Source organism: Neodiprion virginianus, chromosome 3 (assembly GCF_021901495.1).
Source record: "Neodiprion virginianus isolate iyNeoVirg1 chromosome 3, iyNeoVirg1.1, whole genome shotgun sequence".
NCBI classification, from domain to species: Eukaryota; Metazoa; Arthropoda; class Insecta; order Hymenoptera; family Diprionidae; genus Neodiprion; species Neodiprion virginianus.
The window spans coordinates 6,344,624-6,578,233 of record NC_060879.1 but is presented as its reverse complement, the minus strand read 5'-3'; the positions used below and the strand labels follow the sequence as shown (position 1 = coordinate 6,578,233).

The 233,610-nt window shown below is 38.4% G+C and overlaps 6 protein-coding genes and 2 long non-coding RNA genes across 13 annotated transcripts; 4 read left to right on the top strand and 4 right to left on the bottom strand.

Moving 5' to 3' along the window:
* Window positions 1-1,358: 1,358 nt before the first annotated feature.
* On the bottom strand, window positions 1,359-15,322 carry LOC124300838 (spondin-2-like). Of its 2 annotated transcripts, none has more exons than XM_046755260.1 (6): window positions 14,432-15,322; window positions 3,747-3,946; window positions 3,566-3,670; window positions 3,322-3,501; window positions 3,070-3,241; window positions 1,359-2,411 (listed from the first exon to the last, which is right to left on the bottom strand). In XM_046755260.1, exons 1-6 carry the CDS (start codon window positions 14,634-14,636, stop codon window positions 2,215-2,217), a joined length of 1,059 nt encoding a protein of 352 aa, XP_046611216.1. In that variant the 5' UTR covers window positions 14,637-15,322; the 3' UTR covers window positions 1,359-2,214. The 2 variants fall into 2 exon arrangements, with proteins under 2 accessions (XP_046611216.1, XP_046611214.1); XM_046755258.1 differs by lacking the exon at window positions 14,432-15,322 and adding an exon at window positions 6,369-7,181.
* LOC124300842 (uncharacterized) lies at window positions 10,676-14,570 on the top strand. The gene is made up of 3 exons (XM_046755267.1): window positions 10,676-11,039; window positions 11,560-11,814; window positions 14,275-14,570. The coding sequence occupies exons 1-3, from the start codon at window positions 11,003-11,005 to the stop codon at window positions 14,316-14,318; spliced, it is 336 nt and encodes a 111-aa protein (XP_046611223.1). The 5' UTR covers window positions 10,676-11,002; the 3' UTR covers window positions 14,319-14,570.
* Window positions 15,323-19,839: 4,517 nt separating the features above from the next.
* Window positions 19,840-22,981, top strand: LOC124300841 (uncharacterized). Of its 2 annotated transcripts, none has more exons than XM_046755265.1 (3): window positions 19,840-20,096; window positions 20,618-20,957; window positions 22,304-22,981. In XM_046755265.1, exons 1-3 carry the CDS (start codon window positions 20,060-20,062, stop codon window positions 22,332-22,334), a joined length of 408 nt encoding a protein of 135 aa, XP_046611221.1. In that variant the 5' UTR covers window positions 19,840-20,059; the 3' UTR covers window positions 22,335-22,981. The 2 variants fall into 2 exon arrangements, with proteins under 2 accessions (XP_046611221.1, XP_046611222.1); XM_046755266.1 differs by having other exon boundaries at window positions 19,860-20,096; window positions 20,618-20,863.
* Window positions 22,982-23,228: 247 nt separating this feature from the next.
* LOC124299715 (uncharacterized) lies at window positions 23,229-139,278 on the top strand. 2 transcript variants are annotated; one of them, XR_006907045.1, is made up of 3 exons: window positions 23,229-23,529; window positions 137,287-138,304; window positions 139,017-139,278. It is a non-coding gene; the product is annotated as an uncharacterized LOC124299715 (long non-coding RNA). The 2 variants fall into 2 exon arrangements; XR_006907044.1 differs by lacking the exon at window positions 23,229-23,529 and adding an exon at window positions 107,097-107,362.
* On the bottom strand, window positions 26,928-33,950 carry LOC124299714 (uncharacterized). Of its 3 annotated transcripts, XM_046753015.1 has the most exons (5): window positions 33,639-33,950; window positions 32,370-33,390; window positions 31,254-32,093; window positions 27,737-29,947; window positions 26,928-27,653 (listed from the first exon to the last, which is right to left on the bottom strand). In XM_046753015.1, the coding sequence occupies exons 1-5, from the start codon at window positions 33,825-33,827 to the stop codon at window positions 27,544-27,546; spliced, it is 4,371 nt and encodes a 1,456-aa protein (XP_046608971.1). In that variant the 5' UTR covers window positions 33,828-33,950; the 3' UTR covers window positions 26,928-27,543. The 3 variants fall into 3 exon arrangements, with proteins under 3 accessions (XP_046608971.1, XP_046608970.1, XP_046608972.1); XM_046753014.1 differs by having other exon boundaries at window positions 31,254-33,390; XM_046753016.1 differs by lacking the exon at window positions 26,928-27,653 and having other exon boundaries at window positions 27,917-28,003; window positions 28,113-29,947; window positions 31,254-33,390.
* Window positions 139,279-139,286: 8 nt separating the features above from the next.
* Window positions 139,287-144,230, top strand: LOC124299716 (uncharacterized). Its single transcript, XR_006907046.1, has 2 exons — window positions 139,287-141,331; window positions 141,834-144,230. It is a non-coding gene; the product is annotated as an uncharacterized LOC124299716 (long non-coding RNA).
* A 19,525-nt stretch (window positions 144,231-163,755) lies between these two features.
* Window positions 163,756-218,016, bottom strand: LOC124301698 (uncharacterized). Its single transcript, XM_046757076.1, has 14 exons — window positions 218,007-218,016; window positions 210,072-210,078; window positions 206,696-206,806; window positions 183,947-184,054; window positions 178,992-183,702; window positions 178,654-178,889; window positions 175,320-175,389; window positions 173,280-173,381; window positions 172,770-173,075; window positions 172,464-172,667; window positions 171,852-172,259; window positions 170,526-170,729; window positions 168,588-168,689; window positions 163,756-168,281 (listed from the first exon to the last, which is right to left on the bottom strand). The coding sequence occupies exons 5-14, from the start codon at window positions 183,613-183,615 to the stop codon at window positions 167,431-167,433; spliced, it is 7,107 nt and encodes a 2,368-aa protein (XP_046613032.1). The 5' UTR covers window positions 183,616-183,702; window positions 183,947-184,054; window positions 206,696-206,806; window positions 210,072-210,078; window positions 218,007-218,016; the 3' UTR covers window positions 163,756-167,430.
* Window positions 195,618-199,198, bottom strand: LOC124301067 (uncharacterized). The gene is made up of 5 exons (XM_046755744.1): window positions 199,181-199,198; window positions 198,766-199,011; window positions 197,914-198,107; window positions 195,854-196,049; window positions 195,618-195,745 (listed from the first exon to the last, which is right to left on the bottom strand). The coding sequence occupies exons 2-5, from the start codon at window positions 198,992-198,994 to the stop codon at window positions 195,618-195,620; spliced, it is 747 nt and encodes a 248-aa protein (XP_046611700.1). The 5' UTR covers window positions 198,995-199,011; window positions 199,181-199,198.
* Window positions 218,017-233,610: the final 15,594 nt, after the last annotated feature.

Below are 233,610 nucleotides of genomic sequence, written 5' to 3'. Positions count from 1 at the left end.
AGAATCGAATTTGCAAGTGCCGTTTGTGACCTAAAATGTTGAATTAATCGTAAGAAACTTTGTTTTGTTTGTACTTAATTTGCCTAATCGTGCCTAACTAATTGAAATTAAATTCTTATATTATGCTCGCGGTGTGAATGATGTTTTTTGGTGCGTTTCTCTTTTACTGTTTCATCGGGGACGAGACGCCGAATAATGACATCGTTTTTATCTACCATTATTAACAAATCTCCACTCTCGTCTCATGTCTCCAAAAATTTTGCTCTCTGTAAAATCCGACGAACAAAAATATTTGATACAATATCAATAAAAATTCATCCTTCGAATTTGACATAAAATTGATGTATAATGAAAATAAACAAAGTTAATTACGCGGGATAAGCTTTTACTGTTTCTTGGCTAAATCTCTTGATTAACTGTTTGCAGCGATTCAAGACTACGTGCAATCGTTTTTTCTCGTCAAATTAATTCTATATACTTTAAAAATAAATTGGTCTAGTGTTTTTTAAAACCGGTTGAACTCTTGTACTCTTGCTTTTTTTTTGCGGCTTTCGAAGCCAATAACTTTTCCTCTTCGAATCGATTTAAAGCACCCTTTATAGACTTGTTAGACCCCGAGGACTTATAACTAAAAAAATATAAAGAGAATACGTAAAAATTTTTCGTTTTTTGGCTGTAATTACGTCGGCATTGTCGCGAACTGCTAGACTGGATTTTCTATTTGTCGCTATAAAATATAAAAGATAATCAAAATCAATTGTGCATGTATATGGATATGAAGAATTATTTTATTTGAAAATTTTACATCGTTCTTTCGTTTTGTCTATAGTATACTGAACTTACGGTATCAGATTTAAACGTATATCACTTGAAAAGTTGACCGAAGCTCGAAATGCATAAACCCAAATCTAAATTTGAATCATCATGTACTTGCTAATCAAGAAGCGGGTTGCGCAACTTTTTTATTTGATAATAAACAAATAGATTTACAATATGTTGCTTAAGTTACGTGTTGTTCAGTGGAATGACAGCACTTAAATATCGTAAGAATTACAAAATAATAATTTAATATTCAAACGGTCGAAAACAGCCACTTGAAAGGTAAATTTTTCGACCGTTATGCCCTGTGTTCGATAATGGTAGGACGATAAAACTGCTGATAAAAGAAAGCAGAACAATGCTATAGCGCATTTAATGATCTGTAGTAACTTTAACATGAACATGTATTATTCCATATTGATGAGTAAGAATTCTCGACCTCGTATGTAATATATTATGTTATTGGTGATCGGTCAATTAAGAAAACGTAATAAATTACGTTTTCTTAATTGACCGATCACCAATAACATAATATATATATTATTCCATATTATATTCGCTACATTTTACACCGTTTCAGATGATCACGACCACCGTAAAGAGCGATGTGTGTATCTGAACAACTGCGTAATGAGGCGGTCTCCACCAACTCAGCCACTTTTTTTTATGTCCTCTCGGATCTGTTCCATAAATGGTTATATAGTAGTAATACCTAAAGGTACTCTTTGTGAGTTTGTTAATATTTTTTAAATTACTCGTTTCGGCAATGACCTTCTTTTTGTAAACCCGTATATCATGGAAGATTGAGGTAGGGTGAAAAAATTTATCACACGAAAAGTTATGTTTTTCTGTGAAGTATCCGGTGCAATATACGTTACATTTTTCATGGGATCAAAAGTCCTACTTACAGTGAAAAAAATAGAAATTATTTTTTTCTTTCAACGCGACACCTTTTATTTTGCTGTCAATTTTACAGGGCATTTGGCAGTGTATTGGAAACGTATAATAAAATTGGGATCGTGGAACTCGAACTTCTTGCCGAGTAGAAAAAAATATTTTACCGATAAGGTACACTTGAGTTCCGCTTTTCCATGAACTATTTAATGCGACAATGGGCAAGAATGTGATGTGAATGAATTGATGCGAAACTCTGAATTCCAATTGTATGCAGAATGGGAAACAGAGAGTCGTTTCGCATGAATTAGTTTAAAGTTGGGTAAAAAATCGCACCTAGATACAATGCGATAACTCTTATGGATCATCGTAACAGTAAAACAGAAGCTGAATCGCAAAAAAATGGAAGACGAAGAAGTGAAGTGGGATAATATCTGTGTCTCCTGATGAGTTATTTGCTGAAGACTAAATAAAAAATTTGAGTTCTGTTGCGGCAGCTCATCACCAATTGAAGAAACGCTCGATGCACTTCGTGTGTCCACCGCACCAACGCTTCTGTTGCATCTCTCTTGAACAAGAACCACCAAACTTGGGTGGCTTCGTTAGTTTCCTGGTCCGCACCTCGAATCCCACTCCGCAGGATGCGCTGCAGGATGACCAAGAACTCCAATGGCCCAAAACGCAGTCTACAGCTTGACCTGGACGGTACGAAACGCAACGGTTAATTGTTATTGTTGGAAAAGTAATGCAGTTACAAGGAAATCTAGTAACAGTGATCGTAATGAGAAAGAATAGTAACGTATACTAGACTTTCCGGTAACAGCTACAAAACTAATTTTCATTTTCTACCTGGTACTATATTTTTTGATTGTGGTGAAAAATGAAAATAGACAAGGACTGAACGGTAAACGGAACTAAAAATCAACCGCGCATGCGCCAAATAATCAAATCTCATTGGCCGGCGAAATCTTCCCGCAGCGATATTCTTGTCTGCGATGCAGGCGTGCCAACGTACGAAAAATGTGTACGCTTGAATTTTCAAAGAGCATAAGCATTAAATTCCGACCGTTCTTTGCAGAATCAACTTTCCGACTCGACAAAAAATGCTTCCGAAACCTTTCCGAGTCACAGCCTCGATTATTTGATATTCTAACCTCGAAAATTCGTATCAACTACATCGCTGCCGGAAACATTTTGACAGCTGAAGACTCGGGATGGCCAGCCTGCAAGAACAGCCGATAAAACTCGCGCATGCGCAGTTGATTTTCAAGTTTCAAGAGATTGTCCCGGTACGAATACCGCTCATTGTCAGAATCACTTCAATAATCGATCAGAAAATATACATGAGTTTCTCACGTGATGATTTTCTATGCACACGTTTAACGTGAGGCGATATGTGCCGATGACCATCGGGCGTAACCTTCCCAATGACGTTTGGCAAGGGAACTATAACTGGATTAGTTCTAGCAAGTTTGTTCCGTCTCCTTTTCGATCCTTTGAGGCCATCGGTAGCTCTATATATTCGTTCCTGAAAGCATACAATGTACCATTGCAACGTCACAAAGGACTGTACATCATTACTCTTAATCCAAAGTGTCCTTGACTCACCCTGGTTATATGAAAAGTCGCCAAAGGTGGAAGCGCCTCGAGCTCAGGATAGTAGAAGCTGTTCGCCGGGTGATCCGGATGCTGTGACGTGATCGCAATTATCGGCGACGTCGGTTCCGATGGCCAATCGGGGGCCGTGAAGGTGAAGCCGTTATCGGTCCCAGCGTCGAACGGCCCGACCTGCGGCAAAAGTAGAGATCCGCCATTTTCATAGGAGAATTTTCATCGAATTCCGACCACTTGCCTGAACCGATACGTTGCTTATCCATCTTCCATTCGAACAGAGTTCGTAGCTGTCCAATCCAACGAACCAGTCTGGCGATGGAACGATTTTTGATATCACTGAGACCTGAGAGAGAAATGTTGAGTTATCGGTGATGGCCTGGAGGGCATTTCCGACGATTTGGACATCGACAAGACTTTACCAAATGGTGTTTCCCGTCTGAGTAGAAGATTGTCTCGGTAGATCCGACACCTCGGACAACGGGGGGCGCCGCAAAAACGTCTTGAACACCTTGCCTCTGCTCCAGAAGCTCTCCCACGCCCTTCTCAGCCACCATGCGAATTTCCTGTTTCGCTTCGGTTCCGTTACGCCATAATACGTAGGACGGATCGTGCACCATGCCTGTATAAATTGATCGAACCAGAATTGTTAGCGTGTCGGTATAAAATTGAATTGTTGATAGTGCCTTCGATGAAGTTATCCGAATCGAAAATTATCATCAATCGAATTGCATTTCGTGTAACTTAAGGAACTGATGTTGTGGTGAAATTTAATTGTGACGAATACAGACAGACTAATCGTTAGCGATGAACAATAAAATGAACTTGGGAGTTGAATAACATTAGAGAAAGTCGCGGCCTGATTGCCGCCGGCGTTTATTTAGCGCTGCGCTGTGACTCGTAACCTTTGACTTGGTCTCGTTTGAAAATTTTGAAGACTAAATTTCACCGTTATTTTTTACACGACATACAATCTTTAACAAAATTTGTTCATTTATTGTAACAAATTTAACACGATCAAATTACAGTACCAGAAACTGAAATAAAATATTTCTACGTTCGTTGCATAGGTCGAGTCGTTTCGAAAGTATAAACGTCACGGATAAACATTTTTTACGACGTCGAAACTGTACGTAAAATCGTCTACAAAAAATTAGATTTTACGATGTACGCAGCAAAATTTACACTTTGATAAGACAATCGCATGACGGTATACGCTCATCTTATTATTAACAATAAACTTGTCGCTGCATTTGCCATCGCTGTGGGCACTTCTCTTCATAACTGTGATTCATATCTTGAGAAAAATATAAGCGTTTACAACAATACAATTAAGATTTAAGATTATTACTGGATATGATTTCTAGAAAATAATAATCTATTTTTAGTTGAGTTTGTTTAGTTTGCTTTGATACGTGTAATATACCACATAACATGAAATCAACAACAATCAAGAAATTTTTTTACTCTGAATTATTTCAACATATTTTTTTGTGTTAAATATTATCTTAGCGTTGAATTTCCAAACACCTTCAGCGAACCAATTAGTTGTATCGATAAATTTTCGTTTCGCAAAAGAATCAGCGAGTCACTTCTTCACGATAAACGTTATCCGAAAATCAACTTGTACCTGTGCTTACGAAAAAATCTAAAAACAAGATGTAACTCGGTAAATTTTGCTGTATAACCAAATTTAGTTTATCGACTTTTGATTACAAGTATCGAGGTACGAACATAATATTAATAAAATTGCGTAGCTTTTTTCAAGCACAAATTCCGCGCATTTTTTTCCGATAAATGAAGGAGCTTTAAACATTCTCTTGAAATCGTATTAAAATAAGTCTGATCCTCTGAACGCATAAGAGCTCATTGGTAGTTCGACAAGACTGAAAAAAAAAAAAAAACGGTTGCGAACATATGTAACTATCATTCGTAATTTAGTCATTCAATTGCGTGTCACCAGTTTCTTAAGTGAGAAGATTCGTGAGTGCCATTTATTACATAGTTGGAAGTTTCTTTCGGTTATGCCTCGCTTGGCTCGACTGTTCCAATTATGTTTCTACAGCTGTCTCTGGATAATACCATATTCGACTTAACAGCCGGGCCAGCAGAGACGACGCGATATCAAACCGTAATTAATTAAAATTAATTGAAAAAATAACACCGTGCAAGACGCGTGTAACGACTCCTTGGAACACCGAATCTATGTACGCACACTTCAAAGTTTCAACTGTCCAGCATCCTTATGATCTGATCCTCCTTCGCAGCGTTATAATTATTTCTGATTAATCTAACTCTGCGCCATGGGCTGAATCCGCGTATCGTGTATTACATACGCTGTGTGAAAGGCTCTTTTATGCGAATGTAATTCACCGCGAAAAGCTACGTGCCAAGTTTGGACCTCCGGGTCACGACGTTTGAATCATTGATATCTTTTATATACAGTCACGATGTTTTCAAGATTTCCCTGGGAACACCAAGAAAAAATTCTTACTTTTGGTTACTGTACGGTATTCAACTATTTTCGTTTTTTACCATAACCGAAATATGTCGGTCTCGGTATTAGAATGAAATAATGAGTTTTGTAGTCGTCAATAAAAACTTTAGGATATAATCTTGGCATTCTTTTTCGTTATGGTCACTTGTACTGACTATGTTTTATTGTAATTAGATTATTCATGGCGTAGATATAATAGATTGATGTTACAGCGTTATTTGACTGAAGGAATTTAGCAAATTGAAGAAAGAGAATTAAAATCGCAATAAGCAGAAAGATTGGTATTGGCGACTAAAATTATTCTAAATAATAAATGGTACTATATTATTTTGCACTGCCAATTAACAATGATTAAGCCGTTATTGTAACGGTTTCCATTTAAAAGAAATTTCTCTCAGTGAAGGGAAATGTCATGTCCAAAAATAATTCACAGTGGCTTTAATATTTTCCGCTTTTTCTGGTCTTTGAACTTGGTGAACTTGTATTAGGGCAAAAATAAAGATAATACAATATGAAAGAGCGAAAAAGTGCAATGAAAGGAATTTACCTAGCAAACGTGAGAATTGAGCAGCTGGCCTGTAGAGCGGATACTGCTTTGGGAACGTTTCGTTTGACCAGTGCGTGTCCATCCGTAATTTGTAAACCGCCAACGTATTCGATTTGCAGATATCGTTGCGCGATACTCTTGATTCGACGAAAATTGGCAGGATGATTAAGAACGATGCGAGAAACCACATCTTCAGATCTGCCATTTGAAACACGTGTTCTTCCGAATACCTTGATTCGTTCGCACGCGCAATGTTCGATTTATTTTTATCCACTGCCGATTTATCTCGATACCGATACGCGTTTCACCTTCATTACAAATTTCGACGTTGCACCGACGTGATGCACTGCGTTTTTACAAAACTTCAGGATCCGCGGTTACTTGAGGCTTTTTAATCGAAGCTTCTCGTACTATCGGCCCGAGAACATCGCTTAGACGACTGCTACCGTAGTTTATTATCGAGCCGTCGCAAAGAAGTTCCGACATTGGTGGAACGAGTCGCGGTTTTAAGACGACGGGACTCACTCGACGCTTCACTTTCTAACGTTATCTTCCCCGTTTCGGTGCTATTATCTAAGACACGTGGGCGCAGCTCAGATGAGTGGGATCGGCGGTGAACCGAAGTCACGGAAGAACGTGGATGAGCTCTTTTACAGCATCGAAGTGCTGGGATGGTCGGGGCTCTCCGTTCCAGCAGCCTCGCCTTGCAAAACTGTTTGCCCCCGAAACTCTGCTCGATATTTATACCCGGTTACGTTACTCTGCCGACTTGAGATATTTCGAGAAACTTAACAAACGTCCAGAGACGATGCACGCCGGGCGTTATCCTTCGAGGATCGGCAGACAACGTTTGGAATCCAATTCCTGTTTCAATTAACGACCTATCCCTCCCTCGGTCACACATCGGCTCATCGATGTTGTTCGGATGCGAGGCCTGAAATTACTCATCATTCTCTCGGACCAAGTACGATTCAGCTGTCGAATCTTAATACGACAACTTTGGCATTTATCGATAGATGAAATTTAGTCGATTTTTTACGGTTCTTTTATCGGCTGCTAATAACGATCCAGTTCTAGAGAGTGTCAAGCTACATTTATATCGGTGTAATTCAAACGTGATGGAATAGAGCATAATTTTCTTCACCAATTTCCAAGGTGAATACTAATACCGATTGCCTTAACCGTGCTGGACAGCTGTCTTCTGATCCACGATCAATATGGCATCGTCGGAGGTGGGCGTGTATCTGACATAGATTCAAGAAAGTGTAAGCTATCATACAAAAGCCGAAGACGTCGACACGTGAGATTGAGGCTTGCCCCCAGGTGCCGTTTTCAAAATATTCCTCCAGCACACTTGTAGCAGAACCAAAGCGAAATATTTTCTGTTGCATAACGTACAATAGACATCTATTTATAACTGAAGTACAGCCGCGAAACGGACCGTTGCAAATGCGTATAAGCGACTCTCCAGAATTGGTAGAACCGTGCTAAATCAGTGGAACTGTAACACATTGCATTTTAGTTTTGTTAGTTAAAGTCGAAACGTGAGAGCGCTTAATGACTCGAAGAGAAACACTTCGCAAAGAAAATCAAAATTTTAAGTGTAAATGAATTTTCGGTAATCGTGAACTGTTCGTTTAATTTCCTAACTTCGAAATTACGATCTTAGGCTAATTCAAGTCAAGCGAATGTAAAGGCTCTCCTTTATTGTTTTTCAATTGGGCCACACTCACGCTCGGAATCTAAAAACAAACATACATTCCGGCAGTTTATTGCCGCGTTATGCAGTGGTTCTAATTCCCACTCAAATATAATACTCGTAAATCGCAAGTCAGCTCTGACTCATATCTTACGTCAGGATCGAAAAGGAGTTCCCACATAATTAGAAATTACGAATATAATAAATAGCGGAAGATTTTTATTTACCAAAGTTGGTAGAAAGTTGTATCAAAATGGGTCACTTTGCAGTAACATTTTACATGTCGTTGGAATTGCAAGCAAATGTGGGACAAGTAACTATATGCATCACCTCCAAAGAAACCCTTTGGTATGAAAATCTGATTTCCTGGGAACAATTGATGGTATAAGCGTACGACAAGCACATGCCTCAAATTTGTAATTTAAACGGCAACACGAATCAACACGAACAAACTATACGCGATGACGAAATTTTCGGCAACTTGATTTGACAAATTAATTTAGTTGGGTCATTTCTTGTACTTACATCCGAATATAATATTTGACTAAAAAAGTAGCAATAGCGCAAAATGATTAGGCGTACCTCGTTTTTCGTAATTCCAACAGTATTGAAACAGTTTTTTTAACGAAACTTGTCTTACTCAATTTTTCTAGTTACTATGACAAATGAGATTTTTCTTAGTGTAGATGCTAAATTTCTCTACTCGAGCTCACACCTAAAAACATTTTAAGATTGCCTGGAGAACGAAGAATCTTTACTGATATGGTTTTTACAACGCGTACAAAGAACTTCAGCAGCCGTTAATTATTCAGGTAAATTATTTCTACGGTCGGTCGCGATAAGCAACTGCTGACGTCTGTAAAGTGGGAAACCTGACTCCGTGCACTCAACGCGTCTGCTCTTGCAAATCTCCCTCCTTTTCCCACACGCCGCGAGCATTTATCTCACTCGATCCGCAGATCTCCGAACCTGCCTACGTCACTGATCCTTCCAAGCCGTATGGCAATTAACTAGATACCGAGAATATTCAGTGACGTCTCGCTTCTTCGTCGTACTCTCGGAAAGGGATAAAAAAAATTCCCAGCTTTATCCTTGTGACGAGATTTCAACTTGCGTATATCGGCGCCGCGAGATCGACCGATCCTGTCCTGCAAGTATTGAGGAAATTTAATATCGAATACTTAATCGTACTTTCAACCGTCTGGGCCAAAGGTCAATAAACCGCAGCATTATTGCGGAATGCATTTTGCAGCACACGGAAAGTAATTAATTTTGGAATGTATTATGGGTACACTGCGTGTCTAGTGGCACAAGGTCCTAAGCGCCAAAAAGGCGATTTTAGTGGCAAAAGATCGTAGGAACAGATTATTTTTTTTTGTCGCTACATTCGCTTCAAAAAAGTCGAAAACACTTGGATCGATAAAAACGAGCAATTAAAAACCGTAATAGAAAAATATCGTACGTTGGTTGGTGGAATACGATCGTTTCCAGTTGACAAATAATACAGCTGAAAGGAAACGAACACGGCAAAATTTCGTATCCACTAATTTTATTTGAGATACATGTTTTTATTGCAAACGCTGTAGAAATAGCCGAAACGCATGAATAAGTCAAAAACAACGCAAACTTTTAAATTGCCCCGAAAAATATTCTAACATTAAAGCAGAAGATCGTATCCATATTTTTTCACATCTGAAAATGCTTCAGAAATGTTCGGGACGCATAGATAAATCGAATTTGGAGGTTATTCAGAAAATTCCCAATTTTTACGCGTCAACATACGACCTTATACCTATAATGTATACGTATACTATTGATTAAAATGATGCTCTTTCGTGGAGTTAGGAACAAAAAGGCGCAAGCGCCAGTATATACGTCCTTCTGTTTTCAATTGTTAAATTACACAATCTCTAGGATTATAAACAAAAGTTCTACATATAATGACAACAAGTAATGCAATATCACTTATGGCCTTTTACAATTACAGGGCCAATATACATATAGTGCGTCACTTTTCTCACTTCTAGTATCTTTTTTTTTCATATTCATTTTTTTGTCACTATACTTGAAAATGGATATTGGCCGGGTGTATAAAGCTTGTAGATGCGTGACACACGTGTAAGTACGGTAAATTCTTTGTTGCTCCTCAAAAGATGAGATCTTCAACTCTGAGAAAAACTTTGGAATTTCGGTTTTATCGATAAATCAAAAATTCATGCCTTTTACGTGCTTATAACAGAATCGTCATAGGCAGAGTTGTTTAATTTCCTTGTTTCCAATTTTTTGTTTATTTCGTACTTTCTTCAACCTTCTATTGAACGTGTTTCAGGTGTTTCACGTCATTAATTTGAAAAAATAAATGATACGACTTTTTGATTTGCAAAATGCCAAACGGTCATATAATGTCACTTACGACCTTTTGACTTTAGATACGCGATACTGTTATCGGAAAGATCACCGCTTCCAAGTTTGACGTCACCAACGTGAATATAGAACCCCGAAATCTGCAGTGCCTATAATTGATCGTGATCGCGGTCAACGAGGAAAATTCTTCGGCTATGTTAATGCATCCTCCGCGTACAGCGAATGTTCCTTGGATCGGACCCTTCCAAGCCACGCAGTCACCGTCCGTGCTGGAAAATGTACAAATTTTTATCATTGGCCGACTGTAACACATACTTATGAGTGCTGCCGACCAAGATTTCAAAGTGTGTGTTGGTACCGGCAGCGATGCCCATAGGAAGGGTTTTCTTTCGAGGGACATTCGCGTATATAAGACCTGAATTCACCTGGCCAGACTCAGTACACTTTCAATCACAACGTGGCCAAGAAGGGACTACCAACGGACGTAATCAGCCGTAACAGCAACACTTAAGTATTTACGTTATTGGACTGTTCGGCACATTCCTGAAGAGAGATAGTCAGACTGTCCATCATGAAATTAGCATTAACATCTCTTGTCATCGTTGCCGGTGAGTGATGTTACTAATGTACATTTAACGATCAAACATTTTGTTGTTCCGTTTCCTTACTACATTTTTCCATTTTCTCGTGAAGTTCTTCGCACGTTTCATATTTCAATTGCACCGGTTGATTATCAATTTCTCCACTGAGCGAGTGTTATAATGGGCTGGGCGATAGTCTGGATCTGAACAGTTTTTCGAGATGAATGAGATACATTTGTTACATAATCACTTTTGTCCTCTTGAATACGAACGAAGGATTCTTGTTGGTAATTGTCACTTTAATGAAGCTGCTTAGCGCGAAATTTTTGCACTCGATGTGCTTTTGGGGGTCAACTTGAACTCATCGTTAGCGGATGAGTTCCTCATTCATTGGAACAGCAAACGACCAAATTCCGAATCTGTCGCATAATCGGTACATTGACATTTCTACCTACAATCTTCTCATGCGATAGAGAGTCGTATGTCTTATGCTACACTCATGAATGACCATTCGACGACTCATAATTCACCCTCACATGAATCCCAGTTTTGGCATGCTTCGTCCACGATGCATCAGCCCAGCGAAATTGGTGGGAAATAAACCAAGATGGTTCGGTGGCGCTCACAACCTCGAGGACGTCAACTTCCGCTCCGGCAACAGTGGCTACACTCCCTACAGCTTCCGGGTTGCCTGCCAACTGTCCATGCGTCACTACTCCGCAGTACAATCCGGTCTGTGGTGATAACAGAATCACCTATACCAATCCAGAAACGCTGAAATGTGCCCAAGATTGTGGCCTAGGTGAGTGTTTGTATCGCGGTTATGTCACGTGCTAACGTAGATATTTGAATGGGGATTAAGGAAGGTTTGCTTCATATTGTGGAGGATTTTTTTTTTTAAATACTTTCATCATACTGTCATTGTGTCACCCCTTACTGTAGTCATTTTGCAATCGTAATCACTTTGTAATCATAAAAACCTCTGCAATCTAACAGTCATTTTTTTGAATGTATGTTTTTTTGATAATATGAAATGTAAAAATCGTGCCAGTAAGATAGATTTATTCGTTGCTCGTTCTTGAAATACAATAAAAAAGTTGACATTTTTTATGCTTTTTACTTAATTTATTTTCAATACGAAAATCACAGTAATAATCGTAATAATCTACAAAAACATGTCTGTAGCATTAAGGGAGCTTTCCAGTGTGAAATTTTCAAAAAATCGATTTTTTTTTTTTTGCTTTATCGAATAGTATACACTCTTCCGAATATTCCCTGAAATTTTCATGCCGAAATTCAGATTATTTCGGTTACTGTACAGCATTTTTTGGAAGAAGGCAACGGAGCGCTACAGCTGCCGCGTCGGCCGTCTGCCCGTGCGACTGTTATTTCTATTGTCTCGTTCCTACCTGCACGTACATGAACTTGGCTCGCCAATTGTCGAAAATGTGAATTCGGACTATTGCATAATTTGCCGTTAATTAGCCGTAAATTAGTCGCGCGACTTATTTTTTTGTCGCACTCAATTTTCAAAAAAAAAGCGGATGGCGTGCTAAATTCTTGAAAATCAATCAATCACTGTGTGTGGCAACTAGCCCCAAAGCACGTATTCTGCGGCAAGCAGATAGTAGAAATCGCTACGCAGTGTGCTGTGTGCACCTTCAATGAAGGTTACGACCCAATTTTAAAAATTTTGGAGACGACGGGATGCACGATAGGGCCGAGCGCCGCAGATTTCGCCGCTAAGTACAAGAATGCGCGCATCATCCAAACAAACCGCCAGGCGTCCCTGGACAGCAAAGAGGCGAGGACAGCTCGTCGGACTGAACAATCCATTGAGCACGATCTTTTCGAAGAAGCAGAAGGGATATTGTACGGACCTGGCATCGCTGATTGACCGTAAGTAAACGATTTATGTAAAATTTCCTGACTTGAAACTTTGAACGCGTTTTTCTCGAAACAGCATTTTTCAAAACGGTGTCCAACTTGGAGGGCAGAGTTTTAAAGCTATCGAGTTGAATTTTTTACACAATATTCTTAACGTCATTGTTTATCGTGCTATGGAAGCTTTTTTTTTTTTTTTGACATCTTCCTATTTTTTTGTAAAAAAAACTGCCAAAAAAAATGCTAAAATCGATACTTTTTGTTCAAACCGGCGCCATTTTTGCAAAAAGAAAAAAAAGGAAAAAAGCCTCCATAGCACAAAAGCCAATTATATACCGATCAATAATCTTTTTGTGTTTTTTGTTTCAGATCAAAATTGTGACCCCCAACGTGGACACCACATCCAAGTGCATTTTCTGCAACAATTGTTTCATCATTTTTATAGATATTAATTTATGAATAAATCGATCTTTAAAAAATTGTTTAGTATTCTTCAATACCCAATTAATATACAAAAAAAAAACCAGACCGATTAGATTATTTTTTCTTTAAAAAAAAAAATCGCGAAAAACAGCGATTTTTCGGGCTGTCACACTGGAAAGCTCCCTTAAGAGCATACAACGATCGCTTTAATCAATCTTCACGTCTGGCATCCCATCGTCAGCTAGGCGAGAAGTGTATGCAGTATACTTTGGTATACGCTATTTAACTTGTAAAACAGAATCGTTGATGATACATGTGATCACATACGATAGCTTTTTTTCTTGTAATCACGATAGCCCTGAAATTTGTTTGTGGCCATATAAAAAAGGGGAAATCTTTTACAGTGATAAACATTTTTTATGTAGTCTCTGTGGTCTGCAATCACTGCGTCACTTTTTTCCGAGTAGCCGATCATTGCCTTGTGTCAAATCACGATCACGACTCGTATTACAGATATAATACAAATCATTTTTATTTCTTACCCAAGAATTGTTATTGAGTAACTTTAAAATTTTACCAACATTACCGATTCCATTGAAATGTTAGATCTGGTAGATCTAATCAGTTTCAGCTTTGTATCTTAATATCGGATTTTGAATCTTCTACGATGTTGATAGAAAATGTAGGTACGCTAGATTTTTATGAAATGTAGAACTTTACTTTGAAATTTGAATGGTTTTATTCAACCCAATATTAGCAATGGGTATTTAATTATTGCATACTACCAGACGACCGTGATGAAAGGATAGAAATAGATTACGTAGACTGCTGATTGAATGCGAATCGCTATGTAAACTGTATCTATTGATTTCTCCTCACCGGAGAATCATTTCACTGATCGTGTTATACCATTTCGATAAATAATAAGTTACAATGTTTTGCCTTCTATTTTCAGCCGTGAAACTGCTCTTCCATGGACGCTGTGAAAAGCTTCCATAAGAAGTATAATTTGCCGGAGTCTTCAACATAATCGCAGTAATAAAACATCGTAAACTTTTACAAGAGCATACATGGAGATATCACAATACGACAGAGTAAGAAAGTGAACTTACCTAACAAACGTGAGAATTGAGCAGCTGGCCTGTAGAGCGGATACTGCTTTGGGAACGTTTCGTTTGACCAGTGCGTGTCCATCCGTAATTTGTAAACCGCCAACGTATTCGATTTGCAGATATCGTTGCGCGATACTCTTGCTTCGACGAAAATTGGCAGGATGATTAAGAACGATGCGAGAAACCACATCTTCAGATCTGCCATTTGAAACACGTGTTCTTCCGAATACCTTGATTCGTTCGCACGCGCAATGTTCGATTTATTTTTATCCACTGCCGATTTATCTCGATACCGATACGCGTTCCACCTTCATTACAAATTTCGACGTTGCACCGACGTGGTGCACTGCGTTTTCACAAAACTTCAAGATCCGCGGTTACTTGAGGCTTTTTAATCGAAGCTTCTCGTACTATCGGCCCGAGAACATCGTTTAGACGACTGCTACCGTAGTTTATTATCGAGCCGTCGCAAAGAAGTTCCGACATTGGTTGAACGAGTCGCGGTTTTAAGACGGCGGAGACTCACTCGACGCTTCACTTTCTAACGTTATCTTCCCCGTTTCGGTGCTATTATCTAAGACACGTGGGCGCAGCTCAGATGAGTGGGATCGGCGGTGAACCGAAGTCACGGAAGAACGTGGATGAGCTCTTTTACAGCATCGAAGTGCTGGGATGGTCGGGGCTCTCCGTTCCAGCAGCCTCGCCTTGCAAAACTGTTTGCCCCCGAAACTCTGCTCGATATTTATACCCGGTTACGTTACTCTGCCGACTTGAGATATTTCGAGAAACTTAACAAACGTCCAGAGACGATGCACGCCGGGCGTTATCCTTCGAGGATCGGCTGACAACGTTTGGAATCCAATTCCTGTTTCAATTAACGACGTATCCCTCCCTCGATCACACATCGGCTCATCGATGTTGTTCGGATGCGAGGCCTGAAATTACTCATCATTCCCTCAGGCCAAGTACGATTCAGCTGTCGAATCCTAATACGACAACTTTGGCATTTATCGATAGATGAAATTTAGTCGATTTTTTACGGTTCTTTTATCGGCTGCTAATAACGATCGAGTTCTAGAGAGTGTCAAGCTACATTTATATCGGTGTAATTCAAACGTGATGGAATAAAGCATAATTTTCTTCACCAATTTCCAAGGTGAATTCTAATACGGATCGCCCTAACAGTGCTGGACATCTATCTTCTTATCCACGATTAATAAAGCATCGTCGGAGGTGGGCGTGTGTCTGACACAGATTCAAGAAAGTGTAAGCTATCATACCCCAGGCATCGTTCTCAAAATATTCCTCCAATGTACATACAGTAAAACCCAAGCGAAATAGTTTTTCTTGCACGAGGTATAGTAGATATCTATTTATGTGTGAAGTGCAACCGCGGAAACGATCGTCGGAAATAAACTACCCTCTAAAATCGGTAGAATCGTGTTCAAACAGTGGATCTGTAACATATTGCAGTTCATCTTCCTTACAGTAAGTCGAAATCGAAGCGTGACAGAGTGTTTTACGACTCGACGCCACTTCACAAACAAAAATGGATCTTAATTGAAAAGAAATTCTCGGTAAACGTAAATGTTTGTTGAGTTTTCAAGCTTTGAAATTACGATCTGAGGCTGATTCAAATCAAGCGAATGTAAATGCTTCCTTTATTCTTCTTCAGTTAGACAAGCGCTTGCTCGTAATACAAAAACAAACATACATTCGAAAGGTTTATTACCGCGGCCCGCAGTCGTTCTTTAAGGAGGGGGAGGTACAGCTTGGACGGACTAAAATCATACCTATTTTTAGGAATTTTGTTTTTAAAAAAACTGAAAACACTTGGAGCAATTTCAGTTTAAGGGCTTTATTATTTATACTATCAGGATTATTTTTTTCATTGAAATTAATAACAATATGGAGGCATGGCGCAAATAAGTATCGAACGACTCCGAACTCGAGGACTTTAATTTCCGGTGTCACATCTACTGACATTACTGTCTAGCTTGTAACATTTACAAAAAACTTATGCGATAGAAATTCAAAAATTTAGCCACGAGGTAGAATCGATAAACAAGTTTTGAAGATTAGGTCCAAATTTCAAGTCGATAAGTTAAAAATTGACCGAGGAATCTGCGTCACCGTATTAAAGACGTGGTCGTTGGCTAATTATATTCGCCGTGCCGCCATTTTGTTATCAATTAAAATAAAAAAATTCTAAAATTTTCTCGAAACTTTAAGTAATAGAGCTCTTAAACTGAAATCACTCTGAGTACTTTTATTTTCTTAAAAAAAAAAAAACTCCTGAAAACATGTATGATTGATTTTAAACCGTCTCCAAGGTGTAGAAATACTAGATAGTTTTAGTAAAATGGGTTATTTCACGACAAAATTCAATACAAGTAACCATTTAGTACGTAATTATAGTTTTAAGCACCACAATTTCTAGTTAGTGTAACCTTATATCCTTTTGTTAATTTACTACAATGCTTTTAGTTTTATAAGGTCTCAAAACCAACTTCTTATTGTTACTTAGAAGAAAAAAAATTACAGTACAAGTGACTACGACAAAACGAATAATATCACGTAGTATTTGTTTTGGTCAAAGTTGTGAAAATCATTTTTATTTCGTACCCAGTATATTTTTTTGTTACGATAAAAAAAAATTAAAATAGTTTAACATTGTACGATATATAAAACCGTACAACTAGAAATTCCTCCTTCCACTGAGGACGGAAGCTGCTTCATAAGATTCGCCTTTATAATCGTATTGTCCCTTCATTTATTTACAATATTAGTTGTACAAAATATTAAAAAAACGTTATCAATCTAATATCATTACCACCACAATTTATGAAATTTCGATATAAAATGTTGAATAAATAACCAATTGCAAGTTTCCTCACATAATGAAAAATTTTACGGTACAAAAATCTGAATTTCCAACAACAATTGACACGAAAAATTAGTCGAATGTTTGAAGAGTGAACGAACGAGGAAATTCTGTTTCATAATTTTTCACATTTCCATTTCTTTTCTCTATACAGGAAATTTCACCAGAAATGTAATTAATTCAAGTCGATTGTAAAAATAAATTTCACTTCGTTTATCGGAACCTTGAACTCGAGTCAGGCTGGTTCTTTGATGATTGTTACCGTAATCCAATCTCGTTGGAATTTAGTTGACCTCGAATGTTCCGTGACTCAAAAACACTGTGCGAAATCAGTTGGTACGAACAAAGTGGGATATGCACATACCTTAAATGCGAACCTTGAACTCGATCTGTACGAATATTGCTGTAGCAAGAATCAACGAGGCGAAATAAGTATCACTTTTGTATAAGCACGCGTCTAACTTTGCGGTCCAACAGTTTGACTCGACAAAGTTAATTTAGACATTTGCAATCCTCGCACCGTTTTATATTTCAATAAATGAGGCTAATTCCCGCATGGTTGTGCAGAGAATAAGTCAACAGCCAAGCCACTATTCATACGATCGTTCCCGACTACTTGATCCGAAAAACCTTCGGCAATTCTACGATGCCTTGACATTTTTAAACACGCGTCAAATTTCTATTCAGTACCAAAGTGACGATTTTTTTTTACCACACCAAATATGCACACAAGTTAAATGGTTTTATTATGAGTCCGGTTATTCGTCATCCTGCATTAGTTTTAACGGTAATTGAACCCATGAACTGTTTTGTCTTGCAGCTTGAACGATGGCTGGTATTTATCTTCGTTCGAGCTTCGAGCGTGAATCGTTGTGGATGTAATTTCTTATTCAACAATTTTACCCTGCGTAACGTCGCTCCGTGCGATTTATTCACAGAAATGAATATATGAGCAGTCAAATACTTTCATGCGAACTTTTGCCATTAGTATTCATTTAGCGATGCCTTTTACGTTACGGGCTCGTTTTAAGTTGTTCCGAAATTGTACTCTAAACCAATCGCAGTTCGTACAATGCAACATTTCTTCGTCGATTTCGTTGCAGGAAAATATTCCGTTTACCTTTTTTCATTCACAATGTACATTTCTAGAAATATTTCTTGTATGAATTATCCTTCAAATTGACTCTTATGGTGCAATTAAAGTTCGCGGAAAGTAGGTGGAATTAATTTAAGTTCAGCAAGTGACCGTAAACAGTGTAAAGAATACTCTTGATTCTAATAACTACGCAGCTGACGATGCCTAAGATGACACTTTCACAGCACAAATAACAATTCAATCTATCATAAAAATTGGTCCAATATTTTACGACCTTCGGCTTTGAATATTTTCGTACATGTTTGCGTGTGAAAAACACTGCCTAGCGAATGAGGAATTTTCAGCGAAATGGTTTGAAATATTCGAGGTAAGTCAGTTTTCTTCGTAAATTTTCTTTGAAAATTATCATCACAGCTACTCACATTTTACAACTATTACCAATACGGTTTTTACATGTGCGCATCGAGAATTTCACCAGACGTCAATTGTTCGGATAAATTATTTCTGCGGTCGCGATGAGCGACCGACGGACGTCTGGAAAGTGGGAAGTCCAGCTGATTCTTCCTACGTGTAACGTATTTGTTACACCCTTGTTTTCCTTACGTGCCGGAAGCACATATCTTTCTGTAAATCCCCAAACCTGCCTACGTCACTGCACTACACACTACAAAACTAATTTTAATTTTCTTCCTAGAACTGTATTTTGCGATTGCGGTAAAAAATGAAAATGGTGAAAGACTGAACGGTAGCTGGAACTAAAAATTTCTCTCAGTGCAAGCCGAGTAGTAATTTATAGCTATTGGGAATATTCAGCGATTGGAATCGCCAGAAGACACGATTTGAACTTGCGTAGACTCCGACCTAAAAATGTTGAGAAAATGGAAGATCGTATTTTGCAATTCAAATTTAGCATGCAGTCGTTGATTGGATAATTTTTTAACCGTCTCGGTCGAAGATGAACGCATCGAAGAATGATTCGGGAATGCTAATTAAAGTATTTACACGGAATGAAATTAATGTACATTTCAACTCAGATTTGACATAATTGCACCGCGATTCGAAACTTAAAAATGAACTCAAACGTGGAAATAAGAATTTTGCAGTATTTACTGTAATTTATGCAAATTCTACTAAAAAATACGCTCCGCTTGATAATTACCACCCTTTTTTTCCGTGTACCATTCCTCAGTTTCGTTATATTTACTTCTGTGAATTCTGTATTCGGTTATCATTGCATACGCTTGTTTTCCTTGTTTGTCGTACTGCCGAGTTTCGAAAGAACCAGAAATTTGATGAGCGTAAAAAGAAAAGAGGTAAACGGCTCGTCCCCACCGGAGACGCTAATAACTGGAAATTATTACACAGCTTCCAAGTTCAACCTTATGAACGTGAACATATAATCCGGAAATCCACAGATGGTTATAATTGACCGTGAGCACGTTGGACGAGGAATCCCGGGGCTACGGCAGTGTATTCACCGCGTATATAAAACTTGAGTTGACCTCGCCAGACTCAGTCGACTTTCAATCACAAAGTGGTAGAGACGGGACAACCAACGGCGGTAATCAAGCCTAACAGCAACACTTAAGTGTTTACGTTATTGGACTGTTCGGCACATTCCTGAAGAGAGATAGTCAGACTGTCCATCATGAAAGTAGCATTAACATCTCTTGTCATCGTTGCCGGTGAGTGATGTTACTAATGTACATTTAACTGATCAAACATTTTGTTGTTCCGTTTCCTTACCACATTTTTCCATTTTCTCGTGAAGTTCTTCGCACGTTTCATATTTCAATTGCACCGGTTGATTACCAATTTCTCCACTGAGCGAGTGTTATAATGGGCTGAGCGATAGTTCGGATCTGAACAGTTTTTCGAGATGAATGAGATACTTTTGTTACATAATCACTTTTGTCCTCTTGAATACGAACGAAGGATTCTTGTTGGTGATTGTCACTTTAATGAAGCTGCTTGGCGCGAAATTTTTGCACTCGACGTGCTTTTGGGGGTCAACTTGAACTCATCGTCAGCGGATGAGTTCCTCATTCATTGGAACAGCAAACGTCCAAATTCCGAATCTGTCGCATAATCGGTACACTGACATTTCCACCTACAATCTTCTCATGCGATAGAGAGTCGTATGTCTTATGCTACAATCATGAACGACAATTCGACGACTCATAATTCTTCCTCACATGAATTCCAGTTTTGGCATGCTTCGTCCACGATGCATCAGCCCAGCAAAATTGGTGGGAAAGAGACCAAGATGGTTCAGTGGCGATCGCATCCTCGAGGACGTCAACTTCCGCTCCATCGACAGCAGCCCCGGCTTCCGGGATGCCTGCCAACTGTCCGTGCGTCACTACTCCGCAGTACAATCCAGTCTGTGGTGATAACCGAATCACCTACGATAATTTTGAAATACTGAAATGTGCTCAAAATTGTGGCGTAGGTGAGTATAAGATATGCGGTCATGCTTTGTCAACGAAGATATTCGAAGGTTTGAAAGGAGATTTGTTTCCTATTATGGATTTCTTTACAGCTTCGTATGTATTAATGTCTTATACCACGTAGGGAAATGCGAGGTTGAAATATGAATAATCACTGTTAAGAGTGGAACCGGTACAAGCAATTTTTTGTTTTTACCTTTTCTTCGAGTTTATAAGCAAACGAAGAAAGAGATAAAAGTATTATGCATATGGTTAGAAGTCTAAGCAGAATTCGAAAACCATTCAAAAATTGTTCGCGACGGGCTCTTGGAGAGAATTATTTCATTTGGGTTGACCAGTAAGTTTTAATTCATCTGGATAACGATTAGAGTATATATATTTACTTCTCAATGAACATTAGTGTCGTTTTTTTAAACTGCAGAAGTTATCACGCGTTAATAATTTACGCACAGAACCGGTTACGACAAAAACTGGTTTTTGCTGTTTGATTTAAGTGTAGGTGGTTGGAAGTGAAGTCGATGCACAAAATTGAGTGCCTTGATGAACCGGTTTTCCTTTTTTTTTTTTTGAGAGCAACATGACGCTCTTTTCAAAGACTGAATATTCATTGTTTTTATTTTTGCATATTTCACTCTGCGTTTTCGTTATTTAATCAAACACTTCCTCGTACGCATAATCAGTGGAAATATTGTAACACCTGTATTTTATCAGAAAATAGCTCGTATTTAAGTATAACGAATGAATAAGGATTCTTAGTCAATATTTATACCATTTGAGGTGACGTTTTGAATTCTTTGTAAGAGGAATGTCCAGTTCGAGTTATTATTGTATAGGTAATTGTGACGCGAAAATGACGCCTATAGATCCGAATGATTTTTATCTCTTATCTAAGAATTGTTAGCGAGGTGTTCCAATGTCTTAGGAATGAAAAGAATTTTATGCGAACGATTATGTTACTGTTCAAAATCAGGAAAGCATAAATATTTGTTGACTGCATTTTTACAATTCTAATAATAATAACAATACTCGTGATTTCATCTAAAATATATGTACACAATTATTGTAAACAAATTTATCCACGAAAATATCCTGCGGCAATTAGAATCATCCATGATTGTTGAAAAATGTGATGCATATTTGAAGGTGATGTGAAATATGATTTTCAAATTGAAACGATTTCGTTTCAGATTTTGAAAATGACCATACTTAATGTTCACGTTGCTTAAATCTTATATTTTTCTATTACAAGATATATAATGTTTCATGTAATTCTCGTAATTAAGTTGGATTAAATGGTCGAAATAAGTTACACAGCTTTCTGATTGCGTGCAAATTGCTCCTCAACCGGTATTTACTACATTGTCATCTTGGGAGTATTATTTCACTGACAGCATGATGTCATTGCGATAAATGATTTATAATGTTTTGCCTTCCATTTTCAGGAGTAAAACTGCTCTTCAATGGACGCTGTGAGAAGCTCATATAAGAAGTGAACATCCCGCAAACCTTCAACCAAAAAGCCGCAATGAAATAACGTCTCCGTTCTCAATGTGTACGAGTGCTTGTGATTCTTTGTTATTTTACTGAGTTACCATGCTATTAACTTTTTATTAAGTAGAATATTTACTGATGATTTTCCACATTGCTGTGCCATAAAACATACACATGTGATTTTGTATTGAGAAACCTTTAAGTAGCTAATGTTATATGAAACAATAATCAATGGATATCTACATTTATTCATCTAACAATTAAATTATCTATATGAAACGAGATTTAAAGGCTCAACGAATACAAGATTATTACAAAATTAGATTTTCAAAATTTACCAAATTTTGCACACGCTGCAATCGAAAAATTAAACCTTCCGCACATGATTTTATCAAAATTTATATGTGGGGGTCAAAACTTGGAAGAGAAAAATAACTACTGATCAGTGACACTTTCAACAATCAACATTTCGAACAATTCAACATTAGTTATTTTATTTTCACATATTTGAATTTTCGATATATCAGCCATTCGCAACAATGACTATTCCAAGTTTTAACCTTCACCGAATTTGTACATACTGTGCTGAAAAAGAGAATATTAAATTTTCGCGGGTTGCATATCATCAAGTGCCATCTCAGTGTGTATCAGATTGCCTGTGCTCAGGCGAAAGCTTCGCATAAATTGCCTGCTATTAGGCGCTAAAACTGCTCGGAACCTGAAATTCAGACGATCATGTAGATAACTGCAAACCGGCAGAAGATAAATGACGATACATTCAAGTAGAAATTAGTTGGGGTAAACAAATGTAGGTGTGTCTGCCCCCCCCCCCGCCCCTTCTTGACGACTAAGTACATCAGTCGAACTCCGGGTCGTCGCTAGAGGAGGAGCTCGGAATTTCTCCTCTTCTCTATCAACTGCTCTCGACAGGGCAAACGCCGAACGGCCATTTTGAACTTTGGTCGTAGAGGTAGAACGTCGGCGAAATTTCTTCGCAGTATCGTGCATGAAATGTGAAATGCGGGACGTAGTTAGTGGCCGGTATCTGTTGGTTCGGGAAAAAAAGTGTGGAGTGATGAAGCGTCGTCCAACTAACCTTTGCTGAGAAAATGTTAACAAGAACCATACATCGAGGTGGTATGTAATGCAAACCGTATCCCAAGTTTTGCTTCCAGAGGTAAGTTTTACAATATTTTGATTCGCACGACCATTTGAAGACGGTTGATATTACGTACTTCAAATTCATGTAAATTGTGTGAATCGACTCGAAGGACACGCGTGTTTCCCTTTCGATTTGACGATTTGAATTCATTATACTCATGTATTTTCCGATTATATGAGTAAGCTTATTGCGATGTTAAAGAAAATTTAATTTTTTGATATTTTTCAACAAAACGAAAAGTGTATTTCGATTCCACGACGTTCGTTTTGTATTAAAAGAGAGAGCTGACTCTGCCTCCTTGGATAACATCGAGATACTGATGTTATTCCAGTTCTTTTTGTTTTTAATAATGTTGAGAAAATGCCGGCTCGCAGCCTTGCATCTATTCGGCGACGGTGAGTCTTTTTTTTTTTACTGTGTATTGTATTCAGAGCGTAAGCAAAAGCGCCGACATCTTCTAGCCGGATTCTGTAAATGAAATTCGTTAACTAAGGATATCGTTAACCGCAATTAACGACGAGTGATTTAAATAATGGATGTTTAAGATGCATCGATGTTTGAAAAACGAATCGAAACATCGATTATTTCGCAAAGGAATTTTTTTCAAATTAGATTAATATTCCATATATTATATAATATTAGATAAATTCCCAGTTTACATGTTATTTGATCAATATATTTCCAATCAATATTAAAAATTATACAATTTCACATTGGAAATAGTTGGGGTGCCAGATCGAGTCTTTAATCGGATGCTCCTGCATTTACTTCAAGAAAATCACAAAATTATTAATATGTAATCCTATCATCGTCACGCAGATTGAAAATAATTCATTTATTGTTTCATACGTATGTATAATTTAGTAAAATATTGTTCTATTCTTTATAGAACATTTGATACTCAGCTTGAAGATCAAAACCATAGTTATTCATTAGAAAATCTTGTAATAAGGTCTTAGTTGAAGGCTCTTCATAAAGAACCATTAATGGTGAATATCCAGATCACCAAATTCGAAAATCATTTTCGCCAACCTTAAAGTAGCGCGACCCTTCTCATTTAAAGCCATTATTAATATTATTTTGGCTTACTCATTCAGAAAGTATATATATATATATAGTTAGAATAGTTAGATCAATCGTTCTGATTGATAAAACTGGTAAGGATTAACAGAGCATTTAAGATGCGACTGAATATCATACTTGTCGTGAAGTTAAATGACGAAATGGATAAATGATGGGATTCTGGGGTGAATGAATAGGAAATTAAAGTTTTTGCGATACTCCTTAACGAAACCAGCTTATGACGCGTGGCTTCTAGGGAAACGCTAAGATAAGCTGGTTTCGTTAGAAGGTATCGATTTGTGGTACCGAGGTGTGGGATGTCTCATTATATACTAAATTGTTAATTGTTAATGAAATCAAAGCACATCGTTATGATACAGTGACGGAAGGTGAAAATAACAAGACATACATATATAATCATAAAAATCAATTACATTGCTACAAACTAAATCTTTAGATTATTTCCCATTCTTTCCGGGTCAGAGAGCTCGAAAAATGAAGTTTTCAAAGTTCTTTGAAATGCTCACTTGAAAGTCGGTTACGGTTGTCGGATTTAATGAGGCCAGTCTGAGAACACATTCTCTCAGATGGCACCGAAGTCCCAACAATATTCACATATTGCTTCGATATCATGGACAGCGCCGGAAATGAATGCTCAAGTGATTCCTAATGAACAAAGGGATTCTACAACGTAGATATCATTGGCTGGCTCAAATATTGCCGTATTTCCAGGCTGGTACTTTCATCGTTTATACTCGCACTCAAATTATTCGATATAAGATAATCATGAATCTCTCAAATGCTTTTCGAAGACTTGGTCTGTTGGTCGAATTCTTTCTCTCATCAATGCGGCGGAGTATATTGCTCTGCGAATAGTATAAATTTGTTTCAGTATCTCTAGTACTTGTTACCTTCTATATCTTTAATCGGTGCTATTTCTTATCTGAATTATTCAACAATTTTACTGAGCAATGCTTATTTTCCTCGCTTCATTGAATTATTGCTTCATGATTGGTTAATTTTCTTTTATACAGTTCAATAGCGTTTCCAAAAATATACAAGCTCATTGTATTGCTTTATGATAGATATAATTTCCAAAATTTTATTAATTATCGAAAATCTTTACTTCAATATCTTTAGACCCTGGTTGTGTATGTCTTTTCCAAAATTGTCTAATAATACTTATAGTTTTGTGTTCTCTAAAGACTCGATAACTAAAGACTCGATACTTATTTATCTATACCATCAATTGAGCGAAATAATGTATTTATTTGACCCTTGGGAGCTGATATTTTCTCAAGTTTAAACAGGTACAAGAGAAAAAGAAACTCATAAGAACTTGCGTCCTCGCCTGAAATTGAATCCAAATGATAATATGCTTCATATTATATTATAGACTACTATTCAAAACATTGCCTGATAAAGGTGGGGGGGAGGGGGTGTGCGTTCCAAAACCTAACCGTTGAGTTGAATTTAGTTGGATACAGCGTTGCCGGATGGGCGCAGAACACTGTCGCATAAATTCCCCCACTTGTGACGTCGGTACGGTACCTGGTGGAAATTTCCAGGTGCTGGACACTGGAATCGTTCGCACAGCTACAGTTAGACTCACATCAGTAGTTCGGGTCACCAATTACCGATAAAGTATTGAAATACACCGGACAACGGGCATTCTGTCGCTCTAATCGAACAAACCGAGGAAGGAGTAATTATTGGATAAAAGATTTAATTAACTGGCTTACCTTTTGAGAATAATCTGTATATGATGACTTGCAGCGTAGATTGGTGAGAGGATTTAACGGAATGACTGACTTTAATATATTTGGATACTTTGATTGACTTGGACTTATTTTATAAGTTCAATATTTCAAGTCACAAAAACGTAGTTACTTAGTGTAAGATCTTAAATTAACATGACAAAATGGAGCTGAAAGCTCGCTGGACTTTTGGGCAGAGTAACGTCGTATGAAAAGTTTAAATGCAAAAGGCAAAAGGATTTTACCGCGAGACTGTACCGGAACAAGATGACGAATCTGGTGGTAGAAACCAAGAGGACGATCCGATGATCGGTCGCCGTTTTTATAGGTGTCGATCTTTGCGCAGAACGATCTCCTTCTTTAGATTTTGTCAATAGAGCAAGAGCCCGTGAGTGCCAGACCTTCGGATTTTTATAAAAGCTGAAAATTTTTCTATGTGTGTCCCTAGTACAGGTAAGAATGATCCCCACCCATGAAGCTGAGGCAGCGGTGGCTTTGGCAGGTAACAGGTAACAAAGGTGTATAAAATTCCATCTCAAATTTATCATAAAATAAAACTGAATTTTTTTATATTTGATTCATAATAATATCAAAACTCGCGTTGCTCATTGCCAGACAGTTGGTATGGTTGCAACCCTCTGCCGGACACCCTTAAACTGTTATAATTTATAATTATACTTACGTTATATTATAAAACCTAAATTTTATATATAATGTTTTGGGGGCCTATTAATCTATGTTTACATAATAGCCGGACAGTTTCGACGGTTCTATCATCTTGCCAGACGCATTCAAAGTGAGCAGTAGTTCGGAGAGCAAGAAGCGTATACAGTAACTAGTGCGAGTGAGACAGAGCGCTTGGTCTATTGCGGCCCTTCACTGCGCATCCACTGTTATTAAGTTCAAATTGTGCAGTTTATTTTTTTTTTAATCAAGAAATTTCATTAAATAAATTTTTACAGTTTGAATAACAAATATTTAAAACAATACTCAGTAAAATTGTTCTAATACAACTTCAATCATATCGAAACTGTAATAATTTTATTTATATTATTTTTCATTTTTACGAAAGTTTATTATTTTCAATTCTATCAAAATTGTAAAGTCAATGAATTAAAGTAAATCAAATTTTATTGTTTATTATATCAAAGGGCAAATTTTTTTTTAAATAAAAAAGTTACAGGGAAATACATCTATTTTGATTAAATCTTTAAACATTTTCATCATTTTCATCGTCGTCGTCAATACATCCATATTCCTCGTCACTATTATTCCATTCTGTGGATTGATCGTCTTCAATATCGCCTTCTTCATTGTTTTCTGCAATTGTAAAAAAACCAAGTTAATTTAATTACAAATAGACCAAAATTAATATACAATAATTTAACATAATTATCAAATACCTGGAACTGTTTTTAGAGATTCGCTGACATAATTCGGTAATTGATCTCCTTCAAACCATTTGAAATAGTAGTGGTCATTTTCCAGTATCCAACCATTATTTACTGGTTTATATGCTGTTGGCTTTTGTAAGTGAGCGTTGTTCCATATGCTACATATGTAATTCGCTCGCAAAAATTGCTGCAATAGCTCACTTTTGCAAGGTGGTAAACAGCTAGCATCGAAATTTTGCAACTTTTTTCGATTAAAAGCTTCGTTCACATCAGATACTGTATACGAATTAATAAACATTTGTAGCCTAGCAGCATCAACATCGTTGATATCATTCATATTGTATAGATAGCATATAAAACTTTGAATTATATCGAAGATTAATACTTGTTCATTGTTATTTTCGATGATTTTGCTGTCACCAAACTTCATGAATGCTAGTTGAAATTCTACATATTTTTTTAACAATTTATACGGTTTCAATTTTGCTTTTCTGTAAAATGCAGGATTGTAATCACATCCTGTGAAAGCGTGTAGTCCAGGTAAGCTTCTGCAAATAGATTCTCCTAATTTGGCGTGTATTTTAGTTAGGTCCACATATCTTAAATTATTTCCAGCTCCTGTAAGCATCCAAACATGTGATCCATCATTAAGACGATGCATATGACTTAGCATTATAGCAGCAACATCGGTGTCAACAGTTCGAATCACAATATTTGCTTCGTAGTTAATTTTACACGCGTGGTACACTATTTTGTTGTCTGCTTCTTCATGCTCTGGGCAAGACAATTCCTCATTTATACTTGACATCACTTTGTTGGCCTCATTAACAGTAAACGAATGACATTTTCTGAAATTTATATGTATTATTTTATTGCCAATAAACGGCGCCATTTCGTCAGAAGCCCAGTGTAAAATAAAAAAATCAACTAGAGCTTCTTTGAAATTAGAATTTTTTAATTCTTTGACAAAGTCACTAGGACGGACTTGTTCAGGCCCAGCAATAGTATACTCCAATTGTGCAGATTCAAATCGCATAGAACGTTCGTATCCTTTTATCGATGGGGTAAAATACTGGTCGAAAATGACATCAATTCTTGACGCTTTTAATTGAGTTACCATCTGCAACATTTTTTTAGAAATGCCTCCAAATTTTCTAGGAACATTTTTCATAGTATGTAACAAAAAGAAACCGTCAATTATTAGAATATCAATTTGAGATGGCTCTTCATGCTCGACCTCTTTCTCTAAACATTTCATCAAAGCAGATTTATCGGTCTTGCAAATGGTCCCATCCAAATGACACATTGACAATGGTACTGAAGTAATCGGGTAGGATAAGATTTTTGAAATGTCAATGCTGTAATCCATTGAGATTCCCAGCATACGTCCAAATAAATCCCTTTGAATTTTAACTTCTTGAATTTTTCCACCGACTTTAATTTTTTTTTTTTCATAATCTTTAGAAAAATTATTAATAGATGTTTTTTTAATAGCTTTTTCAAATCGCGTAATATCAGATTGGCATTCAGAAATGAATGTTCTTCGGAGGCTATCGCCATTAGCTTCTAAATTTAATAGAAATTCTTCTACTGGCAGTGATGCGGACTTTCCTGATGAAATATTTACTAATTGGTCTTTGGGAACTTCTAAACTAAAAGGATTGATAAATTGATCGAAAGTTGCGACAAATTGTTGTAGTTGTTTGGCGTTTTTCCTGATATTATGGGGATTCAAATCTGTTGAAATATCTTGATGTTTTTGTAGTCCAAGTTCAAGATAAACTTGACTTATAATTGTAGATCTTACATCATGGTTTCGAGCCCACCGTTGTCGCGCCGAAATTGAGTTAGTGAAGTGTATAACACCTGTCAGCCTTCTTGCAGCTTCTGCATTTATAGTTTGCTCTAGAACCAGGTCAATAGGTTGTCTCGAAAATGGCTTGGTAGTTCTTTTAATTCCAAAACAGCCTTTTAGGAATCCTTCATACAAATCAGGATGAGTTTTATCAACTCTCAGTAGACTATCATAATATTTGACGCTCCACCTAGCATAGTTTTGTTGATTCAATACAAAAAAAATGCTTGTAATTTTAGGTAACACTGATTTAAAGAGTTGAAAATTTCCAGTACGAATACTTCGAGATAAGTCCAAGTAATGATGTATAAGGTTTATATATATTAGATAAAATTGTGACGTTTTACCATGCTCCCCGTTAAGGGAGCTTTCCAGTGTGACAGCCCAAAAAATCGCTGTTTTTCGCGATTTTTTTTTTTAAAGAAAAAATGATCTAATCGGTCTGGTTTTTTTTTTTGTATATTAATTGGGTATTGAAGAATACTAAACAATTTTTTAAAGATCGATTTATTTATTAATTAATATCTATAAAAATGATGAAACAATTGTTGCAGAAAATGCACTTGGATGTGGTGTCCACGTTGGGGGTCACAATTTTGATCTGAAACAAAAAACACAAAAAGATTATTGATCGGTATATAATTGGCTTTCGTGCTATGGAGGCTTTTTTCTTTTTTTTTCTTTTTGCAAAAATGGCGCCGGTTTGAACAAAAAGTATCGATTTTAGCATTTTTTTTGGCAGTTTTTTTTACAAAAAAATAGGAAGATGTCAAAAAAAAAAAAAAAAGCTTCCATAGCACGATAAACAATGACGTTAAGAATATTGTGTAAAAAATTCAACTCGATAGCTTTAAAACTCTGCCCTCCAAGTTGGACACCGTTTTGAAAAATGCTGTTTCGAGAAAAACGCGTTCAAAGTTTCAAGTCAGGAAATTTTACATAAATCGTTTACTTACGGTCAATCAGCGATGCCAGGTCCGTACAATATCCCTTCTGCTTCTTCGAAAAGATCGTGCTCAATGGATTGTTCAGTCCGACGAGCTGTCCTCGCCTCTTTGCTGTCCAGGGACGCCTGGCGGTTTGCTTGGATGATGCGCGCATTCTTGTACTTAGCGGCGAAATCTGCGGCGCTCGGCCCTATCGTGCATCCCGTCGTCTCCAAAATTTTTAAAATTGGGTCGTAACCTTCATTGAAGGTGCACACAGCACACTGCGTAGCGATTTCTGCTATCTGCTTGCCGCAGAATACGTGCTTTGGGGCTAGTTGCCACACACAGTGATTGATTGATTTTCAAGAATTTAGCACGCCATCCGCTTTTTTTTTGAAAATTGAGTGCGACAAAAAAATAAGTCGCGCGACTAATTTACGGCTAATTAACGGCAAATTATGCAATAGTCCGAATTCACATTTTCGACAATTGGCGAGCCAAGTTCATGTACGTGCAGGTAGGAACGAGACAATAGAAATAACAGTCGCACGGGCAGACGGCCGACGCGGCAGCTGTAGCGCTCCGTTGCCTTCTTCCAAAAAATGCTGTACAGTAACCGAAATAATCTGAATTTCGGCATGAAAATTTCAGGGAATATTCGGAAGAGTGTATACTATTCGATAAAGCAAAAAAAAAAAAATCGATTTTTTGAAAATTTCACACTGGAAAGCTCCCTTAAGGGTTTGTTGTTTGTAGATACCGTAGTTATTCATCAGCTCTTTAAGGCCATCATTTTCAATTTCAAACAAAGAAATTTTACAATTTTGGAGTCTCTTAACTTCATCTATTATATCCTCAGTTAAAGTAATGTTATCATTTTGTAAAAATGACTTAAAATGTAGTATTTCTAGTCCTAATGCTACTAAAGGATGCAATCTTTTGCAGCGATTAAAGTGTTTTCCATCTAAAAACCCATTAACTGAACCGTTTGCCAGCAAACTACTCTCAACCATTACCGTAGTCAACCCACAATCACTAATTACTTTACCGATAGCTTTGAAGTAAGCCATCATTATATGAAATGGTCCTAAATGAATGAATAAATTATCAAATGTTGGATTTTCTGTAGCTTGTATTTGTAACGCTACTTTAGCTATAGCTAGATCGTAGGTTACCTGTATGTAGGGTTGCTGTAAATCTTCAGCTATTTTTTGGCTTTGTTTCATAGTTTCTAATACGATTGATGTACTGGTTGGAGATGCATTTATCGGCGTCAAGTAAGATATATGTTGTTGTGGACTATCTTGATCATCAATCCGACTATTGAAACCAACCCACATAGGTACGTCAGGTAATTCTAAAGCGTGACTAATCATCCATATGTTGTCAATTTCCGTGTTTATTTGAGAGTCTATACATTCTATATCATCAACTGATAATTGTAACTCACTCGTCATTTTGGGTTTCTTAGGGTATGGCATTTCATCTATATTTATTTCATCAAATGTTCTTCTTCTTCTTTTTTTATTTGGCGAAGTATTTTCACTTGAAACTTCGGACATCTCAGGCTCGTCAGTTGTATCTGCATCGATATTTTGGTATATTATTCCGACTGTGTCGTGTAAAGTATCCTTACCACTAGAAGTTTCAACGAAACGATCAAAATTATCGTATGCCACACCAGTAAAAAGCTCTGGTTTTTTTTTAATTTTTTCTGGACATAAGCTAGACTTTTTCATTGATGTAAATGTAGTTTCAGTTTCTAATTCTTCAACGCCTTGATAACTAATGCAGTGTCCATATCTGTTTATAATGTCAATTATTTTTCTGCTGCTTGTTAAGCTTTTTAGAGTCATACCTAACATGATATGCTTCGACGTTTTAACTCGACCATCATGAACTCCGAAAATAACATCTTGACAATAAGAACGAACTAGACGAGAACATTTTTGGCCAGTCTTTCGTTTTTGGTTACATCCACCAAGAAGGGTAGAATAAAAGTCTGATAATTCTTCTGGTATTGAAACTTCTCCGGATATTAAATGCTGTGATGTTATATTTTTTGTTGGTAATTTTATTTTTTCTATTTGGAGTATTATTTTTCTCAGAATCAATGCAGATTTTTGTAAAATGTTTTCTTGTTGTAAATTATCCAGTACTGAATCATCGATGGCTTCTAGATATTTTGGAGCTAGTATTTTTTTATTACGAACAGTAAAGAATTTTATATCCTTAGAGAATACTTTTAAAATTTTTTCTTCAAGGTGGTGTGCTGTGAAAGTAGCTGTCATTTGAATAGAATTTTCTTGAAAAATTTTTTCTAATAAATCGATATATGATTCATGTAAATACACTAATAAAAAACACCGCCCTTTTTTAATCACGTCTTCTTTAATGATTGTACTAATTTCATTAAAAACTGTTTGATGATACTCCCGGTGATAATGCCACTCCTTTTTGCTAGGCGTTGCTTTTAATGAAGATAACTTATTATTAAAATCAACTCGGCATTCAGTATGATAATAGATTTTTGAGCCAGAAAAATTATCCAATTTATTAGAAAAATCTGTAAACTCTTTATGACTTTCAATATTAGGTTTGACACTATCTTTAAATTGCTGAACATCAGCTGCATGAAGCGGAAGCATTCTCGATCGCACTTTTTTCTTCTTTTTATTACAAAATATACAAACAACTTCGTTATCATTTTTACCAGCAATATTATCAGTCGAAATATTAACATCTTGAGATACAAAATTATTATCACTAACTTCTGGTTCAAAAACGTCAGAAATATCTTGAAGAGTTGCAGATTGTAGATCTATTGATTCACAAATTGGAGCTGGCTGAGATGTCGTGGGAGATTCTGTGGATACAGACTGTAAATGAGATTCATTTTCAGATGTCGAAGGTTGTGTTTCTGTGGACTGGGATAGTGAAATTAGTTGAGATGAAGATTCTGTTGACGGAGACTGTGGATCAGGTAGTTCAGAACTCAAATCTCGTATTGACGACAAGGTTGAAGATGAGTTGCTTGTAATTACACAACTCCCTTGTTTTTTTCCTTTTTTTTTTCAGCACTCAATGGTTGAGAGGTGAAATATTTTTTCATAAGACCTGTAAATACCTTGTAACATACTCTGTGATAACCACTCTCGGTGTATTCGCTGGGTAAAATAATGTCTCTGTACTTTAGGTTATGTATTTTTCGTAATTTAAGAATAGTCTGGCATTTTTTTAAAGTTTCCTCAGAAAATATTATTATATGTTCATCACTTTTCTTACAAACAAAGCAAACTATTTTTTCGTCACTCATGATAGCACTTTATTACAACTGATCACATTTATTTTATAAACTGCACAGAAAAATAATACATTTATTATGAGCATAGCCGTTCACCAGATAGGTACAATAAACAGCAGCTGATGCGCAGTGAAGGGCCGCAATAGACCAAGCGCTCTGTCTCACTCGCACTAGTTACTGTATACGCTTCTTGCTCTCCGAACTACTGCTCACTTTGAATGCGTCTGGCAAGATGATAGAACCGTCGAAACTGTCCGGCTATTATGTAAACATAGATTAATAGGCCCCCAAAACATTATATATAAAATTTAGGTTTTATAATATAACGTAAGTATAATTATAAATTATAACAGTTTAAGGGTGTCCGGCAGAGGGTTGCAACCATACCAACTGTCTGGCAATGAGCAACGCGAGTTTTGATATTATTATGAATCAAATATAAAAAAATTCAGTTTTATTTTATGATAAATTTGAGATGGAATTTTATACACCTTTGTTACCTGTTACCTGCCAAAGCCACCGCTGCCTCAGCTTCATGGGTGGGGATCATTCTTACCTGTACTAGGGACACACATAGAAAAATTTTCAGCTTTTATAAAAATCCGAAGGTCTGGCACTCACGGGCTCTTGGACTATCACTTACCTTTGTTGTTAGCAGTTGATTTTCGGGCTCTGTGGGGCGGCTCTGCGTGCTCGGCGAGGAGGTATACGGTATTAAATGACTGGTTTACACTCGATATGGGTTTAATTACAATTATACGTTTATTCGATAAAAATGAGGTTAGTTATGTACTATGGTAGAAAGGAAGTTTGTGTTTGAGTAAAATAACGCGGAGTTCGCTCAGCGCTTGACGTGATTGGATTTTGTAATAAAAAACTGAGAGAAAGACTTCTTCTTAAAAGCTGACTGACTACTGATCGACTACCGTTTTGACTACTCATTCACTACTCTCTTTTAAAAGATTCGGGTGGTCTTGTCTGAACTACTTCCTGATTGGTTACCAGTATCCTTAAGGGATGCTGGACCAATCAGGAGGGCCTGATAAAATTTTGAGTTTTTCTATTCGTCAAGACTACCCCCGCCCATCGGGTACGGTGTAGCATGAGACTTTATCATTAACTATCCCGCCTTTACCACACGTGCGGGTAGGAATTTCCGTTTTATGTTTGTATATAATAAAGATATCCTTATTTTAATGTTCGGGCCAATATTGCCCAAACAGACACTTGAGATAGACCCATACGGATCTATCTGTTGCACGTGTTCATTTCCAGAAGTTATAAAAAGGTGATAAAGAGAGCCGTATGCATGCAATGCATACGGAGACGCAAAAATAAAAGTAAAAGATAAAAATATAAAATATAAATGTATTAAATTAAGAGGTAATAAAAAAGATAAAACTAGTGGGTAGGGGCAGAGGAGATCGAGGATGTAACACAGGTTGAATTTGCAGCCGTGCTTCTTCTCGTAACCGGGTCTATTAAGCTGGTAAAAAGAAAACTAAAGAAGTAATCTCAATTATTTTAGATTAACTTGTAGTTATATATGGACTGAACATGCTGTATAAATTTGAGCAGAATCGATCAACCAGTTTTTGAGATATTATGGCAGCAATTTGGAAAAATCGTGTTTCGAGAAAAACGCGTTTGGAAGTTATTGTATATAATTCATAATAAATTTTAATGTTTGTTGGTTGCCTGTTATTGGGTGTTGCCACGTATGCATCTTTGAGTTTATTGCGAGTTGATTTACCTTCAATCGTTTCGTCGGTAAGTTTCCTAATGTGTTCTCTAGATGAAGCTCTGTATGGCTCCACATTGGAGATCTGCATTGCCTTCAAAACGTTGCGCGTGTTGCCTACGATACGGCGTTACGGAGGAGAGTATAATTCATGCTGGATAATTAGTATTCACGGTTTTGAAGGTTTTGCAGTCTCTGGTTTTATGGATTATTGCAGCAGTGCTATCTTTACATCATATTGGTTATACATTTATCTATGGTTTTACAGTCTTCTATACTCCAGGCTATATGGTATAGCGTAAGTTGCTTATAGTATAGCTCTCAGCTACGAATGCACAAATGGCATTGTCGAGTGTTACATAATGATTGGATATAATCGTGTTAGTTAATTATGGTGTTAATATGATAGTGATATATAATAACGTATAATAATATTATAGCTCTTTGTAGTGCGAAGATCTCGTAACATGGTTTTTAAGCAACCGTTGCGAATTCTTTCATGGTTGGAGATACGATTCCGCCAAAAATAGGCGACAAATAATTGACGTTCATCAGTACCTGATATTCTCTTAGTCTTGAAGGGTCGAAGTTGTACTGGATCACGATTGGCCCCCCCCCCCCCCCCCCCCTCAGAAAAAATTGTGGGAACTATCAACTAACCGGACCGGAACAGAGACAGAATAAACCTTTTATAGTCTTGGAAGTCCATGAACTTGCCCATGTAGAGGACCGTATCCAACGGAAAAGCAATTGGCTGTGACTGGTAGTTCTGATCCAGTCCTCTCTTCAATGATGCCGCCGCGTTTTGACGCCACGTTATTCTTTTTCGAATTCATTGTAATTAGGAGGAAATACGGACTTTGTAACACGCGCAAAAAACTAGCGAACAGGGCGACGGTCAAATACGTTCTGTAGTTCCGTGCGTTAACAAGGTACGAGTCAATCGCAACACTATCAGTTTCCATATTCATGGTCATGACACTTACCAATCGGTGTTCAGATGATACGAGCTAGTGAACTTTGGCTTCTACGAAGACGGTGCGCAACAGTGAGCGTGTCCCACGCGTTAGACGTTCAAATTAAATATGATAACGCGTTTGAGTTAAAATGAATGTTAATGTTATCGTCGCTATACGTTATCGCACAATGTCAGCATCATTGTCGGATTGACGCAATATGTTTTACATTATGCGCATATTTTTGACCTTGCATTTGCATTCTTATTCACGTGCGGACGACGCGCATTTCGGCATTTTGCAAGAAGTCAATGATACAATACAAAAACGTGGCGACACTAAACTCATACGGCTTTTTTTTTAACATGCAGCGTCGAAACAGCCGCCCAGACGTTTCTTGACGTGTAGACGTCCAGTATGGACGTCATATGCGCATAGCTTCTATGCCGTGTGGTCCAGCCGTATTCGCCGTAGTCATGTCTCGCTATGCATGTCATAAAATTTTAAGAACGCCCCAGTGGTAACGTGACGTTCACGCTATGAACTTCATTCTGTATCACTCTTGAAACGAGAGAGACTAGACAAACCGGGAACGAGTATGTTCCTAAGAACTTGCATTCCCACAACACTGTATAGCTTCGGTGGGGTCGTGGAAGTGTCTCTACTGGAGTAACGAACCCGCCGCATGTATGACGTGAGGATAAGTTAGTTTTAAGTGCCTGCATGTGAACAAGAGCAAGCAGGCTTGTTACAATTGGATCGACGCTATGAAAACTGATTATGTGATACGGGCGACTCGGTGCGCACTTTTGAATCATTCAGTCGTTCTTATATTCCGAAAAAATTAACGTTCACGGCCTAAAATTGAGAGACATCGCATGATATACCTTTATTCCTTGAGTACTAAAATGTATCCATCGCCTACCTTCAATGCTCCATTTCGACGTTATAGTCCGTACGCTCATGTAACACTGACTGTATGTTTTTCAACATATACGAATTTTGAGTTTACATAGGTGAAAATGTCCAAGTTGCTGGTTGCTATGGGTTTTTTGCGAGTGAACGCGTTTTTAGTCGGTTCTTCGATGATGAGTAGTTTCGGATGTTCGGTTCGAATCAACTCGTATAGGGTGTTCGATAGAATTGTCTTTTGCTCTGGTAAGGATGTGTGGTTGTGGAGGAGGTTAGGACATTTTGATGATGTTATATTTCGTCAGTGTTTTGTGAGATGGGTGGTTCTTATTTTAGGCTTCGTCTTTCTTAATATTGCAGTTAATTCTCTTGATTGCTTCGACTACTTGTTCCAAGACGTCTAGCCCTTTCCTTGCGGTGAGCGCCCGATCTAGTTTCGCCGGGTCTGTAGCCACAGGTGATTTTAAAGCGGTGTCTGGGTTGGGTTTCCATCGGCTACAAGGCACTGGTCCACAGAATTTTATTTTTAGCCAATACATCATGGCTGCGGTATTTTGGTATGAGCTGGAAATAACGGTCGCACGGGCAGACGGCCGACGCGGCAGCTGTAGCGCTCCGTTGCCTTCTTCCAAGAAATGCTGTACAGTAACCGAAATAATCTGAATTTCGGCATGAAAATTTCAGGGAATATTCGGAAGAGTGTATACTATTCGATAAAGTAAAAAAAAAATCGATTTTTTGAAAATTTGACACTGGAAAGCTCCTTTAATACTTCTGGGTACAAAAACACAGAAAATATAAACATCTATGGCACATACTGTCGATATTATTGCTACATTATGCGCGCTACAAGCACGGCGTTAATCTGCAACCAGCATTTACACGCTTAATCACGGTTACACCCGTAATTCAACACATCAACTACTGCAGCACATCCACAATGGTAAATCCTGTACGTTTGCCCCGTGAACACAACTTATGTACAGTGGTATGATTGAAAAATATCGAGCAGTTTTTTCATCGCGAAATTTTTCTGTTTCGCGAAGCACAATCGAAGTAGCCAGGAAAAACTCTAACCAATCTGCAAGATGATCTGAACAGTAATGGTGGAAATGACCGATGTTGCAATCGCCCACTTCGGGCTTTACGAATGGTCCATCCATCATCAGGTCCGCATCGTTTTCGAGATGACGTCTACACGAGGCGTATCGGTAATCCGAACATGTCTCCAGGTGAACAGTTGTTCTGGCGAAGTTGACCAAGTTTGATATCGATGTGAATTCACTGACGCCTGGAGGGCGAAGTCCATGGAACAGCGGTAACATATCATTCACGTTGATGAGGATCTGTTCATCTTCTTTCCTCCAGGGATCCAGGTTGTACTCTACTCGTAGTTTCTTCCCGTTGAAAAACGTAGTCGTGAACTGGTGAGTTGTCAGCTTCCACAACCTGTGCGGATCAATGTGGTTCACGTCGTTTTTCGGCCAAAGTGCGTGTAAAAAGTTCCGATAATCCGGTAACTCCAGGGACTTCCCTATTTTGAACATTATTTCCAAGGGTAGATGAATTTGTTTCGACGTGGAAGGCAGTGGCGGTGGTGGCGCTGCGATATCTTGAGTCTCCACCACTTCATTTTCACTGCTTGAAATTATTGACATTTTTGCACAACTATACACAACAACCTTCTTCCTCGGCGTCGTGATTCGTTATGACTGTTCACCGAGCAACCAGGATGTCTATATTTATATGCGTCTGTATCGTAAATATCTCTTACAGTCGACGGGCTCGCTCCATCAACGTTTAAATTTACAGGCTATATCAGTGTCGACATAACTAAATTATGAACCACGCAATGTTTATCTACGTTTTATAGAGGAAAATCTTAATGTTTTCATATATCGGTTTTGTAACACTTATAAACTTGATGTAAGCAAAGCATTTTGGATGACTAACGAGATCTAAAATTAAAACCAAAAGAATGATGTAGAAATACCTCTCGAGAAATACCATTACCTCGGCTCATCCTTATTAGTTTTTTGCATAAAAACAACTCAAGTGATTGAAAACTGATGCAGATTAGATGTCTCGAGTTCCTAAAAATGTAAACCGAGTGTAAAAATTCGCATCTATGATCAATCGTATATGTAAATAGACAAACGGTCATTGTGCGAATAAAATTATATCTGTGAATTCATTCATTTTCTCGATACACCAATATTCGCATGTTTTTTAATTTATTTTTAAATACGAGTAGATGGGCGGTACCACTAAGATTGATACGGAGCGATACGGTCACCGTTATCTTCATTTCGCAACGGAACTATATTTTTACATTTTCCTTATCGTCCGGCTAGAAGGTAAATTCCACCGGAATTTACAAAATCACATAGCAACTTAGCAACTACCCCGTGTAGTTATTGTAATATCCCGAGATAAGGTATTATATTTGGAATAGTTTGGTTGCTATGGTCGCAGAATAAGAGAAGTGACTGAAGTTTTCACCAAGATGACAGAGGTTTCATAATGTTTGTGCAAAATCACATAACATTGTGTCGCAAGCATCGCTTCACATTACAGCATGCAGAGAACACATCAGACGTTCATATTTGCTGCCTCAAGCAAAGGGCATGTCTAACGTCACTATCATTGCTGAGTGCCGGCATGACGACGGATCGTAACAAAGACACTGTTCACGTCATGTTCAGTTATGACCTGCGTCAAGCTTGTGTATGCGTCAAGCTTTTTGCAGTATATTCGGCTAGACTGATCTTTACGTATCCTTGGACTATTACGTCGCTCCATGTTCCGTATTCGTCGGAGTATTGTATGCCTTCGCAAGTCCCGTCAAAATTCGTTGCTCCGCCAAGTGATATTGTTTTTGTCGTTGTTCCATTTGGTTTTAATAAGGATATAACGCTTATTAATTCCGAATCTCCACGATTTGTGCAGGTGCATTTGTATGCATTCTTCTTTTGATACAAAGTGTATATATTCGAGTTGTCCGTTGCTAGTTGCCGAAATATGCGAATGCATTCCGCAGTGAAAGATCGATCGATGTATTTCTACTTTGCATTGCGTGATTCGTGCTTCTGAGTAGTCGGTGAGTTGTGGGAGCTACATTTTGATAGTGCTAGTTACAGGTTGTAGTTTCGGCAGGTCGCATGTTCCTACTGCAAGGAGAGATACCGTGGTCAGGTTCATCATTTTCGATCCGCAGTCGTAGGCGATTAAGGCCATAGTCATCCAGATCAATTGGGGCAGGATTGCTAGCCGGAGATCCATCTCGATCCTCTGTGGTCGTAAAAGAAAATCGACTGTAATTAATGAACATTTTGGTGTTCGATAGAATTGTTTTTTGCTCTGGTGAGGATGTGTGGTTGTGGAGGAGGTTAGGACATTTTGATGATGTTATATTTCGTCAGTGTTTTGTGAGATGGGTGGTTCTTATTTTAGGCTTCGTCTTCCTTAATATTGCAGTTAATTCTCTTGATTGCTTCGACTACTTGTTCCAAGACGTCTAGCGCTTTCCTTGCGGTGAGCGCCCGATCTAGTTTCGCCGGGTCTGTAGCCACAGGTGATTTTAAAGCGGTGTCTGGGTTAGGTTTCCATCGGCCACAAGGCACCGGTCCACAGAATTTTGTTTTCAGCCAATACATCATGGCTGCGGTATTTTGGTATGAGCAGTTGAAGTCCGGGTTCAATTTTGAATGTTCGTCGCACGGGGTTCCGTAGTTTTTTATGTCCGATATACCTGGGCATCCGTAATCTTCTAGGTTGATTACCGTGTTGAAATGTTCACGCAGTATGGTCTCCTTTTCCCTGCCTTTAACGTATACAGTTTCCTCAGCGGCCAGCGAGTTTATTAATTACTCCAATTGAGCGCGGGTGTTTGATCCGGCTTCCCATGAAAGGCCGTGGAGGCACTCTTTCAGCCAGTGATAAGTCCTTTGAATTTTCGCGGGTAGGTTAGTCCCATTTGTCTTTGTGATGAGGATAAGGTGATGTATTGCGGTTCCGCAGCACCTTCTCACGGTGATTTCTTTAATGACGAACGTGTTATTTTTCCCTCTAAGTCCTTGTATGTCGATAACGTACATCTTTAGCCCTGTAATATTACAACGTATAGGCGTCAGTATTATCAATTCGGTAAAGTTATGAGTTCAACAAATTCCTTTCATGGTGGCAAATGAATTCATTATGCGTGGGCTATCGAGTGGGCATAATAGTTTTATTATATCGGGTTTGCAAGTCTGATTATCGGTTTAGGTGTTTGGTTTGTTAGAGGATTGATGACGCGTATTCATATTAATTTTTTTTTTATGCTTGCATGTCCCTTGGGTTTAGACGGGGTGTTGGTTTTATTCGGGATCGTTGCAAACCTTTTCGATCGTGTTAACGATGTGTCCCAGTAAATTCAGGGCTATTTTCTTATATGACTCGGGCACCTCCCGTTTCGGTGTTTCCCGTCGTCGTTGACAGCTTGGCATTACTATTTGTGGGAGCCGATTAGGTTCGTTTGTCCGTTTGTCGCAGGAATTTAAAATCCATAAAAGAGTGTTGGATGCAGGGTACTCCGCTTTCTTTAATCGCCGCTAAGGGCGGGCAACCGTGGTCGTCCAGGTTTATTATGTCGTTGAAGTATGGTCTTAAGGTTTCGACCTTATCTGAGCCCTTTACGTAGATTCTTGTGTACTTGTACATTACTTCTAATGCCTTAGTTACGTCACTGGCAACGGTGGTGCCATCGTGCCAATCGAGCCCGTGGTGGTGATCTGTTAATTGCTGGTTGAGTGTTTGGATTTCTGGCGGAAGAGTAGATTTTTCTGTTTCCATGCGGACTATTGAGTGGTGTATTAGTCCTTCGCAGCAACTCATCACTGCGATTTCCTTCATCATGAAGACATGATCTTCCCCGTGGAATCCTTGAAGGTCTATGATGTACATTTTGGAGCTGCAATCACCATAGTTTTGCATCAGTTCGATTGTTGTTTATTTCGCATTGTGATAGTTCCTTTGCACACAGATTAATAATCCTCATCAACATCACGATTTCAACTACTACATCAACATTTCAATTTTGCAAATGAATTTCTTGGCAAACCAGGAAAAATTGGTCATAATATTCAGCTCAGTAGCTTGGGTCACCAATTACCGATAAAGTATTGAAATACACCGGACAACGGGCATTCTGTCGCTCTAATCGAACGAACCGAGGAAGGAGTAATTATTGGATAAAAGATTTAATGAACTGGCTTACCTTCTGAGAATAATCTGGATGTGATGACTTGCAGCGTAGATTGGTGAGAGGATTTAACGGAATGACTGATTTTAATATATTTGGATACTTTGATTAACTTGGATTTATTTTATAAGTTCAATATTTCAAGTCACAAAAACGTAATTACTTAGTGTAAGATCTTAAATTAATATGACAAAATAGAGCTGAAAGCTCGCTGGACTTTTGGGCAGAGTAACGTTGTATGAAAAGTTTAAATGCAAAAGGCAAAAGGATTTTACCGCGAGACTGTACCGGAACAAGATGACGAATCTGGTGGTTGAAACCAAGAGGACGATCCGATGATCGGTCGCCGTTTTTATAGGTGTCGATCGTTGCGCAGAACGATCTCCTTCTTTAGATTTTGTCAACTTTTGTGCACCTTCCCCTTTTTCTAAGAATTATAATTAGGGTACGACATCTGTCACGACATCAGCATGGATGCACAATTGTCGACATCTTGAATTGTGCGTATAGTTGTTGCACTGTCTATATGTGCCAACACACTGCTGCTGACTTGTTGTAGCTTAAAACTTTGAGGTGACAATCCGTCATCCTCGCTACTACCATCATTATAAGTATATTGTGGTGATTTACATCCACAGCTATCGTCATTATACTTTTCGTGGAACTGTTCAACTTCGGAATTTATTAATTGGATTGTTTCAATCCCAATCGGACAATCTTCAATATCCATCTGATCTTCACATTCCTGGTCCACGTTCATCACATCTTTGTCTATAATACATGTTTGCCCTTTTATTATTAGTCCTGCGTCTAGCAGAAAATCATAAGTATCGCAGTCGGAGAATTCATCATAAGATTCACCGTAAAAGTCGCTTAGCTAAGAATCGGAATTCAAGGCGTCATTAATTTGAGCCACTGTTATCCTGACGTTGTGTTCAGGTACAGATTCATCTTCCTCCTCCATCATGTCAAGAATGTCAACTTCAAACGTATCGGAATTTAAAAATCGTTGATACTCTTCTTGTAAATTATAACCGTATGTAGTAATGAGAAAATCGTTTAACAGGTTTCTAGATGTTGACTCTTCATATAAGATCATTAGGGGAGTGGTATTTCCAGATTCGTATATCAATTTCGCAAGCCTTAACATGGAGCGATCATGTGCGTTAGTCTCCATGATTCTTTTATATATTATTTGCTGCGTTTTATACTTATGTAATATATTATTAGTGGTTAGAATGACAGATCAACTACAAGGTTGAAAGTCGGTAAGATTCCAATGCATAACGAATGCCATTGTCGAGCTAGTATCAGTACTACGAAAAATTATAATTAGGGCACGACATCTTCGCCGTATGCACGCCTGTGATCTTAGTTTTTTAGCTATTACTATATTGCAAGCTTTTACATATGGTATAACGCTGCGCTGGTACGGTGGTGTAGGTGCGGTGTCGTTGCTCTGTAATTTTCTAGTTCGATACTATTTCACGTTCATCATTTGTTAACGAGGACTCGGGTATATTTATTACTTCAAATGCTGCCCACAGAAGTTTAATAACGTTAATTGGATTCACTCTCATTGTAAACGTGAGAAGAAATTCAATAACTGCTCGAAGTTCTGTTATTAACGTATTAACAAGCACTGAACGGTCTTACGACTTTTCATATTGAAATTATCCGAAAGATACGCGTAATCGTTAAAAAAAATATCTGTGCCATAGAATTAATTCAAGTAGAGATATGACTTGTTTACATATGACACACATCGAATTCTCGAGTAATTGATAGTCTGCTTGAAGTGAAAAATATTTACGTTTCTTGAAAAAAAATGATAAAACAGTAAAATGATAAGAGAGCGATGCCAGAATGAATGCGAGCCTCAAACAATGTTATTTAATGATTCATGGCTAAATACTAGACATAATCCGCAATATTGGGAAAAAAGTCGATAAGAATTCAGTTTTCGGGAAAAAATCGAAAGCACGTATTCTGTATTCTTGCACGCTCTTCACAGTGCTGTTGGATTCATTGAGCTCTGATGAACGTCTTGTTTCTAATGTAAAAAATGAACTTTGTATATACAAGTTAACCCCTAGGATAAAGAGTTCTTGAGAATATTCGAAGTGTGTTTTTCATCACTTTTGACAAGGTATTTATTGCTATCATTACTAGTTATCAAAATCCCCTCCTTGTATGCAAAACAGAAAAATCATCTTGGGAGGTGATCAACTTTGGAGTGTCTGTCAACCGTCCTACTGTTAAGTGTAGCGCATATTCCGAGCTGCTTTATAGTGTAGATTTGAGAATTCACTGCAAGCTCGTACATCCCTCATGATGTATATTGGGTAGCGTCGACTTCGTGTGACGGGACTCTCTCCGAGTAGTAACAGGTTACCTTTCAACTGTTCTGGAGCTGTTAGTGACACGAGATTGTAATAATCATCAATGTCTCCCTCAACCTTACACCTTGAATAGTACTGATCGAGCGGTTCGTTTATCTCTCGATCACTCACTCGCAAACCATCTTGTTGGTTGCAAATCAGTTGACTTTTCTGGCCATCTGGCGTGAAGGTGATAGGTTCGGTGAAGTATTTACCTGCTTTCTTGTTCAGGTAGTTCAACTTTGCTCTCAGATCGCTAATGTCATCTTGCAAATCTATGACATTGTACTCAGGAGGAATTACTTCGTTAGGGTTCTGAAGTATTGGGTTATCTGGTTGTCCTCGCCAAATCGTTCCCGGAATGGGATTGTTTTTTTTTTTTTAAATGAGTTTGGGCCGACAAAAAAAATACGTATGTCATTGATTCGTGATGAAAAATCTGTAAAAATAGCAAACCGAAATAGAAAAGTTGATGCTGCTGCACTCACCATTTATATACATGATAAATCTCCAACCCAAAAAAGTTTGCACATATTCAAAATGAGTGATACGACGAAAGTATGGAAGATACTAAAATTTTATTTTTAATGTAGTGCTACACACCAATTCTCATCTAAATAATAACCATCATCGTCAGCTCTATCGATGTCTCCCAGCATTTGATGGATTTGATCAATCTCATCAAGAAGCAACCTGAATCTGACGCGTACATCTTCGCAACCGTCAAAATCCATCTGCAAACTCCACCCGCTCGTCATCAACATCATCGTCATTCCATACACCCTCCACCTCCGCTTCCCCCTCATCCTCCTCCTCCTCATCCTCAACATCAGTCGGTGATGTAAAGCGAAGAACAAAGGTTATGAAAATTTAAATTCCTTATTGCTAGACGAGCAAACTTGGATATGATAAAGCGTACAGCAAAGCCAATGCCTCTAGTGGACAAGCTAAGGATAATGGAACGGGGAACAGTTACTATTTGCATAGCGTTACGAGCCTCTGCTTCGGTCCTAAAACCAAAGAACAGGCGCTCAGTCAAAACGCGTACTTCGGAGGAAGTATTTGCGTCGGACTTTACTGCTCTGAACTTTTCCATTCTTTTATTTGAACGCTTTTTAAAGTTCCTTTTCTGGGGACGATCTGTTGGTGCTGAAGCACCTGCAGATTCGGTTGGCGGGGCACTCGTTGTAGAAGAGTGGGTAAGTATTTTAAGCTATAAAGATGAAAATGATGATTCTGGATGATGCTCGCCACTCAAATTTTGCTCAAACTCGCGATCATCATCACCAGCACTGTTGTCAATACATGGCTCGGTGTCGATAATCAACGTATCGGCATCACTATCGATCATTTCATCATCCTCCTCCTCATCGTAAGCCACCTCTCTGCACACTCGCTTATAAGTCGGCGATCGTGGTGGTGAATTGGGTGGGGAGTCTGACGGTCCTCTTTTTCATCCGTTAATTTTTTTTTTTTTTTTTATACGATTCTAAAATTTTTCCAGAATTTTTATGGATATGATGATGGGGAATACAGAAAAGTTGAAACAAATCGAAAAACTTTGTTAACATACTAATCAAATGCGATAATCATTACGGAATTGAAATCAGCTTTGTAATTGTCAATTCAAATCGGCACGATTATAAAACTTGAGTTTGATTACACTGGGAGATGTGTACAATCGTAAGAGGATATATTTTAACCATCAACAATAATTGTATCGGTAGATTCACAATGAACAATTAACATTCAATATCGTACACGGATTGATATTATAATCATTTATCGAACTCAAGAGTATGCAAAATCATACTGGCCAGTCGATATTATTATACGGTAACAGGATCCGTTAAGATCAGCCACGTAATTGTGAAGGTTATTATGTTTTCTATTACATCGACCCTATGGTGTACGTAGTGTAACGAAGGTACCTCCTTAACCTACATATTTTAAAAGAGAATATTATAAATAGATGAATTAAATGGTTGCTGCACCAACCGCCATTGTTGTCAAAGCAGTCCTTCTCCAGACATCAGCTTGAGAACAGGAATTTTGTGAATGTGCGACATTTTCCTATCTTATCTTCTGTGTTTCACTGAATTTTGCTGTATTATCGGAGAACCGCTCAATTTGTTTGTGACATAAAAGTTACAGTAGGTACAACGGAGGGTAGTTTTTTCATCAATAATATTCGTGTAATAAAATTATGTAGCTCAATATATAACACGAGACGTCAAGTGCGAGGAACCGCGTATAATACCTTAGCATTTACATGAACATTCGTTACTCAATACCAGACGTGGGAACGCGCAGCAATCAGTCACAAAATTACTCAGAGCGAGCTGATAAATTAAAAAAATTAATTCCTCGTACAAATGTCTGACAATGAGTTTGCAAATTTTACAGATTCGAACGGATCGGGAGTTTCGTTAGTCGTCTAATTTTCGTGTTTTTTCACACGAAACGCACTTTTTTCGTCTCAGAGCGTCGCCGCAACAGCTCTTCGTACGGTGTGTCTTCCATGTCTTCTAACGTCACGTCATGACTCTCCTCGGGAGCACGCGAGAGACAGCAAGAACACCACGTTCGTTCCCTTCGACAATCTATGTCGTAGCTTCCACATATTGCAGGATTCACGCACGAATTTCCTATCGCCAGAATAAATGAATATTTCCGGAGCCACGTGTCGTCTCGCGGCGAACTCTCTCTGTCAAACGTGTACCTGTGAACAAGGAATAGTTGTTTATGCTACATGTGGGATAAGTAGCAAATAATCGGACAGTCGTGTTGTTGCGACATGAGCGTAATAGTCCAAGAGCTGGCGGCAAAAATCGACAAGAGTTTAAGGGGGAAAACCCATATAAACGGTCGAAAATGACGGTGAATTTCGGAATTTTTTTCCGAAGCAACAAATGTTTCCCGCGATGTGAAACTGCGGCAGCTATAGCATTTTTGTTTTTCATCTGAAACAAAAAATTGAAAAACCATCACATTCGTTATGAAAGTACGCTGTCAATAAACCTAAAAAAAGTAAAAACAGTTGAAAATTGTAAAAATGGCGGCGCTCAAAAAAAAAAATCGGATTTTCAGCGCACATTTTGATGCAAAAAATGGTTGTTAAATTTTTTTTTTTCAATAATGGAGGTTCATCGACAAGGTTTTGCAATTCTGTATCTAAAAATGTTTGGTTGAAGTGAATCGGATGCATACTTTTTTTTTTAGAGCTACCGCAGATTGCAAAAATGTAGTTTCGAGTAAATCGCGTTTAAAGTTTCGGGCAAAGAAAAATCAGAGTCTGGTACCTTATCGCTGTTTTAAGCTATTTCGCTGTTCCGAGCTATTCCGCTATTCCGGGACCGTAAAGCAGACCTTCCTCGTACTCGTAGAGCTGGTTTTCCTCCAATGTCTGTTGTCTTCGAGCTTGTCGAGCTTCTTTGGTGCCTTTGAGGCTGCGGCGATGTTGCCTCTTCAAGCGCTTTTTGTCGTATTCCTCCGCGAAGTTGAAACAGCTATTCCCAATAGTGATTTCCAGATTCTGCATAATTAGGAGAATCGCAAAATAACCTTCGTTGAAGATGCTCCCAGCCAAAAACGCAGCAATCTCAATAATTTGCAACCCACAATGTGAATGTTTGGGAGCTAAGCGCCAAACGGTGGCGTTGAAGCTCTCATTAGCATTCTGGGTATGTCCACCCAAACATCGCTGTAGTAAATCTGTTTTAGACAAGTCCTTGTAGATTGGCAGCAAATGTTTCTGGACATCAGGATGCAGAGGCGGGGAATGATCGAAGACACCACCTGTGGCCTCAGCAACGCGCCATTTACACCAACTGTCTGCTCCTGTGGGACAATTTTCGTGCCTCGGTTTTTCGTTAGTTGAGCATAAGTGGTCATAAGTTGCCATAATAGATTTTGCCATATCTTCGACGGAGTCAACATTTCTTCGGATAGCCAAGCCGTAATAAATTGTTAATTTTTTTATTAGCGTGTCGGTGAGTTTTCCCCTACCGCCTAGTTTTTTGTCTTTCTGCACATTGCGAAGCCGAGTACCCATTCTTTTTTGGACGTGCCCAACGCACTCGCTCTTCACAACTTGTAATTCTTCACCATACGGACTTTCTTCCAAAATTGCCTTGTACGTTTTTGAGTCTCCGTCTCCTATATAATTTCCGTATTTTGCTCCAAATTTTTCTTCGGATGCCACAAACATTTCTAATAAAGCGTCCACCTCCATCTTACCCGCAGAACCTTTGTGATTTGCAGTGCATGTATCGTCATGTTCTGCGCACCAGTCGAGATATTCCGGAGAATTTGTCTTATTTAGCCATTCTTGACAACCTTTGCAGTAGGAACTTTTAACCATTAAATCTATTACTTTGCAAGAATAATAGCCTATAAGAGTCGTTACGCCATACAGTGAAGAAAAGCCGCGTTTCTTCCATGAACCATCACCCGATACTTTCAGAATTGATGGAGGCCTTTCGCGTTTCACATTTTCTTCGATTTCCTCTGCTACAGCTTTTTTGCAGAAAATGTTGAACATTATTTTCGCTGAAGTATGAATATGTTTCACACTATTGTCGTACGCATTTTGACTCAGACCACTACCGAGATCCATCAAACCAGCAAATATATTTATTCCTTGTCGACCGATGCCCAAAAGTCGCATGACAAATACAATCCTTCGATTTATTTCAAAACCATTGTTCAAAGAAGGTCCAGAGTTGATATCACTGCGACCACACCGGCACAAAACCACGAGCTTGAAACCGAAACCACGACCCGAGGTTTCTTCGAAGTTGACATTTTTTTTGCACTTCGCACAAATAAGCATTTCCGACAGAGCGCCAAAAATCGTATAAAACTCGATGATTCGGTAACAGTGCGCATTATTCTTGTGAACATCCGTGTAAGACGCATTGGAAAGTTTTTTTGCACTGGAACTCTCTCCTAGCGATTCGCCTTCTTTATCGGAGAACTGATTCCCTTGGAACTTTCGTTTTGGGCGTCTCGCTGCACGTTGATATTCGCTCCTACGTGATTTCGGGTACATTTTGACGGCAAAAGACTTCTACACCAACCGAAATTCGAAACACGACTGTCCTTTGCAAGCAAATAGAACCGTTACCAAGCATCACAATACACACATGCACACAGAGAATGGCATACCTCTTTTGTTTGACTAGAATCAGATGTTTCCTCGATTAGGTATCGTGGCGTGATAGAACAAATGACGAACAAAAGACGATCGGGTCTCGCGGCGAGCAAGATCGCACCTGCCCCGCGCGCAGTCATTCAGTTCTCCGGCCATAACATCGAAAGTATTCATAATATCACAACCAAATTTTCAGGGAATATTCTTAAGATGTTTAACTATCGATTCGTTAGATAAAAAAAACGGATTTTTGAAAAATTCCATATCGCTTTCCCCCCTTAATGACGAACGTGTTATTTTTCTCTCCAAGTCCTTGTATGTCGATAACGTACATCTTTAGCCCTGTAATGTTACAACGTATAGGCGTCAGTATTATCAATTTGGTAAAGTTATGAGTTCAACAAATTCCTTTCATGGTGGCAAATGAATTCATTATGCGTGGGCTATCGAGTGGGCATAATAGTTTTATTATATCGGGTTTGCAAGTCTGATTATCGGTTTAGGTGTTTGGTTTGTTAGAGGATTGATGACGCGTATTCATATTAATTTTTTTTTTATGCTTGCATGTCCCTTGGGTTTAGACGGGGTGTTGGTTTTATTCGGGATCGTTGCAAACCTTTTCGATCGTGTTAACGATGTGTCCCAGTAAATTCAGGGCTATTTTCTTATATGACTCGGGCACCTCCCGTTTCGGTGTTTCCCGTCGTCGTTGACAGCTTGGCATTACTATTTGTGGGAGCCGATTAGGTTCGTTTGTCCGTTTGTCGCAGTTTACTGGCTCGCGGAAGGATTGTTTCATCCAGTGAAGTAATGCTGAGACATTGCGGAGTGGACAGTTGAATTTAAAATCCATAAAAGAGTGTTGGATGCAGGGTACTCCGCTTTCTTTAAGGGGGTATTCTGGTCTAGAGCCCTACTTTTTGGGTATTTTTTAAACTAGGATAAAAAAAAAATTAAAAACATTTTTAGCATCCATTTTTTTATATAATATTTATTGATTTTTAAAGTATATAAAAAAAATTAAAAAAAAAAAAAAGTCAAAAATTCATCCAGTGACAGGTCGGTGAAGTAGGGGTTGCTAGTCAAACAGTGCTCCCTGGTTGACATGATTCCAACCCTTGTAGTCATCTAAATCGAACAAACAAAAAAAATTCTTAATTATTAAAGATGTCGCTACATCTTGAACTTCGGCCGAAAAAAAAAAAAAATAATTCACATAATGGCGTCTACTTGAAAAAAAAATTTTTTTTTACCCCTGTTTTTCGACCTTTACGAATTTTTTAAAAATACTTCAAATTAAAATTTTTCAAAATCCTTAGCTCCAGTGATAAAGAGATGTATGAAAAAGATTCTCACAAAATTTCAAAGGAATCGGTCAGATAGAACTTCAGATATCGTGTCAACCACCTCAACAAAAGGAGTTTTGAGAAAAACGCGTTTGAAGTTTGAGAAAGATTTCCAGTTAAATAACTCAGATAATTATGTTTAATACTCACTTTGGATTAATCGGCGATCCCATATCCATACATTGGACCTTCTTCTTTCTCAAAATCGAGATTTTGTGAACTTCTTTCTTCTAAACGAGCTGTTCTGCCTGCTTTTGAAGCAGCAGAAGCTCGTAGTTCAGAGCGATCAATCCTCTGCTCGTTACGTCTAACAGCAAATGTGTGAGCTTCAATACCAACGATGATGCCCATGAGTGCCATTATATTTAAAATCTTTAAAAAGCCTTCATTAAAAATAGCAACAGCTAAATGATTTGCAATTTCGATAGTTTGGGTTCCAGCGTGAATATGCTTTGGAGCAAAAGTCCATATCAACGAATTGAGGGATTCATTTTTCCTTGATTAAAGAGTGCACATGTGGTATCACAGTCACTGAAGGCATGCAAAAATAAAATATGATCTGCAGCTGTGTTATCTATGATACTTTCAGTGGAATATATTTGTTGGGAAATTTTTCCTTTTCCTGGTTTGAGAAAGTACACGTTCGATCTCGTACATAGAGCTGTGAAAAGAATCAGAAGATCTATATCTTCGCCGACCACTATTACGGTATCGAATGCTGCTGAAACATTTATTGCGGTATTGATGATCAGTGTATCCGCATTTTCCGTGGCTTGTGAGACCATGAAATTTTCCGCTTCAAATTTTGTTTTCAGCATTCTAATGAGGCGGTTCTTGTTCGCATCATTCCCCATGCCTCAGACTCAGTCTTGAAAAAAATTATCTGATGGAGGATAATGTTTTGTTTCATAGACTGTAGAGCGGATGTCCTGTATAACAATTTCTGCTGCTGTCTTTACAATACGCCGACGTTCTTCTGCATTGTCATCACTTTTTTGATTATACCAGGCATCTGTTAATAACTTAAATCCAGTATTTCGAAAACAAACGACTGGAGCTTTATTGGCAGTGACGGCAATTAAAATATCATCACCATATTTTTTGAGCAGTTGCGCTTTTATTGTTTTTATGTGGGGGCGGTAATCACCTTCAATTTTGTCCATCAATTCGTCCAAGGAAAACTGACACTCATCGGAATTCTGTTCAACATAAGAATAAATGAACTGCATCGCAGTATCTATCTCAGTGGCGTACGGACCTTTTTTTTTTATATCTTCAGCTGGTGGTGCTTGATACAATTTTTTCATGCAGGAATTATGGTACTGTGCATCGGCTGCGACCAAATCATTCACATGCTCAAGACGCTCAACAATTGCTCGACCCCAATCATCATTACGATTTTTAGCAAGATTTGAAATACTCTCTTTCATTGACAATTTCCTCACATTATACACTACATTACGCTTACACAGCCGCGTCTGTTTTTGTTTAGCTATAAATTCTGCTGTTATCTCTTCAGTACATAAAAAACAATGATCTTTAAAAAAGAATGCTGGGTGCGAGGATCGCAGTAGTGGCTGAGGTTTCGTGGCATCACTTCCTCTACGTAATGATGCAGCGATTAACTTCTCATTATTGTATCGTTTTCGACACACATCATGAACCACTATCGATTTGAGTCCCGTCAAAAGTTTAACTCTATTATCATTTCTTTTAACCCGTTGAGGACACACATCGAAAAAATAACGTTGAGGACACACGGGGTCCAGCGCACCCCACGCAGAAAAACAGTTCTCATTTGTGTTTTACGCTATGTATCGACTTAAAACCGGTGCGAAACTTTAATTTTATATTCTCTCTAAATAATCTTATGATTGTTTTAGTCTTTTTATGATTTTAAAATACTAAAATATCGTTAAGAAAAAAAAACTCACGAAATTGAACTTTTTTTATAAAAATAGTATTAGAAATTTTAATTTTCAAAATATCAAAAAAAATCCGACGGCGTTTTATTCAAAAAACAATATTTTTTCGAGAAAAAAATAAAATTCTGATGAAGTCTGAAAAAAGTATATTTATTTTGAAGTTTGAAGTCACGAATCTCGGTCATTCTTGTAATAAAGAAATAGTACAACTAAACATGCAGAAAAATGTAAAAGCATAAATTTTTTTAACAGAAAAATTATTTATTGTATCAAATATAACATAAATAAATAAATATTAATAATGATATGCGATAAAGAGAGGAGCATAGGCTGTGAAAATTTAAGTTTCTAATTGCCAATCTGGCAAACTTGGACACTATAAAGCGAACGGCGAAGCCGATCCCTCTAGTCATCCCATATTGAAACAGTATGTTTATCTGATGTTAGAACTAATACAATTTTATTTTTTTTTGGGCGTAAATGATACCAACGTCATACTATCTGTGTGACAAAATTTTGCGGCTGGAGGATTTTTCGAGGCTACTTTCATTTCGGCAGGAATTTCTTGCTTATTTTTTCTAATGGTACCAGTAATTTTTAGTTGATAAGGATCTCCTTTCATACGTTCCAAAAGAGGCATAGATGTGAACCAATTATCGCAGGTGACGGTGCGTTTACTGCCATGAATTGGAACTGTAGTCTTTCGAAAATAGTATTCTGTCAGCTTTTCGTTTGACAGGATATCAGTCAATGGTATTTTGCCCAAGTATGGAATGGCGAATATTAAGTATGACGTTGATGGATCATTTAACGAAAAAAATTTCAAACCGTACTTATCTGGTTTAGATTTGATGTACATACGAAATTTACAACGCCCGCGAAATCCAAGTAATATTTCATCAACTGTACAATCACGGCTGGGCTTTTAACATTGGCTACAATTTGAAATAAACATTTCCCAAATTTCACGGATACAAGCAAACCTGTCATCTGCATTTCTCGTATTTTTATCACCAAAACGTAAACATGAAATTAAAAACGTGAATCTCATTCGTGACATCACACATCGATAAAAATTAATTCCGTTTTGATTACTCCACAAATCATGAGTATCAACAGTTGCTGACTTCCAAGCACCACTGTAATACATAATACCAATCAAAGCTCGTAATTCTTCTTCATCTGTGTGATGGTGGTATGTCTGAAGATCAGTGTCCTGCTGTATTAGTAATGCACAATGATTTTCAATTTTCGTGTTGGTATGCTCGACGATTATTTTGATAATATCCGGAGGAAAAAGCACATCCCAAAATTCTTCAATAGTTTGTAAATCACTTGCTGGTCCAGAAGGTTTTGGAACAAACACCGGATCTGGGACGCTAAATCGATCTGTAAAAAAAAAAATGTAGGCTAAAGTAAAATTACGAGTTGGGTTACACAGTAAGATATTATGTTTGTATACAGAAGCAGAATCAGACGTTGACATTGATCCAGATTTCGATTTGGACGAATTTTTGGGTGCATTTGACTCTACTCTGCCTGATCCTAACGCTGCTGCTGTTCCTATGGAAGTTACACAAAGCGGAACGGATCGAGGTCCGACAACAGGAGCCAGATCAGCGTCCCTGGGTTCAACGATTTCGGCGGGCACCGGTTCTGCGACGGGAGGCGGATGGTTACCAAGAAGTGTTCCCTCTGATACAACGTCCGTAAAATTTAAAAAATCTCGTGTGTTATACTCATACGCGTACAGTACAGAAAATATTCAAAAAGATTTGACAGATCATTTTACAACATCACTCGCGTTGATACCTGTGGATTTCCTACCGTTTTATCTTACAAAAGCGGAGTATACTAATCTACCTTATGGCGCCAAAGTTACAAAAGTATGGTGTACGGTTACACCGCTCGGTACTCGTACAGCTTTTGACACTGGTACAACTTTGTCTGGTAGCGCAACATCTGAATACATTCCGATCGGTACATGTGTGATCGGTGCAAATAAATGCTTTTACGGTAAAAATCAATTATATACGACTGATGCCACGAAACCGATGATACCTAATGGAACATCTAAAATAAATGCTGATAATATAGTCAAAAAATATTACAATTCAGCGTCGTCAAATGCAATGTTAACTCCGCGATCCATTAGCGAATATTTTGTACACGAATGGAATAGACCGAGTAATCCGGATATAAACAAATATCCTGAATATCAAATACATGACGCTGGTGTAGTTAGAATGGACGAAAAGGTGGATAAATTTATGATAAATCAAACCATCGGTCAACCTGTTGTTCAATACATTTATATCCCTAAAAACGGATCTATACGTGAGGCTAAAGATCATTTTATTCCTTACGACAGACGTGATTTTACAGTCGAATCACATCAGCTTCGTGCGCGATCTTCTATGTTGAAATTTTATAGAAATGCGGATGGTACTCCAGACTACGGTTTAGTCGGACTCGGGAAAGAAAAAAATCCTCCGCTCCTAACTAATCAAGTCGAATCGCAATACACACGACAAATCGAAAATTACGGTTCATTTAATTTTTCGAAAGGAACGACGCCATACGATGCTCAACCGCAAGTTCACGTTGGTATATTGGCGACGCCTCAATTGAATCCAGCGAACGAAGAAAAAATTTTTCTAAATTCGTGTTGTTACTGGCAAATCGAATGCGGTGCTACCATTGAATTTTCAATATCTTCGTCGTTTACACACGGAAACGCAATATCATGGCCTAACGAAGTTTCGTTTGTCGAAAATGAAACACATAATTATACTGACGGTCAAACCTTATTCGGAATGACAGATGCCGGACCAGGAAATGTAACAAGTACATTGGAGTCACGGGAAAGAGAGGACGCCGAGTTAGGTTTGGAAGTGGGATTACGAAAACGTCCACGAAAAGATTTATTTAGTGTACTCAATATTTCGAAATAATTATTGTATGTATTTATTGTATAATAAAGATACAACCATTGGATGAGGTTTCTTTTTATAATCTTTTAAAAATGTTGCCTGTCTCCACTCATATTGAAATATTCTGGATCGAAATGCTTCATCTTTTGGAAATACATCGTTGTTTGATAATATTATAACAGGTGTTCGACCAATTACAGCATCACCTAAGTACTTAACTTTAGCATTGCAAGTGTCACCTCCCAAAATACATTTAAGTGTTTCACTAGCACTAGCTTCCATAACTGGTTCGTTCCATAATATTATACGACGATCCACACATTCCATTAATGGAAAAGTACAGTATCTGTTAAAATTACCCATCTGACCAAAGTTTATACAGAAATGAATGAAAGCATCAAAAAAAAAATTTATTCCCGAATTAGGTGGACTTAAAATGAAAAGAGAATTCTTTTTTGGAATTTTGCGATCCACGACATTGAATAAAGTTTCATAAAAATTTTGGATTTCTCGTCTGTTAGATCGAAATTGAAAATCGATTAATTTTTCACAGATTAGTAATGATTCTTCAGGCGAATAGTAATAATTTTGCACATTTCCCATTGGAGCATTGAATATTAAATTCTGAGGTTCTAAACTTGAGAAGTATTCCGCTAACTCCGAAACACTGAGTTCGTTATAGAAGTTGCCAACTATTTTTATAATGCTTTGAAATAATGGTGATTGACGATTCCACAATTTATATTCTGAATTATACCATAAAGAAATACCAAATATATGATTTACTGGCGCTGTTGGAAATTTCCGTAGAAATTCGATGATCCGGTCGCCCTTTCCTCTCTTTTGACTCCCGGAAGCGCCGTCAAATCCTTCGCTGCCAGCGCAATCAGACGTTGTAGAGCTATATGCTTCGGGTCGACTGCACTGTTGGTCATGAAAGTGCTGCGCAGTTCCGAAACCTTCCACCAATTCTTCTTGTCCACATTGCAGATCTTGTTGTAGTTGTACACATCTAATTTCACGACTTGGTATCCACTTTCTCCCGGCGATGTCCAAGTAGTCAATGCTTCGCCCTTCCTTCTCGAAATAGATTGCGAGATTAGTCCAGTGTTGGATTGTATATCCGACACTGGAAGTAACTCGTCTAGAATATCTACGGCCGACGAATTCAATAAATTCACGGAACTCGAAGATGGCTGGACAACGACAGGTAGCGTTTCCGTAGGAGCAGTCGTGGACAACGTGGTAATGGTCGACGTGGTCGCAGACGATAACAACTGATCCTCGGTGTCGACCACACAAGCGTTGAATAAGATGTCCGCTAATCCGGCCTGAAGATTTTTTCTCATAAACATCGTGTAATATTCGCCTTTTCGGGCTGCTTTTTTGAAATCCGCGTATGAACACTTGTTTAATTCGATCTTGTCTTGTTGGAGTTGTTTTAACACGTGTAAAATTCCTTGTCTCATCGTGGAAATAATCCTCTTCCAATTGAGGTTCCTCTTTTTCATACACGTACGTTCCACTTCCATTATCGTCGGTATAACTTTTTTCAAATAATTTTCCGGTGTCCAACTCAGTTCCAAAAATTCCATTATACTCATCAATGGATTCGAGCCAACTTGCGACTGAACCATCTCTCCCTTTTTTGTAGCTTTTGATTCCGGATTCGCATCGCTGTCCAGACCTAGTTCCTCTAGAACATCCTGAGTATCCGGAGTAACAGCTACTTGTTGATCCTCCTCTTCCTCGTCCGATTGAATTTCTTCGGTATTTGCGGTTTCCTCGGTAATCGATTCCTCTTCTTCGTTCTCGCTGTCTTCCGCCATGCGTACTTGTTTCCGTCCGATAACTGCAGGTTGACGAGGTCGCTTCACTGAATGCTTCATCTTGTGTGTCGTAGTTGTAACTTGCTTCGCTGTTCATCGACGTATGATTACTGCAAAAATCGATTCCTATTTAAATGGAAATCTTTACCGCGGGTGGGGGAACGCAGTGAGCCCGCCCGCGGTAAAGATTTCTAAAACACACTACTGCCGCCGCCGCCGCCGACGTGGAGGGGATCCAATCGGCGCCGTCGGTATACACCTGAATTCCCTTACTACTTATAATATATACTTTTATACCTGAATAACATACCTGACCGACGGTTTGAAAGTTTTGTACTCCAAACAAAGCCATTTTTTCCCCTCAAATGAGATTTGGGGCGACCTCGAGCAGGAGATTCTAACAACCGATGAGCTAAAGACGCGTTCTCCCAATCACTCTGCATGTCATCATTTGCATCCGTATCATCATCCTCACTTAGCGTATCTAAATATTCTGACTGATTCGAAACATGGTCTTCTGCCCAAAATGGACTAATGCCAAAGAGACCTTCGTAACGTGTCAAAACTTGTTGTGGAGACTTCAAACAACAACAGATGGTGCTATATATCTAATTCCTAAGGGTCTTTGTAGATTTAAAATTGCATTGAAATTTGTCTGTGGTCCGTTGGACCCCATGTGTCCTCAACGGGTTAAAATGAAATTAAAAAATACAATTATAGTAGTATAACAAGCGGCTTTGCGTAGAAACACCTTATTTACCGACCAAGCCGACCAATCCGCCTATCCGTGCATCCCAGACGCAAACCCTCGAAGGTTACCCCCACTCTCGTAAGATAAAATGTGCTCTGCTGACCGCTCGTCGATAAAAAAATCTCCCCAATGACCATGATCGTCGGTAAAAAATCCTCCAAATGACCATGATTGTCGGTAAAAAATCCTCCGAATGACCATGATCGTCGGTAAAAAATGCCTGAAATTCCCGTGGTATTACCCCTTGTGGGATAAATTGTGCTCTTTGTCGGTAAAGAAAATCATGCCATCGAGCGGGATTGATAACTGCATTACCGAGCGCACTCCGTGAATCCTCAGGCATTCGAGTGGACCCCGTGGATCCTCGAACGTTCGATCAAGAATCCTGGCAATTGTCAGGTTTTGAGAGCTTCCAGACGGTTCCAAAATATATAATGAATAATTGTGAATTTAGCGTGATTTATTCCTCAAAATAATCCATAAAATCATTATTGTTATCCTGTTCGCTCACATTATCATCATTATCATCAGTATTCTCGACATCTATAATTATTACGATAGTTTCATTCGCCCATTTTTCAATAATTATTTCTATACATATATCCCCGTAATTTATATAATGTTGGCTGTTTGGCCTCACTCGAGCAGCTCGCGCGTCCTCAACGAGTTCCCGAAGCTCCTCCAACGAGAACTCGCATGTTGCTTCGGAAAAGCCTATAATTATCTCTTCCTCAGCCCCATCATCATCATCAGCACTTGAATCATACTCGTGATGGGAATGAGACGCCATTTTTTTTAAATTGATTCGTCACGAAAAATCTGTAAAAAGAGCAAACCGAAATAGAAAAGTTGATGCTGCTGCACTCACCATTTATATACATGATGAATCTCCAACCCAAAAAAGTTTGCACATATTCAAAATGAGTGATACGACGAAAGTATGGAAGATACTAAAATTTTATTTTTAATGTAGTGCTACACACCAATTCTCATCTGAATAATAGCCATCATTGTCAGCTCTATCGATGTCTCCCAGCATTTGATGGATTTGATCAATCTCATCAAGAAGCAACCTGAATCTGACGCGTACATCTTCGCAACCGTCAAAGTCATCAGCAAACTCCACCCGCTCGTCATCAACATCATCGTCATTCCATACATCCTCCACCTCCGCCTCCCCCTCATCCTCCTCCTCCTCATCCTCAACATCAGTCGGTGATGTAAAGCGAAGAACAAAGGTTATGAAAATTTAAATTCCTTATTGCTAGACGAGCAAACTTGGATATGATAAAGCGTACAGCAAAGCCAATGCCTCTAGTGGACAAGCTAAGGATAATGGAACGGGGAACAGTTACTATTTGCATAGCGTTACGAGCCTCTGCTTCGGTCCTAAAACCAAAGAACAGGCGCTCAGTCAAAACGCGTACTTCGGAGGAAGTATTTGCGTCGGACTTTACTGCTCTGAACTTTTCCATTCTTTTATTTGAACGCTTTTTAAAGTTCCTTTTCTGGGGACGATCTGTTGGTGCTGAAGCACCTGCAGATTCGGTTGGCGGGGCACTCGTTGTAGAAGAGTGGGGTAAGTATTTTAAGCTATAAAGATGAAAATGATGATTCTAGATGATGCTCGCCACTCAAATTTTGCTCAAACTCGCGATCATCATCACCAGCACTGTTGTCAATACATGGCTCGGTGTCGATAATCAACGTATCGGCATCACTATCGATCATTTCGTCATCCTCCTCCTCATCGTAAGCCACCTCTCTGCACACCCGCTTATAAGTCGGCGATCGTGGTGGTGAATTGGGTGGGGAGTCCGATGGTCCTCTTTTTCATCCGTTAATTTTTTTTTTTTTTTTATACGATTCTAAAATTTTTCCAGAATTTTTATGTTGAAACAAATCGAAAAACTTTGTTAACATACTAATCAAATGCGATAATCATTACGGAATTCAAATCAGCTTTGTAATTGTCAATTCAAATCGGCACGATTATAAAACTTGAGTTTGATTACACTGGGAGATGTGTACAATCGTAAGAGGATATATTTTAACCATCAACAATAATTGTACCGGTAGATTCACAATGAACAATTAACATTCAATATCGTACACGGATTGATATTATAATCATTTATCGAACTCAAGAGTATGCAAAATCATACTGGCCAGTCGATATTATTATACGGTAACAGGATCCGTTAAGATCAGCCACGTAATTGTGAAGGTTATTATGTTTTCTATTACATCGACCCTATGGTGTACGTGGTGTAACGAAGGTACCTCCTTACCCTACATATTATATATAGATGAATTAAATGGTTGCTGCACCAACCACTATTGTTGTCAAAGCAGTCCTTCTCCAGACATCAGCTTGAGAACAGGAATTTTGTGAATGTACGACATTTTCCTATCTTATCTTCTGTTTTTCACTGAATTTTGCTGTATTATCGGAGAACCGCTCAATTTGTTTGTAACATAAAAGTTACAGTAGGTACAACGGAGGGTAGTTTTTTCATCAATAATATTCGTGTAATAAAATTATGTAGCTCAATATATAACACGAGACGTCAAGTGCGAGGAACCGCGTATAATACCTTAGCATTTACATGAACATTCGTTACTCAATACCAGACGTGGGAACGCGCAGCAATTAGTCACAAAATTACTCAGAGCGAGCTGATAAATTAAAAAAATTAATTCCTCGTACAAATGTCTGACAATGAGTTTGCAAATTTTACAGATTCGAACGGATCGGGAGTTTCGTTAGTCGTCTAATTTTCGTGTTTTTTCACACGAAACGCACTTTTTTCGTCTCAGAGCGTCGCCGCAACAGCTCTTCGTACGGTGTGTCTTCCATGTCTTCTAACGTCACGTGATGACTCTCCTCGGGAGCACGCGAGAGACAGCAAGAACACCACGTTCGTTCCCTTCGACAATCTATGTCGTAGCTACCACATATTACAGGATTCACGCACGAATTTCCTATCGCCAGAATAAATGAATATTCCCGGAGCCACGTGTCGTCTCGCGGCGAACTCTCTCTGTCAAACGTGTACCTGTGAACAAGGAATAGTTGTTTATGCTACATGTGGGATAAGTAGCAAATAATCGGACAGTCGTGTTGTTGCGACATGAGCGTAATAGTCCAAGAGCTGGCGGCAAAAATCGACAAGAGTTTAATATAATCACAGACTTGCTTATAAGCAATACTGTGACATTCTCTTTCTTTATGGTACTGAGTTTTCTCCTTGGGCTGAGAATGCTCGCACTGACGAAGAAAATCATTTCGGCAAGGCAAATGATAAGCGATGACACGCTTCTCACGCACATGATCTTCAATTTTGTTAACGAATTCATAATCGTTAACTGTTTTCGCATTTGATATCAAGGAACTCGCAATGCTATTATTGTTCGATAAGTGCAATGTCAAATACCGGGAATGCAACCTCTTTCTTGCTTGACCGCAAAATATGCATAGATTTGAACTGCTAGCGGCGGTTTCCCCCACAATACCATTAAAATACACCAGTCTAAAATAAATTCATTTATTAAAATAAATACTATATCTCGTTTCCGAACATGATGGCATATTCATTGGTATCGCGATTTCGGCAGCCGAATTACTCGCATATACGTCAGACGGTATCGGTACACTTGCATTTGAACTGTAAAAACGTATATTTTAATATTTTAATTAAGGATGTTCTATGCTGTCATACGGGAGGGTGAACGGGCAGAGGGGTACCCTATACTTTAACACAGGAGAGAGCAATGGCTGTCAACTTAAAGTCAACAAATTCTTCTGTCTTAAAACTGTATAAATGACACTTTCGTATGAAATATATCAGTTAAAATAATTTTCATATAATTCCTAAAACTTTTTATAATTCACATTATATATTCCACGTAACTTTATAATAACTATTAATAAACATTTGATGAGAAATAGTAATTCATGGTTATGTTCACTAAAAACGTCTGCTAAGTTTACCAATACAGACGTATACATGTATAAACGTATATTACCTCCTTGCAACGATGCCAAATCTCTCACGTGTAGTCGTATCAGTTACGAGAAATTTATTTTAATATTCAAATGCTCTTTGAATCATTCGGAATGGCATATACCACGTTTACGGAATAAATCTATGAAAAATATACTTTTTAAATATCCAATGCTTATTTTTGTCTCTTAACTTTTTCTATTAAAAAAAATCATGAAATTGAATCGAATCTTCGGCCGTCCATAAGAGCCCGTGTTATTTTGAGAATTTTCAACATCAAATTACTCGATAAAATCATCGACACGTAAAATTTTGCCAAATAGAAGATAGGTTTAGTTTTATCTATACAATCATGTTGCAAAATTCCAAAGAATTCTGTTGACTTTTTTTTAACCATAGAACATCCTTAAATAAAAATCAATAGAGCAGTAAATACAATATAAATACAACGATACAACTGTTACAAAAGCGTCTTTTATAAGCTGTTAATTGAACACAGATACACTGTTTTTCAGTTGAAAATTATGTTATGTTAAATAAATATCTCTCTCACCTCTTCTGATAATCGAACGGATCAATCGAAGTGCTCGCTTGTAAATCATGAAGCGTCGATGTATTTTCACTCGATCTGTAACAAAATATATTTCAATTAAATAAAAATAATTTCGTGCAGTATAGACAATATAACAAACTTTAAAAAAAAAACTTACTGTGATACAGAAGGTTGACTACCCGAAACTGCTTTTCTGAAACGCTTTCCCAAAGCCGTGAATTTTCTGTAGCACTGAACATGATAACCTTCAATTTCGTTTCGAGTTGACGGCAATACTACATTATTAAAATTCAAATTATTCTCACAACGAACACTTAATATTTCTTCGCATTTTGCAAGAGTTTTCTCAACAAAAAGTATAACGTGCTTATCTTTTTGCAAGCAAATGACGCAGATAGGAGGCATTTTACACGCACAAATCAAAATAATATTTCAGCACTGTACAGTGGTACGTCTGCGACTGATGCTCAGATGGTACACTAAACGCTTCTCGAGTTGGGGAGACCTTCTAGAACTTACGAAAATCTCTGTTCCAAGTATACAAAGAGACCCAGAGGGTCAATCACACCTGGATATACCTGCTGTCCCCTCGCTCGCATAACGACTTTTCGAGCAGGTTATTGAAACCGAATTTATTTTATTTCTGCTTTAATTTATTTTATTTAAAACATAAATGTAAGTTTTAATTCTTATTATTGTAAAATTACATAAAAACCAACCATTTCAATTATTATTTAAATATTATTTTTTATGAAATACATTTTAATACCAAGTGAAATTTAATGATAAACTATATCACTATATATATATATATGTAAAGCGCATAGTTTGAGCCCTACTTTTTTATTGCGTAGGAGCATGCGAGGTGGTCATACAAACATGGTACAGTTTGTCATTTTTGATATATGGGAGTACTTCGATATTTATTACAGTTTGAGTACATAACGCATGTTTCGAAGACACTGGTATAGAAAGCATGATTTGAGGACAAGTCTCCAAATAATACTTTACATTCAATCTGCACCAGTCCTTGAAGTATGCCTTCGGCATAAAGGATATATATATATATAATAGTATAAAGAATGCATGATTTGAGACCCTATGTTTTTCATCCATAAAAATACGTAGAAGCGACTCCTCAACGATAAAAAATATGTCGATTCTTATATATGGCAATAATTCACTATATATACCAAAGTTTGTGTAAATCGCATGATTCGGGGTCATTGCAACTCTTATGGCACAAAATCACGAAGGTGGCAAATTCTGACTTTGAATTCGGATGAAGATATGTTTCTTCTTGAAAATTGGCTTGGATCATTGCTAGATGGGTCTATTATAAATATTTAAAAGGAGCATGCTTAGAATTTAAAATTACGGCAATTGACAGCAATTTATGGAGACCATGTTACGTGATACCGCCATTCCGGGAATGTTAGAAAAAAAAAAAATTGCTAGTTTGTTAATACACAAAATGGATTTTTTTATCATAATAGACATATAAGAAAGGTATGTCTTAGCTCAGGCAAGTAAACCCACTCCCGGAAGTAATCTTCGACTTTATTTCCCTGTCACATAATGGACTTTCTTTAACTTGGATATTAATGATCTTCTTATGTTGGTTTTTTTCAATACTTACCGACAAAAAACATCAAACAAATAGGTTTTTTAATACTTTGGAGCAGAACTTGATTTTGAACAAAGAAAAGAAAATTAAAAATGGCCATTTCAATGTGTTGATTTCGAAGTTCAATTATGAAAAACTTACGAAATACTGGTTTTCTATGTCCCTTTACTCACAATGTCTTTTAATATTATCCGTTCGAAACGCTTTTCTCTGATTTAAATAGTATTAATATTCATTTATTCCGTAGTTTTGTTTTAAAAGCGAAATTCAGAATCGTTAGCGAAGTAGGATTACACTTAAAAAAAATTGAGACTGATCTCCTACTTCTCCATCACGTATTACGTGAAATTAAATTTTCTTTGATTAAACGGCGAGAGTGTGAGAAACGTGGTTCGTTCGGTTCGGATTCCGTACCAGGCTTAAGGAACATTAGAGAAATGTTTTTGATACTGACAATCGCCACACTGCTCTAACCAAACACGTCATCGATAATGATCACTCTTTTAATTTTGAAAATGTAAGTATCTTAAATGAAGAAACTAATTACTATAATCGCCTTTTGTTAGAGATGTGCAATATTGTTGGACATAGTCATTCTGTTAATCTCAGACATGATGTTGAACACCTTTAGTAACATATACCGGGAGTATTTGGTGAAGTTCCCTGGTCAAGCGCCGGTAGATAGGCAACCGACGTTACATCAAGTATCCTCGATCAGATTTCAAGAGATCAGTGGATCCATACTACCATATTATAATATTATAATAATATCATATACCTAATAATATTATAATATTACGATATGGTGGTACGAACCCACTGATCTCTTGAAATCTGACCGAGGACACTGACGTAACTTCGGTTGCCTATCTGCCGGCGCTTTACCAGGAAACTTCGTCGAATACTCCCGATATATTACATGTGACAAAAGTGGAAATGGTGAAAAATAAATAAAATGAAGAAACACTGTTGCACCAGATTGATGAAATTGAAAACAATCAAAAGTTTCATCTCTTCAAACCGTTCTCTATATTCTGCTATTGTATATGTAGGCCACGCATAGTTTAATGTCATGTCCTCAAACCATTCCTTACGTATGTGCCGCCTGGTTTGAGGTCATCTTTTTGAACTTGGGCATTTGCGTCATCAATTGAGCAACTTCGCGGGAATAGAATCACTCAAATGTTTTTTGAAATCCATGTGCTGATGGTGTTTGATAAAAAGGGACTAGAGTTGTGTTCTTCTTTTTCTGAATCAGTACGAGATCTGTCAAATTGTAAAGATACGGATTCAAGAAATTATCTGAGATTTGGGTGATTCTTTTTTAAATAATTTCGTTTATAATGATATTAAAGCTGTGCATTGTTATTCAAATTATACATTTCTTTATTAACGTTCTTGCACATTAAATCATTCTTCTGCTATACTGCTGAGTACTAACTGTACACTTTTCCTTAAAGCAGACATTACAAATCATATTGAGTTTCAATTTTACTATTACCATTGAAATTATTTCGAAAATCGTAAGTATTCTCATGTATATGTCCAGCATCTTACAACTAATTGACTATCATGTGTCATATCAATTAAGGTTTACGTATATATGTAATATGATATAGTATTCATTAAAAATAATACAGATAAATTTCAATGACTGGCATCGACATCACAGTAATAGTAATATACGTACTCAATAGTACGTTCTTCGATGAATTGGTTTAGTACGGCCTAAAAGACTACTACCACTTATCACTACTTACTTACGTCAATATCACGTTGTATTTATAAAGACCACAATATTTGTACCATAAGACTTACAGTTTTAGTCAGTCCTCAAACATTTTTTACTTAGTAATTGCAATACATTTTAAACGTTTAGGTTGGTTACAGTATTATCACGAATGTCACATCTAATACTGCTAAAGAATAAAAACAATACAAATTACATTATCAAGAAGTTTTATCATAAAAGAAGAGAAAAAAATATAAGATTTTCATATTAGTTTGTACTAACTACACGTATTTTCCAGTAAGTACGTTCAACTTTAAGTAATATATATCAGAAGCCTACGTTTCGCGTGATATTATAATAATAAAATTAAAAAAACTCTTTTGAAATGTGATTGCACTCGAACAAAGATCGACTAACGCCTTGAAAACTATTTCACCGTTTTCGAATAATTGCAGATTTTCCTTCAAGTACACCTTCATGTTAATGAGTATACCACGCATATTTGTAAGTTTTTTCAACCGCTCAATGCTACAGAACACATTCATATTCAACTTAAAAAAAATAATAAAGTACAAGAACCTAACATACTCGATACTCATGGAATAATGACTGTACGTCCTTCAGACAAACTATTTTCTAAATAAAAAGAGAGTAACAAACAAGTAAGTAAATCTTGAAAGACGTATAGTATCAAAATAAAAAAAATAAAAATAAAGTACAAGAACCGAATATAATCGATATTCATGGCATAATGACTGTACGTCCTTCAGACAATCTATTTTCTAAATAAAAAGAGAGTAACAGACAAGTAAGTAAATCTTGAAATACGTATAGTATCAAAAATTTGTGCTACATATTATACGAAGCTGTTGGACTCAAATCATTCCATGTAAAAACTGCCCTCTTGAACCCCACGAAAATTAGACCAAATCTTTGTTCCATCGAGTGGCGTTATATGATTACTCTGAACACAACTTTCATTTGAATAAATTATTTCATTCGAAGTGAAGTGCTATAATAATATGCTTGGACGATCGCGACAAAACTATTCTATAAAATTATTGCTTTTGTTAACTCGGGCAAATCAAAATTTGGCTTTTACATTTTTGAACAACGGGACGTAACGACCTTGCGACGAGACTCTGACTTTCTTTGATTGTCAATCCAAGTTTTCAGTACTTGCGGTTGTCTGTTCTTCAAAGTTTTACAGTTTCTTATTGCTTTCTGACATTCTTCCAAAGACGGAAGTTTTTTGCATTTAGCAGGATCACCAAATATTTTATTGACTGCGTTCTTCTCTTGGGTACTCCATCTTACTCGTTTTGTTTTGCCATATGGAGAAGCTAGAATGAAAAACAAAAATTATTTACGAATGACAGAATGAATAAACGAGCAACAAAGTAATTGTTAAGCGACTGCCGACTACCTCCGTTCCATTAATTTGTGATCTGATTATTTTTTTATTTATTAAATAATATATAATAATAAAGCAGTATGGTAATTTTTCAGTTATTACTAAGGTCTTGCACCGACATCGTTCCGGCGACAACTTTTGTGGCGTGCCGACTCGCCACGTTCCACAACAATGCGGTCTGACCACTTTCTCCCCTTTTTTTATACTATAAACTAGCTTCTTGCCAATTTTCAATTATTACTAAACACTTGTAGAGCATGTTGTAATTTTACATATATCAAAGCGCGCCGCCGCCAGTTGTTCCACTACCTGACCTTGCGAGTGGGTGCTGACTCATGTACCCCCTTGATACTAAACCATATTGAATTATGGACCATTACTAAACTCTTGTCGATTTTTGCCGCCAGCTCTCCGATTATATTGCTTCTGACATCATTCATCATAATATCGACTAGATGAGGCAAAAATGTTCGAGATACAGTATTCCATTGTGTGTGGGATTATGTACCTCTGTACAATCGCAATTCTATACTTGGACATGAAATGCGTCCTTCTAAGATTCTGCGGGACTGACGCGCAACCGTAAATCTGGTCACGGTATAATTATTTAAAAAAACTAGAGCGTTCGTGCACCGGTGATAAATGAAAATCGAAAAAAAAAAAATTCCAAGGAACAATATGCGTAATGGCCGCATTCAAAGTAGAATAATTCATACATTTAAATGGAGATAATAGTGGACCGTGATAGTAAAGTGGGTCGTAAACTACACGAACAATACTAGCACAAATGACTCGTAATGATTTCTTGAACGAGAAAACAGCGTGAAACACACCAATCGAACGCTCCCCATAACGTCAAGACGACATAGGGAGTCCAACAAATTACGAACGCCGTCACAATGGCGATGGTCACGCGAAGCGTTGTATCCTTGGTGCGTTTTATGGTGCTTATCTTTGGCATACGTGAAGTTTCCATTCCGACCGTGCTGATCTCATCGCTTCCTGATATCCCGACCTCTGAGGAATTTCACACAAAAATAATTCCGAACGCATGTCTGGGGGTTTCGGTATTTTTTCATTCTTGACCTTTAGAGGACGGGAAAATTTGTATACGGGGGCGACGCATAATCGACGCTTTACCGATGATAGTTTTAACATATTAGATAATTTATTAGATGAAATCAAAATGGCTGCTCATCCGACTAAGCAAAAATCGAAATGGCTGCTATCAAAATGGCTGCTCGTCTGACGGCAAAATCGAGCGAAAATACCGGTGGCGCCATGTACGCTAACAGCCGGTTACAATATCTTGGGGAAGGCTTACCTACGTGGGGGTAATATACCGACTGCCTGTAAGGAGGGGAGGAAGGAGGGGACCGGTACGTCGCCATTTTTTGGGTAAGAACCGGCATATCTATACTACTAGTATACGGTACTTACAAAGCTAAGGTGCAGGCTTGTAGTCCCACGAAAGCGTGTCGGTTGTGTTTTGAAACACGATCCGCTTGTCGTCATTCCAGCTCAGTGCCATTTTCTGCTGTTCTACAGTGTATACCTCGTGCTTTCGACTTAATATCAAATGCTGATTTGTAGACAAATTTTCACGTTTCAAATCACATTCCAAATAATCGTTGAAACTTATTTTTCTCAACGCTGATGCTTCGCCACCTTTGGCACGTTTATCGTCTTTCTCATCTCCCAAGACTCAGAATGCGTACAATTTTGCTCTTAATCCTACAAATTCCAACATTATTTTCCCGTTATTCTCGTCTTTCATTAAACCGAGAACTTTTTTGTTCGCTCGAGGCATTCCATAAGCGTTGTCAAGCGGATAATCAGACGTATCGAATTCATGCAAGTCCTCCTTCATATGTTCGTATATGTCGGGGACGGTAAAGTTGTAAATCAAACTGTCGGTGTCCGTATACATTAATTTTGCTCGGTTGCCAAATTTCCGTTTAATATAATTGTAATGAAAGTCGTAGATATATGTTTTAGACAGATCCAGGATGGAGAAACCTGCGTACAAGGGTTTATTCAACTTGACTTTCGTCCTACTCATTTCGACGATAATCATCTCTTTGTCGAAAACGGTGCAGCGGTGAAAATTAGGTTTGGCTATGGTAGCTCTGGCACCGTACCGCCCATCCCATTCGGTGATCAATCGAATATCTCTGTACTTCTGCACGTTTTCCATTGTTTTGCCAAAAACTGCGTTGTTCATCAGTTTGTAAAAATTTTTCCCGAATTCGTTGTGAGATTTTTTCCGCAAATCGGTATGCAAATCTATTAGTAGAGGAGCCCAAAAGGCTAAATGGTAAATCACTTTAGCGCTGCGAGAACCTATTGGATTATAAAGATTAGATACTAAAAAGAAAAAAAGTTCATATGATATATGCTCTCTTACTGCCGGGGGAAGTAGGTACTAATTTTCAAAAATGTAAAAAAAATTTATTATAAAGAAATACTCAGGTGCGTCAGACATTAATATCGTATACGCCCTATGTGCTTCCGGTAACAGAGAAGTATTAATCTGCCGGCTTACAAGTCGGGGGTGGCAGCACGAAGGGGTAGAAAATGAAAAAAAAAAAAAAAATTATTTAAGCTCATCAGATATTCAGGGGGAATGTTAAGTGACCTCTAAAAGGTATCATATTCAAAAGACTGACGATTTGGATGCAGTCAGAACTCACAGCCGATTTTTGAAAATGTAAAAAAAAAAAAAATAGTGACCTTGAAATACTCAAGCTCATCAGATTTATATGCAGACAGTTCAGCTCGATGTCCTTGTTGTGCTAACCTATAATCTGATAATTAAATGTGTAATGTAAAAAAAAATATATATATAAATGTAAACTTTTACTATTCATTTATAAGAAGATGGTTTCATGGTAAAGGAAGTGTTAATAAAGATTTATTTAATCTTCATCATCAGATGAATCATCCTCATATTCGGAGTTCGAATCAATTTGATCATCTTGCGTTTCTGTAATCAAAAATGGTTATGTTACTTTACAATATTGCATTTATTTGATGATATTAGTAGTGTATTAAAAAAAAAACATACCTTATTCTGGAGTATCCCCTAAAATGTCAGGTGTTATGACGATATCCTCATATGCTTCTGGTAGTTGATTGCCGAGAAACCAAGTCATCTCCAGCTTGCCATCCACATTTTTCCAGCCGAAATCTGTTGGTGACATCTCTGTGACAGTTCGATAGTGGGCATTCCTCCATAAGCATGCAATGTATTGCGTTCGTAATACATGTTGCCGTAGCTCCGATTGGCATGGTGGTAAATTGCAAGCGTCGTAATTGCGCACGTTTAATGAGAAGGGCTGTGATGTATCTGAGACTTTGTAGGTTTTATTGAACATTTCTATTCTAGCTCGGTTGACATCCGCTAATTTTTTCAAACCATACATGTGGCAAACGAAAGATTCCATATTGTTCAGTAATTCTCCAACATTGTAAGATACACATCCCAAATTTGCAAATGCTTTCTGAAAAACTACAGATCCCATTCAAATGTCCAAAGGCTTTTTTTGCCTCGTCGATAAAAAGCTGGATTATAATCACACCCTGTTAGCGCATGCAGAGCTGGTAGCGCTTGTGAAACTAGTGTACCTAGCTTGATGAAAAGAGCGGAAATATCAATAAATCTGCGTGTATTACCTATAGTCGGAGAGCTAGTAACACGTGTTTCATGAAGTGTCTGATGCACCTTGAAATTTTGTGCCATAGCATCTACCGGATAGGTGAGCAGGTAAACAAGTGTTGGCTAGCCTTACCTGGGGACACCAGGTACTGCGCACGGGAGAAAGGTGTAAAAAAATTTCGCCCAAAAAAAGTGTTTGTTTCAGAGGTCAACAAACAGAAATGCAAAATTTATAATCACATAAAACACAAAAATTAATAAGGCAGACACTTTTGAGGGGGTTAATATTTAATAAAAACACCCTCAAGTTGTTTTATTTTAAATACAAAATAAAGTGTTTGATTCACGCTGATATTTTAACAGCGTCTTAATTTCATATAATAAAAAATAATTACAAAAAGGCAGACACTTTTTTTCGGGTTTAATTATCGGAAAATATAAAAATAAATATTAATTTTAATAGAAAGAGATAGGCAGCGCGTAGTCGTGGATGTGAGTGAGAGCACCGATTACAGGCGTAGCTACGGTGTTTCTCTGCGCTCTCATTGGCTGTTGGTCACGTGTTTTTGTACAACCGTACTGACTACACATTTTTATGTATTGCGTCCGCAAAAGATGTTGATGAAGTTCAGCCTTACACGGTGGTAAATTAGACGCATCATATTTGAGTGGAGTTTTTTGAAAAGGTTCATTTGTACTCTTCGATTTGTAAGTGGAACAAAACTTTTGGAAACGCGCATTATTAACATCTGTAATGTTTTTATAGCCGTATAATTCACAGACAAATTTTTCGAGCATTGCAAACGTTTCATATTGCAATCCTGGTACATCAGCTTTTGCATCATGTGTATCGCATATTTCGAGCCGCTTTATAGTGCAAGTTTGAAAATTCTTTGCAGGCTCTAACATCTCGTAGTATGTAAATTGGATACTTTCTGCTTTCAGATATCGGACTTTCACCTAACAGCAGTAGATTTCCTTTAAGCTGCTCCGGTGCTGATGATGACTCAAGACTGAAGTAATCGTCAATGTCGCCTTCTACCTTACAGTGGGTGTAATATTGATCTAGCGGTTCGTTGATTACGCGATCGCTAACTCGTAATCCGTCTTGTTTATTACATATTAATTGGGTCTTTTGCCCGTCAGGTGTGAAAACTATTGGCTCAGAAAAGTATTTTCCGGCCTTCTTATTGAGATAGTTCATCTTTGCTCTAAGATCATCTATATCGTCTTGTAAATCTACAACCTGATAATTTGGCGGAATCACGTCGTCAGGATTTTGAAGAACTGGGTTCTCCGGATGCCCGTGCCATATTGCCCCAGGGATGGGGTTGTGCTGATAAAACGCACGTCGTTGTTGAACAGGCGTATCTTCTTGAGACAACGCCTCGACAACCTCTCTAAGATTAGAGAGGACAAGTTGCTCGCTCTGGGGTACTATTCTACCCTCATGATAATTGTCTCTCGCGAGTTTGGGCACGTAAGTTGCATCATACACCACAACCTTTCCGATTGCATTAACCACTGTGCTCAGTTGATCAGGAAGCACGAGTACCGCTTTTGCGGCTTGTAACCATTCCTCATTCATGGTATGGTTCCTGTAGTCATCTTCGTTGTTTTGAATTGCCGATATGCCGCGCTGCGTGAATTGAACTTTTGCTTCAAATACAGCAAGAGCTACTCGATAGAGTTGGTGGATCGATCCTCGCATTGGGACATTATTAAATTCGAACAAGCACGAGAATATGTGCAATGTTCCGAATCCGATTGCTCGAGTTGTCACAGTCAAGCTTTTGCAAGGTCAGCTAGTGCGTTTTGATAATCCACATTGTTCTTAATAATTTGATATGGTCTTTTTTTGCCTTTCTTAAAGAATGAAGGGTTATAATCACATCCCGTAATGGCGTGAAATCCGGGTAAGCTTGTACACACTGTAGGTCCTAATTCAATATGTAACTGCGTAATATTTATGACTCTTCTGTTATTAGCAGCTCCATACTCCATGTAAATTTTCAAGTTATCACTTTTCAGGTGATCCATATTCCCAAGCATGATAATTAAAACATGAGTGTCACATGATTTTATGAGAATATTGGCAGCAGACTCATTTTCCAGTTAACAAGCATGATAAACGATTTTCGTATCGGCCTCTTCGTGATTTCCACAATACAAATCATCATTTATCGTTTGTACAATGGTATCATTTTCAAGTTTGTATGAATAACAAAGATCATAATTTAAATTGATGATTGTTTGACCAATAAAAGGCACCATCTCAGGATCAGAGAAAACACATGACACAGACACACATTTCTCACACTCCTCTTCCATTTTTCTAAAAGAATAGTTCACTCGAAAATTTAGTGTACATTAAAAGATATCCAATTCACATATTTTGTTATTAATAATTAACCAAACTCCGCATCGTCCGAGATGGCAAGAACGTCGCACTCTCTGAAAACTGACACCCATTCGAAGGAATTACACGGCAGAGCAAAGCTCATAGCCGCATTGTACAAATTATTAACGTCAAAGTACATGAGACAAGATTCTTCGACTTCTGGATCGAATTCCTCTCCCATATATCTATCGCTAGCCTTTGCGTATCTGTTCGTGCACTGTGACACACCACCTCGAATACCTTTTTCGATAAACATAACCATATATCCACATTTTCAATATTTCATAGTGAGCTAGAATTTTCAAATAGACATACAACGAATTTACCTCGTTTGGCAGGTTGAGTCTGATTTTGCCGAGAATGGCTATCCACTGGGCTAGATACGGGCGTCTGAGGAGAAGGGGCGGCACTGTTTCGAGAATGTGATGCATTCGAGGAACGAAGTGAAATGCTCTCAAAATGAGGCGTAATACTCGGGGTGCGAGATAATGGTCTTGGAGGACGAGGCAGGGAGAAATTAGGACGAGACGGTATTGACAGTGGTGAAGAGGTCCATCCTGTCTGTCTCGTATCGGTATCCTGCGTATTAACCACTGTAAAATAATGTTTCGAAAAACGTGATGAAATGTTGATTAAAATTTCGTCGTCAAAAGTATTTTGTACGTGTCGCTCAAATTACCTTGAAATTCTTCTTGAATATTATCATCCACATTATGATGGGCCTCGGCTTCAAACGTCTCGAATAGTGGTTGTGACAAGGTATCATAGGCTAGGGGACATTCAATCCCAAGACTTTGGCAATTCGTTACAGTTCCAATTGTAAAACACAAATAATGAAACTTATATCTTTATATTTATTATATATATGAATTTTGGTATGCTATCAACCACAATAAAATCACTGTAATCCTTTTATAGTCCAGTTATTATATACATTTGGAAATGAAAATGAACCGAGAAAGCCAAATTTTGGATATTACGTGGGGGGCGGCTAAAAAAGCTTAAGTTCAAATTGTCGACCAAAATAACCTTGTGGGTTTTCCGCCATCTTGAAAAAAGGGTTAAATTTAGTTTTTTCATCATAACTCGATTCCCCGTTGAGATACGAAATTTTGTATACAATACTTTTTTGTTGCTCTCTGCACGATCTACAATTAAGGTCTTATACATTTTTCACGTATCGATCGTCGTTATCGAGATATCGATAAAAAAAAACCATAAATTTGGGGAGAAAAAATTGTTTTTCGCTATTTCCTTTTTTCTCGTCAAGAAGCAACCTGAATCTGACGCGTACATCTTCGCAACCGTCAAAATCCATCAGCAAACTCCACCCGCTCGTCATCAACATCATCGTCATTCCATACACCCTCCACCTCCGCCTCCCCCTCATCCTCCTCCTCCTCATCCTCAACATCAGTCGGTGATGGTGATGATTCTAGATGATGCTCGCCACTCAAATTTTGCTCAAACTCGCGATCATCATCACCAGCACTGTTGTCAATACATGGCTCGGTGTCGATAATCAACGTATCGGCATCACTATCGATCATTTCATCATCCTCCTCCTCATCGTAAGCCACCTCTCTGCACACCCGCTTATAAGTCGGCGATCGTGGTGGTGAATTGGGTGGGGAGTCTGACGGTCCTCTTTTTCATCCATTAATTTTTTTTTTTTTTTTTCATACGATTCTAAAATTTTTCCAGAATTTTTATGGATATGATGATGGGGAATACGGAAAAGTTGAAACAAATCGACAAACTTTGTTAACATACTAATCAAATGCGATACTCGTTACGGAATTCAAATCAACATTCACAGTATCGTAAGAGGATTGTCGTAGCACCATATACGTATATATGTGTATTCTATAATGTACTCACAAAAAATATAAACTCGTTGAAGTCTTAAGATTTTTCAAATGAACACAGTTTTTTTTTCTTTCTCACAACTCACTTTATCAAAAACGCTTGTTCCACACGAAGGATTTTCAAAATTACTGGAGAAGTTTCAAACCGCTGTTCGAATTTATACTAAAGGAGTTTTTGGGAGAAGATTAGTGGACAAGCTTAGGATGATAGAGCGAGGTACGGTCACTATCTGCATAGCATTGCGAGCCTCTGCTTCGGTCCTAAAGCCAAAGAACAGGCGATCGGTCAAGGCGCGTACTTCGGAAGAAGTGTTCGCGTCAGACTTCAAAGCTCTGAACTTATCCATGCGCTTGTTTGAACGCTTAGATTTAAAATTCCTTTTCTGGGACGAACGATCTGTTGGTGCTGAAGCACCTGCAGAATCGGTTGGTGGGGCACTCATTTTAAGAAGAGTGAGTAAGTATTTAAGCTATAAAGAAAGAAGTTTGGTTTTTACAGCCGAGCTGTGGAAATCCAGCAGTCTCTTTAATAAAAACGAGTCGCACCCGCCCTCCGCTGAGCAAAAACCAGCCAGCCAATCATTCGTAGAGCATGCACCACGTGACATAGAGAGTACAAAGCTTGGACCCCCCACCATCACACTCAAATTCTTGCGATCTATCGGCCTATATATAAGCTCAACGCATCCGATGCAGACTCATCACTCTCACACGATACGGTAATCACAAAGCTAAGGTGCAGGCTTGTAGCCCCACGGAAGAGTATCGGTTGTGTTTTGAAACACGATCCGCTTGTCGTCATTCCAGCTCATTGTCACTATCTGCTGTTCTACAGTGTATACCTCGTGCTTTCGACCTAATATCAAATGCTGATTTGTAGACAAATTCTCACGTTTCAAATCACATTCCAAATAATCGTTGAAACTTATTTTTCTCAACGCTGATGCTTCGACACCTTTGGCACGTTTATCGTCTTTCTCATCTCCCAAGACTCGGAATGCGTACAATTTTGCTCTTAATCCTACAAATTCCAACATTATTTTCCCGTTATTCTCGTCTTTCATTAAGCCGAGAACTTTTTTGTTCGCTCGAGGCATTCCATAAGCGTTGTCAGGCGGATAATCAGACGTATCGAATTCATGCAAGTCCTCCTTCATATGTTCGTACATGTCGGGGACGGTAAATTTGTAAATCAAACTATCGGTGTCCGTATACATTAATTTTGCTCGGTTGCCAAATTTCCGTTTAATATAATTGTAATGAAAGTCGTAGATATATGTTTTAGACAGATCCAGAATGGAGAAACCTGCATACAAGGGTTTATTCAACTTGACTTTCGTCTTACTCATTTCGACGATAATCATCTCTTTGTCGAAAACGGTGCAGCGGTGAACATTAGGTTTGGCTATGGTAGCTCTGGCACCGTACCGCCCATCCCGTTCGGTGATCAATCGAATATCTCTGTACTTCTGCACGTTTTCCATTGTTTTGCCAAAAACTGCGTTGTTCATCAGTTTGTAAAAATTTTTCCCGAATTCGTTGTGAGATTTTTTCCGCAAATCGGTATGCAAATCTATGAATTCTTTCAGCCACGGAGTTTGTCTGAATTTGAGAACTTTGTGAATTTTTAGTAATTTTAAGCATATTAATATAACGTGGAGATGACAGTTGATTGTGAACAAGTGACTGCAGTTTGATGATGTTATTCCTTAAATGCAGATTTATATCGCTACCGGAAAGAATTACTATATCTGAAAAATGCCGAACAAAATTTTTCCATATTCGAAAACCAAACACATCTAACGGTTGTATTTGTCCTGTTGTCCCTTTTGGAACAATTTTTAATACAATTTTTTTGTTAGGAGGAGTTACGATATGAAACATGAAACTATAGCAAGTAAGATTTTACCGTTTAATAATCTCATTCTAGATCTAAATGTAGTATTGACGCGGCGACGTCTTGATTTTGCTCTCTTCGGTTTAAAGGTCTTCGGAGCCATTGGTAAAAGCGAAATGAAGTTAGAATGAAAATAAAAGAAATTACAGTTAAAATGACGCTTAACAAAGCAATTGATATAGGATAAATCAAAGCAATTGAATCACGAAGAGAAGTAAGCAAATTATTTTGGACGTCGAGATGATCTCGAATCTGAGTGAGGATTGTGTCTGTCATAAAAGCAATTATGACCGAAAGATACTATAGAAACTATAGCAAGTAAGATTTTACCGTTTAATAATCAAAGCGATACGCAGTGTCCACTCCAGGAGTCGATTAAAAGCGCACTGTTGTCGCCAACATTCGGAAAATAGATTTCGGTTAGCCACTGTTTGAAATGATCTGTCAAAAAAACGAAAGAAATATTTAATTTGATTTGGTTCGCAATATTTAACTATACGTTTGACGATACCGATAAATATTAGATGCATGATGTCCAATACGAAATGTGTGACGAGACCAAAGTTTTGAATTGACTTCAACGGAGTCGAATGCTTATGATGTTCCGTTTGAGTTTGCCGAATAAAGCTTTCATCGGTACGTTTTTCTTCATCCATTTCCGGGAAGATGAAATTTTTTTTTCCCCCCCTCAGTTTTTTACCGTGCTGGACGCATCTCTCACAGGAAAAACAACCGTCATGCCCAGGAGTACCCTTCAAGAACGAACGCGCTGGCATGTCGCAAGAAAAGCATTTCACTTTTACGGAAAATTTAAATTCATCTATTCGAAGACCATCATTCTGTAATTCGTTCACTTCTTTCCTCACTTATACACTTCATTCGATGCACCTTTTTCCAAAAATAATCTTAAGAATGCGTAGGTGTTTGTTTGTACAGTATCGACAATTTTACGAAAAGAATCATTTCGACATGCTGCGGCCAAAATTTGCATGATGCTATCAAAGCCACATGTATTTTGTACAACAACTCTCATCTTATTTTTCGAAATCACAGGGCAAATGTCCCATTCTTCAGCAGACCGATATTAATTCGATTCGAATTGAACCCAGCACAATCCCAATCAGGACGTGGATCAAGATACGTCCGTTTCACTTTTTTCGAATCATTCTTATTCCTCCAATTCTGTTTAACATTCAATTCGGAAGTCGCTGTACTTAGATCACACGACTCTAGCTGCTGCTTCTCATTCTGACTCATGGATGCGGATATTGGGTTTGAATGAGAAACACCGATAGAATTGTACATTTCGTTTAATGATAAATTGTGTACGTCGATCGGATTTTCATCAACATCGATCAATTCATCCGTAGCATTCGTTTGATTTTCAGCAGTCTTATCGTAAATTTTCTCACTATTTCGAAACCAATCGAAACTATCACTAAGGATTCGACGGCCTCGACGTTGTCTGGATTGAGTGTTACTGTACATTTTTCAGAAGTGTGGTCAACACTGTAGTCAGAATCGAGTTCTTTTAGTAAAATTGGGATTTCCAACTGTTGATTTCGGTTGTTAGAAGCCACGGCTAAAAATCAATCAATTATGATTAACAAGTATCAAATATAATGAAATCTGAAAACTCATCAAAAATCATAATGAAGTACAAAAATTGAGAAAAATACAAGAAACTCCCGTTTATTTGATTTTACGAGTCTATGGTTCGACCCACTACATCGTGCTTCTAGAACAATATTCAGTACAACGAGAACAACCTGGAACAATGGAAAAAAGTTGGATTCTCAAAAAGTGGGGGGCTATTTAAAAATTCTTTTTCCCTTTGGGTAGGCCCGCTATTTAACTTACGACTCGACCGTTTTGGAACATCGTTTAGAACAACTAGAACAAACCGGAACAACAAAGAAAAGTTCGATTTTTCAAAAGTGGGGGGCTCGGTCAAAAAACGGTTTTTAGCATTTTTCAATTGTGTTACACGAGTTATCAATATCAAGTTTTGGAACAATGTAGAACAAACTTAGAAGAATCTGGAACAATTTCCGAAAATTCTGATTTCTCAAAATGGGGGGCTAACTTTACGTAGGTGTGACTTTTATCCTGCAAACATTTTCCTAAAATTCGCAGCAGCAGCAGCTTCTACTGGCCCCACATAGGGAGCCTCTATATAATCTTGTATTTCGTCATGATTGATTGTTGAACTCTCATTAAAGTTTGCTCCTATTGTAATAGAAGCCGCGTCATGAGCTTTGTATACGTATTTATATAAATATTTCACCGATTTATTACTTCAAACGACTTCAACATTAAGATGGTTGTTGAATATTTGTGATAAGATAGGAGAATAAGGTACAACATGTCGATTATCGACCACATAATTGCCTTGCCTTTCGTATGTGTTGCCGGTATCACTTCACCGGTAACACGGATAATTATCCGCATCCAACGTTGTCTCTTCTCGGAATTGCTTGGGATAGTGCTTCGAGCATTTTCCGTCTTTGAAACACCAGTCTCCACGCGGTCCGTGTATCATGTGTTTCATCACAATATTATGCAAAATTGGGTTTTGGTTCGGATTTGGAATCTCTGCGGAAACGTACCTATCAATCATTCCCGGCGTTGTGACTTTATCTTCTCTCTTCAGTGTTACCAGCATGTGAATACGAGGCAAGCCACGTTTTTGTAATTCTATCACATAAACGTATGCCGCAACTTCGCCAAAAAAAACTTTGCCGTACAATTAAATCTACCAAATGATCTTTCTTTATATCAAAGATGCGAGCAGAGATATCTGGTCTATCCGCCGGTTGTTGGCCGTTTAATAGATTTTCCTCGATTTCTTTCCATTTTGGATTGCACGTCATTGTTATGAATAAATCTGGTTTTCCATACCGGCGCACAATTGCCATCGAATCTTGATATGTACATTTGCATCATATTTCGAGGTGAACCGCTGAATGTCGATGGTAGAATGATAATTTTTCCAACTCTTGCATAATTCTTATTATGGGCTCTTTCTTCCAAATAATCAATCAGTCCTTGATAAGATTCTGATCGCAATTTTTTCTGATTGTTCCGACAGTATGTTATTCTGTCCTTTTCTGTCCTTTACGTAACTATCCACTAACCACTGTTGAAATAATCTTCTGCCCAATAAGAAAACATTAATTTCCCAATAAGTTGGATGAAAGATTCAATAAATTGGCTTACCTTTTGAGAATAATCTGGATATGATGACTCGCAGCGTAGATTGGCGAGAGGATTTAACGGAATGACTGATTTTAATATATTTGGATACTTTGATTAACTTGGATTTATTCTGTAAGTTCAATATTTCAAGTCACAAAAACGTAGTTACTTAGTGTAAGATCTTAAATTAATATGACAAAATGGATCTGAAAGCTCGCTGGACTTTTGGGCAGAGTAACGTTGCATGAAAAGTTTAAATGCAAAAGGCAAAAGGATTTTACCGCGAGATTGTACCGGAACAAGATGACGAATCTGGTGGTAGAAACCAAGAGGACGATCCGATGATCGGTCGCCGTTTTTATAGGTGTCGATCGTTGCGCAGAACGATCTCCTTCTTTAGATTTTGTCAACTTTTGTGCACCTTCTCCTTTTTCTAAGAATTATAATTAGGGCACGACATCTTCGCCGTATGCACGCCTGTGATCTTAGTTTTTTAGCTGTTACTATATTGCAAGCTTTTACATATGGTATAACGCTGTGTTGGTGCGGTGGTGTGGGCGTCGGGTCGTTGCTTTGTAATTTTCCATTCCGTGTGGGCTTTGGTGTTGGGGCAGCAAGCTCCCTTGGCTACCGTGCTTCTTCCCCCCTTTTCACGGGCATTTGGACCTGGGCCGATTTTAGCTGCTATTAGAATATACAAGTTTATTTGTACTCACAAATTGTTGTCGAAATCCGACTCTCAGAACTGTTCGAAGAATACGACGCTGGTCGTCGATAATTTTAACAGAGACACTGTTATTTATAATTTCGGTTACAAATGAGCAATATAATTAGAACACGAATAACGCCAAGCGATAAAAATTGACGAGATGGATTGACGATAATATAACAAAAAAATCTGAGGCAAGAGTCAAATTATACGAAATGCTGTGTACGATGTACGTTATACGGGGATTGACACAACAGTCAAATTACAAAATGTTGGTAAAATGCTCTTCGATGTTGTACTGGCGTGTTTTCGTCGGATAAGGCAGCTACGACGTTTCTAAGATTTGATGAAACTACTTGTTCACTCTGTGGAACAAATCTATCTTCATAGTAGTTATCTTTTGCCAGTTTTCGTACGTAGGGGAGAGTGGCCTAAAGCGGGTAGGTTAACGGAAAACATCCGAAAATAGTGATTTTTGGGGTGATATCATTAATATTATCGATTCACTTTTTAGGGAGGATTATAAACTTCAAAATAAAAAACGAATATTGCATGATTTTATTCAAAATAATTTTTTATTATCAAAAATTAAAAACACTTAAAAAACTCGCTTTGCCCTACAGGGGGGCCTAAAGTGAGTAAGCCGTTCGGGCAAAGCGGGTAAGTACAATAACCTCTACAAATCTGAGCACATGTTAATTTCCTTAAAGATTACTATTGCAACTTTAATTGAACTTATAATTATACTTATCTTATTAATATTTGAAGTCACATTTGGTATTTTTAGTAGTAAAATAAAAAAATAAGAAACGACTAAATCATCAGACTAGCTGAATGTTCTTATAGAAAAATAAACTATGATTTTCCTATTTAAATTTTAAATCTCATTTGACATATTTGCCAACAAAGTATACGAATAAAAAAATGATTAAGTCTTTAGACTATTATCTTCCATAAGAAATAACTTCTTAAATTTTAATTTTCTCATGAAAATTCTTAATTTCAATTGGCATATTTGTCAACAAAGGACACAAATAAAAAATAATTAAAACTTAGACTATTATCTGTCATTATAAAATATAACTTTGGAAGTTTTACTTAACGAATTAAAATTTTTAACTTATTTTTAATCAGTCTCCAATTATAGTCTTATTCATGGCATAAATCACAAAAATAGGATCCTCTACCTGAGTAATTAGTACAATTTTCATGAGCCCACTCTTGACAGTCTCCACACTGGATCCATTCCTCTTTCGGTGGATCTTCATAAGCTTCAGCACAGACAAGACAGAAAAATGCGTTCTCATTCTTTTTTTTCGATGCTCTTTGTTTTCTAGTTTTATTTGTTAGACTTGTAGAAGGATGTTTTTTCAACGTTTTTTTAGCAGCAGCAGCTTTTGTACTAACACATTTCTTCTTCGATTCCTTCTCAGCTTGCATACTTAGGATTGGAGAACTAGTTAAAACTTCAGCTCTCTGACATTTGCGCTTACGATTAGTTTTATTCGGACTAGGTTTAGGTAATGGTCGAATTTCAAAAGGTTTTATATGAGTCGGCAATCCTTCATTTTCTGATTGAAGTGAATCTTCTGTTGAACATGAGGCTTCTGTTCCTAATGCTGATGTTTCGGGAGGGTTCGAGTACTCACGGCACACGTCGATATAAGCGCATGCGCACGATGCGGCAGCAAACGAAGGCCTACCCGCTTTAGGCGACCTACCCGTTTTGGGCCACTCTCCCCTAAGCTGCGTCTTGTAACCATCAGGAGTAAATTCCACCGGTTTGGTGAAATACTTTCCTGCCTGCCTTCTTATTAAAGAAGGTCATCTTCGCCCGTAGATCATTTATATCATCTTGAAGATCTACTACTTGATAATTGGGCGGGATAATGTCGTCCGGATTATGTAAAAGAGGCGTAACACTCTCTGTTACACGCTCCCCCTTCTAAACTCAACGTCGGTGGTTGACAATTTGTAAGGTTCCGTTATTAAATTTCAACGACACATTATTACCCTTTTCTTTTGATTCGTTGTTTTTTGTAATTTCTTTCACACAAGTATCTCCATCGTCGACGTTTATCTTCGCCTCCATTTGCAGCATAATTTTTACCATTATTTTTGCCTCCGCCGCAGTACCAAAGATACCCTCTATACCGCGACAAAAAATGTTGTTGACTTTTTGACGCCTCTCCGCTAACTCTACTCGTCACGCAGCTTGAAGTTCCGCACGTCGCAGGTCGGCCTCCGTAGCCGTCGAGACCAATAAAAATCGAAAGATAAAGTAATTTAGAAAAGAAAAGCTCGTATGGTAAAAACCATTTTAGCGGTGGATATGGCGTGTACGGTTTTTCAAAAATGTAAAAAAAAAAAAAATAGTTACTTGGGCATCCTCGAGCGCGTCAGATATTCATACCACGTATGCCCCAAATGCCTCTGATAACAACGGTATAATAATCTGCCGGTTTGCGTGGTGGGGGTAGGCATATAAAGTAGTCAAAAATCCGAAAAAAAAAATTTACTCAAGCGCGTCAGATTTTCGAAAGGGGCGTTAAGTAGGCCCCAAGGAAGCTCCCTGTAAAAAAATGACGATTTCACGTATTAATATTTTGACAATGCATTGCAGATGGTACTCCTGTGATTCCATATAAGTTTTTCGTATGATGAAATCAGCCTCGATCAAAGTACGTATATGTTGATGCTTTGATGTTCTACCTGGCGATTTTTATCGGAGCTTTGAATTGGTAGTACATATCTGATAATTCGATTGAAGCATTATACAGCATGAACATCAACATGAAATCGTACTGATTCAACTTTTCCTTAAACTGCGTTGGCTTGATCTTCTTGAACTGTCAAATAGAAGGCATACCATGGTCGCAATCGATCACCGATCGTCTGGCATATGACCATGTGTGTAAAAAGCACTTTAGAATACGGTATGTCATGAGATGAAATCAGTTGGTTAGTAATTTCAATTTTTCTTACTTTCTGTGCTATAAATTGAATAATTTTTGATAACACATCGGTGTAAGGGTCACACATAATATAAACTAGTGATGACTAGACCTACTTCATGTGGCATGCCTGTAAAGTAGGTGTTTTAGGGTGAGGATAATGGTTTCAGTCGAGCTTACTAAAATCATTATTCAAGTCAAAAACTCTTTACGGGCGCGTCCGATCCAATATTTTTTTCGGAAAAGCATGACAAAGTACTTTGTTGCCAGTCAAGATTCCCGCTTCGGACTGCGCAATAGAAGGCAGAATTGCCGTACCAAGTCTTTAGGCCGCGGTTTATAATGCGGATTTCCGAACTGCGCGGCCTAACCGCGATATTAAGACTTCATACGGCAGTTTCGAGGTTAGCGATATAAAGTGACACTTAAAGAATCGTAAACAGATGTCAAAAAGAGACTTTCTCATTCCTGTCCCGGAAAAAATATCATTTTCGATCCCGTGTGAGTAAAATTAGTATGTCTTTGGTGTCGATTTCTGAACGTGAACTACATGTAAAGTGTGTAAAGTGTTGAAGGTGCATGTGTGTGAAGTAAAAAGCCATCCCGGATTTTCAATTCACACACACTTGCCACACTTCACACACGTGCGTGTAAAAGTTCAGTCTCTCTCAGCAATCTGTACTAAATTCACGAAATTTACTTACAGGGGTCGAAAAATAATCAACGTTACTTGGGCGTAACTTTTTTGCACTTGTGTGATCAGCGGAAAACTCGTACGGAAAAGTTCGCTTTACGCCTTTGTTGTATAAACTATTATTACTTTTTTAACTTCAATTGTACTTCTACTGGTTTGAGTTAGTTTATCGAATTTGTAGACCATCAAGTCAGGCCTGTTGACTTGCAACGAGTAGTGAGAAGCACGAAATATTTTATACTCAGGGTCTTTGTAAAAAAAAACAATCATAGGGACAAATCTTAGGGCATGAATAAATGCACGAGTTACACATAATTGTGTATGAATTTATTTAATTTATGAATAATTTCGTTAAAAAAAAAATATCATTTTATTGGCATCAAATTCACAAGGTAAAATCAGCAAGCCTGGATATCTGCAATTCTACTTCCTAGTAAACATATCAACTTTCTCAGGCCACAACATGTGAAATGAAGAAGATTAACGCGGCATTTCGATGAACCGAGAGAAGATCGAAGCACCAAAAGTTAAATAACTTAAGCATTATATTGGCAGTCTACAATGGATACGAAATTCGGTGTATCCTGAAGTCATATTGGCAGCAACGATCCTGAGAGAAGAGACAAAACATGTTGGATTCACCGTTTTCGAAGACTGTATTAAGAGTCTCTTAATCAAAGGGACGTGAAGTGTGAGTAGGTTCCGTTTCTACTGGCGGACTATCCGACGAAACAGACTTCTGATAAATGCAAATAGTGCGAAGAAAACTGAACACATGTTAGAACATATCTTCATAACCACTGACACGATATTCTCTCGTAATTTCGTTGGATAGAATTTGTAAACCCAATTGGCTTCTAATTACATTCACTCTGCAATGGTAACGGTTCCGTTCCAACCACTATGGTCCATAGATATGCCTACAGGTTGGGTCGCATCACTAAGCTTCGCATATTCATGAGTACCTGACTAGTTTTTAGTCATACGTCCATCTATTTGTTTGTTCCAAAACCAGAAGAGGTCACACATTTGATTGGACTAGTTTGGTAGCCTGACTGTTCTTTGATTGGGTCAGTGGCTAGGTAAGCCCTCATGACGTTTCCCTGGTATATATATACACCATATCAGTGATGTACCATATTGTATGGCTCCGTTGAAAAATTTTTATTCACTCATCTGAGTCATGAAATCACCGAATAGTGCGTAAGGCACCAATCTACTAAGAGCATAAGGAATACATTCGCCACAAGTTATCGTCAACTCCAAAAGCGTCGAGATGATCATTGCGAACACGCTGTGTTTCGCTCATCAGTATAAATTACAAGCACGAAATAGTCGTCGAATTGATGGTGGGAATTGTGAATCGGTTACCTCAACACTCTTTTCAAGAAAACGACGATGGTAAGGGTTTCCACTAACCCCAGTTCGATGTTTCGCCTCATCATAGAGCATCGCATCACTTCGAAAGCAAATCGCTCAACAAAACGATGGGAGATCTCCACAAGGAGTCTTAGATCGAATGGAAATGACACATCATTTTAGAAAGTTTATCAAACATGAGGTAGTAACCATAAAGAGGAAATCAATGTTTGGCAAATATTTCTAGTATTTAAATAATGCAACGATGAACTTGTTATTACGAGAAAACGAAATGCAAAAATCATCGGAGCTTCATTACAGGCTAGTTTGAATAGATGATGACGAGAATGATTGCGACTTATGAATTGCACCTAGTTGAGTCTACATAATTCGGTTCCTTTTTGTACTGCTGAAAGACACGGACAACTGTTGGATCCCAGAAGTGACGATTAAATAGAGGGCAGAGCAATTTAATGATGGTAATCACAACGTACAAAATACAAACATGGTACCTTACGAAGATTTTGGATGGCTGATAGATTTGACACCGGCGTTAGGAAGAAAATGGGAAATATGCTTTTCTTCAAATACCTACATCCGAGAGTCTGAAATTTTTTCAAATTTATTCTCCTGCAATTGTGCGGCTAAGGCTCTTCATTTACCTATGTGAAGCGAGATAATGATGCATTTTACTTTTTTTTTTTTTAAATCGTATGTGTATGTAAGCAACTATCAATTTTTGTTTCAAATTAATACTTAGTACATATACACCGAGCCGGTAGCAATTAGAAATCTTTTGAATAATTCTATGCTGTACAATACTACACCTCATGTGGATTGACTTTGAATTAGTTGGTCACTTGGTTAGACGATTTCTGATAGCACACAGCACAGAATTTTTCACAAGAAGCTAGATTAAATAATACATCGACAATTGACAAATTTTAATATCAATCGATCATGGTCGTAGTTCAATTACATAAAATTTCGAACTATATTCTATTGCAGTTATTATTGAACAAAATCAGGATAATAATCATGGAATATAAAGAAACGAATAGATGATGAACTGATATTTTTAATGTCAAATCAACGAAACAGCAAGTAATATGTTATATTTCCGACTATCTTTACTTCAAGTTATTTTAACATGAGAAATCAGTAAACCAACATATTACCGATATTTTGCTTCAATTAAATTTGATGTAGTTAGCTCACGTGTTGATGATCAGTTTGATTTCAATAGACATGACCTATCGTAGAAAACTATCAGGTCGGGTTTGTCGACTTGCAACAAGTAGCGAAATCGAATGCTTGTACGGTCATGGTGAGATTCTGATTTACTTAGGAACGATTAAAATAAAAATACATGCATAGATGTTATTCCATTAGTTTTCATACAGTACGGCTGATTCCTCTATTCAGAATGAAGTTATAGTTTAATGAACAACGGTGAAAGTGAAAAATTTTCACTTTTGATTATGCCAAATCAATGAAGCACTTTCTGAAACTAGTTCATGCGAATTGTAACTGATTCGTTCAAAGACAACTGACTAAAAGAAGTTGTGAATTCGGAGAAATCATCTAAGATTTTTCTTAAAAATAAACCACGCAGTCAACCGAAAGCATTTGTTTAGTTTTAAATTTTCAGTTCTGAGGCAAAACATTGTATTCAAACAAGAGATCGTGTATAATACAAACTAGATCGATCTTAATATGAAATATATGATGAATATGAAAGTCCACTGATTCGTTTCAGTTGAGTGGACAGTGGTTGAGGAATTGGCCTCTAAGTTACACGACGTAGCTACACTTTTTATGACATACCGTATTCACAGTCTATTTAATGTTTTATTGAGATTATAATTCGTGTGGAAGTGAAGTCAGGCCGGGAGCAGAAGAAGCACAATTATTTTTAAAGTCTTCATGAGCCTGATTCGAGACACGGAAGCTGCTTAAAAAATTTGGCAAAGATATAATATCAGCACGAGAAGGATAAGTTCCTTCCAGAACAATTGGCGTTAGTGCGAGCACATGTAAATGCCGTGGGATTTGTACGTCTCATAGACATTTGGAGTACCACCTGTAATGTCATTGCTTAAATATATAAATTTCTTTAATTTTTCTTAGGACATTTCTAAAATTTTGTATTCTGGATCGGTCTCATTTACCATGAATTGCGTCGTTATTATAGCAGTTTTTCACTGTTCTTCTGTACACCATTTTATGTTCAATATATTTCCACTTGAATTGTAAGTTCACCAAGTCCATTCTCTTCATATAGCTATGTGCTCAGACACAGCCGTAGTTTCCTTCACACTGAGCCTCGTTTTTCTATGTCATCCTCTAGATTCTTCATGATATCATTTTATTTTATTTATTTTTTTTTTTTTTTTTGAAGCTTCAATCTTATATAAGTTTATACGTATAGGATAATTTCGGGGGAGTTGGCCATAGTTTTTCTAAAACGCCATTAAAAAAAACTCGCACATTAGTACAAAAATATTTATTCGTAATTAAACTTTGAACAATTAACTTTGAGGATATGAGGCTTGATAGGAACAATTATAACGAGATCACACTTAAAAACTTACTTTTTTTTAATCACAATTGGCCATCTCTCCCGGAGTATCCGGAGGGGTCATCGTATTTGACATTATGGCGCCTCCGGATACGTATTGAGCGAATGCAACCACGGAAAAAATTTTGTTGCTTTTCGTAATTACCGAGACTGTAAAATTGCTCCCACACTCGATGATAACAGTCCGCTGCCAGTGCAGGACACGAGAAAGCGCATTTGCACTCAACCTGTACGAAAAATAACAAAATTGCGTTATAATATTTTGTTACATCGACTATTCCATTATCAATTATCGTTATCAATTGTCGTTACATATAGTTTACAAAGTATTGAAATATTACTGATTTTATCGCAGTCTAACGTTAAAGCATTATAAATTCCATAAAACGACAAAGAAAAGAAAACATCGTAACGTAATCAAACATAACCTATACCTCTGCAGGCTAATTTATTTTCCATTTTCAGTTTCCAAAAATTGTTGTCGCGAATAATTTTGTCAAAGATTAGTCCTTTCGGCGTCCAAACTATGGAATAGCACCACTTCCTTTTCGTAATGTGGAGAAGACCCTGAACCTGATAAAAATAATTGTGTGACGTGATAAACTTGACTTCACGATTCGTAATGGACATAAATTCAATTTTTTTTTGACTCTATGCCCTCCATTGCCGTCAGCTTTTTGGCAGAATCGAGACATTTCACCTCGATAACCGCGTCCTTGTCCACTAATCCATCAGGTGACGCCCATGACGTAACCAGTATACTCGCTCGATTTTGCTGTGTGACGAGCGGCCATTTTGATGGCGGCCATTTTGATTTTTGCTTAATCGGATGAGCAGCCATTTTGATTTTTTATCGTCAGGCAGTTTGATGATGTGATTTATTGCTTGGCCGGATGAATAGCCATTTTGATTTTTCATCGTCACCCGTAAACTTTCATGAATTTCTAAAATAGAAAGAACACTTCCATCAAGCGTTCATAAATAATAATAGTCAAAGCAGAACTATTCCATGTGCAAATCTGACATCAAAATTATACACACAGTATTCATTCCACGACCCATAAACTTTCAATCAAAATGTAATTAAACTTTTAATTGTTCAAAAGAATCTAAATCGTCATTGTTTTCTTCAAACGTCACAGTACCAAGATCTACATTGTGTACTCTAGTAATACCATCTGTAAGAGGTATAACGTTGAAGGTCTTTTCTGAAAAGTCAATCCTATGTTTCGGTCCAAATATAACATGTGGAGAGCAACCTCCAGAAAGTTCAATCTCACAATTAAATGAAACACCAGTAAGAGTAGTATCACTTAGATTTGTATCCCACATTATCAGCAGGAGACCAATCTCCTCATCAAGTTCACGTGGACGCGCACAATAAGCAATTTTATCGCGCATCTGATAGTTAATCGAAAGATCATTTCGAGCAGAAGTGAGTTTAGAATGGGGCATAGCCATAATTTCTTGAAAAGTTTGTGTAGATAAGACATTAAAATGTTTCTTACCGTGAATCTCATGAAAAGGCACAAACACAGCTACCCATCGACCAGATCGTTCAGAATTCTGGGTCACATTTCTAAGTTGAAACTTCAACCACTTTATACTAATAGGATGACCAGGAAAAGAAAATCCGCCAGCACTTTTAGCTAAGAGAGGTGAGTTAATCATTAAACTCCCAGGCGTGATTTTAAAAGCAGCGTAAGCGCCACTGAAGACTGTTTTATTACCAGATACATATTTTATCTGGTTGAAAACAACGTCAAACAGAGTCTTAAACTCCTTACCAACAGGCAAGGTAGTAAGAATCGTTCTAGCAAGGTTAAGATAACCAATAATGCTATTGTTCATTGTAACCACAGATTCAATCATCCTTGATCTAAACGTTCGAGCAGAGGCTCGTCTGCAACCGCACAGACTGCACAGGATATATGTTCAGGACAAAACGTTAATCCTGCATTTTCAAAAATGGGAAAATGAGGTGATCGCATTCTTGTCGGACAACGAACCAGATGACGATGAACGCGAAGCTGATTGGATCTAGTCTCGTCAGATCAACGAGGAATAAGATACGTCCCGACGTATGATTGTGCGCTGGAAAACGTTCAACGACTGCAACCGTGTTTGCCCTCAGGGCAAAAATAATATTTTCAACATACTTCGAATACATTCTTTTGTGTTAATTGACCGAATGGCGACATCGCAATTAGATAGGCTGGGGATGTTCACCACAATTAGATAGGCCGGGAATGTCGATGACGATCCGTAACGATCCGACGACTACACGCAATCTATAACCAGCTCTATCGTTTCTGCGTCCAACTGTGGAGACTTGCTTGTTTCCGGTTCCATATTATTCTGAAATAAAATCAATATCTCTGAAGGGCAGATACCTTTGAGTGCCAAAAAAGTTAACGATTTTGTTGATTTATTTTCTTCACATAGAACCCCCCCCCCCCCCCCCCCCCCCCCTACTTGGTGAAACGTGTGAGGATACATTAAAGACGAAAGTGTATTTTTGTTTATTGCAAAGGAAAAAAATACACTTTCGTCTTTTATGTCCCTTCCAACATTCCACCAAGTTTCGGGGGAGATGCTCACTATGAAGAAGAAAAATCGACAATATTGGTGATTTTTTCGCATCTCGATGGTATCTTCTCTTAAAATTATATATTATCTCTGATTCTTCAGACGCTCAAATCAAGCGAAGAATGGTTTTGGATTGCGAAAGATTTCGAAGATCAGTGGAATTTTCCACACTGCTTGGGAGCTCTCGACGGAAAACACATCGTTCTTCAAGCTCCTAAGGATTGTGGCAGTTATTATTACAATTACAAAGGCACCCACAGTATTGTTTTAATGGCATTAGTTGGCGCTAATTATAAATTTCTTTACCGCGACATTGGCTGTAACGGGAGAATTTCTGATGGCGGAGTATTTGGTCATTGTTCTCTTGCAAATGCTTTGGAAAAGGGTGATCTTCGTTTACCGCCATCAAGTGCATTACCAGCTCGAGAAAAAACGGTACCGTGTGTGGTTGTAGCCGGTGATGCATTCGGGCTATTCCGCGTCAACCGGATCAGTCATCTATCAGATATTTTTTTAATTTGGCATGTGGATTGTGCAGGGGTAGTTAGATTTTTGTGCCAAAGAAAGAATCTCATAATGCAAAATTCGATTTTTAATTAACAATAACAAATTAGACTCCCATTTTTTTCAAAAATTCATCACTTCGGCAAAAAATCAGACATAATACTTTTTTTTTTCAAATTACGCGGAAAGCTCCGTAGAATTTAAAAAAAAATACGAAGTGGTAAAAAAAAGTTGTCATCAATTGTTTATTTAACAATTAATTTTTCAAAGATTTTTAAAACAGTGACTGAGACGACTAAAAAATTTTTTTAAATTCTGACATGTTCCTTGAACTGTACTACAGCCTGTGAATTAATTCCAGAGGGGTGTTTTTCTTCGTTTTCGAGTAAAAAATCATTGAAGGTGTCGATGCGCATGAAATTGCGGCGCGCCGAGTCTCTACGTAATGGCCCTACATTCTACAGTTTTTATTGACAGAGGTAAAAATGAATGAAATCGTCCAGTGCCTTCGACCGTTATTGCTTGGTTCAGTCGCGGCTTCAATAATTTTTCATGTTCTTCGTGTTCGCTGTTGCTGCAGAAGTCAAATGTGATATTTTTCAATGCACTCACACTCCATTCGAATAATTGCCTTGGAGTCAAAATATGATTTTCATTGGGCCGCTGTAGACTTGCACGTGCAGCAAATCTTTTCACAGTTCCACCAGTGCCATCACATGGACTTTTTCCATGTGACGTTGCAAAGAAATGCCATTCAGCCTCGACATTAAAGTCGTCAAAATGATGAGTCAAATTAATGAAGTTGCTTTTATTTTTATATTGTGCACTAGCACCGTCAGTAAAATAAATCATTTTCTTGATAACTTCACTACCGAAGACCTCAAAAAGCCTACTGATTAGTTTGTTCTGAAACAGATGGACCGCGACTGTACTATGTTGTAGATTTTCTGAGATAATAACGAAGCTCTTATGCTTTAAGTCCTCATTTTCAACATAATACGCAACAAAAGGATGGATGGTAGCTTTATTCTTATTCCAGTGGAAGCTTTGAATTTCATCTTGAACAACAAATGCATAGTTTTCAGCAAAGTCACCCAAAACTACCACCGTTTGTAGCTGATACTTTCTTCGAAATTATCGTCGAATAAACTTTCCATTTCATGTGTAACCATATAAAAACTTGGACAACTACTACAATCACCGAGATAGCACAAAGGATTTGGAGTGTCACACGATATCTGTTTCATCAAATCGTGGTACGTTCTTTTGAATGTCTGACAAATTGAGCTAACACCAACATAAGTTTCACATTCTGGTGTATTTTGCAAACACGAACTGTATGTGTTCCTGTTGGTCCAGCTAAATTCAGTGCTTTGGGCGGAGTTCCGCGAATTTTGTGAAACCAATTTTATCATTCGGACGCTGTTGCTTGAACGTGGCGTAAGCATCCTTCAGATCACACAAAACAAGTCGTTTTTCAACTTGATGTTTCGAACCATCCGCCTTGGCACAAAAATCTAACTCCCCCTACATAATCCACATGCGAAATTAAAAAAATATCTGAGAGTTGACTGATCCGGTTGACGCGGAATAGCCCGTGTACATTGGCATGGATAGTCTCATCTATAATTTCACCGTACCGAATGTTAACGATTTCGGCAAACGGGATATTTTGAGATTCGATACCTCTGATCATCCTGCAAACCACGTCCATCCTATTGGCAAACAAAAAAGTTTTGGGTCTTATGAAAGTTGAAAACAGGGGGAAGATCATGACGGAGTTTGTAGAATCACGAGCAAATTCACACACACACACAAATTCTGCGCCTTCAGAATCCGAGATAAAGGTGATAAGAAGACGTCTAAAATCATCAAAGGTTTGGAATTTCGGAAGATCACATTTGATAATTACGAGCGGTGTCTCTGACCAGGAGGATCTCACAATCCAACAATATCTGATGCGTAGCAAACAGCACGAGAAGAGCATTATCACACACGAAAAGTTGACACTCGGTAGCAACGATGATAGTACTTTATCTAATAATGAGTGATGGTGTTTTTTTTTTCTGAATATATTATTAATTATTAATTTGTGCTAATTGAATTTCTTTCAATATTATCAAAGTCTTTCAGACAACAGTTGGGGATAATGTCGATGCATGCTCCGTATATTTTTTTTTTTTTTGCAACTATTTTTTAACTTTGTATTTGTAATTCTCTTTTACTCATTAATCTGAAAATGAATTTTAATTTCACGTAAAGATTTTTTCAATCGGTTCCGGTTCACAGTAAATCGATCCGTATGTTCAAATTCACAAAAATCGTAACTACATTTGGTCAATAAAGTTAGAGAAGTTGATATCGCATGTACGAATCAAACAAGTACGCTGTAAAGACTCGCAAAATCATTTGTTATTCGTATTTTGACGAGAGTGAATTATAAACTTTTCTATGAGGATCGACCATTTATTGTTGACAAAGTTTCTCAAACCATATGGTATTTGAATTTAGCCAGACACACAAAGCCACCCACAGAGTCCGAATTAATTTAGATTGATTACAAGGTAGGTAAAAGATTCATTGAAACACTCTTCCGAACAAATATTTTCACCATTGATTTGCGGTGAATTCCCTACAAGAATTTACCTCAAATTCACCTTGTCAATTATATTTCAATTTGATTATGTTACAAGTAAATATTATTTAAACCAAGTTTGTGACAATACTCATCATGTCGATAATTATTTTGATCTAATCACAGTTTCTCTGATTCGACCATTGACCAACTACATACTTGTGCTCACTAGCTTATATCTGTAATATATGCGTATATTAATCTGCAGATGGAGAATGGAATGAATTTATAGAAGAATTCGAACGAAAAAATACTAACGTCGAGCAAGTTGATGTAATATGAACTAGAAGTTGAATCTCTTTCGTGAACTTCTTGATAATAAAAATTGCCCTACAATTGTTCATTTCTATGTCATATATGAATATGTATTATGTTGTATTACATTAAAATATATATAAGGAAGCTGTTAAGAACTCGGATTGCTCAGGAACGTGTGAATCAATCGTTCCTCCTAGAATATTTGCGTTACTTATGAACCACGGTTTTATGAATTATTAATATTCATCATATGTAAATCTTAATTGAATAAGGAGTGAATGATCATCCGAAATGACAGTGAGGTTTGGATTTATTTGACGATTTTCAAGTTTGTCTTGTATCCTACTAATTTCTAATACGCGCCGTTCGAACGGTTTTTTTTTAACATCATCAGATCGTTGCGATGAAAGTTCGATTAGTGGTCTCGCACTGCTTCTCTGTCGGTCTACGGCGGCTACTTCCTCTTCTTTGTTGTCAGACTATGTTTCGCCCAAACGTGTAAACAAGTTCATGGATTAACCCAATGAAGCACTTGAGAATTGAATGCTTTGTCCGTAAATGGTATGTAAAAGATTCGATCGACATAACATTCAACTGAATTCCAAAATATTCTCCGAGAGGTCTAGATTCTGTGATTTAGAATATCGCAAATGCGTTGTAAATTCACCGTGTTCCTTAGTCTGTGATTTTAACTGAGCCGTCCCTTTCGAAACGTTGTGTGTCCAGTTTTTCGCACGGACCAGTTATTCGATGTGTAGATTCCGCTGATAAATGACGAAAGCATAAGTTTCATATACACTCTCCACTGGAGTTTAAACGCTGGTCTCAATTCGCTCAGTAATTCAGCAACCGCAGGGACAACGGTGGGAATCCGATCCAAGTTTCAATCAATATCTAACTTTTCAAAGTATTCGGCTGTTAATCGTCTCGTTATCTTTCGTTGAGATTGAAGTTTTCGAACGAACAGGTAATTGTAATTCCCACGTAAATAGTACCGATTAGTTTCAAAATGTGTTTGACGCATCGTGACGACGTCCATCTGTTATCCATCCATCCATATGATGACTTCAACTGAGCGCCAAGTATAATCAGTCCTAATATACTAGTGATATTTTTTCACTCGGCTATTTCTTGAGGGATACGATCACAGTTTTCAGAAGTTTTATTTCCCATTATCGGCTGGTACGGTCCTGTACTTTCGTATCTTCAATCCCGTAGCAATAATCAAACCGAATTGACATTTTATTCAATGACGAGTGTGTAACACCTTCATAGTAAAACCGCTGTCCGTTTGTGTCTTCATGGCGAACAAAATCCATCATGAGTGTGTTTTTTCTTTCATTTTCGAAACGAGGGTGATGATTTTCTCCATCCCATAACGCTGACCATGTAATTCCTACCACATCCGTCAATTTCCAGTCTTCTTCATCACATACTGGTCCTTTGAATTATACTAGTTCTTGGATGTAAGTTGCATTTTGTGAAAATTTATTCTTCTTCGGTATATTGTTCTCCGACTTCACTATCCATCCAGTCCTCGGGTTTCGACATGCATTCCTCAACGGGATGCGATCCATTCCCACTTCAAATGTAATTTCTGTCCTCGGAAATTCCAAAAATTGCAGCAGTTGCAGTTGAGTTTTTCCTGTTATGATCTTCTTTGCTGATTGCGTTGACTTGAAATGCATTTATGGATGCGCCTTCACAATCGTAACCCACCAACGCTCGACTAATCGTGGATATCAATAATATTGCCCTTATTCGAATCACTATTTGCCTCATCGTTTTTTTACAATGTTTAGCATAGTTGCTTGAATCTCCAGTACTTCTATACTATTGTTCATCATTTTATAAATCTTTTTGTTATCAATCATTTTAACGAACTACTGCACTAGTGGAAATCGATTGTCTCTACTTGCAGTTTTAAACTAACATGATATGTAACTTATTTTACAATGAATAACCTTAATATCCTCAACATCTAACCTTAGTATCCTGGTGGATTTGATTCCTTAATCTTTTGTCGAATTTTACAATATATGCACAAGTTAAGTTTTCCAACTTGTTTCATTCTATTTTTACTTATACATCAATGCAGATACTCTCTCTGAGTGATTAGTTTTTTTCACTTAGGTATACTCGTACATATTAACATGAGAGTGATTTATGACTAAGTTTTGAGAATTTTTATATTTTTTTTTTCAAACTATGTTTGATAATTTATTGACTCGTTTTTACTCTTACAAAATTTCATCTCGCAAAAATCCAACTGGTGATATTGATTTTTATACGTTCATAATTCTTTCATATTTAATGAGAATATTTCGTTTACTGGTTGATTATGTAATAATTACATTAAATTTCAACCAAGAATATTAGATGTAACCTTTAAAGTGAAACATGGTTTTGAGTATGCGTAAAGTGAACCTTGCTAAGTTGGCAAGTTAAGCATTAAACTGCCCGGGGTTATCTTAAAAGCCGCGTAAGCACCACTAAACATAGTGGTCTTTTCTGTTGCGCCAGAAACGAACTTTATGATGTTAAATACAACATCAAACAATCCTGAAAAGTCTTTACCAATAGGCAAAGAAGTAAGTATCGTTCTGGCAAGGCTTAGATACCCAATAACGCTCGAATTGTTCGTAGTGACAGACCCTCTCATTCTAGATCTATATGTTCTAGTATTGATTCTTCGACGCCTCGATTTTGACTTCTTGATTTTGGCCATTCAAAGCGTTCCAAAAATTTGGAAGAATTTCAAGTAAGTTCTTGAGGCTTCTAGTTGAAGATCAAATAGTTTGTTCATTCAACTATCCAGAAAGGAGAAAGCCGCGCGCCTTTTTCGGGAGGAGGATCCCATGTTTCATTTTAAAGATTAATGTTAAATTATTAGTGAGACGTTTTCTAGATTGAGAGTAAAGACGGGTATCATTCAAAATAACCTAATGATATAAAATTTATTGTTCTTGAGGCAATCGCGTCGTCACTCCACTCTTATTCAACTGTGTCTTAACTCTAGATCTACAAAACTGGTATTGAAAAAAATTATAATGAGAAACTTAAATGAAAAAGATACCATGTATGACATCGTGTGAAGTCCACAAAACAATTCAACTTTCATGATCTTATACTTAAAATACTGAGATTATTTGTTTACTCGAGTATAAATTTACTGTGTATTGCGTATCTATTTATACTGAAAGTTTCTTAACACAAGTTATTGAACGAATTCGGAGTAACTGTAACTAATATCATAGAAAAAACGTGATACATGTATACTTTGAAAAATGTTTATTTGTGGGTGCGTTGTGTGCCTGCACTCAATTCTGACATATTTAGTGAGGACATCTTAGGTTACTGATCTATACTCCAAGATATACCGCGACTGCAAAAATACAAAAGCACTCGGCGAACTTATCGATACAATCTGACAACATATTCGCTTTCTCAAGAGTCTGGGTGAACCAGTAAAAGAATGGGAACGTTGCATTACTTATCTCATAGACTTCCTATCGTGAACTTTAGTATCCACAGTACGTGAAATTTATAAACTTTACATCGAACGTGATGGATCTAAATAAAATAAACCTCGTCATTCGCCTGGAAACTCTACCTACCAAGAAAATGACGGATCTGGAGGTTGGGGAAGAGTAATAACGTGACGGGAGTAAGACGCGTCAATACCAAATACAACTCGTGTATTCTGCTTGGGCTTAATGAACAATTCGGAATATTCCTACCACCCAGAATCGTATGTCTTCTGGAGCATGATGTCAATTTGCATACTTAGCATTGCGTTATTGATATGTTTAAATCCAAATAGTAGTTGATCGTATAATGCTTTCTTATTAGCGTCGTCGGTTCCAGTGGATTTCTTCGCTCTGAAGTTTTCCTTTCCTTTGCCGCTTCTGATGGACTTAGCTTTTCCTTTAATAGGATCAGCAGATGTCGATTCGACGGTGGTTGAAGGTGTAGTAGGTGTTGACATAGTGAATAAATCACAGAAAAGTTTAAGATAACAAAAATTTGTTAGCCAGGACGGAAATCCAGTACCTGAAAAACATCGCACAGGACGCTATCGTCCTATTAATCGACAAGAATCAACTTTGTATGCAGTGGCACCTGGGTCGAGTGGTCGAGCTACATCCGGGAGGCGATGGCGTGGTCAGAGTCGTCACCGTTAAAACAACTCACGGAACTTACAAGCGCAACACGAAATCGATTTGCGCATTGCCCATAAGTGCATGAAAATATCATCAACCGCTAAACGATATTCGATAAAATAACATACTTCATATATATATATATATATATATATATATATATATATATATAGCCAATCTCGAAGAATGCGATGCATACCAAAATTGATATATTTCTATAAATAGTCAGGTATAAAAAAAATATACATACACTGTCAAATAACGGTGGCTCAAAGTATGCCCCCTACATATATATATATATATATTTTCGTAGTACTGATATCAGCTCGACAATCGCATTCGTTATGCAATTCTGATAGATTCTAGGTTTTATATAAAATTGTTTAAGCAGCAGCCTACACTAGACTCAACTGCTGTGGCCGATTATTTCTAATTTTTACTTCTGAGAAAAAACTAAAAAACGAAAAAAAAAATTAAAAAGTAACGGTTGGCGCATCCTGGATTTAGGCTTCATAATTTTCATATCTGATACGATATTGTCGAGAATGTGTTAACATCTTTATATAAGTGAATACTATCATTTACAAAAATTTGAGTGCCCTTGAGAGTTGGAACAACACGAAAAATTGTGGACCAAATCTATAAATCGTTAGGAGTTACACACGGTTCAATTTGAGGTGTGCTTCATATGCTTCATATATGTATTCATACATACATACTATATTTGATCAGTACGTGCATTTTCGTTAGTAGATAGTCCAAAAATTAATCTGTGCTATGAACTGGCGTGAATATCTTACGACTCGATTGTCTGTTAACAAACCTTAATCAACAATCGAAATCGAACATCTCTTACTCAGAATGAAAGAAAATATTGTTTATGATGTTCATATTTTCAGAAATTTCTTACCGTCCACAGCTATGAGATGTGCATCATATTTTGATCCTTCTTTGTATTTCACAAGACAAATATCATCTTGTACCATTGCTAACAAAGGTGAGTTTATCATTAAACTGCCAGGCGTTATCTTGAACGCGGCGTATGCACCAGAGAACATAGTTATCTCATTATTTTCACCTCCAACATATTTAATGATGTTAAACAAAACATCAAAGAGCGCTGTGAAGCCCTTATTAACTGGGAGGGAAGTAAGTATCGTTCGTGCTAAACTCAAATAACCAATAATGCTCGTATTATTTGTAGTCACAGATCCTCTCATTCTAGATCTAAATGTTCTAACATTGACCGCGGCGACGTCTTGACTTCGTTCTCCTGATGATAGAGGACTTCGGAGCCATTGATAGAAACGAAAAGAAGTTAAAATTAATACTTTTTGACTTTCTTCGACGGCGTCACGTAGTATTTGAGGTTATCGAATTTGACGAGAGAAAACATATTGAAAAGGATTCTCGAACGTACTTGTAAACTTTTTTAAAATACTGGGAATGTGAATCGAAATAGTGCTGGTGAAATGGGAAAATCATTCAGTTCGAGTCGAACCTACGTTCATTTCAAATAAAATTCGTCGCAATTCGGGAACACGCAAATTGAGTCAGCATGAAATATGCATGCTTACGGTTTCCATCAACTTCTAATCCGGTTCTGTTGGGGGGGGGGGGGGGGACTCATTATAGCCGTGGAATTTTCCGCTTGAACGACCCTCTTAATTTAGTCTGCATAACAGTGTCAAATGAAAACCATTAACCCTCGTTACTGTATTTTTCCCGTTATTTTTATCGTTCACGATTATTCTCCGATAAGTCAAAATGAACGGAAGTGTTTGACGAATATGACACCATGGCGCGTTGACTTGTGAGACATGGTCTACATTTGATTGACTATGACCCTTGAAGTGTATGGAAAATTAGATAATTCAGCCTGCGCCCGCCATGTGGTTTTTTACTAACGCTGCCTGCCAAGATGGACGATTTTTTCCTGGGCTGCTTTTTCCCCACTTGGGGCTTTTCAAAAATTTCCCAATTGATATTCCAATATTTTGCATTATGTAATTTACAATTAGTTGATTAGTCTTCATTAAACGTATTGTGTTTAAAGTCATCTTCATTGTTCTGTATTGACGCAATTCCGCGCTGCACGAACTGAACTTTTGCCTCTAATACGGCAAGTGAAACTCGATATAATTGGTAGATTGAATTGAGATGCAAATCACATTGCAAATGTCTGCAAGAGAAATCTGTCATTCGAATTCAATCATCGACCTTAATTTAGAGTGAGCAAGGTTGCTCATATAAGAATACTTCATTGGCAAACAAAAATAATACTGACGAGTCGCATTCAAAACTCCGGCTATCTCCACCCAGGAGTTCTCTTTTTTAATGGCATCGCGGTAGTCTTTGCAGCTTGTATCGTACAGATGCGGATAGCTTTTAACCGCATCTATCAAGATTTCATCAAAACCTCGCTCTTCTTGATTTTGCAGTACCACTTGAGGATCCAAATTTTCTTGCATTCCACAGTCTTCGAAATTCCTTGAATTATTGCTTCGTCGACAGTAATCCGTATGATCGTTGTCCATGTCTATAACGGCAAGATCTGAATATTCATATGGAATATAAAGAAAATCATCATACAACCGATGTATTGTAATAATTAGATAATAAATTATTCATGTGGTAAATTTGAGTTGGAGAAATCATGCACGTAAATCCGCCTAACCTCAAAATGTTACACTGCCCAGGATTCAAAGTTGTATTTACAAAAGACGAAATATTGACACCCATGTCCAGTATGTAATTTTACCTACATTAATTATTGAACAATAAAAGTGCCTACCTGTCTGTTAAAATGTATATCCTATTCTTTTGAGTTGCAGGTAATCAACAGTGGTACAATCACGCACGCTTCTGTGTTTGTTATGCCATGGAATATGGCTTATGGATTTTTATGTAGATTGAAAATCCATAAGCCATGGGCAGAATGCAGAAGCCATATGGCTCTACTGGACTTTCGCAATTGCGCATGCGCTACGGCTTCTGCATTCTGCCCATGGCCTCTGTAATTTTATGTGCTTCGACCTTATAGGATAGAGTGGAAGCTGCCATAAGGCCGCAATGTAAATTGAGGATATACGAGTTTTAGCGCCATCTGTCGAGTCGGAACCGTGAAACATTCGAAAAAGGCGGTATATTCAATTTGGTTCCGCCAAACACACGCACGCAACGTAACATCATGAAGGAATTGGAGATAAATTGAAAACACAATTTACATGATATATATTTTTATTAATCACAATAAATTCGGATAAAACTAGTTGTATCACAATATATCAATACATGATTATACTACAAAAATTTAGTCATTTTCTTCCTTTCGTTATTTTTCTTATTACTACTTTCTACGCCTACAACTTTCTTCGACTGTACTACGGACTTCGCTAATGCTCGTCTTATGAATCTTGCTTCCCAATAGCAACGAATTCTGATGTATGTATTAATGAATACATTCGTAGCTTCTGGGGAGCATAATTTAAACAAAGGGCACTCTTTCCGCAGTACTTTGTTTATTTCATTCGAAATATCTTTGTAATGTAAAATGCTTTTAATAATATTTTGAAATTTCTGATCCCATTTCAACACAATATTAAAAAGTGTTTCAGTGGAATACTTGAGGCCATTTGTATTAGCATAGTTTTTCATAATCGTAAACAATTTATAATCATTATAAGCCACAGAGGAATCTGGAAGAATCATATATGCCTGACACTCCTTACATTTATGGTTTTTAAGAAATTTGGTAGCCAAGTAACCACATATGTAATACACTGCATTGGTTTCGGTAAAATCTGCAATTTCTTTATTTATTTCTGATTCTAAAGTCTGTGTAACATTAGTGCTTGACGCATTTACGATCGTGCTGATCTGGTCTGGTAACACAACCACTGCTTTTGCGGCTTGTAGCCACTCTTCGTTAAATGTGTTGTGTTTATAGTCGTCCTCATTATTTTGTATGGACGAGATGCCGCGCTGAACAAACTGTATCTTGGCTTCTAGTACTGCCAATGATACTCGGTACAGTTGATAGATTGATCCACGGATAGGAATGTTGTTGAATTCAAAAATCAATTTTATATACATAAAAATGATGCAAAGTTGACCCGTATACCTTTTAATACACCTTTTGGATATTTTTTAAAACAAGGAATTCACGTAGTTTGTCCGTTTTTCTTGAAATATTTTCTTCTGTTAAGGACTGATTGGCTTCTTTTCTGTTTTTCAAAATAATCAGGCCCCTAAGTCGTCCGTCTTTTTATCGCCAACAGTTGAATTATAACTTTGAGCAACAATTTTACCTATAATATTACCATATCATAAGGCTTATTTCAAAGTGTACTATTCTTAACTCAAATACGATATAGGCTTCTGGATGCCCCGCCGAACCCGTCATAACCCGTCGAATCGACATTTGCGAATTTGAGAATTTTAGCCACCGGCAATGTTGAAGTCACGAATATTTTTTAAATGAATTTTCGTCATCGTGATCTAAACGTTCTGCAAAATATTATACCGGTCACGTAATACGTAAACGGGACTTATATGATTAGAGTAAAATTGCATTGAAAAGTAATTTTTGATTCGATCAACAAATTTAGAAAATTAATTTCGAAGAACTATCAATTTTTTCAAAACACATTCGATCACAAAACGCAAGTGTGCAACTATTGAAAAAATTTCATCATTATTTCAATGTGAAAAAAGTATCTGCGTGTAAAATTTTGAATAATTGCCACCACTCGTAAAAATACGTAATAGAATAAATCTTCTGCTGACTCCAGTCGCATTTTTTTGGCTATTAGCGCTGTTGATTCGTTTCTCGGGATCTCTTGCTGACCTTTGATCTTAAATAACTTTTGAAATAATAGATTCATCATAAAATGATAACGGACCTTTTTTGAAGAGCGTCCATTTCTCTAGAAAAATATGTAGTGGTCTTATCAGCACGCTAATGCGTTGACGAGTTATAAAGTTTCAAAGATAAAAAAAAAAAAAAATTCCCATGTTATTGAAATGGGAAATAAACAATCACGATAAGGCACCTCTAAATATTAATATTTATTATTATTCTCATCCTTTGAAACAATATTTGCGACTCGTATTTCGAAAAAAAAAATATTAGATTTTTTTGATACAGTATATTGTACACGTTGTATAAACTAAGCATACAACTTTTGGAAGTACGTTACGGTCAAATGAATTCTATTGTACCTTTGGGTGTTGATATTTCTATAGTCTCGACACTTGCGTAGCAGTGTATTCGATAGATCTGTTTAATGCCTCATATCTTCGGTCACCCTTCGACGACAGGAATAAACGATACCTGTTCATGTGTGATACTTATCAACACCACTTACCGTGGATTTAACGGATTTCTCGCGCCTCGGAGATGAGAAGTTCGCGACGCAAGACTGTCGTGTTATTTCGAATTTCTTAGGATGATGAAAAAAGGGAGAAAAATACACTGCTTGTGGAATAATGAATACCATTTTAAAAATATTTATCGGTTGGTGAATTTGGATATTTTTTTTTCACAGCAAAATGTTTGGTTAATTTGAAATTTTCTTGATAGGCATATTGCCTCGTTAGCACTTGACATTAAAGTTACCTTTTAATATATCAATCAATTTTTTTCTCTCTTTCATACAGTTATTAAAAACAAAAAAATCATCAACGTACAAATGTTCTCTTCTTTGTTTTTACAAACACAAAATTCACATTTTGATTGAACGTAACCTATGCTTAATCTTTCGATTCCATACTCGACCAGCTTATTTCGACCCGTATAAATTTTTCTTGCGCAAACAAATTTTATAAGAATTTTGATGATTCATCAAGCTCACCATTTGGAAACGGCGTCGACACGTCCAAAAGTTCCATGGTCGTTTCAATTTGATTACCAATTGCGAATAATTGCGAATAATGTTAGCTGACATTAGAAATTTTATTTTCATCGCCATGGTCATACTTTTCATAGGACTGTTTGTTGGAGTGTATCATATTAATCACCTCTGCTCCAATCGGACAATCTTCTGTATCCATGTTCTCTTCATCTATGTCCATATAAATTTCATTCTTATCAATAAAGTATGCCTGCCCTGGTTCTATTAAACCTGAATCAATCAGGAAATCGTAAGTATCATGATCTGAGAATTCATCGTATGATTCTCCATAGAATTCGCTCAGCATAGAATCGGAATTTAATGCTCTATTAATTTGAGCTACTGTTACTCTAATGGTTTCATTAGGAACAAGTTCATCATCATCCTCCATTGTATCAAGGTTTTCTACTTCCAGTATGTCACAGTCCAAGAACTTGTGATACTCTTCATCCAAATTATAATTACATGTAGTTAGTAGAAAGTCATTCAAAAGTTTTCTGGAAGCTGTTTCTTCATATAAAACCATCAATGGGGTGGTATTTCCTGATTCGAAAATCATTTTTGCGAGCCTTATGGTGGAACGGTCATGTTCGTTGACCTCCATTGCGCTACTTTTAACATGCGCTTGTTACTTACGAATTGATATTTATATAGATTAGAATGGCAACACAACTAGTAAGTTGATAGCCGGTAAGATTTACAATGCAACGAATGCGATTGCCGGGCTGATATCAGTACCACGAAAACCCCAGAGGCGTTTTTCTTAATTTTATATACACATTTACACTTAGCAACATTATGTTTTTGTCGGCTATCAACTAAGCTCCAAAAATGACTGTCTTATAGCGGCGTATATTCTGTAATCATTGCATTATCATATCTGTAGACATAGTCGACTTTGGAAGCTGAAACTTTGCAGCTTCCTTTCACCCTGTAATCAGCCTTATCGTAAATACGACAATCATTTTTACCGAATAAAATAATTAAGGAGTTACGTGAGTCTTGAACTTTGGAAAAATCCATTTTTTCCATCGTTTTTTTCTAAATCTAATAAAAGAATTATTTCGATCGAACTTAAAGTACATGAAAGAACGATGTAATTATCTGAGGATTAAGCAAAACCTTCATTTTCCCCCAGCTCTTGACACATCAATACATTTCGCGTTGGAATTCGCATTTTGGCTGAAATGTAGTTGCAAAATATTATATTGATTCCAACGCTTGCGTGAAATCTAAATATTTGTCAGAAAATTAATTTGTATCGGTTTCCAAATCCATCGATTTGACGAGTCGCAGTTTCAAAACATACGTCTCGTCATATTTTTCTTCCGCCAAGTATTCGACCGAGTGTACCGAACATTTGAAACACGGCTTACCGACGAATTTCGCCGATTCGAATCACCGATCGCCAAATCTTCGCGCACGAGGATCGAGAGCCTCAGTTTTCTCTGAGCTGTCCCAGAGCGCGGTTGCTTTCAGTGTAAACAAGCCGATTCCACCGGGTCGCGAAGTTGCAAGTATGATAAATCTGTTCGTATCCCTACGTTTGCCGTTTAAACTCGCGTTTGGATGATAAAATATCTTATCGTCAAATTCAAGTGTTGCTGCCGATATTTCAACCCTGCAACAAGTGGTTTCCTGTCGATGAATCGCCATTTTGGACTTCGTGGTCATCATATTGGTTCGATCTTATTCATTTATTATCCTTATCTCAATAATTTGGGTTTCGCATAATGTCAAAATCTACGCAATAAGAGAAATTACGTGATTTAGACAAGTTTATATTTCGTCTATACAATTGTAGTCTGAATTGTGTAAAAATTATTTCCGTCTGTACACATTCCAGTTCCAATAGGCGACCGCTTAAGCAATTGAAGTTTTGCTCACGATCTACTGAACTCTTTTTTTAGAGTTAAATGAACTTTTCTTAATTCTATTGAATTGTCGGTTCGCCACTCGAATCTGATTTATTCGTTTTAACGCATTTGAATTGATTGCACAGCTGAATCCTTGATTATGAGTTGCCTAAACAAGAGTAGGTTTGCAGATCAAGTTTCACTCGTGAAAAATTAAAAATCTTTTGAATTTGAATGAAATATACTCTCTTCGCCAATAACCACGAAGAATTAATTGCTCTCAGTATTTCGTGTGCTTCCTGAAATTATACTAATTTGAGTCTGGAAAATATTTTTGACACGTTATTCGCGGTTTAATAATTATAAACCAGTTTGAATTTATCGGAAAATATCAACATCCAACTTTTGGAAGTACGTTACGGTTAAATGAATTCTATTGTACCTTTGGGTGTTGATATTTCTGTAATCTCGACACTTGTGTATCAGTGTATTCGGTAAATCTGTTTAATGCCTCGTATCTTCGGTCACCCTTCGACAACAGGAATAAACGATACCTGTTCATGTGTGATACTTACCAACACCACTTACCGTGGGTTTAACGGGTTTCACACGCCTCGGAGATGAGAAGTTCGCGACGCAAGATTTATCATAAAATGATAACAGGCTTTTTTTGAAGAGCGTTCATTTCTCTAGGAAAATATGTAGTGTTCTTATCAGCACGCTAATGCGTTGACGAGTTATAGTTTCAAAGACAAAAAAAAAAAATTCCCATGATATTGAAATGGGAAATAAACAATCACGATGAGGCACCTCTGAATATTAATATTTATTATTATTCTCGTCCTTTGAAACAATATTTGCGACTTGTATTTCGAAAAAAAAAATAGTAGATTTTTTTGATACAGTATATTGTACACGTTGTATAAACTAAGCATACAACTTTGGAAGTACGTTACGGTCAAATGAATTCTATTGTACCTTTGGATGTTGATATTTCTATAGTCTCGACACTTGTGTATCAGTGTATTCGGTAGATCTGTTTAATGCCTCGTATCTTCGGTCACCCTTCGACAACAGGAATAAACGATACCTGTTCACGTGTGATACTTATCAACACCACTTACCGTGGGTTTAACGGATTTCAAACGCCTCGGAGATGAGAAGTTCGCGACGCAAGACTGTCGTGTTGTTTCGAATTTCTTAGGATCATGAAAAAAGGGAGAAAAATACGGTGCTTGTGGAATAATAAATACGATTTTCAAAAATATTTATCGGTTGGTGAATTTAGATATTTTTTTTTCTCAGCAAAATATTTGGTTAATTTGAAATTTTCTTGACAGGCATATTGCCTCGTTCTTAAACGTATGTAATATACATTAATAATAATATATATTAATGTAATATACATTCGATCGAGTGAAACTCGTTGCTGCCAGTCGTGATCCGGCAGAGATTGTGGAGCGTTGTTTCGCCCTGCATGGAATAAATTAATGACATTGTATTAACGTAGCTGGTGAAATTCAGTAAATTTTAAATGAAATTATAGTAGACGAATTCGAATATGTTGCAATATCCCCATACGAAAAGGTGTTGTCGAGAAGCGACAGTTTTACGGAAGGACTTTTTTTTTGTAGCCTCATAGAATGACAGGGTGTCGGAAAACGTTATTTTACATTGAGCTATTTACACGTGGTAGATTCCAACTATATCTAAAAGTCGGTGTCACTCGTTGGGCATAGAATAGTTTTAATTTGAATTTGGTTATCGAATACCCGTAAAATTGATTCATACTGAATTATTAGATGAGGTTTGAATTTCGTGACCGTGTTTCTTGTATGATTAAATTCTCGTTGGTATTAACAGTCAATAATGACAAAATACAATTCATGTAATGATGCTTTTATTTACGAATGAATTTATTAGAGTGAGGGATAATATGGCATGCGAGTGGACAATAAGAATATAATGAAAGAACGTTTGCAGGATTACCGGGTACTGGGGCTGATTATAGGTCAGGCATAAATCTGGACGTGGTTGTAGTCTTGTTAGAATGATGAATTTCGTCGATGAATTCTTCCGAGGTCAGTGTGGGAGGGGACCGTGGTTCGATGAAGGGGTCAACTTTCGACAGGCTTTGCGGTTCTTCTGATAACTCGTGAAAATCAACTGGCGTGACGAAGGATGAGCCAGTAGCCAGGAATGGTCGGTACAGCAAGAGGTAAATCGGCCGATAAATCGAAATTGCGTTCGTTTTGGAAAAGGTCAGCAGGAGCCGGCAGTGGGACTACTGTGTTTGTTTGAAGTTCCGGTACCGTGTCACTTGCGTTCATCTTCGGATGTTTTCGTCTTTGAGTACGGATTGCATCGTCGACAGGTGGCGTCAATAGTCGTTTGCGATGTGACCTGTCCAACAGTTTCATCAGGGAAAACGCTCCTGCTTCAAATGAATTGAGATAAGGCACCACGGGATAGTTTCTGGATTTAGGTAATTCTTCGCAATCGGCATGAAGCGTCAACTTGACTCTGCAAACGCATAGCATTACACACAGATTTGCTCGCTCGTCCAGTAGCTTACCAGGAGCACCAATCCACGACTGGGTATGAGGTGTGAGAATTTTTTCGAAGAGATCATCTGGATTTTGAAGCCTTCTAACCTTTTCGTTAGTTTGCAAAATCGTGTTTTGCATTCCGGGATTCTACGTTTGCTTTTTTTGCGTCGGCATGTTGAATCTGGCAGGTTGAATTGTGCTTTTTCGGCCCTAATTGTGAACCCTTGCGTATCACAGACCGCATCTGATTCCCGAAATTATCACCATTTGATTGGACTACCGCATGTTTGTTCATCAGATGTTTTGGGGTTCTCAAAAGCAACGCTTCGTGTCACTGAGCATCGATGGCGACGTGATATATTATATAACCTTATAAAATTGACTGCATGAAAATATTGTATGTATCGATGTGTGTAACGTGTACGCTTCAAAATGCATTTATTATATCTACTCAATTCTACATGCATATATGTATATATTATTGCATGTATATTAATGCATTTAATGTATATTATTCTGTATATTTCTAGCCTGTCACGGTAGTATAGTTCTGTTACTCCCTTATCTTTACAATTTCAAAGTTCAGAAGCGTTCACACAAGAACAATTGGTTATTATTGCAGTAGTTTTGTTTATTGGATATAATGAAACTAGTTATGAGAATGTGTCAACTATTAGGAGTGTCTATTGAAACCGTCCTGTTAATGAGGGCAAAGGACCGTAAATATCTTGTGCAATAAATTCATTTTTGTCACGTGGGATGTAACTAGAGCTTTGTGAGCCCATACATATATTTTAAGGTTTGACCCATTGAAATGGGCCACGTGAGCTTATGTATTGACGAATTGCTCCTGACATCCGGGCCAAATATGGAATCTGTCCGCTAAATTGATGCATATTTGTTTACCAGCGTGTCTCATTGTTTCATGAATATATTAGATTATATTTGATACCATTTCGAAAGGTATAACGATTCTCCAGGTTGAGTTTATACGGGGTCGTTGGAATACTATATCTCGAAGCAGGCAGTAACGATCGTTCTCAAAAGATGGGTCGCCCTCCAATTTGTTGGTTACTTTTCTTATACGGAGATATTGTCTTTGAAGGTGTGAAGTTTCTTTTAATAATTTTGTTAAATAACCGTGGATAGGTAGTTCGTTATTGCATGTTTATTGATTAGGATAATACATAGTGCGACTGCTTCTTTCTTATTACCCTTTTTTTTACAACCTGTGTGTTGTGCTTCTTCTCTTGAGTTTAGTGCAGCTGGTTTGCCATAGGTGGCGGCACCATACAGAGATAAAATACAAATTTATACCAGCATTCAACAGATTTGATAAGTGACCGTTTCTCTTCTACTTTCCCTACAGCTATGTATACATAATTCTTCTTCTTGTTTTCTACCTCGATTGTGGTTGACCAGGGAAAGTTATTAGCATCATTCGTCGGTGTAGAGGTGGGCTCCGCAGAACGGTGAGGTGGAGGAAGGTTGCGCCATTGGCGGATGATTTGGTACTATTTTCCGACGTAACTACTGCGGAGTATAGGCTGGGTGGATACCCGAAGGACGTTGTTAGTACTTGTTAGGTTCCGGGGCTTCGTTTTCCTTGGTTCTCGTTGGGCCCTCGTCAGCGGGAGTCGGAACCAGGGATAATAAAACCACCCACTCGGAGAGTCGAAGGTGGATCGCGGGCGGTAGTCGATGGTCCTATCTCGGGTGGATAGGCGGGTATCCGGTAGATCCATCCCTCGTGGCCAGTATTGCCGAGTTACCCTGATAGCGGATTTCCTGGCCCAGCATAACGCTTCTCTCTGAGGTGGCGTCAACGAAAGGAGTTCAGGAACTGGTAGCCCCGGACAGGTGAATGAAGACGTGGTACTGAAGCGAGGAACACGATAAGGAATATAAAAGGAAAGGGAGGGACAGAAAGAGAGAGCTAAGATAGATAGAGGGGACAAGTAGGTATATTTTATTATACAGCAAGAAAACAGGTGGATAGTGGGTGTGGAAAACAAGACTGATTCCTTTGCTTTAATATCGTTTTCTTTATTGAAGGATTCAACGGCGTCGGTCGGTTTGCAGTCCATGTATCGTTAAATTCGATTTAATTATATTGATCACCCACGTACTTCGTATCCAACCCATCTTTCTGCGTAGCAGTCGTCGTGTTTTGGAATAGAACGGCACCCTTGTATAATACTTTTGCCATCCGTGACGGCAGGCATATGTTGAACATCTGGTCGACATCTATGACTACCCGTCAACGAAATCATATCTGAACTTTCCTGATACTCGTGACTTCATAATTTTTGAAAATCTTTAATTCTGACAGCTTTCTCGTGGGTAAAAATTCTTCCAACTTGCCAATTTCGTTGGGTTTAAATGAAATCCATTTTTCATACAGTTTTTTAACTCTTTGATTTTATTCTTTATTGACAGTTCCAACGTTCCAACTTTGTATTACTTCGTTGAGCGGAGATTTTTGATGAATAGCTTTTTCGGATCTTAGATATCTTCTAAGAATACTTCAATTCGCTCTTGTAGTTCGACTAGTTGCAAAGTTCTCTTTATCAGAGGAGAATCGATGTAAGGCTCATTTCATGAACTAAATTTTCAAGTTTTATGGTCGTCTTTCTCCCATCATGCATACGTTACAATCATTTATTACACATAAATTCGTTTATCATCGAAGGAGATGTGGATCCACAATCGGCCGCTGGATGTCATGTCTCAACTTGTCAATCGATCTGTTTGTTTTCTGATAGTTCAGCATCGATGTAGGTGTGATCCACAGAAGCTTTAACGTCTTGCCGATTGACAAGGGCCTCTCAACGTTGCGTAGCAACTTGTCTGACGATTCCGAGAAATGTTGACTTCCTAAATTCTAAGAATTTTTCGTTGCCAGCCTCACAATGTTTGATTCCCTTCGCTGATCACCAGAGTGCTGGAAGAAGCTTCTCGATGATGAGTCTCAGCGCCGTGCCTTGACAATTTATCGCCCTGGGCAGTATGAAACAAATGCGCCCCCTTTCGCCCCAGCGCTGAATAAGTGCCCGTTAAGCCCAATCTAATAGAACATGGCACCATCAATAATCGTTCACCCGATTCGTTGAATACGATCGTAATTTAATTTTATCGATCGATTGCACAGTACAGAGAAGCTAGATCAAGTTGTAGCGCTAATTATAAATTAGCTATTTTCCTAAATTCATTAATTACTTCTTGATATTCCAAAGCCTTAGCTAAATGATTTTTCACAGATAGTATAGCTAAGCCTGTCAATCTTTCCTGTCGCATCGTTGATCTCAAGTAAGTTTTTATGAATTTCAGTTTACTAAAGCCTCTTTTGCAAGATGCAGTAATAATTAGTATAGTCAAGAAAATGCGGTAAACTATCTCTATATTAGGATAGACTGGGGTCAGCGAAAAATCCCTGATGCTATTAGGCAATTGTAATGACATCGCGTTTTTTCGATTTGGAAAAACTGATGCCGCCATGAATTTAAAACTTTCTACCTCGCTAACAAACTCCGCGGGTTCTGTGTCTTTAGCATGCAATAGGCCCAAGTCCATGGCGTGTTTCTTTAGATTCTTTTTCTGGCGAAAAGTTCGTAAGTTTTTGAATGATAAATTCATCTAGGGCGGTAAAAAACATCAGAAAACTGGCATCGATCAGTAGAAAATTGCAAAAAAATCACTCCTTCGAATTTTCTCCAAAAAGACATTCAGTTTTCAACATTTGAGTGAGCCGGCTGAATTATTTTCATACTACAAAAGGGAGAATTCGGGATAGAATGAGTAATCGGTTGCTTTGAATAAAAACACGCTATTTGCGTGGACAAACCAACAACGAACAATAGCTTGCTGAGGTATAAGAACCCGCATGGAGTGTAAAAATAAGCTCGAGCAAGCTAACCGAAGATACTGAATTTATTCAACAAATCACATAAAACCCAAGTACATGAAATGGTGAACAAAGTGCTGCAAGGCGATGTCCGAATCTCTAACTTATGTGAAACTATTTAATGAGAGAATGATCATTCGCCTGACTAAAAAAACTAAGGGAGCTGTCTTATCTGTCAGAGGGAACGGCCCTCTCAATATTGGAACAATACTTGGCAATTGGAGGGGACAACCCTCGCAATACTGTGGCAATGCACGGTGTGCGGATCCCGGGTGGCAAAAACCCAACTAGCTACAGGTCTCCAACGTCTCAGGGACGCCCTGTAAACGACTTCGGACAGCACCGGTACCTCCACCAGATAGCCCAATGATGTCTCACTCACAATGAATTACAGGCACGCAGTAATAAAATACCACAGCACAATAATTATATGTATACGTAGTGACACAGCCGAATAATGAAATTTGGGAATTATAACAGATCAAGAAATTACCCAGACTTAGGGCTGCTTATTATTATGTCTGTCCTGAATCGAGATCGAGTCTTCCGAACGCTTGATCGTGGGCCACCCTCCCCTACACAAATTGCTATAAACAGCCGCATGTTGCCCTGAGTCCATGCAAGGAGCCCACCAAGGCCTTCCCCGGAAGGTGCCAACTCAGGCCATTTTCTCATTGTGGCGTATGCGCGAGCGCTAGGTGAGCTTCCCACTCGGGACTGGGTTTTGTTAATTTCAAATTATTTAATAATTATCTATACATACCAAGAAGGAAGGAAAGTTTCACCCAACCCGTCGTTGTCAGTTGCAGGCCCCTCTGGCTTTTTCGAATATGCTGGTCGAAGCATGTGGCCTCCAATGCTACCAACTCGAGCACGAGAAAAGGCGTTTATAAGAAAAAAGTGAATATTAGTTTCCAATTTTATGATATGTCGCAATGAATGAGTCGCCGCATCGATTTGTATTGCGTAAAAAGTGTTCATTGCCAAAAATTCGAGAGTCACGATGAGAAGACTATTATGCATTGTGAATATTTTACCTAATAATTAAAAAACGGTTTTGCCACAAAGATCATGCATGAAAAGCTTTTTGAAACTTGTGAGAACTTTTGAATAGTTTTTTCAAATTCAATCTTGGATTTATGATGAGAAGTTAGAATTGTGTGTAGTATGACAATTCAATGAAATAAGACTGCTTCGACAATCGATAAAATCTGATTGATATGTATCTTATTTGCTTTACAAATGTTGTCTCCAACAATATAGTGTGACAAAGAAATATGGATGTTGGGCACCAATTGCTTTCTGCATAATAGTAATTAAAAACGAAGCGGAAATATTTAAGCGGCGAGCGACAAGATCCTTCTCAAGAAAAAAATTAAGGTGTGTGTTCAAAGAATTAACGGGATAAGAGGAATACATGCCATGGATTCGAATAAGAATTTTGTATGTTTGAAAGTTAGCACTATTTTAACTGTATTTGAGATTGATGGGTCCTTAGGATAATTCCACTTCCACTGGCGGATAGTTGGACATACTCGTATAAGAATAATAATGAACTCCAATACTGGAAAATCGTGCGCAGGAATAAAATGGTAATTAATAATATAACCTTAGCTGTCGGATCGTTAGAGAATTAATAATAATTCGGCTTTAAGTTTGTCCCTGTAACTCCTTATGAAGGCCTATTGACGAATGGTAATTTTGTAATTGAAATTACGAAGGTGACAAGAAGTGTTTAACTCTTGATTAAATGTAACGCGAGAAAAAGTCGTTTCTAAAGTTATTTATACTTGATTTTATTTGAGCGAATAACGTGGAGTTAAGACGTGTGCTGAGATATTAAGATCTGCTACTTTCAAAAATCGATAATTTAATGAGCAGAAGGACCAAAGTCTGCTGATTTAACTCGTCATATCAAGCGTTCCGACAGGCAGAAAGACCGTGATGTGATTTTCGATTCTTTCCCCCTTGAGAAAATTTCACTATTTTAAATTCAAACGATATTGGCAAATAGAAGTACCGAAGTACAATCCTCGATGCATCTACTTGATGCTTTGATTATCAAAAGCAAGACATTAATAAAAATATTGGGATTTGACAAGTAAAAAGACCAAATCTCAATATGTATGAGCAGATCTTATTCGCTGATATTACCGATTAATTAAGCCCTAGTTATTCATAATATTATACTGATTTGTTTATAAGACAATAAGTAAAGAAATCTGTGACACGCCGCAGATTGAGTGAAGCTCGTTGCTGCCAGCCGTGGTCCGGAAGAGAGCTTGGAGCTTTGTTTTGCCTCGCATGGAATAAATTAATGACATTGAGTTATGCAGCAGGTCTGTCTCAATAAATCATAAGTAAAATTACAGTAGACGGATTCCGTCACCTTGCAACATTCCCACAAGAAAAGGTGTTGTCAAGAAGCAACAGTTTTTGGGAAGGACTTTTTTTTGTAGCCTGATAGAAAGACAGGGTGTCAGAAGACGTGATAGTACATTAAGCTGTTACAGGAGGTGAATTCCTGATATATCTAAAAACCGAGGTTACGCGTTGGGAATAGAGTAGTTCTTATTTGAATTTGGTTATCGAATACCCGTGACATTGATTCTTGCTGAATTATAACAGTGAGGGATAATGTGGAAGGCGAGCGGACCATAAGATTATAATGAGAGAACATTTGCCGGATTACCGGGTACTGGGGCTGATTATAGGTCAGGCATAGATCTGGACGTGGTTGTGGTCTTGTCGGGATGGTGAATTTCGTCGATGAATTCTTCCGAGGTTAGTGAGGGAGGGGACCGTGGTTAGACGAAGGGATCGAGTTTCGACAGGCTTTGTGGTTCTTCTGATAACTCGTGAAAATCAACTGGCGTGAGGAAGGATGAGCCAGTAGCCAGGAATAACTGGTACAGCAAAAGGTAAACCGGTCGATAAATCGAAATTGCGTTCGTTTTGGAAAGGTCAGCAGGAGCCGGCAGTGGGACTACTGTGTTTGTTTGAAGTTCCGGGACCGTGTCACTTGCGTTCATCTTCGGATGTTTTTGTCTTTGAGTACGGATTGCATCGTCGACAGGTGGCGTCAATAGTCATTTGCGATGTGACCTGTCCAGCAGTTTGGTCAGGGACAACGTTTCTACATAAAGTGGACTAGCATGAGGCGCCACGTGGTAGGTCTGGATCACGGTGTTATAGACAGGTCTGGGCACTCCAAGCCCCTTCCTATATAACGCAGCGTGACTGTCTTGAAGCCTGTGTTTCTCAATTTGTGCACGAAACGCCGGAGCGCTGCAATCTCCGAGGCCGGTGTATGTGGACTAAGTAGACCTCTCCCTCACTAGCGCTAGCGGCGAAAATTCACAACATCGGCTTCATTTTCGATCACGGTTTTACAGCCGGAGTGCCCAGACCTGTCTATAAGACCGTCGTTTGGATTCAGGTGGATCATCTCAACGGCGTTAAGCGTCATTTTGCCCCTGTGCACCCGCATCGGATGGATAGTTTTGCTCGCTCGTTCAATAGCTTACCAGGAGTGCCGACCCACGACTGCATCCGAGGTGTGAGAGCTTTCTCGACGATATCGTCTGAATTTCGGAACCATCTAACCTTTTCGTTAGTTTAAAAATCCGCGATTGGCATTCCCGGATTCTACGTTTGCGTTTTTTGCGTCGACATGTTGAATCTGGCTCCAGTTATCGTTGACTGTGGTATGGGAACTGTGCTTTTTCGACACAAATTTTGATCCGCTCCGTATCACAGGTCGCGTTCGATCCTCGAAATTATCACTATTTGATTGGGCTACGGCATGTTTGTTCTTCAGATGTTTTGGGGCTCTCGAAAGCAACGCTTCGTGTTGTCGAGCATCGAAAGCGATGCGATATATATAACCTTATTGAATTGGAATATGCGTGAGAATATTATATAAAATAATGTGTGCTTGAAAATGTGTTTATTTTTTACCTAATTATGTACGTATACATTTTTTTTTTTTTTTCACCACTGGCCTTGAAAATTTGATCCGCTGCTGCACGCTCCCTAGGTCTCGCATTATTCGTTCGGATAAGTTGCTTTGTGGATGATGAATTGGCAAGTATAAAATGTCAATATCATTTTCTCCAGCAAATTTGCGGTATTTACCGGCAGTGGATTGGGTCCCGTAATCACATAATATGCATTTAATTTTCCAACGCGATTGAAATTTTATTAATACAATTCGTTGCAGCAGCTTATTTCTTTTTAGCATACTGCTTCCATCTGTAGTTCATTAATGATAATTTCTATCGAAACCAAAAAACAAATTTCTATTAAAAACAAAAGTTTCTCAGTTTTTCGACAGTTGAGTTAGTATCATTGCAGTCAACCGACTATATGAAAGAATACATGACTTTGGGTGGATATTGTCGGATAACATGGTAATTAATTTCAAATTGTGACACGTGGCTGTCAGTTCGTGATGCTCTATGTATCTGGTCATAAAAATACTCCGTAAATGTAACCCCGGTATTTCTCTCCGATCGTCTATTTGTCCACTCGGCTATCTTTTGAAAATTCTTCGTAGGATGTGATTTTACTTTTATTCACGTTGAACCAAAGTTTAGCGTTTCCTTCGAAAATTGTACGACTATTTTTTAACTCGACAAACCGTGATTCTCCGAACATAGCTCATTTTTAAACCAGTCGTTTAATTCGTCTAAGAATTTTAAAGGGAAGCTGTTGTTATTACTTCTGAAAGTAGGCATTGTTTTGCGATACGTTTCATAACGGCTGATAATTGGTTTTCATTTGTAGGACATAGGTGTGTGATTTCGGTTTTTTCTTCTGCCTGATGTATATAATTTCCTATCCTAACGCCGTGTCACTTTTGTGTCGTGTGGCACATATGTGGGCATTTGGAAAAAATATGTTTTTGCTACATCGATTTGACTGTAATTTGGTAAACGATCGTTTTTAAGATCACTGAATCATAGGATGAATTTATATCGTTTGTTTTTTCAACACAAAAGTGGCACCCGAGTCTTATTGTAACCTGATTGCTAAGGGGTTAAGTGACCTCCAATCATACCAATATTTCCTTTTTGATATCAGTACAACGAATTTAATCACCTGATAACTTTTCAAAAATGCGAAAATAAGTTCCACAAGTTAATTTTTTTTTTTTTTTTTTTTTTTGTCTAACGATTTTTGAATGTCTACCACACTTATTTTCTAACTGTGGAAACCAATCAGAATGCGTTTTTTTATGAAGTTTCAAGCATTAGTAATTAGTACAGCAAATCAGTTAGTCCTTCGGTTATTCTGCCACTGTTTCTTTAAATTCAAAGAACTAATCTGTTTGTACTTCGGTGATCTAGGCTTTGTCTGCATAACCTTTTTGCACACAGTTAGCGTTTGTGATGCGATAGTACTCAAACCTACCCTATTCTGTAAAAATTATTTATTTCTGAGCAGTTCAGGGTTCTAGTGTAACAGTTTGAATACGCCCACCAAACTCAAAGACAACTTAGTTAGTAGGTAAACCTATAGGTGGAGACTTGACCTTGTCGGTTACTTTGACGGTTTTCGATTTGACAATCTCTCACCCCCATTCTTTTGACGACGACTGAACGATCGAAACCTATTTAATTCGTAAATCTACAATTGTCCTTAGATTTTTATATTTGCGGTCAGAAAACCAAATAATACCAAGTTTACGAACAAACGCTGGTGGGATAGAACGAGTGTATAACTGAGAATTATATCTGAAGTGATACGGTGTCTACGAAAATAAAAAGAGGAAATGGTGGCCGGAGCGAGGCAAAAATCCTAAATGGGCTGTTTATGATAAGTTTTACAGTTATACGTGTCATTTATACAGTTTTTATCGTTATAAATATTATTTATCAGTTTTATAGTTATACATTTTCTTTATATATTTTTTTTTATAGTAATCCATTTTCTTTATACAGTTTTTTTATAGTTATACACCTTATTAATACACTGAATATAGAAATCTACATGCCGGTATTTTAAACGATTTTTAAAGTGCTCGTTTTAACATATGATTGTCAAAAAAAAAAAAAATAATAATAAGATAACGGAAATTTTTTTTCATTAACGAAAGTATCTCATGTTCAATTTCAATCTGTTACAATAAATAGAAATAAGAGAATTCCGTCACACTAGGTCCCCCTATCTATCTCCTTTGAGTCTCCTCTTTAATCAAGTATACATGTAGCGATATTTTCAAAATAGACTAGAATCATAAGTGAATAGAGTATCATTAGACCAGAAAGAAATAGGGTTTAGATTTCATAAATCGCAGGAATATAATTCATATATATCAAATCACATTCGATATTAAAGGAAATTGAGAATTTAATTATATTATCTTTTAACTTACAAGAGTCCTGAGTTCTGTAATATTAAATACTCCACAATTTTGTAACTGTATCTGTATTTTTTTGATGAAATGAAGGGAGATTATATATAAACTGCAAAGGTTGTTACCTTTAACCCAGTTGTATCGATTAAAATGAGAATGAGAAATTTGACTTAGGCCCAGGAACGTAATTCCAAACTCTGTTAGATTCTTCTTTGCTCTCCGATTAAAATATTCAGTGCTGTTCGCAATTGGCGCCCAACCATAAAAGAAAAACAGCACCGCAAATGACGCGTAAGCTTCGTTGAATTGTTTTTTGGAATTTTTCCCGTAAACAGATGAAATTTGCATCCTACCGCTTCACTACATCACACTTCTGGTGGAGCATTGAAGTAGGAAAAAAGACTCGTCCAAATCCGTTTCCCGTTTAATACGGTTATCTCAAGGGGAAACGAACAGACTTTTTTGAGCATATATCAGTACAAGTCATTTGGTTCCAAACAACTATGCAAATTATTATTATAATTATGCAGGCCTGGCGACAGAAATGTTGAGGCCCGTTACTCTGATTAACATGCGGGCCTTAATACGTTGATTTTTCTTTCGACAAACTTGAACATTAATATCTTTGAGTCCAAATACGCAATTTCAAGACTTGGCGAGTCAATGTGATGTATTACACAGTACAGCTATAGCTACAGCTACAAAAATATTACTTGGTAGTTCTTGACATTGCGTATCTGGATTGGAAAATATTATTACTTGATATTTTTCAAAAGAAAGATTCATCCCGAAAAAAGTAGACTACCGCGTGTTTTATGACATCATTTGAGAAAATGATGAAAAATTCGTCAAAAAATTCAAGGACTCAAAACTGTATGATTGCGTAAAAAAAAAAAAAAAATAACTTGTTATGGTTGTAATCGGATTTTTCGACCTGAAATATATCTAAAACTCATGCTTTCAAAAGTCAATATTCACCTGCGACACCAGAAACGTTGAACTATTTTGTATGAAGTGGTCAAGGGGTTACATCTACCTAGGACGACGTGAACTAGGATTATATTTGAGAATTTTTTTAGTTATCTGAACTGAATTTTCCTGAGTAACCATTATATATATCTCGACCTATGACATTTCGTCTACATTATGTGAAAAGTTCGTTGAAAAATTTCAAACAGTGAAAAAGCGACTGGCGTTTTCCTCGGACGTATTTTTCTTGATAAAATTTGTTAGATCAGACGTGCCTCAGCCACTTCGATTCTTTTTTTTTTTTCTTCGAAGCTGGTTTTTTTCCACGTCGAGATGAGCAGCCAGCTAGCAAGGCTCGTTGACTTCAAATTCCTTACGAAATATGTCCATTCGCATCTTCTGCATTTCTTCTCTGCTTCGCAATTCCCTTGTTGAGCAGTTTCTTGTGACCTTTTGTTCTTCTTTTTTTTTTTTTTTTTTTGGCTGTCGATCTCACTTGTTTCGCACGTCTCTTCTTTGTTTATATAATCTCCTAGATACTCAATATTTTCGAACTCGTCAAACGGCGTCAGGTCGTTCTGTTACACATAGAATAGTTTTGTGTGTTTCATTTCTAGGTTTGGTATATTTTTTACATTTTATTTATACTACATGTACCCTCATGTCCTGATATTTGTTATCAAAATCATTGATTTTGTCATCTTCTACAGTATAAATGTGATTGAAAAATGTTTTAACAATGTTTGAATAGAATAAGATATTTCAGTATTCAAATTCGATAACAGAATACACCGCTTTCAAGCCCGAAAGGAAAAAAGAAATTTCACTTATTTCCATTTTATTACGAGCATATTTTTTCAGATATTCTGTCTGATATCCTCGTATTTGGTTCTCAATGCGTGTTTAGTGCGACGGGTTATGGAACATTAATTTCATGATTCCGTGACAATGTCCCGTGCTTTGTTCTCTGTTCGCCACGTTGTAGCATCCGTTTTCTTACATTTTAATAATTACCTTGTTTTCAGAAATTATTTAGACAAGATTACTTATCTTGTTCGCCGAAAAAGTGGCGCTTTCCCTTTACCGGTCATCCATTTACAGTAAAATAAAGAAATAATTTCACATTCTACCCATGTCCACGTATTTAAAAAAATATTGCTTTTACCGTTAATCGTGAAAGAAATACTTTTCATCTGTATGTGGAATGACAAAAAAAAAACTTACCTTTACACGTTCACTGGATACAGAAAAGCAGGAAATACAACACAGTCGAATAATAAAGGAATTGAAGTAGCAGTTTACAGAAACAAGATATTCACAGATATATTCAGGATATATACATATACTAAAAGAGAGATGACAAAGAAAGTATTTAGTTTCTAGGTTGCGATATATGTGGCAGATAAGAAATAGCGAGAAAAGATAGAAAAGAAAACAGATAATCTTAACGTATTAGGAAAGAGGATACGAAAAATATATTAAAACGCAATATATTACAAGCTAGAGAGACTACGGACAAATTACGTAACAGCTTTATCAGAGGAGATAAATAATAAGAAAGGTGTTATTCGATACGGCGTAAGACTCCCATCAGCCCAGTCAATAGGTAGTTTGAAAGTGGTGTTTGGTGCAAGAAATAAGGAACACGGGATACTTTCAGGACTGTTAGAGGGGTGTCTCCTGAGTATAAATCTAGATAGTTGACTTCTTATCGCTATCAGGATCGCCGCTATCTTGGAAATTTAATAATGTATAAAAAAGGTCTCTACACATTTTGTCGTAAGGTCGACGGTTCGCGAGATATAGAGCGAAAAGCCTTTTCCAAGATGGCGGTGATCCTGATAGCGATAAGAGGTCAACTATCTAAATTTATACTCAGGAGACACCCCCCACCAGTCCTGAAAGTATTCCATGTTCCTTATTTTTTGCACCTCAAAACTACCTATTGACTGGGCTGCATATCATAGAACGACGTGTGACACCCGCGAAACTTTTATGGTAATGAAGCTGGTCAAAGAAGTTCGATAATAAAGCGACTAATAATCAAATTAGGAAAGATAGAGAAATATAGAGACAAGAGAGAGACATGATGAAGAGAAAACGTGGAAACAAGATAATAATCAAAGATAATCGTAAGAGTTTGTAAGCTAACTATCGATTATTTATTACAAAGAACAACAGGTAAGAAAATTCAAGTGAAGCGAGGCAAAAAAATATTTGCTAATCAAGCGTAAGCGAAACGATACTAGAGCGCTACTATTCAACGGTACTAGATAATCAGATAATTGAAGCAAAGCATGATAAAGCTGAAACTGACAGAAAATAACAGAAATTTTTTCAAAGAAAAGTATTCTCTTTGAACAAGGCCGTTTATTTTCTTGATTGACTTTTTCAATTAACGAGTCAAAATTCGAATGCAATAACTTTTCCGAACACTAGATAGGTCTTGGCATTCGAAATAGCGATCAAGAATTTTTTATAACTTTTCAAAGATCATGTTCCACAATCGCAAATTATTTCCAATTTCCAGGGTCAGTGTTAAATATGTTTCCAAATTTACAAGCCAAAATTCGTATGCGACAACATTTCCGAACATCAAGTAGGTCTTGGCATGCGAATTAGCAATTTTTAACAATTTTGCAATTGCCATCCCCCGAATTAGTGATTTATTTCCAAGTTCGGGGGTCAGTTCCGAATTCGTTTCCAAATCTACAAGTTAAAATTTGCATGCAACGATGTTCCAGAGAAGTCACAGTGCACCTCCGCGCATGCGTTTTGCTTCTAGCGCCTCAAGGTACGAGTGTCAGCGGTGCGCAGTCGCGTGCTGCGCGTAGCCGCTAGCTCTGACCGCTAGTTTCAGCTTCACAGTTACTTGCGGTATTAGAAAAGAGAACAGAATATAAGGCACGAGACACGTAGCTCACGCAGAGCATACTGCGAGAAAAATAAGAAATGAGAAAAGATATAGTAAAGATATAATAATACAAGTAAATTCGTGGGTTCATAGAATAAACAAAAGAAAACCACACTTACGAAATAGTAGAAAAGTCGTAGAAACAGAAATTAGGTTGTAAACTCGGTAGGCTGAACGTAGAGTTTGCCGCGTCGACAGATGATCCTGACAATCTCGTGTCATTTTCGGCGTGCTGCTGTCACTCGATTCGCGTTCTTTGTTGCTCTGCGCTGATTGGGCCAGCAGATCACGTGAGACACCTTCGCTCGTCTTTTCCACATGCGTGGTCTTATATTGAATTATCGATCCATCGCGTAATATTTGGAGAGGTTAGGGTCAGCCGCTTCGCGCTAGGTGTGAGAGGGAAAAGTGTACCCCCCTCACGGTATTGCGATTTGGATGCATGTGAAGGTCATGCAGGTAAAACGATGACAATAATTCTACTCAGGGTGCGACTGTATTATTGAAAAGGTAGAGATCCTGTTCTGACTCCTTGCCGTGCTGGAACTATCCGTACTAACTATATCTTCTTCGGTGTAGATGTATATTGGTGGAGGACAACTATTGGAACATCTTGGTGGCGATGATTCTGACACGGTGTTTCCATTCACAAGTCTGACGTGGCCCACTACTTGCTAACTCTGGGCTTGTTTTCGCGCAGCAGCCCTTTGTCAAAATGTGTGTAACAAGCAGACACGTTCTTTTCGATAGTCAACGGAACAGTAGACGGTATGGTAGGTTTAACTCTAGGTTGGAAGTGGCGTCGATGGGTGGACGGCACCATCGGCGACGCATCCTAGCGGCAGTTCCGGTATTTCCATGGTTCGAATCCTGGCCCATAAGTCTAGACAATGGGAGCTCTGGGTCTTGTACTACGCATGTGTGATTCTATTCACCATTTCGGCAATCATCCATCCACAGTAGGATTTGCGGCATTCTGCCCTCTGTGGCTGATGGTATAACGGTGGTGATCTAATAAGTGATCTCCGTACTGCGATATCCGATTCCTCCAACAGATGTTCTTGTAGACAGGTGCCTAGTGTTAGATAAAATTAAAAAATAGACAAACATTAACTCAATAAATTGATGTCACTTTAAATTACCTAGTTATTTATTCGGAGTACTGGCCTCAGACATGCCTTCGTCATGTTTCGCGCTATTCGGCGGAGTAAGGAGTGATTTACTTTAACCCTCGTGATGGAGTATAAAATACCACGTCACAAGCTATTTAAAAATTTGACGATCTGTGTTACACATATAAGATTCGTAAATTCAAATGATTAAATATTTGAAACGCAACTTTTTCCTCGAAGGGTGACAGTATCGGGTTCTTGTGCCTGAAAAAGCGGTTAGCTTCAGTACAAGATAATATAATCTGGGCTTCGAATTATCAAACATTGCTGCTTTTCCTTTATGTAGTTTGTTTTCCTACTCACCATTCTTTCATGAGAGAATAAGTGTGAAAATTCAGGATAAACTCGCCTTACAGTAGGCATGATTTAATTTAACTTAGAGTGACTTTTAATTTCTAACCTATACTTACCACCCCTGAAATCTATACGTAATGACGAAAAAATAGTGTCTGCATTAATTGAAATTCTTAGCTTGATCGAAACGGGTGCTGAAATCAATTTCAATTAGAAAATGTTTTTTTTTTCAATGCGCAATTTTCGAGTAAAGGAAAAAAATCATTGTTTGATTCATTTTATTTGGTCAGAAATAAGGGAAAAATCTGGAATGACAAGAAAAAAAAAAAAAAAAATCAAATATTTTTAGCAGATTAATTTACTTGATGGTGTTTTTATCACATTACAACATTGTACAGAGTATATTTATTTTACATAAAATGCTTATCTATGTTATAAACTTTATAACAGTTCATATGTCATTGATGGGTTTAAAAACAGTCGCTGTAAAAAAAATGTTTATTTAGAAAAAAGATGCAGGACGAAATTCTCTATCAAACCTATCTTTTCAAATTGAGTTTTGAGCAAGTTAAAAATATATTCTTCTGAACAATACTTATCCGGCGAAATTTCTTTTCGTCCCCTTTTTGTTGCAGGACCCTCAATTATGAATTTTCACAAACCTTGTATATAATAATTTGTACAGTAATTACACCGCATGTAATTATTAACTATTTATATCGCATATAGAATATATATCGTAACACAGATTTTCTCTGCTACTCAACCACTCAGACAAGCGATCGAGAACTTATCATGTGCGCATCGATTTCATTCATTACGACCCTACTATAAATTCTTAATAACTAACGCGCTAATCCCAAAACTAATCAATATCAGAAATCAAAAATATATCTCAATTTAACAATCTCAACTTAAGGCGGCTAACCGCGATGTAACCGAAGTTCGAACATTGAGCAGAACCCAAAATTGAACAATTATCGTATCGCTAAATTGAGCGCTCACACATAGCGATACGCGACCTACACTTTCTAAACACGCTAATCCGACTAGGCTCCTTGCAGTGAAATTTGGCTGCATAAAATATACCCAAAAAATATGCCTCTACTAAAAACCGTAAGTCGATTCTAAATGTCTACACAATCAAAAGCTACTCCACGCATTATCGCGAAAACTCAAGCTGCTACTACCAAGCAAGAAAAACTGTTCACGCGTCCGCGTCACAATTATTGGAATTAGAATTCTAATTAAAGGATTATAGGTACTTCGCGAGATAGATATTGTTTGACTCACAAAGTATTATTCATGTTCACACCAAATACGTTTTATAATTAATCGACTTGTTGTAGAGTTCCAGTTTTTATTGAGTTGCTTAAGGTTTAGCTATTAGTTGCTATTTAGAAGTGAGTCAAATCCATAGTCTTGCGATTTCTGATCACTCGGAATATAACAATTTTTAGGATTGGTGGGAAAGAGACCTGAAGGACATGAAAGGTGCGAAAAAGATCAGGTGAAATTTAAAAAGTTGAACAATAGGCAATAATTTCGCGACCACGCTGTCTAGGCTGGTTACCATACATATCTGTCGACAAACTGAATGTTGTAAAACGAGAAAAGCTCGTGTTAAGGGAATTTTTACGCGTTGATTTGCCATCGATAAAGGTATTTTTAGTTCAATTGTAGAATCCCGAGTAAACATATTGTCTTGCTAGATGTGTACTGGTCACATACCGGAATCGGTGTATCAGTACTTAGAATTCTACAAACGGTCTAGTTATAAAAGCTGACGGTAGTTTTATAATTAAATTAATCTGTCGAATCTACTTATTTTAATGTAAATGTATACGTCGCAACAAAAATGGCAAACGAATTTCGAGTATCTTCGTAACTAAATTACCAAAACGGCCAACCGTTAATTGTGCGCTGATCTAAATTGTTTTCGAAATTGGTCTCCGGGTCTCAGCGACACTAAAAAATCTCCCACAGTGTAGTCAGACATCCGGGAGGACTTAGCTCCCAATCCAAAAACACCGCTAACAACTATCTCCACTAACTCTCTCGAAAAATGTCGAAATTCGAACATCGGCGCTATAGGTTGCGAAAAATTACCCAGATCTTATTCGTTCTCGGATTAGGAAATTTTTGAAGTCTAGCTTATCGCTAACGTTGATTTGCTGTCAAGCTGTCGGTGCTCCATCGTTCGCTAGTTGCGTGTCGACAGTTTCCTGACGTTTTACGATGCTGTAATTTTTCGGCTACGACTCGCTGTCCAATATGAGGAAATCTCTTCGGCCTTGGATTTCCTTGCTTTGGGAGTACTTCGTTGGCGCTCTCTCCACATCCCTTCGATGCGCCGGACTCGCGGTGTAGCTTCGCTCTTTTCTTTCCTATGTCAAAGTTTTTCGTTTATATTGCCGCAACGCGCTGTCAAATTTCCCGCTCACTCCATGCCTGCTGTCGCGTATACTCGAAACAAAATTAAAAAAAAATCTTCAAATGTTTAATTCGCTACCCTGTAAAGTGTCCCGTATCGGAGTCTGGATGTGTGTCTCCAGTGCAGATTCAACCCTTCATCCTACGTTTATGCCCTTGTAGCTATGAAGATTTAACCCTCTACCCCAAATACTCAATCCTTTGTACATGTAAATTCCTATACCTACAAAAATCTGACCCCTTACAGCCTTCCCTCCCCCCTTCCATTAAAACTCGACAATGGAAATTGGTGCGCGAACCTCGCAGGGGGCTGAAGCTTCTCTAGTATATACATATATATATATATGTCAGATTACACGAAATTTAATTCACTGACTGCCGCAGTGACACGGTTAAATACAGTTTTATTGCATATGCAGGTCAATGATACAATATTCAAATATCGGTGTAATGATCTAGAACGTCTTCTCTCGGTCGTGGTCCCAAAAGAAGTGTGTCAAGCCTCCTTTTCTTTCCACTTCCAAAAATCGCCGTCCCTCCGTCACGTAAGCCATTCGTTGTTTTTACCCTCCACACCACCCGTAAGGGGGTGAGTCTGTTCCCAGAAATGCACTCATAAGGCGCAACCTTTTCTGCAGCCATAGAGCCCGATCCCTTGGCGCCTCGCACTTGGGTTTGCATAAGCATCGGCCGGGAATCGAGAACACTGTTTGGACGCAGCGTCGCTTGAAAATCTCGAACTCCTTGGCGATGCGACATATATATTAATTTATAGTATAGTAATTTAAAAAAGAGCGCCAGGATTAGAGTTATGCATCAAGACTTCGAGAGGGATCATCCAAACAAGTTGAGATTCCGTGACCCGATGAAAGATAACTGGTAGTGGTTCGTCAGAAAGGTCATTCAAGGACTATGGTTTTGAATTTGAGCTTCAACGTTTCGATCGGGTGATCCATTTTAACAGGCGGTGGGGAAATCTTGCAGGTAACCGCTAAATTTATTATTTTTCGCTCACTGTGAGCTTCGCTAACCCCCGTTCATTGTGTTGGGGTTTTAGTCGTACATGACTATTGAAATATATGTGAACGCTGACAAAATATGACAACAGGTGACTCTTGGATCGGATTGTACTTTCGATGAAAACATTTCCTGGAACTTTCAAGTTTTTTTAATTGTTATCGAACAGTTTTTAATTGACAAACAGTTGAATAGATACCGAATCGTAAAATTACTGTAGCAAAAAGCATCATTTATCTTTTGAAAGCCTTTTGTTCGCGACTGATTATTGCGAGATTAGTCTACGATTATATTGTGACATGTAGATACGTTTATTGGAACAGATAATTTGCAGTGTTGCACTTTTCTTTAACGCCGATCGATGCTTCAAATCAAATTTGGATATTATGAAATAACAGTAATTTTTTCAAAACCACGGTCTTTAAGTGGTTGCTGAGGTGAAGGATTCCTCACGTAAACTTTGTTCCAAGTCTTCGGTATATTTCGACACAAGATTCATAGCACCAGTTGCTATTTAGTTCGAACTCCACATCGAGAACTGATCTAAAAAGTTGATTTTTCGATGAAGCTGACTTCGACGCTGCAATTCTGTACTCAAAGTATCAATGACGGCATTGTATATGTTGGCTTGGAATTGTTCTCGAGCATTCGGCGACTACATCATTTAAATTTTCTTGATTGAATTTCACTTCCAAAGTGTTATTTTTGGCTTTCTCCTGTTTGAGATTTTTGTCTATGTAATTGTTGAACTTGTTTGAGACAAATAATTCAACATAGTCCAAACGTGTCATTGACTGTGGTACTGTCGGGTGACTAGTGAATGAATGACGCCAGAGATTATGGTTAACGGTAATACGGGATTAACAAATACTTTATTAACGAGAAAAGTCAGGTTACAGAAATTAGGATGGCGTAGTAGGAATGCGAAAGGCAGGGAAAAAATGAAGCTAACTAATATGTGCGTATGCACGAAGAGCGCGGCGAAGACTGATCAAAGATGTGAAAAAGTGCAGGCTCGCCCCCGAGTCGAGGCGAAGAGTCAGCGTCGCGCCATAAATATCACATGTAGGGAAATTCCCGGCCCTGTCAAACCCTTGGCTCTCTCAACTAGCGAGGCGAGGCCTGGGACCGGATTCCGAACATCAAGTGAGTTCGTGTTCGTCTTTATGGAAACGGAAATTTGTAGTGTGATGTCAATCTCTTCTTTCCTGAATAGTGTATGGCTCAGGAACTTGCGGTCTGTGCCATCTAGCGGCTAATAAATCGTTCTCTATCTGCTCGTGGTAATTGCCCACCCATTAGCACTCCGTGTTATTTCTATTATTTTTTTGTCTGTGGTGACGGTTTCTAACGTAACCTCCTATGACGCTTTGACCTCCTCGGTGACAAGTGAGTACAACAAAATTCGCATTCTAGTAAAATAACTCTAAAATAAGAAGTATACAGTATACTCAACACCCAACCTGTTGAGAAGGAATAAGAGGTTATGTATGGTTAATACAAACAAACGTCAGAACTAACATCTATTTTTCTCTCCTTTCTTAGCTATCGCCGTCTATCAACAGCGTGTGCCACTTCGTAACAATATTTAACATCGATAAGCTCTGTACCGACCGTGATGTTCATTAACCATCGACTATAATAACAGTATGGAGAACGGAAAACCGTAGAACTCACTAACTCGAACTCACTTGATGGTCGGAATCCAGCCCCTGTATGTAAGACCGTGGTCATGAAAGAGATGGAGGTCCTAGCCAGAGGGCGCGCGCGTCGCGCTGCTCTCGCTCCGTTTCTCCGCCGACCGGCCGCCGAGTCAGAAAATCTCCAACGCTGAGCGGAAGCGGATGTGCCGGTCTGATCCTCGCTCTACTTTCTCAAACCAGTTTTCCGTGTGTTTCCACAATCGACTCTCATCCTTTTCTTTGTAAACGTATTACTTACCCGCAAGAAAAGTAAGTACGGACGAAACAAAATATAACCTTACCGATCAACTCGACGTGCACGGTTCCGAATTATTCACGACCTTCCCATGGTACGGCGAGTCTCAACTCGACAATTTTGAAGAACAGACATTGCATTAATAAATATTGATACCGATACTGCTTTCCCGCAAATGCGGGAGAATAGTGCTACTTTTTTCCAACAAATGATGAAGAAAAGTAAAGAGGGAATATATGCCGCTTTTGTTCCGCTTTTCATGTTGAAAAGGGAACATTACGATTGAGTCAGAAACAAAAAGGTTTTGCTCATTATACAAAGACATATCATTGCTGTGCACGTTTTACCCAGTTTGAAGAAAAATTATTTTCAATCATTTAAAAACAAGCTTCAAATACTGTTTAATTATTTGCAAAGTGTATTATACTTACCGATTTTTTGCTAAAATTTGTTTGTCATGTTGATTTACACTCAACTAGTGATTCAGATTCTTTCGTTGACTAACTTTTCAAAGGTATACAAAATATCAATTTGTATCACGTATTGTTGTATTTTTTCGTAACAGTTACGAAGCAGTATGAGTATGCAATAACCATTGATCTTCTATGCGGTGTTGTTTTGTAGTCATGCTTCAGAAATTACAATATTGTCACAGGCAACTTAATTGTCAGTAAAATTGATAGTGAACGCGTACTTAAAAACGCTTGTCGTTACATGTCATGATCAGATTTTTGCACGAATCTTATTCAATTTTATGAACAATGGTCGAGGTGGCATTATTGACGCGTATTTTATTCTGGTGACAATTTTTAGTATTACATACACCTGTGTAATACATATAGATTAATGATAGTTTTTCAGAAGTTGCATTTTGCATCCGTAGCTTCTAAGATATTGCGTATATTTCAAAAGGTAACAAAATCCGTAGCACCTCATTTATAGTGTGAAATTCTATAATTTACTTCAGTAACATATATTCATTTTGTGATTTATTTTTTAACGCGGCGAAGCTTTTTTTCAAATAATATGTACAAAGACAGTTTATTTATCCAAGAAAATTTTTGGATGCTTAATTATATCGATTTAGTTATTTATGGCTTTTTTCTTTGCGTAGATGCTTAATGGTAACATTATATGAATAACAGTTTCCTGTTGACTTGTTTACAATCTCTTTTTTGGCCTTTTAGGTATATATAGAATTATTCCCTCACTCATCCATTCATACCGCTTCAAAAGGTTGTCACTGGAGCAGTGAAATACATGTAAATTAATTTATAATGAGTACGTGAGTATTTATATTATCGTTATTTATTTATATATAAAGAAGTAGGAAGAGAAAATTATCGATTAAACTCACGTTTATATCGAACCATAATAACTCCATAACCAAGATTACCATTTCAATTCAACATTCTGAGGTCGAGAAAATACGATTCATCATCTCTATTTCGAACTGTAGATGTTATTCGAAGTGAGGTGAAGATGAGATGAGGTGATCGAAGATGATCATAGATGAAATTTATCGTTGTTATCTTTTTCGTAGACTAAACCTTTATATATTTTCTCCAACTTCGTTTTCATAGTTCGTTATGTATTAATAATGTATTTAGTTACAAGTTGCGATGGCATTTATAAGAATAAATGTAGATTACCAAATCTCCGCCACATTCACATTGTTCAATTGAGCCTTTTCTCTCGAAATTTAAATTTTCTACGTATTGAATGCCTTCTTCATATTAATGGATTAAGTTAATCTTGTTTCATTTTAATTTAGTTGTAACATCAGTATTAAAGAGATTTATATTTCACAACGGTTAAATTGTACTACTTGACTAAAGAACTTCTTTACATGTTATCTCTATCATTCGTCTTCTCAAAGGTGATCGAGTCTTTATATCTGTTTCACTTGCTCTCTTAGTAATCAAATTTATATTATACCTCCAGAGTCAAAATTCTCACTACGCGGTGAATTTGAACTAAGAGTTCTCTTCACAATAGTCACACCAATTAACTACCGATGTGGAATGTAATTTTCTACAATTCCAACTATCACTGTTTTAATATTCAATTTAAAAATAACGAGCCAGAAAAATGCTTCAAGGAACTTTGATTATCACAATCACATTATAGGAATTAATTTTGCCCCGTTTTCAAATTATATTCTTATGTAAAACGCAATGCGGTGATATTCGTAATGACGCCGATAAGAACTACTCGACAACGAGAAGATGCACTCCAGTTTCGTTCGTTGGAATCTAAAATGAAGGCTTGTGGCTTCCCAGTTCCACCAACTGTAGGGAACGCTTTCAAAAGAACGCGAATTTACGAACAATCGACCACTGATCGTTTATTCACTACATCATCTACAAATCTTCGTATGCGTAAATAGTGGAACAACAAGACGGAGTGGTTGAATTCCACAATAAAAAACAAATGTCCAATTAACATGAAAAAGCTTTCACCAAGGCAAGGCTTCGCATGCGTGAATAGTTGAACAACGAGATTGAATGGCCACCAGAGGATGCTTCTATCCTACGTATTTCGATTAGTCTGAGATGAAAGACTTCGAACGTAGTTAACGACCGATTTACCACCGATCGCTTATTAACTGGATCATCTAGAAATCTTCGTATGTGTGAAGACTTGAACACCGAGACGGAGTGGCTGACTTCTGAAATCAAGAACAAATTTGCAATCAACGTGAAGAGGCCATCACCCTGGCCAAAAGAGTTGCCTGCTGCAGATATTTTGCAAGTTTCATCAAACGCGGTGAATGCTTCTAAGAGAACGTACGTACATAATGATCAGGCGAAATTAGATTCAAGACGTGTCATTCAACTCACTAATCCAACATGGTCTGATTATTTCATGAGAATAGTAATTGGATCATATAAAAATCTTCGCATGCATGAATAGTTGAATAACGAGATGGAACGGCAACCAGAGGATGCTTCTACCTTACGCGTTTCGATTAGTCTGAGACGAAAGACGTCTAGTGTAATTGATGAACGATTAACTACTGATCGTTCATTCACTGGATATTTAGTCAGTGAATCATCTCGAAGTCTTCGTATGCGTGAATAGTTGAACAACGAAATGGAATGGCCATGTAAGGATTTTTCTACACTACGTAATATGATTAATCAGAACTCAAGGACGTCGAGTGTAATTGAAAAGAGAAGATTTTACCCCGGAATGTCAGGCTCTCATACTCCATCTGGTCTAGAATCAAATATCAGGGGGTACATTCATCATCTTCCTTTTAACGTTCATTTGGTTTACGAGTACTTCAAGCTTATGGTTAGTACTACCGAGTGAACAGAATCTACGGGTCGATTGTATCATTTGTCCTAACTACTGTTTTGAATCATCGTTTTTAATGGTGCCAACCGAAGTTCATAACCGCCTGCAGGCTCACCAGTATATTATGCATCACAGCGTTTTAGACTAACGTTGCATTAGGGGAATTACCCTATTTACACCATTTCTTGAATATGTTAGATACACTTATAGGTTAGATTAGTCAACAGTATAGTCTAAGTTAGATCAATTCATTTTTCCCATATTTGTTTCTGTATGTAGATTCATTAATGGTGATTACAGTTCAGTACTATTCACTAACCAATATTCACCCATTATCAGTTTAACAATTTCTTATAGATAATTTTCCGAAAACTTGATATTATGCGTAATTAGAATTTATGTGATTTTACTTAGTACACGAGTAATACAGCTAGATAGTATATTCAAGTTCCTCGGAGTACTGTTTTTCCTTTTTGGTCTTTTACCACCTCACGTTACATTGGTTATTCAGTACTCGTGGAGGTGATTAGCGTCATCCACTTATTTGCACTATTTTCCTCATATTCACGATTTTTTTATAGTATACCTAAGTGAACGGCCGTTATTTCGAACAAATAATGTAATAGTAGTTTAATCTACGATTTATCTTACAATTAGTTGTGGGTATTTCACTAGCAAACCCAATAGAAGGTTAAGTCTTTTTTCCGATATCGAATCTTGATTTTTAATTCTCGATTGTTTTCTGAATTCTTATCCTTTAATTTCCAAAATCGTTTGATTATAATACACAATTATATGTCTTATACATCTTTCAAAAGAGTAAGATTTCGCCGCTCTGTGGCGTATAGCTTGTAAGAATAGCATTTTTGGATTATATAAGCATCTTTCGACAGAGTTGTGCCAAAGTGTAAACGATTTTTCGTTATTTACGCTAGATTATTTTTAGGTTTAACTCGCGATACAATATATATAAAAAATTGCCACCAGAATGATATATCTACGTGTGCCAATGGTGCATCAAATCTGATTTTAACATGTGGCAGATCAGTCTAGATCAAATCTAATGTTTCCCTGACTGACCACATCATTTGTCTTGAATTTTTATTATATTTATAATTCATTTAACAAATTTGGATAATAACTGATACGAAATGAAATTGTCTGAACAAGTTTCAGTACTCAATTCTGGTTATCCTAAAAACCAAACTGACAATCGAGAAATAATTCTCCGGAACTAATGTGGACTCGTTTCTCCGAATCTTCGGACCCTTCCACAGAGGTTCCGGTTCCTGAACCTTTGCTACCGAAAAAGCGGAACCTGGACTTTTGATAGATGCCAACGCTTCAACCGAAAGCTGTATTGCCACAAAAAGACGGCGCAAAAACTGATTCACTTTTTTGCGATTACAGACTTGTTTCTGGTTATCGAGAAACCTAACCGACGATGGATAAATTATTTTCCATGACGAATGAAATCAGCATATGTTGTTTCGTTCCGTACGATGCTTTAGGAGTTTTAAAAATAATCACACTTGACGCATCGTTCGACGTCGCATTTAGCAACGAAGATGACAAGTCAAACGAGATCTGAAGCCGCCGCACGATCGCTGAACGTAATTATTTACAATGGAACAGATTTAATGAAACAATGTATTGACTCGTAAGGTAGAAAGTACACGTACTTCATTTCTGCGTGAATTAATATTTGGCACCTGGTGCGAATTAGAGGTTATGATTGTGACGAAAAATACTCGGTATGCAAAAATCATTTTCCGGCAGCAATTCATATAAATTATCACAATTCACAATTTGGTGACACAGCCATTGGACGAGACCATATTGAGCTACGCAATCGAAATCAACGCTATTTATACTTAGCTCTGCATCAAGACCCGAATGAGCTGATTGTTTTAAATCGTTTATTGTGGGTTTGCTGATGTTCGATAATGAGTTCTCGACGGTCGATATTCGATAGTTTATTCATTGTTAATTGGAAAAATCGGCTAGAGAATTTTTGTGACATTAGTCCCTTATAGTCATATTTTGCCATCGAATAGAGTTCTACTTTTGCGGAATCGTTTGCAGATGTTTATTACCGCTTCCCCAATCTTAAATAGTCCCTCAATTATCTTTAAAAATTGAAAAAAAGATTTCCCCCCTCAAGAAAACAAACTAAATCGAATGTAGTTAGGAACTAGTTCCGGGAGCTTGTACAATTCCATCGCATCTAACTTACGACAGTTCCTCATTAACTGTAAATTGTATTGAAATTCACCAATACAATGATTCATCGTACGGAAAATTACGTTAATGCAATTTACAGTTGATGAGAAGCTGTCGAAGTTAAATGCGCCACGGCTGCCATGGACAAACTCAAGGGACTAATGCCTCACTACAAATGTTTTAATTTTTACGACTAGCAAGCATCTGGATTGCGTCAAAAAACACCTACAAACGACCAACAAAGGATTACAGAAAGCCTTACAGAAAATTGAATATTAATGGATCATATCCGCTTGTTTGTACTCCGTCATTGAGCTGAGTTGAGATCTCCTCGTCATTGCGTCTTTTCGACGCTACCTGTAATATGTTTCAAGTCATTTCGATTTACTTTGCAATTTGATAGAGAATTCCCTTGTTTTTATGTACTTTACAAATACATGTCCTATTTCTTTGGTAACTTTGACTTGTTCTACGTTATCGCGGTCAGAATATGATAGAAACTTCTGAGAGCCCTACCTGACGGGCAATTTGGCTTGACAAACTTGTGCCTGGATACATCATCATTGCTCCATTTATTTTGTACATTCCATCTGTGAGTATCCGCTGACTTGTAAGTTAATTGGTTTTTTTTTTTTTGTACATAATTACAAACTACTTGGTTGTATGTTACAGTTACATGGTCTAGTTCGTATTGAACTTCCATTACCAACCCAAGGCCCGCGATGATTTGAGATATTGGCAGGCTCAATTCCTCCGTTTCCGTCAGGGAACACCACCTTACCTATGTAACGGTTGAAAGTAACGCATGGTGAGTCAGGTAGGCGCTATGTCATACATCTACTGATTTGCCCATCCGAAGCATCTGCATTTATACTAAAATGTAAGGAAATAAGGTGGAACAATACATTATACGCTTTAGGTGAACCAATCAGAAAACACATCGGCGGTGACATCATAAAGGCACCAAATTCAAACCTAAATAACGTCAACGTAATTATCCTTTGTAGGTCATGAAAAAAACTTGATATTTTGTCCTTCAGCGTTTATGACTGGTATTTTCAGCAAACAGAATATTCGAAACTAAATAAGAAACCTCAAGCAATCTACTTACGTGCAATCAGTTGTCAGATACACGGGTACCATGTTACATTTCTGTGACGTCATCTTTGATATGCGCAGATTGTAGATGCGCAGTTTTTCAATTTCTTCATCATCTCTTACCAGATTCTTTGCCGTCGGAGTTCGAATCGTGCATCCTAGTCGCACCGCCTTGGTTCCCAATTTAAACTTCCCTGACGCCCTGATGATGACCGCCAGTGTCCCATAATCATCGTCAACTTCTTTTTACTTTTCAGGAAACGCCTTCACCATGGTAATAATTTGACTAAGGATATTATGACACATAACAACCTTATATACTTTATGTTTGTGCAACATGCTCTACCTGCTTCGTAATGTCAAATTTGAACATATCTTCGCGGTTAAACTCATCTGTTTCTTGTTCGTTTATATTTCTGCCAGCTGACTTGTGTCAGTCTGAAACTTAGCCTCTGCCAACTCTGAAATATCTTGTCTCCTAACCCTGCCTTGATTCCACGTTACGTGTACGCAATAACTATTTTACATACAATTGAAACAGGTTTACATGGAACCGGCCGCGTTTCGCTCCTAGAATCGAATTTTCTAATAGGTAAGTTACACTTCCTACTTGCTTCTTTAATTATATATTAAAGAATTTCGATATTTTTTGGAAGAAATTTAAATCATTTGATAGATTGAGTAACCCTAAGTCTCCCATCTTGAAGTTTGTCATCTTGTTAGTTGCATCAAACCTATCCGCACGAATTTTGCCTTTTCGATCAATTCGCTTATTCCCGATAACAATCTTGTAGTTTAATGGAAGTTTTCAATTGATCCTGAAGGATCCACACTTCCCAAAATCGTTTCGGTTTTTCTAACGCGTACACGATTGCTAACAATTCTTTTTCCGTAGTGCAATAATTAAGTTCTGCTCTTTTCATTTTACTACTACGGAAGCCAATGATTAAATGTTCTTGATTTTTATTTACCTATTATAAAAATGTACCGATCACGTAATACCAGCATTACATCGAGGATAATATCTTTTACTAGGTGTATCGTCATTGACTTGCAAAATAATTTCTTTATTCCTTCAAATTGCTCATCACGCTCAGCTGTCTATTTCCATTTCATGCCCTTTTTGTATAAATTAGAATTTGAGGCTGGAAGAATAACGCGGGTAAAGGTTTGCCGATTTTCATTCAAGAAATTCATCAAATTTTTACTATAGATCCAAGCAAGTAACTGAATAATGTTACTTGTTATGAATTTCAATTACGATACTAATTCCTAATGTAATATTTTCAATTTCATTATTCTAGTTGCCACCAAGACTTTATCATGAGCAGCTTGGAGTGTGATGTGCTGGCCGTGATGTCGGAGTGGTTGGCAGAATATCCAACGGACCAACTTGAACGATGGGAGGAAGTGTGGGACTGGATTTTTCAAAAAACATACTGCTTGAAGGAAAAATATGTGGTTACCAGAGGTGGAGAGGCAGTATCCCGGGACTGTTGCGATGGTTTTCTCGATCCCTACTCGACGAGGGAGACCTACTGGCTCGTAGAAAGACACAGTACTCCAGATATGGTTTTATGCGCAGGTTGCAATCAGCTAGTAGGGCGATTGGCATCGTATAAGTGTTAAACCTGCGTTTCCGAGTATGAAGATGTTATGCGGAGGGAAGATTCCATCATGAGGGTTTAATTTACTTGCATGCTTCCTGATTGCTTCCTGATTGCTTCCTTCAATTTTTATGGAAGTTGTACCGATGTGGAAGATTCACATACATCGAAATAATATTTGGGCCTTCTCATTCATTCTGAACCACTCCTTGCCCTCTGGATCTAGCATAATAGGTTAGTGAGGCCCACTCCAGCCTTTCACACAAGTGTGGGTAAGAATTTCCGTGTAAAAATGGAAGGTACCAATTACGAAACAGGTCAAACAATCGCACGCTAAAGAATGAACTCAGATGAAGGTTGCAGTATGCAGCATCAGGGCAGTTTTAAAACGTCATCCACCTAGAACAGTTCTTCAAAACCCTCTAATCGAGGCAGTTCAAGAAATTTTTTTACCAAGAACACTTCAACGTGAACCTAAAATTCGAATAGTTTACAAAATCTCTTAGAAACAAGGCAAGTAAAATAACTCTGCAGGAATTTCGTGCCTGTCTTCTTATTTGAATAAACATCGTTTTCACTGTAATGATCAATCACCAAAATTTCGATACAACTAAAATTGAATGAACCTTATCATCGTGTTAAATCTATATTGTGAATTTACCAAATTAATTACCTTCATAAGGACTAAATCAAACTGGAAAATTTACTAAACTATCTTCGTACCGATATTAGTATATCCGTTAGCGTCCTATCTGGCATTGGTTAATTCTTTTTCTCTACTTTACCATTTTCGCAATTGCAATTGCATCATTCATTAGTCCACCGGCGCCCTATTTGGCCTGGGTGAATTATCCTTCTTTCATTTGAAAAACCTTCCACAAAACCCCACGGTAGATGCCACAAAGCTAGATCTGAACAGCTAAGAAAAAGAGCTTATAAATATATACATATAAAAGTGGATTTTCTGAAGATTTTACATATTCCTTGCTGTTTTAAATTTCTATACTTTCTGTCATGCCGTGAGCGGAGTTACTGTCTTAGGGGTAGGAAAGAGTCAGTCTTCCATTATTGGTTAATTTTTGTCTGGTTGGATATTCGGGCACTGGTCTGTCTATATAAGTCTGTTTCATTGAAAAATTTCGTATTATTACTTTGAATGTCAAGTAAGTCTTGAGCATCACGTACCGCAATCACGAGATCTCCCTTCCTGTCATTCTTTGTCATAGAGACAGCCAAGTATCCCATGTACAAACGTTTCTGGGTGAACTCGCTCATGTTGCTTTGGCAGAATTTGATTTTCCCAGACTGGATGAGCCTGCGCAAATCTGCCATAGGTATGTTGTGTTTTTGCATAGAGTACTGTTCTAGTTACTATATTTATCTCACTTATTATGTGTGTTTTATTAATACTCCGATTCATTTTGCTAATAACGTACACGTTTTACTTCGTGACGAGTCCATCGAAGCTTCGAGATATCCTGCTCAGGTTGCATCAAAAATGAACCTTGCTATTCATGAGGTTACGTTGTTTGACCTTGATAAAGTTCAGTGCTTAGTGTCTGGCGCTTCGAACTATGAATCCGAAATGTATGTATGGAATTCAATGGCTTACGGAGGAACGATGTGGCGAAGAAGCTCCCGTCTAGAATTAAGTCTATTCCATTTTGCCAATCCCCGATGGGTTTTGGATTGATTACAACCCCAATTATTGATTGAATTTAGTAACGTTGATCAATCGATGATTTTTGAATTATTTTCAGTTGGCATTCGCGGTCCGCTGCCACCATTTTATTTATAAGTAGATCAGTTACGTTCTAGAAGGAACATTGCGAGTTAATTCTGATTCGCTGTCTGATTTAGTTACACCCTTGACTTACGTAGCTGATGGTATATGAATCTGGGAAATCTGCTGAGCAGCTCCTTAGGACTTCTCGGTCAGCTCAATCAAAGTCTAAGTTTGTCAAGTTTTGGGGAGAGCCAACGATCGTTACGGGCGATTGAACCAATAATCGGTAACAACACTTAGATTTAATACCCGTTTATTCATCCAATCTCCTTCAAGATCTCAACTAATAGTTTGTTGTACAATTGCTGTACAAAGTCATGGTTATCACGTATCACAGCCACAAACTGTTACTTAGTCTCGCGGGTCTAAAATGATTGGTCGAAGTTGATTCACTTGATGGTTAGGTTACCGATTAGGGAGTAGACTCTTGACGGGGTGTAAGCACGATACGATTGATTCAGGAAAGCAAGCGGTGAAGCGCTAACTGGTAAATATTCGTCTGGAAGATTACGGCTTTGGGTAGGGGTCAGTCTATATAAGTCTATGTTTGAGGAAATTTTCTTATTACGCTTTGGATTTCTCGGACCTAAAAAAAATATGACAAATTATTCTTGAAAATAGTCGAAATCTTGAAAATCACTGTGAGTATAGTGGTCTCGTACAATTGCGCTAAGTTTAAATCGAAGTGTGTGACTTGATTTTCAAATTGCTTTTTGGTTTTGTTACAGTCATACGTTTCCCTGAAGAGGTTCGTGAATATAAAGGACATCGAAGATAGGCGCTACACCAAGTCACTTATCCGGAGTGAAGCTAATGGTTTCGAAAGATCGGGCCTACATCTTTGAGATTCGCAGGATGCAATAGATTATTGTGGAGTTCGGTGGCTCGTCGAAAGATGGTAATGGGGAAGAGTCCCCGATTTATAACTGGAACCAGGTGGATCGTCAAGGGCCCGAAGGATTGTGGGCAGTTTATAATCCAAATTATGAACATCACTTCAAGTTGCAAGTTTTATTGTAGAATTTGTCAAACTTTTACTTGCTTTCTTTGCAAAATATATATTTTAACATTTTTCTATATTCAATTGTCTGATTGCTTTTTTATTTATATAAGTGAATTGATAGATTATCCGCATTCGCGTCTGGTGCGCTCCCACGATGTAAAGTGTAGCGTAAGAGGATCTCGTCTCTCTTAATCAAAGAAAGAAAACGGCCTAAGTTGGGACCATCCAGGGAAGGCCTAGGTTGCCTCCTTGCATGAACTCAGGGGGCTATGCGGCTGTCCACGGCAACGTGTGTGGGAAATGTGGCGCACTGTCTGGTCCTCAGAAAACACTGGACTCAGGGTACATAGAAAAGAGATCTCAAAGACAACGGTTGTGCATGCTAACTCAAGTCTATTCAATTCTTGCACTGAAAAAAGAGTGTTGTTATAACAAATAAATATAATTCGTTGACTATTTTGAGAAAGCATTTTTAACTGTTGAAAAAATTATTAACGTGCAATAAACATGTGTGCTATTACAACTACAATTGAAATTTTGTAGTATTGGAAGCAAATAGAATACTAACCTCTCACAAAAATACGTTTATTATTGAAAACATAATATAAAATTGTAGCAGGCAAAGTCAGAATTGATTAAAAAAAATTTCTCTTTGACCAAAAAGTTAGCACTAATTTGAGGGAATTTCATTCGTTGTTATTTCGAATGAAGATTTATTAACAGTTACCAAATCTTGTTTGAGGATTCGAAGCTCGTAAACCCACTAATCGCACGTTCCAAGCAGGTTCTTTACATTTTACACGCGGTTCGTAGGCCGAGCGGTTGACTTATAATAAAAGCCAGTGTGACAGTCCAACAGTAATGTTATGCAACTGATATTAAAATGTTAGGGCTTATCCGACCTTCTCCCATTATTTAAATGTTGGTGCAGTGGATTTTCATAGAATTCGTTGGCTCCTCGAGGGCATATATGAATTTGTAACTTCGTTCAATAGTAACCTAAAATATATCTTCATTAGACATTTAATTGTATCTTGTTTTGTGTGTTAGAATTTATTATCCTTCCCATAAAGTAGTCTGTAAGTGAGTTTGTAAGTTATTTTCAGACTTTGGTCCTGATTTAATAGTATCCTCTGACGATTGAGCTACTTGGTTTTACTGAAATTTTCATTGCTCAACGCAAGTGAATCTTTCGTTATGGTCCAGCATCCACAAAAACAGAAGGAACCAAATGGGAAGTACGTTGGTAAACTGCACGTTAAAGAACAAACTCTAAAAAAACGTTTCACTGTTCAAAAACGGGGCAGGTTTTTTAAGCCTTTTTGGCAAGCGGTTCAAAACCATTTTTTCACTAGAGAAGTTAATTGTTATAAAATCTCTCAAATCGGGACAAATTCTTTAATATTACTGAAGAAATTCCATATTTCTCTTCTTTTGAAGAATATCATTTTCATATTAATATTAATCATTCTAATTTTATTTCAACTGAATTTGAAGAAACGTCATCATTATGTTTAACTTTTTTTTTATTTGTGAGTTTAAAGACAGAGAAATAAAAAAAATCATATCTCTAAGCAGTGAAGATTTTAAAGTGATTGTTAAATATTTCTCATTTCTTTGCTATTATGTATACATGCATAGTTTCTACCAATGTTCGAAATTTTGACGCGAGTTTCTGATTCTAATTTCGATAATATTATTTTCCGTAGTGTTTCTTAATCAGGTGCTAAGTGTATAATCTGAATTCAAATTTTGTCTTTGTGTTAGAGGAATTTTATTGTGCTAAGAGACGATTCATATATATTGGAGATATGTGTATAATCTGAATTCAAATTCTGTCTTTGCGTTACAGAAAATTCTTTTCTCCAAGAGGTTCGCACACTTCGTGGAAGGCCGCCGACTTTGAGATGTCGCGACTTACGTCGGGCAAGGAGGGATCGATTTCTACGTGATTCGTTGGCTCCTTGAGGGCAGATGGCGACATGAGTCGCACACCAACGATTGGGATCACCCTGCTTGGTACTCAACGAGGGAACTGTGCGCAGCTTAGGACGAGGATTATTAGTCTGGCACTTCAATTGTTGGTTTTATAAAATACATGTCCAGTCGACATTTAATTGGATCTTGTTTTATGTGTTGGAATTTATTTCTCTTCCCATGAAGTAGTCTGTAAGTTAGCTTATAAGATATTTTCTGGTTTTGATCTCAATTTAGTATTATCCTCTGTCGATCGAGCTACTTGATTTTGCTGAGGTTTGTTCCGGTATCCCGCTATGTTCTGTACTTCGTGATATTTCTGAGAGTGTCCGTATAACGTTTCGATTTTCGAAAATATTTGTATCGTCTGTGGTTTCGTTGATCGTCTGCATTTCTTGGTCTGCATTCCGTTCTCGCGTTCGTCTAGTTTTGTTCGGTCGCTTACTCAAGTGTAGTAACAGAGATGAGTAGGGAGATCTCCAACGCTCGGCTTTTCGTGATACCAGCTAGGTTGGAGCGTCGACGTGACACCTAGGCGGCCACGCACCGAAGGTGGCCCATTTCCGACCTGACACCTAGGCGACCATGCACCGAAGGTGGCCCACAATCGTGCATATATAGATATACTCGGTTGCTCGAGCAAGCGGTTGCCAATCGCATCCTTGTCCCCGCTCGCACAAATCTTTCCAGGAATGCAAGAATTGGGATTTTTTTGTTTCAATTATGAATGTCAGCGAATAAAAGTATCTCCAGATTTGATAAATTTTGGATTCAATTAGCGGACGCTGAACCAAAATAATTAACCATTCCCAGCCCGAATACTTTTTTTTTTTTTTTAATAAATATTATTTTTTTATTGATATGAAAATATGTGACGCCTGGTGTTCTCGAATATTTGTACACGCAGTCTATGGAAAAATACACGAAGCCAGCTCGATAACATTTATGCAAAATGTGCAATGGGCAAGTGGTTGGAGGAATTTTTTTTTTCTCGAACTGAATCTTCCAGAGAACCATCAGCGAATTCCAAGCAAGCTCCATAAACATACCGAGCAAACGCGCGATCACGGACGTAGCTGTGGTGTGGCTGAGTGGATACCACATGAGGATGAATTTTCAATCACAGGTTTTTGCGCGAAGTTTTCCTGTATTTAAGTTAATTACTGCTGCCTTTGCTATAATACTGCATTCAAGTCTTAAACAAAACACTAAAAAATAAGTTGACCACTTAATGTAAAACAAAATGTTAGATTGAGCTTAAAATTTAAGCCGGAGTTACATAAACTAAGATAATTACAAGTGCAATATTGTAAACATTGAGCATTTATTGTTCATCTAAATAAATATGGTTTCCTCCTCAAAAAAAAAAAAAAAAAAACCATTAGGATGGAGTGATGCGGGACACGGGTTCGATCGCAGTTCACTCTTTTTTTTTTTTTTTTTTTTTAAATTCAATCCCGGCTTTTTTTTTTGTATTTTCGGAGAGAAGAAACAAATCAAAGAAAGAAAATTTTGAGAGCCGGTCGATTTTTTCCTTCTTTCCGTTTGCTTTTTTTTTACTGAACCCACCTTTTTTGTAGTGGGGGTAACCCAGACGAGAACAAATAATTGAAACAATAAAATTCCGAGAGCGAATCGATTTGTTCCCCGTTTTTGGCGCCTCTTTTTCGATAAGGAAAAGTTTTGACAGTAATGTAAAATAGAGATTACTAAACACAAATGTATTGTTTTTTAATAACACCGGCCCACAAAAAAAAAAGTGGTCTGTACTTTTGACCGGACCTACCTATCTTTATGTATTTTGACGCGCTCAATCAGAATCTGAAGTCAGTTTTGCCCGTACACCACCCTCAAAATTTTGAGTAAATTGCAAAAAACCATAATAATCGCCAAAAATTAGCATTTTTGGTAAGAAAAAAATTTATGGAAGTATAGACCAAGTATGATTTTTATGCATTTTGGTCCGCTAAACCCAAATCGGAAGTTTATAACTTTTGAAATGTCCTACCATTTCCGAACACCTCCAACCATCCTATTTACCTATATTACTAGATTAGCTATTATATGAAAAGAGAAGAATTATTCACTTCGAAATGGGATTCTATTCGACGCGCGCTCGATGTATTCCATAACATTAGTATTCATAATTATTTCAACAACTTTTCATTTGCTCTCTCGATCTTGAATTTTCGTAGGCATATAACCAAAACGCTGTTCTAGCTAGTCGAGAGTGAAGTATCTACGTTGGGTAGAGAAGCAAAATTGTTTTTCGAAAAGTATTCGGATGGAAAAAAATTCAGAGTAACTGTAATACATCACGGATGCGCTAATTTTGAACGAGATGAAATGGATGCTTCGTATATGAGATAGTATTTAACGCTGCGTAGTGATTTAAAGACCTAAAAAGGTGATAGGAAGAGAAAGAACGAAGCTTCTTAACACTTCGAGTGTATTTTAACACACATTTGAAAGATGCGAGCAAAATTTTTCATCATCCAACTGTCGCAGAACGGCAGCGTTATCGGCTGACCCGTTAAGTAAAGGATATATCTTCAGTCAACGGCTGACCATCGAAGGGCCTGGCCGCTTGAGTCTGGAATCGGCAGGACAGATAAGGTGTGTATTTCTTGTATGAAATGTGAACACTAGAATCATTATACATCATATCATATCATCATATATCATACATCATACATCGTACATCATACATCATACATCATACATCATACATCATCATACCTAGTATTACAGTTCGAAACCAAAGTTTGAATTTTCGGATGTTCGGAAAGTGACGTCACCAATCTAAAATCGGCTAGCCGAGTTCCTCAGTCTGGTAACAACCGCGCAGTAGAGCGGACGGTTGAGAGTCGCGCTCCGCAAACTTCGAGTACCGGGTTCTCAACCTCCCGGATCCCGCGCTTCGGGTCCGCTACGTATTTCGAGTACCGGGTTCTCAACCTCCCGGATCCCGCGCTTCGGGTCCGCTACGCGGTGAAACTCGTATTCCAGGATAAGCGCTTCGTGGTTCCTGGTTCATGTTTACAATAAATTATTTCAATTCGTTTTTCGCGCAACCCCAAATTCGGTAGCTGTCAGTCCGCTTATAAAATTTCTCGACTTCCAGGATAAGCGCTTCGTGGTTCCTGGTTCATGTTTACAATAAATTATTTCAATTCGTTTTTCGCGCAACCCCAAATTCGGTAGCTGTCAGTCCGCTAATAAAATTTCTCGACTTCCAGGATAAGCGCTCCGTGGTTCCTGGTTCATGTTTACAATAAATTATTTCAATTCGTTTTTCGCGCAACCCCAAATTCGGTAGCTGTCAGTCCGCTAATAAAATTTCTCGACTTCCAGGATAAGCGCTCCGTGGTTCCTGGTTCATGTTTACAATAAATTATTTCAATTCGTTTTTCGCGCAAGCCGAAATTCAGTAGCTGTCAGTACGCTAATAAAATTTCTCGACTTCCAGGATAAGCGCTCCGTGGTTCCTGGTTCATGTTTACAATAAATTATTTCAATTCGTTTTTCGCGCAACCCCAAATTCAGTAGCTGTCAGTCCGCTAATAAAATTTCTCGACTTCCAGGATAGGCGCTCCGTGGTTCCTGGTTCATGTTTACAATAAATTATTTCAATTCGTTTTTCGCGCAACCCCAAATTCAGTTGCTGTCAGTCCGCTAATTAAATTTCTCGACTTCCAGGATAAGCGCTCCGTGGTTCCTGGTTCATGTTTACAATAAATTATTTCAATTCGTTTTTCGCGCAAGCCCATATTCAGTAGCTGTCAGTCCGCTAATAAAATTTCTCGACTTCCAGGATAAGCGCTCCGTGGTTCCTGGTTCATGTTTACAATAAATTATTTCAATTCGTTTTTCGCGCAACCCCAAATTCAGTAGCTGTCAGTCCGCTAATAAAATTTCTCGACTTCCAGGATAAGCGCTCCGTGGTTCCTGGTTCATGTTTACAATAAATTATTTCAATTCGTTTTTCGCGCAAGCCGAAATTCAGTAGCTGTCAGTACGCTAATAAAATTTCTCGACTTCCAGGATAAGCGCTCCGTGGTTCCTGGTTCATGTTTACAATAAATTATTTCAATTCGTTTTTCGCGCAACCCCAAATTCAGTAGCTGTCAGTCCGCTAATAAAATTTCTCGACTTCCAGGATAAGCGCTCCGTGGTTCCTGGTTCATGTTTACAATAAATTATTTCAATTCGTTTTTCGCGCAAGCCGAAATTCAGTAGCTGTCAGTACGCTAATAAAATTTCTCGACTTCCAGGATAAGCGCTCCGTGGTTCCTGGTTCATGTTTACAATAAATTATTTCAATTCGTTTTTCGCGCAAGCCCATATTCAGTAGCTGTCAGTCCGCTAATAAAATTTCTCGACTTCCAGGATAAGCGCTCCGTGGTTCCTGGTTCATGTTTACAATAAATTATTTCAATTCGTTTTTCGCGCAACCCCAAATTCAGTAGCTGTCAGTCCGCTAATAAAATTTCTCGACTTCCAGGATAAGCGCTCCGTGGTTCCTGGTTCATGTTTACAATAAATTATTTCAATTCGTTTTTCGCGCAAGCCGAAATTCAGTAGCTGTCAGTACGCTAATAAAATTTCTCGACTTCCAGGATAAGCGCTCCGTGGTTCCTGGTTCATGTTTACAATAAATTATTTCAATTCGTTTTTCGCGCAACCCCAAATTCAGTAGCTGTCAGTCCGCTAATAAAATTTCTCGACTTCCAGGATAAGCGCTCCGTGGTTCCTGGTTCATGTTTACAATAAATTATTTCAATTCGTTTTTCGCGCAAGCCGAAATTCAGTAGCTGTCAGTACGCTAATAAAATTTCTCGACTTCCAGGATAAGCGCTCCGTGGTTCCTGGTTCATGTTTACAATGAATTATTTCAATTCGTTTTTCGCGCAAGCCGAAATTCAGTAGCTGTCAGTCCGCTAATAAAATTTCTCGACTTCCAGGATAAGCGCTCCGTGGTTCCTGGTTCATGTTTACAATGAATTATTTCAATTCGTTTTTCGCGCAAGCCGAAATTCAGTAGCTGTCAGTACGCTAATAAAATTTCTCGACTTCCAGGATAAGCGCTCCGTGGTTCCTGGTTCATGTTTACAATAAATTATTTCAATTCGTTTTCCGCGCAACCCCAAATTCGGTAGCTGTCAGTCCGCTAATAAAATTTCTCGACTTCCAGGATAAGCGCTCCGTGGTTCCTGGTTCATGTTTACAATAAATTATTTCAATTCGTTTTTCGCGCAAGCTGAAATTCAGTAGCTGTCAGTCCGCTAATAAAATTTCTCGACTTCCAGGGTAAGCGCTCCGTGGTTCCTGGTTCATGTTTACAGTAAATTATTTCAAATCGTTTTTCGCGCAAGCTGAAATTCAGTAGCTGTCAGCACGCTAATAAAATTTCTATAACTTTATAATCTTCTCATAATCTTTTTGGTAAAATATGTCGATAAAAAAATTATATTAAACCTTACACATTATCTTTGATTTGTTCTCATGCTGAAAATGTTTATTAGTATTCGAGGTATAACTCGAGGTGGTTGGCGGTGGTCGTTGGGGGAGGTTAGGGGTGGTTGCGGGTAATCAAGGTGATTCCGGAGGAGGGGGACGAGGATTTGTGCTCGGTGAGTTTAACATTTTTATAATATTCGATGGCAATTGTAATTATATTTCATCTAATCTTTTTCAAACTTGTCATCTTTACAATAAATTATTTCGATTCATTCTTCGCGCAAGCACAAATTCAGTAGCTATAAATGCGGTAGTTAAATTTATTCTACTATCAATTAATTAATTAATTAGATTAATTCTTACACAATATTTTTGATGTGTTCATATACTGAAAATCTTTATTATTATGGCAGGTATACCTGTGGTGGATATCGGTGGTTGTTGTAGGTGATTGGCGGTGGTTGAAGGTGTTCGGAGTTGGACGAGGAGGAGGACGAGGAGGACGAGGATTTGTGCTCGGTGAGTAAAACACTTTTATAATATTTGATGGCAATTGTAATTATATTTTATCTAAAATATTTCAAACTAGTCATGGTTACATAAAATTATTTCAATTCATTTTTCGCGCAAGCACATATTCAGTAGCTATGAATAAGCTTATACAATTTATTATATTATTAATTAATTAATTAATATTCTTATAATATTTAACGGCAATTGTAATTATATTTCATCTGAAATATTACAAAATTGTCACGTTTACAATAAATTATTTCAATACATTTCTCGTGCAAGCACATATTCAGTAGCTATGATTAATCTTATACAATATATTATATTATTAATTAATTAATTAATTATATTAATCCTTATACAATATTTTTGATGTGTTCCCATACTGAAAATATTCATTACTATTCCAGGTATAACCCGAGGTGGTTGGCGGTGGTTGGAGATGGTCGGAGGTGGACGAGGAGGAGGACGAGGTGGACCAGGAGGAGGACGAGGAGGAGGCGGGGTGGGTCGTGGCAGAGGACCACTCCTCTCCTCAGAGGAGGGGAGGGGGAGGGGCAGGGAAGTGGGAGAGGTGGGCGGGAAGGGGGAAGGGACGGGAAGGGAAGGGAAGGGGAGGGGTCGGGTGGGTGGCGGGGTGGGGGGAGGGAGGGAGGGAGGGAGGGAGGGAGGGTGGGTGGGAGGGAGGGAGGGAGGGCGCGGGGCGGGGGGTGGGGGTGTACTGCTCTATTAACTCTAACGGGCTCGCATCGACATTCGTTCTCCACTCTCTCCCTCCCACCTGCCCGCCCTCCCTCCCTCCCTCCCGCCCACCCGCCCGCCCACCCGCCCGCCCGCTCTCCCGCCCTCCCCGCGCCCCGCCACCCTCCCCCCCCTTCCTTTCCCTTCCCTTCCCGTCCCTTCCCCCTCCCCGCCCACCTCTCCCACTTCCCTGCCCCCCCCCACCCCTCCTCTGAGGAGAGGAGAGGTCCTCTCCCACGACCCACCCCGCCTCCTCCTCGTCCTCCTCCTGGTCCACCTCGTCCTCCTCCTCGTCCACCTCCGACCACCTCGGGTGATACCTGGAATAGTAATGAATATTTTTAGTATAGGAACACATCAAAAATATTGTGTAAGGATTAATGTATTTAATCAATTAATTAATAATATAATAAATTGTACAAGATTATTCATAGCTACTGAATATGTGCTTGCACGAAAAATGAATTGAAATAATTTATTGTAAACGTGACAAGTTTGTAATATTTCAGATGAAATATAATTACAATTGCCATCAAATATTATAAACGTGTTTTACTCACCCAGCACAAATCCTCGCCCTCCTCGTCCTCCTCCTCGTCCACCTCCGACCACCTTCAACCACCTCAGGTTATACCTTGAATAGTAATAAATATTTTCAGTATAAGAACACATCGAAAATTTTGTGTAAGGATTAATATGATTAAGTTATTGATTAAATAATTAATTAATAATATAATAAATTGTATAAGATTATTCATAGCTACTAAATATGTGCTTGCACGAAAAATGAATTGAAATAATTTATTGTAAACGTGACAAGTTTGTAATATTCCAGATGAAATATAATTACAATTGCCATTAAATATTATAGGAATATTAATCAATTAATTAATAATATAATAAATTGTATAAGCTTATTCATAGCTACTGAATTTGTGCTTGCGCAAGAAATGAATTGAAATAATTCAATGTAAACATGAGAAGTTTGAAAAATTTCAGATAAAATATAATTACAATTGCCATGAAATATTATAAAAGTGTTTTACTCACCGAGCACAAATCCTCGTCCCCCTCCTCCTAAATCACCGAGATTACCCGCAACCACCCCTAACTACCTCCAACGAAAACCGCCAACCACCTCGAGTTATACCTCGAATACTAATAAATATTTTCAGCGTAAGAACAAATCAAAAATAATGTGTAAGGTTTGATATAATTTTTTTAACGACATATTTTACCAAAAAGATTATGAAAAGATTGTAAAGTTATAGAAATTTTATTAGCGCACCGACAGCTACTGAATTTGGGCGTGCGCGGAAAACGAATTGAAATAATTTATTGTAAACATGAACCAGGAACCACGGAGCGCTTATCCTGGAAGTCGAGAAATTTTATCAGCGGACTGACAGCTACTGAATTTGGGCGTGCGCGAAAAACGAATTGAAATAATTTATTGTAAACATGAACCAGGAACCACGGAGCGGTTATCCTGGAAGTCGAGAAATTTTATTAGCGCACCGACAGCTACTGAATTTGGGCGTGCGCGAAAAACGAATTGAAATAATTTATTGTGAACATGAACCAGGAACCACGGAGCGCTTATCCTGGAAGTCGAGAAATTTTATTAGCGGACTGACAGCTACTGAATTTCAGCTTGCGCGAAAAACGAATTGAAATAATTTATTGTGAACATGAACCAGGAACCACGGAGCGCTTATCCTGGAAGTCGAGAAATTTTATTAGCGGACTGACAGCTACCGAATTTGGGGTTGCGCGGAAAACGAATTGAAATAATTTATTGTAAACATGAACCAGGAACCACGGAGCGCTTATCCTGGAAGTCGAGAAATTTTATCAGCGGACTGACAGCTACTGAATTTGGGCGTGCGCGAAAAACGAATTGAAATAATTTATTGTAAACATGAACCAGGAACCACGGAGCGCTTACCCTGGAAGTCGAGAAATTTTATTAGCGCACCGACAGCTACTGAATTTGGGCGTGCGCGAAAAACGAATTGAAATAATTTATTGTAAACATGAACCAGGAACCACGGAGCGCTTATCCTGGAAGTCGAGAAATTTTATTAGCGGACTGACAGCTACCGAATTTGGGGTTGCGCGAAAAACGAATTGAAATAATTTATTGTAAACATGAACCAGGAACCACGGAGCGCTTATCCTGGAAGTCGAGAAATTTTATCAGCGGACTGACAGCTACCGAATATGGGCGTTCGCGAAAAACGAATTGAAATAATTTATTGTAAACATGAACCAGGAACCACGGAGCGGTTATCCTGGAAGTCGAGAAATTTTATTAGCGCACCGACAGCTACTGAATTTGGGCGTGCGCGAAAAACGAATTGAAATAATTTATTGTAAACATGAACCAGGAACCACGGAGCGCTTACCCTGGAAGTCGAGAAATTTTATTAGCGGACTGACAGCTACTGAATTTCAGCTTGCGCGAAAAACGAATTGAAATAATTTATTGTAAACATGAACCAGGAACCACGGAGCGCTTATCCTGGAAGTCGAGAAATTTTATTAGCGGACTGACAGCTACCGAATTTGGGGTTGCGCGAAAAACGAATTGAAATAATTTATTGTAAACATGAACCAGGAACCACGAAGCGCTTATCCTGGAAGTCGAGAAATTTTATAAGCGGACTGACAGCTACCGAATTTGGGGTTGCGCGAAAAACGAATTGAAATAATTTATTGTAAACATGAACCAGGAACCACGAAGCGCTTATCCTGGAATACGAGTTTCACCGCGTAGCGGACCCGAAGCGCGGGATCCGGGAGGTTGAGAACCCGGTACTCGAAATACGTAGCGGACCCGAAGCGCGGGATCCGGGAGGTTGAGAACCCGGTACTCGAAGTTTGCGGAGCGCGACTCTCAACCGTCCGCTCTACTGCGCGGTTGTTACCAGACTGAGGAACTCGGCTAGCCGATTTTAGATTGGTGACGTCACTTTCCGAACATCCGAAAATTCAAACTTTGGTTTCGAACTGTAATACTAGGTATGATGATGTATGATGTATGATGTATGATGTATGATGTACGATGTATGATGTATGATATATGATGATATGATATGATGTATAATGATTCTAGTGTTCACATTTCATACAAGAAATACACACCTTATCTGTCCTGCCGATTCCAGACTCAAGCGGCCAGGCCCTTCGATGGTCAGCCGTTGACTGAAGATATATCCTTTACTTAACGGGTCAGCCGATAACGCTGCCGTTCTGCGACAGTTGGATGATGAAAAATTTTGCTCGCATCTTTCAAATGTGTGTTAAAATACACTCGAAGTGTTAAGAAGCTTCGTTCTTTCTCTTCCTATCACCTTTTTAGGTCTTTAAATCACTACGCAGCGTTAAATACTATCTCATATACGAAGCATCCATTTCATCTCGTTCAAAATTAGCGCATCCGTGATGTATTACAGTTACTCTGAATTTTTTTCCATCCGAATACTTTTCGAAAAACAATTTTGCTTCTCTACCCAACGTAGATACTTCACTCTCGACTAGCTAGAACAGCGTTTTGGTTATATGCCTACGAAAATTCAAGATCGAGAGAGCAAATGAAAAGTTGTTGAAATAATTATGAATACTAATGTTATGGAATACATCGAGCGCGCGTCGAATAGAATCCCATTTCGAAGTGAATAATTCTTCTCTTTTCATATAATAGCTAATCTAGTAATATAGGTAAATAGGATGGTTGGAGGTGTTCGGAAATGGTAGGACATTTCAAAAGTTATAAACTTCCGATTTGGGTTTAGCGGACCAAAATGCATAAAAATCATACTTGGTCTATACTTCCATAAATTTTTTTCTTACCAAAAATGCTAATTTTTGGCGATTATTATGGTTTTTTGCAATTTACTCAAAATTTTGAGGGTGGTGTACGGGCAAAACTGACTTCAGATTCTGATTGAGCGCGTCAAAATACATAAAGATAGGTAGGTCCGGTCAAAAGTACAGACCACTTTTTTTTTTGTGGGCCGGTGTTATTAAAAAACAATACATTTGTGTTTAGTAATCTCTATTTTACATTACTGTCAAAACTTTTCCTTATCGAAAAAGAGGCGCCAAAAACGGGGAACAAATCGATTCGCTCTCGGAATTTTATTGTTTCAATTATTTGTTCTCGTCTGGGTTACCCCCACTACAAAAAAGGTGGGTTCAGTAAAAAAAAAGCAAACGGAAAGAAGGAAAAAATCGACCGGCTCTCAAAATTTTCTTTCTTTGATTTGTTTCTTCTCTCCGAAAATACAAAAAAAAAAGCCGGGATTGAATTTAAAAAAAAAAAAAAAAAAAAAGAGTGAACTGCGATCGAACCCGTGTCCCGCATCACTCCATCCTAATGGTTTTTTTTTTTTTTTTTTTGAGGAGGAAACCATATTTATTTAGATGAACAATAAATGCTCAATGTTTACAATATTGCACTTGTAATTATCTTAGTTTATGTAACTCCGGCTTAAATTTTAAGCTCAATCTAACATTTTGTTTTACATTAAGTGGTCAACTTATTTTTTAGTGTTTTGTTTAAGACTTGAATGCAGTATTATAGCAAAGGCAGCAGTAATTAACTTAAATACAGGAAAACTTCGCGCAAAAACCTGTGATTGAAAATTCATCCTCATGTGGTATCCACTCAGCCACACCACAGCTACGTCCGTGATCGCGCGTTTGCTCGGTATGTTTATGGAGCTTGCTTGGAATTCGCTGATGGTTCTCTGGAAGATTCAGTTCGAGAAAAAAAAAATTCCTCCAACCACTTGCCCATTGCACATTTTGCATAAATGTTATCGAGCTGGCTTCGTGTATTTTTCCATAGACTGCGTGTACAAATATTCGAGAACACCAGGCGTCACATATTTTCATATCAATAAAAAAATAATATTTATTAAAAAAAAAAAAAAAGTATTCGGGCTGGGAATGGTTAATTATTTTGGTTCAGCGTCCGCTAATTGAATCCAAAATTTATCAAATCTGGAGATACTTTTATTCGCTGACATTCATAATTGAAACAAAAAAATCCCAATTCTTGCATTCCTGGAAAGATTTGTGCGAGCGGGGACAAGGATGCGATTGGCAACCGCTTGCTCGAGCAACCGAGTATATCTATATATGCACGATTGTGGGCCACCTTCGGTGCATGGTCGCCTAGGTGTCAGGTCGGAAATGGGCCACCTTCGGTGCGTGGCCGCCTAGGTGTCACGTCGACGCTCCAACCTAGCTGGTATCACGAAAAGCCGAGCGTTGGAGATCTCCCTACTCATCTCTGGTAGTAATAAATTGGTAACGGAATCCCAGACTGCGCCGATAAGCAATGAGTTCTATCCGTACATTGAATCTGTAATACGTACTTGTGGAGACACCAGTTTCGCCAAAATAGAATCTTAATAAGATCTGAAATATCGACCTGCGACAAAAGTCGATATGAAATGTAAATGTAAACGTGATTTTGAGTAACCTGACGGGAATGTTAGTTTTGTTTCGCGAACTCTTTCTCTCTGATAGATCATTCTGAATCACAGAAATCTCACATTCAGAACCTTCAAACTTCAGTACAACTAAGCATGTGAATAACGAATTTGTAAGATACAATCTCAGGAGCCGATTTGCAGAATATCTTGTAAATGTTAACCGTTCAAAAATCGGCAGAGAAGTGAGGTTTTCCATTCTTGCGAAAATTTTCGCGATTTTGAAAAGTGCTAACATGAATTTTTAGGTGCGCTATTTCGACGTAATTATGCGAGAAAATTCGTTTGGGCGCAGTCCCAATACGCTGCGATCCAATAATCAGAAGTTTCAGCCAAAAAACGAGAACCAGTATTTTCGACATATTTCAGCAGGTGCTTTTCCCTTCGTCGTTTCTCACCTGTTGATCCCACGCTCTTTTCGCTGCGTTTTCTCAGTTCCTAGGAGTCCAATTCGTCAGGTGAGGGTCATTTGAATCGAATGTGAGACCAAAAATTTGCGGCTCCAAAAATGAAGATAAAGTAAGGCTAACCACTTTGCATTTTTGGCGAAAATTTTCGCGATTTCGAAAAGTGCTGGAATAAATTCGTTCATGCACTATTCCGACGTAATTTTGCGAGAAAAATCGATTGGGCGCAGTCCCAATACGCTGCGATCGACGCATCAAAAGTTACAGCCAAAAAACGAGAACCAGTATTTTCGACATATTTCAGAAGGTGCTTCTTCCTTCCTTATCTCTCTCCTGTTAATCCCACGCTCTTCTCGCTGCGTTTTCTCAGTTTTTGGGGCTCCAATTAGTCAGGTAAGGGTTATTTGAATCGAATCTGAGACCAAAAATTTTCGGACCCAAAAATCGGCAAAAAGTAAGGCTAATGTTACGTGGGGGTGAGCGTGTGCTGAGCGGTAATACTTAATGATAAAGATGCTTCCCCGTTACGACGATGAATAAAAATCAAAACTAGGAAAGACCTACCTCTCGATAAGCCGGTAATTTGTAGGATCGTGTTGCTATAGTCCTGTACAGGTCTGTGAGGCTTGCTTAAATTGTTGAGGCTCATTTATAATAATGAAAATTGGACAAGGTCGTCTTTCAAAATAAATGGTCTGAAATGATTCGACTGGTAAAAGATTAAGTTATTCTATTCTAAATGACATTATTATTTGACACCCAGAACATATATCCTGATCGATCCTTATAACTAGCTGGTCGTGATTATTTGATATTGTATCTTTCTTTTTAAATCATCTCAAACTTAAATTAACATGCAGTTGGTATATAATTCATGTCAAGAATTTCAATTGCTCATGGCCTATAATAATTATGAAGTGGGGGCCCAGCTGAAGACTGGAGAATAATTCTCGGAATTCCCAAGAGAATTGTCTATAGCTGGACACCAATACTTTGTTGCTGTTATTTCAAATCGTGTTCAAATCTTGGAAACAATACGTTTGATCTAATTTGGGGTTAGTGAAGCTAGCCACCAACTCTAGTCTTGCTTTTGAATGGATATTGCAATAGTAAATTTTGATTAGAAAGGTGAAAACAAGAATTCGTTCGATGTTGGAGATCAGCACTCGGATTGACTTATCTTCAGATGTGTTCCTGTGGTGACGAGATTGAGAGCCGTCGGATCGTGTCGGTCTGCGTCAGTAGTATTCTGGACCAGGGCCTCACCTTGAGTTTTTAGGGGTGGATGGATGATATTGGAAACGATGAACCCGGTCTCTCAGTCTTGATTGATTTCGATAGGTTGATTATCAACAAGTTACTGTTCACAATAAATGTCGGAATGTTTCACTCCCGGCTTTGATATAAGATGGTGAGACAGAAGCAACTCACTCCCTTCTATTTGTTTAATAATTTATCAAGATTATTGACGATTTATACTGAACTATATTTTATTTCAAATTGCTTCTACTCGACGCGGCCTGGGTCAAGTGCTGTCGATGCTCAGACAATTTTATTATATTATGTTGGGCGCCAGTTAATTATCAAAATTAACGAAAACGAAATAACGGCTAAGCTCAGTTGGCTAACAAATAACAATAATAGTTTTATTTATAGACTCTATTCGCAAGGGAGTTCATTTGGGGACCCGAGGAAGGGAGAATCCAAATTTCCAAGAGCATAGAAGAAAGAATTTGACAGAATATACAAGTTTATTTGTACTTACAAATTTTTGTCGAAATCCGACTCTCGCGATTACGATGGAATTGATTCCACAGTCAAATTACAAGAAAATACTACGTACTAGTTGACACAAGAGTTAAACTGTACGGAATTAACACAATAGTCAAGTCACAAAATATACTGCACTAACAATAAGGTTGACACAAGAGTCAAACTATGTAATTGTCACGTACAAATGTCGACACAAAAGTCGATTACAAAATCGTGTAATAGGCACGGGGTTGACACAAGATTCAAACCACGCAAACGCTACCCACTGAAGCTGACATAGAAGTGTCTCGGCTCCTGCCGCACGTGGCTGGGATCGATAATTCGCTCGACAATTTGACGCCTGCGCGCTAGCCTGAATTTGAATGACTGTACCCTATTCGCCTCGAGTCAATATGGCGTAACGGCGCGTAATATTTAAATGACTCCAAGTGACTCGGAAGCTATTTATTAACCGCGGATACCTTATAAATAGGGATTTCGACTCTAACGTTGAGTTATATACGATTGTCCTATATTCCTGTTACAATGGTTTGAATTATTATTATCTAAATGATTCTTTTGCGAAAGTAATGAAGTTCTTGATTGTTAAAGTAAATGCTCGATGTCACCAGATCCGGATTGAATCTGGGCCAAACTTGGTTTAATTTGAAGGAAACAGAACATCATAAGAATGTCTATTTTCGAAGATATAAGAAATAGTAAAGAACCGGAAATAATTTGGAAGGTTGGAGATAAGTGAGTCTTTTCAAATCACAAGATAATATGAATTCTCGAGTTGACGGATTAGCAAGAGATTTTAGGTCCGTCACAACTAAGATTTTCCGTACGCTACTATTACTCGAAAAGGGCTAATGCGGGTTGACGTCCACGCACTTCGCGACTTGACAGACGAAAAGACGTGGCTGCTTGGACCTGAGGGTCCAAGAGCCTACAATTGCAGCTAAGTTATGATGGTAAATAGCCAATGAAGTGCGAAGCCGACCCGAGGTGTTCCTGGGTCAGCTCTTTCCATTGGAGCGCAACCTTCCGGTTCCCGCTTCCACATGGACAATGTTACTTCGAGTGCGACTCGAGTCCTCCTTCGGTTGTCAATCTCGTCAGTGACATATTAAAAATATGAACAAGAGATATTGACATACAATGTTCACACATTCATCCATACATCTTAATAAGTAATCTATTTTAATTTAGTTCACAATGGATGGATAGCTTATGCTAATTATTAATGATAATTTTGCCTTGAAAAGAGAGGTATTATTAGGCTGAGCTCCGCTGCTACTAGCTCAGCAATTCTATAGCGCAGTTCTTGGTATCGGCAAATAAGATACAATGTTGACTGATACCGAGGACTGTACGTGACTTTTTCTGGGAGGGGTGGAACTTGCTGTTCTTAGAATATGAGATTTTAATGAAATAATATCTGTGCATTGAAGAAATTAAAGAAATGAAATGAAATGGAGTTTTGAAAAAGTTACGCCAAGGCGGTACGTCGGGGCGTAACACCGGTGACTGAAATTAACTGTGTACAATGACATGTTCGAATAATTATTTCTCATGTTAAGTTGAACAGAAGAAAACCACTCACTCGAACTCAAGATCGTCACTAAAACACAATCAAACGGAGAGCGCATTTGGGTTCTCTTCAAAACCATCCAACTCTGACCACGAACAGTTAACGACTGAATTTGCAAACCTCTTCAAGAGTCACGTAAACTGCAGGCCGAGACCGAAATTCGCGGAGTGGGGGTAACGCCCGAGTGAGTAGAGCAGGGCGGGGAGGGCAGGGGAGGCCCAAAGACGAGGCGCGTCATTGGTGAGGCCCAATGCCGACTTAACCGATAGGAAGTGGACTACATAATCGCTAATCGGCCTCCAACCCAAGCTGATTCACTTGATTACACCCGTTTGGAAAAAAAAATTATTTCTCGTGTCTTTGTAGACTTAACGCTCGTTCCAAGGCAAAATCTTGTAAAACACGATCAGCTAAAGTGCATGTTTCCTTGAAATCACTGAATATCTGTGTGTTTGAATAGAGAATCAGCTTTTGAAACAAAAGGAAAGATTTTCGCTCACCTTTCGTCGCTCTCGTTGAACTGGTAAATAATGCATTTTGTTTTGCTAGATAATCGTCGATTGGAAAAAGATGAATCGTAATTGGAAAAAACTGTCAATCAATTCAACTGGAAGTTCAGCTTATACATAATACCAAATGGTTTATTCAAAACACTTGTTATTCTAAAAAAAATTGCAAAAAAATGTTCTTAAGCAGACAAGGTGATTAACCGTTATTATTACTTTATACGGATCCCACTAACAATTGACGAGTTAAAAGCATCGCACGAAAGAATGAAGAATAACTTGTAGGGCAGCTTCTTAAATTCTGCTAAACCTTTTTCCAGGTGTAGATTGACTATCAGACGTCTTTGAACGGCATCGAACCATCAGGTGCAAAAACGCAGCTCTTGGCTCTCATCAATAAAGAGTGGAGAATTTGTCCCTCGCCTTTGGGCAGCCGTCAATCTTGGTCGGCTCCTCGAGATGCTCTAAAGACTGCTACAATATCCTCAGCATCGAGTTCATCTCCATTCGAGGGTTATTCCTCGTGTAAAAATTAAACGCGACGCTGAGTACCCGGCCAGATGAATGTTTGAGTACGAAACTCAGACGATTTCCCACAACGAGTTCCCAGAGCTTATCTATCAGTTCCGAAAAATCTTGTTCTGTAACACCTGCAATCAAGCACCCCTGCAGGTTAGCCTCCAAACAAAATATGTACATGATGATACTGCATTTTAAAGAGCTTATTGATCCAAAAACGACATTTTTCAATCATTCTATTACGAGGTAGTGTTAAATCGAGTCGTTATATCAGATTGCTACATTTTTAATCTGCGAAGATCTCCTCAAAAATATGAGTATAGGAAATACTATTATTCTAGAAAAAGCATGGATATCGATGCTTCGTTTAAAATCTCATCAAGATTGTCCAAAACCCATATTCTCAAAACTTATTCTGAAAACTATCTTCTACAAACAATTCTCCCGAATTTTTATTTTATGATGTCGACATCGTTGAATACTTGATTTTACAACATTCTACCGATACTCATTCTGATCAACGATTAGCAATGCCAATAGGTGCTGAATTGACTATTGAACGAAAGACAATCTATTGTAGTGGCAAGTAATAGGGAGATATTCCTGACGAAATCAGTCATCGTAGAACATAATCCTTATATTATTTACCAATTTTGAAGCATTTCAAATGAAGTATCGATATCTATTTTTGAATGTGATTTCAATATTTACTTATTTCTTGCATCGAGAGTGCTAGAATTTGTCTACTATTGGTTCACCAACCCCTTAAACTCGTCACTTCGCGTCCATTTCACGACAAACTCCGACGGCTTTCCGATCTAAAGATTCAAAGCATGTACTCACGAGATAACGTCCCTGTTGTGAGAGTCATTCAGCTTCTCGATCTCGTAGAAATCGAAATCACTGGTCTTCAACTTCCGCAGCATCTCGCCCATGTTCTCTCCATTAAAGGAGTGGGATGTTCCAATACGTCAGCCCTGGTCGCGAAGTGTGCCGATGGTGTTGATTGAATTCAGAGAGTTCCACCCAGCTCGTAAGAAAGGTTGGGAAAAGGACTCGGGAAGATGCGGCAACGGGAGACTTTGGTAGTCCCGGAGGAAAATGGTTGAAAACGCAGTGAAATGAAAATTAAACTTTCAGTATAATTAAAATGCCTTTCCTCATCAGCATCGCTCGGGATCTGATATCGCTGGAGTAGAATCTGTCTGTCAGTTTCTTCGTTTTCCAGTAGCGGAATAGATTAGGTGACTATCACACGTGGTATCATATATGGAGCAAGAATAGCGCGCAGATGAGATTCAATTTGCAGACCGAAGACGAGTCTTTAGTCGTCGCGAAGGAAATGAGAGCGTGTAACAGATTGTATAAGTGACCCTAGCCGATGAAAGTCTAAACTATAAAGTTGTTTACAGAGTTCATTATATTCGGTTAGAGTGCGCTTTTTTCCACTTTATAGCATCCAGACTTTATTTTGGTTAGAGAAAATGCATTTTACTCTGTTTTAACAACAGAAATGTATTCCTTCACCCCTTATTTACCTGCGAAAGCTCTCCGAACTTTGAACGGAGCACGGCCGCTTTATCAACGGCTAGGGATGTCACGACAGCTCTTTTGACTTGTGCACGGTCAACCTGGTGTCCTCGGATCGTAATTTGCGAGTTCGTCCTTCCCTCGTGAATTGATGTGTCTTGGACCATTCATAATTACCGGTACGATAAATCTTAGGAGTATTTTGGAGGATGCCAAGTTGTTATCACGTTATTTCTAGAGCGCGGCACTTGCTAAACAACGTTCTTTTTATTTTCAGTTAATATTTATTAGGTATTTCTGTTTTAGCATTTGTCAAAGCGCACAGCTGATGTTACGGCACGATGGCTGCAGTGCACAATTCGTTCTCAATCGGGTAACGACTGAATATACCAGGCAAACTTTTACATCAGTATGGATAATTGATCAAAATGATCTTCTTGAAGGGTCTCCAACCTGTAAAATGACCCAATGTGCACAATCTAAGCAATTTTTTTAGGGATCATTCATACAACGCAATTTCTGAGTTCCGGGTATTCGTTCGGTTTTTTTGAACGTAAAAATATCAAAACTTGAACATAGAATTTTCGGTAATATTTTGAAAATTTTCAGAACGTTGGAACGTGATGTTCCGTTTGTTCAAAATGTTGAAAGAAATGGAAAAAAATAGAAGAAAAATCCGACCCATCATGGGACGGGTGTCAAAATAATCCGGATGTAAAATAAGATTTTTGAGAAGTTTTCGAGATTTTTGAAAAAGATCAATTTTTAATATAGGTATGAATAATCATAGAAAATCAACGGCTGGAGGGAAAAGTTTGATGAAATTCAAGAGTCCGTTTTGAGGCCGTATAATCGTATCAAGAATCGTGACGCGAATCAAAATTAGTGGAGGTTTTTCATTTGTCGAGGGGATATGGAAAACCCCCTATGTAATGATTGACCGACTGCTCAATACATGCTAACAGTTGAAGTCCGTTATTTCAACGTTGCTAGATACGGCGCTATGAATATGTATACTTGATCCTTTCCCTTTTCCAAAATTTATCGTTGGCGGGTGGGGCGCTGGGAAATGTTCTTCTTTTTCAAAAAGACTTTTTTGTAGTTACTTATGTTATGGTCCGGTTGTAGATAATATAAGACACGATTATATAAAACGAGCACAATGATTTATTCGATAGACACAGAGAAATTGCTACGATTAACGAAAGGTGCGACTTATAATTATGGTCGAGGTTATCTGAACATGCGACGAAGATTATGAGTTGAAGGTTTCAGAACTACAGAATAAAATGCTCTAAATGCACCAAATACCACTGTATGCCCTGAGATAAGGTTCCTTCTATTCCCCGAGGTAAGAATAGCACTATCAAAATTCGCACCAGAGCCAAATCGTCGGTATGTAAGTTAGCCGATTTGATAAAGTGTATACCGGGCTACGCGAGGTCTTCTGCAAGCGCTAGGACTGAAAGTACCTCATGGTAGAACAGTTCCTTGTCCAAGGAAAGTAATTATTCTTGTCCACAACTCTAAGGTTTTGAATATGGTCTCACACCTTGAGTGACTGAATCACGCGAATTTAATATTAACAATTTTCACTTGTTGCTTATGATTCGAATTTAGACTGAATAGTTTATCGATATGCACTCGACCAAATGGTGTCGAATCAATGATTGCGCCTCGTTAACAAACTTTGGTTCACGGTGGAGATGATTACTTGTCATCCTTTCCTTTTCTCATAGTCTTCGTCTTGCGATTCTGTGCCAGGGAGCTAAGAGGGGATAGTTTATGTTATCTGCTTTACTGATCGGACTCCGAATATGACACCCTTGTACCTCCCTGTCGATTCATCTTGTTAACTTGTACGAATCAGCATATGCGTATGGATCGAGTCATATACCGGGACAATCTCTAGAAACTATGCAGTCAATGCGCATGCGCGAGTTTTATTAGCTGCTCGGGCAGGCTTGCCACTCAGAGTTTCAGCTGTCAAACTCTGTTTCTGGCGATTCCTTATTGCGTCGGTTGAATATTTTCCGACATGGACCACGGTATTGCTGAACGATACTATTTTTCTTAGACAATTCACGTTACGTAAAAATAAACAGCAACATAACCTCAATCCGCGGTTTCATGCGCGAGAGATTTATAGCTCTCGAGTCTTATTTCATTTTATGTGCGTTGGCCCCCTGCTCAGCAGGCGAAAAGATCGCTGCGGGGCGATTTCACCGACCAATGAGATTGAATTATTTGGCGCATGGGCATTGACTGTATAGTTTCAAAAGATTGTCCCGGTATACGCAGCGATATACCGCGTTGTTTTCCGGGCTGAATTAAAATGTTATATAATGTTACTTTCTTCCAATAAGTCGGATTCCGCTGTATTAGATGTAAATTTTGCGGAGGACCCACACATATAATTATTATACCAAATTTCATAGAACAGAGTATTTAGTTATATCACGGGCCATTGCTAGAAACGATTACTACATGTTCATACGTGTAGCTTCTCATATCTTATAATAGTAACCTATAACAGTGGTTTAATCTTATGAGGTGTAGTTTTTTCATAATTATAGTAGCAGTTCTGTACGATAGTAAAGTCTTTGGTTATATTGGACAGTGAACCGACTTTTCATGTCACGGGTATGGCACTGGGTTCATGGTCTGTTCTTAGAATAACTGAATATACTTGGCTGGAGCATTGAGTATACATATGAAGGAGCCATCCACAACGGCGACGTCACGATATCCGTTTGCATTTTAGTCTACGAGTCCTACCTGTCATCAAAACTTCAAGGGGGAATAATTGAGATTATCATTTCAGATGCAAGTAAACACTATAATTTGTTTGATAGCAAATTCCACTCACCAAACTGATAATAACATCAATTTCAACCGCAATGATAAACGGCCCAATGGCTAAAAGTGAATATCAGAAAGTCCATATTTCAGGACAAAAACACCCCTAAGTGTTTCAACAGGATGCGTGATCCAGAGGGCCGATACTCCCTTACAATTGTTTAGACCATTACGCTGTTATTGAGGTTGTTAAAGGTTTCTCGATAACAAAGCCCAAGTTTCATGTGCACAAACGAAGGTGCGGATATGGCATGGAGCCGACAACTTAAATTTTTCTCTAATGGCATCCCGGCCAAAGCCGTTTCAATTCGATAGATCCGGTGACCCTGAACCTATAAACGTGGATTACCGATATTGTGCGCGCAGTGTTCGATCAGAGTGCATTTTCAAAAATGTCTACAAATCTGGACTAAGCGTATTATAGCATCCCGTCTGATTTCAGGAATCTACTTGGATGATGGTCCTGAGATACCAAGCCTACTTTTTTCAGGCGCCGTTAGCGCAGCGCGTTCCTAGGAAACCGTTACCAAAGAAAGAGGCAATGAAAATCATATCAAATTCCTATAATTGAATTGAATTTGTCTAATGCAAAGAAGTCAATTTTGAGAAAACGGTCTCATCGCCTTACATTTTAAGAGCTTCGAAAATATTAACGAACTTTACCGACCGGTAACACAGCATCACGTCTGAAAACTGTTAGACATGATAAAACGAGTTGCACAGATGTAGAAAAAATTCACGTCAGACATATTGAGTGCAGCATCTGATTGTACTGGACACTATATGCGGTGTTAGAAATATCTGAAAACAATATTTTGGAAATATCGGCAGCCATAAGAATGATTTGAAACAAAATTTAACGGGGATGCTACGATACACTTAGGTAAGATTTATTATCACCTTTGAAAATTCTCACAGATCAGACGCTGAGCGCAAAATGTCTCCAAGCCAGAGTTTTAGAAATAAAATAACAAAATATATATATATTTTCAAGATCAGACAGGAAATGAAAATACCGGCTACCAATTGTTTTGACATGATAGGAATGGCCCTCCGCAAAGCTGCTAAGTTTTCGACAGTAACTGCCAACTTTGTCTTGTTAACAGTCATCTAATCTATGGATTTTATACGCTTTTAGCCGGGATGCTATGAGATATGATTTTGATCGTTGGCTCTCGTACTATTAGGAATAAAATGAAATGCTTCATTGAAGAATATCACGCGCAACGGATTGACTTCAACGGATACCGTTGCTGATCTCACGATTAATTTAAGTAGACATGTTTGAGAATTAAAATCCACATCTAGGACTTGATTCATGAAAAAAACTTTCGCCGTCAATCATGCTTATTCGTATTGGCTGAAAACCTCACGACGTTTGCGTCGACCGTAACAAGTGTGAAGGCCGTAGATGCATGAATAACATTAATTTAACAGATGACGAGCATACAAACGATTTCTTCAGCATATATCGCCTCGTTTTCAACACATCATGCTTTGCCATTTTATTTCCACTTCTACTCGAAAAGTTTGATTTTTGAAGCCTGTTGAGCATGCTCCATAGGGCGTCACGTTTTCAATTCACGAAGCAATCAAAAAGTTCCATTTCACACATTGGGGCTTTCTTTAACGTGTTTGCACTCTCGAATAATCTAATTTTATGCACCGTGTGATTGAGTGCGAGCTACTTATATCCTATTGCGGACACTGTCAGTGGCATTTTCGTTGCTTTTCGAATCAAACTTTCCATTGTGGGTGGTGGTGAGAATTGTATGTACACATGCGGACGGGCCATATCAAATTCGTGTTGACGCAAGAATATCTAAGTAATTGTATAGAGCAGCCACGTGCTGCAACGTCATTCCTGAATGATTCCGTACGTTAACATCGCGACCTAGTTCTTCCACAAGCCAATTTAGTATAGCTGACAGCTATAATTCAGCAACCACGTGCTGCAACGTCACCCTGAATTATCCCGTACGTTGACGTCGTAACCTCGTTCTTTTACAAGCCACTTTAGCACATCTGAGCTACCAGATTCAGCAGCTATGTGCTGCAACGTCATCCCTGAATCATTCCGTACATTGACGTCGCAACCTCGGTCTTTCACGAACCACATTAGCACATCTAAGTTATTATATTTACCAGCTATATGCTGCAACGTCATCCCTGAATCGTCCCGTACGTTGACGTCGCAATCTCGGTCTTCCACAAGCCACTTTAGCACATTTAAGTTATTACATCCAGCAGCTACGTGCTGCAACGTTATCCCTGAATCGTCCCGTACGTTGACGTCGCAACCTCGGTCTTCCACAAGCCACTTGAGCATATCTAAGTTATTATTTTTAGCAGCTATATGCTGCAACGTCGTCCCTGAATCATCCCGTACGTTGACGTCGCAACTTCGGTCTTCCACAAGCCACTTTAGCATATCTAAGTTATTACATTTAGCAGCTAAGTACTGCAACGTTATCCCTAAATCAAGCCGTACATTGACGTCGCAATCTCGGTCTTCCACAAGCCACTTTAGCACATTTAAGTTATTAAATCCAGCGGCTGCGTGCTGCAACGTCATCCCTGGATCGTCCCGCACGTTGACGTCGCAACCTCGGTCTTCCACAAGCCACTTGAGCATATCTAAGTTATTATATTGAGCAGCTATATGCTGCAACGTCATCCCTGAATCGTCCCGTACGTTGACGTCGCAACCTCGGTCTTCCACAAGCCACTTTAGCATATCTAAGTTATTACGTCTAACAGCCACGTGCTGCAACGTCGTCCTTGAATCGTCCCGTACGTTGATGTCGCAACCTCGGTCTCCCACAGGCCACTTTAGCATATCTAAGTTATTACGTCTAACAGCCACGTGCTGCAACGTCGTCCCTGAATCGTTCCGTACGTTGACGTCGCAATCTCGGTCTTCCACAAGCCACTTTAGCACTTCTAAGTTTTTGGAAGCAATAGCCATATGCTGCAACGTAATCCCCGTATCGTTCCGTACATTGACGTCGCAACCTCGGTCTTCCACAAGCCACTTTAGCATATCTAAGTTTTTGGAAGCAATAGCCATATGCTGCAACGTAATCCCCGTATCGTTCCGTACATTGACGTCGCAACCTCGGTCTTCCACAAGCCACTTGAGCATATCTAAGTTATTATATTGAGCAGCTATATGCTGCAACGTCATCCCTGAATCGTCCCGTACGTTGACGTCGCAACCTCGGTCTTCCACAAGCCACTTTAGCATATCTAAGTTATTACGTCTAACAGCCACGTGCTGCAACGTCGTCCCTGAATCGTCCCGTACGTTAATGTCGCAACCTCGGTCTCCCACAAGCCACTTTAGCATATCTAAGTTATTACGTCTAACAGCCACGTGCTGCAACGTCGTCCCTGAATCGTCCCGTACGTTGATGTCGCAACCTCGGTCTTCCACGAGCCACTTTAGCACATCCAAGTTATCAAATTCAGCGGCTATATGCTGCAACGTCATCCCTGAATTATGCCGTACGTTGACGTCGCAACCTCGGTCTTCCACAAGCCACTTTAGCACATTTAAGTTATTACATCCAGCAGCTACGTGCTGCAACGTCATCCCTATATCGTTCCGTACGTTGACGTCGCAATCTCGGTCTTCCACAAGCCACTTTAGCACATCTAAGTTTTTGGAAGCAATAGCCATATGCTGCAACGTAATCCCCGTATCGTTCCGTACATTGACGTCGCAACCTCGGTCTTCCACAAGCCACTTTAGCATATCTAAGTTTTTGGAAGCAATAGCCATATGCTGCAACGTAATCCCCGTATCGTTCCGTACATTGACGTCGCAACCTCGGTCTTCCACAAGCCACTTTAGCGTATCTAAGTTATCACATTTAGCAGCTATGTGCTGCAACGTCGTCCCTGAATTATTCCGTACGTTGACGTCGCAACCTCGGTCTTCCACAAGCCACTTTAGCACATTTAAGTTATTACGTCCAACAGCCACGTGCTGCAACGTCGTCCCTGAATCGTCCCGTACGTTGATGTCGCAACCTCGGTCTCCCACAAGCCACTTTAGCATATCTAAGTAATTACATCCAACAGCAATGTGCTGCAACGTCGTTCCTGAATCGTCCCGTACGTTGATGTCGCAACCTTGGTCTTCCACGAGCCACTTTAGCACGTTTAAGTTATTACATCCAGCAGCTTCGTGCTGCAACGTTATCCCTGAATCGTTCCGTACGTTGACGTCGCAATCTCGGTCTTCCACAAGCCACTTTAGCACATTTAAGTTATTACATCCAGCAGCTACGTGCTGCAACGTCATCCCTATATCGTCCCGTACGTTGACGTCGCAATCTCGGTCTTCCACAAGCCACTTTAGCACATCTAAGTTTTTGGAAGCAATAGCCATATGCTGCAACGTAATCCCCGTATCGTTCCGTACATTGACGTCGCAACCTCGGTCTTCCGCAAGCCACTTTAGCACATCTAAGTTGTTGGAAGCAATAGCCATATGCTGCAACGTAATCCCCGTATCGTTCCGTACATTGACGTCGCAACCTCGGTCTTCCACAAGCCACTTTAGCGTATCTAAGTTATCACATTTAGCAGCTATGTGCTGCAACGTCGTCCCTGAATTATTCCGTACGTTGACGTCGCAACCTCGGTCTTCCACAAGCCACTTTAGCACATTTAAGTTATTACGTCCGACAGCCACGTGCTGCAACGTCGTCCCTGAATCGTCCCGTACGTTGATGTCGCAACCTCGGTCTCCCACAAGCCACTTGAGCATATCTAAGTTATTATTTTTAGCAGCTATATGCTGCAACGTCGTCCCTGAATCATCCCGTACGTTGACGTCGCAACTTCGGTCTTCCACAAGCCACTTTAGCATATCTAAGTTATTACATTTAGCAGCTAAGTACTGCAACGTTATCCCTAAATCAAGCCGTACATTGACGTCGCAATCTCGGTCTTCCACAAGCCACTTTAGCACATTTAAGTTATTAAATCCAGCGGCTGCGTGCTGCAACGTCATCCCTGGATCGTCCCGCACGTTGACGTCGCAACCTCGGTCTTCCACAAGCCACTTGAGCATATCTAAGTCATTATATTGAGCAGCTATATGCTGCAACGTCATCCCTGAATCGTCCCGTACGTTGACGTCGCAACCTCGGTCTTCCACAAGCCACTTTAGCATATCTAAGTTATTACGTCTAACAGCCACGTGCTGCAACGTCGTCCCTGAATCGTCCCGTACGTTGATGTCGCAACCTCGGTCTCCCACAGGCCACTTTAGCATATCTAAGTTATTACGTCTAACAGCCACGTGCTGCAACGTCGTCCCTGAATCGTTCCGTACGTTGACGTCGCAATCTCGGTCTTCCACAAGCCACTTTAGCACTTCTAAGTTTTTGGAAGCAATAGCCATATGCTGCAACGTAATCCCCGTATCGTTCCGTACATTGACGTCGCAACCACGGTCTTCCACAAGCCACTTTAGCATATCTAAGTTTTTGGAAGCAATAGCCATATGCTGCAACGTAATCCCCGTATCGTTCCGTACATTGACGTCGCAACCTCGGTCTTCCACAAGCCACTTTAGCACATTTAAGTTATTAAATCTAGCAGCTGCGTGCTGCAACGTCATCCCTATATCGTCCCGTACGTTGACGTCGCAATCTCGGTCTTCCACAAGCCACTTTAGCACATCCAAGTTATTACATGCAGCAGCCATGTGCTGCAACGTCATCCCAAAATCATTCCGTACGTTGACGTCGCAACCTCGGTCTTCCACAAGCCACTTTAGCATATCTAAGTTTTTGGAAGCAATAGCCATATGCTGCAACGTAATCCCCGTATCGTTCCGTACATTGACGTCGCAACCTCGGTCTTCCACAAGCCACTTTAGCACATTTAAGTTATTAAATCTAGCAGCTGCGTGCTGCAACGTCATCCCTAAATCGTCCCGTACGTTGACGTCGCAATCTCGGTCTTCCACAAGCCACTTTAGCACATTTAAGTTATTACATCCAGCAGCTACGTGCTGCAACGTTATCCCTGAATCGTCCCGTACGTTGACGTCGCAACCTCGGTCTTCCACAAGCCACTTGAGCATATCTAAGTTATTATTTTCAGCAGCTATATGCTGCAACGTCGTCCCTGAATCATCCCGTACGTTGACGTCGCAACTTCGGTCTTCCACAAGCCACTTTAGCATATCTAAGTTATTACATTCAGCAGCTAAGTACTGCAACGTTATCCCTAAATCAAGCCGTACATTGACGTCGCAATCTCGGTCTTCCACAAGCCACTTCAGCACATTTGAGTTATTAAATCCAGCGGCTGCGTGCTGCAACGTCATCCCTGGATCGTCCCGCACGTTGACGTCGCAACCTCGGTCTTCCACAAGCCACTTGAGCATATCTAAGTTATTATATTGAGCAGCTATATGCTGCAACGTCATCCCTGAATCGTCCCGTACGTTGACGTCGCAACCTCGGTCTTCCACAAGCCACTTTAGCATGTCTAAGTTATTACGTCTAACAGCCACGTGCTGCAACGTCGTCCCTGAATCGTCCCGTACGTTGATGTCGCAACCTCGGTCTCCCACAAGCCACTTTAGCATATCTAAGTTATTACGTCTAACAGCCACGTGCTGCAACGTCGTCCCTGAATCGTCCCGTACGTTGATGTCGCAATCTCGGTCTTCCACGAGCCACTTTAGCACATCCAAGTTATCAAATTCAGCGGCTATATGCTGCAACGTCATCCCTGAATCATGCCGTACGTTGACGTCGCAACCTCGGTCTTCCACAAGCCACTTTAGCACATTTCAGTTATTACGTCCAACAGCCACGTGCTGCAACGTCGTCCCTGAATCGTCCCGTACGTTGACGTCGCAATCTCGGTCTTCCACAAGCCACTTTAGCACATCTAAGTTTTTGGAAGCAATAGCCATATGCTGCAACGTAATCCCCGTATCGTTCCGTACATTGACGTCGCAACCTCGGTCTCCCACAAGCCACTTTAGCATATCTAAGTCATTACGTCTAACAGCCACGTGCTGCAACGTCGTCCCTGAATCGTCCCGTACGTTGATGTCGCAACCTCGGTCTTCCACGAGCCACTTTAGCGTATCTAAGTTATCACATTTAGCAGCTATGCGCTGCAACGTCGTCCCTGAATTATTCCGTACGTTGACGTCGCAACCTCGGTCTTCCACAAGCTACTTTAGCACATTTAAGTTATTACGTCCAACAGCCACGTGCTGCAACGTCGTCCCTGAATCGTCCCGTACGTTGATGTCGCAACCTCGGTCTCCCACAAGCCACTTTAGCATATCTAAGTAATTACATCCAACAGCAATGTGCTGCAACGTCGTTCCTGAATCGTCCCGTACGTTGATGTCGCAACCTCGGTCTTCCACGAGCCACTTTAGCACATTCAGGTTATTAAATCTAGCAGCTGCGTGCTGCAACGTCATCCCTGAATCGTCCCGTACGTTGACGTCGCAATCTCGGTCTTCCACAAGCCACTTTAGCACATCCAAGTTATTACATGAAGCAGCCATGTGCTGCAACGTCATCCCAGAATCATTCCGTACGTTGACGTCGCAACCTCGGTCTTCCACAAGCCACTCTAGCAGATCTTAGTTTTTGGAAGCAATAGCCATATGCTGCAACGTAATCCCCGTATCGTTCCGTACATTGACGTCGCAACCTCGGTCTTCCACAAGCCACTTTAGCACATTCAAGTTATTAAATCTAGCAGCTGCGTGCTGCAACGTCATCCCTAAATCGTCCCGTACGTTGACGTCGCAATCTCGGTCTTCCACAAGCCACTTTAGCACATCCAAGTTATTACATGCAGCAGCCATGTGCTGCAACGTCATCCCAGAATCATTCCGTACGTTGACGTCGCAACCTCGGTCTTTCACAAGCCACTTCAGCACATTTAAGTTATTCAATCCAGCAGCTACGTGCTGCAACGTATTTCCTGGATCGTCCCGCACGTTGACGTCGCAACCTCGGTCTTCCACAAGCCACTTTAGCATATCTAAGTTTTTGGAAGCAATAGCCATATGCTGCAACGTAATCCCCGTATCTTTCCGTACATTGACGTCGCAACCTCGGTCTTCCACAAGCCACTTTAGCACATTTCAGTTATTAAATCTAGCAGCTGCGTGCTGCAACGTCATCCCTAAATCGTCCCGTACGTTGACGTCGCAATCTCGGTCTTCCACAAGCCACTTTAGCACATTTAAGTTATTGCATCCAGCAGCTACGTGCTGCAACGTTATCCCTGAATCGTCCCGTACGTTGACGTCGCAACCTCGGTCTTCCACAAGCCACTTGAGCATATCTAAGTTATTATTTTTAGCAGCTATATGCTGCAACGTCGTCCCTGAATCATCCCGTACGTTGACGTCGCAACTTCGGTCTTCCACAAGCCACTTTAGCACATTAAAGTTATTAAATCTAGCAGCTGCGTGCTGCAACGTCATCCCTGAATCGTCCCGTACGTTGACGTCGCAATCTCGGTCTTCCACAAGCCACTTTAGCACATTTAAGTTATTACATCCAGCAGCTACGTGCTGCAACGTCATCCCTATATCGTTCCGTACGTTGACGTCGCAATCTCGGTCTTCCACAAGCCACTTTAGCACATCTAAGTTTTTGGAAGCAATAGCCATATGCTGCAACGTAATCCCCGTATCGTTCCGTACATTGACGTCGCAACCTTGGTCTTCCACAAGCCACTTTAGCATATCTAAGTTTTTGGAAGCAATAGCCATATGCTGCAACGTAATCCCCGTATCGTTCCGTACATTGACGTCGCAACCTCGGTCTTCCACAAGCCACTTCAGCGTATCTAAGTTATCACATTTTGCAGCTATGTGCTGCAACGTCGTCCCTGAATTATTCCGTACGTTGACGTCGCAACCTCGGTCTTCCACAAGCCACTTTAGCACATTTAAGTTATTACGTCCAACAGCCACGTGCTGCAACGTCGTCCCTGAATCGTCCCGTACGTTGATGTCGCAACCTCGGTCTCCCACAAGCCACTTTAGCATATCTAAAAAATTACATCCAACAGCAATGTGCTGCAACGTCGTTCCTGAATCGTCCCGTACGTTGATGTCGCAACCTTGGTCTTCCACGAGCCACTTTAGCACATTTAAGTTATTACATCCAGCAGCTTCGTGCTGCAACGTTATCCCTGAATCGTTCCGTACGTTGACGTCGCAATCTCGGTCTTCCACAAGCCACTTTAGCACATTTAAGTTATTACATTCAGCAGCTACGTGCTGCAACGTCATCCCTATATCGTCCTGTACGTTGACGTCGCAATCTCGGTCTTCCACAAGCCACTTTAGCACATCTAAGTTTTTGGAAGCAATAGCCATATGCTGCAACGTAATCCCCGTATCGTTCCGTACATTGACGTCGCAACCTCGGTCTTCCACAAGCCACTTTAGCACATCTAAGTTGTTGGAAGCAATAGCCATATGCTGCAACGTAATCCCCGTATCGTTCCGTACATTGACGTCGCAACCTCGGTCTTCCACAAGCCACTTTAGCGTATCTAAGTTATCACATTTAGCAGCTATGTGCTGCAACGTCGTCCCTGAATTATTCCGTACGTTGACGTCGCAACCTCGGTCTTCCACAAGCCACTTTAGCACATTTAAGTTATTACGTCCAACAGCCACGTGCTGCAACGTCGTCCCTGAATCGTCCCGTACGTTGATGTCGCAACCTCGGTCTCCCACAAGCCACTTGAGCATATCTAAGTTATTATTTTTAGCAGCTATATGCTGCAACGTCGTCCCTGAATCATCCCGTACGTTGACGTCGCAACTTCGGTCTTCCACAAGCCACTTGAGCATATCTAAGTTATTACATTTAGCAGCTAAGTACTGCAACGTTATCCCTGAATCAAGCCGTACATTGACGTCGCAATCTCGGTCTTCCGCGAGCCACTTTAGCACATTTAAGTTATTAAATCCAGCAGCTGCGTGCTGCAACGTCATCCCTGGATCGTCCCGCACGTTGACGTCGCAACCTCGGTCTTCCACAAGCCACTTGAGCATATCTAAGTTATTATATTGAGCAGCTATATGCTGCAACGTCATCCCTGAATCGTCCCGTACGTTGACGTCGCAACCTCGGTCTTCCACAAGCCACTTCAGCATATCTAAGTTATTACGTCTAACAGCCACGTGCTGCAACGTCGTCCCTGAATCGTCCCGTACGTTGATGTCGCAACCTCGGTCTCCCACAAGCCACTTTAGCATATCTAAGTTATTACGTCTAACAGCCACGTGCTGCAACGTCGTCCCTGAATCGTCCCGTACGTTGATGTCGCAATCTCGGTCTACCACGAGCCACTTTAGCACATCCAAGTTACCAAATTCAGCGGCTATATGCTGCAACGTCATCCCTGAATCATGCCGTACGTTGACGTCGCAACCTCGGTCTTCCACAAGCCACTTCAGCACATTTAAGTTATTACGTCCAACAGCCACGTGCTGCAACGTCGTCCCTGAATCGTCCCGTACGTTGACGTCGCAATCTCGGTCTTCCACAAGCCACTTTAGCACATCTAAGTTTTTGGAAGCAATAGCCATATGCTGCAACGTAATCCCCGTATCGTTCCGTACATTGACGTCGCAACCTCGGTCTCCCACAAGCCACTTTAGCATATCTAAGTCATTACGTCTAACAGCCACGTGCTGCAACGTCGTCCCTGAATCGTCCCGTACGTTGATGTCGCAACCTCGGTCTTCCACGAGCCACTTTAGCGTATCTAAGTTATCACATTCAGCAGCTATGTGCTGCAACGTCGTCCCTGAATTATTCCGTACGTTGACGTCGCAACCTCGGTCTTCCACAAGCTACTTTAGCACATTTAAGTTATTACGTCCAACAGCCACGTGCTGCAACGTCGTCCCTGAATCGTCCCGTACGTTGATGTCGCAACCTCGGTCTCCCACAAGCCACTTTAGCATATCTAAGTAATTACATCCAACAGCAATGTGCTGCAACGTCGTTCGTGAATCGTCCCGTACGTTGATGTCGCAACCTCGGTCTTCCACGAGCCACTTTAGCACATTCAAGTTATTAAATCTAGCAGCTGCGTGCTGCAACGTCATCCCTGAATCGTCCCGTACGTTGACGTCGCAATCTCGGTCTTCCACAAGCCACTTTAGCACATCCAAGTTATTACATGCAGCAGCCATGTGCTGCAACGTCATCCCAGAATCATGCCGTACGTTGACGTCGCAACCTCGGTCTTCCACAAGCCACTCTAGCAGATCTAAGTTTTTGTAAGCAATAGCCATATGCTGCAACGTAATCCCCGTATCGTTCCGTACATTGACGTCGCAACCTCGGTCTTCCACAAGCCACTTTAGCACATTTAAGTTATTAAATCTAGCAGCTGCGTGCTGCAACGTCATCCCTAAATCGTCCCGTACGTTGACGTCGCAATCTCGGTCTTCCACAAGCCACTTTAGCACATCCAAGTTATTACATGCAGCAGCCATGTGCTGCAACGTCATCCCAGAATCATTCCGTACGTTGACGTCGCAACCTCGGTCTTCCACAAGCCACTTCAGCACATTTAAGTTATTCAATCCAGCAGCTACGTGCTGCAACGTATTTCCTGGATCGTCCCGCACGTTGACGTCGCAACCTCGGTCTTCCACAAGCCACTTTAGCATATCTAAGTTTTTGGAAGCAATAGCCGTATGCTGCAACGTAATCCCCGTATCGTTCCGTACATTGACGTCGCAACCTCGGTCTTCCACAAGCCACTTTAGCACATTTAAGTTATTAAATCTAGCAGCTGCGTGCTGCAACGTCATCCCTAAATCGTCCCGTACGTTGACGTCGCAATCTCGGTCTTCCACAAGCCACTTCAGCACATCCAAGTTATTACATGCAGCAGCAATGTGCTGCAACGTCATCCCTGAATCGTCCCGTACGTTGACGTCGCAATCTCGGTCTTCCACAAGCCACTTTAGCACATTTAAGTTATTGCATCCAGCAGCTACGTGCTGCAACGTTATCCCTGAATCGTCCCGTACGTTGACGTCGCAACCTCGGTCTTCCACAAGCCACTTGAGCATATCTAAGTTATTATTTTTAGCAGCTATATGCTGCAACGTCATCCCTGGATCGTCCCGTACGTTGACGTCGCAACCTCGGTCTTCCACAAGCCACTTTAGCATATCTAAGTTATTACGTCTAACAGCCACGTGCTGCAACGTCGTCCCTGAATCGTCCCGTACGTTGATGTCGCAACCTCGGTCTCCCACAAGCCACTTTAGCATATCTAAGTTATTACGTCTAACAGCCACGTGCTGCAACGTCGTCCCTGAATCGTCCCGTACGTTGATGTCGCAATCTCGGTCTTCCACGAGCCACTTTAGCACATCCAAGTTATCAAATTCAGCGGCTATATGCTGCAACGTCATCCCTGAATCATGCCGTACGTTGACGTCGCAACCTCGGTCTTCCACAAGCCACTTTAGCACATTTAAGTTATTACGTCCAACAGCCACGTGCTGCAACGTCGTCCCTGAATCGTCCCGTACGTTGACGTCGCAATCTCGGTCTTCCACAAGCCACTTTAGCACATCTAAGTTTTTGGAAGCAATAGCCATATGCTGCAACGTAATCCCCGTATCGTTCCGTACATTGACGTCGCAACCTCGGTCTTCCACAAGCCACTTTAGCACATTTAAGTTATTTAATGTAGCAGCTGTGTGCTGCAACGCCATCCCTGAATCGTCCCGTACGTTGACGTCGCAATCTCGGTCTTCCACAAGCCACTTTAGCACATCCAAGTTATTACATGCAGCAGCCATGTGCTGCAACGTCATCCCAGAATCATTCCGTACGTTGACGTCGCAACCTCGGTCTTCCACAAGCCACTTTAGCAGATCTAAGTTTTTGGAAGCAATAGCCATATGCTGCAACGTAATCCCCGTATCGTTCCGTACATTGACGTCGCAACCTCGGTCTTCCACAAGCCACTTTAGCACATTTAAGTTATTTAATCTAGCAGCTGTGTGCTGCAACGTCATCCCTGAATCGTCCCGTACGTTGACGTCGCAATCTCGGTCTTCCACAAGCCATTTTAGCATGTCTAAGTTTGCGGATTCAATAGCCATGTGCTGCAACGTCACCCCTGAATCATTCCGTACGTTGACGTCGCAACCTCGGTCTACCACAAGCCACTTGAGCATATCTAAGTTATTGCATCCAGCAGCCACGTGCTGCAACGTCATCCCTGAATCGTCCCGTACGTTGACGTCGCAACCTCGGTCTTCCACAAGCCACTTCAGCATATCTAAGTTTTGGAATACAATATCCACGTGCTGCAACGTCATCCCCGAATCGTGCCATACGTTGACGTCGCGACCCTGGTCTTTCTTCAACCACTTTACCTTATCTGACTTAAGTAATTTAGCAGTTATACGTCCCATTGTGAACTTTGAATGATTCCATACGTTGACGTCGCGACCTCGGTCTTCCACAACCTGCTTTGGCATTTTTGGCATCTGACAGTTAGCAAATATACTCTGCCACGTCATCCCTGAATCGTCCCGTACGTTGACTTCGCAATTTTGGTCTTTCACAAGCCAGTTCAGCACATCTAAGTTATAATATCCAGCAGCCACGTGCTGCAACGTCATCCCTGAATCATCCCGTACGTTGACGTCGCAACCTCGGTCTTCCACAAGCCACTTTAGCATATCTAACTTCTGAAATTTAGCAGCTATATGCTGCAATGTTTCACCCTTGTCATTTCGAGCTGTCACGTCAGCTCCTTCTTGATCTGCCAATAATTTCAGAACCATTAAATTTCCTCTTATAACAGCCAAGTGCATTGAAGTATTCCTCGCAGAATCGGTAACATTGACATCAGCCTTGTGTTCCAGCAACCATGTCAGAGCTGCTCTTTCAGCTTCAGCTAATGTGCTCTGGCATCTGTGTAGCGGCATGTTCTTAATCACTTGATTCATCAGAGTTTGGTCAAAAAATGCGAACTTTGAGTTAATGAACTTCTGTGGATCTGAGGAATTCTTTGCAAGCCAAGAAAAGACGAATTTGATGATCTCGTAATTACCTTCCTTCGCAGCAATTTCCGAAATCCTTCCGTAGTATCTGCTGGATACGTATACCTTCCATTTTTCCGTAGAGATAGGAGCGTCGAATATCGAGTTCACTAGCGGTTCGGACAATAGATCGTTAAGGAAGGCACGAATCACCTTATATTCTGTTTTTTGCAGAATTTCATTCAAAATAAACTCTTTTAACCGCTCAGTCGACTCGTTCGCGTCCGATTTTTTGAGGCTATGAAACAAATAACTGGCCACGAAATATTCTTGAAAAGTTCTATGAATGAAACGCACTCTCTGATTGATTGTATTTGTCACGATGCCCATTCGTTCTTCACCGCTCCTTATCTCAGCAATCGATTCATTCACTTTGTCAATTTCCTCTCCAGATAAAGTCCACGTTTCTGAATTTTTTTCTTTGAGAAACGTGTACATAGCTAATCGCCGATGGTTCTCTAAAAATTCTGCTCTCTGTTTCTTGGCCTGTCCCCGTACCGCAAGAATGGTGAGGTTAACTTTCAACTTTTCTTCGCAGTGTATTTTAAACATTCTGTCAAAAAACATACGGTACAGATCAGCCAGTTTAATACAATCTCGCCCATCCGGTTTGAAACCATCACGATTAACCACTGAAACCGTATTGACATTCTCGTGAGCGAATATTTCTCCAATGAGCTGAGTTTGCAGTGCAATACCAGCGAATTCATTGAGCCGATCAGAGATTGCATTTCGAATTTCCTTCAACACCGTTCCAGCACGTGTTTTCAGTGTTTGCAGTGTTTCGTCAACTTGATTGCATACGTTCCTCCAATACCTGACTAAGAAATCGATTTGATCTTCTCGAGAAAACGGTTTCATTGCGTAAGAAAATGTCTGAAGCGTCCTTTCTAATGCACTTCGCATTTGGGGTCTCGTGGTAACGACCAATTTCACTTCTGAATATTCGTTTAATGCTTTCAACATTTTTATTACTGTTTTTGTGTAGTCGGGACTTATTTCATCGAAACCGTCGAAAAGTAAAGCAACGCTACCTGTTACCTTGATCAGATATTTCAGAATCACTTTTTCCATTTGAGTGTTGAATTTCAAAAAATCGTTGACGAGAAACTTGGTCACGCTCTCCTCGTCACCCGCTTTCACATTGCATTCGCTGTTTTCTCTCGCCAACGCATCTGTATAATCGTTCAAATTAATACGGATCACCCACATTTTGGGGTTATTCTCTTCCATCTTCGTCGTAAAGTGAGTTAGAATTGTTGTTTTTCCCATGCCCGCGACATCACAAATAATTACGGGCTCCACATTCTGAGCATTTAGTTCATCAACCATTATATTGCTGGCTGCGTTTTGACATACCGCACACCGGTAGTTACAATCAAAATTTGTTCCCAAGTCTCTGTACTTCAGCAAAGTATCGATACTACCATTCGATCGTATCCATAGTAATTCTCCCTTTCCCCACATAAGCCAGTGAACGTTTTGGCTTGGATTTGCGTTACATAGCTCTTCGAATTGCGTCTCGTCTTCACCACTGTTCAATTCAACGAATCTACGTTGCTGTTTCAAGGAATGAATTCGCTGAGAAATTCCCATTTCTCCATGCGTCCTTTCGTTCTGTGAGAAATTGAGGTCCACGTGTCCGACGGCGTAAATCTCGGATTTCAGTTCAGACTTAAAGACGTCGGCCTTGATGATAACTCGCCGATGAAATGTACGATTGATGAAATAATTTTTTATAGAACCCAAACCTTGCGGGGAAGAGCCTATTTTTATATTATTCCTGCCACGGATCAGCTTCTCCAACGTTGTGGAGTCGATGGCGTCTCTGAAGTTTTTAAAACCGTTCGGATCTACATTTTCCGATTGTTGAATTCGCAATAATTCTGTGAAACTCATGTTTTCTTTTCGATCTTGCAAATTAACGAGCTGTTTGTTCAATAGTTTCCTCTGTGACTCGTCTGTAAGGTCATTGAAGCCTAAATCACAGTGAATCTGATCACAGTTTTCGAAACGTAACTCCGTGCTTGTAACAAAAATCAGCCTTTTCATTTCATATCCTTTATCCGTCATAATTTCGTTTAAATCTTTGTACAGTATACCCAAGTCCCGAAGCTCCTGATCATTGCACCCTTCAGAAACGACAACCAGCAAATGATGCCGCTCCTTCATTCGAAATACATCTATTACACGTTTTCTGATACTGGGCAACAACAGCTCGTTCAGCCGCATAATTATACTTTTATGTTCTTCTTGAAACTCGGGTGAATTCTTGATCTCTCGGTGAACTTGAATGGCTGCTATCAGTGTTCCCTTGGTTGCGACTAAATTACAAGCAGCATTTTTCTTTCCTGTATCTTTTGTCGAATTGTTTAAATACCTCAAAAACTCCTGATTTGCTTCTTTGAAATACATGCCGTAATTTTCAAGCTGCTCCGGGTATGCCAAATTGAATCCCGACAATATCAGCGTTTCAATTTTATTTACAGTTTCATCGAGAAATTCACGGACGTCATCCGCTGATTTATATGAACCTATTTTGTGAAAAAACCAATTTCGCATCTCTTTTTCAAAAGACATGGTAACTAATCCAGCACACAGTTCATTTAACATGCGATCTTGACCCATCTTTTGTTCTAATATTTTGCCCAGTTCAATTTCGTTGGGCTGTTTAACCGCAACCGTCAACTTCTTGAGGAAACATGGGATTTCTTTGTCATTGACGTGACTGTCGGGAAACTTCTCCTTCAAACACAGCTGTTCGTCCTTGACCTTCTTCAAATTTTCGATTTCAAAAAGATATTTATCGAGAACGTCAAATCTATTCCCCAGTTCGTTCTTCAGAGTTTTTCTGAGTTCTAATATGTCCCCAGGCAGCTTGCCGTTATCGTTCAAAAACTCTGGCTTGAATCGAATCTTGTCGGTAGTTTCTTCATTCAATACATATCTCAACAGAGTGTCGATGTTAGTCACGATATTAGGCGCATAGGCTTTTTTTTTGTCTTTCCCAGAGACTTTTTCTTTGTCTTTCCCAGAGACTTTTTCTGGCGACGTTTCTATTTTGACTAGTTTGTTAACGTTGGCACAATCCAATAAATTTTTGAATTCCACGGGTAACTCTTCCAGACACTCGAGTACGCAGTCCGAGACGAAACTCTCCAAGAATTCAAGAGACTTATCCTTTATATCATTCCAAATATTTTCTTGGTTTACGTCATTTTCCGGGGATTTCTTTTGTTGTAAATACTGACCATAAAATTCGTCGCGGAAATTTTTCGCCCCATCGGACAATTGTTCCCCTTTAATAAAAGCGTCGGAAAATTTCATTTCCTTCACATTAAGAACTTCCCTTGTCAGGACAGTACGATATTTTTTCAGAATTTCGTTGTCAACCGTCAACTTCTCCCCATCGAGAACTTTCGCAGCCAACGTCTGAGCCAGATAGTAAGCTTCCGATGCTAGCTTTTTATATATCATAGATGGTCCTTCACTGTCGAACTTGTATCGTCTGTTTCCGTAGTTTGTGTTTTCGAAATCCAGAAAATCGTCACGTTGTTCATCCGGTATCAGCTTAATCCCTTGAGATTTGAGTTTCTCCACATCTAGATCTACGGTAGTATAAATTATGAAATCTATCAAATCGCCCTGACTGAAAACGGGATGACTTTTTATCTGACAGTAGGAATCGAAGTATGTGCTCAAGTTGAAGACTTTATCCTCGAAAAGGGCCTCAGCTTTGGTCAGCGTCGAATTAGACTGTTTATGTTTGGCCTGAAGAAATCGGTAAGACTTCTTACTATCGGTGTCGTCGTCGCATTTAAGCTCAAGCACGAGATCATCAAAGTTTCCCGCCGCCTTCATTTCGGTCGCCAAACGAAACTTTAGATCTTTCCGTAATCCGCGGGTCATGAAGAGCATTAGCACCTTCAGCTGGTAAATAAAGCCCATCAGACTCCCCTGCCCGCCCCGTTTGTCATACTCATCATCTCCGACGTTTGGCACTTCGCGGTTCGCGTTGTTGGGTTTCATACCGGAAATTTGATTTCTTCCGTCAGTTATAAATTTTTCATCAGTGGTTGTCAAGACTTGAGTTCACATCAATCGTCAATAATTATCCTGAAAAAAATTATCCATAAATCGGCGAAGGAGCCTAGGTTGAAATTAGTGAAATATTTATTTCGGATGAAGATCACAGGCTGGACCGTAAATATTATATTATATACATAAATCACGGTTGCATTTTCTTGCAATGAATCAAGATTTTGATATATTGCAGAGAAACAATCAGGTATGACAGTGAACACGTAGGACTCTGAATACAGTTGATTCATTGAAAGTGAATATATTTAACAAATGTTACCTTCTAACAGCTCTTGTTCCTCTGTCACGGGTATCTCCCTCACAATGAGCGTTCCTGCCAGTTGTCAATTGTGACGATTTCCAATCAGGACAAAAACGGGGGTCGAGTCTAACGGAAAAATTGACCAAATATTAGGTTTTTCTTCAACATCTGGCATTATTGTAACAGACTTATGAAAAATATATCTTGCGTACGATTCATGAAAATAGTTCTAGAAGAAAAACGGTGGCGCGTCCTTATCTCGGATGCACTGAAATTCATTGGACACCAAAATGCAGGGCAAACTAACCGAACGAACTTGGTCAACACGTTCAGTGAACTGCAATATTTTCTTTCTCTAAATGCAAAAGAAAAACAAATTTCGAGGGTGTGCGATTCGTCGCAATTGCATGGTATAATAATGTAAATTTTTTCTCAGATAGTAACACTCATCACCACTGAAACCTCGCAATTGCAGATTTGTTTCAGCATTATTACTTTTACAATAAAATATCCACTGAGAACGTGTCCGAAACACACCTATCTCAACCGGGGAAATCCACCCTGTTCTCGGCACTGGGTAGAGTTTGATTGAAAACTTTGAAACATTAGGCCATTGTTTTTTAATTCTGTGAAATTTATTTGTGAGGTATGCTTGAAAAATTCTTCAATACCCTCATGTTGACATATTTCACTTGACATGTCATTTCAGGTACCTGAAACTGAACTAAATTCTATTACTCAATCATAAAGTTGACTTTTTTCACCTGAAAAGCGGAATGAAAGTGACTCATTATTCCCCCTGTACTTCTTTCACTCATCCATGAGATAAAAAATAGCAGTTTTGTCCCGCGCTCTCAGGAAATATGATCATGACGCAAATCCACGTTAGTGGGAAACATGAGGTCACATTACCCGCTATTTAGTTTGACAGTTTTTCTGGGTTTCTCTCTCTCTCCTATCCAACTCAAACCCTTCCTCTATCTTTGTATTGTTATAAGCTTTGAATAATATTAGATTAGGTTTCAGACTGATAGATCGTACCCACACATAAAAGGAAAACACTTTGAAGTAAATAATGTGGCCAGAGCTGAGTCCGGAACAAAATCCTATACGAAACATAGAATAAAAGTCGATTATTTCCAGAGGTTGCGTTGACTGAGCTTTCACATGTTAACAAATAAATAAGATTGCCGCGTAAACGCATATTATTGTATAAACGGTCCTGTTTCAGACTTTGAACTGCAAACGCGTGTCTCCGATAAAAGCATCTTTCGTGCCCAATTTATTTATACCTCTTTGATCACTTTTTCACGCTCAACGAACCCCATCATTTTGTCTAATCACTCCCGAGAGAGTAGCTATGTGTATGTATATAGTCTCACAAGCTACATATCGACGCTCTCGGTAGAAAAGTGTCTGGCTCCACATTTCTCGAAAATCGTTGATTTTGGGTTTTCTGCTGATGAATATCATGCTTCATATGCCCTGAACTTGGTAAGTGCGTAATTTAAATTTTTGAGTTCGAAAACTTGCCGCATGTAAACTGTCTATCCGTAGCGCTGAAATCTTCACAGTAAGAAAACTGTCAGACTCCACTAAAATGTGCCAAGCTTCGATTGTTGAAGTTCTCGTGGTCTATTTATTAACCTTTTGATTTTGTTAACCATAATATGAGAGAAAAATCAACGAACAACGAAATTTTAATTGCAATTGGAGGTATTTAATAATATATTACTAGTCAATCCTTTATGAAATTAAAAGTATCACTTGTCCTAAGTTAGAGGTTACGTTTATCCTCATTGTTTATAAACAGTTGGAATTGACGACAAAAAAAAAAGAAAAAAGAAATGAGAGGTTTACAGTTCAATGACGAAATTAATGAGGGACAAGTGGCTCATTTGATTTATGATCAACAAAAAAATATCACTGATACATCAAGAAGTGATCTTCAGAGATTTTAAATCATTTAATGAAATAAAGTTTTTTTCCTCAGTACTTCCAGGAAACAGAACAGGTGATCCAGTTGTTACTAACATAAGAAGAATAAAATATTCACCCGATGGTAACATTCGTTATAAATAAAAATTTTTGGCTGAATGGGCTTTAAACCTTCGAAAAAAAAGAATAAAATCATGTTTGACCTTTGATCGATTACCGGGACTCTATCTCACCAGACTTGAAACAAAAAAAAAATCATCATGATTTACAAAAATTAAAAAAAAACATAACCGATTGACTATCGTGAATTTTGTGATAATCTTCCTGGCGAAAAATAAAAAAGTTTATTGCTTTCTAATTTATATTAATTCTCAATTCGATTATACATTATAAAATATGAGCTTGTTATAAAATATCAATTTTAACTCGGAGTTAAGACTAATTCGACCAAATAGTACAATATATATATATATATAGAATTTCTCGAGAATTAATCGAGAAATTATATCAATATATTAAGCTTAATTACTCGGAAACGGCTTGTCTGACAAAAATCTATAATCAGACCTTTTTTGTAGGGAATTTAATTTTATAAAGGGATAAGTGAACATAAATTTTTTCACTTCAATATTTCAACAGTTCTGACGTAAAACATCAAATGATTACTAAAAATCAAAAATAGCGATGATAGACCTCTTAATGTTAATATTAAGGGCTTAAAATTTCATGAAATTTTTTTTTTGCCATACTGAATGATATTCTCAATATATTTTTCAAAAAAAAAAATAGTCAATTTTTTTGGCCCAGTCTAATATATATATATACATATATAATTTTAGGGTGGGCCAAAAAAATCGACTATTTTTTTTTCACTTTATACTCCGAAAACTTGGTTGGTAGAGACCTGAAAAACATTCTCTCCAAGTAGAAGCTCTTCATTTTAATAAGAAGGTCCTCCAGCTCGCAGTTTTCTATTTTTTTCTTATAGCGAGGAAGAAAAATACATATCTTGGTATCTACTATTTAAAAAAAAAAAATTCGTCTCATATTTTCATAGAAAATTGAATTCTCTACAAAAAAGGTCTCTTACAATTTTTTTGTATACTACACTGTTCAGAAGTTATTGCAGGTTAAAGTTTGATCATTTTAAGGTAGATGTCTTTTTTTCTTGTGAATTTTATAACTCTTCAACGGAAAGTCATTATGATACGCGCGACTCATTGTTGTGTCGGAAATTTACAGCTCTACAATAATGGTCTCTTATGATTAGTCGATTAAATTAACCGTTCAGAAGATATTCACCGTCAAACTTCAATGCACACTATTTTTAACAGTCTTTTGTTGATAATTCAAACAATTTCAATTCATTTCATGAGTTTCGGGGAAATTTGTACAAATTTCAGTTTCTATGAACATGAAAATGTTTTAATCTTTCATTCTCGTTCTTTTTTTTTTGTCCCAACCATGTTTGGTACATCGAAACAAATAATTATCGCGTAAGTTTGACGGTGAATATCTTCTGAACGGTCAATATAATCGACTAATAATAAGAGACCATTATTGTAAGGAACAGGCTCTACTTCCTCTTAAGCTACAGAAAAAGTAAAAAAAAAAATGTAACAATCTACCCCAGGGCCGCAACTTCTTGCCCCAGACCGGGGTAAGATTTGACAGTCTGTTAAAGATTGAAAAAAATGCATATCTCAAGAACGATTTTCGATATCCAATCAGTTCTGTTGCAGAATTAATATTTGATAGTAAACCTAACGCCGCATCAATTAGGGATGAATTCGTATTTCTACATTGTGCGAAATTTCATTTCTTGTGAAATGTGTTACTTCAAGCCCCGGTCTACCCTAAATCAAAAAAAAAAAGATATGTATCCCTTTCTTAGAGTTAATGAACGAGGAAAACTTGTATTAAACTTTAAAGAAAGCAAACTAACTGATGGTACTTCTAGATATTGCGTTCTACAACAAATTTTGTTTGTAGTCTGATCCTGGTATCTTTGTAAATAAGTTTGTCTTCTCGTTTAACGGAATATTTCTTATAATAGAGTAATAACCCATTTCGATTTGAATTCGTTTGTTAGATTTTTGTTTCTTTTCTTTTGAAGTCAATAACGTGGCCAGAGTTGAGTCGGAAATAAACTCCTACGTATATAACTCAGAAATAAAATTTGATTATTCCTCGGTGTGATTTGTGCCCACGATAATACATTTACCTTTTATTCCCCTTTCAAATAATATACTATGTTATGTGAAACCTGGATAGGCTAGCCAGAATGGAAGCTCAAGAAAGTGAAGCGTATTTTACTCTTAATTAATGCGAGACGATGAATACGCATAAAGCTCTTCAATCGTCGCTGTGAAATTACAAACAGCCCGCTTAATATGCGCCTGAGAAACAGAATCAGCAGAAATACGTACCACGTGAAATTCCCCTGCCTCTGTCGTACGCTTGGAAATGAACGCCACTCGGTTCAGCGAGTCCAGTAAACTGCCAATCTGTTCGATCGGCGATCCGTTGTCACGTGCGTTCTCAAAAAAAAAAAGAAAAATCCCATAGATTTTTGCAAATTCAATCAAACTCAATCAAGTATCTTGCTCAGCATGAAAACGAGAAGTTGTAGCCGTCATGAGAACATGTCTGACAATGAGAGCGTGTGAAGGAGAAGGCTACGTTCGGACGAATACATTATTGCGATAAGTACACCCCCCCTCTCTTTCCGGCGGTAGGACTCGCCCAGATTTCATCCGGTAACGAAACGGAAGTCTTTGCGAGGCGCCGCGTTTTTTCCAATGACGCAAACTCGTGGGTTTTCACCGCAAACGCGAGAAAAAAAAATTACGAAGAGAACGATAACCGATCGTCGTGAAGTACAATGTAGAGAATTTACATTATTCAAATTCATAGATTTGCGGAATAATTTGATGTTCCGGCATTTTACGCACTAGGAAATTACACTGACATGAATATCGTTTTAATTATAACTTACGCGTGTGATTAGAATCACGCGATAATATTTTAAACACTAACATATGTTAATAATTGTCCGCCGCGATCTCAGTAATGGTAATAAATTCTCTCAAAGAGATACAATGTACAAGACCATGTATCTCTCTCTTAAATAAGACCGACGAATACCGCTGTCTTCTCGTTTTACAAAAATAACAACAATTATCAGGTATTTATGCGATAACGAGTATTTGGGAGCCTCACTTCAACTACTCAAATATAAAACTTCGTTAATTCCTTCCAGTATTTGAATTGAAATCATTATTCCATACAAGATCCTTGAATTCGAATCATTATATACGTGAACTACAGTTTCATTCCTGTTCACGTGTCAACGTCACCTTCCTGTTCAACGGGAAGCGGTTATTATCGCAGTAAAAGATAACATAATCACGGTTTCAAGTGCACGATGGTCTGACTTTTGTTTCTGCGATTCGTTCGCTTCTAAAATTTCAATAAGAAAAAAATGTTATAAATGGAAAATTCCGTGTGACGCCGGTACAATTGTGAATCAATGCGAATTTTCGATACTGAGGCAGTTCTGGGTAATGAAATCGTAGATTGATTCTTATATTGGCGAGTAAATGTACGACGCTTGATTCAAACGCATTTGGTGTGAAATAATATTGTACGTAAGCGCGTAAATAACAATAATATCACATACCGTACAAAATCATTTTTGGTTTTTCTTCTGTCACGTATTATACGTCAACAGTTTTTAAAACTTTGAATCTGATCCCCTGAAACATTTTAGCAGCCCTGTGCATCACGGTTCTCTTCGAATTTCGCAAGCCACTCTAGAATATCTGAGTTATTGTATGGACCAGCCACGTCCTGCAACGTCCTCCCTGATTCATCCTGTACGTTGACGTCGCGACCTCGGTCCTCCACAAGCCACTTGAAAAAAAAAAAAGTAACATCATGATTTACAAGAATTGAAGGAAACATTACCGATTGACTATCATCAATTTCGTGATAATCTTCCTCGCGAAAAATAATAAAGTTAATTGCTTTCTAATTTATATCAATTTATAATTCGATTATTTATTTTAAAATGTGAGCTTGTTATAAAATAATAATTTTAACTCGAAGTCAAGACTAATTCGACCAAATAGTACAATATATCTATATACTTTGCCAAATTTTCATGTGATACTAAATATTTATAATTTCGTTGAATATAAGTTTCGTGGATTATTGAAGAAGTATTATAATTCAATCATAATTATTGTTACTGATATCTGATGTGGTAAAAAATTTCAATTTCATAAATGTATGATATTTCAACTGATTTAATTGTTTATTCTAACTGTTATCTACTTTCAAAATTTTAGAACGAATATTGTACAACTCCTTATATATTTTTAGAATTTCAAAACAATAATGGTCGAACCCCAAAAAGTGCTACTAAATGACACAATTGTAACACGCCGATATATTTTTACGCATGTACTGAACACCAAACGCATTGTTAACAATACTACAAATTTTTTTCATTCAATCTTACCATTTTTCTATTTGCAAAATGTTTCTTGGCTCTCCTGAAAAATTTACGAAGATGGAGTTGGACAATTTGCTCATTACAGCGTCGATATTCTTCACATTGAACAAAGTTTAGTCATAGTATTTCTGATGTGAACGAGACATGACGAAAACACTGCTCTATGGTTTAACGAACTTAGTCAACAATTCCAACGAAAAATAAAATTTCAGGTAAAAAAGACAAAAGAACAAAAAAAAGAATTGTTAGTGTGGAGAAGGCCAGTAATACGAACCAAAATAAATTATGAATTCAATTTGAAAACGGATAGTAGTATGTATATGTATATAAAAACGGCGTGTCTTAATACGGTGTACGAATGAGCAGATGATTGAATGATATTTTGAAACAAGAATTATTATTTCAAATTTCATGTATACCAATTCATTTACTTACTCGTTATTTCTGTAGTAGGGGAGACCGGGGCTAGAAGTTACATGGGAATGTTGTTACAACGGTCATTAGTTATAAACTATGGAAGATGGTGCCACGGTTTAAACTAAAAAACCTACGTTCTAACGTAAGAAACAAATTTTGCGCCGCTACAATGAGTACGTGTAGTACTCACCGCAGTGTACGTATAGTGCTACAAGACTGACACGTAAGTAAATATTTATGTCTAAGAGCCAGTGGACGGCTACCTGCATGTATTTGACCAAACCTGGGATTTTGTACAGTGAGGCCCCTATACCTACCATATATGAGATGGGGGTTCACTAAGCCCCAACTGGTGGACGTGGCGCGCGCTCAGGTAAGACAGGTATCGATTTTTGGTGAATTTTAAATGCATTTGACCACGTCTGCCGTTTTTATATTTGAAAATATATTATTATTATTATCTAAAAATAACAATGGCAGACCATTACCACGCGTTTAGCATAGTGGCAGACAGTTTTGAAAATGCTGAAAAAAATTAAATTTTGAAATTAATTGACCAAATCTGCCATTGATATATTTTGTTTATTGGGGTCTTAAAAACTTATATTCATCACGGCAGACGGCTTCATAGCGTACACACTTCAGCAGACAACAAAACCTTAGCTACTATCCGGTCATATGTATATACATATATGTATTAAGTTACCTATTTCACATCAATATGATTTACTTTATCATGCATCCATATTAATTTAAAATTTAATTTTGTAAACTATGTACTAAAAGTGATGAGTTTGACGATAAGAAAGCAAATATATTTCGGAAGAATCTCAAATATTAGGGTATATTGCAGATAACAAATAATCATTCAAATATTTATTTAGTTTTCTTCTTTTTATTTATTTAAGACAAAATTTGAAAAAATGAATAAAAAAATATGAATCGTGCATGCTTTACAAAACATTTATTTTTTCCGACTAATTTCAATCTTCATTCATCAAAATGCATCAAAATTCAGTCTTTTTTTAGTGAAATTTTCATTCACGTCAGAAGCTTTTAGTCAACGAAAATTTCGCTAAAAAAATACTGAATTTTGATGCAAGCTCAATACCACCGTGTAAGAGTGAGCTTTACCAGCAACTTCTAAGAGCTCATTATATTTCAAGTGTTTGGAGAAATGCTTATAAGAAGCAACCTACCACATTGGACCCATTAGAGTATGGTTGGATTGAGCGGGACGACAAATTTGTATTCAAATGGTTTGATGGTGATCAGCTGCCAACTTCTGTGAGTGACTTAATCACCGAAGTCCCTGGTAAGTTCATAATAATCAATTTTTTATCGAATATGTTCGGATCACTTTTCCAATTATTTTTATTTTATAATTAATGTTTAATTTTTACAGATTCCAATTCTACGGATGATGAAGACGAGTCACACCACGACAGACTTGACTCCGATGACGGTGAATGAAGATTGAAATTAGTCGGAAAAAATAAATGTTTTGTAAAGCATGCACGGTTCGTATTTTTTTATTCATTTTTTCAAATTTTGTCTTAAATAAATAAAAAGAAGAAAACTAAATAAATATTTGAATGATTATTTGTTATCTGCAATATACCCTAATATTTGAGATTCTTCCGAAATATATTTAAAAAAATTCACAAAGAATTTAATTTTTTTCAGCATTTTAAAAACTGTCTGCCACTATGCTAAACGCGTGGTAATGGTCTGCCATTGTTATTTTTAGATAATAATAATAATATATTTTCAAATATAAAAACGGCAGAAGTGGTCAAATGCATTTAAAATTCACCAAAAATCGATACCTGTCTTACCTGAGCGCGCGCCGCGTCCACCAGTTGGGGCTTAGTGAACCCCCATCTCATATATGGTTGTATAGGGGCCTCACTGTACAACATCCCAGGTTTGGTCAAATACATGCAGGTAGCCGTCCACTGGCTCTTAGACTCTATATACGTCTCATGTACGTAAGTAAGAAGCATATTTTTTAGATAAAGAAGAGCTAAATGTCCGGCTATCATACGTATAGCGTACTGTAATGAGACGTGCATTACGACGTCCAAATTACGGATTGCGAGCGTACCGTTTGCCACTTGTGTACGTACATGTATATAGTGTTCTTATCCCGATACGTCGCTTTATGTATCAGGCACTAATTCTATACGTACAGTGTACGTAGTAGTACTGAAGATGCGTTACGTCCGCTATTCGAAGATCAGAGGTATAGTCTTAGATATTGAAGAGCTGAATCATCGGCTCGGATACGTGTACCGTACGATACCGAAACATTTATCCTAATGTATGACATACGAATTTCGATCTTTCATTTACCAATCTTCTACGTACAGCGTATTTAGTTTTCCCATACCAATACATCGATTTGCAGTAGATGTTCCAATACCATACGTACGGTGCACGTACTACTGAAGATATGGTACATCTTCGTTACAAACATTAGAGGTATAATCTCAGTTAACGAAGGGCTCGACGGCCGCTTACGATACGTCTGCGAAACGATGACGAGGTATCCATTCTTACGTAGAGGACATAGATTTTGCGTATTCCAAGGACCAAGTTGATACGTTTGTGAAGGATCAGTGACCAGGAGGTAGATTGAAGAATGACGAAGGTCTTGTCGGAATCCGGTCAGGTATAAAGATATGTTCAATCAATGGGCAAACGAACATGTTTGCTTTTGCGACGTTTCGGCCAATTTCGCAAATTTCATACATATCACGACCAATGAAATCACTTAGTGTCGAGTTATGTCAGAAAATTTATGTAAAAGGGTAACGCCTACCATTTAATGCGGCTCTCACGGAATCTGGACGATAGATTCAGAAATACTACTACACGGAAGTGGAAATAAAGATTATGTGTAATAGTGAGTAACAATTACCATGTTTGTTATTCGGCGTCATACAAATAGGATTAAAATATATTTGGTAGTTGATGTTGGGAAAACTTGAATGCTTATTTATCGAACTTGAGGTTTTAGGTACAAAGACAGGGCGTCGTCATCTCTGCCAAAAATGTTCATTTGATAAATCACAAGAGGTTACGACCGAATTCAACACGTGATTTGTTACATGATCTATTTTGTAAATTCGCGAAAACTATATAAAAAATCACCTAATGAATTACAAAAGCACGCCTCATCAAATAAATGAGATCAAAAATCACATACATTTGACTATGTGATTTTTGATGTAGTATATCTGATGATTCGCATTTCTGCGATTCATTCCGTGATTTTTTATATATTTTTCCCGAACTTACAAGATAAATCGTGTAATGAATTACGTGCCGATTTCGGTCGTAACATCTTAAGATTACTAAACGCATCGCGTAAATCATTGCCGTATTGTTCCAATTACAAGTTGTCCCTAAATTGAGTTTGATTTTGGGTTTCAATTACCAGATATTGCGATTTTATAACCAAATACGAGATGTGCATAGATTTCTACGACTGGTCGAAATTGTGCAGAATTGCGTTTCATTTTCTCGTAAAAACTAGCCTAACATATTACTTATAATCAAAGCACTGCATGTATACATAAATCAATGAATAGACTTATACGAGTAAATTTTCTCAAACGTTTCCTTCAATCAGGAATGTATCGTTGGAGCGACAAATGAAGAAAGTAACAGATTTAAACAGAAGGTAACAGTTTTCCAATAATTTTAACGTCCGCATTTCATCACTGCCAAGTCTTGTACTACAATTTCGATTGGCTTCAATATATATTTATTCAAGATGGATATTCAGGGCTGATAGCAGTCTGAGTGGTTAAAAAAAGTGACAAAAGTGACGACAAGTATTTGACAAGTGACCATCTAGTGACAAAAAAGTGATTAAAAAGTAACGTATTTTGGAAAAGTTATAGATGTAATTTCAAAGTGTATGGTTTACACCCACTTGTCTGTCCGTTAGGGTGGAGCTGAAATGTAAGATTTTCTAAAGTTGATATGGCTGGGTGTGGAAATGCTGTGGGTGCGCTTGCAAGTATAGAAAATTTTTTGCCGCACCGCAAAAGTTGGGATTTCCAGCTCCAAAGAAAAGGTAGAGGGAGAGGGCGACGAAGAGGGAGAGGGAGAGGGAGACGAAGAAGGAGACGGAGCGGGAAAGGGAGCGGGAGAGGGACGGAGACGGAAAGGGATAATTTTCAATTTATCGATCAACCGGATCTTCAAAGTTTGCTCCGGAATTTCGTCCGGAGAATTGTCTGTACCTGCACGTGCCCCCACAACTTTTCCGCACTTGGCTGTATCGTTTTTTAAAAATTTCGCATTTTCGCTTTACCCTAATAAAAAAGTTACAGGCAGTAAACAAGAAGAAAAGAAATTTCGCAGTTTATAAAAGTGAGTTAAAAAAGAAGTGAAAGTCAGAAAAGTGACACACTATGAGCCTTGAATATCTGATCGAGGATTATGAGCTTTCACACATATTTCTATCAAGGTTAGCAATCGAGTTTGAAACTGGTTTCAAATTACGGTACGTAAGAAAGCCTCACTGCAAGCTATCATGCAAATCATATCCTTACACCTAATGATCAAGCAGTCTCCAGTTTCTAAAAAGGGACGTCGAACTTGAACAACCGGAGCGTACTTCTTGGAAGCTGTGGGTTCTATGGCCAAATATGTATTATTCCAAGCAGAAGAAATGCGAATTAGTCATCGGAACTGAAATTAAAGAATCGTGTATTATAGTATAATTTTATGATCCTCTGATTCAATTTAAGGTGGACTGAGTTGATCTTTGGCTCTTACCGTACCGGCTCGTTCAAGCCCTCAGTTTTCCGCAACTGTGTTTCCACTAGCGCTACCAGCCTGTCGTTCTGCAGCTCTGCGCAACCAGTCTCGAACTAACTTTACAAACGTCTGTCGCGGAGGATAAGTCCATACTCTAGAAAATGCATCTGCAATATGATCCAAACATTACTTAGGCACAGTTTAAATATTATGTACCGCTGTTTCTAGCTATTTTCTGAACAAATTACAATTTCGATTCTGATGAGATACTTAACTGTATAAAAGATTAAAGATTTCCATGCGCCGTATTTTTCGTTTTGCATCACGGCTTGCCCAGGAGTAAAAAGTAGTAGCGTTGTCTGTAAAGATTCGGACAAGAGATCGTAGTACAGCGTCGGTCACAGTGGGATGTGAATCTTGCCGTAATTTATCTTCCACAGACTTCTTAAATACAGTTGTGAAGAATCTTTCCTGCGAATTTGGAAAGTGTTACTCTAGAATCTAGTTTGAGAAACCAATCGCAGTGATACAACAACCAGTTTTTTCGACCAGCATCTTCGTTAATTTTCGTCTCGATAAATTGTACAATTTGATATACTAACACATTGAGGAAACAAAAATATTTTTGGTTCGGAAAGAGAGTAATAAACTGAAAAATTTTACGAAGACACATATTAAATATGTTCTAAAACGAGGTTGGAGAAATAGGCTCGGAGAAAAGTCCAAGTCTCCGAGTTTGGATCTCCGAGCATTAGTACGTACACAAATCTGATGTTATGTCATTCGATTTGGCCATCATCACTCAGTGGTAATATAAAATACATTAACATCAAATAGTAAAATCGACATGCTGTATTCAAATTTTACGTAGTAAAATACAGAGACTCTGCATGTGCTCATATCTTTACATTTATCATTCCAATATATAAGACGTGCTCCGTTTTAGGAGCCATCCATAAATGACTAAACTATTAACACAAGCGTGTAAATATTGATCGTTTGAAAACATTTTGAACTTGAAGTTGAAAGGCAATACAAGTATGATAGTGGAATTGCACATTCATTATAATAAAGTAATGTAACAAAATACTCGAGGACACGTGAAATGTAAACTTGAAAATAATAAACTTGTACCTACAAGTTGAAATTAATTTGTTACTTCAATCCCCCCCCCCCCCCCCCCCCCTCTCCTCCCAGTAGGCCGTTACGCAATTTATGGACGGAGACTTATTAAATTTACTCGCTTAGGTAATATAAGAAGCAATGATTTGTGTTTTATACATGTCTGCCGTACAACCATTCAATTGTAAAGTATGTACATACGTACATAGGCATAAGGCTGATAATTGTTGGAATACAGAAGGGAGGAAAAAAAAAAAATCGAAAATCAGAAAACAAAGATTCGGTAGCACCCAAGCGGAGGGTTGCAAGAATCTGTGATACTTTTTTCTGTTAATTAAAAATTTTTTCCAACCTCCAGTTCGGAGCTACCGTATCTTCACTTTCTAACAGATGTATATGGGGCATTCCACGTCACTTCGCCGGGCCATGGGCCTGACCCCTTCCGATTTTAATGTCCGATTCATTTTGGGTTCTGTTTGGCCCAAAATACGACTTCAAATTTTTGGAAATCTTTATTTCATTTTGAAGGGGTTGCACGAGCTCAAAAATCATGAATTTGTGAGAAAACATGAAGAGGGATCGTTTTTAAATTGATGATTTTTTATCACAGAAACTAGGACCCAAAACATAATTTTGCGTCCTAGTCCGAAAGTGGGCCGAGAATTAGCATTGTTGATTTTTTTTTTTTTAAGAATATTTTATTTTATTTTGCGGACGAAAAACAAAGAAAATAATTTTTTCTCGCGAAACTTTTTTGTTTTTTTAGATTGAACGTAGATATAAAACAGTAACTAAGTAAAAAGTAGAGCTTCTTCGACAATTTTTGGGCCTCTTTTCTTATTTTCTGAATTTTTTTTTTTTTGTTTTTCGTCCGTAAAATAAAATAAAATATTCTTGAAAAAAAAAAATCAACAATGTTAGTTCTCGGCCCGCTTTCGGACTAGGACGCAAAATTATGTTTTGAGTCTTAGTTTATGTGAAAAAAAAATCATCAATTTGAAAACGATCCCTTTTCATGTTTTCTCACAATTTCATGATTTTTGAGCTCGTGCAACCCCTTAAAAATAGAATAAAAATTTCCAAAAATTTGAGGTCGTATTTTGAGCGAAACAGAACCCAAAATAAATTGGACATGAAAATCGGAAGGGGTCAAGCCCATGGCCCGGCGAAGTGACGTGGAATGCCCCATATACACATCTGTGACTGTACTCACCAACTCTTCAGCTTTCCTGGGTTTCCGAGTTATCAGATTTTCTAACGCCCTCACGTCTTCCACAGTTGTCAGTTTAAAGGAGTCGTCGAAACGTGTACTTTCGGAAATTCCCACACTTTGATTATTTGATTGCGCTATTGGCGGCGATGACCCCAAATGTTGTACACCCGTTGTTATTCCTCTAATGTCACGTTCTATCAGTCGATCGAAAACAAAATGATGATGAGAGTATCACATTTTTCGTAAATGGAGCGACGAAAGTCAGGTAAAGGTCAACTTGGTATTTTAGTTCAAATACAAAAGTATATTTCTTTTTCCATCGGTATCTCAGAGGCCATAAAATTTTCCGTCAAAAAGTACTTACAAACTTACTACCATACCTCGAATAGTGATAAGATACGAGCCAGTCAAATTGCTATGGAGTAAGTTATCGCTAACTTGCTGAGTCTGTGCCTTGAGAATTTTTTTTCTTTTTCTTTAATTATGGGAAAATGATGATGAATTTGTTGGAGATAGATTTAAATAACTTGCAACCGATACTCAAAAGCGACAAACAATAATTAGCGGATTAGGGGGTCCGTCGTGCGCTGAGTTACCCTATTTAAAAGACGTTTTTATCTGAACTTAAACAGAAAAACCAAGCCTGCACAGAAACTCAAGAATTGACTGCTTCATTCATGTTACAAGATTATATTCAATTTTTTCTATTCATACGGGTCTTCAGAAATACCCATCTCGATCACTGTTCATGAGGTGGGTTGAATTCCATAGAAAATGACCATGGAAGGTACTCAAAAGTTTTCTCCTGATCTCCAATTACTTAAAAATGAGTAATAATAATGAATGATTTACCATTGCTTTCAGATGCCACGGGATCTGGTATTCGCGAAGTCGACTTTATGCTATCATCACTCTCATTAATACTTGTTATTGGGGACGTCGAAGCTGGGATCGGCGAGCGTACTCTTTCCGGATTCTCTACAGCTACATTTGGTTCATGGCTTGTGCTCCCTGATACGGAATTCCTTTCATCTTCAGTGTCCGAGTCAGAGTTTTCCCCCAGGTGCCCAAACATATCCATAGCTTGATCATACGTCTCTGTAACAAATTCAAACACTCCTTAAATAAATTGAAAATCAATTCTTTATATATATGTATGATTTCAGATCACTTTTTTGTAATTACCGATGATCTACTTGTTAGTCAACATAATCAGATTTACTGTGATGGAATTCTTTCAAATAAATTGAAATTAGAATTGACTTACACAGAACTAAGAAGAAAACACTGCTATCAAGATAAATTCCTACGTCGTGTTTGTATATTCGTTATTATGAGTTGAGAATATAGGTAGATCAGGCTACTTGAAAAATATGTCGCATAAGAAATTATTCTGATATTATTATGATATTCTGATTCAAAACCGGACAGAGTAAGAATAGAAATAAAATAATAATGTTAATAGCAGGTGGACGTTTGCATAACTTGATATAATGTGAACCGTTCCTTGATGCCAATGAAATTATGGGATCAAACGAATTTACCTGTAAGTGAAGTTCGATCTTAATTGTATGAAGCGCCTCTTCCGAAGAGATCAGACTGTAGTTATTTAAAGTTCGTTACGGCAGATATTCCATGACTCAGAAATTCGATATCCTTATACATTTATTTTCCAAACGTATTATACAATGCTTCTATCCAAAATCGCTTTCGCAAACATGCCTTTACTTCCTACAACACGACGGTCGTAGAACCTGGCGAAGGTCCCCGAACGTTCTGTCCAGCCGGCGGCTTTTCTAGTAGCGTCTATTTTGACCCCACTCTTTTTCGCGGACGAAGTCGATGCATGACGAGTGCTGTAAGCATCAAATACGTCTTTAACCGCGCCGGAATTTTAATTTCGATCAACCCCGTTGATTTTTCTATATTCCGAATATCGATTGACGAGAGTGTCTGCATACGCTGCGCTGTGACTAGTGCCAACAATGTAACCAGCTTGAGGGTAAAAGTCTCCGTACTCCGGCGTCTTCTCCCAACTTGGGCCCCCGCAACAGCGCAATCGCGAATCGGCAGCTGTTCAGTGTGCCATAAGAAGCGCCCATCTCAAATTCGGCAGACAAAAATCTTATTATTTGTGATGTGTCACATTTGTACGGATCTATGCCCTCTCCATGGCAAAATGACCACCACTTTTTTAGACAGCTGTCATATTGTCTGAGTGATGAATCCGACAACGAGAAGAGCATAATAAAAACTGCTTCCTCCGGCACGCTTCTCCTCTTCAGCGCTTCTCGGACAGCCGTCCTGCCACCAGGGTAATCCTCCTCCAGATCGGGTGCGGTTGTCTATCGAGAGAGCGCAAAAGGTTGACGTTCGGTTTAAAATAAATTAGTTCGCAATCCAACATGGCAGTGAAGACGGGGAACCAAACCTGAGCTGGCCGTTACGGTACAATTACGATACCTCCAGCACGGTCGTCTCTAAATTTTCTTAAAACGCGTAAAATTATTGCGAACGGCGGAAACGCATAACAAAACCATCGGCTCAAATCTACCGTAAATGCATCCACCGCAGCTGAGTCGGGGTCTCGCGACCAAGAAATATATAGCCTACATTTCGCATTTGCTCTTGTTGCAAATAAATCTATTTCCGGCTCCCCCCATCTATCTTGAATCTCGCCAAAAGCCGAATTCGATAAAGCATATTCTGTTTCTGGCTCAAGTCGTCTCGATTCAAAGGCAGCTTCATAATTGTCCCGAGACGAAATATATGATGCGAAAATGTAAATATTTCTTCTCTCGCACCATTTCCAAATTGTTTTTGCTAGCCTACTCAAGACTGGAAATTGAATGCCGCCCATCTTATTGATATATGCGATCGCGGTAGTATTATCGATTCTCAATAATATATCGCAGTCTTTTAGGTTCTTCGCGAAACATTTTAAGGCAAACATGGCCGCCAATAATTCTAAATAATTAATGTGGTGTTATAGAACGCACTGCTTTGCGAATGTGAATTTTCCACCACTCAAAATCTACCTGTAAATCGTCTGAGAGATACATGCGCGCCTCAAAATTTCCGTGATTCAGCCCGAGAGCCAAGAATTATGCTCGCTCAAAATTTTCCATGTGAACCCATCCGTACTTCAATGCTGAGCAACACGAACCTAGTGTTCCGATTAATCCCGCAAATTCTCGGATTGTACAGCGGCTCATTCTACTAAATTTTCCAATATTTTGTGCAATCTTGACAACTTTTTCTTCCGGAAGCCTGATATCCAATCTTTCGGAATCGTAAATGAACCCGACAAATTTACGTCTCGTCGAGGGAATTACGTGACTCTTTTTTTCATTAATAACAAAACCTTACTTTTCAAAAATAACCGTTTTGTTATATGCGTATTTCTCAAACATTCCTCATATGAGTCCCCCAGAATCAATAGATCGTCTAAGTATATTACCGATAGTAATCCACGCTCTCTGAGATGCAACACTGCCGGCTTAATTAATTTTGTAAACGTGTACGGAGCTCTGTTCAGCCCGAAGGGCATTCACGTAAATTGATACAGTTTCCCTTCGAAAATAAGCCGTAAAAATTTTCGATCAGATTTCGCAATCGGAATTAGATGATACGCGACCTTTAAGTCAATAGTCGTCATAAAACATCCACGAGTTATCATTTGCTTTACCGTTTTTCCGTCTTCTAATTGAAAATGCTCCGTAGCTGTAAATTCGTTTAGCTGTTTTAAATTCAATATAAGACGGTGAGAACCATCCGGTTTTGGAACTAGAAAAATTTTTGAGATGAATTGTCCGGTCTCCGACTGACACTTTTGTATCGCGCCTTTCCCCAACAACGTTACGATTTGTTCTCGCATTACCTTCCTTTCTTGATCCGACCACCGAGGCTCGGCAGGTGGTGTGTGTTGGTCTACCTTTGATGTAAAAGGTATTCTATAGCCTGTGACCCAGCTCAGGATGGTTTCGTCCGAGGTTACTTCGAAGGTTCGTTTGAAAAAAGCTAACCGACCGGCCAATTTACATACGTTTAATCGCTTTTCTTCAGAGGCTGACGGTCTTTCTGCTGATAATTCCTCCCCCGTGACGTGGACTTGTTGCCTCGGTTGTTGCGACTGTAATTGTTGTAAGTTTGCTGGTACCCGTCCCCCCTCGGATAAGTATTCGGCTGATACTGGTGTTGTTGAGGCGGGCCCCTCGAGTTTTCTGAATTTTTTCCTTGATCCGACAATTGCTTGGCGGTCTGTTTTAAATCCTTCGATGATTGCTGTAAAACTTTAGCAGCTTTTATTTTTTCGCTAAGTTCTTTCCCAAACAGCCAGTCGCTCGATGACGAATCTTTCAGCGTGTCTTTGAACGGTGCCTTGATGTTTTTCAGAATTAGACTCTTCCGGCTCGATGTTCAGTCGTGTTGCAGGTCCGCCAGGAGTTTTGCAACGCCGTTGAGGGGTTCTAAATATTGCTTCTTATCCGCAAGATTCGATTTGATCAGCAGATCTATAACCTTCCCCACGCCGGCGAGCGAAGCAGCGGCCTTTTCTTGTTTTTCGACAATTCTTTCGTCTCTTTTTACGACTGTACTATCCAAGGCTGCCTTAACCTCCAAATTCAATTTGGGAGGATCGATGAAGACGCAATTCTGCGGAGGCGAAATCTTTTTCAAAAACCCTTTCCGTTCCTCCGCCGAGAGACCCTTCTCGATAATTTCCAGCCAAAGCGTCGCGAGATGACTGTGCACCGCCGGTGCTGGCACTCGTTCCGGTCTGAGACGTTCTCCGAACACTTCCAAAACCTCTGCTTCCAATTCGGTCTCTTGTGTCTCGGCTGACACCTCTCCCGTACCTGGCTTCGCATTGGCAAGAATCGCGCCAGTAGTAATGACTGGGGCATACGCGACCTCTCGAGTGTTCGGTTGAGCGACGTTTGTTTTGTCGCCGGAGTTTCCCTCCTGTGGGTCGAACGAGGGAAATATCGAGTGCGCGCGTGACTGCGAATCAAAATGTTCTCTTGGTGATTCGCTTCTCGAGTTTCTTGCGCGATCCAGAGACAACTCAGTACCACTGCGTCTATCGCGGTCGCGACAGCTCGCAGGATCCGTGTACGAATGATTTTGTTCTCGTTGATAGGAGCGACTACGCCTAGAGCGACGATCTTTGTCACGACGATTTGCATAATCGTCGTAAGTTTTACCGTCGATGTAACCTTGGTGAGACGTAATCATCGCGATCTCTTCTTTGAGATCGACTCCGTGATCGACTCCGTGTCGAACCCCGTCTTCTATCGCCTGTTAAAGCGAGAAGAGAACAAAACCAAAATGAATCGGCTTGTTTATATTTGTCTCTTGTTTATAAAATTTAGGGTTATTCGCTTCCACGAGTCGGTTGCATACCGCTACGTGAAATATTGTATGACTCGATCTTGTAGTTTCTTTCGATCCTCGTCGTCCGACGAGCGATGCCTGTGTTTCTTTTTTCCCATTTCTCTTTCTTTTTCCTTTTCCAATTTCTAAGTAAACGTGTGACGTGATCGGCACAAAGAAGGAGAATGAGTTGAAGACCGGAATATACATGGAATATGACCGGAACAAAAAACTTGAACTATAAAGATTGTGGCGACGTCGGTGCATAGTAGGGGCACTTCATTCTGATCTTGAGGAAGAGGCGCAAAATACAATTGCATGCGAGATGTGATATTTTTATACATCAGATACATGATGTAATGTCGACATCACAACAGTGTCAAATGATCGATTAATTTGACGTACCATATGGTCCATAATTTCCCTTTATTTCGCAAGATATCCAATTTTCCCCCGGAGGTGTTCTCTTCTGAGCTGCAGTTTCAATTCCCGCTTGTTGTTCGCCATTTGGAAGCAAACACATTTTTTTTTCTGACTGCATCCATCTATCTGGTATAACAAAATACGGCCGGTCTTCCAATAACACAATCCAGAATAAGTTCGATTCAGCACCATTGTCCATCGCCATCTTTCAAAAGTGTAGCACAACACCTGATAGTAGACCAAAACAATCAACAGATAATTACGTAACAAATATATGTGTTTCATTATATAAGTCATTCTACTACAGTCCCAGTGTATTTTTACCACACAAGTGGGAGATCCAGGATAAAAGATTTTTGCCAAGATCCACTGAGATTTGAGGTTTTCCTTACAGACAGGTACATTTATCGGAAGCTTTCCCGATCTAATTGAGAAGCACAACTCTGTACTAAAATTACGATGATAAAATAGACCCAGGGCTGTAATGCTCGTAACATACATGTACTAACAATAAGATGGATAAAAGTTCCCAGAATATTACAGAAATAATGAAATAATAAGGTTTTTGTGTGAAGCATCTGAAACTCACACATCAATATTTTCCGTCTTTTCATATACGTCAGTGCAGAAGTGAGACAGCTGCTGTACTGCCTGTTCCATATGGAATCAACATGTATTCACATTTGACTGAATTGACTGGCCAACTTCTCAATGGCCCTAACCGGTCAACTTTGTTAATACCGACCAAAGTTAAGGGACATGGTTTTCTATGTAGTGGTCCAATTTTGCTTCATGCTCTACCAACAATGCGACATTCGCCGTCCGGAGATGTTGCAAAATTTTCTATGCATATTATCTGATCGCCAACACCGCTGCAGTTATTGGGACGTTTTCCAGAGAGTGTGAAATTTGGAGTCACTATGTTCCGGAACTGTGGATTGGTACATGAATCAACAAGAGGGCCGTTACTATGTTCATCTCTTTTTACAGTGTCAGTAACCGCAGTCTTTTCTTTGCTAATGAAACAGGTTTGCATTTCCGTATAACGACGGTGTAATTGCTCGAGTGGCCTGTCTGCTTTCCGAACGAATTTTTTGAGAATCTTCATATAATTTTCGTAACGGATCGTGCTGAACGAATTTATAGTCCCAAAGTTTCTTACGTCGTCAGGTAAATGCGTGAGAGTGTGCACGTTGCGCGATAAATATCGTGGTCCATAGATTCTAGCAAAAGATCTGATAAAATCGATAAGTAAGCTCTCGGCGTAATTCACATACTGCAATAATTCAAAGTTAAACAGTATTTTAATAGCGACATGTGAGGCCAGAAAATTGTGATAGATTTTGCCTTTCAATTGTTTCCGGAATACAAATGGACCGGTATAAAATAAAAGCTGACGGAATTCCGTTGCTTTCCACTGAGCACGACTGTTCGATTCTCTTGGTCTCCGAGCAAACTCTTTCGGTGTACAGCGTCTGAGATGGATCAACAGTTCCGAAATTGTTCGTAATGTACTTGGCTTTATGCGATACTGACGGCTCTTCGTCAGCCAAAGATCAATCAATTTCTTAACAATTCCCAATAGATGCATATAATCCGGAGGAATTTGAGAAACAGGTGCAAAATGTGGTATTTCCATGTTGATGACCTATAGATTTTTTAGATCTTATGGGTCAAAATGAGCACCTCTAATTTTTCGACGTTTTTCCGCCATTTTGTAAAAGTGCGGCGATCCGAAATATCCTTTACAAGAAGATGAACTTTTTCAAACCGAAGAAACTTTTTTTCTTAAATCGGGTACTCGAAACACACATCTTTTTGTCATGATTCGAAAATGGGATGACAATGCCGAATATATTTGTTTTTAATACTGATTTTCAAAAAAAAGTTCTTGTCCGAATTAATTGTTTAAGATCGATTCTTGTAGTAAAAAATAAAATAAAAAGAAACTCTGTCTTGATAAAAATCGATTATCTTTTTGATTCAAGAGTAAAACGAAGAAAATAATTTGTTTTTGATCGAATTGAGCATCGTTTTCTCGAATTCTCAAGTGTTCAATGCTGTTATTAAATAAAGATTGTTATTCATAATCACAATTGTTGCGTTATATTGTGAAGGTAAAGAACAGGGTCAACTTCCTCTTAAGCCACAGAACAAAAAAAATTAAAATATGTAACAATCTACTTCAGGGCCGCAACTTCTTGCCCCAGACCGGGGTAAGATTTGACAGTCTGTTAAAGTTTGAAAAAAATGCATACCTCAAGAACGATTTTCGATATCCAATTATTTCTGTCGCAGAGTTAATATTCGATAGTAAACCTGAAGCCGCATCAATTAGGGATGAATTCGTATTTATACATTGTGCGAAATTTCATTTCTTGTAAAAAGTGTTACTTCAAGCCCCGGTCTCCCCTAAATCAAGAAAAAAGATATGTATCCCTTTCTTAGAGTAAATAAACGATGAAAAATTGTAATAAACTTTAAAGAAAGCAAACAAATTGATGGTACTTTTAGAAATTGCGTTCTGCAACAAATTTTGTTTGTAGTCTGATCCTGGTATCTTTGAAAATAAGTTTGTCTTTTCGTTTAACGGAATATTTCTTATAATAGAGTAATAACCCGTTTCAACTTGAATTCGTTTGTTAGATTTTTGTTTCTTTTCTTTTGAAGTCAATAACGTGGCCAGAGTTGAGTCGGAAATGAACTCCTACGTATATAACTCAGGAATAAAATTCGATTATTCCTTGGGATGATTTCTGCCCGCGGGAATACATTTACCTTTTATTCCCCTTTTAAATAATATACTATTTTATGTGAAACCTGGATAGGCTAGCCAGGCTGGAATCTCAAGAAAGTGAAGCGTATTTTACTCTTAATTAATGCGAGACGATGAATACGCATAACGCTCTTCAATCGTCGCTGTGAAATTACAAACAGCCCGCTTAATATGCGCCTGAGAAACAGAATTAGCAGAAATACATACCACGTGAAATTCCCCTGCCTCTGTCGTACGGTTAGAAATGAACGCCACTCGGTTCAGCGAGTCCAGTAAACTGTCAATCTGTTCGATCGGCGATCCGTTGTCACGTGCCTTCTCAGAAAAAGAAAGAAAAATCCCATAGATTTTTGCAAATTCAATCAAACTCAATCAAGTATCTTGCTCAGCATGAAAACGAGAAGTTGTAGCCGTCACGAGAACAAATTTGACAATGAGAGCGAATGAAGGAGAAGGCTACGTTCGGACGAATACATTATTGCGATAAGTACACCCCCCCTCTCTTTCCTGCGGTAGCACTCGCCCAGATTTCATCCGGTAATGAAACGGAAGTCTTTGCGAGGCGCCGCATTTTTTCCAATGACGCAAACTCGTGGGTTTTCACCACAAACGCGAGAAAGACAGATAACAAAGAGAACGATAACAGATCGTCGTGAAGTACAATGTAGAGAATTTACATTATTCAACTTTATGGATTTGAGGAATAATCTGATGTTCTGGCATTTAACGCACTAGGAAATTACACTGAAATGAATGTCGTTTTAATTATAACTTGCGCGTATGATTAGAATTACGCGATAATATTTTAAACACTAATTTATGTTAATAATGGTCCGCCGCGATCTCAGTAATGGTAATAAATTTTCTCAAATAGATACAATGTACAAGACCATGTATCTCTCTCTTAAATAAGACCGACCAATACCGTCGTCTTCTCGTTTTTCAAAAATAATAACAATTATCAGTTATTTATGCGATAACGAGTATTTGGGAACCTCACTTCAACTACTCAAATATAAAACTTCGTTAATTCCTTCTAGTATTTAAATTAAAATCATTATTCCATACAAGATCCTTGAATTCGAGTCATTATATACGTGAACTACAGTTTTGTTCCTGTTCATGCGACAACGTCACCTTCCTGTTTAACGGAAAGCGGTTATTATCGCAGTAAAAGATAACATAATCACGGTTTCAAGTGCACGATGGTCTGACTTTTGTTTCTGCAATTCGTTCTCTTCTAAAATTTCAATAAGAAAAAAATGTTATAAATGGAAAATTCCGTGTGACGCCGGTACAATTGTGAATCAATGCGAATTTTCGATACTGAGGCAGTTCTCGGTAGTGAAATCGTAGATTGATTCCTATATTGGCGAGTAAATGTACGACGCTTGATTCAAACGCATTTGGTGTAAAATTATATTGTACGTAAGCGCGTAAATAACAATAACGTCACAGACCGTACAAAATCATTTTTGGTATTTCTTCTGTCACGTATTATATGTAAAAAGTTTTAAAACTTTGAATCTGACCAACGCAAGACATTTGAAATATTTGTTTACCTTTTGTAAAAGCCATTCCTTATCGGCAATCGGTACAGCTATACGTACTGCAGGTTTCTCACTAACCCCTTGTGGCAGGCAACTTACCTTGCCACTTTCGCCGAAACGGTTTCGTGAAATTGCTGCTCCGAGATATCTGGCGGGCTACTTACGTTTTAACTACTGATTCGTGGCTCCATCTAGCGGCGTCGTCGGCAAATGTAATCGTGTGTTTCTCAGGTTGCCCACAATTAGGCGGACTACACTTCTGTCCCAAAGATCTCGAGCGAGACCTGAAACTAGGCGGCAGTTTATCCAGTTGCGTATAATAAGGCGCATGTCAAGAAAACTCTTTAGATCCGCACAATTGGATTTGAGAGAAATTTAACTCCCATGTTGATTGCAATAATCATCTTCTCTCGTGCTATTCCAACTTGTATGTTTTTGTTCATGTGTCGTATAAGATCCTTTCGGAACAACTCCGTTGTTCATTTGTTAGCACGGGGCAATGCGAAACTCAGGAAATGGTCAGAGTGGACTTGTTCCCCGAATTGCCTATAATTAGGGGTCTCCTGATGTGCATCCACGAAAACTCATGGTATGACCCACAGTATCAGCAATACTCCGAGATGTTGTGGAATTATTTGGACTACGTATTGATGGTAAATAGTCTGACTACATTCGGTTTGATACGGTGAATATGAAACTGCAGGATCTCTGATTTCCTTACCAATGAATGACGAGTAGATTTTCTACGGTACATCTTTTTGAGAAGAAAGTTGTTTTGACTCGTACGAGTGCTGATTATACAGTGTTTGATTCGTTGACACATACCTTTGCTAGTATTTGTGAGTACATACTGTATATAGAGTGGATACAGCTGTATAAAAAAAAACCATAATTACATGCAGAAGACAAGTGTGTAAGTTTAATACCGAAATTCACGTCCGCATATCAATAATTATTTCGTAACTGTTATCCTTCCAATTTATTCGTCACTGGCTAACAGTGGATTATTATAAACCGCACGGAGATGGAGAATGAATAAAGTATTCAATCTCAAGAATAATTATAGAAGAGGATGCAAGATGATGAATAGAGAGCGAGGATGAATCTTAAAAACACATCGGTGATGACATTTCTCGATGAAAGATGTTATATATATTTATCGCTTTTATTTCCGCGATCAGTGGCGCTTACTTTTTTCTCGTCTTTTTTTACTTCGCAGTACCTCACTGGCTGCACGCAATGGTATACAATATAAAAAGAATTTCGAACACAGTGTGTACAGGTACACACACATACAACACGGAGCTGATTTGCATCCATATTGCGTTTGTTTTGTTATTGAAATTAGGCGGTATTGACTTGAAATTATGCTAAAATCCTGACACCCCAAGGGCTGAAAGCTCGCAGTGCTCGCCTTTTGTCATGATTAATTCGGTGGCACCTCCTCCTCCCGAAACTTTTTTACTCTCGCATTTATTTGCAAACCTCAACCCCCCGCCGGATTAGATGAGCGTTGGGGGCGTTTCAACGAGCTTACGGTAAACTTGACCGGATAAATATTTCATTTATGTTAAAATCGGTAAAATCAGATGCAGAGTATGAATCTGTGTGAATTAAACAAATTTACAAGAACTCAAGCTAACGATAATCAGCGTGTTAAAACTTTTCTATTCTCCTATCAATGAATTCACGCTCTTTTCTCGATTCGTATAAAAGGAAAGATGTCGCTTCAACGAATAATTGTATGAAATGCAATGTATTCGTTGAACTGTTCATAGTGCAGATTTCTCTCGATAAACTTTGACACAAGTCTCGCCATAACACGGCGACCGGAATTATTGCAAGAATCATTTCTCCATCCAAGAATTCCCCGATCAATGTTATCGCACATTCGCCGGCCCGTTCCAACAATAACATAATTTGCACCGCAGAGCAAAGCTGTGGTCGCGATTCAATTGATCGCACGGGTTATCGCACATTATTTTTTATTGCCATTTGAGATAGCACGTTACCCTTTTGTTGATGGTATAAACCACGAGACTGGGGATTGTGAAAAATTCTGCGATATATTGCAACGTTTGGAAATAGTCGAGGGTGATAGAAATGATGGAAAAACGAGCTTTCCATCGATCATGAAAGCGACACTCGATCAACGGCGTGCGGAATCGAAGCCATGCGGTTGTTCCGGTCAGGAAGTTGTAAGCATGGTAAAAGTTTCGATGGAGATTCTCATACGACCACCTCTAACGCACTAAGTCAGTGATGAGAATTAATGAATAAATAATCCGACCGAATATTGCACGGCAACTTCCCATTTAGGCTGGCCAAACAAGCGGGAGGGCTGATCTCCTACCTCGTTTCGGTTGATAATATATAGGTGTAGTTTAACCGTCGTTGCCTGTTACACGCAGCGTTAAATGCCTGACTAGAAAACCGACCGGACGACGGTTGCCCGCATTGCACCAATTCGGCATTCACCAACTATACGTGGATTAATATCTCAAGGGGGTTAAAAATTTTACTGGTGAAGATGAAATTGTGAACTTTCATTAGTGCATAAACATTCTTTGAAATAAACGGAGACCGATCAAGATATGTTGACGAAATGTGTGGAAATCATTGCGAATCACGTGAAATCACATGACAGCGGTGAAAGAATCGCGCGATAATTTGAATCGGTTTTTAAATCTTGGCATGAGCGACAAACCGATTCTGTTCATTGACATTCCACGGACTTCTTTCTTACCAAGTGATTTCATTGATTTCTAATTAACCCAGTGATTTCCATCGATTTTTAATGATTTCCCAGAGTTCCGCATGATTTCCAGTCCTGTTTTGTGATCGCGTTTGATTTGGCCTAATTCGGAAGTCACTGAAATTGCCTAGAAAGCTCGGAAGATGTTTGAAATAAATGGGAATCACTTGGTAGACTGAAAACCATGAAATCTCAGACAGAGATGAATAGAAATCACTTGAAAGGTATGTTAATAAAACGTAATCATTCGTTCGATTTCCAAGTAAAAAATTACAATTCTCTCTTGTCCTGATGAAAAAAATACATTTGGTTTTCTCACGGTGAAAATTTGCGACATTTAAATTTACAGATACGACCACAGTTCGTTACGTTAACTCTCAGATCTGACAGCCTTGAACTTTTTCTCATCCAGAAGTTTGTGGAGAATAAAAATTGCAATCGACTAAAATTCCGATCGCAATTCCCGGTGCATTCTATATTTTTTCAGAACACTGTATCAGAGAAATATTTCCATTACCAGGTTCCGTCACGGTTTATACATACGAAAGACCGTCAATTCTACAGCGATGCAAAGTGCGAAGCCACTCAATTACGAAGCCGTGTCTGCTGCCGAGAGACTTGCGACGTGCATCGATGAAACGCAATTAAAAATATGAAAACACTCGGCGCTAATTGCAAAATGTCCTTAAAAGAGAAAAATAAAAAGAGAAAAATAAAACGAAGAGAAGAAATTGAATAATGTTAGATAAAAGAGGCAAAGAAATTGACGATTGAACTCCAAACTTGATGCATCGATCTAATTGGAAACGATAAATTTCACGAACGATCTTAATTTTTCACGCGAAATTATCGATACGAAGTGCGTTTGAAAAGCACGTAATTTTTCCCCCGTGAATTGTCAAGGGGGGAAAAGCACGAAACGCGACCGGTTAACCACATAGCGAGGAGCAATTCGTTACTAATTGCTAAATGCTAATGCCTGCATAAATCTCACTCGTTCATTCACTCTTAACGCATTTTCCAAAGGACAATCAGCAGGCGGCATTGATGTCTGATGCATGTCGCGAAATCTGCATGCGGAAGGACGCGCCTATTTTACATCCGTCAGACAAACGCGAATAGTAATTAACTTTTCGCTCGATCTTTGTACCGATCACGCTCTCGCTGTAAATCCACAACCCTTTTCACTTAAACTGGTGAGGAGATCTCTTGTGCTCTATTCTTCACTTATCATCACCTTCGGCGATACAAGGAAAGGATTGATTTCGGTCGAAAATCACTTTTTCTAATTTCAACGGATCTTTACGTTTTCGTACCTGTACAATCCGAAAAACACGTTCTTAGAAAATTTTCGTCCAAACGTCGGTCTGTTCGACAAACTCCCGCGACGATCTAGGAAAAGCTCGATAAAAAAATTTGGGACTTATCGAATAACTTGGAACAATCAAATAATGGACTTGAAAAATTGCCATGTCCATTTTAATTTGAACTTGCGGTTCTACCGGAAATTAATGATTCTTGATATTTCATCCACAAACTTATACTTTTCCTTCTCAATTACTTTCTGTAAATAATTCAACTAATTTTCTTATTTTTCATTTTTTTTACAAAAACTTTTTCACTTGCCTGCCAAGTCCTATTACTTTCGAAAGTTTTCGAAAGTTTGCCCGAAAGACGAAAAATTGTTTTTCCAGCTTGTTTTCTTTCTACAGCATCATCTTTGTTTTTTCTTCAAATTTTTCAACCCAGTCTGTTAAAAACATTATTTTTTCATGCGCCAACAAAGCGAGGGGAATAAAATTAGTTTTCCATCGTGTCCTTTGAATTTCTGTGCGTTGGAATAAAAAAGGGGTGTGCGTGTGAAAAAAAAAAAAGAAAGAAAAGATAAAGAAAAAAAATGAGAGGGATCGGAGTACCATTAAGAAAATCTAACTTTTGTTCGAAACAAACTATCTAGCATGTATTTACTCTTCGTTAATACCGTGCGGATTTACCTCTGAGCCGCTCATTCCGAGTGCAACATCGCCCTCTTTATTGTGTCGCTAACTTCGTAGCGGAGTAGCGCGGTTCTTCCAGTTTGCGTGTGCATTTAAGTAATTGCTTTTGCATTCAACTTGATGAGGCCAGAGTGATTTGCTGAGACTGGGCTTGTACGATGTGAGCACGCAGTGGCTCTCGGGTGGTTTGTGCGGGGGTGATTCCGACTGCGAACGTCATCGCGTCCCAGAATTCCATACGAAAGAGCTTTCGGCGGTACCGCGATCGAAAATGTTTGACGAAGGCATTCCGGGGTAGAATTTACTTCGGAAATAGAAAGCTTTTGCTTAAAAGTATTTGCACAAATTTCGGGGTAAACACTGTTCGGGATATTTCAACAACTGTTTACCGTTCTCTCAAGAGAAACTGAATGTACGTTTTACTTCCCAGGAGAATAACATCGTCGTTTCCGCAATTCGCTTGCGGATTTCGCGAGACTCTCACTGGACCTAATTTGCAGTCAAGTTTTCCTTTGAGTGACTAAAGATTATCAGCTGAGAGTGTGCACTGAGAGAAATTTTTATTTCCGGTTACCGCTCAGTCCTTGACTATTTTCATTTTTTACCGCAATCGAAAAATATGGTTCTAGGTAGAAAATATAAATTAGTTTTGTAGCTGTTACCGGAAAGTTTAGTATCCGTTACTATTCTTTCTCATCACGATCACTGTTACTAGATTTTCTTGTAACTGTTGTGAGAATTTAATGCTTGTGCAAGAATAAATTGACGTTCAAGCTTTATTTGACGAAAAAAAGTAGAGTAAACCTCACATACTGAAAAAACGATCGGTAATAGCGCAAAATGTTTACGCGTATCTCGTTTTTCGTAATTCCAACAATATTGAACCAGTTTTTTTAACGATGCCTGTTTTACTGAATTTTTACAATAACAAATGAAATTCATCTCGGTGTGGGTTGAAATGTTGAACACTCGGAAATTATACTGATAATTTTATTACCCAAATGGCCAACGCTCCGAATATTCGAAATTCCGTACGCGCGAATTTCCATGTACGTAAAGCTCTGAAGTTTTGAAAATTCCAAACCAATAAAATTTTCCAAGTTTTGTGCCATTTTTATGGTTCCATAACGTCTTGTGCAAGAATTTTCTAAAGAATTTCGAATCGTAAGTCGTTTTAAACCATAAAAAAATTCAATCATGAAACGTAATCGTTCGGAGTTGAAGCTATTAAAAACTGTAACCATTAGAAATTTTGACCTTCTCTGATGATAAATCTCAATATTGATTTCTCGAAACTCGAGTCGATATCCGAGGTATTCTCACCACCGGAATATCCGCAAAAAGACAATTATCGCACTCGCTGTGCAGAAGCAATTAAACTGATTGAAAAAAAAAATACCGATTATTATTTTTTCCATTACAGGTTTCAGCCCTGATGGGGTGGAAAATAGCTTTCCAAACAGCACTGGAAAACGGTTATAATTTTTTTCTCTCCTGAAGAGAGTCGCGGTCTTCCGGCTGTCGACGTTCAGTTGCGTTGAGGTTTATACCGGAGTCAATGGCTTGGAGTGAAGCGAAATGGGGGATGCGGTGTTTAGCCGGAGGCGAATGGCGTCCGCGGTGTCGTCGAGAATCGCGAAAAGGTGTTTCACTCCATCCCTCCTGGTCCGACAGGCGGAAAATTCGCCAGCCACAAGCGAGCGAGGAATCCGCAGGCAAAAAACAGGGCAATCTAAAAGTTCTTCTAAGAGAATACTTGCACGAGTAAGCGACTTGAAAAATGTTCCGGGAGTTTTGTGAATAACTAAAACGACGTGACCAATTATTGAATCCGATCAGAGTTTGTCTTATCCGATAATATAACTTAGAGAGAGCTTCGTGTATACGTTTCTTTAAATTGAAATTGATTAATGAGTATCATTTCTTAATCACAATAATGTCAACCATTTCACTCGGTGACATGTTTTGCGGTGCCTGTGACATGGCAAAAATGGCTCAACCGATTTGCGTTAAATTTGAAAACAGTATTTCTTGAAATTCGATTTTTCACACAAATTATACGACGATTCAAGATTACTGTCTTGAAATTTCAATTCAATCAGTTTAATAGTTGTTGAGATACAGTTGGGGTTGTAAAACATATCACCGAGGAAATGGTTGACGTTGTTGTCAAGATCAATGATTCCTATCAACTGATTCTAGTGAAAAATTGTGTAAATGAATCTTGATCCACATACTCTTGAATAAAATAAGTCCCGAATCGAATTGAATAATTTGTCATCACGGCACTGATTCGCAAGATTCACCAACTTTCTTAACTATTCTATCGTAGACCTCGTTTTCCATTCTTGCGTAACCGCGTACTTCCGAAGGATTAATCTGCATCTCGAAGCTGTCTTTAAGCAAAACAGTAAAATGAGAAGTCCCGTCAGCGACATCAGCAGAAACGTGAACAGCAGCTGCGTGAACTTATCTCGTTGCGAAAAATGTTCTCGCTGCACCTTTTGTTACATGTTCGAACGAAATTGCTGACACGAGAAAGACGCGGCAGCAGCACCACGGAGCTCGTGTACATTGCCCCCTTGGTAACCGGAGAAATGTCGGAGATAACGTCTTTAAGGCGAAGGTTATAGGTATAATTCGAGCCGACTAGACGGACCATCAATCACGTCATTCGGGGTGCTTTGCCCGGCACAGTTTGTACTTTTATACTCCCAATTTATCGCCCCGCGTATCCGTATCCGGTCATTGATTTACTGCGACATTGGACAAGGCTAATGATCCTATAATTTCGACACCGACGAGCACTGAGCGTCGTATGAGCTGCAATGTCGGTGATGGCACGTCGACCCTAAAAACGTACTTTCGGTACTTGCATAGACGGAGGTCCATTAGGGTGGTCCTCATTTAGAATGTCGACGAATTTATTCCGGATCATCCCACCAAATCAACTTTAAATAATTCAAAAACAGTTCGCAATTTTTTTCAGACTTTTATATCAACTGTAACCCGTGCCTGTAAGAAGAACGATTTCCCAATTTGAAATACACGTGTTTCGGACACGTTCTTAGTATACATTTTACTGTAAGAGTAACAATGACACGATTTCAAATATTACTTACGATAGCCTGAATATTGAGTGAATTCGAATTATTTCTCGTCTTGTCGAAGATCATTTATCAACCGTCGATGAATTTGTTCGATCTTTTCGATCTTCGGTAAGTGTCAACGCTTCGTTGAGTCTGATTCCTCTCGCCTCCAAGTGTCGCAGAATCAAATTTTTCCAGGCTGCAGAATCGCATGGAGACTTGTGCATTGGCTTGTTCCGCGTTTATTGAAATTTGCGACAATTGCAGGAGGGTGCCAAAGAGAGAGAAAGAGAGAGCGAGGGAAGAAGAAGAAGGGAATAGAAGTGGACTGCAATTACACTCGACGCGATGGGCGCGATTTGAATTCTGTGCTGAATTTCTTATACTTCGAGTTCTTTGTCTCGTTAATCGTGGACCCCTTTCTCCGTCCCCATAGCCACCCTCTTCCATCCCCTTCCGCCCCGTGACGGATTGAATTTCAAGACGTAGCTTTGGCCGGGGGACAAAACGAACAATAAACGGTTTTAATAAGTCCCGACAGTAAAATAGCGATTTGCCATTTTGCCTGCCATTTTATTACGGGATCGTGCCGGAATCGATCAATTCGTCTCGACGCGCTCGGGTGTTTTTCCAAATCCATCCGCGGTGATATTACAATCGAATTTACTCCCTCGGCGAGGCTGGGAGTCTCGAACCTCAACCTACACTCGATTCCTCTTGTGCTTAACCCACGTGGCCCACGCACACCTAAATGATTCGTATTCCGCGCATTTATACCTCGGTGCACCGCTCCGGGGATCGTAAAATGCAGCTTACGGGAACGAAGACACAACAGGGAGCTCGGATCGTGTTTTATTGCCGCTAGAGTTTTATCATCCACTCAACTTCCACACCGATTTTGCCACGAACTCGGATCCCCGATCCTCGACTTGAGCTGCAAATCGATCTACGAAATTGTGCATAACATTGAATTCTCACCTGCGCAGATTATTCGCTAATTATTGGATCGCGTTCACACCTTCGTCATTCAAACCGTGCTAAATTGGCGCTAAGTCGAGTATGCGATTCGCTTCTTACACTCGCGGAAAGTAGGGTACCGATTGGTCGATCGATCACAGGCTTCTTTACGTCACACTAGTTTTAATCCAGACTCAGAACTAATTGTTTCTCGCGAAATTCAATGATCGTTTTTTTTTTTTTTTTTTTTTTTTTTATGCATATAATACGTTTTATAGTTCAAGATTTATATGGTATTTCAAGCCAAGTCCCAACAATATTCAAGAAGTTTTTTTTAACGAAACCTGTTTTATTGAATTTTTTTTTTTAATTACCATAACAGATGAAATTTCTCTCAGTGCGTGTTCTTATTTCTTAAGTATAATCAATCAGAGCATAAAATCATGAAAAATCGAAGCGCTTCAAATTTTTTAATTATTTTCTGCATGGGACTGACTTTCTTATAAAATAGAAACATTTTTATGAAACATTTGTGCATAATAATGCGATAGAAATATGAATATCATTATATGTAATAACCGATAAAGATTGAATGCAAGCCACCAAAATATTTAAGAAAATTCAAAACTGTGCAAATGCAATCTCGATAAAAATTTTGATTTCAATTACGGAGTTCATTTCGTGACTATTGACAAAAAATTTTTATACAAGCAATCAACCACTAGAGGTAAAAGTTTACAACTGAACGTAGAAGTTATCAGATTATCCTCCGGAACAATAGAGGGTGAAATTAACGAGCAGAGGTGAAGTAAAAAATGAGTGTTTCACGTAATACAGGGAACGTGTTATAAACATGAACCAACCGACGCGTTTTGCTCGAAACAAAACATCGGTCAAAAAGATTAACGCGATATCTCGAGGGCCATTAGTCAGATTAATAACTGAAAAATTTGGTACGCAAATTTCTGACTACACTTGGCGATGAACGGTCCGTGAATGGCAATGTCAGAACCGTCGGCCTGTTTTTTTAACGTAAAACTCCAGATTTTCAAAAATCTCTTTTCATTCGTATTTTCAAATTATCGGAACACCTCCTCACAGCTCGAGGCGCGGTGCTCTTTGCTTCGGCCTTGTTCTTCCCCCCTTTCATCCTTTCTTTCTCTCTCTAACAATTCCTCTGTCTACCTCTTCCTGCCTCCGAGGGTTTAACCACCGAGCGTATAACGTTCGCTGGAAAATTAGTGTTTCCGACTTCGATGCACATACAGGTATACCTTGTACACAATCGGAGTTGAATGCTGATTGAAAAACGCCGGGTGGATTCAGGACGCGGTTAAAAAGATTGAAGATTAATTTACCCCTCTGCAAGCCTATGCCTTATACCGTTATAAGTCATGTGATTCAAACGTCGTTGCAAATTGCAGAAATTAGAATTTCAATCCTGTCTCTCCCTCTCTCTCTCTCTCTCTCCCTCTCTCTCTCTATGGATCGATTCTACAGTCTAAGCAATTACACGTGTCGAGACAACGGGAAGCGTGCACCAAAAGCTCAAAAGCTCAGACCGGAGGTAAATTTGATTTGAAAAATAATACCTTGGCATATAGAAATGGTGACATACACGGCGAACTTCGATTAGCAACGTCAACTTTTGTCTGATATATCGGTTTGAATTATGGCATGGTTTTTAAATATCAAAAACGCAACGTTTGTTCAATTTTACCAAATAATCACTAATATAGTTGGCGAATAAAATCCCTATGAATGGCTTGAAATGATTTCCGAATCCTCAACTCTACAATCGATACTAAAACCGGTAGATATTTACGTAAGAATCGGTAAAAGATTACAAGCGACAAATTTTTCCTGTATCGAAAAACGCATCATCGATGTACAAAATTTTTTACTTCAAACAATTTATCGACAAGTAATTCCTGAACAAATGATTCTTTTCGATTCGCTTCTATGCGGTTGAAATAAACGATTCTCTTTATCGAGGAGAAGGACTTCGTATAAAACTGAACACATCGGTTTACGTCGAGTTTAGTCGATCATTTTTTTTATTTCTTCTCGCATATATGAGCAGATGTCGTGGTCTCATGCAGCCCCATTAGCCAGGCATGCCCCATGTCTGTACCTACGAGCCGTTTCCGCCTCCTAGTGAAAACATCCCCCAGACGGCACCATCCCCTAGACAAATAACGAAGCGTGCCAACCCGTGCACGTGCTTTTTTCCACCCCCCTCCTTGTTTTTACTGATTCCTCGAGTGACAATCCCGTCGTGGTATATAAACCACTCATAACACGCTCTATAATCAAATCCATTCCCGCAATGCGTATTAAAAATTACACGGGGTTGTTTTCACTTCGTAATTCAGGGGTACACTGTACGTACAGTGCTACGGAAAATTGGGGAGTTGGGATATAGAGTCTAAACTGATTCCAAAATCAGTAATCATCATGTTTTACACCGGTTTAAAATTAATCGTTCATAATTTTGTCAGGGTTGTTGTAATTTGAAATTTACTGGAAATGCATAGTCGATAAATTCGTATCATAAAATTTATGAATTTAACTATAACAAGCAAGTTTAGACTGGCCGTGATTGCAGATTCCAAGTTCACAAAACAAAAGTAATGATATTTGTGATTAACCCTTCGTTGACCGTCTATATTTTTACACTCGCCGTTGGCTCCCTAGAAACGATTCGTTTAGGGCTGATTTTTTCAACCACTTAGAAGTGAGCAAACATTCTCAAATAATGAGGTCACTAGTTTCACGTTTCTTTTTGATATTGCGACAGTCAGAATAATGAAATATTTTTGGAGTCTGAAGCCACTTGCGAGATACCAAGGTACACTGAGAAAAATTTCACTTGTTACAGTAACTAGAAAAATTCAGTAAAACAGGTATCGTTAAAAAAAACTGTTTGAATATTGGTGGGATTACGAAAAACGAAATACGTGTAACCATTTTGCGCTACTGTCGATCCTTTTTTGGTTATTGCAACGCAAAATCAGTTTGTAAGGTTTACTCTACTTTTTTAGTTGAATAAGTCTTTAACTTCAATTTATTGTTACATAAGCATTAATTTTTCGCAACAGTCACAAGAAAATATAATAACAGTGATCGTAATGAGAAAGAATAGTAACGGATACTAGACTTTCCGGTAACAGCTAGAAAACTAATTTTCATTTTCTACCTAGAACTATATTTTTTGACTGTGGTAAAAAATGTAAATAGCTAAGGACTGAGCGGTAGCCGGAACTAAAAATTTCTTTTAGTGTACATTTCGAATCGTCGAATTCAGTAGATTATTTTCTCTGTAAAAATGTATCAATTTTCGAAGACGATTCATCGCAAGCACGTTGTGGCAATTATTAGTCATGAATAAAAATTACCTTAAAAGCACCTTTGAGAACTTTGGTACAGTGTTTGGCTGGTTAGTCGAAGTCGTGCTTTGCTTCATCTGCAGGTCGCTTCGGGCCATTTTGCGTTTAGTCACAGCTATCGTGTAAAACAACGCGTATCACTTTCACAAACGTCGAGTGAAACCACAGAAATTCACACATAAATTTTAATCGTTTGCATCGCGAATCCGAACAACGTGTAATCACCGCGCCGCGTCTACCGATCGACTGACTCTGAATCGACGCTGAATCGTCAGCCCTTATTTACCCAAGATCTCAAAGTCGCTTCGGACGCTTTGTTTCCAAAACAAATCGGTCGTGTCCCGAATAACCTGATACGCAGATTATCTAAGCTTGTGTTTCCAGAGTCGATTTTCGCGCTACTACGTCAATTTCTCACAGGTTGAAATCGGAACTGATTCGTTTCAGTTAAAAATATGCCTATAGAAAGTGTCGAATGAAAATGAAACAAAGTGTTATTTTCTGTCACCTGTATTCTGACTTTCGGACGACGAAGAATAATTTGATCGAATTTTTATCAGAGAATTGATAAGTGTTTAGTGAAAATCTGTTAGTATGATTAACATGTTACAAGTCGTCCTATAAGTCAAGGTATAAGTTTCCAAGTGGTTCGTCCATTTTAACTCTAGCTTCTGAAACCATTCAGAGCTGTTTCTCTTCCATTAATTTCATCTTAAATCACGAAATAAAAATCGCCCGTAAAAGCGATTTCAGCAATTGTTTTCACGCACGCTATTTCATCCAATCGCCCCGCTATTTCCAACCTCCTGAAAAATTTTCCGCTCAATTTGCAGCGGATGACCCGAAACCACCTCCTAAAAATTATCGGCGTTAAGGTAAGCGTCAAATTTCTTACCCCCGGGATCCCCGGCAGCGTTTTAGTCTCGTTTGAGCTCAAAACGTCTGACCTCAGCCTCCCTCCTTCGTCCCTCTTCTTCCCGTTGCACTGACGGATATATAACATTTCGTATTTCACCCATCCTTGGTCTGCGTTCAGGTCCATGCGACCCACGGACAATTATTCCGGCGTAAAGTTCTCTGCCAGGATGTGTTGACGGCTTGCAACTGGCCCTGTTGACAGCGAGATAATCCTCAGGATACCGTATATATCCTTGACGCTTCGGGTTTAACCACGATTCAGGCTTTCCCACGTGCAAAGCGGTTGAAACGTGTTTCGGAACATCTTCCGGGAATTTGGATTTCTCTGGGATGCACGAATATCGCAGCTTTGTAAATACAGCGGCAGGAATTTCATTCTTATTCAGGTTTGAACGGAGAGTGACAAAGTCTTTTTCCAACTAATATTTAGATAGTACAATTTTAATCTTCGAAAATATTATTATTCGTTTAATAGATAATTCTTTTTAAAGATCATCTCGAATACCGGTGGAAACTTGAGTCATTCTGAAACACGGTTGAGAGTTTTTTGTTTTCGAAGAGGAATATCCGCCGAAATTTTAGAAAAGGAGACGATAAAAAACTGAAGAGAGTTGACTGTGTGGAATTCTGAATTTTATTTAATTTATGATTGAAAACTATTTTTGAAATCATTGAAAAATTTACTCACCACTAAACGAAAACGTGTCTGTTATACCTGCCTAAGGATCCGTGAATATTTATTCGAGCTTCATTATTCGCCGTTCGATCGACGGCTAGTAAATACAAAATGTAATGATCAAATAAAAAAAGGATAAGAAAAAACCTGGCTCGATAAAAAAAATGTGATATCCGAGTGTATCTATTAAGCTGTTTGGCTAAAGATAAAATTCCCCGTAGCCACATCTCAATCATTTCTTCCGAAGCCAATTATCCTACTCGTCAAATTTTTTACAACACCGATTCTAAAAAGTCGTCGATTATTTGTACTGAAATGCATTTTTTTTTTTTTTTTTTTTTTCCTCTTTTTAAAAAAACATTGCGCTGCAGGGCGCCAAGAGCTTACACCTCGTCTCCCGCGTCATCCTCACGTCGTAAAAGCTGTCCTGGTCCGGAACAGCATCAGCATCAGCATCAGCATCAGCATCAGCAGTAGAAGCAAGAGGGAGGGGGGGGGGGGGGGGGGAGAGAGCTGGGTGTCATCTTGGAATAATATTGCCGTTCGTAGAGTTTGATGCCTTGAGATAATATTTTTCTAACAACGACAACGACGACGACGTGTTTCTGCCGGGATACAGGATCGCAGCACGTGGTCAGAACGAGCGTTCGGTTTCTGGTCAACAACCCTTCCTCGAGAATTAATCAATCTCTCTTGAGAACAATAGATCGTTGGCCTTTGAATCGTCAAAGTCTGTATCGCGCATCACAAGCCACCGCAACCCCGTTAATGGATTAACGTTCTAATGGACTTGGCTAATGGGAAGAAAGAAATCCCTCCAGGCACTGAGAAAAATTTCATTTTTTTTAGTAACTAGAAACATTCGGTAAGTGAGGTAACGTTGAAAAAACTGTTTGAACATTGTTGGAATTACGAAAAACGAGGTACGCGTAAACATTTTGCGATATCGTCGATCCTTTTTTGGTTATTGCAACGCAAAATCAGTTTGCGAGGTTTACTCTACTTTTTTAGTCTAGTAAGGCTTTAACGTCAATTTATTGTTGCACAAGGATTAAATTTTCGCAACAATTGCAAGAAAATATAGCAACAGTGATCGTAATGAGAAAGAATAGTGGCGGATACTAGACTTTCTGGTAACAGTTAGAAAACTAATTTTCATTTTGTACCTAAAACTATATTTTTCGATTTTAGTAAAAAATGAAAACAGTCATTACATTTTATGCGAAGAGAACCAGGTCGCCATGATAAATACTTCAGAAATTAAAATCGGAAAACAGAAAAGTGTTTACGTAGTTTTGCAGGTATTGATCCTCCGATGTTTCAACTGTCTGTTCGTATGAAAGTCAATCAATTCTAGAAGGAAAATTATCAGGCTTGAATAATTCAAAAAAAAGGGTTGACTGGTACTAGATTGAGTCGGAGAGTGCTCAAATCTCATTCTGACACAAACATTTATTAAATGGCAAAGCTCTTCGAAAGGTTTTTTTCAATCTGTACCATAAATACAACCTTACATAACCTAACTTGACCCTATCTAATTATAAATATATCGCAGTGATTCCGTAATTAATTACCATCGCATCGAACAATATTCGGTGACTCAACTATATTCTTTCAATAACTTTGAATAGAACTTGGAAATATGTCATCCGCAGTGAAGATCATTGCCTCGAACTGCACGTACGATTCAACAATCCAATTTTGCACAAATATTCATATTACAGATAAAATGAATACAAATTTGAAACGAATAATGCATGCAATTATATTCACTCACTTTGTCACTCTCTGTGAAAATCCATAAATTGAATCTTGTTCAGAGATTGAGATCTTGAATAACTTTGCCACGAATTGCCTGCTAAGCTGTTTCAAAGTAGTTCTTCGGGACAAAACGATCAACACTAGACGAAAATTCACGTGACCGATGTTTCAAAAGTACAGACAACAATTCGGATTATGACGGAATGAAGAAAACTTACTAAATACGATTGCAAGTGACTTGATTGATTTTTTTCTTTTCCTTTACTTAATAGATACCGATTTACAAGGATTTACGAGGAAACTGTAAAACTTCCGAGCTCTCGTTTAAGAAAAATGCAACATTGAATCATAACTATTACTTCAAACCTTACGTTTCCTAAAGCTGATCAGTCAACTTTTCAATCTTCAGGTATTTTTCACATTCTTGACTGCAATATTGGATTGGATCTTCTCTCTTTGCCGCAAAACAAGAAAAAAAAAAAAAACTCCCAGTTATAACAAAGTTGAATAGTTCTTCTTTTTTTTTAAACTTGAATTCAGATCATTGTTCCTTTCGTTTCGTGACTTTCTTACATTTCACCGCTCGTGTAAATTTCTCAAACATCTATTGGCGGAGATTCTTTTTTTCAACTCTTAGACCCAATACGACAAGCCTTCATATTTCACCATATTCGCAGATAAACTAATTCTACACTTACTCCTAAAAGCACCCTCAGATTCACTGTAAGCGAACTATTCGTTGTCGCATTCGTATTCTGCTTGTAATCGAGCTGAGAACATATCCGAGAAGTACAGCACCGTTTGAGCAGAGCGTGGAGTGAGGTGGAAAAGAAAAGAGGGCGGAAAAAACGTACGGAGAAGATGAGGAAGGAGAGGAAAAATTAACGTCTCAAAGAGAAGTAAAAAGGTTTCGGTGGGGCATATAACCATGGCGTTACGACGTAAAGTTACGTTTTGTTTTTTCTATACCCTACCAGCTCCACGAACCGTTGAGAATTATATCGCACGATTTACAACCCGCAAGCTCTATACTTAGAATTTGAAATGACAGTTTGGCTCGCGAGTTCGTTTTACACTCAGGGCTTCATACGAATGTGCAATGCGGTCCAATTTTTTCCCCTATAACCTGAGCTCGCGCGTTTCGCCGTGTAAAAATTGGAAAACTAAATTATTCACCGATAATGAAAATACTGGGAAAATTAAGTTGAAATAACGGGTTGAGAATAACGTCTAATAGCTGTGCCTGTTAATTTACAACTTCGTGATATTTAATTTTTAATCTGCTGAGATTCTTGAACAGGTAAAATATTGATCGAACATATCACACGGTGAATGTTTTTTAGATATGAATTATACAGGATGTTCACTATTGTAACAGTACAAATGTTTAAGCTAAAACCAAGATTTTTCGTCTTGGTTTTAACTTCTAGCTTCAATCATGTACCGATCATGTAAACGAATAAATAAATAAATAACCGACTCCATTTTTCAATCCTTATTTCGCAACGTTTCGAAATAAAGCTTCTATACTATAAATTTAAGCTTTTGTTTTTAATTCCATATCGTTTTATATTTTTGTATTTTCCGAAGAGAGAAGAGCTCAGCAAACCAATTATTCGATAAATATTCGAAGTACGATTATCTCGGCATAAAATTGATGAAAAGCATCGATATCAGGCCAACTGATCTCGTCAAGTTAAGCTCGAGTAATATTTTTCACACACGTATTCTCATAACTAGTGTTGTTTCGTCTCAAGTCATTTTTCTTTGCTAAGCTGGCAGCTTACTCATCCGTGTGACGAGCACACAACCATAAACGACGCACGCACCTCGTGTTGTTTGGTGCTTTTTCTATATATACACGTTTTTTTCTATTCCCCGTCTTTACACGAAGGCAACAACTGCAACTCTGACGACCGAGAGAGACTTTTTTCGCCGAGGAGATTGAATGTATTTATATGGGGCATTCCCCCGAGCGCTCAAAGTGACTGTGACTCCAAACATTTTTGATTGCCTCTTCCCGATGACAAACGTCCTCGTGAATCAGTCCGGCAACGTTTAGTGTTTTTTTATTTTTTATTTATTTTTTTTTTCTTCAAACATATTCATCAACAATCAACAGCTGTTGACGACAGCCTGAGTATGTAAAAATGAACAGGCTCCCATTTCCTGATGAAATTACTCTACATTTTTTCTCTCTTTCAATAACTGAACCGGAAAGTTTTAATTTACGATTTGTTTCAGGGCTTTCAGAGCGTGTTTCAGAGAAAATTTCTGCGTTTTGATACAGATTTTAAACCCACGATTTAATAAACTACCGATAAAGGAATCAAAAAGGTTTCTGTTATAATCCCATTTACTCAGTCTTTGAAAAATTCACTTGAAGGAAATTGGTGCATTCTTGAAAAACCCATTGATTAAAACTTGATTAACAGGTTTAGTGCGATAAATAAAAATTTGACTTGCACGCTACTTACCGACCACGTGTTGATACTCGAAGCGATTATTGAAAAAATTTATAAAGCGGGTCACGTTGACACGGAATGACCCTTACAGGCTCATAAATAAGGTCAGATTACAGAGGAGAGGTTGACAGCCTCTGGCGAACGTAATTCATCTCAGCAGCGCCTGAAACCTGTACCCCAATATGAAAAACGTGTATCGCCGTGTGCATTTTAGCATTATGCGCAGACAATATGTAGTCGATGACGTGATCAAAAACCGTGCCAAGTCGTCCGTTGCTGAATCCCGAGCCTCGTTCACGGTTTCATTAAAATTCGATCCTCCTTCAGCAGGAGTTGCAGAGCCAGAGTTCAGCCGAACTAATCTCTATCCGAGAACAGCTGCGAGGGGTCATCGATTATTTACGTGGGATTAAACTATGTGACGAAAAGATTTGATCCCGTGTTTGATACAGCAGCCGCGCCTTCCAAATTCCTCCCTGATCTGAAAACTGGTGTGAATTGATACGAATTTTTAATGTCGATCAATCGGACAAATGTTCTTGGCGATTAAGGAAGTTAATTAAAGATTTCTGTGAGTGCCATTTTTTTTTTTTTTTTGGTTCTTTTTTTTATGCATAAACAATTTTTCTGGTTACAAAGTGTGCGTGTACCAAAGCCAAATTTTTTTCAAGAATTTTTTGTTTTTTCTAAATTGCACTCACTAGCTTTTTTATATCTCCTCGTCAATTCATGTTCGTGAAATCAAATCGTGCGATGGAATCAAATTGTTTACATTTTATCACGTGCGAAAGTCAAAGAATGTCTGAAGGTGTGGACCTGATGTGTGTAAAGTTTAAAAGAGATCTCATTTTAACAAATTGAAAAAGAGAAGTATTTTACATATATCTACTACTTTGAAAGAGTAATTGAATATGAGATTTCAAATTTTTCAACTCAAAAATTTATGGTGGAAGAAAAAACGATGACAAATCGGTTGAATATGTACATAATTCGTTGAATTGAAGGTCTGGATTTCCTTAATAGCGAAAGGGATAGGAAAATTCGAAAATCACATAGATAGAAAACGAATGGTGAAAGTGTGAAGATTTGAATTTTTTATATGTAATAATTAATCGCTTTTCTCGGTTCGAAATCATTTCTTTCTGAAATTTTTTTCTCGTCTTAGTTATTTCGTTACACTCTGCAATGAATTACATAGATACAAAGTCGTCTTTTAATTTAATATCGAGACATATGAGACTCGTATCATCGCGTTCGGTGTCAGGCGACGATAATGCGCACATCGTAAATCGTTTGAAACACAGATTACACGTTGTTCGTAATTAATACGGGCATTGAGTTATTGCAACATCGAAATGACCTTTGGCACCGGAGTGACGGATGATGACCGCGTTAAGCAGAACCTATGGCGTGATGGGGGGTGTATAATGTGAGAAGAAAGAGGTGGTGAAGAAAAAGAAGAAACGGTGAATGGAAGAGAGAAAAAGAGAGTAAAGAAGGATGGAAAGAGAAAACCGGAATAATAATGAAAGAAGATATCAGCTGGGAACCAATTTATTTTCAATTTTAATAAATATCATGAGGGGATCACGACCGTCATGGAAGATTAAAAACCGTAACGAGGTGTCTGCTTCAATTTCAATAAGAAATTTCAATGAAATTACAATTCACGATATTCCTTATTTCATCCGTTGTATTTTATTTCTCACGCTGAATTATCCTCTGATAATCGCTGTCCGGATAATAGATGATAATTGATATTCCAAAAACGACGCATGGCGACCAGGCATTTTACACTCCGTCATTAATTATCTAACACAACTTTTTTTAACGTCCCGCCGATTCTCGGCGTTCAGAGAACAGAAGAAATTGTTATTATCGTCGTAGAATAACGCTTTTTGCTTTCACTTGACCTCAACGTCTTTATTGTCTAGAGTTATCTGCTAAATTGTTTGGAAAATTTATCAGGATCGTAATTCGAAGTCGGACACGACGAGTTGGCTCCGAAATTTTGCGCTTAATTTCACTCAAAACTGATTCAATTTTAAACAAACTCAACGACGTCCTCTTAGTTTTTTGAAAAACTGAATATCTTTCGTTCCGAAATTTAAATCCTATAAACAACTTGGGCCACTTTAATATCTCAACGTTACAAGTCGATGCATTGGAATTTGTTACACGTCGTATACTATTTTAATCGATTAAAACTGACGATTGAAGCTGCAAACAAATCTCCATGACAGAGTGTTCTCGGTTGCTCATAGTCGATAAAATTTATCTAGGTCAGCCTAACTCAGAGTTTTTATAATCGTTCTGATTGATGTGAATGTATGTGAATTATGATATTTATAATAGAAAAACTAGCTCTGAAAGATCCGTTCGCGAGTTCAAAGCTTCAAGTTTTTGAAATCCGATTTAAAACCAGCAGGGTTTTTGCATACTGCTGTGAATGAAAAAAAAAATTCCGATCAATTTTTTTTCAATCTACTCTTACTTTCGTTTTTTTGTTTTTTTTTTTTTTCATCGATATACGCTTGTTGTTAGTAATAATCTGGATAAAAAGTGAGCGTAAATATCAAATCGCGAAAGGTAGGGAACGTGATTTTTTAGTTATTTCTTCTTTTTTTTTTTTTGCTTTCATTGCTTTTTTTGTTCGGTTCATCGCTTCTTTATACGGAATGAAGGCGTTTCTGCAACGTCGAGTATGGCTTGACATCCGCCGGTTCGGGAACTCTGGCGCCCGCGGGTAAACGAGGGTGTCTATTTACGAGCCACTAGGAGTGATAAATTAGTATTAAAATAAACGGCATGGAAGCGCGATAGCGATAACTACTCGAGTCGGAGTAAGATGCTGTGAGTTACCCAGATTCGAGATCTGCCCGATGCCCTAAAGGCTTCGGATCCGCGCCCGGAGATCATTCGTCATTGCTTCGTGGTAGACCACGCGGTCTGATAACGTCAAAACCGTCGTCGTCGCACCCCACTTCAAATTTCAAGATAAAGTTCAACCAGCTAAACGAACTTTCAACGCCTGACGCTGCGCTTTTTCCACGCCAAGTGTCTCCGATCATCCGATTCATTTGCGTAATGTGAAATGGACGTATAAAAAGAAAATCAGACACGGTTATGTTAGAGAAATTTTTCTCTACAAAACGTGAGCATATTTCACGCCGTTTTTTGCGCGTGTTTTCCGTTCACAAAGTACCCGGCTCTATGACTGTAGATCGAGGCTGCGAATGCGCATGCGCGGATTTTCTGCGCGCATGCGCTGTCGCAAAAAAATTATACTTTATGCGACCCTAACCTCAATTTCGTGCTTCTCGAAAAAACTCGTAACATACTCTTGTTGTATAAAAAATCGTGTGCAACAAGGAGGCAACGGTCTTTTCGCCTTAACTTATGCTCGGATCGAAAAAACCAAGTTCTCCTTGTTGTTACACAATATATTATTTCCCGTTTGAAGCGACTACCATCGAATTTTAATTCTCCAAAAAGTATTCTTAGCACTGTGAGCTGTTTTTTTTTGTAAATCGAACTTGGAATATCGATCAACATACTTTTTAGTGTACTCATTTTTATTATTTACTTATTTGCTTTATTTTTTATTTTGTTTTATTTTTTTAAATTTTAATTACTAGAACGCGGAATGTACTGACGTAGAGTGATTAAACAAAATTTGAAGCCTGGCTAGCAAATACTTACAAAACAAACAATAAGTTAAAGCTGCAATGCAATTCGCTTTTGAAATGATGTAAATTTATATATCTAGCATATTCTAACTTTTGAAGTTTATATTCCGTAACAAAAATAATGGCATGAAATGTGTTTTTAGCACACAATTATTTAGCCAATTTAGAATAACAATTAAATGATTTTTGAAACTAAAATTTAAATTTTCATTCAACAATTTGTGAGTGCTAGTCGCATCTCACTTTGACATAAACCAACTTGAAAAAGTTTCTAACGTCTCATTGATGTTGAAATTTAAGACCAAATGCAAGAATCACAATATAAGTCATTAGAATCATTCTGAATATTTAACTCAAAGTAGTACTCGAAGTTTTTCAATTTCAAACTTGATTTATAAACCGGCTGTGGTAAATTAATTAAATCTGAGTACGAAATCATTCATAAATTGTTGATCATCGTCTTTTATAGAAATTCTTGTTTGCAGAAATCATTTTTATTTTATTTTTTTATCAAATTTTTAAACTTCTTTTAATAGATTCCTCAATACTCTGTATAATCCGCCACACAAAATTCGGAAATAATATATTTCATACAGTCTCTACAGAATCACTCAATAAAGTGTCAAAAAAAAAAAAAAAAGACTAGAGATATTGTTATTATTGTGCGATTCATCGATCAACCATGGACTTCGGTTAGTCGGTTCTTCAAAGTGTTTTTTGGATAAACCTAGTAATAGAAAAACCAATTGATCGAATTTTTTTATTAACACAGTCATACGATAATCTATACGTTTTTAGACGCGCTGAATCCGAATCTAATGCCATAATTGCTCCATCACGCTTAGATTTTAATTGGTTCGTCGATTTCGAACATTTAAAAATTTTTCGATGCGCAAGTTAGAGTGGAATACCCCATACATTGCTCAAAATCTGGGGGTGATGGAGCAATTATGACACCGAATTCGGCTTCAGCATGTTTATAAAAACATGTAGGTGTGGTGGTCTAGTCTACCTGACAAAACACTTTCTTGCGTGCATTTATGATCAATCAATCACAGAGTCCCGTTAAAAACGTAAATCTCGATTTTTGGTCTCCGATCCCCCGCGGCTACGAGTCTATAAATAATTCCCAGCTGAATATATCCGTGCGAAAAGTGATTTCAACAACCCCGACAACGAGGTTCACGCACAATTCCCCAGACCGTGGATCATCACGTGGCGAAGGGGTGGAACGAGGGGGTTCGGGGGGGCACGTACCCCGTGTGACGAGAGTGACACGCGTCGCATGCGTCGCCCTTTGCCGAGGGATCAGCCCCCCAGTGACTCTCAAAATTTTCCCCGAGATCCGGGAGTCCATAACCAGCTGCCAGCCCTCCGATTTAAATTAGATATCATTTCAACCCCTTCTCTCCTTCCTTCCTTCCATCCTTGATAAGTCCCGCATTCAGGATGTACGAATTTCACCAATACGTGGAATACATGTCCCAGTGCTCGGAACGCAGCTGACGATGTGCGTCGGTGGCAAAGGGGGACCTGCGTGTATGCAGGGGGCGAGTGTCGCCACCCGGGGGGATAGATCACCTTGCAGACATTTACTGTCAAAAATCACGGTACCCTGTGTCTGGTAATCCGCGGTAACGGAATACTTATCGTTCATCATTATCACCCACATGGCGCCACTCTGTATATCGAGGGGGCGTTGCTGCCCCTCGACGTGTTTGCGAGGAATCGATTTTTATAGGTTCTCACCCGCCATTTTTTACGGATAATGTTTTCCAATTATATTGTACTTACGTTCGCACAGCCAGGAGCGAATTTCTTTTGGATACGAGTTAGTTCTTCTCGTTTAAAAAGATGCGATGATCAGTTTTTACCGACTGAGTAAAACGTCACTTGTTTTGATTAGTATCAAAACCGCTCGTCGTGTTTATGAGGAATCGATTTTTCTAGATTCTCACACGCTATTTTTTGAGGCTAAAATTTTCCAATTAAATTGTGCTCACACCTACTCAGCCAGTAGTGAATTTCTTTTTTAGATACGAGTTAGTTCTATTCGTTTAAAAAGATGCGATGATCGGTTCTTACCGACTGAGTAAAACGTCACTTATTTTTACTATTAGCAAAGCTTACGCAGCGCTGATGCTGAAATCCCGCAGTCGGCGCAATTTTACAAAGAATGTCGAACGAAACTATAAGCACGTTAGAAATTGGTAACAGAAATTGAAATCATTGCAGGTCGGGTGGCCAAAAATCGATACATTGTAATAATTTCATCAAGAAATCTTCGTGAATTGAGTATTTATCAAATTTTTGTGTTAAGCTACCAAAATTTTTCTAAAACTTGAATTATAGAAAATATACTCGAATTGTTATAAAGCTTAGATATCGATGCCTTGCTTCAAGTTGTTAAAGAATCATCGAAATTCTGGTAAATCTTTTCCATTTCACTGTCCTACGCGTTATTTTATTGAAAATACGATTTTTGACAGTCACCGGTACACTTTTTCTTTTGTCATGTTCACATTGTAAAATATGTAGTTTATTTCACAACGTTGGGCCGACATTGCAAATTATTATTAACAAACTGCAAAAATAGTACAAAATAGTCTTCTGAATAAAATGAGCCGTCGTAGAGTAAAATCGAACGAATCTATCAGATTTTTAACAACTTTTTCGTGTATAAATTTTCGTTTATAATTCCTTTATAACCTATTTTTGTATTTTTGAAGAGATATTGATGGCTTACAAATACAATAATCTAACAAATACTCGATATTCGATAATCGGTTAATAAAATAAAATGAATAAATATTATTGATTTTTGGCTAAAGAACCTCCTCAATCGTATGGCTGGCCAGAGATAAGAAACTAGATAATACCCACATCCATAAATTGAATTCGAACAACCAACAACTCGACTGAATAAGAAATCTATACGTTTTCCATAAATTACGTAAATATAATATAGATAAGTAAAAGTAATGGGAATAAAAGAGCAAGGGTCAGCGGAGATTTTACTTCACTTTCATAAATAAAATGTGTTTATGTTTATGAATACGCGGTAATTATCCCAAACATAGTATGTTACTATTAAAAGCGTAAGTTTATCACAATTAAATATGAATAAGAAACGTTTTTCGATATGATGCAAGAAAAAAGATTAAAACGGTTATAACGTTCGACAGAAGTATAAAAAATCCGAAACTCTTCCACGCCAAAATAAAATTAAAAAAAAAATCCAGTTCACATATCACAGATATTGTAATTAAGAATATATCGATCTTACTAACTCGCTTTCTTGTCTGTCTATTTGTTTGCTTTTCTGTTGAGTACAAATTTTGCAATCGATTTTAAACTATACATATTCGAATAGAAATCAAGGTTTGTGCAGAATTAAATTCGACACAGTTTCAGTACAGGGAATATTTCAGTTAAATTGTCAGCAAATTATGCATCGTCAATTGATGAAAAATAAATAAATAAATAAATAAATAAAAAATATCGTAAGCCAGCCCGTTTCATTAGAAAATAATTTTCCACGGTTGAAAACGAAGGACGATAAATAACGCTCTCTACTCGTAAGTCTTGGCAAAAAATTACTTACACCTAGAACGGAGACAAGGAGCAAGTTTTAGGGCTTCAAGGATGTTACGGATACGTGTAAAGCGAGGCTCTTACAGGAGGTTGGAATTAACGCCGTGAGCCGTGGCTGCCAGGTTAGCCTAATGAGGGAGTGACTAAGTGATCGTTATCTCTCCTCGCTAGACCAGCTCAACACAACTGTGAAATCGTAAACGTCCAACGCATGGTTTTGTTTATGGTGTTGATACCGGCCTCCGCTATACCAAATGTCATATAAATTCGAACTATTCTGAG

Excerpts from the sequence above, each read along its gene's own strand:
- LOC124301698 (XM_046757076.1), bottom strand. The coding sequence starts at position 183,615 with ATGAAACCCAACAACGCGAACCGCGAAGTGCCAAACGTCGGAGATGAT. Across the intron at positions 173,382-175,319 it reads GTGGCTTGTGGAAGACCGAA|GTTGCGACGTCAACGTACGG; the intron begins GTTGCGACGTCA and ends TGAAAGACCGAG. Across the intron at positions 173,076-173,279 it reads GTGGCTTGTGGAAGACCGAG|GTTGCGACGTCAACGTACGG; the intron begins ATTGCGACGTCA and ends TGGAAGACCGAG.
- LOC124301067 (XM_046755744.1), bottom strand. The coding sequence starts at position 198,994 with ATGGATATGTTTGGGCACCTGGGGGAAAACTCTGACTCGGACACTGAA. Across the intron at positions 198,108-198,765 it reads CGTGGCATCTGAAAGCAATG|AACGTGACATTAGAGGAATA; the intron begins GTAAATCATTCA and ends ATCGACTGATAG. Across the intron at positions 196,050-197,913 it reads CCAGGAAAGCTGAAGAGTTG|GAAAGATTCTTCACAACTGT; the intron begins GTGAGTACAGTC and ends CCAAATTCGCAG.
- LOC124300841 (XM_046755265.1), top strand. The coding sequence starts at position 20,060 with ATGAAAGTAGCATTAACATCTCTTGTCATCGTTGCCG. Across the intron at positions 20,097-20,617 it reads ATCTCTTGTCATCGTTGCCG|TTTTGGCATGCTTCGTCCAC; the intron begins GTGAGTGATGTT and ends CATGAATTCCAG. Across the intron at positions 20,958-22,303 it reads ATGGATTTCTTTACAGCTTC|GAGTAAAACTGCTCTTCAAT; the intron begins GTATGTATTAAT and ends TTCCATTTTCAG.
- LOC124299714 (XM_046753014.1), bottom strand. The coding sequence starts at position 33,827 with ATGAGTGACGAAAAAATAGTTTGCTTTGTTTGTAAGAAAAGTGATGAA. Across the intron at positions 29,948-31,253 it reads CGGTATCTACAAACAACAAA|CCCTTAACGGGGAGCATGGT; the intron begins CCCTTAAGGGAG and ends CACTGGAAAGCT. Across the intron at positions 27,654-27,736 it reads ATCTCTAAAAACAGTTCCAG|AAAACAATGAAGAAGGCGAT; the intron begins GTATTTGATAAT and ends TTACAATTGCAG.
- LOC124300838 (XM_046755260.1), bottom strand. The coding sequence starts at position 14,636 with ATGGCAGATCTGAAGATGTGGTTTCTCGCATCGTTCTTAATCATCCTG. Across the intron at positions 3,671-3,746 it reads CAGACGGGAAACACCATTTG|GTCTCAGTGATATCAAAAAT; the intron begins GTAAAGTCTTGT and ends TTTCTCTCTCAG. Across the intron at positions 3,242-3,321 it reads CGACTTTTCATATAACCAGG|GAACGAATATATAGAGCTAC; the intron begins GTGAGTCAAGGA and ends GTATGCTTTCAG.
- LOC124300842 (XM_046755267.1), top strand. The coding sequence starts at position 11,003 with ATGAAATTAGCATTAACATCTCTTGTCATCGTTGCCG. Across the intron at positions 11,040-11,559 it reads ATCTCTTGTCATCGTTGCCG|TTTTGGCATGCTTCGTCCAC; the intron begins GTGAGTGATGTT and ends CATGAATCCCAG. Across the intron at positions 11,815-14,274 it reads TGCCCAAGATTGTGGCCTAG|CCGTGAAACTGCTCTTCCAT; the intron begins GTGAGTGTTTGT and ends TTCTATTTTCAG.